This window comes from Saccostrea echinata, unplaced genomic scaffold, assembly GCF_033153115.1.
Source record: "Saccostrea echinata isolate AGI-Se365-2 ecotype Australia unplaced genomic scaffold, CSIRO_AGI_Sech_v1 ptg000009l, whole genome shotgun sequence".
Taxonomy (NCBI): domain Eukaryota; kingdom Metazoa; phylum Mollusca; class Bivalvia; order Ostreida; family Ostreidae; genus Saccostrea; species Saccostrea echinata.
In genome coordinates, this window is record NW_026889758.1 from 10333958 (window position 1) to 10622315 (window position 288358).

A 288358-nucleotide genomic window follows, 5' to 3' on the forward strand; every position below is an offset into this window, starting at 1 on the left:
ATCACGTGACCAACCAAGTTCATTTCCCGGTGAACTTTTTAACATTGTTTATTTTTTAAATAAATGATTTTATTATATAGTCTATAAATATCCCCTGTATATTCCATACAAACGCAAACAGTTCATAACACTACCTTAAAAGTTCTTGATATTTTATGATCCAATGATTCTTTTATTAAATACAGACAAATGTTCGTTTACATTTCCTCAATTTCATGTTTTCATTTGGTCAAAATGGCCAAATTCAATGGATCCGTCTCCATGACAAGCGAGATCACGTATGGAACATGACAAGCGAGATCACGTATGGAACTTCCGACACCATATTTGCTAGTTTCGCACCAAGACGCACATGTGGTGCAAATTTCATCAAAATCGGAGACATGTCGTTTCAAAGCCCTTATCAGTAAATTTATTGGTGCTTACAGAGAATGCATGTTAATAGCTATAATAGTTCGAATTGTTCACGTAGATTATTAAAAGATGTATCCATCTAATTCTTGTTTGTAGAATTGTACAAAAGCAAGGTACTCTCTAGTGAATACGCCACTATCATTAATAATCTGCATATTATAGATTTACATTTGTTGCTATGGGAGATGATTCCCTCATGCACTAACGTACAAAATGTACAATTTTTTAAAGACTATTCAAACTTTTCTAAATGAACGTGGTCGCTTTTTAAATTATAAGTTATATATCTTTGATTGTTTTTGACAGTTCTGTACGACTTTTCATGACTCGTCAATTTGCGGTCGATCACAGCTGATTTTACCCACGGCATCAAACAATTAAACGTACATGACGTGACAGACTACTTTGTTTGCTATGCAGATTCTTTTTTATCATTCAAATAGATTTTTTATCATTAAAATAAAGATATAACATGTTTCATAACTTGTTTCCGACTCCATTTTGATTTTCCAGCATTATACTAGTATACATGCTACTCTGTGCTCTGCCGGTATCATAACAGACAAGTACAAAGAGTCACACATCATTTTATTGCCATGGCTAAAAAGATTGTCAACAACAGAAATATTGTCACATAAATTGCATAAAAATTTCATAAATACATTAAATTTGTGATCATTTATAACCGAAGCTTTGATTTTCGGTCAAACTTTTGATTTCTGTAAAACAAACACGTGTTCATTACCAGACTGTCCACATAAGGGAAGTCGGCACCAAATAGCACTACAATAAAATACATTCTCAGGGAACAAAGGCGCTAGATTAAATATTTCTACGTGCAAAGATTGCCACTAAAAGGAGATTTACACCAAATACTCAACATAAAAGTAGGTCTCACATAGACGAGTTTCGAGGACACATGAAAAAAAAAAAAAACGATAAAACTTCAACTTTACAATAAAAACGATATTGATAAAACACTTGTAAAAGTCTGGTTTTCTAGATCACTATAATACTATAAGGATACTGAAACATTCGTGACTTTGATAAAATGGTTAAATATAAATGAAACATTATCAAGTAAGTTTTGTTGTATAGTGAAGCTATGGAATGGAATCCATGTTGTATGATATTGCTTAACATCTGACTGGTTCTACAGAACAAAAGGTCAGAAAATAGGAGAGAATCAAAGGGAATTTTGTAAAAAATAGAATTCATTGTTGTCTTCGCAGAACTGGGAATTTGTATAAATCAATTCATATTTAACCTATAGTACAATAAATATATCAATAATGTAAAAATAATGACCAGCATTATTCACAATGACATTACATTTAAAATGAATGGCATAGGCGTATTTTAAAGCCTTTTTCTTTTACAAAAAATACATTAAAATAAATAACAAATCTCTCTCATGTTATAAAAAGCTCCTTACCATGAATATCTGACCATTCGTTGGCTAGTTTGGCTTAAAATAAGGAGAATAATAAAGCACAATAGTTAGGAACAGTTGAGTGTTCCCCAAGTCATAAAAACTAGAGTCATTAAATTAAAAAAAAACAAAAAAAAAACTAGGATTTGGAAATGGATGTAGACCGCTATCAACTATGGGTATATGACAAATATGGCTGCCGTTTACTTGGAGGCCTTGACACAGCGTCCACACAGTGGGACTGGGGGACGGTAGTTGTCAACCATACATTTTCCGTTCTTGAACTTTAATGATCTAAGGGCATCCATCTACAATTGAAGAACAGATAATGTTAAATCTCCATGAAGCAAGAATAAGAAGAAAAAGCAATTTTTTGTTTATTATTAATTATTCTAAAGAGTATATTGTTAAGGTTTTTTCAATATTGTATCTTACCTGTGCTTGCGAGATTTCTATGACGTCACTGCAGAGTATCCATGTGACACTTTCAAACAAAGGGGGCGTGGTTAGAGATCCGGGGTACGTCCAGTAGTGGTCAAGCTCTTAAAAAAATGAATATTATAATAAATGACCTCAGATGTAACAATTTTACACAGTATTGTTATCAAATTCAACAGATGATATGTTTCTCAGTGTCCTTTTATTTTGTTCTTACTTCCGAGCATGCAGGATGGATTAAAATCTTTGTCTAGACGGACTGTTGCATTCGGCTCCTGGATTTTCTTGCAGACATCGGTTAAGGTTTTGAATCCTCCGTGCTCCTTTCCTACCTGTAAATTAATATAAAATGGCATAATAACAGAGACTGTATCAGTAAGACATCACCACGACGACAGTTATAAGTTATTCTAGTTCAATCAAGAGGAGGATTTGTTGATACGTACGTTAACCATGAAGCCGATGACGGCTAGTCCGTCAGCTTTGTCGGCGGCCTCACCAAAACTGGAGTACTTGTTAGCGTTCCAGTGGACCAAGTGAAGCTGTAAGGAAATTATACAGTTATATTAACCACAAATTCAGTCACACTTTGTATCAACTTAAATCAAATATCCACTTTACAATATACATAGAGAAGATGTGGGTTAAATCTGTCATTCTTACCTCTGCGGCATACGTCTTGCCGTCAATGGTGTGTTCCGATCCATGGTCATTGCTAGAGCCCCAATGGAGATGAAATTGTTCTAGACGCCACTCACCTTCCAAAGGACCACCCCTCAAAACTGTAGAATAAATAATAAAATACTTCATTATATTTAATTTGAAGGACTTTTATATAGTTTTCCTGATAATTTTACAGAATTCCATGTTTAAGGTCCCTACCTGAGGTTTCCTTGATTTGGAATTTGATGGAACTTCCGGTATTGGAAACCTCAGCGTTTTTCTCTGTGGCGTAGTTCACTTGGAAGGGTTTGGAGCAGAGCTGGTTGTCTAATTGACATGACTTTGTAGGGATGTCGATAGGGGACTGGCGGTCACCCTTAGCTATTGGGTAGCTATTGCACCAGGTGTCAGGTCCTGAGAGGAAGGGTACGGAATATGAATAGGAAGTACGTATAATGAAAAATTATAGATCGATAATAGATTAATCTGATAAATGCAACATAACAACGAAAAATCTCAATATATTCACTTAATAAATGATAATTTCAATTGCACGTTCATTAGAAAATTAAAAATTTATCAAAATCAAGCCAGGGGTGTGCTATTAGCATCGGCCGACGCCCGGGCTACCATTTTGGGGGGGTCGGGCAAGTAGTTTTCTGCACGGAGGTAGCCCCTTGGGCTAGTAAAAATTAAAACTAGCAATGTAATACATGAAAATCACTATCGGTATTTCAATTCACTCATTTTTTGCTATTAAATTCTCAAGCAATGAAAAATTTTCGGCAGCATGCTCCTATTTTTCGTAAATCTCCATAATCGTATCCATTTTGCAGTACCACCTAACTTATTTACTTCCAAAAACGATCGTTTTTTATCTAATCCGAATTTCCTCTATTCCTCTGTTTATGGTAAATACACATGCAGATATCTAAATTATTTGTGATCACTCAGTCAACTGAAAGATAAGTATTATGTAGTTTACATAAAATATATTTCCAGCAAATTTAATGATTTAAGATGAAAAAAAATGATTTTCATTTCATTTTAGATAAGATAATTTATTTGAATTCATTTTATTTACTATCATAATTATTAATTTATACATGATTTAATTTAATAGTGAGAACTAAACTCAGTGAGAATTAAACTTTAATTTAAAAAAGAATAACATTAAAACCCTGACTTTTTCAACAATAAACTTTTTTTTTTTTAAACCCCCCCCCAAGGGCCCCCTACATCTGGACTAGTAACTTTTTTCTTGGGGCTAGTAAATTTATTGCTGCCACTAGCTCGTGGGCTAGTACTTATTTTTTTTTAATTGCACACCCCTGCAAGCACAAAACTTTAAAATGAAACGTTTGTTCCAAGGGTAGAGGACATCCCTAAATTTAAAAGTTATCTTACAACAAAAACCTACATTTTATTATATGTAAGTAAAAATGTGATTTGATGCATCTTGTATTTTCAAGGAACAATGGAAAAAACAAGTATCCACACCATTCACTTTTTGTGAACGCAAAGTCTTGAATGTGCCATTTTTATGTAAAAGTTATTCCATAAAATTACCTACATTGTATATGCCAATTATCCTTGATATAAATATTTTAGATGGTAGTTGAACCTAACGTGTTTCTTTCAAATCATTTGATATTATATTTACGATCTTCTTTTTTTCCATGCTTATTATTGTCGAAGGATTATCGTAAAGGGAAGGAATAATAACGGAGGTCGATGGACTGATTTAAATACCCGTAATTACCAAAATAAACACGAGGAAATATTTAACCTCATTCGGCCATTTTAAAAAGTTTATTTTCACTATTGCACATATTTAATTTCATATGAACTCGGTTTTTACATAAAACTTCCCTGCTTTTATTTTGGTACAGTCGGGGATGATATTTAATGCATGTATGATCAGAGGGTGATGTCAAGTTTTTATTACTTTAAAGGTCTGAGTAATTTATTAGGTGTTGAAGTTACGATATTAGAAACTATGAATATGTATTATTAGTGAGGAACACTGTTAATTATGATGTGATGTAGCGTGTATGATACAGCGTGTATGATACAGAGTATATGATACAGCCTATGTGATACAGTCTGTATGATACGGCCTGTATGATACAGACTGCACAGTAGAAAGGTCGGCAGAGGCACACACGTCCTACCGTCATTTTTGTCGTATCCCCAGCTCATGGTCTGTTCCTTCGGTGTCTCCGACACAGTGTTTCTTTGGAACTGGTCGACAAGCTTTCGGATGCTTCCGAAAGGCACAGGATCTACAACGACATAAAGTACTTGTGGTGAACTTACAAGTATACACGAGTATACGGGAAGTATATAACATAAAAGTCAAGGATATTTCTTTATGAATTCTAAAACTGTGGCGGTATTGACTGTTAAATACCCAGGTAATGGGTGATACCCCTGTATTCAGATACATTGGAGATTCAGTGTTGCATTACACTGTATAAATGCATATCCTTTGTCCTTGTATATAAAGTTTTAACAACCAGATAACACCGATTCTCGAAGTGAGGAAGCTAAATATATATAAAAGAGACCCCAGCAACGCACAATTTTTGTTTGTGATACTAGTAAAAAAAATCATTATTATATGTTTTTAAGGGGGTAAGGGGTTAGACATAAATCTTGTCAAATGTTTATGCACTTGCATAAAGCCATTCCGATTGCTTGAAATGTATAAAATTCGTGTAACAGAAAAATGTTAAAACTTTGTTTTTTTCTCTCATTTTTTGTATATGCATTTAAGCTACAATATGTACATTTCATATGGTGATAGTTTTCTCTCCCAAATCTTTGAATGCATGTATGAATCAAAATATGCAATAAAGACTATTTACACAATGACATTAGGCTTTTTATGCACTGCTGAAAAGTCTGTGGTTTCCCTCCATTGCCAAAAGAACATACATCTGTACAACAAGTTGGGTCAAAAAAGCTCTTCAATTTATTGTGCAACTTGCAGTTGTACATCGCAATGTTGGTTTTAAATAGAGGTATAGATTTTTGTATCGCCTCGGGACATTACATCCGCAAACATGGCGATCTGACGGATTGAAACCTATTCAAGAGGTCCAAAGTGAAATTTAACCACTTGTTCTGACAATAAATATGTCTGATTAATTAAATTACATTTCCACTAAGACGTTTCGCCTGACGTCCAAAATAAGTGTTTTAAATGTAAAACTTAAATCATTTTCCCTAAATTAATAAAATGTGAAGGATGATCTGCGCATTAAAATTGAAGATATTTTTAAATGTTGGTCAATTCAAAAATAGGTTTGATGGAAATGTTTCGTTTTCCAGAACAATTACAGCATTACAGTTTTAATTGTGTCTTGATTTGCATGTTTCATTTTCAAAATATTTTAATCAGTAAATCTAGCAGTGGTAATGCTTTGATTAATTAACAATATGACTATAGTGACTTATATTTAAATCTTCATCAATCCTGACAAAATTACGTTGGTGACAATTCGTTTGGTGCCAAATGCATTTCAAGCCAGTAGACAGATACTTAATTAAATGTCACTTGTTTACTTCTCTTTGATTAATGCACATGCATGCGGGTTATATACATGCATGTATAATCATTATTTTGAAAAGTTAATTAAAACAACAGTAAAATTTATTTGAATTTATATTGAACTGTTATGCATCTTAAAAAGCTGCCTTATATCATATTTTATGAATATTAATCCAACACAATTCCTCGAGGAGATAATGCAAGTTTTTTGACAAGTTTCCGTTAGCAATCGTACTTTTATTTGACTTTGTACTGAACTGATAAATGAGCATACTTATACACTGATGAATAATATTTTTGATGAATATTAATCCCCACATAATAAAAAATCTTACATAATTTCTGTCATTTTAATTCTTCTTCAATAATATATCAAGCATAATCCATTCAGATTATCCTTATTATTTCATTTAAACGTTTAAGACTCTTACAATGCCAAAATACAAATATATTCGTTGATTTTATTTTTAATACAACAATAACTAAACGACATTGCTAAATAATATCAGTCAAAAAGATCCCCCTTATAAAATCGATTCAAATTTCTTTTTCTAGTTTGACACACTGAACCTGGGACATGTACAGTAATAGTCTAGGACAAAGGAGTGCGATTTCCCCACTCCCTTTTTAAACAAGCCATTATTTGAAATGTTTAAAATTATCTTTTATTAGACTTACAGCATTAAATTCAAGATATGTCGATAATGAGACATATATGAAAAAGGAGCAATAGAAAATTAAAAAAAATAATAAATTAATTGCACACAACATAGTATACTATGACAGTTTTTTTTTTAGATTATCGGAAACGATTGTAAGGAAGAGTTATTCCAAATGTTCTACAAATCTAACCTTTCCCATCCTGGACCAATTTGTATTTTTGGGTCTTTCTCGTGAGTCCCATGTTGGCGGTTTTTTGGAATAGATTGCTTTCCAGCTACAAAAGTACAGCAGTAAGTTCGTCCGATAGTTCTCGGGAAGTGAACGGTTAGCAGGTGAATCCACTCGTATTTAAAGGTGAGTACTCATTAACTTCGACATTCAGAGCGCCCCATTTTGATTGACAGGTGCTAGGGAATTTTCGGCCAATCGCAGTGTGCGTTGTGTTTTATTTATATGACCAAGTTCGCCTCGTTAGTATTTAAACCAAAAAATTGCATTGCTGTAGCGAATAAAGAATTATTTACATATACTGCGTTGTGCAAATGGGCTGCATTATCTGGATTTGGAGCTGTCGACTTTAAACTTATTGAAATTAAAAGATTGAAAATATCAAAAGATTGAGTACACCTTGACAAAACATGAGAGGAACAACATATTTTTTAATGTTATTTAAATGATATAGCATAGGTCATGAAAATATGTCTAACAAATGAATTTACAGACAAAGCAAATGTTAAATTTAAATAATTATTGACTTTAAAAAAGATGAACAAAATTTTATTTGTTGTAAAAAGGAACTTTGAAACGCAATGATTTACTTGAATTGATAGAACGATATGTAATATATAATCTTATTTTGCTATTGGTACATGGTCTACATAATATAAGTATTCCTCTCTCTATTCTCTACATGTGAAATGTTTTTGTATACTCCTGTTGAAATCAGAGTTTTGTTTTAAAAATTATAACATTAATGCGATCCCGAGAATATGAGAGGGCCAAATCTATAGACAGGTTTAAATGAAATTCTGGATTTTTAAAAGCTATTCTTTCCTTCCTAGTGAACCCATTTTTCAAGCTCTGTACCAAATGCACGAAGGGAAGCAAAGTTTTTTTTTCACTTTTTACACATTATTTGATACCTTTAATTATAGTGTATGTGAATATATGTATAATTAACCGTATTGTAATAATTTGTCTATGACACCAATAATCCAACACTATTTTAAAATACGCCTTGAAAGGGGTATTAACATATTATGTATATCACTTAACACTTATTGTAAGAAGAGTTTATGCTGTTGTATATGAGTGCCTTCCTGGTAATGCTGCGTAATTGACTTCATTGTTTCTCGTAAAAGAAAAAGAACTAAAACTGTGTTTGGAAGACGTAGATTTGAATCAAGATTAAAGGAAATTCGTCAATATGACATTGAAGCATGAAGATACATGTAAACTTCTGTTTATTTCCTGGTTTGAAGTAAGTCACCAGAAATCGCTATCCCTTGTACCTCTGTATCCCCCCTTTATTCCACTGCATTCATTTGGTGTTTTTATTTTCCCTCCAATGTAGTAAGTATCAGAATATGAAATATGTGTAAATTATTCTCAATTTTTTTTTTATTTTGTAAGCTATACTGTAGGATTTAATATAGGGTTTGTTGTTCGACCAATTTTTTGATACTTTATATAATGCGTCAAACAAAACCCCAAAGACATCTATCTCCTCTGTCTCTTCATCAACATGTCCAAATGACGTGATTTAGCGGACTTCAAAACATTTTTGTAGGGCAGTACTATTCGTCATTTTAGACAACAAAAAGGAAAATAAGTGGACAATACCACTCCAGAACAGTGTCCAGAAAAGTCAGTTTATGTTAAAGTATATAAACAACGTTCCACATTAATGTAGAATGATCAATCGATTTACATTTTTCATATTGTCAAACTAAGATGGCAGAAAAAAAAAACTGAGACAAGACACACATACGCCTTAGAACACTAACAATTATAAGCCTTAAAGATTAAATTTTCATGAGGAATTAAACAATGGATTTTTTAGCGCAAAATTACAATTCAAACTGCTTAAATGTCGTACTTTTCAATTGGGGATGTTAAGTGATCTACTTATTAATTCCGTAACTTCCCCGTCCCGATGGACTACTAAGCATATCTATGACAGCTCTGACATTTGATCGACATAAAAGATACGAGAACTTAAGTCAGAAAACCACTCAAGTGTGAATCAAATCCTTCTTGGAAAAAACATGCTCAAAGACACAGGGATGTTGATTAAAGATGGTGCCATATCTGACAAATTTTAGCAGGTTATATTAAGATTAATGACAGAGAAAGACTTGTTAAACTCGTGATTTTGATGGATAAAATGTTTAGTAGGTAGTGCTATAATTAACTCAGAGGTTATCTTCCCCGTTACATGTTTTTGTTTTGTCAAAAGCACATGCGTTGCACAGAAACATTTCTTGTCAATTGATTACCGCCAAGGGCATACGGAAATTAAAATCTAAGAATATTTGACGCCCTTAACTTGTCATTTTAAAAAAGAAATCTCACTCTCCTTCATATTAAATGAATCATAAAAAGAAATTTTTAAAACTGAATATGAGTCGTAAAAACTAACAAAAACAATCTCTAAAAGTAATCACAACCAATTCTGAAATATATATTCTAATGACATCATTTTCATATATCAGTAAATGAACATTTTTTCTGGACTTTTCACAACAATTTCAGAAATCGTCATGTTCTTAAAATTAATTGTTTTCCCATAAATGGATATTTTCAACGCATAATTTAGTAAATATTTATAATTAAAAAATAAATAGATCGAAGAGCATGAAAATATAACCTATGCAGGTTCTCATCCGTATATTTCAAAAGATTATTAAACAATTCAAGGACTGCTATGATTAAACAATCTCGGGAATTCAGAAATCATGCTTATCAAATACAATTCTAAAGATTAATGAATTCCAGATCTAGAAATTAAAATCTTCTGAAACATTTAGCATTTTTAGTCAAAATAACAAGTATACTAATTAATTCCACGGTCTGGCCGTATTTGACACATGTACCAAGGCGTTATAGTAACCACTAACCAGTCCTATAATTATTGTTGATCAACAACAAGAAATTAAAAGAAAATGAATTTACAGTACAATTTTCTCTTTTGCAGTGATATGGGGGACTAAGACGACGAAAAAAAAATGAAAGGTTTAAGTACACTTTAACGCCTTTGGATTGTTTAATATATGGTGTAATGTTTTATTTCAAATATCTTGAATTTTTTCATGTTTTATCTGCTTAAATACAACATAAAAAATGTGACTAATTTATGTGTATTCCATCGTCGTTATATTTAGTCGTTTCAGGACAGTGTGATGAAACTGTTACGTGTATAGGTAGATTTCCTGTCATTTATTGTTGGCCAACTTTTAAGACACTTATACACGAAATACGCCGTTTTGGAAAGTTTGAGAGAGAGAGTGTGAGTGTGTGTGTGTTGGGGGGGGGGGTTAGAGAGAGAAAAAAATCTTAAACTAGATTACCTTATCACTTAAGCTTCTAATTAAAAGTATATGTATGTCATGACTAAGATTTGTTCTTAGCAACAAATATATGGACAATATATGTTTACTTTTTATCTAATATTCAACCATAACGATCTGTCTTCACTAATTTCATTATGTAACATATATTTCATTGTCATATTTCACGTTGCAGACAAACACTTTTTTTTCTGTGAACATAAATTGAAAATTTTAAGATTCATACAAGTACAAAGCGCATATTTTTTCATAAATTTCTCGATAGTTACAATTCATATCATTGGGAATATGTCGCCCGCGTGGCGCAGTGGTTAGAGCGTCTGCTCTAGAGTCGCGGAGTAAGGAGTTGATCCTTACGTCGCGGGTTCGAATTCCAGTGCGGAACGTGGAGACCGGTCCTTCGGATGAGACCGTATAAACCGTGGTCCCGTGTCGCACTAGGTGTTGGCACGAAAAAGATCCCTCACTGCTCAATGGCCCTGAGTGCCGAGTATAGGTAAAAATTTGTAGCCTTCCATCGGCAAGTGGTGGCGTCTCCATATGAGTGAAAAATTCTCGAGAGGGACGTTAAACAACAATCAATCAATCAATCATTAGGAATATTGTGTTTGTGACCCCCCTCCCCGAGAATGGACAAAATTTTAAGACGTGATATCACTCATCTCTGTGCTGAGAGATCCAGAGATGACACACATATATAATGGATATTGGACACGTTCAATAAAACAGATGAGATAGAAATGCAACAACTGAGTATTCATCATGACCGAAATGATCCTCTTTAATCTCTCGTAAACTCGAGTTAACGTTCTTAGCACGAGTTATCTTTTCCTAAGAGCAGTATATTAAAAGCCGGTGAACGAGAACGCGAATGTCGCAGATAACTAAATCTGTCTAAATTTTGAAAATTTTGAAGCGTTCTTACTAGCAAGTCTGAAGTTCATCCCTAATACAAATATAATTATCTAATGCAAAATGATAAATTAAAGTGTTGACCGAAACGCAATTTTTACACTTGTTAATGAATATGCTAAAACCGCTAAAGTGAATGATTTTGGAAACAAAACGCGAGACCAATCTGAAAATAGTCTCTGAAAATTTGCCGAAGACGTCGCACCATTGATTACGATGTCACACATCCACGATATTCCAGACAAAAAACACGTGTTTTTTTGTTTTTGTTTTGTTTTGTTTTGTTTTGTTTTGTTTTTTTTTTGGGGTTTTTTTTTGGGGGGGGGGGGGGTTTTATCAAAAGGAGGGTGTTAAAAAAAATTGGAAAAAAAAGAAAATGCCTGTAGAAATTATTACAAGCAAATAAAAAAATATATATAAAGAAATGATAAAAAAGAGAAGGAAAACTGAAAACTACCCCCCAAAAAAACTCAGAAACCTAAGTCCTGGAGAGGGAGGGGGATTCATTCATTACCATAATTACAACAAAGATACAAAAGTGAGGAGGGGAAGGGGAACATGCCTTTGAATGAGAATTTTCATACTAAATTAAAACTGAATAGTGAAAATAGTGAAAAATTAACCCTATTTTCCAAGTTGTGTCTTGTAATCAAAACAATGCTGTTAAACGAACACGTAGGCAGAAAATTACAGCCTTGAAAATATCATTTGTGTAAGCTTAATTAACATATAAACTTTACAATAAATTTCAAACAGTTGTACAAGCTACTTCTGAAATACCCCCATGCAGCCTCATCTCATTCTTTGCATCGCAGGTCATTCGAGCCTCCTTCGAGACTAGTGAAACACCGGTTTGATCTGTGAATTTGTCATTTGCCGGCAAGATGCAATTAGTTTTTTGAGGCTCTGAAGTACTAGTTCTTATTTAATATACATCTACATAGTACAGTGTTCCATCAAACCTGATGATTATACGCTGGCCCTGCGCAAACGGACCTCTAAATTTTAATTTAAAAAGTATAAATAATCATAAAAGAAAATGCACAGTTTCCAAATTTCATTCAGCACAAGCGCTTTCTGGATTTAATAATCCAAATTCAGGTGTACATACATTTGAACAGATTTTGTTCAATCAGTTCAAAGTATGTACACCTGAAGACGGATTATTAAATCCAGAAAGCGCTTCTGCTGGATGAAATTAGGAAAAACTGTGCATTTTCTTTTTATTTTATGATTATTTTGACTGTGTGACATCATCTTTTAACTACTTTTGAATTATATATATATATATATATATATATATATATATATATATATATATATATATATATATATATATATATATATATATATATATATATAAGCATGTGTACATAGTTTTTCTTAATTCTCGCAGAATATTCATGAAAAAAGAACTCGGATTCTGAGAATTTGTTTCTCAGAGTCTATTTATATGAATGTACCATAAATAAAAATCGTCAATTCTTTATTTCAACAAAAAAGTATGGGTCATTTGGTTGTGAAATAAAGAGAACAGCCTGATTTCGACCACGTGATTTTTCATTTCTTTTTTTCATTGGTTAAACAATTACAGGGCCAATGTTAATCACACTTATGTAAAGTCCTCAATTTTTTTAGGAGAAAATTGGCATTCATCGTGCAGATTTTGCATATGTTCCCGTCTAATTATAAACCTTTGACATTTGACAAAGTTTAGAACATTTTAATGTTTGTATCGCCTTTCTGCAGATGGTGACAGTTCAGAAATAAAAACTTTCAATATGACTAATTCAAACAGTTAAAATACAATGTGTACAAAATAGCTTTTATATTTTAAAACCAGCTTTTTTGTATGCATTTGTTGATTACGTGTTTGTTCCATTTATTCAAGACAAACATTAGTTTCTTCCTACTCATTTTAAATAAACAATTGAATCAAAAGTCAGTGATTAGCTCTTTGATCAGCTGAAGAAAGTAAATGTTCTTCGATGCACCGAAATTAGGAAATAACTTTTTTATCAATTAACATTTTGGGTTTTTTATTTTATTTTTTTTTTGTTTTGTTTTGTTTTTTTTTTGAAATAAGATATACAGATATATTTCATAAATGAAAACAAATGTGAAAGGTTTCTATAATAGTGTTGATTCAATTTTGTTTTAGTCATGTTTTAATCGTGGCCCATGGGGGGGGGGGGCACACATAGAAGATAAATGTTTAACATTGGAGTAAATAGCGAAATACAAATCTGTGAAATACCACAATCAATCTTTTAATTAATTATCAAATGCATTCTTGCAAGTTCATGTACCAAAACCGGTAAATAACGAGAAATTATATTTTATTTAGAAATGATAGCCCTGTTTATTTTAATGACTGCACAGGGATATGCAATTATCGGTAACTAAGTACAGTATGCAGTATTAAGCACTGCATGCATTATTCGAGTCATTTGAATGCACGGACAGGGATAGTTCCACATAAATGACTCCTTAATTTCAGTTGTTTTTTTACCAAATGACTGACGAGACCTAAGTTTAGTGACTTAAAATAATCAAAATCTGACAAAAGAAATATAGAAATTGGATTTTTTTTATGTAAATGGATGGGAACTGTCAAGAGATATGCGTAGCATATGCAATATTTCCTCGATGTATAAAATCTTAACAATATTTAAATTAACTCACAATACGCATACTCAGTTATAACACTGCATGCAAATATTGTAAAAGATATTTAAAGACGTAGTTTTATATTTCGCTTTTTCATCGTAGAACGAGACTTTTTTCAGTTGATGGCGAGGGGATATACAAAACTATTTTCTGTTGATGGGAGTGGCTTACAAACTGCTGTTCGATAACACATTTATATCACGATTTATTTTTTATTCATACATAATTTTAGTCAGGGACTGGGCAGGCGGCATAGCTTATTCTAGCCTTTTCCCTAAATATTCAACTTTATTAACATCATTTTATACATTGCCTCCGTAGGAATCTAATATTGAAATTTGATATAATTTTGACATACGTCTTTAAAATGCAGATTTCTGAGTGATTTGTCATTTTCTTCATATGGCGAAACCTAAATTATTCAATTGATCAGATTTCATCATCAATTAGTAATATATTTTGTTTTTCTAGTGCTTTATACACAATATTGGGAAGCCTATCCTTCGGAGTTTATTTTTATGCTATCTGCTAGTAATAGATCTGGGGAAAGTTAACCTTTATCAGTTCCGACCTTTCTACAGGCACGGGTCCAGGAATTTAATTTCAGAGGGGTTTACCCCAGTCAAAAAAAAATATTACCCAAAAATTCCTTGACAAAACAAAACAAAACAAAAACAAAACAAAACACAAAAAAACGTAAATTCCATTTCTCAAACGTGAAAAACACCTTTTTCGTGGTGGTGATGGTGGGGTCAACGTTTTTAGAGGGGGATGGGTCCAGTCATTTCTTAATTGCTTCAGTATATACTTTTTATAACTCTGCAAATTCCAGGGGGGGGGGGGGGGCGACCCCCCTCTAGATCCGCGCATGTTCTATAATCCAGAGTCTTATTTTTTTTTAAATAAAAAAATTAAAAATCTTATAACTTCTTAACAATTTGAACATTTATTAGAGCACCATGCATGACATTAAACAAACGCACACCTAGCCATTAATGACAATCAACTGTTTCAATCCACTACACTATGCACTCCAAATGACATAAACTGCAAAGAAATGTTACTATGATTTCAAATAGCCTACGAAATTAAGAACATAATTACACGTATGTCTAATGAAAGATTCATCGAAATACAATTTAAAAATTTATGATAAAAAAAATCTGAAAAAGTCAGACAGAACATTGATTTTCTTTATCTAGGAACATAAAACTCACAAGGACTTTACTGTAGCAAGCTAGAACTTACATGTATTTATGCAACTCAGTTCGCATGCGCAAACGGATGTTCGCGTTAAATGTTTCCAATTAGAAACATGCAGTTTTGTTAGCAATGTTAAGCTTACTCTAAAGAGTTTAATATTAATCAAGTACAACAACATAGTATTTATCAATTATAAATGTTGAGGATATTTTTTCCCCAATAACTTTACAGTAAAAGTATGCTGCGGTAAGTATTTTAAAAAAATGACAAAACTGTAACACAGAGAACAAGTGCTTGGTTTTTGTATTAACTTATATATATATATATATATATATATATATATATATATATATATATATATATATATATATATATATATATATATATATATATATATATATATAAAGGTAAATTTAATACACTAATAACACAGTGCATGACTCCATTACAAAATATCACTGTTCTTTGGAGTAGATGAAAGACGATCAGAAGCTATATTTAAACTTTGCAACACATATTCTTGTATCTATAGGTTTTAGGAAATTTGTGTACATCTGTTTCACGGAGGACATGTACAAAATTTTGAATTTGTGACTTTTTTTTTTCCCCTTCGTCTTAAAAAAATGTGTAACCAAATCAATCCTTGCTTTCCTGTGATTGACTTTTTAAGATAACAATTCTCAAAGAAATAATTACACAATTCACAAATAATTAATAGGAAAACATGATCTGCATCATTGATAAACAAAGAATATATAAACAGCGTGTAGTGAACTTAAAAAAAAATCAATATTAAAATTCTATTAAAAGTTTGTTTTATATGGGTTGTACATTACATGTATCTTGCTGCAGTTCTGATCTTAAAGAAACAGATCTATCGCCCATTTAAATGTTACAAACAAATCATGCAAAAGACGAATTAATTACGTGTTTTGTTGTTGTTGTTGTTTTTTATTTTATTTTTTTTTTATAAATATTTTAAACTTTTTTTCCCGGTGGAAAAATGCATTTAGTTGTTTTATTTCTTTTTTCATTATTATTATTTTATCATAGTTATTATGATTTGGCAAGGTTATAAGATGAATTTTGAATGTGAAGTAAATATACTTAAACATTTAAGTGAGGAAACAAGTTTTTCTTCAAAATGATTCCATCTTTCTTCTTCTTCGAGAATAAGCCAAAAATGAAAAAAAAAAAACAAAACAAAACAAAAAACAACTCCCTCATTTATCAGATTATTTGGAAAAAATAAATATATTACAAGAACATTTTATCTTACCCGCTGTGGAGTACTGAGGGCTGGAAGAATGGCATAGCAGTGCCTGCTAAGAGGGGTGTTTTAAACTCTTTCAAAAAATGCTGAGTTTGACGGATTCAACCAATCAGCGAAAACAGCGTCATTTTACATTGATAATTAAAATATATTGGAATGAAATTTGACAGAGCAAAATGGTGGGGATCACACACGATTTGTGTGAAACGCCCGTTTAAATACGATTTGCATAAAGTGTCATTTGAAGGTGCATCTTACAAAGGACATTCAGATAAGGGCATTCAGAGCAAATTAAGCAGAACATCTCATTATAACCCACAGGAACGATCTCGTGACTTCTGAGACCGCGAGAAGAGGGTATCGTCTGTTGCCTATAAATTGTACTTAATTTGAACCATCAGAAATAGAGACCGAGTGACGCCGGCATCCTCTGTTGGTGCAGCTACTACACTGTACTACATATGAAACATCAAAAATGGCCAATAACCCCAATATTCAGGACACATGGTCAACCTTTAAATATCCGTGCTTTGTATTAAATTAAAGCGAAGATGTCTCCCTTCTGTATCCGGTTACCCCGGATCTATCTATAAATCTGTGTCGCATGCTTTTGTTGCGCAAATTCTGTCATTTTGTGCCATCAGAGTTAACGAGCGGAAACAACCTATAAATGCACTAGATTGTTAATTATTATACTTAATAGTTTTTAGCAAGTTGTGTGAATATCTGCATTTCATAGTAACGTGTCGAGACAGTCATTTTTGCATGTTATGCAGACAGGTCTTATGCATATGGCCATGCCGAACATCTGACAAAAACTGTAAACTTAACTTTGCAAGTCAAAAATACTTCGCATTTAATGTTATAAAAGAACATATTGTGTAGGTTAATTTCTTTTATTAAAAAAAAAGTTGGCGAACATTTCATGTCCCAACAAACTGATTGAGAGACGATATTTCTCTGGATACCACTGATGAAGTAAAATCCTTCTTCCTCAGCAACGTTAATGTGGCGAGCACTGATTGCTGAACAAATTTGACGTATAGAAATTATTGAATTAAAACAGTACGACATATGATAGGATAGGATAGGACAAATGAAGGACAGAGATCCATACAGAATATTAACAAAACACGTGACTAAATCTCAATTTATTACCCTTATCAGTCCAAGTACTGTTACCAGCACGTTGTGTACACAAAAAAGTTAAATGGAAATTTTCTTGGGATAATAGATTGTATAATCAATAAAATCAACTGTAAATCAATAGTAATAATAATAAAAATTAAATTATTAAATTGATTACCAAAATCTTAACACCTTCTTAACGCTCGCCTCCTTAGAGTTGTCAATATTAATATTATGCAGTTCAAATGTATTAACACCTGAAGACGGGTTATTAAATCCAGAAAGCACTTGAGTTGAATGAAATTTGGAAACTGTGCATTTTCTTTTTCACACACACACACACACCCTCACACACACACACACACACACACACACACACACACACACACACACACACACATATATATATATATATATATATATATATATATATATATATATATATATATATATATATATATATATATATATATATTTATTTATTTATTTATTTATTTATTCATATATGCCACAATATTTAATTTTCACACTAAAAGTTTTTAAGACAAGTGAAATCAAAATGTTTTTTAAATGGGTAAAATTCTGGCCTTACCTCAGCAAGTTTCCTGCGGCAACTGTTGCCGTTAGTGTATTCAGTGGGGGTTTGGGGTATTTACCCAGAGCGAGGCAAACTATATCGAGGACTGTTCATTGATAAAATTTACAACCTCAGCCTTGACCTTACTTCACCTCATCCCGGTCGTATTGACTCTCTAAACACTGAGATAATGCTTGCCTTTATCGGATTATTATATCATGATACTTTACAGTTTTAGTGAAAAGAAGAAGTAAATATTAAATTTCATCGGTCATTTTGAAATCCTTTGGGATCAATTAAAATTTTAATTTACTTAAGGTTAAGTTAATAATTACAGACCATACACAGGTCACTTTGTCTGGTAAACAGAAGCGGGATCCAATTACATTTTTTTAACCAATTAAAAATCTCTGAACTTGAAACTGGAGGCCATGATTCCTCATATATATATTATTACAAAGAACAAGGGGTAGGTGAAGTAATATATGAAGAGCAATGGGTACGAAGAGGTTATATGACGTCAGAGTTTAACAAAGCACACTCTTCCGTAGTGTTGTTACTTCTCCCCAAGTCCTGGACAAGATCCTCGCTGCAGTAAATACCGTTAGTGTACTGGGAACCCATTTCTAACTCTTTATAATTTTTTTTAATAAAAGGCTGGCAATATTTGCCTCACAATTCAGAGGACATCATTCTAAAATATTTGCACATTTTTATTTTAAAAAGCATTTGGAATACATTCAACACAAAATCATTAATGACATATTTGTATAGTCTAAATTTCACGGTTAAGTTGGCAGAATTGAATGTAATAAAGAGTCCTTACCATGACGAAATAAGCTATGATATTTGGCATTATTTTGAAAGCCCCATCCACTCAATACATAACTCTCACTACATTTTGGTCTCCAAACATTACAAAACGCACTGCCCCACTTGTAACACCGTCGTGCGTGAACCCCAAAACATACTTCGGCAAGGCCCATACTGGACACAAATTCTAAACGTCGTTTCCACATTATTTCAATGATATGCGTCTATACGACTTTGTCCATTTATACTTATTGCATAACTCTGGTTGGTTGTCGTTCTGCTTTGACAAAATATGATGACATGACACTTTGGCAAAACCGTAAATATATTCATTGTTCATTGCCAAATTTTTCTAGACACCCTTTTCTGCAAATGAACTGTTCATGTTCGACCAGACATTCATTTTGCAGTACAAATTGATTTCTATAAAACTCCTTAAAATTGTTTGCCAATTTGTAGACAGTACTCATCAACGACATTCAAAATTCCAAAATAAATTACAAAACAGGGACAAATTTCAATGTAAGATGAACCTTAATTCTGATCGCCCAAAATAGTCATGAGTCTTCTTTAATAATTTCTTTTCAACATTATATATAACAAAAGATAAATGAAATTATTTTATGCAAATCAAACTAAAATACGATAGCATTCATCCATTACTTTAAAAAGAGGGTCTCCAATTAATTTTACAAATCTAAGAAATTTCAGAAAATCGAGTACATTTACAAGCAGGGTATATAACATGAAAAAAAATAATTGCTTCAATTAGCCAATTGAACATTTTCTAAAGGACATATCAGTGCCCTTAGGAAAAAAGTTCTGGTATCGATCTTTTTTTTTACAGCAATATCGACACACCTACGGTCATTAGGCAATGTTAAGGAAGTAAATGCTACATAACAAGGTTTTGAAGCCTGGCACGAACCTGATATTAAAGTAAAATTTAGGAGAGAAAACGTTACGGAAGTTAATTTTAGCAATAAAAGTTGAAATTCTTGGCAATAGATATACCGGTATTTACCCGTTTGTTTTAAGATGTTAATCAAAAGTATGTAGTTTAATAAAACTTTTTTATACTTTAAATGCAAGAACATTCCTGAATCATCGGTAGGGAAGTTAGATTCTTAAGAGAGACATGCAATTATTTTTATCTAATTCAATTTGTTATTTTGAAAATGCACTGGTCTTATTTATCTGACCCGTAACTACATGTACAATCGATCATAATAGGATATATGGTCACTTTCAGGTAAGTTCCAGTTCATTATCAGTTCTGTGTGGTTTGTGTGCAATTAAAAAAAAAACATTACGGAAGTTAATTGATTTTCTGCGACATGCCATTATCTCGTATATAAATCAAGATCCATGCATTTCTTGGCAAGAAGATTAAAGGGGGGAGGGGGGGGGCTTCATTACACTTGCAGAAAAAAATAGGGTTTTAAGAATATCAAGACTCAAACTGCATGAATATTTATAAAACTGTATATGCAATGTACCCGATTTTCAATCTTAGGGGTTGAAATCGATCTCGTAGAAGTGATATGAATATTGTTATTTGGTCATGTTTTTGTAAAATGGCTCTTGTGCATGCACAAACTTTTTAAAGGCCCGTACAATATATAAAACAAACAACGTGTCTTGTATCTATAATATGTAAGGGAAACCATGTGTCCAATATTTAATTCAAATGTGTAAGAAACCACGTGCTCAACATATTCTGACAACGGTATTGAAATCACATGAATGAAAAATACTCATTTTCTGAGTACAAGCTTAATTTATACATTAAAATTAGAATTTCTTCAATTGCCGCATCATTATAATGCATTATGAAAACCAATAATTCAAACTTCAGATACCCCGAAAAAAAACACTATAAACTATTTAACCTTAGAATTCCTGTTCCCTCGGTTAGATGAGTTGTGTACACATGTATATATGATTTATCGGTTATTGACCTCTATACGTCACCAGACCTTCAGAGGTTATCAGTATTTATTTCAAAATTCATTTCAGTTTGCCAGAGTTAACTTCTCATGCTGACCTTAATGTTTCACAACCTTTCTGTTCACTACTAAATTTAAGTTCACTGCTATAATCAGACGTATACACATCCTTGTCAGAATCTACAGGCACTGACTAGGCAGTTATCCTTTTAAAACAAAATAAACACACATAAAATTATTTTACTTTGATTCATCATTGTGAACTCATTTTTTATGCCTCTATATTGAAATTCATATACTTCATCAGTGGCGGATCCAGTAATCTTGAAAAAAGGGGGGGGGGGGCGACCAGTTTGCGGTCGGGGTAGGGGCCCACGGCCAAACACAAAAAAAAATGATTTATTACAACTTATGTAAATTTTGGACATAAAGGGGGGGGGGCTGCCCCCCCCCCCTCTAAATCCACCAGTGCTCATGTAATGAAATCACTTGATTAATTATAAATTGTCTTGCATAATGACAAGAAACTAATTAGTAGTTAGTAAAGGAATGTATGTAGCATTCTGGTAGTATATTAGTGGTTAGTAAAGGAATGTATGTAGCATTCTGATAGTATATTAGTAGTTAGTAAAGGAATGTGTGTAGCATTCTGATAGTATATTAGTAGTTAGTAAAGGAATGTATGTAGCATTCTGGTAGTATATTAGTAGTTAGTAAAGGAATGTATGTGGCATTCTGGTAGTATTTTAGCCTAGAACTGTTATGTAGCACCTTCTTTGTCATAGCCAAATAAGGAAATCCCATATTTTTAAACCAGTAAAGATTTCCAGAAATAATTCAGCTATACCATAGACTCATTGCCGACAGCTTGTCTTAAAATAAAAGTGACAAAGTCCTGACGATAGGGGAGTTAAAAAAAAATCATTAAAATCCTGTCAAATACTGTAAAGGACAAGTTAATTTGATGCAAAGCATCAAATCGGTCGCAAAATATATTTAGCATTTTGAAGTATTTCCACAAGAAAGAGTCCAAAGAAAAAAATTCAAGTAGAAAAAGTATATGAAGCTTTACTTCTCCGTGTTGTGATAGATATTCATCACAATAAATGTGAAGTGGAGAAAAAATATTCATTGTGTCATTTGCAACTGTAGTGTATTCAAAACAAAATTCAGTTCGTTTACAATTTATTAATTATTTTAGGCACTGTAATTCATATCCGGAAACTCAATACATTTGTTTTTTTTAAATTTTTTACGCACACCCATGTTGGGGAGCATTTTTTTTTTTTTACTTTTTATAAAATCAAATATTAATAAATATCTGATAGGAGATGAAAACAAATTGAAACGTGATAATAATTATTTAAACTTAGTATTAAGCAAAATTTTAAAACTTTTATTCATAACTTTTACGTGTGTTATCAATAAAGAATTATTACAAAGAAGCAATGCAAAAAAATAACGTCTCATTTCCCCATGTGCACTTTCTAACACAACCTCAAATAGATCGACCGTTGCTGCGGTCGATAATAATATTTTGTCAATATTTATTTGAACATGTATCTTAATATTTATTTGCGCACTGCCTAGACTGCGATGCCCTTGATGATCGTGGGTCTTGTTGACATGTGACCTCCTTGCAATAAGCGCCTCTTTAACACCCATCCTTGCGAACACAGTGTCAAAAAGAGGATCAAAACACGATTTAATCTTGTCAATCCTTCATTACAAGTGACGGTCTTTGATGCCTCAAATTTTTATTTCCTGTATCTATCCTTTTAAAAAAAGATCTGCCATTTACCGTTGTAATAAAAGAGATCATTCTACATGTACAGAAAGCTACTTCATTCCTCGCCTTAATTACTTCGTTAATTATCACAATATATAGGATGTACAAATTTATTTTGTCGGTTAATAAATTGCCTGTAATTTACCTGTTTGTATGGATTTTTCTACCATAAGAACATTTTTAATAATTTTTTTCGTATTCCTTGTTTCGAAATATTTTCTACACACAATTTGTTTCATGACAGAATTTTAAAAAATCGAAACTCTCAAATAACGATTTATAGATAAATAAAAATGCACACAATCGAAATTCCATTCATTGCTTACTTGTCTTGTAAACACAATTAGGTATTTCACAAAATCAATATAAATCAAAGAGATTAAAGATGGACAATACTTTTACTGGCACTTTCCTAATTATCAACGCATTAGACATGTATATTGTTAATGTATATGAATTTATAATGAATGTCACTTCGTCCTGATTTTATCTATTTTTTCGATATGCTCATTAAATTTGGTTCCTGGAATGAGTCACCAGTATTATGTCCTTAATTATACGTTCCCTTTATTTCTTCAGAGAAGCAATGTTAAAGAGAAGGTAGAAGCACCGACTTCGCCGACAAAATTATTCTTTAAAAAAACTAAAATGAACAAAACTGCATCAACACAGTGTGCCCAAAGAGTGCAGAGAGTTCAGAACAGGGCATCTCTAAGTATTATAGGAATTGTTACTTCTTTTATGAAGGGAAATAGAGCCAGTTGTTTTTATAGTAATCAGTACAATATGTTATGTAAATAGGTGCAATACCATTGAGTGATTAGGAGCGTACTCTGACACTATAGGAGGCGTCTACAGCCTCTTGGCGAATGTAATGATTTACATCATGCCAAAGACAAAAATTATTTATTTTTATCTCAAAACTATTTCTTTTGATTTGACAATGTCATTGAATAATGCATGCATATATTTGACTGATGTATTTTTTAGAACTAATTTGCAATCTAATTCTAAAATGCAGAATAATCAATGAAGTGAAATAGAAATGATTTTTTTTTAATTTTTTAAACTAATTTGCAAATTAATTCTAAAATACAGAATAATCAATGAAGTGAAAAAGAAATGATTTTATTTTAAATATCAGACTTTAAAATTATATTGACAGCAGATTTTATCATAAACAATTATTTTTACAAAGCATAGTAACAGACTCGGCGATAAACATACATGTACATGTTTAAAAAAATATTGTTTTTTTTTTTTTGTTTATTTCAGCTTGACTGAAAGGTAGGGAGACAAAAGTGGGTTTTTTTCCGTTAATCGTAGTCAAAAATGTAAGTCGACTGAACAATACCTTCATATTCTGATATAGTTTATTCAGAATATAACTTTGGGCAATACAGCCCATCAGTATACAATAATAACATATAATTATTACAAATTTTACATTGAAATTCTATCACTTCTTGGCTGGAATGTTAACACAGTGCACGACTGTACATATTCTGTGTAAACAGCTTATTTACATTTTTGCAGAGGGAGACATAATTTGATGAACATCAGATATTCTTTATCTAAGGTTATTACCTAGCTCATTATGTTTTGCATTTTGAATTGTTTCCTGATATTTTTTCATGCTTTTGCATATCGTAACAAGAGGCCCAAGGGTGTAGAATCGATCTTCTAAAAATTACTGTAACCTTCTTTTGGATCAACATATCCTGAGGCCCAAAAAACATAAACTGACAAAGTTTGAAAATCCTATGCTTTTTGTATCTACTCTTCACTGCATATAATTCGACAATGAATAATGATAAAATTCCAAAATGAGATCGGTGTGACCTACTTTCGGAATGACACGTCATGCGCGGATCTAGAGGGGGTCGGGTCCGGACCCACCCTGGAATTTGCAGAGTCAAAGTATATACTGAAGCAAATAAAAATGACTTTGGACCCGTAGAAAACGTGGACCCCACCTTCACCATCAAGAAATAGGTTTTTTTTCCTCGTGTGAGAAATGGATTTTTTTTATTTCAAGAAATTTTCTAGTATTAATACGTTTGGGAAAGGAATTTATTTTTTTCTTTGCTTGTCAAGAAATTTCTGGGTTGGATTTTTTTTTTACTGTAGTGCCCCTTCCCCTGGAAAAAAAATCCCTGGATCCGCGCCTGCACGTCCCTGTGCTCTAAAGTACGTAAGCTGTCTAGGTATGGTGACCCAACGTATTATAATGTTCAAATTATATAAGTTTTAAAAAATTTAAAAATGTTAAGCAATAAACTTAGAAATTAAGTCAGTGTGACTTGTAAGGTCAACACATTACAATGCCACAAAATGCAACAAGGGACAAAGTTTGATTTTTCTGACCATCTTCTTATCCAAGATATTTAGAGAAAGTATTTTGAAAATAAATAGCCGTATAATTCAGAAAACAGGTCACTCTGACCTACTTTTTATTTAAACACCCGAAGTCTTAACTGCATCAACGTACCGGCAAAGTTTGATTATCCTAGACTTCACACTGTCCGAGATATATACACCCAAAACAATTTTAAAATGTACAGCTGCAAAATTAAGAGTTTACTTAAGAAATAAGGTATCATTTTGATTTTTGAAACATCTATCGGGATACATGTATAAATACGGGTTGGTCACGAGATCAAATTCCATAAAGCCCGAAGGGCTTTATGGTAAATTTGATCTCGTACCAACCCGTATTTATATCCGAGAGATGTTTTAAAATGATACCTTATTACTTATATTTACATTTGTGACTTATTCGTATTATTTATTAGCCTGATTATAACCTTTAATGCGTGAAATGTTTTATTTTTTCAAACTCAACGGCACAAGTTTGACCTATTGATTGCGCGTCGACCCTTTATGATGTCACTGAGAAATTACGTCGAACGCGTGTTTATACGGATATAGATACACATTGCTTTTAATAGTAATAGTTTTTAATAGTATATAAAGGAAAACATTTGCAAATGTAAATATTTTTGGATCAACATAATCCTCAGAAGATGCCTCAACTGCAATGATTTGTTGATCCTAAGCCTCTTAGAAATCAAGTCAAAAAATATTCGATAGATAATAATCCAATTCAAATAAGTAGTTACATGTATAGATCTCTGTGAGCTACATTGGGGTCAACATATCCCAAGACTTCATGGACTTTTTATCATGACTAAAAAGATTTGCCAGTGAAAAACGATAAAATTCAAAAATTAGATCACTTTGACCTTTTGAATTTAAAAATCCCTAGACTCCAAGATGTATCAACAATTTAAATGTGGTGCCCCCACGCATCATGGTGTTTAAAATACATAGATAAAGAGATTGTAAAATGATAAGTCATACAATTTAGAAAGTAGGTCATTGTAGCCTTCTTTTTAGTTTACACAACCCGAGGCCTCAAGATGCATCAACTGAAAAGTTAAGGTTTGAGGATTCTAAGTCTTATAGCATCTGTAACAATATGGTTAAAAAAAAAAAGAAATGGAAAATATATATCCATATGATTTAAAGCCACTGTGACCTCTAGCTTTTTTAGTTGATACATAATAAGGCTCCAAGATGCATCAACTGACAAGGTTTGATGATCTTAGGCTTAACAATGTATAGGATACGGATCTAATATTCCCAGGAACGGGAAAGAATATTTTCAAAGAACTATTGCAGGATCAGAGAATAAAGATTTTCAAAGAATTAATCAAGTAATGAATAACATTAAGCAGACAAACTAAGTGCATGATTATGATAATCCATGGGCCATGAATTTCAAAATTTTGGAAGAAGATTGCATTAATTTTTATTTAATTGAATAAGTCTCAAATAAAGCTTGAAGTTGAATTTTTCGTGCACAATTTTCATTCCATGCATCTTAATTTTCGTCTTAATTATCCAAGGTTCTTTGAAGTATATATAAATTTATTCATTCTTGAGTTAATCGAATACATGTATTAAATATACTGCGATTTATGGTAAAGACAATTACGATATCCGCTCCTCAGTCAGAAACGACAACTATTAAAATTACTATTTAAACAAAAAGTCCACAAAGAAGCTTGAAATTGAATTCTATTCCCGACCAATTTTCATTTCATGCATCTCAATTTTATTCAAGGTTCTTTGAAGTCTTAGAAATATTAAATGGTCTTGTAAAAAGTTGACATTTGTACCCTATAAAAGTACAGAAATAAGTACATTTTTAGAGATAGAATTTCCTTTAATTTAGCATTAGATACCAATGTTTTGAGATATGTCTTTTAATGATACATATAATAAAAGCATATCACGCAATATATCATATTACAATTGGAAGTAACAGATAAACTTTTTTTTTTTTAATAAATGACCGTATTAAAAAAAAAACCATGCATTTTTTCGAATGCATGGATATCTATTTTTTTTTTTAAACTTAAAATGTTTGTTGGTCAATTTTGAATTAGAAAATGCATAGCTGGCGTTTTTATTTGCGTTTCCTGAAAATACATTTGAAATTTGATAATTTTTTTTATATAATATGATCAACTTTAATGATGAACTTCGAAGAAATACCATAGGTTAAACTAAATACACATTACTTTGTGAAGTCAGAGATATTTTTGTAAGCATTTTCAATGACTTGATAGCTGATTTTCAGAACCTGAGGATCGGTCTATCTTAAAATCAACACGAAAAATACATGTAAAGTTATCTCTACAAATTCATTTTCTTAAAAATACATTTTAAACCATTTCAACTTTTGCTTGAACAATGCCCTTATAACAAGTTTACCCTAATGTTTTTCTTATCAGATTTAAATTCAATCCAGCTTCCCCCTCTTATATTAAGAAATCCTCAAAATTCCCTCCTGTGAAATTGAAATGATAATCGCCTGGTGTAAAACTCTTATCGAAACGAAAAGAAGAAATTGGTGTAAAACTCTTATCGAAACGAAAAGAAGAAATTCGTCTTACTCCACATTACCACCAATGGCACTGCTTCCTCAATACCAGCTACACATGTACATGAATACATACTACTTCATTCATGAGAGCAAGTAAAAATAAATCGATTATACAAATGACTTATATAAAAAGCAACTATCACATCAGGGCTATCAAAGAAATGTCTCTGACTTCTTGGTCTGATATTAGGGGACAAGTGTGTATCACTCGGGTAAATTCGGTGCTGCAGACTAGCAACTAACAATGTAACTCTGTAACCACACGCCTATCATACTTCTTAAATTCAAATAAGACACCCATTTGCTTAATATGTGGCAGACGAACACACATACTCACATTTTAATCTTCGGGTTGTTTCGTCTGCTGATCGGGATTCTTCGCTTGAGAAGCCGTGTACTCACACAGAATTGTGAGCATCTTATATAACGGGGGACTTATCGACTCACTGTTAGCGCCGCCCAGCGTGATAGAGATGTAGACTCAGGGAATCAATCAAGACAGAGAGAAATGGTGTTCTATCACGGGGTGTATCAGGTTCAAACTTATCCTAGTTAAATTGGGTTTATTTTAATATCTTTATGAAGGGCATTTCAATGACCTTCCTTATGTCTTTAAGGACTTCTTCCGTCTGTGTGCATTGTAAGTTCTTATTAGTTCATTTTATGCACTTATAACCGTATGAATTGCATAAATGAACAATTTAAGTTATGAACAAATTAAGTCAGCAATTTTGTGTTTTTGAGTGTTCACGTATACGTCCTTCCTTTACATAATTTGAACAGTATATTTAGCTTTTGAACGTAAAGTTTTATACAAAATTTATTTAGAGTTTATAATACATTAGGGAGGATTATTTTTACACAGAGGTTAATTCACACTACAATAATAGGAAAGATATGTCTGTACCTCTATAGCTCTCAATACATTGGGGCACATATTTTTGCATGGTTGGTTTGAAGCAGGTACATTTTGTAGGAAGAAATTTCAGTTTCGGGGAGGTGGGCACTGCCAAGCAAAAAAAAATCATCAGACGTTATTATTGAGGGGGCACAGGCACCAAGTAGCTATGCTTTCTTAAATATACTATGTATCGGCAAAATTATATGGGTGTGGGGGACACGAACCCCGTGCCCCCACGGTCCCTACAGCCATGTGAAGTTTATATTTTTCAAACATTTTTTTTTTCAGAATTGCATATCTGTTAGAACAAACATCATATACATTATAATACATAAAACAGATGCATCTATGAAACATTTCCTCTTCAGAAGCTTTTGAACACACTACACTAAACCATGCACAATTATGTCATTAAGTCGTATCATCTGGAATCGATAGCTTACTCAGCATGATTTATAAAGACGTTTAACTAAACAATAAAACTAGTTTAATTTTTTATCCAGGATTTCTTTTATTCCAGAACCTTTCTAAACAGCATTTACAAGGGCTTAGAATTAACAATGAGCTAGACTGAACCCTTTGCCAGTAAACAATCCGTTCTAAGCACACAAATGTTACATTATTGGATCCATGCACTCCTGTAGACGGACGGAGGCTTTTTGTAGAAGTGACCCACAGATCAATACACAGCAGCCTGACACGGTCACACACAGCGTAATGGGGTTATTATTTATTAAATTAATTTTCTATTGAAAAAACAGCTTCCATAAACAAATAAACCACAGAGCTTAAATACAAAGAACCACTACAATACACAAGGAAATTGTAATTATTCATGAGCTATGATGATGATGGAGAAATATAACTTCTCTTGTAGGAAATTACACTGATGGTCAATATGTCAATATGATGTAATGATGAAATAAAAAGTTAAAAACACGATAATTAAGGTTTAGTTATAACAGAAATTTGAGGACATCTTTAAGTTTCGTAAGGGAGGGGGTGCTGCAATTAGATTCAAACTAATGGACATACATTCCACCGCTTGTTATACTTTATGTCTTTTATTGGCACATCCTCATTTTAGTATGAGTATTTGTGAATGAGTGATCATGTGGTAGTGTTGTATTATGCAATGCATGTATTAAATTCAGTGGAATGGTTTCATCATCATGCACGCTTTTAAACCCTTAAAATACAATTTCCACAATACTCACATTCATTCAATACAGCCTAGTTCAGTGAATCTGAATGAACCATTCTTTGGGTGGATCTAACACTGTGCATAAACTATATTGCTTTGAGTAACAGACATTGCGAGAAAACCAATAACATCATAATACCAAACGAAAATAACTAATAGAGGTTAACTCACCTCTACAAATGCCAATCATTCTACCGTCATTCAAACATCGTATCTACGAACAACCTTGAGGTCGGTCAGAAATATGTGAGATATCGATATTTTGCTTCTATATAAATCACAGAGTAAACCAGGGGTTTTACGAGGAAGATCTCAGATTCCGTGATTACGGAAAGCTATTTAGGTAGTATGTCCTTAGGTTTCCAGCAATATTCAGTCTATTTGAATGTTCATTTTCAGACAGTCAAATCGTGTTTTGTCTAGATTCAATTTTTTCAGGATAGTTTGCACAAAATGTTGAGATTGCATGTTTATATTAAACTTTTAAATGTAAGAAGTACACGTGTTCATTTTCTACATGTTTTGAAGAATCAGACAACAGAAACGTGAAAGTTGATTTTTAAGATTGTTAAAAGAATTTTGCTACACCAGCAAGTATATATATATATATATATATATATATATATATATATATATATATATATATATATATATATATATATATATATATATATATATATATATATCACACGTTTACTCCCTTGAACAATCGATATGGTCATGTGATATCGTTTTCATATCACAGTTGTGATGTTGAAAAAAATGTTGTTGTTTTTTCATGAAAGTATGAAGTGGATTCATATATAACTAGAGTGTTCCAAGGAACGCATGTGCCGCCTGCTTTGTAGTTTCTTTAAAGATGTAAATAAATCTAAGAGTGGTGAGTAAGTTATTAACTACTAACATTAGCTAGTTCTTACATTTGCCCGCAAAGAAATAAAAACACCCTCGGAAAGTGTAAGACTGAGATAGAATCCGTCAATCAAAGAAAATATAGTTCCCCGACCCTCAGATGAATAATTAAATTGAAATTATTAGAAATAATTATTTTTTTCATTTTATTAATACATGTTTCCAATAATCGTCATAAAAAAAATCAGTCTGTCTTTACTGCATACAATTGAGAGTCTAGTTTCTACCGTCTAGTTTGCGATCCATTGTGGAAAACCGACCCCGAAGTATTTTCACAGTACTTAAATATAAGTTTGTGTGTTAACTTAATATCATACAGTTTCAAAGTACAGCTCATGAACATGTATAAATGCTAATCATCAGTACCCTGGCTCTCAAAATTCTTAAGACATAAGTTAAATTAAACTTCAGATGTATTTTTTGCAAAGTAGGTCAAAGGTAAAGTAAATTATACCGCTGGTATTTTTCATTATGTATGATGACAAACAGTGCACATGCTTAAAAAGCAAAGACTTACCTCTTAAATGTCAAAAATATGCTGTATCTCAGGCACTATGAAATATATTGAGAAGTGGGTCAAAGGTCAAGGGTCAAAAGGTTGGTAACCATGGTAAGTTACAAAAGCCATAGTGCCAAGCAATATATGTGCAAAATATCAAATCCACATCTCTTACATTTCACGAGATATAAGGTGTGGCAGACAGACAGACAGACGCCGGGTAAAGTGATCCCTAAGTGTTGCTCTGGTCTTGCACGCGACACAAAAATTGTGTAAAACGTAATAACTCTGTGGAAAACGTGATAAAATAATCTTCCATAAATTGTGGTTGGATAGGATCTTTATCCAACTCATTGTGTTTTTTATCCCCTCGCCAAGGTTCGGGAATAAATAGCATACGACTCCTTCGATAAAAATTTTATCCAACCTCAAACCATGACATGGGAGATCCTTTATTTATCTTCTTTATTCCTGAATTATGTACAACTACATGTGCCTTAAGTTATTTAGTATATTTCATAAAATGTTCTTCTTTTTTTTATCATGAATTTAAGTATACAATTCATTAATCGAAATGTAATTTTCCCCTTTCTCAACTAACTCTTCTAATTCTTCTGGTCGAAATTTTTCTTAAAATTCACCTGATTTAATTGTGACATAGGAGAAGTTTTCTTTGCAACATCATGATGAGATGATAATGGTAATTATATAGAGAGAAAGAAAGGGGGAGAGAGGGGGGAGAGAGAGAGAGAGCAATCAGAAAAGGACTTTCTCGGATTGTGACATACTAGCATCGACCTTCCGATTTTTCTTTTCAACATTTACTGAATAAGAAGCCGTAGACGAGGCTTGGATCAGTGTTTTTATTAATAAAATGGATGTTATGTGATTTCAGTTGCATATTACTTACGTTTATAGATTAGTTATATAGTCTACAATTACATCAAAATTTGTCCGTTGTCTGTCGTCGTTGTCGTTATCTTTTCACAATTTCATCTTCTCCAGAACCACTGGACCGATTTCAACCAAACTTGGCACAGAGTATTCTTGGGTAAAGGAAATTCAAATTTGTACAAATGAAGGACCACGCTCTCTTCCAAGGGGAGATAATTACAAAATAGTGAAAAATTAACGGCATCTTTTAAAAATCTTCTCAAGAACCAATGGGCCAGGAAAGATGAAACTCATGTGGAATCATCGTCAGGTAGTGTAGATTCACTAGTGTAGATTCAAATTTGTTCAAATCATGACCTCCGGGGGTAGGGTGGGGCCACAATAGACGATCAAAGTTTAACATAGGGGTATATAGGTAAAATCGTCAAAAATCTTCTCTCAAGAACAGTAAAGCTAGAATTAGTGGTATTTATAAGGAAGCATCCTCAGGTGGTGTAGATTCAAGTTTGTTGAATTCATGACCCCCGGGGGGCAGGGTGGGTCCACAATGGACGATCAAAGTTTTACATAGGAGTATATAGGAAAAATCTTTAAAAATTTCTTTCTCAAGAACAGCAAAGCCATGATTGCTCTTATTTATATGGAAGCATCCTCAGGTAGTGTAGATTCAAGTTTGTTCAAATCATGACCACCCCCGGGGGGGGGGGGGCACAATGAAAGTTCAAACTTGTAGGAAAAAAGCCACATTTAGTCAAAGAAAATATGTAAGCATCCTTGGTTAGTTAGATTCAATTTTGTTCAAATTGCGGGAGCATTTATATGCATTTTAGCTTTTCAATACTGAACTGATTTTTGTTTTTTTCCTAGCCACAGTGCCCAGGTGAGCGAAGTGGCCCATGGGCCTCTTGTTTATTTCTTTTGCTTTGTTTTGTTTTTATGTACAGAAATGTCTAAAACTTCTAGTGCTTGTGGTCAAGGACTGCAAAAACTAAAATTCACATTACGTTGGGACCGGTTTTTACTACAGACTTCATAAACAGGAATATATCTAAGGCCATTGCAAGTTTTGTCTATGTTTAGCGTCCATCCTAAAATCAAAAACCTATCTTTCTATCCGGGAAAAACACACAAACCGAAAGGGAAAACAACGTTATAGGAATAATTGTAGAATTTCTCTTCATCATCTGAGAATTTTCCTCGCTTAAGGATATTCGATCCTCAGCCAGGAAGGATAACTCTTAAATTTATTATTTCATTTAAAAAGTCCTAAAATGAAGCTTGAAACAGAGATCTTTTTGTGCAACAATTTTCATTTTATACATCTTAATATGATTCAAGGTTCTTTGAAGTCTTAGAAATGGTCTTGTAAAAAGTTGACATTTGTACTCCATAAAAGAAAAAAATAAATTCATTTTTAGAGAAATCGAATTTCCTTTTGTCTAGCATTAGATACCACTGCTTATTAGCATAATATGAAATTAGATGTGTTATATGATGTCTAGCAATGATAGCACAAGCTTTTTACACGATGTATTATATCAAAACTGAAGTCAATAGAAGAACTAAGATACTGCATAAGCATAAAAAAGATGCAGTTTTCTCTAAATGCCTGGATACTTATATTTTTTTATCCTAAATTATATTTGTTGATCAATTTTCAATTAGAAAATGCATAGCTGGTGTTTTTGTTCGCATTTCCTGAAAATGTATTCGAGATTTGATAATTTTCCCCTTATAATATGATTAAATATAATAATGAACTTTGAAGAAATTCCATGGGTAAATTAACGTTACTAAGTGAAATCAGAAACATTTTTGTGAGCATTTTCAATTACTTAAAAGCTGATTTGCAGAACCTGAGGATCGGACTACCTTAACTACTAGTTTATTAAATTAAAAGAAGTTGGTACATAAAAAATGCGATGCCGATCTCAAGAGTAATTGTGTTGCAAATATTTGTATTTCTTCATTTTAAGGTGTGTTTGTTTTTTAAAGTTAATACCTCAAAACCAATACGTCCGCAGACGATAAACATAGAAAAAACTTGGAATGGCCTAAAGTTGGATTTAATATATACCTGCCTACTTTTAAAACAGCTTTGTGGAAAGGTGCTTTCGTTCAGTGTATATATTTTTTCAAATATTCACATTTAAAAAAAAATCAACAAAGCCAATCTCGTATATATAATAGACCTGTATTTTGCGAACAATTACTACAATGCATGCATGCAACGCGTGTAGCTGCTTCTGCGCATGCCCAGTCGTTATTGTCGGTCAATCTATGTATGGGCGTTTATTTGCAAATAAGCTAATTAAAACCTATAGAAGTCTGATTTTCATACAGAGAATGAATAAAATCATTTTCTGAGACGTACCAACGGCATAAACCTCCCTTTGTTTTAGGTCTATGGTCTAATGGACATGCTTAGTGTCATGTTATAGCCAATACACATAATGGCGTCATATTATCCTATTTTAATTTTACTTTTTGTCTTGGGTAATAAATGAGTTTAAACCATTTCTGTATAATTGTTTTATATTTCTTATCGTTTTATCAGCTTAGTATATACATACATTGTTGAAACGCCCAAACTTAGCATCAACTCACTTACATTGGGACAGTACGGCGGATTAATTTTTTCCTATCTTTTTTTTTAACGCTTATTAAAAAAGATCAAATAAATGAATCCATAATCTGTGTTCTTTCCTTCGATTCCTTCTAAATAAAAATTCAGATTATAATTTAATTACCAGAAAGCTAATTGTCTTTTTGTTGTTGTTGTTGTTTTGTTTTTGTTTCTTTTTTTTACTTTACGTGACAAATCCAGAGATCAGAAACCTGTAACGTAAGCCACCATTACTTTAATTATACCGCTTCAGACAAATTTGTAAATTACTGATTGGACTAAAAGTTAATCACCTGAAATTTCAGGTATTACGTCTCCATCCAGTGGTAAAATTAAAATCGGGCATGCGATTCCGTTCGAAGCGTTGTAAATAAAATGGCGGCTAAGAAACGGTTTGCGTAGGTACATGTAGTTAAATTTCTTGTTACTTGTTATGATATTTTATGTTGATTGTTATTGGATTAAAACTTTATATTTTGGTTATATGCTCATAAATTTTTTAAATATTTAAAAGAAGTATTCAGCGTATGGAAGCGTATTTGTACCATAGTTTTTTTTTAAGTTGGTATGCAATTCCAACTTAAAAGTTGGCTTTTCCAACTTTAAAGTTGGATTTCCCAATTTTAAAGTTGGTAATTCTAACTTTAAAGTTAGTAATTCCAACTATAATCTTGGCTTTTCCAACTTTAAAGTTGTTAATTCCTACTTTAATCTTTGTTTTTCTATCTTTGTACGGCTTTCTGCGTTATATTCAGATACTTTGTAGCTGGACTCGTGTTGTGTTTTATACTGTAATTACAATGAAAAGAAACGATTGATGTATGAAATTATGATGAAAGAAGGAATTTTTTTATTGTGTTTTCACATAGAATTGATACATTTAGTTCAGTTGTATTGTAGCATATAATATAGTGTTGATTCATCCCATATATTAAACACCAAATATTTGTTTAAGCTTAACCTCTCGTACAAACAATATATATCTATTATCTAATCTCTTAAATACGTTTGATTGAAATATTGTACGGAGTTGTATGAAGATATTCTTTGTATAATTATATAATGTAATGGTGGAAGATTTATTTTTGCTTATTTATTATATTATACTTGTATATAATTATTACTATAGTAAACTGCATTGCGTTACATATAGTATTCAGTCGGGAACGTTGCTGGCGCAGCGCGTGAGTCAGGCCGTTCTTAGCGACATCTGCGACCGGCCTGACCACCGTGATACGCCTGTCACAGTCCCAGCTAGGCACAAGAAGTCGTTGGACGTGAATCAAATCTATCGTTATTGATATAGGTAATAATCTTCCACCAACCCCTAAATTTCACTTGTTATTTATATATTTGTTATCTGATTGTTGACTTATTAAACCTGTAAAACGTTATTATTGTTTTTGTCACTGTAAATCGCAGAACTCAGGGATAATATGGAAACACACAAAGTTTCCCGTTACATTTTTGGGGGCTCGTCCGGCGATTTACAGTTGATCAAAATTGAGAAATCATTTTAAACAACCGTCAATTAAAAAAAAAAAAATGGCTTCAGCAACAAAACTTTTTAGTGACATGTCCAATAGATTTAAGCGTTGGTTAAGACCTAGCTTTGTTGATTCTCGCCAAGACTGCGAATCTGAACAAGTCGGCGGATCTAACAGAAACGGAGAAGTTTCAATTGAAACTCGGAATGAGTTCTGTAGGAGAGAAAGTGTGGACGATGTAGGGTCAATTATCAATTACATTAACAATGATGGAAATGACATACCTGCTAGGCCTAAATGTACGTTTTTCATGGAAAATGATAGTCCTAGTCATAGTCCCAGGTCGCGTAGGCGAGAAAATTGCATTCCAAGTTACAAGTATCAATATGATCGTGGGCTGACACATGAACAAAATGTTCATCATTTCTCACAAAATGTTCCCAATCATAGTTTTTCTGATCAAAATGCGACATGTTCGCAACAAAGTCTGTCGTCTCCGTGTGAAAATCAAACGCTGAAAACAAAATACAAAAGTCACGTGACCCCTGATAGGGATTTAGCAAAGGGAGACAACTACGATTTACATTTTCCTGGATGTGTTAGAACAAACCTGTATGGTTTTTCACAAAGTACTCCACTGACAAACTATGGAGACACTACGTGCCGTCCTGCAAATGAAAATTCACAAACTGGTCGACACAAAATGAAATATTTTGAGCCCGACCAGACAAAACTAAATACAGACGAAAATCATTTTTCGCAAAATACGCAGATACCTCTCAAAACTGTGCACACACCTCAGTGCATCAAAATATAGCTTCACTTTATCCACAGTGGGCAGAAGAAGAACACCCAAAAATTAATTTTTCTTGTGCAAACAGCACACATGAACCCTTCCCTAAAAATCCAGATCATTATTTGGCACAGAAAAATCCCTGTGGAAGACCAGCACACTCAGAAAATGGGTATCATTTGCGCACAGATGTGTTAGACCGAAATGGTCAACTACCCTCATCGCAGTTTGTCCGTGAAAACTCTGAACAAACTCCGTGTTTGTCAAAGTCAAAAATTTTTGAAAATGAAGAACAAGAAATAAATTTATTAAATGGTAAGCAAAGAATACAAGCATTCAATGTAGCGACAGTTGCCCGAAGTTCGGTTGGTCCTTCACCTTTGAATGATTACTTATTAGACTCGCGCGAGAGACAGCGAAAACAAAAAGAACCCGATCTTTTTACAGGAGAGAAAGTAGATTGGGCAGACTACATTTGCCACTTTGAGCAAGTTTCCATTTGGAATAAATGGTCGCAGACCGAGAAGGCAGCTCAACTCGCAATGAGTTTACGCGGTTCAGCGCAAAGAATTCTTGGTGACCTGACACAAGCACAATTAACCGATTACGAGTTATTAAAATCTGTTAACTCAGAGGTTCAATCCTGCTGAACGCGAAACGGCATACCGGTGCGAGTTCCGTAATCGCAGACGGCTACCCGGAGAATCTGCTGCTGAGTACGGTTATACTTTAAAGAGACTTGCGAGTCGCGCATTTCCAGAAATACCTATGTCGTTAAGAGAGAGTATTATTGTCGAACAATATGTAAATGGTCTAAGCAGTCAGGAATTAAGACGACATGTGCAGTTTGCACACCCAATTACATTAGATAGGGCAATCTCATTGGCCCTTGAATTTGAGGCATTTGAAGGAATACAACATATTCCTCGAAAACCGAGAGATACCGAAACTCAACCTGTAAGAGCTTTAAAATCAAATAACGATGTGAGCAAATCTGAAAGTCGAATCTCCGAAATAGAAAAATCGCTAGACATTTTGCAAAAATCGGTTCAAACTTTGGCCGGAAAAGACAATTCTAATACCAAACGCTCTAATCAAAGCAATCAAAATGACGCGCGCAAGAAAATGAAGTGTTACAATTGCAATCAAACAGGACACATTTCTAAATTTTGTCCTCGGAAATCTGAGACGCCTAATATGGCATCAAAACAGGCAAACGTTCACTCCGAGTCGAAGTCAAGATCCAGTGATTTAAACTAAGCGGGGCTGAGCTCGGGGCCAAAAGCCCAGCCCAAATAAATACAACTGATAATAAATTAACAAGGCCATCTTTTATTAGGTTGTCAACTATTTCAAACAGCTGTTGGTTTGCTAAAGTTAGGATTAGTGATGTGAGCGTCAATATGCTCATAGACACGGGCTCATCTGTTTCTCTGCTATCGATGGAGGTATATGAGAAAATGAGCCCTAGTCTAATTCTAACCGAGGTAGCAGAGACGTTAACAACAGCAGACGGCGAACCCCTACGTGTTTATGGGAAATGTAATTTTCCTATTTGGATAAATGGATCCAAATTTGATCACCCGATTGTAATTGCGGAATTGGGGGGTCTTTCTGGTATACTGGGGTTGGATTTCCTGTCTGACAACAAAGTCGTGTTGGATACTTGTAGAGGAATATTGATGTCCTCTGAATTTAATATCCAGTTGTATAAGGAAAATAGTTTAGATCACACTTGTGCAAGAGTAATACTTAGCGAAAAAGCACAGATACCCCCTGAATCTGAGATGTTGCTGTCTTGCAGTATTGAGGGTAATATAACAGATAATACAACTTGCATTATTGAGCAAATAAAAACTTACGACGAGGATGAAAAGAGAGAACTTGATGTTCTCATACCCAAATCATTAGTAAAAACTTCCGAATCTTCTGTGGTATTTTCTGTTATAAATCCAACTGACAAGATTGTACATATATCGAAAAATAAACAGTTAGCAACTTTAGAACCAGTCGAATCTGTCATAGACGACGAGGAGTGTGAGAATTCCGAAATAACGGATTTTGAGAATTCTCAAATGACAGACTCTGATATTCCCGATTATTTGAACATAATGTTCAATAGTGTATCAAGCAAGCTTTCAACTGACGAGAAAAATGAATTAAGACAATTTATCATGCAATATTCTGACATATTTGTCGGACCCGATGGTGACTTAGGTCGAACTGACCTTACCGAACATAAAATTGATACAGGTGACGCAAAACCTATTAAGTTACCTCCAAGACGATTACCGTTATCTCAGCGAGATATTGCCGAACGCGAGATAAATAACATGTTACAAAAAGGTGTGATCGAACCGAGTAGCTCACCTTGGGCCTCGCCTATCGTTCTCGTGAAAAAGAAAGACGGATCCACACGTTTTTGTGTCGATTATCGACGTTTAAATTCCGTTACCGTCAAAGATGCTTATCCGTTACCGAGGGTGGACGAATCTTTTGATTCATTAGCAGGTGCAAAATACTTTTGCAATCTAGATTTAGCTAGTGGTTACTGGCAGGTGGTAATGCGATCAGAGGATAAACGAAAAACAGCTTTCGCTACTCACAAAGGGCTTTTTGAATTTTCAGTCATGCCTTTTGGACTTTCTAATAGTCCCGCAACATTCGAACGTTTAATGGAAGCCGTGTTGTGCGGACTTCAATGGGAAAAATGTCTCGTCTATTTAGACGATGTAATTGTATTTGGAAAAACTTTCCAGGAAACTCTAAACAATTTAGGTTCCGTCTTTGATCGGTTCAGAAAGGCTAAACTGAAATTAAAACCAAAGAAATGCGTTTTATTTAAAGAAGAAGTTTCATTTCTTGGCCATGTTGTTTCGGCCGATGGCATAAAATGCGATCCAGACAAAATTGCCGCGATCCAGAACTGGCCAATACCTGAAAATATTTCAGAAGTTCGAAGCTTCTTAGGACTTGCGTCCTACTACCGGAAATTCATAAATAACTTTTCCTCGATCGCGTATCCCTTAACAAGGCTTACTCAAAAGAATAGATCATTTCAATGGACAAAGGAAAGTGAAAATGCTTTCCAAACGCTTAAATCACTTTTAACGGAAGCTCCGATATTAACCTATCCGGACCCGGAAAAACAATTCATTTTAGATACCGATGCCAGTGCATTTGGTATTGGCGCGGTACTGTCACAAGTACAAAACGGAGAAGAGAAAGTAATAGCTTATGGAAGCAAAACCCTTTCGAAAACTCAAATCAAATATTGTACAACATATCGCGAGTTGCTTGCAGTTGTAATATTCGTCAAACAATTTAAGCACTATTTGTTTGGAAGACATTTTATTCTTCGTACCGATCATTCGGCCTTACAGTGGTTAAAGAATTTCAAAGAGCCCGAAGGAATGTTAGCTCGATGGATATCATTTCTTGACACATATGACTTTGAGATAAAACACAGAAAAGGCTCAATGCATGGAAATGCAGATGGACTCTCGAGATGTCCAAAGCGCAAATGCAAAAGACTTGAATGCGTCCAATGTAATGATAAAATTCATGAAAGATCGAATGAAAACTTGTCCGAATTAGATAGGCAAAATGTTGCCTCTGTCATATCTGAACGTATTGCAAGCGTTGAAATCGAATCTGATAATGAACAAATTTCAAATCCAATACCCATTGAATCGAATTGGTTAATATATGACATTGAACGCATGCAAAGTGAGGATAGTACCATTAAAACCGTTCGCGACCTTTTAATAAAACATAACGAAAAACCAAATTTTGTTAACACAACAGACAAAGACCTTGATGTCTTACCAAAACAATGGCCATTACTTCAGGTTGAAAATAACCTGCTTTATCGAAAATGGGAAAATGAGGATCGCTCTACCACTATGCAATTAGTGGCCCCAAAATCATTAAGGGAAGTATTAATGATACAGCTTCATAATAATAAAACTGCTGGTCATCTTGGCCGCGAGAAAACTTTAAATAAAATTCGTTCTCGTTTTTACTGGCCTGGTATGTCCAGTGATGTTGCCCGATGGTGCCAAAGCTGTAAGCTTTGTCAAAAACGTAAACCAGGTCCAGGGTTAGGGAAATCTCCAATGAGACACGTAAATGTGTCAGCTCCTTTAGAAGCCATCGCAATCGATATTATGGGCCCTCTTCCAATAACCGACAATGGTAACCAATACATCATGGTCGTGGGTGACTATTTCAGCAAATGGACCGAGGCATATGCATTGCCTGTACATACAGCTCAATCTGTAGCTGACAAATTAGTAACTGAGTTCATTTGCCGATTTGGTACACCTCTGCGTATCCATACAGATCAGGGACGCGAATTCGAATCCAACTTATTTTCAAAATTATGTCAGCTTTTAGAAATTGATAAGTCCCGTACTACACCGTACAGACCCCAATCTGACGGTATGATAGAAAGATTTAATAGAACTTTACAGCAAATGTTATCTATGTTTGTTAATGAAAATCAAAGTGATTGGGATGATCATCTCCCATATTTAACAATGGCATATAGAGCATCTGTACAAGAGAGCACAAAGTGTACCCCAAACAGAATAATGTTAGGAAGGGAAATTTCAGTTCCCATTGATATTATGGTGGGATCACCATTAGATATACATAGATCCCCGTGCCCTGTTCTGTATGTAGACTGGATAGAAAAAACTATGCAATTAGCTTTTGAGTTTGCACATGACAACCTACAATGTAGTTTTCAAAAACAAAAACACTATCATGACATAAAAACGAAACCTAGACAATTTGAAATAGGTTCTTTGGTACTACGCTGGTATCCACCAACTGGAAAACAAAAATTAGGCTTAGGATGGACGGGTCCTTACGAAATTGTAAGGAAACTATCTGATATTACAGTTGAAATAAGAGACTGTAAAAGTTCTAAACTCAAAATTGTTCATATTGATCATCTTAAATTGTTCAAAACAAATGAAACAGAATGCCAGAGTGAATATTCTCAGTTGTATTCGGACAAAAACTCTGTATCTGATGACAGTGTTGAAGACATGATAGAAACGCAGTGTTTCACAAGAACAGGAAGACTTGTAAAACCCCCGTCCAGATTTTCCCCATAAATAAGCATTTATTTTTAAGAAGGGAGGGGGTATGTCTGTGTATAAATAATTTATAGTATTTTTTTTTAAATTTTATTTTAAAGGATGGACTTTGAAGATTTTACTTTAGATCTCCTGGTGGATGATAAAGAAATGGACTTCTTAGAAGACGCCCCTGTCTTTGCACCTCTAAGTTCTGAGACATCAAAGAACATTGAGTTCTTTTTCTCATCTGACATGACTTGTCCTGTGGATGGATGCTCCTCTACTGTGACTTTCCCTACTAAGGCAAGGTACCAGAGGCACTGGATTGAGAGGCACCTTCCAGAAAGTACATCATACTCATGTGCTGTTTCCTCTTGTAATATCCTTTGTCGTAGACGTTACGACATGAAAGTCCACCTTAGAAACTGTCACCATGTAAACCAGATGTCTTTAGAGCATATTCTATGCAAGTGCCAGAAAGTTTCCAGGCCCAATAAGGGTTATATTAACCCTGGATTCTTCATTTATTACGGCAGGACTTGCCAAACTATGGCTAGTCCAGTGACCTCTGGACCTCCTTCATCTGCGGACAAGTCATCCTCAGCCTCTTTGTCATCTCTTGACCTTAGTCCTCCAATGGATGATTCTGTTCCTGATCCTTCCTGTGGAGAACCTTCCAGTCCATGTCCTCGTCCAAGGAAGCGTGTCCTGTCACTGCAGGAGTACCAGTCCCGGGACCGCCCTGCAGTTGTACTTCCTCTGGATGTCTCTACCCAGACCCGCTGTCAGGACTTCCCACCGTTCCAATTCCCTGCAGTGCCAGAGACCCAGGAAGAGTTGCACTCATACCTGCAGTGGCTGGACACGCTGTCCATCTCTGTTCAACAGCAAAGTAAGACAGCAGAATCCAAACTACAGTTTATTGTGTCCTCTTCACCTGCGCTGTTGGCCGAGAGGGAGAAACGCCGGAAGCTGGAAGCAGAGAACCTTCGTCTTCGAAAGGAACTTCTGGAACTGAAATCTGTGAGCCTTCTTTTTCCTGAATCGTGAATCCCTGTGTGTACTTGCTGTTGTGTAACAGAACTGTGTTAAATTATTTATTTATATACTGAGAGACTTTAACTGTTTCATATTTATTCATATCATCATATTTATATAACTTACATGTAACATTGATATTACTATGTGTATATGATATACAAATGTTACCTATTATTATACCTTAGGAATAATGTATGTTTCGCATACATTATGTCTTAAGAGGGGAGGAGTGTAATGGTGGAAGATTTATTTTTGCTTATTTATTATATTATACTTGTATATAATTATTACTATAGTAACCTGCATTGCGTTACATATAGTATTCAGTCGGGAACGTTGCTGGCGCAGCGCGTGAGTCAGGCCGTTCTTAGCGACATCTGCGACCGGCCTGACCACCGTGATACGCCTGTCACAGTCCCAGCTAGGCACAAGAAGTCGTTGGACGTGAATCAAATCTATCGTTATTGATATAGGTAATAATCTTCCACCAACCCCTAAATTTCACTTGTTATTTATATATTTGTTATCTGATTGTTGACTTATTAAACCTGTAAAACGTTATTATTGTTTTTGTCACTGTAAATCGCAGAACTCAGGGATAATATGGAAACACACAAAGTTTCCCGTTACAATAAGATGGACCAAAAAAATTATAAGGGTTTTCAAAGTTGGAAGTTATATGTAAGTTCATAGGGAAGGTCGGGTTAAAAAATAATTGACACAGATGAATTGCTCATTAATCTATTTCAGTGTAGTAATTTTGCATTAATAAAGTTGGTAATAATTTAAAATAGAGGAAAAAAGGTAAGGAAAGGGACTAGAAAAGCTCAAATTGAAGTTGGAAAAGCCATGATTAAACCATGAATTACCAACTTTAAAGTAGGAAAAGCCAACTTTGAAGTTGGAATTACCAACTTTAAAATTGGAGAAGCCAAGATTAAAGTTGGAAAAGCCAACTTTTAAGTTGGAATAACAAACTTTAAAGTGAGAAAAACCAACTCGGCTTCGCCTCGCCTAATACGGATTTCCATTTCACACCCTGTATGACTCCGTATTAGGTCCCTAACTGACTATGTAACTAATAATGTAGGTTTATATCGATCTGATCCCAAAAAAGGGGGAGTTTTTTTTCTTAAGATTAGAACATTTTGAAACATGTCGGCGTCGAAAATATCTGATTCAATGGAAATTTATAGCTATTTCATGAGTATTTGATTTATAATATCGTCGAGATAATAATTTAATGCTTCGGTAGAATTTTAAAAAGAAAAACAACAAAATAATTTAACGACATGTTTAGATACAATGAGCGAGATCAAGAACTAAGATGGCAGATATTAAATGAAGTAATGCATGCTACCCAATCATTGTGTAAATAGCAAAATCATTTAACATTTTTTGAGACTTACCTCAAACAGTTATCGCATCATCAACGTTACTTTGAAAGTCTGCCAAGATAATGACGTAATGATGACGTAGTCATTTACATTGTAGGGCCAAATTCTTGAAAGGAGTTTTCTTCAAACTAAAGGATAAATCCAAAACACTTAAGGCTTACCTTTCCTCCGAACAACAATTTTATGTCATGACACTTTCTAACATTGTTTCCAAAGTAATCTACAGGATGTGAACACTTTTTTCATACACATCAACCGAGCGCCAAAAACAAAAGCAGAATCTGATACTTTTTTTTAAATTCCGACCAATACATTTTCATTAAGTAAAGATAGAAAATGACTATAGAAGGAAAATAACCAGTATTAAAATTCCCATATATGTGATCAACCTCTATCCAGAGTTGTCGTTCCCGCTACGCTCCCACATCTGTCAACACTTGGCTTACGAGATTCTTGGAAAAATTGTACAGTAAATGTTGAAAATTATATCAAAAATAGTTTTTAATATCTTTTTTCAGTAAAAGGGACTTATTTTGAATTTATGACGATATTTTTTGTTTTATCACATTTCTTCCCCGACTGGGCGTTTTCTTCTGTGTGAAATTATTCAAATCAAGCTAGCAAAGTTGGAGGGAAATTTGTTGATTTTTTTCTGAAGCTAATTACAATTTTCACGTAACGGTATCAATACGCATTCATGCAGCTTATCTGAAAAGCCCGGAAACATAAAAAAGTGTGTCAAATTCATAACTTTTATTTCATTTTTTTTTCATACATTGTTATTATCATCATCATCCAGTGAGGTCTTAGAATTACTTCAAATTTTGAGAGAGAAAAAAATGTTGATTTGTTATTAAATTAGGAATGTACATGTAGCTATATTAAAATATTACATGATACACGAAAGAAAGTGATATGGTGCCTAACTCCCGAAAGGGGGGGGGGTAGTATGCTCTTATTCAATGCCTCCCACGCATCATCCAAATTACGTTGTTATCAATATGTGTGCAACCATCTTTATGGGAGAAAAACTAATTCATTAGCGATATCTTCAAAATTTCTGCTCATAATTAGAATGATGAAACTGCTAAGTGAGCAGGAAAAATAGATATTGTAAAATGTGTTCATTGAATGTGACTGAAGATGATTTTTACTTCAAAGAGCACACGATATAAGTGAAGTTTGTAATGTCGGATAATATTTACATCAAGCCTCCAAGAAAAATGAATATTTGTAATCCTTAAGAGTTTCATATTTACAATTATCTGATATAACACGTCTTATGTACTTGCTATTAATTTATTACACTCATCCTCATCATATTGTAATACTATAATGATTGATACGGTATAAATCTCGTAATAACTAAGTATTCTGATATGTCATATGACACCAAGAAATAAACAACGAACTTGAAAAGCTTCAGTTCAACATATCCATAATTTTAGATAATAATCTCTTAAATTGAATTTTAGATCCATTTTTGCGAGCAATAACTCCACCTCATTGTTGAAGTTCAACAATTTTAAAAATTGCGAGCATCGATTAAGTTTATGAGAGCAATAATTGAATTGTTGCGCACATCAAATCAATTGTTGCTCTCATCAATTTATAAGCGCATAAGCTCGTTGACAGGCGCGGATCATCAGATGAAACTCAACGCTTCGCGTCTCGTTTGATCTGATGATCCGAGCTTTTCAACTTGACGTGATACGGCTCTTCGGATTAAGTTACTGTTATAATGATAAATTTATTATATACCCCTTTACAACTAGCAAAATATAATAAAAGGAAACGTTTATGATCAATTACATAAATGTTATCCATTTAACAAACCATTTTTGATGCGCGAGAATAAAAACGTTATTTATCTGTGTATTACGTCATCAGTTTCAGAGAGAAGTGATATGGATTCAGAAAACCACACATCCTCACAATGTCAAGGTTTTGTGATTTCGGAACTTCACACAAACCCTTGACACAGTGGTGATCCGGAACGTCGGATCACACCGTCACGCGATTGCCTAAATTCAACAGTAAAACTGAGTGACAAACAGTTGGGTATGTAATAAAATGTTGAGAATACTTCAGTATATTTTAAGCTGATTCATTAAATGAATCAGCTTAAAATATACTGAAGTAAATGATTTACTGTACATAGATTTAGATGAAGTAAGGGCAGATCACTCTAAATGGATAAAACGACCATAGAATTAAAACTCTTCAATGAGCATTGTTTAGAGCTTTCTTAAAAGACACGGTTTTATTAGTATTTACTACAACATATATTAGAATTGCAGCTACATGTATGGTCAATGTTTTGCACACCGTAATTATGAATCTGAATCCAACAAAGTGTCATTATTTCCTGTCGTGTATAGGCAGTGGCTACTTCTTTACAGAAATGTGTTGCATTGAAAGCCGATTGCGACAATTACATTGTAATCCTTCAACAGATAGACGGGTACAGTGATGAAACTTCCTGCTTCGTGTATATACTCTCCACTAAACTTTTGAACTCTGTTGGAATTCCCATGGGCACTTACTGTGCTTCTTTATCAGCCGACCTGTTTATATATTCAAAATCTTCTATTTAAGAAAACTCCTGCTGTGGCCTATTCCATTCGACATTTAAACATATATAATAGGAAGTTTTATTAATTAATGATAGATACTTTCATTTACTTGTCGACTTTATATAACACAGTGAATCTGAAATAATAGACAACATAGAGTTTGCCACATTTTTCTTTTTTGAATGTTCTACTGGGATGACTTCAGCCTTTCCATATCGTCAACTTCCCCGATTATGTAGCAATATCCACCGTCACCTGCATATGGTAAATACATCTCCTGACTGATTCGATACACAGATGCATGTTCTAGGTACGATCAAATTTTAGACTAGGCCTTAATCCTAACAAATAAGCTGATTTTACAGTGTTTTCAACAATCTCATATAAAGTCAGCCTTTCGTTTTAATTCTTTGGTCGCTATACCGCGGCTAATTACCTTGTTAGCAAAAACAATTTTGACTGATATGTTAGGCCATTGCTGATCCTTTACCAGTCGACAGGGGATGCTTACTCCCCCTAGGTACCTGATCCCACCTCTGGTGTTTCCAGGGGTCCTTTTTGCCTTGTTCGTGATTAAAGGATTAATGAAATTGGTCACAGTTCGTAATCTTCACCTTTTTATACAATTGTGTACAAATACCTGTCTTTCTCATGTATTTTGTACACATGTTTTAACGTGTATATATTCTGTAAAGTTTTCACTAGAAACAAATAATCACTAGTATCAATTTGGGTATGCTTAGGTGTCTTTCGTAAGAATCATGCTTAAAATGAAATTAAACCAAACTTGAATAACAACAATGGCACTGATAGAAAGATACGGATAACATGGCCAAGTGACCGAAATTCGCAATATATACATATATATTTAATGATTCCAGACGCATTTAAATGCAGTATGCCAATTCTATATCATTTTATTTCAAACTGTTTCTCTTAATTGTCCACAATGTCATAACCTACACTCTTACCTTCCAGTTAAATGAAGTCAGAGTGAAATCAGAGAAAATTCGGATGTGAATTTTTTTGTGTTCTGGAATTCATATTCTTGTTTTAAACCAATGCATACATCTATGAATACTTCATTTCATTGAATATTGCACTCAATTTTATTTACAAACAACGTTTTGTACATCATAACAATTTTTATAGTATATAATAGTGAATAATCAACAAATTCACATAACAGATAAATTTACATGTGATTGTCTGTTATACAGTCAAATAAACAGTGTAACAATATAACAATAAAAGTCTGGAATTTTACAAACTATAGATAAAATAGCCATCTCTGTTAGCTCAGCAAAAGTGAGATATATGTACATAGCTAATAATGACAGTGAAATGTGACTAAACAAAAACATTCCATGTCACACTTAATTATTATCATAGAAAAATATTCACTCTCTACGATGTTAAAATTATATGTCTGATCTTCTTAACAAAATTCTTCATTAATGATAAGGAAGTGAAATAAATTTTTAAATGGACATAACAACCTCTCCTGATTATTTAGGTGGACGTTATTCGGAACTTCCGTTTACTGGGGGTTTATTCGTATTTATTTGGGATAATCCAGCAGTAAGATGATTTTGTGATTCATTCTTCATTTTTACATAAATAGTTCAACAAATATTAAGGAAAATTGGGGGGGGGGGGGTGTTATAGACAAATCCTCCTTATTTGTACATGATTCAATAGGTATAAAGCAAAATGAAGCATTGGAACCCATTCTTTCTTATAAACTTAACTTTTCCATAGAAAATAAATTCCTTTTTTTTGGCATTATTGCTTATCAATAAATTAAATCTAATCTATTAAAATCTTATCTATTCCCTTATCTATTATAATCTAATCTATTTCTTTTAACAATGATATATTAAAATTTGTTTCCTTGGGAATTTAAGATTGACGGTGGGAATACATGTACATAAACCACCAGAAAAAAATATGTTTTCATGTCTAATCTTTAGTGCACTATTCTTGGACAGTTAAAAACTTTGAAATGATTCGATATTCTGCTTTTTGTTCTATCAATATTTTAAAAGTAGAAATCGTTTGAAAAACACATTTATCAAATAGCTATATCATGAATAAATTGAATTTAATAAATAAATTTGCATTCTTCATCAAAAGGAGTCAAACGAACTACAGCAATGTTATAAAAACTCATTTTTTCCCTGATTCAATTTGTTAAAATCAATCAATTTACAGCTGCGACTTAGTAATGTAAGTTTCCATATATTGCAGTGTCTTTTGTATTACATAGACATTATACTTAGAATCACATTAGTTAACGTCAGCACAGGCTGAATAAATAATTAGACTTTTGAGCATGTAGAGTCGATTAACAAATACACATACACATGTATTAAATTATTATTAACAAATTGCAATAAATAAAATGGCTCTGCTCTTCAGACTTCCCTGTAAAACACCAAACTAGTAATGAACTCTAAACACGCACTGACGGCTCATCTATATGAAATATTGGAAAGTTAAATTGGAGTCTCGCATCTGTCTGGCGTACTCTTTGTCGAATTTTTCGTTTTCTTTTTCGGAGAACCAGTTTTTCCAGTCACCCACGTCACCTTTAAATAAAGACAATGTTAAAAAAGATAGCAAATCCTTGGCTACAATCCATAATGTTACATTGTAAAACCACCCTTCCTTCTCTGTTGAATGTGAATACATATAATATCTATACATTGCAGTTTAATACGCGCCTTTGATCACCCCCGCTTCCCCTTTCTATTTTACGTACCGTACAAAGGTTACAAGAATTGCTCAAAGAAAATCTTTAAAAATTTCAGGCTCCCATAAACATATAGAAATAATTCACGTTTTAAGCCCCCCTATTGAAGATTCAGGGGTATATAGTTTTTGACCTGTCCGTCCGTCTGTCTAGCTGTTTGTCTGTTTATCTGTTTGTCCGCAAAAACTTTAACATTGCTCATAACTTTTGATTGGTTGGAGCTACGGCTTTCATATTTCATATGTGTATTCCTTGTAACAAGTCCTTTCTTTGGATACCATCATATCTGACCTTGACCTTAGAGTTTGACCCAGTTTTACAAAATTTTACCCAACTTTAACCTTGGCCATCACTTCTGAACAGTTGGTGCCAGAGCTTTCATACTTCACATGTGTAATTCTTGTGACAAGACTTTCCTTTAGATACGAACAACTATAGCCCATTGACCTTGACCTTGAGTTTGACCTACCTTTGGAAAACTTTAACTTTGACCATTACTTTTGAACAGTTGGTGCTAGGGCTTTCATACTTCACATATGTAATCCTTGTGACAAGACCTTACTTTGGATACCAACAACTTTGACCCTTTGACCTTGAAGTTTGACCTACTTTTGAAAAACTTTAACCATGGCCATATCTTTTGAACGGTTGGTTCCAGGACTTTCATATTTCACATGTGTATTCCTTGTGAGAAGGCCATTCCTTAGGCACCATTAATTTTGTTGACAATATGACCTTGACCTTGATGTTTGACTTACTTTTGAAAAACTTAAACCTTTTCCATATCTTTTCAATGGTTGTTGCTAGGGCTTTCATATTTCACAGGTATATTCCTCGGGTCAAGACCTTACTTTGGGTACCAACATATTTGATTTGCATTTGAGAAAGTCTATAAGTTTCCATACGGGGGCATCAGTGTTTCACAAACACATTTTTGGGGGAGGGGTGGTTGGTTTAGGGGTTGATTTCTGTTTCGTTTTATTGATATATTTTTTTACTTATCTCTGAGATCAAAAAATACATGTAATTTGAACCACTTCAGGAATCCTTATTTCATTTGATAAGTGGAGTATGTTTTACCTTTCCGGAATATTGGCATCTTCCCGTCGTGTGTGCAGTTCTGCCAGTAAGGTTGGGGGTTCGATTCTTTGCCATTTTTCATATTCTTAAAAGTACATTTCTCTGCTACGAGGTTTATAAACTCGTCCTCATAACTCAGATCCAAAAGGTCTGCAATCTTCCTTACATTTGACTTTAAGTCCTACAAAAAATAATATGTAATATTCCTAGAATTCATTTTTTTTATTGTAGAGAAGAACGATTGATTGACAAAGATCGTCTCTCTCACTGATGCAATCGAAGTGTTCGAAAAAGCTTGATGAATATTGTTGACTTGTTCTTAACCCAGTTCAGTCGGTTACGTAAACGATGTTTTTATCCTGAACATGTTCATTGGGTGAAAAATCAGAGTTAACAGCTGGCCAGATTAATACATTGACATTCCATTGTCTGAGGAAGTCAAAACAAGAACAATACATACAATATCGAATCTTGTGTTGTTTTGTTGTAGTGTGGTTTTGGATGAAGGACATGCTGACAAATTTTGTCTCTGTATCAAATTCCTATTAGTTTCCACCAAGGGTATTCTTTCATGTTCAGTTCATTAATTAAATCACTGTTTTATCCCAAACACAAAATGGAGTTGTACAAATTAAGCCGGTATCTGTGTAGGTGGTTTCTACTTTATGGTACACCTCTAGTTATCGCTGCTATCTAGATCTATGGAAATATGATTTATCGACGTCCATTATTGCATCGTAAAGCGCAGTCGTTGCTTACACAATCTGGTAATGACGTCTCTACAACAGTAAGGGCTGGTCGCTTTATAGATGCCTCCAGTGAATGTCATGTTCCTACATTCTGTTACGAACCATTGACGGTAGCACCACAAACGGCACCAGGGAGATTTAAAAAGTATTCTTATGTTCTCAAAAGTGTTCTGCAATTTTGGTCTGGGGCATTCCAGCTTTCAACTTGCTGATCAATCATAGCGCAAAGCTGAGCAGCTTTATTAAAGCAGATCATCATAAATCAAAGTAAAGGGTTTTTTAGCTCATCTGAGCCGAAGGCTCAAGTGAGCTTTTCTGATCACATTTTGTCCGGCGTCCGTCTGTCTGTCTAGCTGTCCGTCTGCCCGTCTGTCTGTAAACTTTTCACATTTTCGACTTCTTCTCAAGAACCACTGGGCCAACTTCAACCAAATTTGCCACAAAGTATCCTTGGGTGAACGGAATTCAAGTTTGTTCATACAAAGGGCCATGCCATCTTTCAAGGGGGAGATAATTACAAATTAGTGAAAAATTAATAGCATGTTTTAAAAATCTTCTTCTCAAGAACCACTGGGCCAAGAAAGATGAAACTCATGTGGGATCATCCTCAGGTAGTGTAGATTCAAGTTTGTTCAAATGATGACCCCGGGGTAGGGTGGGGTCACAATGGGGTATCAAAGTTTTACATACGAATATATAGGAAAAAATCTTTAAAAATCTTTTTCTCAAGAATAGCAAAGCCATGATTGGTCATATTGATATGGAAGCATCCTCAGGTAGTGTAGATTCAAGTTTGTTCAAGTGATGACACCCGGGGGTAGGGTGGGGTCACAATGGGGGACCAAAGTTTTACATAGGAATATATAGGGACAAGATGTGTTTGTGAAACACTATGCCCCCGTATGGCAGCTTATGTCGAAGGTTAAAGTTTCTCAAATGCAAGTCAAAATCCAGGCCAAAAGATAAAAAATGTTGATACCCAAAGAAAGATCTTGTCTCGAGGAAAACACCTGTGAAATTTGAAAGACCTAGATACAACTGTTCAAAAGTTATGGTGAAGGTTAAAGTTTTTTAAATAAAAGTCAAACGTCAAGGTCAAGGTCAAAGTGGTTGGTATCCAAAGGAAGATCTCGTCACAAGGATTACATATGTGAAGTATGAAAGCCCTAGCACCAACCATTCAAAAGTTATGGCCAAGGTTAAAGTTTTTCAAAAGTAGGTCAAACTCCTAGGTCAAGGTCAAAGGGTCAAAGTGGTTGGTATCCAAAGGAAGGTCTTGTCACAAGGATTACATATGTGAAGTATGAAAGCCCTAGCTCCAACCATTCAAAAGTTATGGCCAAGGTTAAAGTTTTTCAAAAGTAGGTCAAAGTCCAAGGTCAAGGTCAAAAGGTCAAAGTGGTTGGTATCCAAAAGAAGGCCTTGTCACAAAGAATACACATGTGAAGTTTGAAACCCCAAGCTCCAACTGTTCAGAAGTTATGGCCAAGGTTAAAGTCTCATAAAATTTTGCAAAAGTGGGTCAAACTCCAAGGTCAAGGTCAAAAGGTCAAATATGATGGTACCCAAAGAAAGGTCTTGTCACAAGGGATACACATGTGAAATATGAAAGTCATAGCTCCAACCAATCAAAAGTTATGGGCAAGGTTAAAGTTGACAACAGAAAGACAGACAAACAGACAAACAGATAAACAGACAAACAGACAGACAGGACAAAAACAATATACCCCCGGGATCTTTCGATCCGGGGGCATAAAAAACTTGAAAAATCTTTTTCTCAAGAACAGCAAAGATTTGTTAAGTCATATTGATATGGAAGCATTTTCAGATAGTGTAGATTCAACTTTGTTTGAATCATGACCCTCCAGGTTAGGGTGGGGTCACAATGGGGGATCAAAGTTTTACATAGGAATATATAAGAAAAATCTTTTCAAGAACAGAAAAGCCATGATTAGTCATATTGGACGCATCCTCAGGTAGAGTAAATTTTGTTCAAATGATGACCCCCAGTGGGGGGGGGGGGTTGGAGGGGCCACAATGGGGGATCAAATTTTTAACGAGGAATATTATATATAGGGAAAAATCTTTAAAAATCTTCTGCTCAAGAACAACAAAGCCATTTGTTATATTGATATGGAGGCATCCTCAGGTAGTTTAAAATTCAAGCCCCCCCCCCCCCCCCCATTTAAACTTTTCAATACTGAACTGATTTGTTCTTTTTCATAGCCAATGTGTTTAGGTGAGCGATGTGGCCCATGGGCCTCTTGTTTAGTATCAAATCATTTAATGACATATTAAAGTAATAAACTCGGTACTAAAAACACAAAATGGTCACAAAAGTGTCGAAATTCTAATGCAAATTCAACAAGCATCTTTGAGTATAGTAAAATTCAATATTAATAATTACATCAAATCGATAATCTTAGCAAAGACCTAGGTTCACTTTATGCATTAAGGACATACGCAACGTACCTTACCTACTGATAATTTTTCAAGATATTTTTAATTTAAGATTATAGTGCCATCAGCTGTTCGTAGACAAAAAATCAGCATGCATTACCAGGGGTTTTGAAAAGATAACAATTGATGAAAATTCTTGTATAATTCAAAGAAAAATATTCAAAAATTACTAAACATATATTCTAAATGTTTTGTGTATCCAAACTTGTTTTAGAAGAAGTGTACAATACCATGTATAGACATTAAAATGTAGCACACAGTTCCTCAAGGGTAAAGGAACTCTTCAACTCCAGGGAAAAAGACAATAAAATTCAAACTTCGTTGCGTATGTCCTTAAATGGCCCTGCCTACTTGGTACTTTTTATTGCTTTCTGAAATAGGACATGAGGTCTTGAGCAATTGATTGGTATATATAGCACATACTGATTATTTTTCAGGGCTGTGAGGCAGATAATCGCGTGTTCTGTGTATTTTTTAATGAATAAATGGCTATTACCCATAAATGGTGTTGTTATGATTTTGAATCAAGATAGTAAATATTTTATGTTCGTTTGAGACTGGGGGTCAAATTAGAACATAAAACAAGTAATTGTGTACGAAACTCATGAAAATGATATCATCAAAAATGTATGCTTGCATTGTTTCATTTGCTTGTTTTGTTGTTTTGTTTGATGTATTTTAACATAAGTGCAAACTAAACAGTCCTGTATTATTTAAATTATAGATCTTAATTACTATAATTGTCTTTATTTATTCATAAGATTCTTGGTTCTTAAATGAAATTCAAATATCTGTATCTGCAAAAAAAATCAGGAAATATTTTAAGTTCAATGAAAGGTTTGACCGTCTGCTTTTATGTCTAGACTAAAATCAGCTTGTTCACCTTATGTCTTCGTACAAATCTAGAATTACGACGTTCTATTGGCTATCTATCCATATGTATAATGTTCTCGGGTATGCCAAAAAGAATTAGCAGTAGGAAAAATCCGATATTTCGTCCTTGCAGTAAGATTATGCTTCTAAAATGTGCTAGACTGTTGATAAAGTTATTGTTTTTTTAATTCCCTGTATAGATCAGATCAGATAACTTACTGGTCAGCAGAAAAAAAGCTCAAATAAAGCTTCCTAGTCAATAAAGGACATTACAAATTAATGATATGACGAAAGATTGAATTGTTCTTTTTTTTCCACAAAAAGGGGTGCACACACACACTGTTCTTTTTAAATGTCTACGTGATTTGGGGAAAAAATAATCATCTTTAGTAATTTTGAATAATTTCGTAGAATAACTTGTACAAGGGAAGAGCTGCCAATGTGACAGCAAATCAGGTTTTCTTTTGTGTGAACAATACGGGTATTTTTTACAGGAATTATTAAAAAAAAAGTTTATACGTGTATTCTGAAAACTGTAAGCCTTGACATCCCCCAATACCGATGTACCCTATGAAGATATTTTGCATTTAGATCATGAACTTGTATTTTTTCTCATAAATCATCAAAAAATCAAAATCCAAGTACTATGTCTATTTCTGATAGATGTACAATTGATCTGCAAAAAAAAAAAAGAACTTCATATCGTGAACAAAAGACCCATGGGCCACAACGCTCACCTGAGAAACCTTGGCCCGGCAGTTCTTCACCAGATTTTCCCCCTTGTAACACGTATTGCGGCCCCATCCTACCACCAGGAGTCATGATTTCAATAATTTAGAATCTACACTACCCCAGGATGCTTCCATAAAAGTTTCAGCTTTTCTGGCCCAGTGGTTCTTGAGAAGATTTTTAAAGATTTTTCCATTATAATTCATTGTAAAACTTTGATTCCCTATTGTGGTTCCACCCTACCCCCGGAGGTCATGATTTGAACAATTAAGAATCTACACTACATCAGGATGCTTCCATATCAGTTTTCAGCTTTTCTGGTCCAGTGGTTCTTGAGAAGAAAATATTTAAAGATTTTTCCTATATGTTTCAATGTGAAACTTTGATGTCTTATTGTGGCCCCCATCCTACCCCTGGGGTGTAATTATTTGAACAATTTAGAATCTACACTACCCCAGGATGCTTCCATATAAGTTTCAGCTTTTCTGGCCCAGTGGTTCTTGAGAAGAAGATTTTTAAAGATTATTCCTATATATTTCAATGAAAAAAATTTGATTCCCTATTGTGGCCCCACCCTACCCCCGGGTGTCATGATTTAAACAATTTAGAATTTACACTACATCAGGAAGCCTCCATGTAAGTTTTCAGCTTTTCTAGTCCAGTGGTTCTTGAGAAGAAAATATTTAAAGATTTTCTTATGTATTTCAATTAAAAATTTGTTTCCCTATTGTGGCCCCATTCTTCCCCTGGGGGTCAATATTTGAACAAGTTAGAATTGACACTTCCCCAGGATGTTTCCATGTAAGTTTCAGCTTTTCTGGCCCAATGCTTCTTGAGAAGAAGATTTTTTAATGACTCCATCCTATTTTTGTCTTTTCTTGATTATCTCCCCTTGTAAGGGGGCTTGATCCTTCATTTTAACAATTTAAACTTCCCTTACACAAGGATGCTTTGAACCAACTTTGGTTAAAATTGTCCCAGTGGTTCTTGAGAAGAAGTTGAAAATGTGAAAATTTTACAGACGGGCGGACGACGGACAACAGGTGATCAGAAAAGCTCACTTGAGCTTCGAGCTTTCAGCTCAGGTGAGCTAAAAATGTAGGATGAGTTATCCGGCCAAATAGTGCACCCTTAAGTATTATTTTACAAAGAACAAAATACATATACTATGCATATGTACATTTCTGATAAATGTATAATTGACCTGCAAAATAAGAACTTTTTATCTTGAAAACTGTAGAAAGAGTTGACGGGACAAATGATTTCCCTTTCTGCAATATTTTGCAAAAAAAAAAAAAAAAAAAAAAAATGATAAAGTTCAACAGCTGGTATTTTTCTCATAAATAATCAAAATCATAATCCAAGAACTATGCACATCTCTGATATATGTTCAATTGATCTGCAAATTATATAAAAAAGTTTCTATTTTGGAAAGTTTTGGAGGAGTTATCCGGACAACTGATGTACCCTTTTGGCAGGCGCCCGCCTGCCATTTTGACTATTTCAAGAACCGGATTTTTCCTACAAAAATCCCAGTTAAAAATGGTTTTAAGCCCCAGAGAAGGCAAAATGTCCGCGTAACACATAAATTTTCGAAACCTTATGCGTTTTTAACAACAGAGATTGTTCAGTCTGTTAACATGACCAATCTGTAGTTTTGTTTGTTTCCTGAACTGAATACAACAGGCACTGCTTTCATTTAATTATATAATCATGTCGTATATATATAATCCCAGTGTTTTTCCACAATAGAAAAGGGATAGATATGTGATGAATATATATACAAGAGTCAATGAATCTTATAAATAAAATGAAATTCGAAACAACAAATGAAAAACTGACCTTCTTTAAATCTTCAAAATGTAAGTGTAAAATACGACAGCCCCTGTTTTCTTGTCGCATAGTTCTCTCCCATTCTTTGACAAAGTCGAACCAATTTCCAAAGGCAACTTTATGAGAAAAAAAGTATATTTATTAAAATGAACTTTAGAATTAATAGCATTCTGATTGCTCTTAATGGCTCCATCTTTTTTTTAAATTAAATGAGGAGAGTCAGCGTTGCGAATTTTTCTTTAAAGAAAATCTATTTCAAGGAATTAATGTTCTCCACTTAAGACTCAAGCTTTTCACCTCAAAATCAATAAGACCGATAAATTAGTTATAGTCAATATTGAAGTGAATCAAGAAACCTTTTTATACGATACATGAATTTGTGACCCTGGCCTTTCATCATTTGGCCTCAAAATTTATTATTGTCTTTCAAAGCCATCACCTAAAATTTCGTTGTAAAAGCTCAAGAGAACTGAAATTATCATATAGAAACCATTTTATGCAATAAATGAATTCCTGACCTTGACCTTTGGACCTAAAAATCACTCGGGGTCTTCCTTACGTCATGGGCTATTATGATACATAATTTCATTGCAAAAGCTAAAGAAAATTTGAAGATATTCAGAAACTAAATTGTACTACATACCTTTTTTTTTACTTTAACCTTTGACCTCAAAATCAGAAATGGTTAAGAGGGGTCTTCATGAAGTCATGGGGAGATATAATCTAAACTTTCATAGCAAAACCTCACAGAGAGCTAAGTTACCAACTGGGAACCATTTTATGCATTATATCAATTTGTAACCTTGACCTTTGACTTTGGGCCTCAAAATCAATTTTAGGGGTTTTCTTTAAATCACAGGAAGCTGCAATATGAAATACCATTGCAAAAGCTCAAAGAGAACTAAGATTGTCATCTGGAAGCCCTTTTATGCAATATATCAATCAATAGAGGTCTTCTTTAAATCATTGGGAGTTATGTTACAGAATTTCATGGAAAAGGCTAAAGGACTTTTAGAGAGTATTCGGAAATTAAATTGTTACAGACAAACAGACTAACGGATTGATGAAAAGACCCGAATTAATATTTCACGCTTTTAGTGGTAGTGTCATCTGGAAACCGTTTTATGCAATATTTCAGATTGTGACCTTGACCTTTGGCTTTTTTTTTTACCTCAAAATCAATAGAGATTTTCTTTAAGTCATAGGGAGTTATGACCAATAAAATGCAAATTGTTATTAGATTTGTAAAAATATTTAAGAATTCACTTACATTTTTAAGTTGGAGTTGCAAGCAACATTTTGCTTTTATAGAATAAACGAATTTCTGGATAAACGAACATGTTTTGGCATTTTAAAATTCCAAACTTACATTTATCGCTGAAGAAAATGCACTGTAACAAGGCGTGGAAAGACCCAGTAAAACTGCTGTACATGAATGTCAGCTTCTTTACCATGTTATACAAAGATACAGCCGTGTCTTTCGGATTCCTAGACACGTGAATTATACGTCCATGTTTTTTCAATTCCTTTGGAAGGTATCGGTAGGGCAGATGTGACTGAAAGTAGAAAGGGTTCATCGAAATAAGTGATATGCACGATATCCTTGTTATTTGGTAGTTCTTAAAGCATTTAAAATTATTTAATTAATCAAATTATGAATTGCAACACTGCAATACCTGCAATATTCTGGGAGATGGCAACTTTTCTAAGCAACTGCTCTCGTAAAAATCCAGGGAATATAGGGGATCATTTGTGTACTCGGCTTTTCCACGAAGCAGCATCGATACAATTTCTCTTACCCAGTGAGTACCTGAAATCAGACAGGAATTTATCACTGGTAGAGTACATTTATAATACATTTTTTCTGTGCATCATCTCTTTATAGTTATTGATACGTGTGCATGTATCTACAGATAATCATCAACCCAATAGCTGTTTCCTAGAATAAGGATTGGGGATGTCTTAATAAAGCACAACATTTACAATCAGTGTAATTTTCTTTTTAAAATCCATTGGAAATCTGCAACATTCAATATCCTATAACACACGAAACCTTGGATGCCGTCTGTCCTATAACAGCACCTGTCCGTGCCGACAAATTATCATATCGCGCTAACGCGATTCAATTTCTCGGCACGGCCCCGTCGACATCCAAATACAAGAATTCAATGGTTATAAAGAACTACAGTGTTGACAAATTCTTATATGTGGTGGAATTTTCTTATATCTATACCTATTTCAGTGATTAGTCAATGTCATGAAATTATATAACTCGTAAAACTTTTTCGATAATCAACATTAATTAAACACAAATAACCATACATTTGAAGTGAATATTTAAAATTAACAGTATAGTAAGTTTTAAAATTGTGTCCTGATCTATTTCTGCACTCCTGCAGAATTTTAAAAGTGCTGACTTAAGTAGAGTATGACTATGATTTTTGAAAGTTTTAGCTGATGTCCTTTTCATAATTTTTATTAAATCTCGAGAATCTTATCCATAATAAAACTTACAAAACTAAACCAGGAGGGAGTGTTTTAATCGTGTAGAGGCTTGGATGTCGAATATGCATTAAAATTAATCTTATTATCCGAAGATTCTAGACAATATAATAAAATATGATAACATAGATACAATATAATAAGAACATTGTGTGTGAAATTGATAAAGGCATTATTTGAAACGCAAATGCAGTGTTCTGGTGGGATTGAATTATTCTTATATCTTCCTAGCTTTATGATAAGGTGTTTATATTGATGGACTAGTATATGCAATAGGTTCATATTTCTCGGTTAAACCTACTTTAGTATGTGTGGATATAAAATGCGCTATTACTACAAACAAAATATGCCTGACTTTGTAAAAATATGGCGCATTTACAGAATTGCAGAATTGTGTAACTTAATTTTTCTGAGATGAGTTGTAAAGAATTTCACAGATTATGTAATTTGGTACAAAATGGTAACTCATCATCAATGAGAGCACTAGTACTCTCTCTCTCTCTCTCTCTCTCTCTCTCTCTCTCTCTCTCTCTCTCTCTCGTGTGTATCGAGTTTTATTAAATCGCATTTAATTTTGGATAAGAGTGACCCCACATCCGCCGATATACACACAAGTCTCTAGAACTAGCATTATAGTTCAAGCAGAGAAAAAAAAACTTCCAAGGACAGTAAAACCGTGAGACATAATATTTATCATAAAAATAACAATCAATATTCAGTTAGGTGAGTTTATACTTTTTATTTGGTCTACAACCAGTGGAGCTAACCTCACAAGGGATAGTCTAGTCAATAACAACAGCTAGGTACGTTTATAATGTGATTGTTTTATTTGTGTAGATTCTCTTGAACATTTTTTTTTTCTTATTTAGGTTTTAAGACGTTTAAGGAGATGGGCGAACATAGCGTGCAGAAAGCCTATAGCTTCAGAAATATAAAAATCATGTTCAATTTGTGAATTTAATATTTAGAGTAAAGTTCTCATTATTGAAATTTATGCAATTGTGATAAACAAAACTTTTCTGAGGAAAATTTTCTCGGCAAAATTTATTCTTTTATTAAAAAAAAATAATGTGGTATTCGTGGGGTTCGAACCCTAGCAATAAAAATCCTGAGAATCATTTTCTTTCGAGACTAGCACGCTAACCACTAGACTACACAAGTCCTGACGAACAGTGGCATTTAAATCATGTTTGTGATATGACCCTTGACTTAATGGACTTCAAGTATTTCTCGAAAAGATGCGAATGTTATGTCATAAAAGTATATTTTTAAGGTATAGTGGGTCATTGCTCCATATTTTTGGTAAGCAAAAAATGTATATTTTTATGCAAACTTTGAGGATTAACTTTCAAAAAGGTGGAGCGAAGACCCACTCATATCGAAAAATAGTGTTATAGTATGCGAAAATGACTCTTTTTGCCCGCTTTAGTATGTGTCTAATATTTCACAGGCAAATAATTTCAAACTTTGAGGGATTTTTTCAAATTGTAGAGATTTTACATAAAGTATATTTTAATGTTAGACGAAATATCAAGGAAAATTTTGATATAATAGAAATTAAATTTTTCATCTTCATGTTTGTCACGCTTATCGCTCGTCATGTTCACCCATCTCCTTTGTTATAAATAAATCATTGGAGGATGAGAACGCTTCTGAGTGATCGTAGTCCTAAAATATTTAGAGCGAAAACCTGCGTTGGTTGAAAAATAGATTTATAAAGATTTGAAAAAAAAATTTACCGTGTTTAGTAAATTAAATCAAATATTAAGCGAATATGATCATTACGTGCATGTACTTAATGCATAATCAGTATGCCAATCATGAGGTAATGACCTTATTCTGGTTATAATGTGGTTTTTGATTGGATAGAAAAATATATAGTATAAATTGGGTTGCCTACGTTCACAGTGATTTGCGTTAAAAACGTATCCGCCTGACGTTACATTTAAATTTTGTAGAATTAATATTTGAAGTCATTTTTAAGGGCAATGATCTTTTTTCTAACACTTAATGAATGAAAATGAATTTCATAGCTACCCAATTTATAGTTTTATACGGTATAAACAGCGTTGGAAAAGTTTACGCTTTTCATAAACTCTTTATTTCAATAATAAATTTAATTCCGATATATCATCATATAATAAGAAGTGATGACGTATTGCTGAGGATTGATTGTATATTGTTTATGTCCCATTTGAGAATTGTTCACTCATATAGGGACGTCACAGTATGCAGGTGAAGGGCTTCAAATTTAGACCTATAATCGGCACTCAGGGCCATTGAGCAGTGAGGCTTCTTTATCGTGCCAACGCCTACCGTGACACGGGATCTCGGTTTTTACAGTCTCATCCTATAGACCCGTGACTTTTACTTCCAGTGCCGGGCGCTTGGCGAGGAACAATCACTACCTGTGTTAACGTCTTAGGTTTGACCGTTGTCTTCCATTACGCTATGTATGTAGAAGCGTAGAGGGACGACAACTCTGGATAGAGAAAGAGGTCTGACGTTTTTATATCGTATAATGCAACGTTTACACAGAGAGTTTAAAATGCAGTTAATTAATGCGAAGTAAAATAATGCAAATTCAACTGCGTTCACAAGACAGCTAATACGAAATAAACTAATGCAAATTTTAAAAATTTTATTTCTAAAGGAAAGCTATTCTGTAAGTCTATTATGAATTCATTTGCAAATCACGTCACCTTATGTAGAGCAGATTCATTTGACATAATTTCAGTGTGTCTGTATTCACTTTAGTGATAAAGATAATTTTCCTTTGTATATGTACCTATATTTGACAACCGACATGTGGCATGTGTGACTTAATTCTATCATTACGCATGCTTTAAAATATAATTAGAACGAATTTGCTTCGTTTAGCGTTCACACAGTGCTAATGCGAAGTAATTTGATGTGCAGTAAATTCATTCGAATTAACTAATTTGCATTAAATTCTTCTTGTGAACGCGATTCAAATTTAATTCGCAATAACTTACGTTTAATTCGAATTATACTCTCTGTGTAAACAGGGCATAAATAACCCTTTCCTGGTTTTAATTTTTACTTACATTTCATTGAAGAAATTATTTTTTACTAGAAGCCCTGACTCTACAAGAATCATATTTTAGACAATAGATGTGTAATAATCGGGAAGAGAGTATTTCACATATAGGATCTCCGATGACTTCTGGTTAGATATGATTTTTATCCAATGAGTCGAACTTTTTCTATCCCTGAGCCTCGATGAAGCAACTCAGAGTATATTAAATAAAAAATGATGAAATATAAACTGAAGAACAGTGAGGTCAATAAATCATCAAATTTACCCTCCATCTAAATCATTCAGTACATTTATTCTAATTAAATTGGAAGATCAGGGGTTTCAATATCTATCGAAATACAAGTATTCCTTTTTAAAGGAAGTGACCGGGAAGTCTAATATTCAGATGTCAAACTTTTCGGAATACGTTAACCAAAAAGAAGGTCACATTGACCTACTTTTTAAAAAAAATGCAGCAACTCATTTTCAAATCTTTACATCTTTGTTACTATGAGGCCTAGGAACATCAAACCTTTTCATGTGAAGCATCTTAAGACCTCAGATTATGTTGACCAAAAGTAGATCATGGTGACCTACTTTTCCGAATTTTTCAGTTATTCATGATTAAACTGTTTTAGATGCATATCATTATTAAATCAATTTTAGCTAAACATTTCACAGTAAGAGAATTAGAATCATGCATCAAGCCTTGTCAGTTGGTCACCTAAGTGCGTTATAGCCCCATGGTTTGCCAATTCAGAAATAGGGTACAGTGACACTCTTGTTCACTTTACCAGTATCAGCGAATCAAGGCCCTTGGACCTCTTATTGGTGACCACTAATGATTTAAAGATCTAGTATCAGTGGAGTAACTTTACATCCTTATATATTTTGTCATTATTTATCATTAGTGGACATTTATTTTTGTTTATTAAAAATCAGGTTATATCATTTTTGTATGACCTGACCGTTCATAAATCATTAAACCATAATTGATCATAATGGTGCTTTATTTCACTGATAGATGCAAATTCGTCAACTAATAGTATACCACAAGTGATTTATATCAATAATGGTTACTAGAGTTTTCAATTTCCAATTCGAAATTCTAAGCGAGTAGTTATAGCCTCCAGTAATTAAATAAACATTTAACAAAAAGTTCCTCCTTCGTAATATTGATTTTTTTGGAGGGGTTGTTTGTTTTCTGTTTTCTGTTGTTTTTTTTTTTTGTTTGTTTGTTTGTTTGTTTGTTTTTTTTTTGTTTTTTTTTTGTATGTTCCCTTTTTCTTTATTTTTATTCGTTTTTTAATAGCGAGACCACTTTAAAAAAAGCGACAATGAGAGAGGATTACAGCGTCATCTCGCTCCATCGCTCTTGCATTCTGGCGCGGTCTCCAGTATTTTCTTGTTCTTTGGTCCGTCATTCTTTCTCATCCTCACTCTTTGTTGGCGAGATAGAGAGAAGGAGGTAGAAAGGCTCAAACATTGCACCTTAGGATAATGTCCTACCGACTTTCCGAAGCGAAAAAAGTACACAAAAACCAACACGTCGGAATAAATATAATGGCACATCATACAACTTGTTTTGAAACCACGACCATGTTCATTGTAAACATTGTGCACATAACGAGTAAGTTCATCTCGTCCTCGACAAGGCTGAGAAAGTAGCGAGAAAGAATGCTATTTTTCAAGGTTTATTTTTAGGGTTACTGCCAGCTTTTAAAATATGTGCAAGATTCTTTTAAGATTCATAAAAACAGAGACAAAAGAAGGAACATAGAGTTTGTTTCACAGGTACTTGTGGACAGGACTCCCCCCCCCCCCCTTCCAATATGCCCCACAGGACAAAAAATATTTTTATGTATTTTTTTCATAAATTATTCTTCTAGTACACATTTACAATGTATTCCATAAGAAAAATCCAAAAAATAACGCAGAATTAACGTTTTACTAAAAAATCATACCCGCGGTATTATAATTTGGAGGAAACATTATGAAATACAAATACGCCGTGGCTTTTTTTTTTTATTTTTATTTTTTACCATTGATGAGATACAGGGAAATGAGGAGACGACAGGTCAAATCATGAAAGCCATACGAAGAGGTTTCTTACATTAAAAAGAAGAAAAAAATATGTTGTTGTTGTTGTTGTTTTTTAAAGAGATGTCTTTTAAAAAATTTCTCAACCTTACATTTATTTACTACTAAAAGTATTTTACGACAATGCGTAATACTATCTCTATATACTCAAGTTGATTTTTCCCCTATTTTCGTATTTGTTTTTCATGATTACACATTTTACTATTGACGTGACGGTGTTCTAAAATATAGTGATAGATGTCGGTCATCTAAATCACCCGTAGATGACCTTAACAAGGGTTACAAAGGTCAGATCATGGTGAACTTTACGGAACATGAAGTCGCGCGTGTTTTCATGGCCTTAGAGGTAGCTGTGGCCGTAGCGGACAGTGGCTGTGTCAAAACAGGGTCTGGGGACACGGGCATGACTCTCTTAATATCCTGACACATTTTTTAAATTCCATTTTGTACACTGATATCATTGCTTGTTTGTCAGTTATAGGATAGAACTGAAATTCTTTTATACCCTTGTAATGAAATTTTAAAAAAATTGACGAACAGACAGATAAAATTGACAAAGGATTCATGGGAACTCAATCAAATGATTCTTGTAAAATAATGTTTATAATGAATGCATGTAAAACATTTGTTATGAAAATGTACTTTTGATATATTTTTTGAAAATGTTTAATAGATAGAAAATAATAAAAACAGAAACACATCAAAGCAGGGGATTTGATAAAATAATCTGACAATCTTACAAGAAAAAAGCCCCCAAAGCTCTTTTTCAGGTTGCAATCATTCATGGGATGAAAATTGTAAGCTTTATGTGATCTAAAATGCATGATTTTATTGTTAATTTTCAAAGTAACCTATAATCAATTTTGAAATAATTATCTGGGTAAAGATCAGTATTAAATTTCATAGCACGATAAACTCTACTCCACCGATTCGATAATTCGATAAATTCGACAAAAAGGACAAGACTAACCTGATTTTGGATATGTGGATAGCAATACATCACTTTCCTGGACTTTGAAGTTGGCGATTTTCTTCAGGTGGTCTTTTACATTTCCGGGAAAAGCATAGGGAAAATTAAAGTTATCGTATCTCTTGACTTTAGTAAGATGATCTGGTTCCACGCTGTATTCACAAATTTCCATCTTTCTTCTCCAGAGTAATTCCTTTTTGTGACATTTGATAAGAATAACTGCTGAAAAAAAATCCAATATTATACTGGCTATCTTGCCTTACATTAAAATTTACTGGTCAGAAATATGTCATCGAGACTTGGCTTTACTCCAATTAAAAATCTTTTGCATAAAATGTATGAATGAAACGTAAAGCTGTCTATAAACAGGTGTGTCTTAACAGGATTCCATGTGCTCATTGGACATAAAAAATGAAAAGGTGGCAAGTGCTCCTTCATTTCAGCCAAGGCGACTACTAGCCTTTTTTTAAGAATGAACAAAGTTCTAATGAATAGAAAATATGAAGGCCATTGAATACAAATGCCTGTGCATAGTCTTGAAGAGAAAACCGAATTAAGAAGTTCTATTGATATTGCATGTTTAATTGATTTTTTTTACTTTGGTCATATCTTCATAATTGTGTTATGGCTTAATTAATCTTCTACTGTTCCGTGTTAAATATCATTCTCACTCAAATAAATAAGACCTTATTTAGTGCTGATAATTCAGATAAACGCTTTTTCTCGTCAATCTATTTTATATCATGAGATAAATTATCAAGTCCGTCGGAACGGCGGTGCATTGAGTAAACAATCGAAAATTTCATTTTAAAAACAAGTAATTTCAATATTTTTCTGTTTAAAGAATGTTGTCAAATTTTGCTTTATTTCATATGTGGAAAAAATGACTTCAAAAATGCACAAGAATCAACCAAATTTGTACCCAATTCTAAAAAAAAAATACCTGACTTAGAGGAGGGGTTCCCTCTCTGACCCTCCCCCTTTCCATACACCTGCCTTGGTTATTCTGTGGATAGCTGGAAGGCCACGATATTGTACGGTTGCTTTAGAAGACCAAAATCTGAAACGATTAAGTTGTACTGTCGAGTTAGTCTTTTTGTGAAAGGGGAGGGTTATAACCTCCACAAATAAAAAAAAAATAGCATTTGAATATTAACATTTTGATTCTTCCCATATGAAACCCTTTTTTCCACAGAGTTATCAAAAGCATATCGTTAATAATTTTTATATTATAGGTAAACAATTTAAAAAAAAAAATGTCAATAAACAAAACACCTTATACATCAACTCCTCTATTCAAGTCTGATAAAAGCGGACATTGAAGAATTCCGAAACCCTACGAATAATATTTCTCAAATTAAAAAGCAAAGGTACTGGACAAGAAATATATATATTGTTTATACCACTTGACTGGATTTGTTCATGTTCGAACAGAACATGAACAGCTCTTAAGAGGAAAATTTTTGTTAAACATTTCTAAAAATATTTTGTGCATGCTTTTTTTTTTTGTGGAGTGTGTATGGGGTGGGGGGTGGGGGTGGGGTTAAATTCAATGAAAATGTAAGTTCTAAAATTTCATATCCTTCTAATATATATATATATATATATATATATATATATATATATATATATATATATATATATATATATATATATATATATATATATATATATATAAGTTCAAATATGGGAGATATCAGTATTAGTATTCCTCTTAATATTTAAAAAACAAAAATTACTTAAAATATGAGAGACAATCAAGGTTTAAAAAATGGTCAATTGTTGTAAATAATTAGGAACATCATGTTTCTGCTTGATGCTCTTTCTCATTTTTTTTTTAAATTAAATAACTTTTGCACTCGGTTTCACACAAACAGAAAGGGTAGCAGGCGTTGCCTATGAAAGCATTGGTCATAGAATTCTCTGCAAAATATTCGTTTTTACCCTTAAAAAAATAAACACCTAGGAATTTGGGTTTTCTCACTTACATGTTGTTTCTCCGCCCACTTCCTCTAAGTACAGGGTCAAAGGGTCATTGGACAACGTTGAACTGGTTGTTAAGTTGTTTAAAGGTATGTCTTGGAAGAGTGTAACGTCGACTGTATAATGATAGTTATACAAAGTGTCGTAGTCACAGGTACTGCTAAAATGGAAAGGTATTTAATGATTGATAATAATATTCAATAGTCGTTGTTTTCACAAGTCATCTCAGGTTAATTGAAAGTTAAGGTCACATCTTCAATAAATCTTAAATGACGTTTGGGTACAAAACAATTTATTTCAATAAAATGTGAAGAAAATCGAATTTGCTGGCATTAGAAACATTTAAAATTATTAATAAAAAGGGTCCAGTCTTTCTCCAAGATCTGGTTATAATTAGAGAAAATTCATATAATTTTAGGTATTCTAAAGCCGCAGTTATTCCTAGACCAAAAACTACAAGGTATGGAAAAGGTTCTTTCAGATATGAGGCAGCAAGGATATGGAATACTCTTCCTAATGATATTCGAAACACAACATCCTTTAATTTATTTAAAAACTATATATCTACTTGGTGTGGAAATCAGACGTGTAAATGTAGTTTATGTAAACACCAGTCCATGCTGCCTATGTCTGAGAAGCCTTTTTAAGTGTTCATCTGTGGTGTCTCTTTTTATTTCTAATATGAATTTGTTTTATATTCTGTTTTATTTTATTTTCCTGTTCTGTGATTGTCCATATGCATGCTAGTCATATGTATAATTACTATCTATGTTGCTTTCCTTGTGTTTTCAGTTTTTCTCTTCTGTCGGTGCTAGTAAATGTGCTATGTGATTGTACTTACTTGTGATAGTCATATATGTCAATGTTATTTGTGCTCCTTTGCTTATTTTAGTTTTTTTTCTTTCCATTAGCATGATCAGTGATAGTAAATGTGTGTTCTGTATTGTGCTTTGTCAGATTCTTTCTTACTTGTGATAGTTATACATGTGCATTACAATTTCTGCTGATATTGCTAGTATATGTGCTTATTTCCTATGGTTTATTTAAATTATGTTTTGTTTTTTTTACTAACTATGTATACTTTTACTAACTTTTATCTATGTAAATTTGTTAAAGTCGGTTAAAGAGCTATCATAGCTCATGTCATTATGTTATATTGTATATATATGCCGACTATAAATAAAATTTACTTGACTTGACTTGACTTAAAGGAGGAAATGGGTGAAATATTTTGACATAGTGTCAAGACATGAATCTTACTGAAATCAAAAAAATCATGGAGGGATTCGGATTAAACACCAAGTTACCGTCCTATCACATGCACGCAATATTCCTTGTACTTATAACCAAACTTCTAACATATGGAGCTAAAGAAAAATTGTGACAAAATAAAACTAGAGTTACTGTAAGCATTGAACTCACAAAATGATACTTCCCTCCCATATGAGTATAAATTCAAAATCTCAAATGTATGTCCGATCGAAATGTAAGATAGGAGGTCAGAATGGCACTATGTTACAAAGATTGCATGAAAATGTCAGTAAATTTTGTGCAGTATTATAGGAGGAGTTGCGGATAAGAGATGGGTACCACCAAGTGTTAAGGGCGGACGGAAGGACAAGTATGGAAATTGAGAGAGGGTGCAACCCTAAATTAAAATTGGTTTCCTGTAATAAAGTACACTGTAAATACCGGCAAAATACACCCCCCCCCCCCCGTTCTTACGGGCCTGCTGTTCTTGAAATATCTGGCTTTATATCTGTAAAGCATTTGTATTTTAAGTATGCGTTTTCTAGACATGAATAAATGATATTTAATTTTAAAATGCGTGTCTACGAGAAAACCATGCAGAATGCTATGAAAGCAAGTTTTTCAAAATTTCTTGAAACTTTGCATACAAAGTGAGATCAAGGTCACTTACTTACTGCGTAAGTTTGGTGACGTCATTTGATTTGTTACCATGGATACAGGGAGAATTAGTTTATCGTCAGCCTATTTCTATACCCAGTAGGGAAAAATAACACCTTTTGTATATATTCTGTTTGTGTATAAAAAAATTCCATAATATCTTCATAACTAATGGATTTAAGGAATTAAAACCTTTGAAAAAAATATTTACAGAATTTTTTTCCACATACCTTTTTGAATGTGAAGAGCTACGAGTGCAAAAAGGTCACGATAATTGTAAGAAATAAAGATATTTGAATAGTCTGCAGAAAAACAGCTATAAAATTCCAAGAAACGCTTCCATTGATTTCATATTTTTAAAAAGTGATTGTTTTTAAATATATTATTTAGTATTATTGGGATTTTGGTTGCAAATTTAAATTAATGGAGTTTTCACTCTTGTAAGTGCAGAACTGCAAGTGCAAAAAGGTCACAATAATTCTAAGGGATATTCTGTAGAAAAAACAGGCATAGAATTTCAAGAGACACTTCAGTGATTATATTTTTTATCAAGAAGTATTTGTTTTAAGATATTTAAGTAAAAATAACAGGCAATTTGGTGGCACATTTGAATTAGTTGATTTTTTCACCTTAGCAAAATTACACTATATCTGGGTAGAAAAGGCATACTGGACTACTGGAGTGATTACATTTTGAACATTAAATCATTTCAGGCACATGACCTTCAATCTTCATGACTGAAATTAGCTTGTATTTATCCAGAATGTCACAAAGATTCATGATTTGAATATTTGTTTAACCAGAAGTCTTTTTCGAGACTGTAGCTCTACTGGTTTGTACTTCTAACAAAGGAAGAGATAAGTAGCAGTTGGACTTGAAACTTTGCAACAGAAATAAATAGAATAATGATCCTTGATTTGGTCTCTTTTCATGGAAATCTGACTAAAACTAAAGGGGGAGTAGATTTTAAAAGAATTTTACAGAAATTTCTATTTTAGTAACCATAGCAACACCGTTCATCAAAATCAAAATCCGATAAAAAAAAATTATGTTTCTCAGTGTACTTTACTTGTGTGCCAAGTAATATTGAAATCAGACCAAAACTGTAGGAGGAGTAGCTTTTGTTGACGGACAGACAGACGACCAACCCCTTACTATCGCATAAGGTCTTCTGGTCTCTAACCAGTAGAGCTAAAAATCATGAGTTTTTGACAAGGCTTAATGTATTATAGCAATGAACTGGCTATACATGTAGCTATGGGGCTCATTTTACAGGATCCCTTAGCATGAAAATGCACATTGCAAAAACTGCAAATACATAAAATTGCAAGTGTAACAGAGAGAGTGTTCAAAAGTGTGAACACATCAGTAAATAAAATCCACTTTTTCACAGTGTTGCCCAAATTTCATACAGTTCTTCATTGCAAAAGTTGTTTTTAAACATGCAAAACATTTTATACAAATGCTGATTTTGTTTGCCCTAAAATTATACAAATGAATGAACAGAACAAAGTTTATGTCTTTTTTAATACCATAAAGTCATAAAAACACAACTAGTATTTAAATGAAATATTTGACAATGCTCAACTAAATTCCTTCAACTGCATTTGAAAAATACCAAATGTATCATGTACATGTACATGTTACTTTTACATAGAAAATTTAAAGACAGCAACATTATAAAAAATTTTATTACTAAGATGATCTCTAATTTTAAATTGTCAAAAAAAAAAAAAAAAAAAAAAAAAAAAAAAAAAAAAAGATTAAAAACTCATTTGAAGCTACTACACTGAAATAAAGCAAAATAATAATATTTGAATTAATATAACAAATAATGGCTATGCTGTTCTTAACAAGATGATTTTTATTGATATATCATTTGTATTCCTTTGAATAACTTTGATCCCCTGTTATGGCCCCCCTATTCTCTGGGGGGGGGGGGGGGGGGGGGTCATGATTTGAACAAAATTTGAGTCTACATTACCTGAGGGTGCTTCCATTTAAATATGACTAATTATGGCTTTGCTGTTCTTGAGAAGAAGATTTTAAAAGGCTTTTTCCTATGTATTCCTATGTAAAACTTTGATCGCCCATTGTGGCCCCACCCTACCCCTGGGGGGAGGGGGGTCATGACTGGAACAAACTTGAATCTTCACTACCTGAGGATGCACCCATATAAAAATGACCAATCATGGCTTTGCTGTTCTTGAGAAGAAGATTTTTACAAATTTTTCCTACGTACATGTATTATATGCAAAACTTTGATCGACCATTCTGGCCCCACCCTACTCCTGGGGGTCATGATTGGAACAAATTTGAACCTACACTACTTGAGGATGCTTCCTTTTAAATATGATCAATCATGGCTTTGCTGTTTCTGAGAAGAAGATTTTTAAAGGCTTTTTCCTATGTATTCCTAAGTAAAACTTTGATCACCCATTGTGGCCCCACCCTACCCCTGGAAGTCATGATTTAAACAAACTTGGATCTACACTACCTGAGGATGCTTCCATATAAGTTTCATATTTTCAAGCACAGTGGTTCTTGACAAGTTTTTAGGTGATGCCATCAATTTTTCACAAATTCATGATTATCTCCCCTTGGAAGAAGGTGTGGCCCTTCATTTGAACAAACTTGAATTCCCTTTACCCAAGGATACTTTGTGGCAAGTTTGGTTGAAATTGGCACAGTGGTTCTTGAGAAGAAGATGAAAATGTGAAAAGTTTACAACCACGACAACCACGACGACAGACAATGGACATATTTCGATCATAAAAAGCTCACTTGAGCCTTCGGCTCAGGTGAGCTAAACTAAAGTTTCATCCTTTTCCTTTGGAATGCCGTCGACAGCTTGAAGCATCACTTCTGTACCTTGGCATGGTGCAACAGGCCCTATTGCTAAATGTACTGACATATGTAAAATATTCCTGAACAGTATTGCAAATAGTCCAATTTCTGAGATACTTGACACTTTAAGGGAAGGTAATCTCCATTTGACAGGATATGCTTTGCATGATTGAACAATTTATGCTGAGATCTTTCATCTTTTGACCAATTTAGATGCACTGATGATATGAATTCAAAATCTGTAAAAGCAATGACAAATTGATGTTTGAATTAAAGTTCATAATTGATATTGCAATAATTATGATAATCAAAGAAGACATTTTAGTACAGTAAATTTTCATTTATACCCAAAAGCAAAAGAGCATGTATTTTGATGTTCTAAATGACATTGGGAATTAGGGAATAATTTCAATTTTACAACAAAGGGACCTTGGCAATGCTAGCCTGAATCACCTTTATTTCCTATTTTGTAAGATATCCAAATGCCTTAAATGGCTAATTGAGTTTAATGCAAACCTGCAAATGATCCAAATATAAAACAAGCTAATTCAGAGAATTGTGGCCCCCACTTATGGAAAAAAATGAGGATGGAAGAACTGGACAAAAAAAAACCATGCAGATGGAAAAAGAAAAAGGTCAACCTTAACCTTTCAGCTTTTGGCCTTAAAGTCAATTGGTGTCTTTTTTTATTAAAGAAATAAATTCAAGACCTCAAAGAGAACCAAAGTTATCACCAGGACATTATTTATTGCAAGATATGAATTTTTCAACTAAACCTTTTAACTTTGAAATCAAAGGGGATTTCTTTAAGTCATTGGGAATTATGATATAAAATTTAACAGAAAAAGCTCAAGGGAAACTAAAGTTATTATTTGAATTTTTTTGTATTGTAGGAATTTCCAACCTTGACCTTTTGACCTCAAATCAATATGGGTCTTCTCTAGGCTGTAAGGAGTTGTGATATGAAATGATATTGCAAAAGCTCAAAGGCTTTAAGAGATATTGTTCCCAAATTAAAGTGTTATAGTACATACATGTACAGACAGAATGACCAATGGACAGACCAATAAACATTTATTGGGGGGTTGGGGGGTTGGCGGCTGTTACCTGCAGGTATTAGGTCATATGTTTTCTGTTATGTCCATGACTTCCTCCATTTTCCTCCACTCTTTGCTCTGTAAAATAATTGAAAAAGCCATGAAGTATATATACCCTTATACATGATTACAGTTAATGCTAAAAATGCTAATGCTGAAACAATTTGAATGAATCATAATTAAATAATTTTAAAGCTCAAAACTTGAACTATATGGACTGGACTTTTCAGTTTATCAGTCACATATTCAGGCATCTTCACCATTTGCACCTATCTTGACGTAAATTGTTCTTTGTGATTTTGTTTATCAATAATGTGAATGAGCAGTTACATGTATATTATCATGATTATAGTAACTTGTATGTATACATTATAAAATGTTAACCACATGTACAAACTCTGGTTCATGTCATTGAACTGCATGATAACAATGTCCACTTAGTTACATTTTTCAGTGTGGAAATGAAACATATTTGTTAATTTTATTTTTTGAGATATTAAACATTGACATTATCTTTATTATTATGTAGTACCTTAAAAATATTATATTATATTACAGTAAGTGATCACCTGTTTGGTTTGATTCAATTGTTGCTTTGTCAATAGGAACACATTTCTGCTAAAGAATAAACATTAATTTTAATATTAACTATACAATACTTAATAATCCTCATAGTTACATGGATACTTATAACCAGTTATGTACACATAAAATGAAACAGAAATCACACTTGAGATTTTATTTTTAGAACTAATTCAAAATAATATGCAATTGAAATTTTATTTCCAAACAGGATTGGATCATTTACATGTGAAATCTATCAATATTATGAAACTATTGAGTGTAAAATCCATTCATCAACATTTACTGTAGAATCCTTAATATATGTGAGTACTAAATATACTAGAATGAGAACAAGAATTAACAAGTGGACTGCTGCTCAAGAGTTTTCACTTTTTACATGTATTTCAGCTATAACATAATAAAAGCAGGTAATTTTGCTTCATAAGTGAAACTTGATGTATAAGCTACTGAGTAAATTTTAGAAATAATTTGATAAAACTTTTACATATAATTATAAACACACAGTATATGTATATGTACCTTTAAGCTCTTCCTTCAGCTTTACTTCCATACTGATTTTTTAATGTGTGTTTCTATACATCTTTTCCATATACCTGTAACAATTAGGAATCAAATTAGTTGATAGATATAAATCATTATAGATTGGACATGTAAGTTGTATAAACTTGATATCAATAGGTTTTCACAAACTATAAAGACAAAGTCAGTAAATATTTCCAATTATGATATCACTTTGTGATATTATATTTACATGTATAGGGTTGTCCTTAAGACCTGTGGGACTGGGGAATTTCTTCACCTATAATGACATAATTCCCCAATTACTCTGGTATTGCCCTCTCAACCCTCACTAAGGGGAGGAACCCCCAACATGCTTTTTTTTTTTTTTTTAAATCTGTTTCATTTCTTATTGACAACCCAAATATCATGTACAGTGTCTCTCTGAAAACTTTAAGGTCAGAAATTAAGTTAATTTCAATGGTTTAGCAAAATTCCTTAAGTTTTTAAACTGCAAAATGTTCTTACCAGTTCCAACAGGCAAAACCTCATTCAGCTTGACCCTCTCGGTTAACGGGTTTGCATAATAGCGTCTCCCCTATCAGGTATGGGTGACAACATGTTCTTTTTTTCCTTTTCCAGTGTAGACCAAGTATATTTCTGTGTTTGACACATACATGTACATGTAGGTATGTTTACAGAAATTAGACTGTCCAAGTCCCATAACAGCTGCATGGTTCAAGATGGTTAACGATAAGAAGCGTTTCAGGGACAGAAATGTCTTCTGTGCTACATTTAAAATACCTTGTATATTCAGCTGAATCTATTTTACAATCTTTCAACAAAGCTAGAGATCTTTTATCATAATATTGTCCTCAAATCAACACTTCATCTTTTCGTCTGCCATTAAGACATCACACTTTTAATTCCTTTAAATAAGGAGAGTACCACTAAGGGAGATAATTTTTCTAATAGTTTCAGCCAACTTCAATCTATTTTTAAATTAGCATAATGCCATTTGCAACCAAATTCCTTTTAACTATATATTGATTTTGAAGGATTTTTGCAATTAAACTGATATTTATAATGTTTTAAGCGTTTCTTGGGTTTTTACAGCATTCTAAAGATAGTGGTATTTTAAACACATTGATTTAATCTAATTTTAGACCCCACTTTTACAGAATCAGTGTTGATAGAAGGAATTAAATAAAATATTTCTAGTTAGAGCACTTCCTTTAAATTTATTTAATATGTAACATTTGAATAAAAGTGCATTTTTTCCTGCAATTTTTTTCTCTTAATCTATGGGTGTTTTTCAAAATATTTTCATAAAATGTGCTAAAAATAGAATATAGGGCTATAATAGGGATCCCCAAAGGTACCTGACAGTTTTGATACTGGGATTTATTAGAGGACACATGATGCTAATCAGAAACAATAAAATCAGTCAAAATGATCACAATGCCTTTCATAATAAAATTTGGATTTTGCATGGTTTTCTCGTAGACACGCATTTAAGGTCAAGATCTAGTAAATGACTTTAGACTGTCTCTTTGGTGCTAGATCCATTATGACGTCGTAATCAGTTTAAACTTTCTTTTTCCCGTACTTTACGGCCTAATAGAATAATGTAGAAAATAAATTTTTTTCTAAGGATTCAATTTGTAATCATGTGAAAATTAATCCCGAAACCTATATTCAATTTGATATTAAATTAAAGGAGAGGATAAGAAGAAACAAATTACCGCTTTCTGAGAGACTGTAGGCAATCTGGATACATTTCCTTTGTCCGATAAAGAAAAAACTCCCATATTCCTGACTGATTTTATTAATTTTTCATCAAAAAGGACAGTTTAAAATATGATTTTTCATCTTGTTTACCTACAAAATATGCCCCGATACACCTTATTTGACCAAGCTATACTTAAAAAGCATCTTTAAAGGAACTTATTTCTGAAATTTGAGAAATCTGTAGGCTCCTGTCATTTACTAGATCTTGACCTTGTCACACTACTAATGCTGGTTTGCGAAGAACAGGAAGTGACATCACCGCGCTGAATGACGAAGTATACGGCAGATATTTATAGTCCCATTAGGTCCGCTTAACCAGCGTAAACTCAGCTGTGAAAACGCTGGCCAACATCTGAGACCAGACAACTACATGTAACCCCTACAGTGCTCGATAAATAATATACTTGTTAAATTTGGTCATTTACTTGAATTTTCTGTATTTAGCCACGGGGTAACGAAGTGATTATTAGCCACAGTTGTCGGATTTAAGTCTAGCTTTTGGAGAAAAGACAAGCTGTAAAAACATTCAAATTTGAACGCGAACTGAACAATTATACATATGTAGCTTCTTTCATAATAATCAGTGTGCTAATAACTGCATGGGTTGATTCATATTAGTCGTTCTCTTCTCAAATTGAGAAAAACTATTCGTAGGGCTTCAATGCCCTCAGAAATATTTTGACAGTAATGAATCTCTGAAAATCTGAGGTCACAGCACAGGCACCTGACAAATGGTTGATGTAACATCCCCCTCCTTCTGAGAATTTTTTTTAGACACGATAACTTAGCATTTGTACATGAATTCCTTGTCCATCATACCAATACTTCGATATTTGATATCAATTACCGTTTTTGTTAAGTTTTAGAGATTGTCCCTTTACGATTATTAAAATACTATATAGGGATGGGTATCGCAAAAAAATTCGTATCGTGATATATCACGATTTTTTCTCAAAATATCATGATAATATCATGATATTTGTATAATCAAGTTTTACAATGATTTTGAAAAAAAATTTCTTCATTTTTCGTAGAAATATGCTGGAAAAACATATAACTTCACTTTTTTCATTTTTTATTTCCTTAATATAAAGCATGTTTGGATGCTAGGATGCCGGGTTTTCTTACCGTTTGCAACATTTTTTACACTTCCTGTAATTGAAATTTGAAAGATTAAACAATAAATGAATTATTCCTGAAATTTCTAATTATGTACCTAAATACCGGTATTTTTGTCTGCGTATCGCGATACGTATCACGCAATAAAAAATCACGATATACCGGTATACCGATAAAATCGCACATCCCTAATACTATATAAACCATAAAGGGACAATCTCGAAAACCTAACAAAAACGGAGTTTGATATCAAATATCAAAGTATTGGTATGACAGGCCAGGAATTCTTGTGTATTTGCTAAGTTATCTTGTCTAAAGAAATTCTCACAGTTTGTAAAAAGAAATGAATCACTGATCACACAAGTGGAGTTCATTTTATTATTATTTGTTTTATTTGTCACCGATGTCAGTGGCGGATCCAGGAATTTCGTAACGGGGGGGGGGGGGCAGTAGAAGGCAGGGGGGTCTGGGGGCTGCACTGAAGCCCCCAGTGGGTATAGGGCAAGGCCTTGACAAATTCAGAAACCAAATTTCTCAATGCACATATTGCACACCAAGCTTTTAAAGGACAAAGATTTACAAAAATTGTCTACCCCTACGCCTTCTTCCACTGGTAGCCTTTGCATGACTCAGGGAGACTGGTGGTGAGTATACACATCATTTGCCCGTGGGTATAAAATATTTTTTCCTGACTAGGCTGTAAATTTTGATAATTTGATAACAAAATTATTTCCGAATGGGTATTAAATAAATTTTCCTGAATATACTGTATAATCTACGGAAGCCTATTTTGGAATAATAATAATGAATTGTCGATTTTTTTAAAAACGATTTTAATTCGTTAAAACATTTTTTTTTAATTCGCTATAACGAATTTAATCTCTTTGAATTCGTCACATAGAATATTTAACTCGTTTACGCGGTTATAACAAATGTTGAATTCGTTGTAATGAATCGAATTCACAACATTTGAAATAATAGATTAGATTCGTCATATAACAAATTCAAAAAATATTTTAACAAATTAAATCTGTTTTTTTTTTTTTTTTTTTTTTTTTTTTTTTTTTTTTTTTTTTAAAAACAACTTCTATACATTTATATAACAAATTCAAAAAATATTTTAACAAATTAAATCTGTTTTATATCGAATTCAAATATATTAATTGATAGGTCCTAAATGGGCTTCCGTAAAGATCTGAAAATATTCGATATAACAAATCGTAAAATTCGTTTTAAAACCTAATTTAATTCGATATATCGATTTTCTTAACTTGGTAGTACGCAGTTTATTTATCATAATGCATTTCATTATTTAAATTTGTTTTAAAATTCATTTAAGAGAATCCGTTAGGCCTATCACAAATTACATTCTTTAGTAACGCATTCATAAATTGAAATTTTAAACTGTGTAATTTGTCAGAAATATTTAACCTGGTATAACATATTTTGATCTTATTTGTGATAACAAATTTCAGACTTTGTGAGTAAAAATTAACTTAAATAGCCCTAACTAATCCGATATGAAACAAGAAAGTACATTTGTAAAATAAATTCTATAAATGTGCCTACAACTTTGTTGCCAATAACTTCGACAGACAGACTGAATTGCGCTTCATGTGTTTTTATTTATTTCTTTTTTTTTTTTAATTTTTTTTCATTTTTGATATGCCTTATTTACTTTGACGATATATTTAAGAAATAAATCCCAGATGACAAGTTCATCACTGATTAATAGAGCTGTGCAATAATATCAATATTCCGGTATATTGCGATTCATTAACAAAAAATATCGTATTGCGATACGTTTTTCCAGTACCGATATACCGACAAACTGCTTGGGCTTTAGATTTCTTAAGTAAAATATGAAATTTAATATATGTCAGAAACGTTTTCAATCGTGCCAGACAGTACCAAACGGTAAGGTTGCTGTTGTATGGTTGCATTTCGTCCCAAAACTAGTGAAATCAACAACAAAAATGTTTGCAACAATGTATTTATACTAGTTTTACACATGTAGCTTATACATGGAAGTAAATAAAAGAAGAAAAAGGGCATTTTAACTGTCATTAAAAAATATCGCAATACAGTTTTTAAAAATGTCGCAATATATCGCAATACGAAATTTCCAGCCGATACCCAGCCCTACTGATTAAAGAGGTCAAAGGACGACACTGACTGCCTAGCATAACCAAGTCTCTATAATACATATTATTTATTTATTCATTTATTTTTATTCTTTTATATATATAGTTATTGAGCCCCAAAATATCTAAATACAATAGGGGCTTGTCTTCCGGATTGTTAATTAAATACAAAAAATAATACAATTTTTAATCTACTTTAAATACATTAAAAAGTTGTTACAATAAATATTTTGACACTTTTAGACAAGAAATACCATGTTAAAAAAAAGTACCACACCTATATACTCGCACAATATAGGCGTGGTACTTTTTTTTTTACATTATTACATTGTTTGCAGGACTTTTTGAACTTATGTTAACTGTATAATTTTTTTTTTTTTTTTGTTTTTTGGCATTATTATATTGTTTGCAGGACTTTTTGAACTTATGTTAACTGTATAATTTTCGCAAAATAAGGTAAAGGGAGAGGCGGTTTTATTTGGATAATTAATTTGTTCAAAAAGTACAAATCCAATGAGTGCATCCTGTACTCTATTATCGCTTGGAATTGATCTCCGCACCTCTAACTCATTTTAATATTTTTTTAAATTTTTTTTTTTTTTGGGGGGGGGGGGGGTAATGTGTGATTTTTACCGACAAAATTTACCCTTTGAATGATAGAACTTTGCATTAAACATCAAAAACTTACTAACAAATTTAATGCAATCTAAGTATTTAGATATCCCCAATTTCTCAGATTAATACTTGTTTTGAATTTCCAGGAGTCCGTGTTTTATGCCCTGTTCTCAGATTTGTATTGTATTAAGTTTTTTGAGATGACCATTGTTCGTTATCTTCACCTATTTCATTTACGTGTCACCTATTTCATTTACGTGTCACCTATTTCATTTACGTGTCTTTTGGGGTTTTTAGTTTTTATTTCATAGCAAATGAGAAGCCAGAAATTTAGATAGACAAATTCTAATTTTAATTACTTTCATCCATATGCATGTTCATCTATCTACGAATTTCTTTGTACATGCATGTTCTTTAATTTTTTCAATATTTCATCTTCTTTTAAAAAATATATATTATATAAAAAATATATTTACTCTAACAATTCAAGATCGTATACCAACATTATAATGATCTATGACGCTAAAAGAATGGTAAAAATGACATATACATAACTTACTCTACGATTAATTGATTAATCGAGTAAGAATCAAGCAGGAATATAGGTGAAAAAAATCGTATACATTAACTCTATCCAGTATTTCTCATATGTAAACAAGTAAGTAAATGCACCTATAAATAGATCTCTTTTGATGTGTGATTCGTACCAAATTTTGTTTTCGTCTGGATCATTGAACCTTTCATGAACTTGGCAAAAAAAATCTGCTTACTGAAACAGCTGTCTAAAGCCATAGAAATGTTGAGTCTGTTTTAAAATGCTGAATAATTAACATTAGATAAATTATTTAAATCTATCAAAATAAGTATACCGTATAACATATATAATTAAATTATTATTTTTTTTAATTTTTTTAAACGGACTTTAACAGCTCGATGTACATAAAATAAAGCCACATACCTCACAGGTAGTAAAAACGACAGCATTAAATCAAACAATAATCAAATTTTATGTCATCTCTTAATCCAGATATTACAAAATTAAATAAATCATTTCTCGGATTGTAAGGGAATGAAGGCCGTGCTATATATAATCAAAATAGTCCTCTGATGAGTGTAATTGTAGTGTGTAACCGAGGGCTCCAATCTCAATGGGCTCCCTCGATAAGAATTAAAGTTACCTGAACGAATTCAAGTACCTGCTAAGTACACACCGCGACCACATCCGGGCGACCGTGCACTGCCCCCAAAAGTGTCTGAGGACAGACATACTTTAAAAGGTTCTGTGGTCAAGGCCTTACATGCTACTTAAATCTATTCAAATAGAAAGAATGTGTTATACAATTGTATTCAATAACTATTGAATTACTTGCATGTACCTTTATCAACGTTACTAACGTGTTTTTTTCTATTTTATGTAACAATTCTAATGGCAAAGTTGTTCAAATACTTATAAATGCACGACGAAACCCTTAAGTCTTCAAAAGAAAAATATAATAAATCATAAATAATTTTACAAACCTCATCGGTAACATTTTACTGGATAATCTACATTTACGGTCAGTGGACTGGATTTTGAGTTTACTTGGCTGACATGTAGTCTGTGTTGTGAGATCCTTGGACTTGAATTGGGGAAATAAGAGGATCGAACAAGTCTGATAAAGAAGGAGAAAGCTCTCACTCAGAATTTGTCTCTCACAGTTTGACTTTTCTTATCAAACAGTATCTGAAAATTAGAATCAAATCTAACTAAAATGCATAAAAACTGAGTTATCTTTCTTTTTCAAAGTAAAAGTATCACCTTTTAGAGAATCGAGAGAAGTAAAGCATCTGTTGCCTTAATCTTCAACAAATACTTTTTTTTGGTCCAAGGACTTGGTTATATTATCACATCAAAGTCAATATATACAGTATATTCGACTGATATGGCCAGTAAACTGTGTTTTCTTTGTTAAATAATTTGCAAACAAAGAACAAGTTTTACTTGGAACCTTTTTTGGCCCTGTGATTTTCTTAAAAATAAAAAAAAACACCAAACTTCTGTTTTAGTTGAAAATACATTGAATTTCACTTGAAAGCTTGGTGACTGCATATCTATTAACTAGAGTGTTCCAAGGAACGCATGTGTTGCCTGCTTTGTAGCTTCATTAAATATATATAAATCTAAGTGTAGTTAGCTATTTATTTACTACTAGCATGATAGTTTATGCAGAAAAAAGCATCTACACAAGAGCGATAGAATCTGACAATCTCAAATGAGTAAATATATTAAAATTATTGTAAATAATTATATATCATTTTATATGTATTAATATGTATTTCAAAGTCTTTACTCCAATTGTCAGTCTACACTATCCATTTTGGGATACGGTCCCGATTTTTAAATATCAGATTGTGTGGTAACTGAATATCATACGGTTTCAAAGTACAGTATCATGAACTCATAAACATGTGTAAATGCTAATTATCAACACCCAGCCTCTCAAAATTAAAAAAGACATAAGTTAAACTGTATTTTTTGCAAAATAGGTCAAAGGTTAAGGTGAAGTGAACTGTACCACTGGTATTTTTCTAATGTTTTATGACAATCAGTGCAAATGATAAATAGCATTGACTTACCTCTTAAATGTCAAAAATATGCTGTATATTGGTACTGTTAACTTTTTTGTCAAGTCAAGGTCAAGAGGTCGGTAACCATGGCAATTCACAAAAGCCATAGAACCAAGCAATATATGAGCAAAGTATCAAGTTCATATCTCTTACTAACAATTCTTGAGAGACAAGGTGTGACAGACAGACAGCTTGACAGACAGACACCGGGTAAAGTGATCCCTAAGCGTCGCTCTGTTCTGCAGGCGACACAAAAATAACGTAATTTACTCGCTAGTCCATGTAATGTGACGTCATGAATACTTGATATCGCGATTACTTATTTTTATGGAACTCTTTTGCGGTGAAGGTAGGAAACGTCTGTTAGCTGGGGGCAATGTGCTGTTGCATACAACGCGAGATCGAGCATTGTGGATTTTAAAAAGGCAAATATGAAAGAAGTCCTGGTGAAATATCTAGCGGAACATTCGCTGAACTACGCTTATAAATTTTAAGGGGGCTCTCTACAACGTCACAACATGGCGCACTTCCGTTTGAAACGCCATTTTGGTCCGAAATGAACTGATTCTGTCCTAAACAAATTCACAGAACACCGATAAATCACCGGGTATAACACAACTTGCGACATGTATACCAGCTCTATTTTGAATGGAATCTAAGACTATCCCATCGAGGCGACGAGAGTGGCCAATGTAGCCTTTCATTAAACATGAATTGTTTGTAATATATTCAGTTTGTTAGGCCATTATTTATAAACTGAACTGTCTACGGATTTTTCTGGTTTTTGTTTCCCGATCATGACAAGGAGCACACGGCGGGTGTGACCGGTCGGCAGGGGATGCTCACTCCTCCATGGCACCTGATCCCATCTCTATATTTTGAGGTCCGTGTTTACTCTGCTCCAAATTTGTATCGTTTTATTGGACTTTCGAGATTGAATACTGTTCGTTGTCTTCATATTTCATTGGTATAAAGTTAAACAAAATGTGTTTGTGAAACACTGATGCCCCCGTATGGCAACTTATAGCAAAAGTTAAACTTTCTCAAATGCAAATCAAATACGTTGCTACCCATAGTAAGGTCTTGTCTTGAGAAATATACATGTGAAATATGAAAGCCCTAGCAGCAACCATTGAATTGATATGGAAAAGGTTAAAGTTTTTCAAAACTAAGTCAACCATCAAAGTCAAGATCAAATGGTAAATAATAATGATGCCCAAGGAAAGGCCTTCTCACAAGAAATACACATATGAAATATGAAAGCTGTAGCACCAATCGTTCAAAAGTTATGGCCAAGGTAAAAGTTTTTCAAAAGTAGGTCAAACTCCTAGGTCAAGGTCAGTGGATTACAATTGTTGGTGTCCAAAGGAAGGACTTGTCACAGAGAATATACATGTTAAATATGAAAGTCCTCTCACCAACTGTTCAAAAGTTATGGTCAATGTTAAAGTTTTCGAAAAGCGGGTCAAACTCCAAGGTCAAAGGGTCAAAGTTGTTGGTATCCAAAGTAAAGTCTTGTAACCAGGATTATATATGTGAAGTATGAAAGCCCTAGCTCAAAGGTTATGGCCAAGGTTCAAGTTTTTCAAAAGTAGGTCAAACTTCTAGGTCAAGATCAAAGGGTCAAAGTTGTTGGTATCCAAAGGAAGGTCTTGTCATAAGGATTACATATATAAAGTATGAAAGCCCTAGAAGCAACCGTTCAAAGTTATGGCCAAGGTTAAAGTTTTACAAAAGCAGGTCAAACTCTTAGGTTTAGGTCAAAAGGTCAAGGTTGTTGGTATCCAAAGGAAGGTATTGTCACAAGAATTACATATATAAAGTATGAAAGCCCTGGCTCCAATTGTTCAAAAGTTATGGCCAAGGTAAAAGTTTTTCAAAAGTATGTCAAACTCCTAGGTCAAGGTCAAAGGTTCAAAGTTGTTGGTATCCTGAGGAATGGTTTGTTACAAGGATTACACCTGTGAAGTATGAAAGCCCTAGCACCAATTGTTAAAAAGTTATGGCCAAGGTTAAAGTTCAGTAAAATTTTGCAAAACTAGGTCAAACTCTAAGGTCAAGGTCAAAAATTCAAATATGATGATACCCAAAGAAAGGTCTTGTCACAAGAAATACACATGTGAAATATGAAAGCCATAGCTCCAACCAATCAAAAATTATGGGCAATGTTAATGTTTTTGCGGGCAAACAGACAGACAGACGGACGGACGGACAGGGCAAAAACTATATACCCCGAATCTTCGATACGGGGGCATAAAAATTTAACATTTTCCTTCTTTGTTATTATAGCAACAGATTTATTTTCTTCATCAAACTTTTCAATGTATGATATATGATATTCAACGTTAGTTCTATCAGATAAGCACAGTTCAAGATGAGTCAGATAATATGTTTCTTGATTAAAAGTTAACTAAATTCATACAGCAGCAAAAAATTATCATTTTAAAGTTTAATCCACTATGCTTACACCAAAATGTTGCAATTTATAAACCTCAATTTTTATGCCCCCGTATCGAAGATTCGGGGTATATAGTTTTTGCCCTGTCCGTCCGTCTGTCTGTCTGTTTGTCTGCAAAAACTTTAACATTGCCCATAACTTTTGATTGATTGAAGCTATGGCTTTCATATTTCACATGTGTGTTCCTTGTGACAAGACCTTTCTTTGGGTACCATATTATTTGACCTTGACCTTGGAGTTTTACCCAGTTTTGCAAAATTTTACCGAACTTTAACCTTGGTCATAACTTTTGAACGGTTGTTGCTAGGGCCTTCATACTTATGTAATTCTTGTGACAAGACCTTCCTTTTGATACCAATAACTTTGACCCTTTGACCTTTACCTTCGAGTTTGACCTACTTTGGAAAACTTTAACATTGGCCATAACTTTTGAACGGTTGGTGCTACAGCTCTCATACTTCACATATGTAATCCTTGTGACAAGACCTTTATTTTGGATACCAACAACTTTGACCCTTTGACCTTGACTTTGGAGTTTGACCTATTCTTGAAAAACTTTAACCTTGGCCATAACTTTTGAACAATTTGTGCTACGGCTTTCATATTTCACATGTGTATTTCTTGTGAGAAGGCCTTTCCTTGGGCACCATTAATTTTGACCATTTGACCTTGATGTATGCCTGACTTTTGAAAAACTTTTACTTTTTCCATATCTATTCAATGGTTGCTGCTAGGGCTTTCATATTTCACAGGTATATTTCTCGAAACGAGTACTTGCTTTGGGTAGCAACATATTTGATTTGCATTTGAGAAAGTTTAACTTTTGCTATAAGTTGCCATACGGGGACATCACTGTTTCACAAACACATCTTGTTCTTATGCTATTTGTGCTACAAGTTCCTAACGATGTATATTTGCCAGTCTTGATATTCCACTTTTTCCCTTAAGATAGCAAAATGAACCAAAACTTAGCAACAAATTTCATGTGGCTACACTGTGTTACCATGGCAACAATGAGAGTTATTTTTAGGGTGATATTGACATATATTGTACTGTAACTTCAAATACTTTATTGTTTTTCTTGTGTGGTTGATTGAGTTTGATCATATAACCCATATCATTGGTGAATAATGAGCGTTTTCAGCATTTAAATTGTATTTCAAATGTACCCATGGTTACCAATAACTTAGAGATATATTCTAAATAGTTTTTATGGCATAATGGCAAAGGGTTTTGATGTTTTTGTGAGAGTTGTTTGTTTGATTTTCTTAGTCTTTTTAAAGGCTCAATAAAGATTTAGCTGAAAACCTTAAACTTTTCCGGTTGTTAGCATGGCAACCAAGGCACATAGCAACCAAAGAACAAGGTTCACTTAGGGCCTTTTTTGGCCCTGTGAATTTCAGAAAAACTGAAATTGCTTGGTTTTAGTTGACAATGCATTAAATATCATTTAGATCTTTGGTGACTGCGTATCTATAAAAAATGATGTAATTTTCTAGCTAGTCAATGCATTATGACGTCATGAAATGCGTCATTTTCCTCATATCCTGAAAAATTCTACAAAAACAGTCAATTTTTAAAGCTATTTTTCGATATTTAATATAGAGTGCAACCTCTGATCTAAAATATGCAACTATTAAATGATAGAACTATTTCTGAGGATTACAAAACATGCTTTATTTTTTAGATCAGAGGGTGCGCTCGTATTATTTCTCTTCTGTGAAAGTACTCAAATATACATGTACTTGTTTTCCTTAAAATTCAAGAACATTGCAATTCCATGAAGCCTGTTTTCAAAGACCTTAGCTTTAAGAAGAAATTTTTGATAGGAAATGAAAGTATTGAGTCTCTATTTTATCTTGATGTTTAAAATGGAACATAATGTCTTAGTCAATAAATTGGTATATCTACAGGGCCATTTTATGTATAAAGTGAATCTAGCTCTTTTTATTTGATATATATTTCTGGTGTTAGATTTAAGAACAGGCAAAGTTTCATCTGAAATTAGTGAACATGCGTGCCAAAAAACTTTAAGTGGTTACAGAGAAAAGCTCTTTTAAAATATATGTATTTCAACAATGGAAAACCGACTGAATGATGACAATCGCATCATCTCGGGTCTTTCCGTCAGTGATCGGAAAAACAACCTCGAATGTATCAACATCACCGGATGTTAAAAATTTATACAAGATGGAGTGCTTCCTATTTATTATAGTATTGGAACGACAGAGTTAAAAGTCACTCTAGTAGTATATTTTAGGTAATATTTTTACATTCAATTAATAAGTTGAGCTCCAACTTCTACAGATAAGAGTATTTCAAAGTTTATGAAAAGGGGGGGGTGTCATGGACGCCTACGTAGTTCACATTCGAGGTTGTTTTTCCGCTTGTCGGAAAGGCCCGAGAAGTTTCGATTGTGAATGATGAGTTTCAATCCAGACCATGTGAAGTTTTCAGGATTACCAATAAACGAAAGTTGTTCGTGCCAATTCCATCCATGTCCTGAAAAAACTGCAGACCAGGCAAAAAACTTGGATGAGACCATAGACAACAAGGTTGCTATAATACTAGTATAACCTAGCAAAAAGCTAGAGCAATACTCAAGCTTTTTGAGAAGGATCTAAACAGCTATCCTAGAAACATAAGCTACAAAACTCTAGTGCCTATACAAATCAAACATTCACTGTGCGGGATCATTCAACAAATCATGCAGCATGCCAAAAGAAAAGAATATATCTACGAGTATACGTACAGAGTCGCGCAGCACTTTTCAGCACGAAAAATGCAAACCCCTTTGTCCGATAAATCATTTCTTTTAAGAAAAAAAAAGTTTCACAAGATACAAAAGGGGGTCAAATTGAGGATATTCGAGGTCTTCTGATGATAATCATTGTTTAATTAAATTATTCTCAATTCGATCGTGGATTTTGCGTCATAAATAAAAATGCAAGAATGATTCAATTTTGTTAAAATCATTATTATTCTGTCGAATTATTCTTACAATTCATCACAAATATGAACATGTAGATAATTATATAATTATTTTTGTGATTAAGAAGACATTTCTTTTCTGTTTTTCCTTAAGAGATTTGAAAAAAAGAACGATGAGTGGGGCTAGTATATGCAAACGGGATTCAAAAAGATAAGATTAGATAGACCCCCCCCCCCTTGCTAATAAGGGCCTGGTACTCACTCATCTGATTTTATTAAGGTAAAACCACACTGTCAGAGTTTTCCTGGCACGTCAAATATCAAAATTGTGAAAAACGCCTGGACAACGTCAGATATTTCGGGCTAACAGAACGAATATGGGAAAGGGGAAGCTAGAATACACGTAATACAGAACTTCTAAATCAGATTCCCGGACAGGGACTTGAAAAAGGAAAAATCAGTTATTACAAGATCTAGAAAATATACAGCATAAACGATCCTGGACGAGAAGGGAAAGATTAACAGTGGTCAGAAGTCATGGAAAACAGGTCTGCAGTAAAATTATGTCCTTAAAATTACCGTAAATTTCTACACCATACTACTTGTATTCATATACGTACTTACACAGAACGGTGACATCTTCTATACATTTAAATTTCCCCAGAAGGGAATCAAAATTTCAATATTATCTAATTGAGGAACATCTGTAATCAATCAATAATATTGTTTTTACTCTGTTTCTATCGCGGGCTGAAGACTCACTGCTTCATAAAATACAATACATTAAATAAAATAAACCTAGCAATATTTAAGTTTCTTATTTCTAAAGAAGTTTTTGTTAAATATGCTTAAAAATTAATTTCGTCTTAGAAAATTTATAATTTGAAATTACTTGTACTATAAGTAAGTATTTATGGATTAAATTCTTTGAGAAACGGATGAAAAATAATTTTTTGCTTCTCAAGCTAAGGGAGGTAACTCCAAATTTTCTTCTAATTTCAACATTTATATGAACATGTATTACAATTTTTACAGTGAAATACTGTAATTTATTTCTTGAATAAGTGTGAAAGAATATCAGTGATATTTTTCTTAGTGTAAAAGAATATCAGAAGAATATGAAACAGGATTTTTTTTTATTTTTTCACTAGTGCTATTTTTCAAGGTGAAAAAAATCAAAAATATGGCTAACTCGGGATTTTCATTTCCTTTGTGAAGAGTGTTACAAAGAAAATATGTTTTGTTCTGATAGCAATATAAGTAAATAAACCATCCTGACAGACTGTAGTTAAATATCCATCTTTACAATTTTCATTTTTAACAATCACTAAGCTATGACGTCACTGCAATATGAAAAGACAGAGACAAAAAGAAAAATCAAAGAAATGTAGAAATTCAATGTTTTGTAGTTAGATATGGAATTCATTTATGAGTCAGACAGTATTTCTTTAGATTATATTGATACTCATGCTTAGCACCCCTGAAAATAAAAAAAAAATAGTAAATAAATAAAGACCAGTCTCACTTGTAAAATAAACTATATCCAACATTGAATATGTTCAATATATATATTTTTTAAAATATTTCCAAACTTTGAAATTTGAAGGTATCTCTTAAACTCTTCAACTTTCTCAGAAAACCGTTTAAATGTAACTTGGTTTGCTATGACTAATATAGTACAAAATATTTTAAGCTTTTTTTTTCATTTCTATAAATTTCAGATGTGTATACATATTCTATATACACCAAATTTATATCAAAAGAATTAAATTAAACATTGTTATATCAAATTCTATTGAACCATGGAAAAACTTTGAGAAATCCAAGAGTACAAGATATGAGGGTAAAATTAATACAGTAAAAGTGATTTGTACTTCCAGTTGAGTTCCACATATCCATGGTATTCGAGATACCAATAATTGAGATACTGAGGCTCAAATAAATATATACATACATACATATATATATATATATATATATATATATATATATATATATATATATATATATATATATATATATATATATATATATATATATATTAGGGATGGCAATTTGTAACCGGTTAACCGATTACTCGGTCGGAACGGTGGCAATCGATTAGAAAATCTGTAATCGGTTAATCGGAAAAAATAAAATATTTGTTAAATTCAACACATTTTTAAAAAAAATTATTTTTAAAAAAGAGATCTCTGCACAAAGGATGATAGGATTTAAAGCATCTAATTAAATGAATCTCCAATTTGAGACTGTTGCGTAATTGGTCAGTTTATGTAGTGTTAATTACTGTGAAAACACCATGTCGTTACCCCGACTGTGCTGTAATTTTTTATTGATAATAATTGAATCATTGAGCACTGTGAATTGGTGTGTTTGTCGTTTCCAATGCAATGTACATGTAATTATTAAACAAACATTGTAAATTAAGGGCTATAGAGTACACATGTAGTTTTGATTATCATAGTGAAAATGCAGAAAGAACTTTTGTGATATCAGCTCTGGTAAATTATGAAAGATTTCTAAGGCTTTTTTTTTCATGGTTTTCTCAATTTTTTCTCGTCTACTGAAATTTAAATAAAAATCAAGACTAATGGAATGTTTTAACTTCTATCGTCTTACTTGGGTCTATTTGTGTATATGGACAGATCGAGCTACTTGAAAAACAGTTGTCAAGAAAACGTGCATTTTGATACGATTAACCGGTTAATCGGTCGGAACGTCTTGCGGATAACTGATTAGCAATTCTGTAATCGATTGCCATCCCTAATATATATATATATATATATATATATATATATATATATATATATATATATATATATATATATATATATATATATATATATATACACACACACAGTTGAACTTCGGTATCTCAAACAAGGATATCTCGAATACCATGGATATGTCGAAGTCACTTTGAAGTCAAAACGGCTTATTCTTTAAGTATTTTACCATGGCTATCTCGAATCCTCAGTTATTTTGAAGTATTTTCTCGGCCCCTTCAAGTTCAAGATAACAAGGTTTGACTGTATATATATATATAAAATTAAAATAGAAATAATGATTGAATTTGTCAATTTTAATATCATCATTAACATATTAAAATACAATGAAAATATTGAAGCATACATCATTTACAATTTCATATTGTTCATTGTTATTACCTTCCCAAGAACTCAGTATTATGTTATGCCAGACAGTGAGATAAATGTGTCCCCTTTGTAAAGTTCATTCACTCTGAGCAGTAGATAAGAGATTTATACATCTTTCAATCCTCAAAATACACATTGCTTTCATACATGTTCCATATTCCACAGGCTCTATAAGCACTTAATTAATTTAAAATCACTTTCACATCATGTCCTTTTTTAATGTTATAATAGTGCCAAGGTGACACAAAACACCAATACATTTAGTTCATTTCTATTTTTGCATTTAGCACTGAAAGCCAACAGTCAAAAGCTAACAAGACAAAAAAGCATGTAAACATGAATATGGAATAAATATCAGATGTTGCCAATTACTGATACATCATTTAATAAACAGTCTTAAACAGATACTATGGAATACATTGTACCACAAATTTAATAGCAAAACCTAAAACTGACCTATATTTGAGTGGAAGGTGAAGTTAACTCTTTTCTCATTCTGACTTGGTTATAACAAAAGAAGTCTTATTAATATTACAAATTCAGTGAGAAAAAATATCCACATGTTTTGTTGAACTTCAATTAGGACAAACTGGTAACATGATTTTCAATTTAATATATACTCTGCAGACAATTCACCCCTAAACATCAAAATACAACAATTTGCATGTGCCGGTACTTAATAAACTTTAATAGACTCAGTCAGGCATATTTACGGAACTCATACACCATTTATCAGAGAACCTGTTACTTGTGAACACTTCATAAAATCAATATACAACAATGAATAACATAATATTACTTCAATATCAGCATAGATCAAACAGACCACTGCCTATTATAGCAGGTCATGTTCCTGATGCTTTCACCGTCAATCTTTGAACTGTCAAAGGATTTGTCTATGATATATCGTCTGAATTAAGCCGGGGCATTTTAGACGAGGAACTGCTTTCTGTGGAATCTAGGCTAGAACGACTATAGTCTCGCTTTTTATTCTGATTCTACAATGAAGAACTTTCACATATATCCATAGATATCAAACACTGTAAGTAAAGGAAACATGGCAAAAAGAATACACATATATCAGTGTATATTTGAGGTATCAACTAAAAATAAGCAATTGGGTACAAAAATGTTGAGAAACGCAAATACTTGATTTTTTTTTGAATTTTTGGAAGCTGAAAAATAACTCCTTCTGGCTCCAGGGAAATAAAGCTTAGAAGAGCTCACTTTTGATCTTTGCCTCACTTTTACATAAGGAATTTATAGTGGAAAAGTGAAACTGGGATCAAAAATGAGCTTATCTACGCTTCCCAGCCCTGGATCCTGGCATTACTGACCTTTTTATCCCACTGCTGATGTAAATACCGTAACAAAATATTGGTCTTCTCTGTCGTAATAACTGTACAAAATTAACAGACAGTAATTAGTTTATGGTGTATTAAACATGACAGGATATCAGAGAATGCAGTAATCAAATTCTATAAAACTTAAATGTAAGAGACTAGATGTATCAAAGTGATGTGAAAGCATATAAAGACATCCTGAGGAACACTGGTACATAACCATTAATGTAATATGGAATGGAAATAAAATGCCTTTTTTTCAACAAATTACACCATAAATTTAAGGACATTGGCAAGGTTCCTGGTTATTGTATAGAATTTTTCAAGAACTCTTGAGTAGGTTTAATTGTACTACACAGGCTGTATTCTGGATTGTTTACCTACCAAGCCAGCCTTCTTTTTAAGATTTCGTCAAATCGGTGTTTTTGCAATTCTCAGTGCATTTCCTATGTAAAATGTTGATAAAAGGGACCTACATAATTTTTTACCATAATATTTCTCCCAATCCCCCTTATTTTATATAGTTTTTGTATTATATACATTATTGTATCTTCAATTCCCCTGACTTCTAGATATTTTGGATGAAAATAAATATATAAAAACACCGGTACTAATCTTATTTTTTGAGTTACTTCCCTTAACAGCTATATTTACATATTATCCATAATGGTCAAGAGAGTCAGACTGGTTGATTTTTCTTTCATGTAATTGACTGAATTAATTGAAACACGTCATAAAAATATTGGCATGCAATTATTTTAATTTTATTTGTAGTTACTAAATGCTGCTTCCTTCTTACAACCTAGAAACTGACCTCAGTCGGTCTACCTTTCAGCATATGTCACATCTTTGCCCTTCCCAGCATACTGTCAGTGAGCATAACTATGGTAAATGACGACCCGTTGGCTCTTTGTCCCCTGAATACAATGTGCAACAAAGCCATTATTACTTTTCTTTCTTGATGATTCTACCCGTTGAAGAAAGCTAGTACACGTGCTTTTGTTTACCTCTGTAACATACGCTTTATTGGTTTTCACCGCTTAGAGAATTCTACACGGGAGATCACTCTCAATCGCTATTTCATAAGTGAAAAAAACCATGTATTAAACCTTTTTTCTCCGGAAAACCCTGACTTGCCAATGTCCTTAAATGCAGTTTTCAACCTAAGTTAAATGATTCATTTACACATACTTTATATTATTCATGTGCTTCTCAAAGTTTTTGTTAATCATTGATCAGGTTTGAGCAAATCCCAGAATTTTGGGAATCATTTTCATAATATTCAGCTGTAGGATTTTTAAGTTTTTATCTTCAAAGCAGTTTAAATTATAACTACCAGGTAGTTTATAATCTTGACCCTTGTAAGGGAAAGGAGAGGGAGAGACTAAAAAATTGTCAATTACTAGATTCCCAACACCAGTTAGCCTGAGGCAAACACTTTGAGTTTTACCTTTATAGAGAATTTACTAATCATTCACAGATAATTTTATACCTTGTTCTGAGGGGTGGTCCACTGTAGGAATATAGACTGCTGGTTTTCTCATCTGTTTAAAGGGTAAACAAAACATTATCAGGTTCATTGAAAGCACGAGATTAGCCTAGTACAATTACTTGTTTCATTGTTATATAAGCATGATATGCTCACAATTCTCATTGCTAAGGCCTATTTTTGATTTAATTCCACTGTTACAAGATGAGTAAACTAAAGATTTTCTTGAACATCTTTATTAAGACAAATGCTGTCTCAAACATCTTAAGATCAAATTACATATGAAGAAATTAATATACATTAAAAATCCCAGTTTCTTTACATTTGTACTTGGGTCTTGGTCAATACATGTAATATGATAACAGTAAAATTCAGTAATTATAGCCCGGTCTTTCGGATCCCAGGCAAAATCCTTAACAATAAAATGTGTATTTTTTTTAATAAATTCTGATTAACAAATTTAAGGATATATATCAAACTGATTTTGTGTCTCAAGAAGTTAAAATGATGAAATTTACATCTTTAAATTTTTCAAGATCTCATTATTGAAAATATTGAACTGATAATATTTTTCCTAAGTATTTATATTCAAAATTCAATTCATCAGCAGCATCCAATAAGAAATCATTGCTTAATCTTTAAATTTACTATATCTGTGTTCATACTATTTTAGTGTGAAACCTTCCCAGAATTCTTTTGCTACCACAATGCCATGTGATATTCAATGGTGAATATAGCAGTACCACAGTTATTGTAAGGATTTTTTCCTTATATTTAATGAAGTGCTTTGAAGTGGTAAAATTTTTCGTTTGAATGGAACGTTTTGAGCTTTCTTTTGAACGTTGATTGTCACATAATGACACGCCCATTTCTTCAGAAAAGAAAAAAAACGGTCAAATGGGTTATTTGAATACCTGTAAAACAGGTATTCTATAAATACAATAGCCAATCAGATTGGCAGTCTACATAAACACCGAGTAAACACGTGTTCGACCTGTACATATGATAACTTCAATAAACAGAATAAATTCATAATTATGTACATATTTGTTGTAATACATTAGTTTTACAGAAGCGGGGAGTCTTTAACTAGATCACTCTTCTAACTTCATAAAATCTCCACTTCAGCAAAACTTGTGTTGCTAATCGCAGAGAGTAAGGTGTCTTGAAAGCATTGCGACGAATATTTCTTTCTTGTTTCTAAAGAAATGGGCGTGTCACTATGTAACAACTGAAATTCGATAAAAAAGACCCAAACGTCTTATTCAAAAGAAAAATTTTACCACTTCATGCGCTTCATTGTAGAAAGTTTGAAGGAAACAAAAGATAATTGCACCTATTCTACTCTACAATGCCTGTCATTAAAAATTTTGCATCATTTAAACTCAGTTATGGAAGTGAAACTAACATAAGACATCAAGTGAACTGTGATGTCAAAGTCAAACTGGGTCTCATGCTGTTTGAAAAGGGGCATCAAAGTTAAAAAGTCTAAGCCGTTTTTTTTCATGGTATCCAGTAATAAATACAACTGCTCTCCAACCGAACAGTCACATCCTTAAAACATATTACTTTAACTTGTATAGCATAACATAATATTTATTGGTTAAGATGCACACACCATTTTTATTTAACAAAGTTATAGTCTTAGATCAGCACATGGTTTAAAAATGAAGTTTAAAACTAAACTTTTAAATGTAGAATTTGATTTTGGGATCAAAAAGGTCAAAACCCCTGTACTTTTGATTTTTTTCGATCGCTCATACGATCTCATACATAATAAAACCGCCTATGATGACACTATATTTTAGCGCGTTTTTCTGGGAACCAGTAAAGTCGTTTCTCAAATTTATTACAGAAGGGAAATAAGTATTGTGTAACTATTACTGCAGACTAAATACAGAATAAGAAAAAAACAAATAATCAAGTCTTAATGCAAAATGAATGTTAATGTTTTCATTAGATTTATGATATCATAAGGCAAACAATTATTAGGATGAATTATATGAATGCAGTTTAGAGCAAATGAGTTTAAAGCTATATATGGCAAATCTGATCTAAAATATAAAAATACAAGACTGAGTGTAGATGAACATGATATTTGTTATTTACGTTCAAATTAAAATTTTCACCGATTTTGAATTTGAATAACCCCATGTTTCTATAGTTAAATTGATTTTAAACTGCATCTGATATTTAAATGCAGAGTTGGTAAATAAATCGGTTATTGTTTTAAATTTCTAATATCTATGAAACACGATTGATTTAAATTGTGTAATTTACAGGAAAGTCCTATATTTATATAAAGTAAGAAAACAAATAGAAAGATCTTTTTAATATTAGTTTGTCTGAACTTATCAAAAATATGCCATAAATGACTTTAAGAGCAAATGGACTTTGGGCAAGCAGACTCAGGTAAAAATGTAGATAGGGCAAACAAACCCTATTTGAACCAAACACAAACTTGCATGTTTAGTACTTACTTTAGTACTTACATTTGATCTACAACTGGAATCTATGTGGAACCTTGTAAAATTATCCTCGTTGTGACTAGGTAATTCTTTTAGAAAATCCGCCTGAAGTAAAAATAAGATCAAATCAATGAATTAAGCTTTGAAAATCGAGGCAATTCGAACAGTAATGTTGTAATGCTTTTTGTAAGAGACAACAGAATCAAATGAGTATTTATCATTTTTCACTGATCAAATTTTTGGCAAATTTCATTCCATAACAGATATATTAGTATTATTTGGATTTTTCCACCCAATTTTATGATCATGCTGAAAGTTGATCGAATCAATGCCATTTTCATCTTCAAAGAATGGTTTATTATAACCATCAGTCCATTGTAAAATTCTATAAAAGTTTCAGTAATGTGTACATCAAATTTCAAGAGAACTTTAATTGTCAAAAATTTGGTTTGAAATGGAAAACTTACCATCTTCGTCTACTTTTTTTGACGTTTCAATATTGATAAACTTTAAAACCTAAAACAAAACCCAATCCGGACGTCATTGCCCGGAATTACATTTTCCGTACACATGCGAAATATAAATAAACAAAATGTCGGACGATGAGTGCATGTACGACGATGAAGAGTATGACCTGGTAAAACTTTCATAAGCTTGTTTACAACATCAATAAGGGTTTTAAAAAATGATGATAAACAGTTTGTTTTTCTTAAGGCAAACTTCCACATGAATTCGATTAACAGTGTACGCTAAAATAGATGTAGTTTTTGTATATTAATGTAACAGGATAGGAGAAAATGTATGACTGGATCGGGAATTGAACCTAGGACCCCTGCATCACTAGTCAGTTGCTCTACCGACTGAGCTACCCAAACCAATATCCACGGCCCAAACCATTACATTCCTCCCTCCTTAAATTGTCTTCGCCCTCGAAGACACAACCCACGTTTTTATTGCCCCTGGCAGGACATTCAACTGGAAGTCCAGGGGTGGTCAACGGCACCAAATCTGTAACAGCAAAGGAGAAAATGTATGGCTGGACCGGGAATCAAACCCGGGACCCCTGCATCACTAGTCAGGTGCTCTACAGACTGAGCTACCCAAGCTGTAGTCCGAAATATCTGACGTTTTCCTGGCTTTTTTACGATTTTGATATTTTACATGCCAGGAAAACGTCAGAACCGGCGCCATTACGAAAACTGAAAATTTCGCCTTCTCCAACCTGAGTTGATTTTCAATATTTGCAAACCAAATTAAATGCCGAACTCACAATTTATCGATAGCACAATGCTTCTAGTACTCACCAATATCGATGAAAAGAAAACATCACTCCGCTTTTCGATACAGGAATTGCAAGATTTTAAAATGCACGAAATGAAAACAAGACTCGACAGTCAGATAAAATGTTTTCATCGGATTGTATATTTTATAAATGAACCATAAAAATGATGTTGGCGAGTACTAAAAGTATTGTACTACCGATAAGTTGTGAGTTTGACATTTAATTCGGTTCGCAAGTATCGGAAATCAACCCGAGAATGCCGCCTCCCATTGGAGGCAGTGAATTCCCAGTTTTCATCATGGTGCCAGTTCAGACGTTTTCCTGGCACGTAAAATATCAAAATTGTAAAAAAGCCAGGAAAACGTCAGATATTTCGGACTACCCAAGCTGATACCCACGGCCCAAACCATTACATTAGTAAAACAGGACATCAGGAGAAATTACCTTTTTCATCTATAATTATTAAAAGATTGATAGATTAAATTTTACTATAAGTATTTCATCTTTATTGTATAAAAGGGACTGCATTAATTACGCTTTCAGAATAGGTTTCATATATTTCACAAGTATTAAAATGTTCTTTGTTTGCTTAAATGCAGTCTTGTCATTTCATTATTACAACTACCAGTTGAACTTCAGTATCTTGAACACTGATATCTCGAATACCATTGATATGTCGAAGTAATTTGGAAGTCCCTATATTTTATTCCTTAAGTATTTTACCCTGATTATCTCGAATCCTTGGATATCTCGAAGTATTTTCTCAGTCCCATGGAGTTCGAGATAACGAGGTTAGACTGTATTACAAGTCATATTTTGATATATTTCTCAATAGAATGTATAGAGTGTCCATGAGCAATTACAGAGCCACATCATCCTGCACTGTAATGCCTAGGAACCACTTTTGTGTTTGTGACATCACAAAACATTTGCCCGTCTCTCCATTCTTAATGACATAACATACCAGTACCTATCTATCGAACTGGCAGTTACTAATGTTGCATGGATGATAATGACCAGAAATTTAGAAATTCCATATATATGAATCTGAAAAAAATGTGTTGGTACTATTAAAATTGTTTTGGATCACTAGCTTGAATATTGGCAAATATGCCCGCCCTCGGTCTTTGCACAGATGCTGAACTCACAAGCTCGATCTGATTCACCGCAGAAAGTCCTCAGGCGGGCATATTGCTTAGTATTCAGTCAATAACCTTTAATTAATATTTGTGTTCCTCAATATCGTTGTGAGGAGAAGCAGTGCTTGGTATGATTTATCATGGTTATCTCTATTTACAGGAGTATTCCGAAGAAAGCAACTCAGAGCCAGATGTCGATCTAGAAAACCAGTATTACAATTCTAAGGCACTCAAGGAAGATGACCCAAGGAGTGCCTTGGAAAGTTTTCAAAAGGTAAATGAAAACTATGATACATCTTAGATATGATTCCCCTGTAGTGCTTTGTAACAAGAAGAAAAAGAATGTTATCTCAGTGGGTCTTGTTAGAATATTAATTCTAACTGTCTTCAGATATGCCATTGTTATAGTTATATAACAAGGGCATAACATATATGTACATGTAGTTAGATTACATTCCATATATCTGTTATGTAGCAAAACTGAACTGTCCTGCCCTGGCACAGTTTTGAATTATATTTATGGCCTAAAAGAAGTGCAAAATTAAAACAAATATTTTTTTAGTATTTTGAGTCTCTAAACCAAAGATTAATCATTATTAAACAGTCAGTTATTAAAGTAAATCATCAATACATTTTGTCAACATTTTTTCCTCCATTTTGACTTTCAGACCTTCCCTCAATGTTCAAGTATTACTTTAAATTTAGAGATTTGATATACATACATGCATCATTTGCAACAAAAATAAGTCCAGGGTTGAAATTTTTCTGGAAAACCCACTAGCCCAGGGGCTACTGATCAGTAAAAATTTACTAGCCCAAATCTCAAACCAACTAGCCCAACAATTTTCATGCAAAATGAAAACATAAGAAATTAAAGTGTCAAATGCTTTAGTACAGGAACAAATTAACTTGGTTCTCAGTCAAAAGAAACCAGTCTACATAGAAAAGCTATGGTAAACTGATGGTCGAGAATTTTTTTCTGTTCTGTTAGTCTGACGGACTATCGTCATATTTAAATTAGCTAGCCCAAGTCTTAAAATGACTAGCCCTGGGCGCCGGGCTACCGTATATTTCAACCCCTGAAGTCCAAGAATATATATCAATCCAAGCATCCAATTTTGTGGAAAACCTTGTGGTGTCTACGGTGGCAGTATTAATTTTCTCTGTTGCTGTTTCCTTAGAAAAGTTGTTCAACGTTGTTCAAAGAGTCCAACAAAAAAAAATAAATATATATTATATAAATGAAACCACAGTAGTAATGATCAATATGAAAAAGTACTAAAGATTAACACTGACAGTAAATTTGTTTATAACTTTTATATCAATATTTAGGTTTTAGAATTGGAAGGGAAAGATAAAGGCGAATGGGGCTTTAAGGCATTAAAACAGATGATCAAAATAAACTTCAAATTGGTAAGTGAATCATTTTACGATCACAAGCATATTTCCTTTGAACATCTTTTTAAATGTACATATGTAGTATATTCTATTATATAATACTGTATAAAGCAATCTTTTTACTGTAGTTTTATCTTTAAAACGTGGTAAAATTTGATGATAGTGTCATACACTGGTAATAAAGAAATAAACAGGAGAAGGGATAGAAAGCAGCAAACTTACAAAAGAAAAAATGGGTTTTGTTAAGTAAGCACACATGATGTCAAAGCTTTATGTGGTATGTCTAGGAAGAATTTCATGTGTTAAATCATCACATTGTACAATTTGTGATTGTAGGGAAATTTTCCAGAGATGATGAAACGATATAAACAGTTGCTGACCTACATCAAATCTGCTGTAACTAGGAACTACTCAGAAAAATCCATCAACTCCATTCTGGATTACATCTCCACATCCAAACAGGTTCCAGATAAACTTATTTTAGTTAATTCATCTCACATGAAAATGTACACACTGTATAAATTTACCATTTAAGCTTATGAGGTCTAAAGTAACATGTACTTTACACAAATTTTCCACTTTTGCTCGGTTTAGATATATTTTTTTATATATCAAACAGATGGAACTCCTGCAGAATTTCTATGAAACAACATTAGATGCCCTAAAGGAAGCTAAAAATGAGAGACTGTGGTTCAAAACTAACACCAAGCTTGGAAAGCTGTATTTTGATAGAGGAGATTACCAAAAGTTACAGAAGATCCTAAAACAACTTCACCAGTCCTGTCAGGTACTTACAGAAAATCCTTAAATAACTTCTCCAGTCTTGTCAGGTACTTACAGAAAACCCTAAATCATTCTTACTCCACCTCTGATAATTTGTTTATGAAATTCTTGTTTTTGATTGATTTTGTTTTTTACATGAGGGGAGGGTGGTATTTATTACTGGTCACTTGAAAATCAATACAGGTCAACACAAGAACTTTTTAAAATAAAAATATCTATATGCCTTGTGTCATTATATACTGAGGAGATAAAAAAGAATCATCTGATTACTATCAAAAGTGATGCAAGGCTGCACATTTAATGAAAGTGTTGAAGAACAAGGAAATCAGCATACAGCCAGATGTACCGGGGTACACATGTACAGATGTGTCGAAGTTCATATGATAGAACCAGGTTGTGATTTTGTCAGCAACATAAGACTACCTATAATATTTAGTCATTGGTGGGGTTAATTCTTTGCATAGTCACATATTAACAGGCTACAAGGTCATATCTGATTTATAAATTTCATACCAGCTTGGCTTCACCTCACCAGTATGAAATTTACTAACCAGGTATAATCCAGTACCTGGTCACTACATGACTTTGTTACTATTAATACATTGGTCATTGTGTAAAAGTACCCTCACTGTTCTGTAGACGGATGATGGGGAGGACGATCTGAAGAAAGGTACTCAGCTGCTGGAGATTTATGCTCTGGAAATCCAGATGTACACAGCCCAGAAAAACAACAAAAAATTAAAGGTCTGAATCAGTCTGTAATTTTAATTTACTGTCTTCACATTCTTATAAACATTCATTCTCTGCAGTTTATGATCAACTTGTTTATTTTTTAATTCCAGACACTGTATGAACAGTCTCTCCACATAAAATCTGCGATCCCCCACCCACTTATCATGGGAGTGATTAGAGGTGAGACTACATAAGGAATATGAAAATCTGTACTGATGATACCCGGTAATACATGTACTAACATCTTGAGATGATGCTTTTTTCAAGCTTTGGTTACAAAGCCCCCAAAAATGATACTCACAAAACTTGCACTTTTGTGCAATAAAGTTCCAAAGTAATGTATGGGAAAAGATATTTACATCTGGATAAAATAATTTGGTCAATGAGATATTGCATTATCCTTCTTTGCTGTCATGTGACCAATCTTGATGCAACATATTCAATGAATCCAGATCTCCTTGCAAAAATAAGGGAGGGGGTAAAACTAGAGTTTCCATGTCTTTGAGAAGAGATATTTATTTTATTTTTTTTAGAATGTGGAGGGAAAATGCACCTAAGAGAGGGCGAATATGAAAAAGCTCACACAGATTTCTTTGAGGCCTTTAAGAATTATGATGAATCTGGAAGTCCAAGGTAATTGTAACCAGAGTGAATTACTGTACGTGTACATAAATTGGCGTATTTAAAATTTAGTGCAGTAACTGGGTATTGAATGTATGGCGTAATCATGAATTAGCGCTATACTTGTCTGTGCTGTATATTGTATTTATAAATGATTTCTTAGCAATATTCATAAATTAGCGCATCATTGTCTGCGCAAAAGCCGCTAAAATATGAAGCCCGCTTTTTTAAGTATACATACAGTATTTATACAGTATGTGTTTGTGATGTTCATATCTGTCAGATTGTCTTTTGTGTTTCTGAAAGTTATCTATGATGATATAAAGCCTGTGTCTTAATTCTGTTTTATTTACATTTTTCCGCTGGGTGCACATGTACTCTCAGATCAGTCTTTCGGTGATATCACAGGAAACTACAAAGTCATGGTCAAAACTCTAAGTAAAAATTTGGATACCACTTTTAAAAATTTACAACTATGTCTTTATATTCAAAGATTAAAATAAAAACATGTTCTGGTGTAAATAAACTTAATTACTGAAGTACCAATATTTGTTTGCAGAAGGACAACTTGTCTGAAATACTTAGTGCTGGCAAACATGCTAATGAAGTCAGGAATTAACCCATTTGATTCACAAGAAACAAAGCCCTACAAAAATGACCCAGAAATCTTGGCTATGACTAATTTAGTGAGGTAAGAAACAAAGTCCAACAAATATGACTGAGAAATCTTAGCAATGATTATTTTAGTGAGGTAAGAAACAAAGCCCTACAAAATTGACTGAGAAATCTTAGCTATGACTAATTTAGTGAGGTAAGAAACAAAGTCCAAAAAATGACTCAGGAATCTTAGCAATGACTACCTGGTAATTTAGTGAGGTAAGAAACAAAGCCCTACAAAAATGACTCAGAAATATTAGCTATGACTAATTTAGTGAGATAAGAAACAAAGCCCTACAAAAATGACCCAGAAATCTTAGCTATGACTAATTTAGTGAGGTAAAAAAATAAGGTCCAACAAAAATGACTCAGAAATCTTAGCTATGACTAATTTAGTGAGGTAGCTGTCATTTCTACAAGTAATGTATTCATCTTTGTGAATAAGAATGTTAGATAATTATTGTTGAGAAGAGATAATGACTTTTATTACATATAAAAGAAGTCAAATTATTTGCTATTATATAAAATATGTATGTCTAAATGTGTTCCAATATTATTTTCTTGTGTGTGTTTTAGCTCCTACCAAAATAATGATATTAATGAATTTGAGAAAATCCTAAAAACAAATAGGAGAAACATCATGGAAGACCCTTTTATAAGGGAACACATAGAAGGTAAGTACATGTATTAATTATTTTCATGGATATATGTACTGTTGTATGCCAATATGATTTAACATATTCCAGATCACAGAAGTAAGCCATTCACTATTAAGTACATACATTACTACATGAAATCTAAAATACACATAGTTTGGCATCAATCATGAATAAATAAGCAAAGTACAATGTTAAAGCCACAAAGTACAAGTACATATAAATTATATAGGTAAATTACCAATGTTAAAATGAATATCTTATGAACTTTGTGTTATTTGTCTTTTTATATGTACAGGTATATTTTGGCTATTACCTGGAGCAGTGTTTTTTTTAGTACATGTGTTACTAGTCTTTGGCTTTTTACATGTACAGGTGTTATTTGACTTTTACATGTACAGGTATTGTTTGACTTTTACATGTACAGGTGTACACAAGTAAGTGTACATACTGAAATATTTATTTATTTTTAATGCAGATTTACTTAGGAACATCAGAACACAAGTGCTAATTAAGTTGATTAAACCTTACACGAGAATTCATATTCCTTTCATATCAAAGGTAAGTTAATACATATGCTGGAAAATGTCCATAATAAAAAAAAATACTGATCAGACTTGGGTATTGAATGCTTGATAGCAAGTCTATATATCTGCATGTTTACCAAAGCCTTAACAAAGTCAATTCTCTGTAATGTATTCCCTTAACAGGAGCTGAATATTGACCCAACAGAAGTGGAAAACCTTCTAGTGTCTTGTATTCTTGATAGGTAAGATGGTGTAATGAGTTAGTGTTCTAATTTACAGTTTTCTTTTGTTTTTAGCTCACCTGAGCTAACAGCTGAGCTTTTCTGATCAAATTTTTTTTTAAAATGTCCATATGTCCAGCTGTCTGTCTGTATCACCCACTGAGCCAATGGGCGATCAAAGTATTATTATATGATTATTATAATGTATGATTCTTTTTACTGCCTTATGCAAATACAAGGATACTATTTACAGGTTGTTGGGTATTTAGGAATTATCTTGAAATTTTATAAATGCAGTTGCTGTTGCTTATTCTTCTTCATATATCTTCAAGTATTTGTAATCAAGTAAAATTTTCATTCCGTAAGCTGCACCCTTATATTTCTGGCTCTCAGTGGGGCCCTTGCTGACTGGTCAGTTTTCTAGTCTTGTTTGTTCAAAGCGTGACCCCCAGTGGTAGGGTGGGGCCAAAGTAAGTTTTACATGGTAATATATATGGGGAAAAATCTGCAGATGAACAGTGGGGCCATAGTGACTCAGTTGGGCATAGTGGCTCATGGGCCTTTCTTTTCTTCTTATTTTATATGTGCCATTTTTAAGCTGATTTCTCATATAAATGTCATTCTTTAAGTGCTATCCATGGACGGATTGACCAAGTAAATCAGGTTCTGGAACTGGACAGAGAAAACACAGGTACGGCCAGGTACAATGCCATGGACAAGTGGACAGCACAGCTACAGAGTTTACACCTGGCTGTTGTCAATAAAACAACTTGAACCTCTAGGAAAATATAGCAATGAATGTGAAACTTTAGTCAATGACTCTAATATTTATCTTTAAAATTTTAATATAAAATGTAAAACAATCCCTGTTCAATTTGAGCTAAGTCCAATCCTGATACTAGAACCTGCTAGATCTGCGCAAAGATAGACTTTAGGAGCAGAATTTATTTATATCATTTTACAATGTTTCCAAACTACTTGGTATGTTTTTGTTTCCAAGTCATCCAGCGATGAGTGTTATGTAGTACCTGTACTCGATTTCACTGGAAAAATCATGTCACATTAAAATATCATATTTGATTTTCAGAGAATATCATTATAATTACTGTCTTTAAATTGATTTTGTTGTTTAAAGCTTGAATGTTTTTGAAATATACAAAATTCTCATGTGTGTACATGTGAAGGACTGAAAAATGGAGAAAACTACATGTATACATTTTTGTAATGTATATGAAAAATAAAAATCTGAAATATGTAACTTATTTTTGATACTTGAGTATGGGCATCTGTAAATTATCCAGTAAACAGAATTAAGGGGAAAATATTGTCAGACCAGGGCGAGATTTAAATCGAGGCTTTTTGAACATCTGACAAGTTCATTTGACCACTGATGTTCAATTGTCTGACCCAACTTCACAAGCTCATTAAACAACCTTGGTCTTTATAGGCTACAGCACTATATGGAACAATGGAATGTGATTCAAATTCAAACAAGTCTTACCTGAACTCCATTGACTGAGCTGGTTAAACCTTGAAAATGATTCTTGGGGCCTGTGGCTCTTAAACTCAAAAGCAGGTCACACTGACCTATATTTTTAGCTTACTTGAGCTAAAAGTTCAAGTGAGCTGTTCTGATCACATTTTGTCCATCTCTGTCCATCTGTAATCTTTTCACAATTTCTACTTCTTTGATTTGCAAGAACCATTATGCCAATTTCAACAAACTTGCCATAAAGCATCCTTGGGTGAAGGGGATTCAATGTTGTTCAAATGAAGGGCATAGCCCTCTTTCATTGGAATATAATAAAGAATGTGAAAATTTATTGGCATCATTTAAATATCTTGTTTTCAAGAACCAATGGTGCCAGATGATGATGATGATGAATTTTATTAAGAGAGTTTCTTTACATAGTGAAGATTAAAGTTTTTTCAAATCATGACCCCCGGGTTAGGGCGGGCCCACAGTAGGCAATCAAAGTTCTACAAAGGAATAAATAGAAAAAAAATCTTTTAAAAACTTCAAAAGAAGAGCAAAGCCATGATGAGACCTTGGGGGTAAGGTGCATGAGGTCACAATAGGAGATCAAAATTTTATATGGTAGTTTACATGTATAGGAAAAAGTCTTATCCAGAACAGCAAAGCTATGATTAGTCATACAAATGTATTAATACGGAAGCATCCTCATGTAGTGTAAATTCAAGTTTGAACAAATCAAGGCCCCTTAGGATGGGGCCAATAGGAGGTCAAATTTTACATGGGGATATATAGGAAAAATCTTCCTCTTATAAGCAGAAAGCTGTAAGTTATATTGATATGCAAGCATCCTTAGGAAGTTCTGATTCAAGTTTGTTTAGAAATAGGTTGAGGCTGCAATAGAATACCAGAGTTTTTTTTTACAAGGGATTATGTAGGAAGAATTTTTTTAAGAGTGGCAAGGCCACATTAAATCATATAAATAAGCAAAACATCTGTTAGTTGTGTGGGATTTTTTTTTTAATTATGAACCTTGGGGTAAGAGTTAGGCTAAAATCAGAGATCCAAATGTTACATAATGCATATGGAACAAAATCACCTCCAAAGCAGCAGGGCCATGTAAGACATATTGATAATGAAGAATTCCAGTGTTATATGGATTCAGCTTTGATTAAATCAAAGCCCCATTAGGGCTAGATTTTAGTTCACAATTTGGATTCATTTTTTTAAATGAAATTAAAGGGGAATTTTAAAAATAAATCTTCTGATGAAGAACAGCAGGGTCAAAGTAACATGTAAGCCTTGTGGCAAATGAGCCTCTTGTTTTTATATTAGTGTAACAGGAAAAGAGAAAATGTATGGCTGGACCGGGAATCGAACCTGGGACCCCTGCATCACTAGTCAGGTGCTCTACCGACTGAACTACCCAGGCCAATATCCATAGCCCAAACCATTACATTCCTCCCTCCTTAAATTGTCCTCGCCCTCGAAGACACAACCCAAGTTCTTATTAGCCCCTGACAGGACTTTCACCTGCAAGTCCAGGGGTGGTCAACAGCACCAAATCTGTAACAGGAAAGGAGAAAATGTACTGGCTGAACTGGGAATCAAACCCGGGACCCCTGTATCACTAGTCAAGTGCTCTACCGACTGAGCTACCCAGACCAATATCCACGATCCAAACTATTACATAAGCTTGGCCCTTTGAGACATAGCTTCATTAACTATAAGCCGCTGATGCATAGGGCCTTGGAATGTATTGGTACAAATTAAATCTGGTTATAATTGTATTGTCAAACTTTAATTCTGCAAGGACACAGTGAGGTCGGGGGTGATACAACATTGTTAGTGCCTGTGGGTGCATGTTAGAATTCAAAAAGTAGGTCATAGTAACCCACATTTGAAATTTTTTCACTGCAAGTTGTTAAATTATCTTACTTGAACAGTTTGCTGAGTCAAAGCCCTAGAATTGCAAGTTGATGCATCTTGGAGTCTCAAGGTGTGATAAGGTACAATTTGTAATTTAAGGAAAGGTCAACATGATCCTAATTTGAAATAGGGTAAATACTACGTATTTAGCTGTATATATAAGTCAATTTCTTTTTCAGGCATATAATTATATTTTGCCTAAAATTACCATTTTAGTGTAGGCAGCTTGGAATAAAGGTTTGTTATTATCCTTGGAAAGGTATAGTTCATTAAAAGCTTTATTTATGTATTTTTATACCATCCTCCCTATTTAGAAGATGAGAATAAGGATCACTAGTCTGTCATTTGGAGCATTTTGGAACCATGCAAAACATAACCTGGCCAGTAGTTTGAGTTCTCTTTGATCTTTACCTTTAATTATATTAGCTCACCTGAGCTGAACAATCAAGTGAGTTTTTCTAATCATATTTTTCCCAGCGTTAATCAGCCTGTCTGTAAATTTTTAACATTTTCGCTTACTTCTCACGAACCACTGGGCCAATTTCAACTAAGCTTGCCATAAAGTATCCTTGGAAAAGGGGATTCAAGTTTTTTTAATTGAAGGGCCATGCCTTCTTCCAAGGGGAAGTTTAATTACAAAATTAATTAACTAATTAGGAATTTGTGAAAAATTAATGGCATCTTTTAAATCTTCCTCTGAAGAACTAATGGGCTAGAAAATATGAAAATTAATATGTGGAATCATCCTCAGGTAGTTATAATCTTCTCAAGAAAAATCTTCTTCTCAAGAACAGCAAAGCCTTAAATTGATTGGTCATATTTTTATGGAAACATCCTCAGGTTATGTAGAATCAAGTTTGTTCAAATTATGACCCCCGGGGTAGGGTGGGGCCATGATGGACAATCAAAGTTTTAAGGAATACATAGGAAGAGTGTTTAAAAATCTTCTTCTCAAGAACAGCAAAGCCATTATTACTCTTCATTGCTCTTATTGATATAGAAGCACCCTCAGGTAATGTAATTTCAAATTTGTTCAAATCATGCCCCCCTTCCTCCCATGGGTGTAAAGAGAGGCCACAACAGGGGATTAAAGTTATATACAGAGGAATATAAAGGATATATCAATAAAAAACTGTAAAGCCAAGATAAGTCATTATTCATTCAGAAGCATCCTCAGGTACTGTTATAAGATTCAAGTTTGCTCAAATCATATACCCAGGGGTAGGGTAAGGTAACAATAGAAGATCAAACCTATAGGAAACAAGAGGCCCATGGGCCACAGCACTCATCTGAGTAACTTTGGCCATGCTGTTCTTTACCAAATTTCCCCCATTGTAATACCTATTGTGGCCCCGCCCTACCCCCGGGGTCATGATTTGAACAATTTAGATAAGTTTAAGCTTTTCTGGCCCAGGGGTTCTTGAGAAGAAGATTTTTAAAGATTTTTCTAATATATTTCAATGTAAAACTTGGATTCCCTATTGTGGCCCCGCCCTACCCCCGGGGGTCATGATTTGAACAGTTTAGAATCTACACTACCCCAGGATGCTTCCACATAAGTTTCAGTTTTTCTGGCCCAGTGGTTCTTGAGAAGAAGATTTTTAAAGATTTTTCTAATATATTTCAATGTAAAACTTGGATTCCCTATTGTGGCCCCGCCCTACCCCCGGGGGTCATGATTTGAACAGTTTAGAATCTACACTACCCCAGAATGCTTCCACATAAGTTTCAGCTTTTCTGGCCCAGTAGTTCTTGAAGATATTTTAATGACCCCACCCTATTTTTGTCTTTTCTTGATTATCTCCCCTTGTAAGGGGACTTGGCCCTTCATTTTAACAATTTAAACTCCCCTTTATCCAGGGATACTTTGTACAAAGTTTGGTTAAAATTGGCCCAGTGGTTCTTGAGAAGAAGTTGAAAATGTGAAAAGTTTACAGATGGACGGACAACTAGACAGTCGGACGGACAGCTAGACGGACAGACAGACGACGGACAACAGGTGATCAGAAAAGCTCACTAATAATGAGCTTTTAGCTCAGGTGAGCTAAAAATCTGTAAAAATCTACCAAAGCCATCATTAGTCAAAGAAATTTGGATGCATCTTCAGGTAGTTTAGATTCAAGTTTGTTCAAGTCATCCTCATCCTCCCCAGGACAACTTAAATATTTAAAGTTGTTGTCTATGTTGAACTGATTTCTGCTTTTTCCTAGCCAAAGTGCTCAGGTGAGCAATGTTACCCATGGGCCTCTCGTTTCCCCTGATGTGTAGAGCACCCCCCTTCCCCAATATTTCTCAATTGCATCAGGCTACCAACATTGTATAACGCCAGACATGTACTTAATGATGCTTTTTAGTTCACCTGAGCTAAAAGCTCTAGTGAGCTTAAAACTTTTCACATTATTCTTATATTATATCTTCTTCTTAAGAACCATGTACTGGGCCAATTTCAACCAAACTTGCCATGAACCATCCTTTGGTGAAAAGGATTCAAGTTAATTCAAATAAAGGGCCACATCCTCTTTCAAGGGGAGATAATTAAGAATTAGTGAAAAATCTATGGCATATCTTTCAAAATGTTCTCAAGAACCACTAGCTGGGCCTGAAAAATATATAACTTAATTACGTGAATTTAAAGCTACATTACATTATGTAGACTTAATAAGTTAAAATCATGATCCACAGGGGTAGGATGGGGCCACAATGTGCAATCAATTCAGTTTTACATAGGAATTAATCACATTTATATCGAAACATTTTAAGGTAGCTAGTGTAGAACTGTAGATTTAAGTTTATTCAAATTGTGACTAATGGGAGGGTAGGATGGGGGCCACAATATGTGATCAAAGTTTTAAATAAGATATAAAGTAAAACATGCTAATAAGAGAGCAACAATGAAGGGACAGAAAATTTTGCTTCAATAAACTGTGAGCTTTAATTGGAGAGAGTTTGAATCGTGCACGTGTAAAGATTTTTTTTCCTTTTCACATATACTTTAAAAACATGTGAAAAATAAATTATTTATCAGTAAGTCATTTGATAATATAAAGGAAGCATTAAATGTGTAAATGATATTGACAAAACAATTTTTCAATTACTCTGTCGTAACCAACTGTGCTAATCATGAATATTAATCTGTCTAACCGTCATATAATATTATTCTAATAAATGAACATTTTATACATTTTTTTACCATACAGCAAATACTGTTGTAGATTTACAAATACTAAAAACATTTCTTTTTTAACTCAATTTCATTCAAACGTGAACAACTTATTTGAGCATGCATTTCCGACTTCACTGTTAAATAGACTGACCCAGAGATCGATAAGTGAGTTCACCGTTCCGGCGTTCGTGGAGCTGATTAACATAGAGGGAAGATGGTTGGATGGTTGTGGTTTTGCGAATATACCTGTGTTTAATAGCTTCACTGGCTGTATGAAATAATTTTACACGAATTGTCCTTGATTTTTCATTGTGTAATCTTGGTCGAACATGGGATAATTTTTTCCCGCAAAAATGTCAGATTTGGCGGGGATTCTGGTTAGTAAAGCTAGAAATGAAGACAGTCTCCAAGCAATTCATTAACGGCATGGGAAAACTCAAATGTTTTGAAATTCTTTGGACGGAAAATAAATCTGTGTTTTACCCAGGAGAGCGAGTATCGGGGTGCGTGGTGCTCGACTTGAAGAAAGACGTAAAGCTCAGGTCTTTGAGAATATTTCTGAGAGGTGTGGCTAAAGTTCACTGGACCGAGTCTAGAAACACGGGTACCAGACTTGGGGCGTACACCGAGCATTACAATGCCGAGGTCGAGTACTTCTTCAAAAGACAAGTCTTGTTTGGTGGAGGTATATGCATGTACATGTATAATGAAATCACATCAATGCATTTACAATATTGCAATGCCCATTCTCAGCTAGTAGGCAATTCTGTTACATGATACACAGGTCTGGGTCGGGTACACTGCCTTTTATGGAAGGCACTTTTCAACACGTGACGATGTTATCGTCAAACCCATTCTCCAATCAAATGAATGAGTCGCAAAGCATATGACGGTCTACAACACTGTTTACGATTCAATTGGGACATGGTTTTTCGTCGGTTTACTGCATAATATTTACTTGGTCAACGGAAAAAGTGTACAGCTTCTTTTTTACTTTAAAAGGCTGAAATTGAAAGATTATATTCCAAAGACACTGTTCCATGCTCACTTTTGATATTTGAGTTGTTTTAGATGATTAATAGTTGCTTCAAATAAGGTACAAACACTTTGACGTTTGCGTGTACTTAAAACATTTTGATGATGTTGAGGAGTTAAAATAATTGCGCACATTGTACTGTTGTCTAAAACTATGTTCATATATATCACGTGAAAAAAAACCACACTCGGTGCTTTATCAACACAATAGCACCTACATCCCTTCGAACAATGGTTTACACCGATGTATTACAATTAAGTTGATATAAAGGCTTCACAAAGCAAATTTTGTAAATGTGAGCATAGAAATGAAAGATTATACATCATTTTCAATATTTCTTTCATGAATATCAAAAAAGAATTGAAAACGAGTTCCCAAGGAATAATTCAATTTGCCCTTCATTTTCAACACAACTGATTTCGTATTGATACTTGTAGTAGCCCATGATGCACTGCGACTTATTCAACAGTCAGTAAAGTAAACAGATAGCTAATTTACATGCAAATTTATGCTGATGTCAGAAATCTAGTGGTCTCGACCTGTTACACCCATTTCTAAACTTTTGTGGAAGTGAGTAGGACATGTTTAATTCTTTGGGAGGAACACTATCATTACTCTTTCTTAATGCAGTTTCTCTACCTCATGTACCAGAGATTGTTTTTTTAAATGTTCACCATCAAGCTGTTTAAAAATAGTGACTGGAAAAGGGGAAGTTATAAAACTAATGAATAAAACTGGTACAGAACAGTTTTTTGTGAAAGAAAATTGACTAAAAATATTGACTAAAAAATTTTGCAATTTATAGAATTTTGAGCTCACCATTCAGATATTCTTACTTGCATTTTATAGGTTTTATATACCGGTAGTCAATTTCAAATCCTGTTTTGTTGAGCTGAAAAAAAATGACCAAGTTGTTAATTTTGGATACATCTACACACAAAGATTGAACATTTCTGTCCCCCTGCCAAAGTAATTCATAAAAATGTATCAATGGAGATTGTCACTACAGAAATTATTTCTAGTTAGTTTATTCTTAAACAAACATGTTTGACTTGCACCATAGATTGAAAAAGTGTGATGATTAAGGCATGCTTCGTAGAACTGATACATTATCATATTTTGCAAAATAAGAAGTCAACAGATTTTTATCCTAAAAATCTAGTATCTAATTTCTATTGCAGCAGAGTTTTAATTTGAAAATTAACAACCTGTTGGAATTATAATTAACAGATTTTGAAAATGAATATATGTAGTGCTTTTAAAATGATTATATGTAGCATACCTGGTATTGTTGCAAGCTTTTATTTTTACAGAGGTTACAGATGGAAGAGACCATCTTCTAGAAGCTGGTCATCATGACTTCAACTTCACTTTTGATTTGCCTATGAGGTGATTTTTATGCCCCGCCATGAATATGGCCGGGGTATATAGTGTTTGTCATGTCCGTCTTCCGTCCTTCTGTCCTTCCGTCCTTCTGTCTGTCCTTCCGTCACACTTTGCGTTTAGCTCTGTTCAAAGCTCAGTTTCAAAGAAACTATCCAAGATATTTTTATCAAACTTCATATGCTGATACATACTGATGAGAGCTATTCAACTGCATCAACATTTTTTGACCTTGACCTTTCTTTTGACCTTGACCTCACTTTTCTTAAATTAGTGTTTAGCTCAGTTTTTAAAGATACCATTCAAGATAGTGTAATCAAACTTCATATGTTGATACATACTGATGTAAGTTATTCAACTGCATCAACATTTTTTGACCTTGACCTTTCTTTTGACCTTGACCTCACTTTTCTTAAATTAGTGTCAAACTTTATATGCTGATACATACTGATGAGAGCTATTCAACTGCATCAATATTTTTTGACCTTGACCTTTCCTTTGACCTTGACCTAACTTTTCTTTAATTAGTGTTTAGCTTAGTTTTAAAACCATTCATGATATTTTTATCAAACTTCATATGGTAATACATACCGATGTAACCTTTCAAATGCATAAACAATTTTTTTTCTGACCTTGACCTTTCATTTGACCTTGACCTCACTTTTCTTAAATTTGTGTCAAACTTCATATGCTGATACATACTAATGTAAGCTATTCAACTGCATCAATATTTTTTCACCTTGACCTTTCCTTTGACCATGACCTCACTTTTCTCAATTTGTGTTAAAATGTTGCATTACTAATATACCCTCGGCGGGGCATTCATGTCCTATGGACATATTTCTAGTTTTTTATTAATAAGCTCAACTGAGCTGAAAGCTCAAGTGAGCTTATCTGATCACCCGGTGTCCGTCCGTCTGTCTAGCTGTCTGCCTGTCCATCTGTCTGTAAACTTTTCACATTTTCAAAATTTGCAAGAATCACTGGACCAATTTTAACCAAATTTGGCACAAAGCATCCCTGGGTAAAGCAGATTCTAAATTGTTAAAATGAAGGGCCAAGCCCCCTTCCAAGGGGAGATAATCAAGAAAAGGCAAAATAGGGTGTGGTCATTTAAAAAATCTTCTCAAGAACCACTGGCCCAGAAAAGCTGAAACTTATGTGAAAGCTTCCTGAGGTAGTGAAGATTCTACATTGTTCAAATCATGACCCCCAGGGATAGGACGGGGCCACAATAGGGAATCCAAGTTTTACATTAAAATATACAGGAAAAATCTTTAAAAAAATCTTCTTCTCAAGAACCACTGGGCCAGAAAAGCTGAAACTTATGTGGAGCCTTCTTAGATAGTGTAGATTATAAATTGTTCAAATCATTGCCCCCAGGGGTAGGGTGGGGCCACAATAGGAAATCAAAGTTTTGCATTGAAATATATTAGAAAAATCTTTTAATCTTCTTATCAAGTACCATTTGACCAGAAAAGCTATAAGTTAAGTGGAAGCTTTCTGAGGTAGTGTAGATTCTGAATTGTTCATATCATGGCCCACGGGGTTAGGGTGGGGCCACAATAGGGAATCAAAGTTTTAAATTGAAATATAAAGGAAAAATCTTATTTATTTTCTCAAGAACCATTGGACCAGGAAAGCTGAAACTTTTGTGGAAGCTTTCTGAGTTAGTATAGATTGTAATTTATTCATATCAAGGCCCAGGGGATAGGATGGGGTCATAAAAGGCATTATATAGGGAAAAATCTTTGAAACTTCTCAAATGCATGATGATTCATATTAATTTGGAAGCATCCTCTGGTAGTGTAGATACATTTTTGTTCAAATCATAGTCCCTGTGTATAGAATGGGACCACAAAAGGCAATTAAATAATATAGAATACGTATATGTTGGGGGAAAATCTAATGCAGAACAGCAGGACCAAGTGACAGGTGAGCGTTGTGGACCATGGGCCTCTTGTTTACATACATTACTGACATGCTGAGAATTTTATGATGTAATGTACGAGGATAGATTACACTAGTGACATTTTGTTATATGTTACTAGGGCTGTGTATTGAGCATAATATTTCGATAGGACATGATACAATATTTTATACTGTGATATGCGATATATTGGATTCTTTGACAAGTCTATCAAAAAAGTCTTGTAAATCATTTATTGCATAAATTTGATAAAAAGTAGGTGTTTTATTACCAAATTGGAAGTTCATGTCTCACTGTCTTTACAAAGTACACTTCAAATTCAAACTTTTAATGACTGTAAAACGAACATGTTAAAGTCTAGTTGTCTTTGTATTTTTTAATAGTTATTTAAGATGTACTATCTCCTTAATTTTATTTCATTATTGATCAGTTTTAATTCAAAACAGTTTAAAATAACCTTTGGTGACTGAAATTCACAACTTTTTACAGAATTATAAGAAAAACTGCCTGCCCGATATGTATTGGAAATTATTTTTTCGATACGATGCATTCCAGAATATCGATATGTGTTGATTAATCGATATATTGACACAGCACTATATGTTACCCATTGCTAAGTGTGTTGTTAATGCTGTGGGTAACATTATACAATTATTGTCTTGGTTTGAGGGCAACATGTGTTTCATCAGACCAAAGAAGCAAACTGTTTCCCTGAGGACATTATTCCTTGCGCAAACAATTTGTTTCGAGAGGTCAACAAAATGCAATTTTCCTGAGAACACAGTCAATAAATGTTCTGTCATACCTTTTATTTATTTTTGACATTCATTTATCTTGTGTGGGCTTCCATGTAGCTGCAATAATGTAGCCCTCTCTGATTTTTTTTAATCTGATATATTCAGGAGAGGAGCCCTCCCCCCCCTCCCCCCCCCCCAAAAAAAAAAAAATTGTAGAGGGCTACCTTACTGCAGCTAGCTTCCATGATGTAAGTTTCATTTACCAGTACCCACACTGGGGTAAAACTTGGTCAATTCTGTCACTGTTGAACACCAACAAATGCAAATAAGATTTAGGTGATCCTGCCCATAGTGTGCAGGGTTTCAGATTGTTTTTTCCATTCAGATCCAATTAATTTTTTATTACTTTCTGCCACTGCAGATTTCCTCAGCCAATGACAGCCGGGTGTTAGATCTTGATCACCAGATCGCTTCATGCTATTTCTTGTTGCTGATACGCTTCCTTACAAATATTGACATGGAGTAGTGGACGAGCACATGCGCCGCCGAAGAATAAACTTCAATATTTATTGTGCAGTAAACTCTTCAGTTTTAGAACTCATTTGAATGACGTCAATAAAAGTGAAGAATCAAAAAATAAAATAAATTTAAAAAACAGAGAAAATCACACCAATTTCGGAGTACACGGCTCAGCATTAACCCTAGATTTGACACAAAGTCATCAAGCAGATCCAAAATGTACGATCCTCTCTTTGGCCTCGGGTAGTAGAGAGCTATGAGTGGACTCCGGTCTGTGCATGGCTTGAGAGAATGGGCAAGGTGGGGATTAACTACCATCACTTAAGAATCCTATAAACACATGACTTGATTGAGTTACACTTGTTCAGTATTTTATTTTTTTAGTTACTTACCTGACTTCATTTAATTATGCGTCATTGCGATAAAAGAATTTTAAAAAGAACTGTATATTTTCCACTATTAATTGGCTAGATAGAATTTTAAAAATAGGAATGTTAAAATGATAAATGTCCAATGGACCCGACACAGATTATTCTATTAACTGGCCTATAATTTTAGGAAGTTTAGGACAGAATGGCCTAAAACTTTTCTAGTAAATATGCCAGGTGTCCTATAGTTACTTATTTCAATCTGAAACCCTGAGTGTGCAGTGGCGGATTCAGGGGGGTTTGGGGGGGGGGGGGGTCGGGACCCCCCCCCCCCAATCAAAATAAAATTTTTTTTTACAAGTGTCATTTTAACAATATATTACTTAAAAAATGAGACTCTATCCAAGCTCATTGTTTTACACAGAGGTGAAATATACAGCCATGAGAAACCCCTTTCCGCTTGAGTGCACACAATACACAGGTAATCAACAGTACAGAGATCATGATAATATTCTTTCAAGAATTTTCTTCTTTCTTCAATAATTGAATGTTACTTTAGTGAACTATGTGAATAAACTGCTTTTAGAAAAAAAAATGATGAATACATCAGGGACGTATACTAGTTGTTTACATTGTGACCCGTACCAAAAAGCACATTGACAGTGTTCCTTTTGTAGATGGAAGGTACAAAGCAATTTTAAAAAGCAAAAGATCTGCAAATATATTTTTTTAAAATTACAGTTGAATGATGTTCAATAAAAAGAATTGGCCACTAAGTGGGTAAAATAAAATAGAATTAAAGAGTGCATTTATGTTACTATTGTAATTAACCCCCCCCCCCCCCCCCCCCCCCCCCCCGAATAAGCAGTAATTCCAACAATTTCCCAAAATAGTTTATATTTATTCTTCAATATGAAATATCATTATTTGTTTATATTGAAAATATAATTATATGAACAGTGTAGTCAAGTAGCTGAAAAGAGTAATTATGGTTTCTACACAGAATCTATATTTTCTAAGTGTTGGGAAATTGCACATCAAATGTATTTTGGTATTCAGAGCTCCACATGCGACACATTGGACATGCATTTTTAAATGAAGAATCGGATATTATATATCAAATTGCAACTTTTCTAATTTTATCAGATTTAACATTTTTTTTTTTTTTTAAGAAAAGTCTCATATTTTATGTTTACATGGAAGTTGAAAAATAATCCAAAAATTTAATTTTTTCTTCAAATTCTTGAAAATTTGGCTAGGTCAGTTTTGAAAATCAAGAAGAAAAACATAGCCAAAAACTAACTAATTCAATCTAAAATGCTGGAAAATGCACCATTTGGAGCCATTTTTAAAGAAAATTTCTCAGGGGAGGCCGAACCTCCACCTATGGGAGGGGGACACCCCCTCCCATGCCCTCCCCCTTCAGCCCTACGGGCCTCAAACCCCCCCACATGAACTTCTGGATCCGCCACTGGTGTGACGTAAGCATGCAGTCCAATATCTCAGCAACAGATCCAATATCTCACTCTGCAGTCAAACATCGATTTCTTTATGACCTCTCAGTAAAACATTGGAAATGTTACACTTTTTTTAGTATAGATTTATAATTAGGAATCAATTTGTAAAGGTATGACAATAAAAAAACTGCTTCAAAACCATATTTCTGGATTATTGGTCCTATATTCTTAGGCTGTTTAAAATATTTGTAAGGTTTATGTGTGTTACCAAGCTGAATTACAAAAAACAAAATTAGGGCAAATGTTGAAGATTCAATCAGTGATCAATTTTGTGTTTGTAGTGGAATTTCCACATCATTTGAGGGTAAGCATGGTAACATTCGGTACTGGGTAAAAGCGGAGATTGATAAGCCTTGGTCATTCAACCATAAAACCAAGAAAGCCTTCACTGTCATCAGTCCCATAGACATCAACCGTCCAGAGTACATGGTCAGTAACAACTAGTACTTTATTTCCACACCAATTTAATTATTTTGCTTTTGCAGAAGAATAAAAGCATGGAATGTTCAATGCAGTTAAAGTAAATTAATTGATAGGTACATGTTAAGAAAAGGGAAAATGGTGAAATCCAGATGGAGCAAAACAGGGGAAAAAATAAAATTCCACGAGCAAAGCCATTCAAACTTTTAGATACTATTTTATACCATGAAATAAGTTATGTTAGTAATATTTGCAAAAGTATTATGCATAAACTGCAGAAAAAATGATTTTGATAAATGCATGAGCAACATTTCAGATTAAGTATAACCAACTGTGGCATATACAGTATCTCTTTAGTCTCTAAGCACAAGAATTAGATTTCAAAGTATCAATCTGTCAATACATGTAATATTGTTGCAGTATAGCAGTTCTGAAGCTTTAATAGTTGTGATGTTCTTAATGACATTTATGCCCTGTTCACACGGAGAGTTTAATTCGAATTAAACGTAAGTTACTGCGAATTAAATTTGATCCATGTTCACACGGAGAATTTAATGTGAATCAGTATAATTCGAATTAGTTTACTGCACATTAAATTATTTTGCATTAGCTCCGTGTGAACGTTAAGCGAAGCTAATTCGAATTAAATTTTGACGCATGCGTAAGGGCAGAATTAAGTCACAGTCCACATGTCCATGGTCAAATATAGGTACTTGTGCTATTTTTGAGTGGAAAACAAAGGAAAATTATGTTGATCACTAAAATATGTACACAGACACTATGACATATGTCAAATTTATATCTGCTCTGCCCAACATGACGTGATTTGTAAATGACATCATAATAGCCTCACTGAAGATCCTTGTTGTAGAAATAAAATTATAATTTACATTAGTTTACTTCGCGTTAGCTGTCGTGTTAATGCAATTTAATTCGCATTAGTTTAATTCGCATCATTTTACTTCGCATTAATTTACCGCGAATTAAACTCTCCGTGTGAACAGGGCATTAGTACTGCACATGTTTTTTATATTGTGTCTTAGAACTTTGTGGAGAGCAGTGTTGAGAAGACATTATGTTGCTGGTTTTGTACATCAGGACCAGTGTCAATCACGGCACGGACAGACAGACGAGGATATTGTCCAGGTAAGATAGCTTTTGTACATCAGGACCAATGTCAATCACGGCACAGACAGACAGATGAGGATATTGCCCAGGTAAAGTAGCTTAAATATTGTATCTCAGGACCAGTGTCAATCACGGCACGGACAGACAGACGAGGATATTGCCCAGGTAAGGTAGCTTTTGTATCTCAGGGCCACTGTCAATCACGGCACGGACAGACAGACGAGGATATTGCCCAGGTAAAGTAGCTTAAATATTGTATCTCAGGACCAGTGTCAATCACGGCTCGGACAGACAGATGAGGATATTGCCCAGGTAAGGTAGCTTTTGTATCTCAGGACCAGTGTCAATCACGGCACGGACAGACAGACGAGGATATTGCCCAGGTAAGGTAGCTTTTGTATCTCAGGGCCACTGTCAATCACGGCACGGACAGACAGACGAGGATATTGCCCAGGTAAAGTAGCTTAAATATTGTATCTCAGGACCAGTGTCAATCACGGCTCGGACAGACAGATGAGGATATTGCCTAGGTAAGGTAGCTTTTGTATCTCAGGGTCAGTGTCAATCACGGCTCGGACAGACAGACGAGGATATTGCCCAGGTAAAGTAGCTTTTGTATCTCAGGGCCAGTGTTATAAGTAGAATTAAATTTTGGTCGTAGTCATAAGTTCTTTTGTAAAATGGGCCCCAGTCTATTAAATCACAGACAGACAAATCTAGGGTTCTTCTCAGCCAATCTCAGGTAAAGTAATATGAAGTATTAACTATGTACAATGTACTCAATATCCTCTTTGAAAGAACAGCCAGATCACAGGGAGTCAAGTTGTAAGCATTCCAGTTGTGTAAATTATAGTGCAAGTCATATTATGGAAATGCTCTGTTTGGCTGTAAGAAAATATAAATATGAGCATTGAAGTCTAATGGGCTTCTTGTTTAGGTATCTATAATACATGTACCTCAAAGTTTTGGTCTGACTTGAATTACATTTAAAGGCCTTATACCAGAAATACACCACTTTCCTTGTGTAATTTAAATTTAGTTTTACGTTCCGTTGATAGGTGAATCAATCCAGATTTTTGCAGAATTCAGCAATCATTCTTCCCGGACTGTGACCCCACATGCCACACTCTATCAGTCTCAAATCTTCTTTGCTGGAAATAAATCAAAACTACGGAGGACCAAGTTCTGTACCATTTCTGGTATGGGGTAAAATAATTATGCATATCTCTGTATGTTATTGTTTTATTTTGTAGTCGACTAGGTACATTAAATGTTAATTAAACAAAAATTTCACAACTTTTGAAACCAGTCTATGACTCATCTTCACTAGCCCAGGGTTTTTGGTTTATGGGGAGCAGAGTAAGGGTGATTTACTGAATTTTGTAAACGTTTAAACAAACAGCAGTAAACGAAACATTACCGTTTAAACGGGAGAACATTTTGTGCTGAATTTTTATGGTTACTTACTCATGAAACACTAGTTTAATATTCTATTCTTTCACTTTATGTAAGTTTGAGTTGTTATAACTATTTATCTGTTGGTTTTTGTAACAAAAGTGCATGAAACTCATTCACTTTCTACACTGTCACCCAATATTGCATTGATAGTTTGTTTGTTATCAGATGTAGAAAAAGCATTGTCAAATTGAACTTGCAAAGATGGCTCTTTTAATCCTGAATTAAGTATACCGCGATTTCCTGACTGTATTGAAACACTTTTCAAAGACTGATGAAAACATATTATATTTATTTAATCAAAGTAATCAAGCTTTATACTTGGAAAAAGAAAATAATATCATAATACATCGTTAGTATTAGCTACTCGGAAATCGGAATTAAATATGTTAGAGGGTGTTGGGTTTTAGATAGTTTAGCTTAATAACGTTTCCGGTATCGATTAAAACAAAAAAAAAAAAACAATTGTTTTCTTTTGTAAATATGAAATAAAACAACTTGTTTGTATTTATCTTTACTTGTGATAGACATTGATAATGACTTTCGTGTAAACTTTTACTCAATTCGTAAACGTTTAGAGCATTTAATCGAAACGTCGCTGTTTACACATGTAATCATTTTGCCCTTAGAGCAAAGTGGACCCATGGCTAGCAAAGATGTTTGTGACTCTGCAAAAATCAAATCAAATCAGGCTAGTGGAAATTTGAATTCTGAATGTATCCTACCAACAGGTGCTCCTGTGTATCCTGGTGGAGTAGGTGTATGGGAGTCTCAGGAGATAGAGATCCCAGCTGTGTCTCCAACCATCAGAAACTGCTGTATCCTGAAAGTCAAGTATTTCATTGAGGTATGCATTGCACACTACATGGCTTAATTACATAAGTACAGTAAAAGATATTTTCATCCTCTATATGTACCTGTATATAAATCAACTCCACAAAATATTTGAAAAGATAGTTATGTTATATGGACAGGGGTTTATATATGAGAATCACCATGTTTTTATTTCCTTTTTTTTTTCCTGTAAAGCTTGATACAAAAAGGACATGTATCCAAACCTTTGTACATTTTGTCCAGCTATGAAATCATGGTTTAATGCATACCTTGGATACTCCCTGAATAATATTTTATGATTAAATGACAAGGTTAATCTGAGATTAGGTTTGTTCTTCACCAATCACAATCCAAACTTGTACACATGATGCTTCAGTGATGACATGCTTCAGATGCTGCATCTGACTAGGTTTGTGTTGGTCTTGTTCCAGGCCCATCACAAGTGACATCCAAAAGATGCAGATTGTTTAAATCATGACCCCTTGGGGTAGGGTAGGGCAGAAATAGGGGATCAAAGTTTAACATGGGAATATATAGAAAAAATCTTTAAAAATCTTTTGACCAGGAACAGCAAAGCCTTTATTACCAGAAGTCATATTTATATAGAAGCATCTGCAGCTAGTGGAGATTCAAGTTTGTTTAAATCATGACCCCTGGGAGTAGGCTGGGGCCACAATGGGCAATAAAAGTTTTACACAGAAATCTTTAAAAGTCTTCTTAAGAACAGCAAAGCCATGTTATATATGGAAGTATTCTCAGGTATTGTAGATTGAAGTTTGTTCAAATCATAAATCCCTGGGGTAGGACCATAATATCTGATCAAAGTTTTACATTAAGTAAATTTACAATTAAATTCTAAATTGTTCAGATCGTGACCCCCAGGGTTTATGATGGGGCAACAATAGCTAATCATAGTTTTGAATTTAAAATATGAGAAAAGTCTTGAAAAATCTTTTTCTCAAGAACCACTGGATCAGAAAAGGTGAAATGTATGTGGAAGCTTCCAGAGGAAGTGAAGATACAACTCCTGGCCCCAGAGGTTAACCTGGAGCCATAATAGGAATCAAAATCTTGCATTAAAATATGTAAGAAAAATCTTGAAAAATCTTCTTCTAAAGAACCACTTGGCTAGAAAGGATGAAACTCAAGAGAATGTTTGTTCAAATCATGATGTCTGGGGTAGGATGGGGCCACAATATATTATTTTAATTTTATGTAGGAATTATATAGGGAAAAAATTTGCTGATAAAGAACAGAAAGGCAATAGTAATGCAGGTGAGCATGGTAGCTCTTGAGACTCTTGTTATTAACTGACATACAAAATTTGTTGATACACTATGCTTACAGGTGTCTCTCCACATCCCTGGCTCGCAGAACCTGGCTCTACAACTTCCTATTGTGATTGGCACTGTGCCTTACCGACAGGACCGACACCCACCCACCAGCTTACAGACAGGGGTGCAGCTCAGTGACATCTCTTTACTGCCAGCGCCACCACCTTACTCAGAGAGCATAGCACCACCACCTTTTGGAGGTATCAGCCGTTACTAAATTCATGTAATGGGAAAAATATATACAATGTTTTTTAAAACAGTGTTTCTTGCTAGAGTATTTTATTTGAAGCTTCAGTTCTAGCTAGAGGTAAAGAGGTAATAAAAACATTAGCAAGAGGCCCATGGGCCATGACACTCACTTGAGTCATCTTGGCCCTGTTGCTCTTCAGAACATTGGCTCCCACCCTAGCCTCTGGGGGCATGATTTGAACAAACTTTAATCTACACTACCTCAGGATGCTTGCATATAAATATGACTATGTTATTCTTTACAAGAAGTTTTTTAAAAGATTTTTTTCTTTGATCTTCTTTTTGGCCTGAGGGATCAAAAACATGCATCTACATTACCAGTGAAGATATTTGTATGTTCAAAACACTAATCATGGCCCTTTTATTCATGAAAGAAATATTTTAAAGATTTTTTTCTCTATATGTGTATAGTGTCTTCTTTGACTCCTATTATGGCCTTCCCCTTCCCCAGGGAACCATTATTTGAACAAACTTCACACAGTCATTATGGCAAAAGTTGGGCCATCACTATAGGTCTGGTGCTCTTTAACACCATTATTGTTATTCTTGCTTTTTATCTTTTTAAGCAAGTGAGAAAATGAAAGTATGATTATATACCCTTAAGATATTTCATTGAAGGTTAGGAAAAGGTCAGAATTGAATCCTGCAATGTAGAGTTTGTAATGGAAATATTTTTAGAACTGTGACAAAGAAAATAAAATTTGGGAAAAAATGCTTCACAATGGCAGACTTTGATGCTTTGTTTCATGTAAACACACATACATGTATTATAATGATATATATTTTATATTATTAAGAACTTGTCAACCGTGTCCATTTTTTAGCTCACCTCGATGAAGTCGAGATGAGCTTATGCTATACCCCCGGCGTCAGTGTTGGCGTTAGCGTCGGCATCCCGGTTAAAGTTTTTGGAGCAAGTCCCTTTCCCAAGTAACTATTAGCCCTACCTGGACCAAACTTGCATGGATGATGCATCTAGTGATGGACACTACAACACTTGCTTCGGATGCTGGATCAGACATAGATTTTCCAGATGAATGACCAGGTTAAAGTTTTTGGAGCAGATCCATTCCCAAGTAACTATTAGCCCTCCCTGGACCAAACTTGCATGGATGATGCATCTAGGGATGGACACTACCACACTTTGTGTTTGCGGTTGCTGGATCTGACCTAGATTTTCAAGATGAGTGACCAGGTTAAAGTTTTTGGAGCAGGTCCATTCCCAAGTAACTATAAACCCTACCTGGACCAAACTTGCATGGATGATGCATCTAGGGGTAGACACTACCACACTTGCTTCAATGCTGGATCTGACATAGATTTTCCAGATGAGTGACCAGGTTAAAGTTTTTGGAGCAGGTCCATTCCCAAGTAACTATAAACCCTACCTGGACCAAACTTGCATGGATGATGCATCTAGGGATGGACACTACCACACTTGCTTCGATGCTGGATCCGACCTAAATTTTCCAGATGAGTGACCAGGTTAAAGTTTTTGGAGCAGGTCCATTCCCAAGTAACTATAAACCCTACCTTGACCAAACTTGCATGAATGATGCATCTAGGGATGGACACTACCACACTTGCTTCGATGCTGGATCCGACCTAAATTTTCCAGATGAGTGACCAGGTTAAAGTTTTTGGAGCAGGTCCATTCCCAAGTAACTATAAGCCCTACCTGGACAAACTTTCATGGATGATGCATCGGACCAAACTTTCATGGATGATGCATCTAGGGATGGACACTAACCAACCTGCTTCGGATGCTGGATCTGAAATAGATTTTCTACATGAGTGAATTTTAGCCATATTATAACCAAATTAGCATGGATGATGTATCTAGGGATGGACACTACCAGACTTGCTTTGGATTCTGAATCTGATCTACATAATCCAGATGAGTGACCAGGGTAATTTTTAGCTCTTCTGAGCCAAAGGCTCAAAGAGCTAATGCTATGGCCATTTGTGCGGTGTGCGTAAACTTTTTAGAATATGGGCCATAACTCAAGAACCCCTTGGCCAATTATTGTCAAATTTGTCACAGGGTATCCTTGGCCCAAGGGCTCCCTTTTATACTAAAACTGGGGTTGTGACCCTTTAACAAGGGGAGATAATTAGGAAAATAGAAACAAAAGTACTGGTTGCTAAAAAATCTTCTTCTCAAGAACCACTGGGCAGATTATCACCAAACTTATATGAAAGGATGAGGATATGTTGTAGATTAAAATTTGCACGGGGATTTACCCTGGGGCAAAGGGCGTGGTCTCAAGGTCACTTCAAAGTTGACCAAAAATTACATTTTATTAAAATGTTGTTATTTTGCTTACTATAAGGACTAGGATCATCAAATCTTGTCAGTTGGTGCATCTAAGGACCTCATATCATGTTGACTCAAAAGTAGGTCACGGTGACCTACTTTTCAAATTTTGCGGCCATTCTTTTTCATAATGATTTAGAGGCATATTTTGAACAATTTAAGGCCTATGATCATCAAACTTTGTCAGTTGATGCATCTTGGGTCGTCAAAGTACGTCACTTAAAAAGTAGGTCACCTTGACCTACTTTTTGAATTTTATGGCTAATCTTTTTTAAAACAATTAAGGTCATTAATTTGAATACGGGGAGGCTTAGAATCATTAAATCTTGTAAGATGATGCCTCTTGGGGCCATAAAATATATTTATTAAAAAGTAGGTCACAGTGACCTACTCTTTGAACTTTGCAGGCATTCGATTTCAAAGCGTTTTAGAGGCATAATTTGGACATTTTAAGTCCTATGATCATAAAACTTTGTAAGTTGATGCATCTTGGGTCCTCAAAAAAGGTCAACTGAAAAGTAGGTCACCGTGACCTACTTTTCAATTTATATGACTATAATTAAATATTTCAGGTACTAATTGGCTTAGAATCATCAAACTTTGTCAGTTGATGCATCTTGGGTCTTCGGAGTAGGTCGACTAAAAAGTAGGTCACAGTGACCTACTTTTGAAAATTTATGGCGTAAATTAAATATTTCGGGTACCAATTGGCTTAGAATCACCAAACTTTGTCAGTTGATGCATCTTGGGTCTTCAGAGTTGATCGACTAAAAAGTAGGTCACCGTGACCTACTTTTAAATTTATATGACTATAATTAAATATTTCAGGTACTAATTGGCTTAGAATCATCAAACTTTGTCAGTTGATGCATCTTGGGTCTTCAGAGTAGGTCGACTAAAAAGTAGGTCACAGTGACCTACTTTTGAAAATTTATGGCTTTAATTAAATATTTCGGGTACTAATTGGCTTAGAATCATCAAACTTTGTCAGTTGATGCGTCTTGGGTCCTTGGAGTACAACAACTGAAAAGTAGGTCACAGTGATCTACTTTTGAAAATTTATGGCTTTAATAAAATATTTCGGGTACTAATTGGCTTAGAATCATTAAACTTTGTCAGTTGATGCGTCTTGGGTCCTCGGAGTACAACAACTGAAAAGTAGGTCACAGTGACCTACTTTTGAAATTTTATGGCTGTATTTAATATTTTCAGGAATTATTTGGCTTAGAATCGTCAAAATTTGTCAGTTGATGCATCTTTGGTCCTCGGAGTAGGTTGACTGAAAAGTAGGTCACTTTGACCTACTTTTGAAAATTTATGGCTGTAATTAAATATTTTGGGTACTTATTGGCTAGAATCATCAAACTTTGTCAGTCGATGTATCTTTGGTCCTCGGAGTACAGCAACTGAAAAGTAGGTCACAGTGACCTACTTTTGAAAATTTATGGCATTAATTAAATATTACAGGTACTAATTGGCTTAGAATCATCAAACTTTGTCAGTTGATGCATCTTGGGTCCTTGGAGTAAAACAATTGAAAAGTAGGTCACTTTGACCTACTTATAAAATTTTATGATTATAATTTTAAAAAATATTTTAGGTATTAATTGGCTTAGAATCATCAAACTTAGTTGATGGGTCCTCAGAGAATGACAAGTGATAAGTAGGTCACCATGACCAACTCTCAGGTACTAATTGGCTTAGAATCATCTTGGGTTCTCAGAGTGTGAATTGGAATTTCAAGGGTTTATGTAAATATACAGGATACTTCGAGGCTTCAAATAGAAGTGATAGGTTGTACAGTTTATCAGAAGAGCGATTCAAGGCCCATGGGCCTCTTGTTTTGGTGTAGTTATATAATATTATGGCCTGTTATGATTAAACTTGCATAGATGGTGCATCTAAGGATGAAAACTTCCAGACTTGCTTTGGATGTTAGAACTGACCAAAATTTTCTTGATTACTAAACAGGTTAAAAGTTTTTTGAGCAGGTCTATTTCCAAGTAACTACAAGTCTTACTTAAACGAAATTTGCAAGAATATTGATCTTGGGATGTACCCTAACTAGAAAAAAAATATGATGTGAAATTAGCTTACTTATAGATAACATTCGCCGAGGTGAGCTTCGTAATCTTTGATTACCTATGTTTTTTCTTTGACCTTTGATCTTACTATTTATTGTGTTTATAATTCAGTTTCAAAGAAACTATTCAAGACTTCATGAAAATTCATACACTAATACAGATTGGTCAGAGCTATTCAACCGTGTCTAACTTCCTCTCCCCAAAAAAAAAAAAAAAAAAAAAAAAAAAAAAAAAAAATCGGAGAGGGCTACATTATTGCAGCTAACCTTAACCTTCCTTGTGACCTTCACCTTACTATTCCATTTTAACCCAAATCTTGTACAAAGAAGCAAGGTACACATTTATTTTCATGTTGCATTACTTTTGAACCCTATCAGGGTTATCCCTAAGAATTGAAATAGCAGGGGACATTTAAAAAGTAGAAAGGGTTTGGGGTTCCTCCCTTGACAGTGGGCTGAGGGGAATACCAGAATAACTGGGGATTTACTTCCTTATAAACAGGGATCCCTGGCCCCTTGGTTTTAGGGACAACCCTGCCTATGGACATATTCCCATGTAAAACTTTGACACCCTGTTGTGCACCCCATTCCACTTCCAGGGGAAATTTTTAGCTCAATTCAACCAAGTCTAGATGAGTATATGATATACCCCAGCTTCTTTGTCAGCATTAAGCATCAGTGTCCTAGTTAAAGTTTTAGGAGCAAGTCCATTCCCAAGAAATTATATGCCCTTACACAGATAAGGTATCCATGGATATAACAGACTTCTTCAGATGTTGGATCTGAACTATATTTTCCATATGGATGGAATCCATGCCTGGATTATTTGTCTAGGGATGCACACTTTCAGGCTTGCTTCGGATGCTGGATATGACCTTTATTTCTAGATGAGTGGGTTTTTTATATCCCCACTCCATGCATCTGTCCATACCATACACTACAAATTTTGGTCACAGTTTTCTCAGCAACTACTGATTGCAGATGCTTGAAATTTTAGCACATTCTTTGTTTAGGCATACCATATGGTGGGATTCACTTATGTACGAATCCAATGTCAACTTCCTGTTCATCCGTGTGTCTGTCCATACCATACATAACAAATTTTGGTCGCAGTCTTCTCAGCAACTACCAGTTGCATATGCTTGAAATTCTTAGCACACTCTTTGTTTAGGCCTGCAATATGGTGGGAATCATTTTTGTACGAATCTGATGTCAACTTCTTGTTCATCCTTGTGTCTGTCCATAACTGAACTTGTGTACATTCACATCAAAGCGGGGGTATTACTAGTGAGCATTGGCTCACAGACTTCTTGTTTGTAGCAAGTCCATCACCAAGGAACTTTAAGCCCTACCTGGACCAAACTTGCACGTATGGATGATGCATCTATGGATGTAAACTAACAGACTTGCTTTGGATGCTGGATCTGACATAGATTTTCCAGATGAGTGACCAGGTTTAAGGTTTTGGAGCAAGTCCTTTACCAAGTAATTAATAGCACCATGTTGACCTAACTTGCATGAACTATCCATCTATGGATGCATGCTCAGGACTTGGTTGGAGACCGAATCTGGCCCACAATTTCTGGATGAGTGTCCAGGTAAAAGTTAATGAAGCAAGTCCATTACCAAGTAATTATAAGACCTATGTAGACTAAACATGTGTGGATGATGCATCTAGGGATGCACACTGTAGGCTTGCTACAGATGCTGGATCTGACCAAGATTTTCTGGATGATTGAATGGTACAAGTTTTAAATGCAGGTCCATTCCCATGTATTTTAAAGGTCCTACCCAGTCCAAACTTGCTTCAATGTTGCATGAAGGTATGCACACTATCAGAACATTCATTTGATGTAAGACTTGACCTTGCTGCTAGATAATATTTGTTGAGGTGAGCTTCGTAATCTTTTAATACCTATGTTTGTAAAAACTTAAATCTGAACTGAGGATACATGCACATTAATATGGCTAATCATTGCCCTGTTTTATTGAGAAGGAGATTTTTCAAAAAATGTCTTACATATTCCCATGTAAAACTTTGATCTCCTATTGTGGCCTCACCCAACCCCATGATTTGAAAAAAAAAAAACAGGAATGTATGTTTGTGTTTTAATATTACTACTCGTGGCCCTGATGTTCTTGAGAAGAGGATTTTAAAAGATGTCTTCATATATATACTCATGCTAAAAGTTGATCTTCAGTTGTGACCCCACCCCACCCCCCGGGGCCATGATTTGAACAAACTTAAATCTTTTATCTGACTAAAAGTCAGGAAGCTTTCACATAAAATTTGTCTTTTCTGGTCCAGATGTTCTAAGATTTTTTAAGAGGTTGTGGCCCTTCATATGACCAAATTTAAATCCATTTCACCCAAGGATGTTGACAAGTTTGATTGAATTTTGACTGGAGAGGTAGAAAATGTGAAAAGCTGACAGATGGACAGACAGCTAGACAGATGGCAGACAAAATGTGATCAGGAAAGCTCACTTGAGGTGTTAGTTCAGGTAAGCTAGAAAGAGGATATAATCCTTACAATAATTCCCCCAAAAATATGATGTTATGATGAAGACGTATTATGTGTACATTTAGATCCACCCACCTACCGTGAGAGTGTAGAGGGAGCTGTCAGCATACTGGACGACGACGATGACCCTGGTCAGATGGGCAGCGTGACATTTACACCTATGTATACTTATGTGTATGACTACAGGAGACCCCCAGCTTATTCTGAGGTATAAAGATACGCAGATCTTTATGTACAGACAATTGAATGAGCATATGGAACTAAAAATATCAGCATAATATGAGATGGCAATTGGATAAATTTTTGTAACCGATTAGTCATAATTTTTTTTTTCCCAATCGAGTAACGGTTAATCAAACAAATACAAATTGTTTGTAATTTTCTTGTGAATTACAGGGTTTTGGTTATATTTTTACCCCCCAAAAAATGCTAAATTTTGAATATCAGAATACAATGTACTATACTTTTTCAATCAAAGTAAAAAAGAAAAAAGGATATGAACATTATTGTTATATATTACTAATATTTTCAACTTACATTCTCTACACTATATTTGTAATTCTTATTAAAAATTGATAATTCATCAAACACTGATCGTGACAGGTGATCACAACTTATTTACAAAAAAAAAATGCTCTGGTGGCACAGAAAAATGTTTTGGGAATCACAATCCTGCTATAATTGAAAGTTATGGGAATTCCGTGCTATTGTCATATTGTCATGTCTCCAAATTGGGGGGGGGGGGGGGTTCTTCATACTTACTGACCTCCTACTCTGTTTTCTGTATGTTAGATGTAAACGAAAAATAATCATTATAAAAATAATATGGTGGTGGTGACATTTCAAGAAAACAAGATTCACAGCGATTTGAAAGATGAGAACAATAACCAAATAAAAGGATGGGGAAAAAAATAATTATCCATCTTTCCAACCTTTTAGTCAGTTAACTGGTTAACCATTGCCATCCCTATACATAATATATTTAGGAGGGTTGATCCAAGAGTGATGTCAAACTGCTATAAAATATTTAATAAATGTTATCAACAAAGTTTTACATACTGATACACCTATCTAATTTTTTTTTACCTTAAAATTTCATTCGATTATATAGAATACTTTTTTAAAATATGAAGTTTAAAACAACATTAGGTTTTGTCTATCAATCACCACATGGCAAGAATGTTACCGACTCTGTTATAACATCACTTTTCAGCACTGATTTTCAGTTCCTCTGCATATCTTTTTAACCTCTCACATGCTTGTTTTTAATTATATTTACTGCTAATTTGCTATTAACTATCTTGATTTGAGTTGTAGTATTAAAATTATTGAACCTTGTCCAAATGTTATTTTTATTTTCCATAAATCTTATGTATCATCAGATTCAAAATGAGTGCTGCATGAAGAGAAAAGTCATAACGACATCAGTAAATTCTTGCCATGTGGCGGTAGATGAGACCAAACGATCTGCTTATTTTAATATTTTATAAAGTATTGCATATATCTGAATGAAATATTAGGTCAATAGTTAATATAGTATTAGTATATGAAGATTTGATGTAAACTTTAGATTATTAAAGATTTTATGGCAGTTATAACATTATATTTTTCGATCAACCTTTGTACATATATGTTAAATTTTTGATTTTAGTGCTAAAAGTTCATGATGTAACTGTTTGTTGGTATAAATACATGTAGTTTACCTGAACCAGAAGTTCAAGTGAACTTTCTGATAAGTTGCCAGGCACAAGTATTCACAACTTATGCAATCTCCTGCAATGTCGGGCTTTTTCAGAATTTTGTTTTTCTTGATTTCAGAATGATCCCCACCCTGTTCACTGATCACCACTTTAACTGAACCAACTACAATGTCAGGACAACATGAATCTCTTTCATCAATGCTCTAAATGATATACCATAATGCTCTATGTTATGTACAATTTGTCAGAACTCTGAGGGGGCACCTGCAGCCTCTCTATTGTTGAGTTCATACACACAGATCGGAGCTTCATTGTATTGTCTTGTGCAATAGCTTTTGTCTTCATTAAACTATAATATTCCATTTATTGGTATTGATATTGCAAAAAAGTTTGGTGCTAATTTTGTAAATATTGGCATTTATAGAATGTTAGTAGTTTTTGTCAGAATTGCAATCACTTGTACAAAAATGATGAATTTCACAGATATATATATTTAATATACTGTATAAGCAGAATTTTTTGCGAGGATTCAATTTTGGTATTATTAGCGAGGGTGTTGAGATCACTAAAATTAAATACTGCTAAAAATTAATTGCATATCAATTGTAATAGCTTCTGTTGTTGCCAGTATAAAATCACTGAAATTACTTCTAAAAATATTTACCAGTTTTTAAGGATAAATCGCTAAATTTGCGTCTCGCTAAAAATTCCACTTGTGTGGTATAAGTGTTGGCTATAGTATAGCATTTTTGCAGATGAAATCTGTACTGAAACCATTTGCTATTGATATGTATTATTGTTTGTGTGATGGATGAACAAGTTTAAGTTATTGATTTTACATCTTTTTAGCTCACCTGAGCTGAAGGCTCAAGTGAGCTTTTCTCTGACCACATTTTGTCCAGCATCTGTCCATCTGTAAACTTTCAACAATTTTGACTTCTTGTCAAGAACTAATGGGCCAATTTTAACCAAACTTACCACAAAGCAACTTTGGGTGAAGGGGGTTAAAGTTTGTTCAAATAAAGGGCTACACCTTTTTTTCAAGAGGAGATTATTAAGTATTAATGAAAATTTAATGAAATTTTTCAAAAAACTTCTTCAGACCCACAGGGCCAGAAAAGATGAAACTTGTGTGAAATCTTCATCACATAGTGTAGATTCAAATTTGTTCAAATCATGGGCGATCAAAATTTTACATATTAAAAATACCTATATAGGAAAAAGTCTTTAAAAATCAGCAAAGCCATGATTAGTCGTATTTATATGGAAGAATCCTCAAGAAGTGTAGATACATAGGAAAATATAGGGAAAAAAATCTGCTGATAAAGAACAGTAGACTATTAGTGACTCAGGTGAGCAATGTGGCCCATGGGACTCATGTTAATCAAAACTTGAAGGATAATTTAGTATCGCTTGATGCTTCCTCCAGGTTGCAAATTAAGGTTGCTTGTTTGTGCCATATCTATTTCATTGTATGTCTTACATATACATGTAAACATTACATGTACATGTATTTAAATATACAAATTTAAAGGATAAAATTATTAAAGATGTACTGAATAGTAGGTGTATTAAATGTAAATGTCCTGGTTTTCATTTACTTCAGCTTTATGCACAAGCATAAAACCTGTGTAATCATGTTTGTATTGTATGTAAATCATATTTATTGTAAATTATAAATAATCCATATTATATTTACATGTATTACAATATTACAATGATGTTACACAATTCTGTGTTACTTTGACAAGTTTGTAAATTCAGAGTAATATTAAAATGAATTGTTATAACTTTTGGGGTTGGTTATTAATTAAACCTTTAAAGTTGCTTATTGATCCCATTTCACCCCCCCCCCCCCCCCCAATTAATTTATTACTTGCCCATGTAGTTATTAGTAAGACTGTCCATGTAATTATTAGCAAGACATGTCTACATACATCTTACTAAAGTCTGACTAAAGACGTAAATATATCTTGCAGCCAAAAAGCTAATGTAATACTTCATGACGACACATACATGATATGTATTAATTCTGAGATGTGCTTTCCTTATTCAAGTTTAAAACCTAAATACAAAGTGCACAATTATACCAAAGAAATCTGCAGAATTTACCATTTCATAATGTGCGAAGGAAAATAGGTTAACCATGTTAAATGTTTAGTAGATACTTTGTCACAGAATATAATCTTTTTCTAGGTTTAAATGTGTCATTTGAACTAACACTGTATGAAAACCATTGCTGTATCAATATTCGATATGTATCAATATTTAAGAATGTATCGTATCGAAAAAATAACATCCAATACGTATCGGACAGGCAGATTTCCTAATATCTCTGTGAAAAAGTTGGGAATTTCAATCACCAAAGGTTACATTTTCACTGTTTTGAGTTAAAATCGATCAATAATGATATAATCATTAAGGAGATAGCACATCTTAGATAAACATTAGCAAATACATAGACAACTTCATTTTAACATGTTGATTTCACAGTCATTCAGTCATTAAAAGTTTGAATTTGAAGTGCAATTGTGAAGACAGACAAGAACTTCGAAATGGGTTATAAAACACTCGGACTTTATACAACTCGTACATTAAATGATTTATATGACTTTTTTGATAGACTTGTTAAAGAATCCAATATATCGGATATCGCATTAGAAAATATTGTATGGTATCGTATCGAATTTTTTTTGATCAACACACAGCCCTAATGAAAACCTTGGACCTGAATCATTGATGCTGCATGTGGAATCCTGTGCACAAAAATGCAAAACAACAAACTGGACTGTAAATTGTTTTATCTACCAAACCTATTACATATTTTTACAGAATTGCATGCTCGATGAGATGCTAGATAGTCAAGTCTGACTTGCTGCCATTTTAGCTAGTCTCCTAAGTCTATAAATAGTCTATATATGCACTGCCGATGGACAAACATCAAGTGACCTGACTCTGCAGTTGTTCTGTCCAGTCCTCCCCTGCATCTTCCTCTGCACTCGTGCATTCCTCCAGGTTTTGGTAGCAGCCTTGTTTGGCTCTGATCAAGTCTCCCCATAGAACAACTGCTTTACACATTGGACATTTCCCATCCACTGGGATTAGCTCCCCTGGCTGGTTTGTGAGAAATCTCTTGGCAAGGCAGATTATGTGGGCCTGCATTGAACATTGTGGATGAATGCACTTAAGTATAGTATCATTGTCCTTCATTCGTTGTCTACAAATACTACATCGGATATGTTTTTCATTTCTCTTTAAAAGACTTAAGAATTCTTCATCATTTTCTAGTTGTAGTTCCTCTGACACTTCAGGTTTGCTTTTGCTGCTATTTGAAGCATTCTTTTTTATCCTAACTGGACCATAAGCTATTGGCATGTGTGCTGGTGGACTGAATTCTAAAGGAAAGTCTTGTTTGTATTGTTGTTTTAACCATCTGATGGTAAGGGAAAACCTGCACCAGGGGCAAGTGTTTAACATGACGGAAACAATCCGAAATCTGTATTGAAACTGGTTCTCCTTCTTGGTTTTTGCTGGCAAATGTTTTAACCTTCTGGACTTCTTTGGATTTTGCCACGCCCATTCGAACCGTAAGGCTGATATTTCATTAGGGAACCCGTGGATGATGAGCACCATTTCCCAGGGTCCGCGGCCATGAGTTCTCCATGCACCGCCTGCCTGTTTACCTTTGTTGTGTTGCTGAATTCTTCTGTTAGGGTTCACTGTAAATCCAATATAAGTCCGCCCTTTGAATTGTGGGTTAACATTATACAATAAATACACACCAAAAAACTGCTCTATTTCTGCAGAAGCGTTCATCTCGGTGGTTAGTTTATAGCGAAATCATTGTTTACATTGTCCATTGCCCCATGTGTTACGCTTTGAACTTTAACTTTAATCATGTTTAGTGGTCCGGAACTCCTTGGTTCTTTCCCCAAGTTATATACAGAACTAGCCATTCGCATCATCTCGTTTTTTTTTTTAGCACTGGTTCTCTGCCCTTGATTCCAGTCGCTGCCGCTAGGAATTACGCTTGCGCCCGTTAACCAATGTCAGGGTACCAGTCTATTTTTTTTTTCATTTTTCCGCTTGTCGGTTTCGATTGCAGAACTAAACTGCATAAAGGACAATTACAACATAAATAAGACTCTTTGGATAATTATTCATATCTTGAAAAATTATTTTGTGTGTAAGTAATTTGTATAAAATCTTTTGCAAATACACCTTGTTAATTTGTTTCATATTTCTCCCCATTCAGAATCATAGGTTCCATGGTGTAGTGGTTATCACGTCTGCTTAACACGCAGAAGGTCGCGAGTTCGAGCCTCGCTGGAACCTCACTTTTTTTTTTTTTTTTTTTTTTTTTTTTTTTTGGCACTTTCTTGCAGCTTAGTTTGATCCATCCGTCTATCTGTTTGCCTTAAAACAATATAACTTTAAACGGATGATAGATTTACAATAAATGTTTAAATATCATCTTTATTCAATTTCAATTTATTTATTGACAACAGCATCATACATTGGCACATAGTCATGAATACAACAAACAATGAACATACATAAAGAAAAACATCCATGTGAGCATATCAGTTATGTTGAAGTTTTTCTTTTCTAATATCAAAGTACTTTTTCAGAAAGTTACATACTCCTCTAGCAATTTTAATACTTGGAGGGTTGATAATGTCAATGATTAATAGGGTTTTCCTTCATGTAACATTGAGCATTATTGTAAAACTAGAACAAAAGTTACATTTATTTTTCATTTTTCAATAAAAAAGATTACAAGAATGACGTACACGTATCTCCCCATTTCAATATGTAGTTTACAAAAAGCATTACCATAAGTCAAGTCTCAAGCATGTGAACTGTTTTGTGATAAATTATGCAAAAGTATGTACTTTCATATGTGTATGATATAAATATGTTTGCATATATATGATACACCCACACACCCTCACCCACCCACCCACCCACACCCACACACAGATATATATATATATATATATATATATATATATATATATATATATATATATATATATATATATATATATATATATATATATATATATATATATATATATATATATATATTATATATATATAAACAAATATGTTTTATATGTGCAGAATTTATGTATATGTGTAAAAACTATCAGGTTTATTCCTCCCTTTTTTATGTCTTTCTCCTATCAATCAATCAATTTTAAGTGGACGCATCCAACAAGTTCTATTAGAGGGAAAAACATCAGGTACAGCTGCAGTAAAATCTGGAGTACCGCAGGGGAGTGCCCTTGGACCACTCCTATTCCTTCTGTTTATTAATGATCTGCCAGAGTATGTATCCAAAAATTCAACTGTCCGCCTATTTGCAGATGACTGTGCTCTATATAGAGACATCAAAAATGAGGATGATGCCATACAGCTCCAGAAAGACCTAGATGGACTTCAGAGATGGGAGGACGAATGGATGATGGAATTTCATCCTGGCAAATGTCAGGTCTTACATGTTACCAACAAAAGGAAGGTGGTCAATGTACCATATGTTATCCACGGTCATGTCCTCGAGGTAGTAGAAACAGCTAAATACCTTGGAATCCACCTTCATCAAGGCCTGAAGTGGAACCACCAGATTGACACCATTGCAAAGAAGGCCAATTCCACCGTTGCCTTTCTGAGACGCAATCTACACCAGTGTCCATCAGAAACAAAGGCCCTATGCTATCAGACCTTAGTCAGGCCCATCTTGGAATACGGGAGCAACATCTGGGATCCTTACACCAAGGACAGCATTGGCAAACTGGAGATGGTCCAAAGACGAGCTGCCCGCATGGTAACATCCGACTATAGGACAACTAGCAGCGTATCGGACATATTGAAACAGCTGAGTTGGACATCTCTACAGGAGCGACGTGATCAAGCAAAAGCTTTTATGATGTAACGTATAGTGTACCAGCTCATCGACATTCCACCACTCCTCCTGTTTCCAGCCACTACAACCCGAGGAAACAGCATGATGTTCCTGGCTCCTTATGCCAGAACCTTAGTGTACCAGAAGTCATTTTTCCCAGATGGTATTCGAGTGTGGAACTCTCTACCAACATCCTTGGTTACCACCACCTCCCTAGATAGCTTCAAATCGAAGCTATCTAGCCACATCATCCGACCGTAAACCAACCAATCTATTTTAGGTTGAGGCTATCTGGTACCGCTTGCAGGGTGGCTGGCAGGAGTTATCTCTCCATAAGTGCGTACGAGTTATCTCGCCTTACAACGGTGATTACCATGGATTTGTACCCTTATCAAAAAGTTCCACATCAATCGTTTTCTAGAAAGGTTAATGTTTATTTATATGTAAAAAGTAATAATTAAGAGAGAGAGAAAGGGAAAGAGAAATTTATGTTTTCAAATTGTTGATCTTAAGACCTTGTGAACTGGGGGTGGCAAGGGGGTCGTCACAATAATTTTAACATTTATGATTAGAAAATGGAAACAAAGGTGTTTAACAGAGCTGTGCCCCCCCCCCCCCTCCCCACAAACATATATACACGACGAAGTTTATTTATTTAAATATTTAATTATTTAATTTATTTATTTATTTACAATGTATTTAATTCATATATTTTGGCTTCTAACAGGAATTTCTCTTTGGTTGTGTCCCCAAACTTTTTAATTAATATTGCCTAGAGAGCACAGTCCTGGATCAATGGAGAGCCGCGATTCCCAGACCAATAAATATCTAACCTCCCTCCTCCCCCCCCCCCCACACACACACACAGAAACACCCGCCTGATGCATGATGTGAAATTTTATGAACAGGATGCGTCTTGATATAAAATGCATTACCAAAAAAATGTACATAGTTTAACGGTATAATTCTATGTATGATATTCCTATTTTAGAATTTATAGATTTTTGCTGATACAAACAAAAACTTTCATTCTAACTGATCGATATTTTTCAGTGAATAATTCTTCATTTCTTTTTTTAATGCTTTGGCACCATTAGTCATTATCAAATGCATATAAAAAAAAACTAAGAGACATATAGACAAAAACATCGATTTATTTCATATCATTCGATATATTGGTGGTAAAGAGTGCTTGTGAAAGCAGAGAATGATTTAATGATCAGAGAGCGACAACTATCGATTACATTCCGGCATCAATATATTCAAACTTTTGCACGCAGTAACTGGGTTAATGATACACTATATCCAAATAATTTAAATGCTTCAACTACATGTATTTATAAATTTGGCACTCTGAGAAATGTGGCCAAACATGAGAAGATTGTTTTGAAAAATTCAGACATAACTAAGCAATCAACCCCTCATGCATTCTACTGAAATTAAAACAAAACATTAAGTAGGAAAAAAGTATCGAGAACTGAATAATTTTGAGGGTGATTTGGAAACAAATATTCGAACGGTATAATAAATATGCAAAAAACAAACAAAAAATAGGATAAGACATTTACGCCATATGATACAAAGATAAAGCACTCTACCTCTAACTGATACCAGAATATGATGCTACCTACCTCTAACAGGTACCAGATTTTAAAGATACCTACCTCTAACCGGTACCAGATTTCAAAGCTACCTACCGCTAACAGGTACCAGATTTCAAAGCTACCTACCTCTAACAGGTACCAGATTTTAAAGATACCTACCTCTAATCAGTACCAGATTTCAAAGCTACCTACCTCTAACAGGTACCAGATTTCAAAGATACCTACCGCTTATAGGTACCAGATTTTAAAGCTACCTACCGCTAACAGGTACCAGATATTAAAGCTACCTACCGCTAACAGTTACCAGTTTTCAAAGGTACCTACCTCTAACAGGTATCAGATTTCAAAGCTACCTGTCTCTAACAGGTACCAGATTTCAAAGCTACCTACCGCTAACAGGTACCAGATTTCAAAGCTACCTACCTCTAACAGGTACCAGATTTTCAAGCTACCTACCTCTAACCCGGAACCAGATTTCAAAGATACCTACCTCTAACAGCTACCAGATTTTAAAGTTACCTACCGCTAACAGGTACCAGATTTCAAAGCTACCTACCGCTAACAGGTACCAGATTTTAAAGCTACCTACCTCTAACAGGTACCAGATTTCAAAGATACCTACCGCTAACAGGTACCAGATTTTAAAGCTACCTACCTCTAACAGGTACCAGATTTCAAAGATACCTACCTCTAACAGGTACCAGATTTCAAAGCTACCTACCGCTTACAGGTACCAGATTTTAAAGCTACCTACCGCTAACAGGTACCAGATTTCAAACCTACCTACCGCTAACAGGTACCAGATTTCAAAGCTATCAACCTCTAACAGGTACCAGATATTAAAGCTACCTACCGCTCACAGGTACCAGTTTTCAAAGCTACCTACCTCTAACAGGTACCAGGTTTCAAAGCTACCTGTCTCTAACAGGTACCAGTTTTCAAAGCTACCTACCTCTAACAGGTACCAGGTTTCAAAGCTACCTGTCTCTAACAGGTACCAGTTTTCAAAGCTACCTACCTCTAACAGGTACCAGATTTTAAAGATACCTACCTCTAACCGGTACCAGATTTCAAAGCTACCTACCGCTAACAGGTACCAGATTTCAAAGCTGCCTACCTCTAACAGGTACCAGATTTTAAAGATACCTACCTCTAATCGGTACCAGATTTCAAAGCTACCTACCTCTAACAGGTACCAGATTTCAAAGCTACCTACCGCTTATAGGTACCAGATTTTAAAGCTACCTACCGCTAACAGGTACCAGATATTAAAGCTACCTACCGCTAACAGTTACCAGTTTTCAAAGGTACCTACCTCTAACAGGTATCAGATTTCAAAGCTACCTGTCTCTAACAGGTACCAGATTTCAAAGCTACCTACCGCTAACAGGTACCAGATTTCAAAGCTACCTACCTCTAACAGGTACCAGATTTCAAAGCTACCTACCTCTAACAGGTACCAGATTTTCAAGCTACCTACCTCTAACCGGAACCAGATTTCAAAGATACCTACCTCTAACTGGTACCAGATTTTAAAGTTACCTACCGCTAACAGGTACCAGATTTCAAAGCTACCTACCGCTAACAGGTACCAGATTTTAAAGCTACCTACCTCTAACAGGTACCAGATTTCAAAGCTACCTACCTCTAATAGGTACCAGATTTCAAAGCTACCTACCGCTAACAGGTACCAGATATTAAAGCTACCTACCTCTAACAGGTACCAGATTTCAAAGATACCTACCGCTAACAGGTACCAGATATTAAAGCTACCTACCTCTAACAGGTACCAGATTTCAAAGATACCTACCTCTAACAGGTACCAGATTTCAAAGCTACCTACCGCTTACAGGTACCAGATTTTAAAGCTACCTACCGCTAACAGGTACCAGATTTCAAACCTACCTACCGCTAACAGGTACCAGATTCCAAAGCTACCAACCTCTAACAGGTACCAGATATTAAAGCTACCTACCGCTAACAGTTACCAGTTTTCAAAGGTACCTACCTCTAACAGGTACCAGATTTCAAAGCTACCTACCGCTAACAGGTACCAGATTTCAAAGCTACCTACCTCTAACAGGTACCAGATTTCAAAGCTACCTACCTCTAACAGGTACCAGATTTTCAAGCTACCTACCTCTAACCGGAACCAGATTTCAAAGATACCTACCTCTAACAGGTACCAGATTTTAAAGTTACCTACCTCTAACAGGTACCAGATTTCAAAGCTACCTACCGCTAACAGGTACCAGATTTTAAAGCTACCCACCTCTAACAGGTACCAGATTTTAAAGCTACCTACCTCTAACAGGTACCAGATTTCAAAGATACCTACCGCTAACAGGTACCAGATATTAAAGCTACCTACCTCTAACAGGTACCAGATTTCAAAGATACCTACCGCTAACAGGTACCAGATATTTAAGCTACCTACCTCTAACAGGTACCAGATTTCAAAGATACCTACCTCTAACAGGTACCAGATTTCAAAGCTACCTACCGCTTACAGGTACCAGATTTTAAAGCTACCTACCGCTAACAGGTACCAGATTTCAAACCTACCTACCGCTAACAGGTACCAGATTCCAAAGCTACCAACCTCTAACAGGTACCAGATATTAAAGCTACCTACCGCTAACAGGTACCAGTTTTTCAAAGCTACCTACCTCTAACAGGTACCAGGTTTCAAAGCTACCTGTCTCTAACAGGTACCAGTTTTCAAAGCTACCTACCTCTAACAGGTACCAGGTTTCAAAGCTACCTGTCTCTAACAGGTACCAGTTTTCAAAGCTACCTACCTCTAACAGGTACCAGGTTTCAAAGCTACCTGTCTCTAACAGGTACCAGATTCAAAGCTAGTCAACAAATAGACTTGTCATAAACCAATCTCTGATGATTAGAAGTATTATTTTTTGTTCAAATGAAAGGCTACGCTATCTTTCAAGGGGAAATAATTCAGAAATAGTGGAAACGTGTGTGCCAAAAAAGTTAAAACTTATGTGTAAGGTTAGACAGTGTTGATACAAGGTTATTTAAAGTTTGATAAATAGGGATAGGTTTGAAAACCAATACAGAATCAAATTTATACTACGAATTTGTAAGATTTTTTTGTGCAAAATCTTGCTTAAAAGAGCAGCAGAACTATGATTAGACATATAATATGCAAACATCTTCAAATAGTGCATATTCCACTTGTTCATAGCATGGCCCTCAGTAGGTATGGGGCTGCAATACGATCCAAAAGAAAAGGTTTCAATAAAGCTGTATTTTGGCCCATGTTTTTTTGCCAAACATGAAATTGGATTATCCACAAGTTGACATATTTTCATTATTTTCAACATGTCTAATTTTGTGCTGTATATTTTTTGCGAGAAAAAGTTAGGATAATATTGGAATAACCGATGGAAGCATGGTACCCTCAACCACTTTAACATTGAGTATAAGGGAAAATGTTGGGGAGTTATGTTGTTTAACCTTCTAGTACACCACGTGTTGCATTTAGAAACAAAACCATATTTTGATAATTGATTACTTATATGTACAGGAATATTGTACAGGAATATGGTTGTGGTTCGCAATGCAACACGCACTAAGATACATGTACTAATGACTTTGCTAATTTTGCAATTTGTTGAGTTGTGGTTAAATCATTTAAATATTTAAAGTGATTGATACATATCCATTACATGGTCCAATTTATCAAACAGATTAATTATACCCCCGCTACAAATGCGAGGGGGGTAAACTGTTTCACCCTTATGTATCTGTCTGTCTGTCAGTCTACCTAGCTGTGTGTCTGTCCGTAACAAATTTTCGTCGCAGTTTTCTCGGCAACTACTCTTAATAGATGTTTGATACTTTTAGCACACTCTTCGTTTAGGCATGTCATACGGTGGGATTCATTTTCATATGAATCCAATGTCAACTTCCTGTGCGTCTGTCTGTACCAAATTTCCGTCGCAGTTTTCTCAGCAAATAGTCATTGCAGATGATTGAAATTTAAGCACAGTCTTTGTTTAGGCATGTCATGTAGTGGGATTCATGAAAGCCTGTCAGAGCGGGGTATTACTAGTAAGCATTGGCTTACAGACTTCTTGTTATGCGTTATGATGTCAAACGTGGAAGAGAAATTTATCACTTTTATCAAAACATGCCTGTGTCTGTCTGTGAGAAAAACTACAACTTTGACATTAGAGACGGTAGGTGCCATATGTAAAGATCAAGCTCAGACTTATTGTTTCACAGTAAACAAAATAATTGTTTAATGAAAATCCAGCTCAGTTTCATGATTCGGGTACGTGCATCACAGATTTAGACGTACGTCTTTTTTCTGTAACGAAAACCAAATGCAATCAGTAGCCGGCTCTTTTCAACTTAATGTGAATTTGAATTTTGTAAACAAGATGTTGTTTATGACGTAGTTTTTACCTCGATCAGTCTAAAAGCTATTGCTCATATGACCAGTGGTCTTATCTATGCTTGAGTCAGTTGTATTTTTGAAAAAAAAGAATTGCTGAAAGCCCCTACCATAAGCTGTTTATCTCTCCCTGGTGGTGAATTAGAATTCGCAAGAAAGAAATATTTTCTGTACATTTTACACCTGGATATTGAAGATAATTGTGCAATCCAACGCGTATCTTGAGTGTTGCAAAGACTTTTGTGATCTGCGACTGGAGGAGCACCTCAGATGCCAGGGGAGATTTTCTGAATGGTCATCCCTAGGACGTTGGTTTTGCAAATAAATTATGAAATATAACAGAGGAAACATTACTAGACACTAATCAAATTAATTTGAAATTCATTATAGGCCAAAAAATAGCCTTATGGAAACCTGTCCTTTTACACGAGAATAAAACTGAAAAATCTTCAATATTCTCAGAATCAACAGGAGTAACATAATCGGCATTATTGCGCATTTATCATCACCCCTTTGTGTAGGATGGGAGGAAGAGAGGGGAATAACATTTTCATGGGAATATACAGAAAATTTGTACAAAAAAGCGTAATTGGAAGAATAGCAAGAAGGACTTATATCTTATTTATATGCCAACAATCCATTACTTTGTAAATTAAAGATTTTATTAGTTTATTGGTCCCCTGAGTCATCATTTGTTTTATGTCCGTTACCTTCTGTCTTGCATCGGTCAAAAATTTAAACATTCTCATGCTGCTTCTTCTCATGAATGGCTGAATGAATTGCAATTTTAGCATAGAACATCTAGGGCAAAGAAAACAAAACTTTAATAATTCATGGTTTGTTCTCCCTGGGGCCTAAGAGGTGGGGTCAAAACAATAAAAAGGAATACAATCTTTAAAATCTTACTCTTGAACATCAAACAGTCAAACTGTTGGTATGATTATATCAAGCAATAAGATCAAGGCCGTAACTAGGCTCAAATTTTAGTGAGGTAATGGTTCGGGTAGGGGGGACACCCGATTCCTAAGCAGGTCCAGGGTAGTGTCCTGACCGGGAGGGGGGCTCCAAACCAGGATTTTAGCAAATTAAATACTTTAATCTTCGAAAGTTTTCAGATGCATTGAATTCTTTTTGTTACATTCCTCTTAAACTGTAATGAAGCACCTGATGTACAGGAATTGAAACAAAAATTGAAAGTATTAATTTAGTGCAAAGACAAACATTATTACAGTTCAAAGTAAGCTTATTCACTTCTCAGAATACTCTAAAGTCTTAGTGAGGCATTTGGCTCACTGGCCTAAATGGTCATGTAGTTACGGCCTTGAGATCTCTAGTAAAACTGTGAAAATCACGTCCCTAGGATCAGGGGTTCTGTCTACTCTTGGGTCTATATAAAACATACTAAGTGCTTAGTTATGCTAAGCAAGGGTACCTCTTCCTAAATTGTGAAATATATGGCCTCTGGATCAGGGTTTCCGGTATTAGGGTTAGGCTCTATTGATTATTTGCTGGTTCAGTTGATTATTTAAAGTGACTCTATTGATTATACATGTATAGTGAACCTATAGTAAATCTCCTTCTCTGCTCCTGTGCATCTAGGGTCAAACAAAGTACAAAGTTGTGATGAGTAACGGTGTTTTGTGAAGATTTGTGAAATTCTTGGCCACTGGGTCAAGCTTTATATTGCTAGACAGGACTGTGATGGTCAGGGACGTAGCATCGTTTTTAAAAGGGGGGGGGGGCAGCCAAAGAAAAAAAACTTATCTGAAAAAGCTTGATAAGCAAAAAAAAAAGGGGGAATTTAAATTGACAAAACTCGAAAATCCTAGGGGGGGGGGGGTTAAGGTTCTTTCAGTACCAATTTTTATTCATACCAATACTACATTACCCTTAATTGACTTTACTACAACAAAAAGGGCAGGGGGCAACCAGCCTTTTTATAAAAATTTCAATAGTTATGCTGGGAAAAAAGTGGGGGACCAGGCCCCCTCTGTCCCTTCCTGTTGCTACGTGCCTGGTGACGGCACATATTGTCATTCTGTACATATTGTCGTCAGCGACAATATGTACCTACACTCACTTGACGTGTTATCGACCATCGGTACATATTGATGCGACAATATTTACCGAGCCTTTTTTCATCCTGCATAATAGACGACAAAATGTACAGTCGAGCATCGGCACATTTTGTTGTCGGCGACAATATGTACTAGTTGTGAACATTTGCACATTTTGTGGCCGATATATTGTGTTGAGCAATATTTACTTAGGTTTTAGAGAGAGAGAGAGAGAGAGAGAGATTAACAAACACACACAGACAGAAGGATAGACTAAATGTACGCAAGTTAAAAAAGTTAACAATTTTCATAACCTGCAATACAGTAGGGAGAAAATGTTTTGTTCAGAAAAATTGTGTCCAGGATTGATGTACATTATGTACATCACTATATGTCAAGATACCGTAATTCTTGAGATATTTGATATCTGATAAACAGCCTATTCTGTTTTTTCTTGTTATATATACTTGGAAATTGAAGTTCATTAGTAATGTTTATCCGGAAATTATTTTTTGCGTTATTCTTATATAGATGTTCTGAAGTTATTGGTGTTTGGAGTCGACACTTTTTATACATCAGTGAGGCGAAAGTGATGAAAATTCTTTTTTGACTGAAAGCGGTATTTGATTGAAGTTTCGGGGAGAGAGAAAGAGATTCCTGGTCTTTTTTGATGAATTTATATAATATCATGTTATTTGCACTCGTCACATTAGTACAAGTAGTTTGTGTCGCCGGCGACAATATGAAGTGGACGACAAATGTACCTTGACAATCGCACTGCATAAAATAGGCTTTGACAGATATTCTTGTGTGATTTACACGACAATTACATAAAAAAAACTACAAAACACTCTTACAGGTAGGTAGCTTCATAATCTGCTACCTGTTAAAGGTAATGAGCTTCATAATATGGTACCTCTTACAGGTAGGTAGCTTCATAATCTGCTACCTGTTAAAGGTAATGATCTTCATAATATGGTACCTCTTACAGGTAGGTAGCTTCATAATCTGCTACCTGTTAAAAGTAATGATCTTCATAATATGGTACCTCTTACAGGTAGGTAGCTTCATAATCTGCTACCTGTTAAAGAGCTTCATTATATGATACCTCTTACAAGTAAGTAGCTTCATAATCTAATATTAGAGGTAGATTCATTATCTGGTACATAATAGAGATTAGTGGCAGTAGTAATAAAAGATAGTTTTGCAATCTGGTACTTGTAAGAGATAGGTTGTCCTGTAATCTAGTACCTGTAAGAGGTAGGTTGTCCTGTAATCTGGTACCTGTTAGAGATAGGTTGTCCTGTAATCTGGTACCTCTTAGAGGTAGGTTGTCCTGTAATCTGGTACCTGTTAGAGATAGGTTGTCCTGTAATCTGGTACCTGTTAGAAGTAGGCTGTCCTGTAATCTGGTACCTGTTAGAGATAGGTTGTCCTGTAATCTGGTACCTGTTAGAGATAGGTTGTCCTGTAATCTGGTACCTGTTAGAGGTAGGTAGCTTTGAAATCTGGTACCTGTTCGAGGTAGGTAGCTTTGAACACTCATACTGTTAGAGGTAGGAAGTATCATAACTTGATATCTGTACATGCTACAGGTACAAGCTACGTAATGTAGTACCTGTTAGAGGTGGCCAGTTTCATTTTCTGGGGGTCGTAACATAAAGGGTACTTAAGTCTAACACCATGCTTAATGTACAGTGTTTAACTTAATACCGTAACTAAAAGCGTGCTAAGACTTGACAATCTTAACAAAACTTAGGCGATTAGAATATGATGACTAGAAAGCTAACAAAGAGTGTCTGAAAATTAGATTAAATGTAGAACACAGCAAGCACAGATTGAGGCAGGGGTTCACTACCGTCAGAGAGAGAGAGAGAGATGGAGAGATATAGACACAGAGAGAGACAGAGAGAACTGTTAATAACTTGGAGACATTCAAAAACAAAAACACTTCCTTTCGACCCTTGATTAAATTGTAAATAAGTATATAATAAAAGGTCTATGTAGAGTCTTTGCATACCGGCATTTGCTGATACATGGAGGGGGATTCAAAATTCTCTAATTTTTTGTTCTTTAATTTACATGATTTATGAGTTTCAATTTCAAGAAGAAAGACGTTCAGTTATCGTGCGATGTCTGCGAAAATGACAAAGCGAGTGAACATTTGTCAAAAGAAAAGAATAATAACAAAAGGTAACTGAAAACATCGCAGTCTCGAGTGATAAATAAAAGGTGTGTATTTACAAAAATAAATAAATAAATAAAAATAAATATGTACATAAAATAATATAAATATATATAAATAATTAAATAATTTAAAAAATAAACATAATCATACATTGGGGAGAGGGGGAGAGAGAGAGCTCCGTAAGACATCTTTCTTTTCAAGTGAAAATGATATAATATTTGATAGAATGATGTTGCCAATGTTTATAAAATTGTGACGATACCCCTCCCCCCCCCCCGCCCTCCACCCCCAAGTTCGAATGCACTATATGCTCCCAAATCAACAATTAGAGGACTTTAATTGTCTATCTCCCTTTCTTTTTCTTAATTATCACGTTTTACATATTAAATAAACATTAACTTTCTAGAGAACGATTGATGTGGAACTTTTTAATAAGGGTATAAATTCATGGTTATCACCGTTGTAATGCGAGATAACTCGTACGCACTTATGGAGAGATAACTCCTGCTAGCCACCCTGCAAGCGGTACCAGATAGCCTCGACCTCTATTTTACCTGCACTGTAAATAGTTTATCTTATTTTTAAATCACCTTGTTTTCCTCGCACCACCATGCGCCAGTACGAAATATCAGAAGTTCTGATCAGTACTTTATTGGAAGAAGAGAAGATCATGCAACTCTTTCTCTCTTGTGTGTATGTATATTGTGTTACATGTATATGACTATATATAAGTGTTCACAATGTACTTTCTTTTTGCCTCATGAGGGCCCTTAATTGGCAAATAAACAAATTGAAAATTGAAATTGTATGAGCACTAATTATATAATAATTGAAATAATTTAAAGCAACCACTTTGTTTACCGTTTAAAAATCTTTTCCAAGAATCTTGTTCAACGTGAATGTAGATCGCAATAATTCCGATTAAAATCAAACTTTCACTAGCCAAACCCCCGAACTCCGTCACTTTCGGGAAACTCAGCGATGTTTGTAAACGAATGCGATTGTGACGTCATTTTTACATGCTGAACAAATGCCGAGAAATTTTTACAATCAAGTTCAAGAATGCGTCAGACAATTACACGTGATCTATTTTATGTATCATATTTTATGTGAAATAGGTAAGTACTTTTTCTTTTATGCGCTATTCCATTGATACCTCGACATGTGCGTCGATATGCTCATTTTTACATGTCAGTCATATTTATGAAGGTCTTTGCCAAAGAATTATTATGGCATGCCATATGTATTGAATACGGTGGAATATTTTACTTATTCTTGATTGTAACACGCCATTTGATTGGATAAAAAATTTGCTTTATTGCTAGCGCTCTCGAGCGCTAGCAACTACGTTAGTCTATATTTCTGGAATACGCATGCTCGACTTTACGGTCGGGCATTCTGGGAAAACTACTGAAGATAGACTGTACGATGATAATTTCGTTTTATCATAAAAAATTGATATGATCTGAATTCTGAATTTCTTAATTTATTGTCTAACCTATGATTAAAAGTACAAGAAAATTTGGGTCATAAAATGCCAAGATTGTAGAGATCAACTGGTAAAACCTAGCCTTCCTTAAAGCTAACCATGTATACTACCTTCCTATATAATTCCGGCAAGCTCAGAGAAAAAAAAAAACAGGAAATCTTTCAGAGTTTGTCGGAAAGACACGAGAAGCGATTGATACAAAGCAGTAGCACTGATATAATTATAATTCTTTAATTTTTCATTTTTCCTTTTTTGACGGAAAAGCCCGAGTAATTATGATCCGATTGTTATTGCTAGCGCTCTCGAGCGCTAGCAACTACGTTAGTCTTTTTTACTGGAATACGTATGCTCGACTTCATGGTAGGCCATTATGGGAATACTACTGTAGATAAACTGCACCATTTCAATTTCGTTTTTTAATCTGAAAATACATATGATCTGAAGTTTCGCGTTTTGTTGTCTAATCTTAAATAAATGTACAAAGGGTAACAGTAAATGCCAAAACTGTACAGATCAGTTATAGTTTCTAAAATTATAATTTTAAAAAAACTAGCTATTTTTAACTATCTTCCTGGATCTTTCCGGCAAGCTCGGAATAACAATCTCGGATATGTTTTCCGAGCTTGCAGGAAAGGCCGAAAGGATGCGATTGCTACAAAACAGTACCACACTGGAATATTTTTAAACTAGGTGTTTATTGGTTCTACTTATCTCTTATTTTTCACTTTAAAATTGAAATTACAGTAAACTACAGAATGCTTAAAGCACAGTTAATGATTCATGTGAAAATGTGAAAACCCACTCAAAACAAAGCTTTGAAGTTCATTATTGTAACGTTTTTTGACTCTGGGTATCCCGAATTTAATCCAACAATAGCCTTTTTTATAAATAGTCTGATGAAAATTTTGTATTAAACACTGAATAGCTGAAACCTTCACCATTCTGAATTAAGACACATCCCCCAACACTACCTCCAGTGAACCACTGTGTCTTCCTATTAATAATTAGGGACGACCATTTGATTCTGAAGGGGGGGGGGGGGCTGGCAGATTTTGGAAATAAATAATCTGTCCTCAAAAAAGTTGACAATAAATAACTTTCTTTCCACGACCGGCAAGAAAATAAATAATCTGTCATTGACAATTGCTACTTAACCCCCCCCCCCCCATTCCCTCTTTGAACTTTTTGTTTTTTTGTTTTTGTCAAACTTTTTCAGTGAAGAAGAAAATGAATACTAGTAATCTGTCCTTGATCATCTTGAAAATAAATAATCTGTCCTTGACTGGCATGGAAATAAGTACTCGAAATATTTTGCTAGACCCCCCATCCAACTCCCCTCCTCAGAATCAAATGGTAGTCCCCTTAATCGATTCAGCAAATTAATCCAATAATTCAGATATCTAATTCTGTGGTTTATGATAGCTACAGCGCTAGCTCACCTATCTTTTTAAAAGATTAAGCTTGTATGTATAAAATGGGTTGCCTATACGTCACAATGACTGGCGTCAAAAACGTATCGATTCGCCTGATGTTGCATTTGAACTTTGTACAATTTGAAGACATTTTTTATGAGCAATCATCTTTTTCTTACACTAAATGAATGAAAATTAAATTATAAGGAATGAAGTTAATAGCTACCCAATTTATACGGTATAAAGTGGGTTGGATATGAGGCGCCGTTTCGGTATTTACTACCAAAAAGTGATATCACCTATTCGAATGGGTGATATCACCTATTCAATTGGTGACATCACCTATTCCAATAAGTGATATCACCTATTTGATTTGAATTGGTGATATTACCTATTCGAATAGGTGATATTACTTATTCGAATAGGTGATATTACCCATTCAAAATGGGTGATATCACTTATTCCTTTTGAATAGGTGATATCACTTATTCGAATTGGTGATATCACATATTTAAATTAAATAGGTGATATCACCAATTCAAATAGGTGATATCACCTATTCGAATAGGTGATATCACTTAATCATTTTGAATAGGTGATATCACCAATTCAAATCAAATAGGTGATATCACTTATTCGAATAGGTGATATCACCAATTGAATAGGTGATATCACCTATTCGAATATGTGATCTCACTTTTTGGCAGTAAATACCGAAACGGTGCCTCATATCCAACCCATTTTATACCGTTTATCACCTATTCAAATTATTTATGAAATAACAGCTGCTCCCAAGACTATAGCCTTTAATTCGCATTTACTTTCACTTTCATTTTTATAACTTACCATTCTTGGAGACAATGGATTACAGCTTCGCATTTAGTTTTAAGCACCCCAGAAGAATTTATAGTTTATTTTGCTCACAATTTATATTTATACACTTATCTATCGTGTATACTATAGGAAAAATTGTGAAAAACGAATAAGTATTAACTGTTCCATACGGGAAATGCCACACTTTACATAATAAAGAGAGAAAGGTATGCCACTCTGTTGTACCCCAGCTTGGTATGATTTATAAAAATATAACTTTACAGGGGTCGATAACATAAGGTATTTAAAATGTCTCAATTACAGGGGAAAACGGGGCAGCCCGAATTTGCTTGGTTCCAATGGAAATCTAGATACACTCTCTACCATCGGCTCATACATTCACCTCTGTCGTTGGCTCACGTATATCACAGTGATGAGCACAAGAAATAGTGCATTTTTTTAATTTCATTTTAACTACATTGTTATGAATTATTTAGTATCGGATGAGTACACTACATTATTTGCTACACCGATTGTCTGTATTCTAGTTGTGTTCTACTGTATTATTATGCTTATTAATATGTTCTGTATGGGCCTTTACCAATTACTGTAATTGTGTTTGTGCCAATAAAATATTTGTATATTTGTATTTGTATTAATGTCTGGGCTAATGATACTCCTTAAAGATAGATATTTACTAAATAGATCAAAACTATTGGTTAAATTTGAAATAATCCTTGAAATGTTATGTTTTTTACGTTATGTCAAAAATCCTGACGCGAGCCCATTGCAGAGGTGTCTGAGAGAGGAACGAACGATAACTCTGCATAGGAGATTGATCTAGATAGTCTTTAGCAAGGATCGAGCATTCATTATTTATTGTTGTAAGAAATACAAATAGGTGATATCACATATTCGAATAGGTGGTATCACCTATTCATTTCCAATAGGTGATATCACCTATTCGAATAAGTAATATCACCTATTTTAATAAGTGATATCACCTACATGTATTCTATCACGATATCACCTATTCATTTTGAATGAGTGATATCACTTATTCGAATAGGTGATATCACTAAATGGCAATAAATTCCAAAACGGTGCCTCATAGTTGGAACAGTGTACGCTTTTTTTATAAACCGCTTCGCGGTTTATAAAGCGTAAACTGCCCCAACCCACTTTATACCGTATAAATTGGGTACCTATTAAATTCATTCCTTAAATATTTTACTTTTCGTCTCAGTGCTCGAATACGCTACACGTTTAAGATAACGTAGCGTCATGCGCGGATCTAGAGGGGTGGGGGAGGGGGGGGGGTATTTGCAGAGTTATAAAAAGTATATAATGAAGCAAATAAAAAATTACTTTGGAAACCCCCTCCTTTTTTTTGCAAGTCAAGAAATTTTTGGGTAAGACTAATTGGATTGGGATGGACACCACCCCCCCCCCCTTAAAAAAAAATTCCTGGATCTGAGCGTGGCGTTATATTGTAGAGGGCCCTGGGGACGGAGTTCGGGTTCATTGGGCGTAATGTAATGATACGCGTTCTATTTATAGTAGTTTTGTTACTAAATGTACGTAGCAAACAAGAAACAAATCAAAAAATAATTCATCAGTAACCTGGCCTGTTTTCCGCTTATGGTGACGGAGTTTGGGTAGAGAGAGAGAGAGAGAGAGAGAGAGAGAGAGAGAGAGAGAGAGAGTAGAATTTTTTAAACACATTCCTTTTTGCCGGCATATACATGATCTGTACATGATCTAAGATTATTGTCGACATTGAAGCGAACACAACTTTATATGGTTACTATCGGTCTTGACTGAAAAGATCTTTAATTTAGGTACAGATTCGAGGATATGACACACCGTGTTTATGAAGCGGTAAAACTATAGTCCTCCCGACTCTCTCGGGTTAATGTTTTTTCGTTATTCTCCTTATCGCAAATCTACGGAAGCCCGTTGAGGCCAGTTCAGAGAAAGAAATATTTTTTATTGCGTTTAAACGCAATAATTATTGCGTTTAAACGCAAAACATTGCGTTTAATCGCAATAATTATTGCGTTTAAACGCAAAAGATTGCGATTAATCGCAATGTATATTGCGTTTAAACGCAAAACACTTTGCGTTTAATCGCAAAAGATTGCGATTAAACGCAATCTTTTGCGTTTAAACGCAATACTTTTGCGATTAAACGCAATACTTTTTGCGTTTAATCGCAATAATATTTTTGCGTTTAAACGCAATATTTTTTGCGTTTAAACGCAATAATTTTTGCGTTTAAACGCAATAATTTTTGCGATTAAACGCAATACTTTTGCGATTAAACGCTATACTTTTTGCGATTAAACGCTATACTTTTGCGATTAAACGCAATAGTATTGCGATTAAACGCAATAATTTTGCGATTAAACGCAATAATCTTTGCGTTTAAACGCAATAATCCTTCCTTATAAGGATTTGCTTTGCATTTAAACACAATGATACTCTAGTTTCAAAATCAAACATGAATTAGTCAAAGCTTATAATTACATGTACTAGGACCCGACACTACAACTTTAAGAAGATCCGATTTGTTCTGTGTCTTTTTGCAAAATTTTCCAGTTTTTGAAAATTGTAATAAAACAATGGCATCCTAACAACATGATTGTCTTAAATGTATTAGAACCCAAAACTCTTAATGAAGTCTCTGTTCAATTGCTTACGTGTATCATAACTTATAGAGAAAATTTCAGTGGTATTAATAGCACTTGTCAATTTGATACATGTAGTACACATCGATCAATCTGTTTTCATTTGATTTTGATTTTGACCTCATATAAATCCATCACATATGTTCTTGTGTTTACTGTATGCAACCATAGGAAGGGTTATGAATGTACATTGAAGTCTAAATACTTAATCATGTTGTACGTAATTCCAACATTTCCTCAGTCCTTTCCAAAAATCCCTTTATACATGATTTAAACTTGTGACTGCAACGTATGGGACAGTTTTTTTTAGCAGAACAACTGACCGAAACTTCATTAAAAATGTAGAGAATAAGCTTAAGACATGTCTCGTTCTTAGGATTCCTTTGTTTTTACAACCCGACATTTTTTTCTCCTCTATAAATTCTTATTAGTGATTTACCTTTCAGAGAGTGTTTGCTCGGAGAAATCTGATTCTATATAGACAACACACAATTTCCTAATAAGTAAAAAGAGAAAGAAATAAGAGATATAAGTATGCGTGGGTCCATTGTTCTCTGCAAGGTTTGATACAAATGACTGCCTTTAAACACAAAGATTATTGCCATTGAACTCAAAGATTATTGCGTTTAAACGCAAAAAGTATTGCGTTTAAACGCAAAAATTATTGCAATTAAACGCAAAAGTATTGCGTTTAATCGCAAAAGTATTGCGTTTAATCGCAAAACTATTGCGTTTAAACGCAAAAACTATTGCGATTAAACGCAAAAGTATTGCGTTTAATCGCAAAAATTATTGCGTTTAAACGCAAAAATATCATTGCGATTAAACGCAAAAATGATTGCGTTTAATCGCAAAAGTATTGCGTTTAAACGCAAAAGATTGCGTTTAATCGCAATCTTTTGCGATTAAACGCAAAGTGTTTTGCGTTTAAACGCAATATACATTGCGATTAAACGCAATCTTTTGCGTTTAAACGCAATGATTATTGCGATTTAACGCAATGTTTTGCGATTAAACGCAATAATTATTGCGTTTAAACGCAATAAAAAATATTTCTCTCTCTGAATTGGCCTCAACGGGCTTCCGTACAAATCAGATTCGGTTCAAAATTTTTAGGCATATTAACTATGTTGAACTTAATTCACAGAAAGACAAAAAAATGAAAAATGTTACGAATGGTGGCATTTATGAACTAAATTGAGCAGTTAGATGAATCGGTATCCGTATTTGGTTTCTACATTTATAACTTAGTACTAGATTTCACCGTTTTCATGGTTTTTGAACAGATGTCATTATCATACATAATGTTGTTCATATATTTATGTATACGGAAACTAACTTTAACGCAGCAGATATGCCCAAGAAGTTTAAGCGATCCCTTTTAATGAAATGAAGAATGTTATAATAAAACAAGATGTGTTTGTGAAACACTGATGCCCCCGTATGGCAGCTTATGGCGATGGTTAAAGTTTCTCAAATGAAAGTCAAAATCCTGGCCAAAAGATAAAAAATGTTAAATTTGAAAGCCCTAGCACCAACCATTCAAAAGTTATGGCCAAGGTTAAAGTTTTTTGAAAGCAGGTCAAACTCCTATGTCAAGGTCAAAGGGTCAAAGTGGTTGGTATCCAAAGAGAGGCCTTGTTACAAGGATTACATATGTGAAGAATGAAAGCCCTAGCACCAACCATTCAAAAATTATGGCCAAGTGTAAAGTTTTTCAAAAGTAGGTCAAACTCCTATGTCAAGGTCAAAGGGTCAAAGTGGTTGGTATTCAAAGGAAGGTGATGTCACAAGGATTACATATGTGAAGTATGAAAGCCCTAACATCAAACATTCAAAAGTTATGGCCAAGGTTAAAGTTTTTCAAAAGTAGGTCAAACTCCTAGGTCAAGGTCAAAGGGTCAAAGTGGTTGGTATCCAAAGGAAGGTCTTGACACAAGGATTACATATGTGAAGTATGAAAGCCCTAGCTCTAACCGTTCAAAAGTTATGGCCAAGGTTAAAGTTTTTCAAAAGTAGGTCAAACTCCTAGGTCAAGGTCAAAGGGTCAAAGAGGTTGATATCCAGAGGAAGGTCTTGTCACAAGAAATACACATGTGAAGTTTGAAACCCCAAACACAAACTGTTCAAAAGTTATGGCCAAGGTTGAAGTTTTTCAAAAGTAGGTCAAACTCCTAGGTCAAGGTTAAAGAGGTTGGTATCCAAAGGAAGGCCTTGTAACAAAGAATACACATGTGAAGTTTGAAACCCCAAGCACCAACTGTTCAAAAGTTATGGCCAAGGTTAAAGTTTTTCAAAAGTAGGTCAAACTCCAAGGTCAAGGTCAAAAGGTCAAAGTTGTTGGTATCCAAAGGAAGGCTTTGTAACATAGAATACACATGTGAAGTTTGAAACCCCAAGCAATATCTGTTCAGAAGTTATGGCCAAGGTTAAAGTCTCATAAAATTTTGCGAAAGTGGGTCAAACTCCAAGGTCAAAAGGTCAAATATGATGGTACCCAAAGAAAGGTCTTGTCACAAGGAATACACATTTGAAATATGAAAGTCATAGCTCCAACCAATCAAAAGTTATAGGCAAGGTTAAAGTTGACAACAGACAGACAGATAAACAGACAGACAGACAGACAGGACAAAAACAATATACCCCCGGGATCTTTCGATCCGGGGCATAAAAATCGCAATGCGGAACATCCGGGAGTCGAAAATCAAAAAGACCTTAGGGTATTATATACGCAACATTGTTGTCATGTTATGTATGCATGAATGTATTTCAAAGCAGAAAATGTGCCTGACAAGTATGAAGCGGTTCTATACAACAGAATGGGCAATATCAATAGAAAACCTAGAGAATCGGGAGTCAAAAGGCAAGCGGTAAATCTAGTCTTCCCGACGCCCGACGGTGTGAATTAACTTTTTATTTATTTATTTTAAAGTTTTTCCTTTCTTTTTTCTCTTTTTTCAAATTATAGTTAATTATACAATCGTTTCTTTCTAAATTCAAAAGCTTTGTATCGGAAGAAATTTGTTATCTAGAACATGTTTTATGTAATATTCTATAATTTTCAAGCTAATTAAAATATCATATTTTATATTTCATTTTAGCCACATCTCTTGGAATTACGTTTGCTTTTTTAATTATATGTTTACCTGAACGAAATGCAATTGATTAAAAAAAAAAAAAAAAAAAAAGACCATGCACACGAATTATGAATCATCTGGTTCATAACTTGTTCAACCAAGCCTCTATCTTTACTCCTCACTAAGATATTAACAGTGGTGAAGGAGAAACTTCAAGAGTACTGTGCAACAATATATTCGAGAAGTGGTGTAAATCAGATGTGGATACTTAAAAATTCCAAGGAACTTTTGGAAAATTTGAAATCACAAGATTTTACCAAAATCAACCGCTTAAAAACTTACGACTTTTCAACTTTGTACACAACCATTCACCACGATAAATTAAAGTCCAGGCTTTTTGATGTCATTGACAGCTGCTTTTTCAATAAAAATGGAACTCGTAAATATACTTACCTCGTCATTAGTCATTTGCAAAATTATTTTGTTAAAAAACATTCTGATTGTTCACACAAGTACTCTGAAGTTGACATTAAAAAGATGCTTGAGTTTCTGATTGACAATATCTATGTGGTTTCTGGAGACCAGGTCTTCCAACAATCTATTGGAATTCCCATGGTACCAATTGCGCCCCGTTATTAGCAGACCTTTTTTTGTATTCATATGAAGCAGAATTTGTCCAAAATCTTTTATGTGAAAAGAAGAAAAAACTTGCTGTGGCCTTCAACTCGACATTTAGATATATCGACGACGTATTGTCAATTAACAATAGCTATTTCCATTCTTATGTCGATACGATATATTCTTGTGAACTTGAGATAAAAGATACCACAGAGTCTGACACATCTGTTTCATATTTGGAAATTTTACTTGAAAAAGACGTTGATGGTAATCTAACAACCAAGCTTTATGATAAACGTGACGACTTTAACTTTTCAATCGTCATCTTCCCTTACTTATGCAGCAATATACCTTCATCACCTGCATACGGGGTATATATCTCTCAGTTGATTCGATACGCAAGAGCATGCTCTACATATGTACAATTTCTAAAACGAGGTAAATTATTGACAAATAAGTTGATGAAACAAGAATATCAGCTGTCTCGTTTAAAGTCATCATTTCGTAAGTTCTATTGTCGATACAATGACCTTGTCAGCAAATACAATTTATCATTGAGTCAAATGCTGACTGACGTTTTTCACACTAATTGTTAGGCCATTATTTACACACTGAATTGTCGACGGATTTTTCCGTTATTTCCCGATCATGACAAGGAGCACACGGCGGGTGTGACCGGTCGGCAGGGGATGCTCACTCCTCCATGGCATCTGATCCCACCTCTGACGTTTGGAGGTCCGTGTTTGCTCTGCTCCTATTTTGTATTGATTAATGGACTTTTGAGCTTGAATACTGTTCGTTATCTCCATATATTTCACTAGTAGTATTCCCAGGCACAACAAAGTTACTATAGCTTGGACTGTATATCTCTTCACTTTGAACTGTATCAGATGATTAGGAATTTAATTATTTTACCCAAGCTGACACTGCTAAAATATAACTTAAGTTACCGAAGTGATAATTGTATTAAATAAATTTTCTATGATTAAAAATGTCTTAAGGAAGCTGACTTAAAAATCACTTTGATGTTATGGGTTATTATAGAATTAATTTTTTTTTTTTTTTTTTTTTTTTTTTTTTTTGATAACACCATGCAATTATTCCCACATTCACTGAAATACTAAATCCATCTTTTGAGAGAAAATATCTTCCCAATTAATATCAATATTTTTTTGATTATCTTTAATATCTTTAATATCTACGAAACCTGACGTCTCCGTTATATATCAATGTCCGTCTTTGGTTTTCGCATTTATAACAGAGTACTAGATTTACCGCTTTTTGGCAGGTGATACTGCTGATTCAGTATTGAATACGTAAATTTGTTAAGGTTTTATGTATTAATGAATTCATTTAAACTTAGGAAAGGTGCCTGAAAAGTTTGAAGAATTTCTGTGCACCGATAAAAAACTAAAATCCGGGACCGTCGGGAGTCGGGAAGACTAGATTTACCGCTTTCCAGTCAGGAGGAACTAGTCCGTGTTTATTTTTAACTTGGAAAATCCCGTTTATTTTTATCGTAGGTAGCGTCCAGAGGTGAGGTTGGTATTCGTATTGGAATACGGGTAAAATAATTTTTTGTTAACTTAGATGCTCGTCTGTAATTTCTAGGGGTCCGTCTATAATTTCTTTATTATCATTACATAGGCCTATGTCTTGTTCAAAATTGTATGTTTTGTTTTTTATTTAAAGAAACACGTAATTTGCTATTGTGGGGAGGCCTTCTACAGCTGTTCTATACGAAAGCAATTATATTTTGTTCGTTTTGTATGCTTAGTTTCACTAAAAAAAATTATTATTACGATAAGTCATTTATCTGAAGTATGATCACAGGCGCCTGAAGTGTGGATCGATAGCCCCCCCCCCCCTTTTTAATAAAAAAAAAATGTAGAGCTTATAATTTCTCAATAATATAAAATTCCCCCATCAATCACATCCATATGTCGTTCTATGCAAGCAGATTGTACCTTTTCCTACGTTGAGAGAATGGCCTTGTACGGTATAGTAAAAATAAACGTGTATTTAAACAGAGAACTCTAGAGAACCCTAAAGAACTCAAGGTTTATTTGGTCAATTCAAATAAATTTTTTGCATAATTGAGTTTATTTTTTCTTTATAAATCATATTCTATCTATAAAATCAATAACATGGTGAATTTTTTATGGTTGTTTTCCCTCGAAAAAAGTTGAAAACGTAACACCATAGATTAGTGTAATATTTTATGTCATCCCGATCCCGACTGAATTTCAAATACGTTGTTGAAATAATAATTTTACCACATAATTTTACAATTCTTTTTCACATTATTTTTTATTTAATTTTATTTTTTAAGTTATATAGAACTCTTATTCATTAAATCTGGCGTAAACTTATTTGAAAAAAATAATTAAAATAACACAAAGTATGATGAAGTCTTCATACATTAGTATTCCATTGAAAATAAGCATAACACCTGGCATAATATTCTTTTTTAAAAATTTTATTTTGTTTTTGTATGATATATTGGTTATTTAAAACATAAATATTTCATTTACAAACAATAAATAATTAAAAATCATTAGGGTTCTCTAGGGTTCTTTAGAGTTCTCTAGGGTTCTCTGTTTAGTAGTACCCAATTTTTATTATACCCTACAAGGCCATTCTCTAAATGTAAGAAAAGATACAATCTGCTTGCATAGAACGACATATAGATGTGATTGATGGGGAAATTTTATATTATTGAGAAATTATAAGCTCTTACATTTTTTTTAATTTAAAAAAAGGGGGCTATCAATCCACACTTCAGGCGCCTGTGGTATGATTTTTGATTTTTATGCCTGCCCCCCCCTCCCCCCGGTAATCGAAGATTAGGGGGCATATAGTTTTTGCTCTCTTTTTCCGCAAAAAATTTAACCTTGCCCATAATTTTTGATTGGTTGGAGCTATGGCTTTCATATATCACTGATGTATTCCTTGTGACAAGACTTTTCAATATTGGGTACCATCATATTTGACCTTGACCTAGGAGTTTTACCTGGTTTTGCAATTTTGCAAAATTTTATGCAACTTTTACCTCGACCATAACTTTTGAACAGTTGGTTCTAGGGCTTTCATAATTCACATGTGTATTTCTTGTGAGAAGGCCTTTCCTATAGAGCACCATAATATTAATTTTGACCATTTTACCATGCCCTTGATGTTTGACTTACTTATGAAAAACTTTAAAGTCAAATATGGCATATTTTTTATAAGTTCAGACTAACTAAATTAAAAGATCTTTCTATTTGTTTTATTACTTTATATAAAGAAAGGACTTTCCTGTAAATTACACAATTTAAATCAATCATGTTTCAGAGATATTAGAAATTTAATACAATAAACAATTTATTTACCGATTCCACATTTAATTAACAGACACAGTTTAAAATCAATTTAACTATGGAAACATGAGGTTATTCAAGTTCAAAATCAGTGAAAATTTTAATTTGAACGTAAATAACATATATCACATTTATCTACACTCTGTCTCGTATTTTTAATTTTTAGCTGCTAGCTCAGATACGTCATAAGCTTTAACCTTTTCCATATCTTTTCATGGTTGCTGCTAGGGCTTTCATATTTCACAGGTATATTCCTCAAGACAATTAAGACCTTACTTTTGGTACCAACATATTTGATTTGCATTGGAGAAAGTTAAACCTTCACTTAAGTTGCCATACTGGGGCATTAGTGTTTCACAAACACATCTTGTTTTTTGTTTTGTTTTTTTTTTTTTTAATAAAATGAGAATAAGTGAGCTAGCATTTGATTTCTCATGCAATCACGAACATTAATATAAAAAAGAGGCTGGGTACATATTACATATTAATTTCATTGCAGATCGTAAATAAGAAGTGAATATTTTAAACAAGAGACCCATTGGCCCCATCAAAATCAATGATTTACATGGGAATATAAGAAATTTCTTGAAATATTTCAATGCAAGCATCCCCAGGTAGTGCAGATTCAAATTTGTTCAAAGTATGGCCCCCAGGGATAGGGTGGGGCCCCAGTGGGAGAGCAAAGTTTTACATGTGAATATATAGGAAAAGTGTGTTAAAAATCTTCTTCTCATTGACAAGTATATAGCATGATATGATTAGTGATATCCTCAGGTATTTCAGATTATAGTTTGTTCAAAACAATGGCCTAAGGAGATGTGGTGAGGCCACGAAAAAGTATCATACTAAATGTAAATTTCAAGAGCGACAGGGCCAAATCAAACCATAATGATATTAAAACATTCATAATTTCTATTAATTTTTTTCTTTCAATTATGGACCTTGGGTTTAGGATTGGCTAACTTGGGTAGCAAATTTCACTGTATGCATGTCTATAGGAAATAAAACATTTTTTTTAAAAATCTTCTTCTCCTTAACTGCAAGGCAATGTAATAGTCATATTGAAATTGAAGCATTTCCATGTTGTGTGGATTCAAGTTTAATAATCCTATTTGTTTGGGGCTAGGATGGGAACAAAGTATCAGAATATAGAATCCATTTTTTTTTTCATGGGAATAAAGAGGGAAAAATCTTTTAAAATCTTCTATAGAATGGAGAAACCTGGAATGGGACTTAAAGCATTGTGGTCTATATGGGCCTCTTGAGTTAATTGTACTCATAAAATGATATTTTTTAAATTTTATATTTATACTAACATGTTATTTCATTTTGTAGTTACTTCTTTCTTTAGCCAAAATGATCAAGCTGAATCAGTAATCGATGTTGACCCCCCAGATAACTCCTCCCAACAGTTTGTCCTCTCAGACTCCTCCAGGTCACCCAGAGTTTGTAAAAATTGATGAGAAGTATATGTGTATCCTGTGTAACAATGTCCTTAATGATGCCGTACAAACCCTGTGCGGGCACCGACTCTGTCAGGCGTGTTCTGACAATTACCTCCAGGGTGGGGGCAACAGACAATGTCCTTACCAGGAGGAAATGTGTGAAATGCTGCAAAAAGAAGGGGTGAATATGCTGAATTTGTGATAAAATTTAATGTTCCTAAGAACAGTATTGGTTAATGATGTGCTATTAGTTAAACATACTAGGCATTAAAATGTCTACTAGAAAAGTAAAGTTAGATATTGAAAACTTGAAGAAAATTCATAATGCTGATAAAATATCTTTTTTTATTTTCTATATGATGAATGTTAAGTACAGTGACCTTGCTTAGTTATGGCATGTTATATTGTGGTATAGATTTGGCTTATGGCTAAGACTTTTACTTTTTCTTGGTTTCCAGTTGTTAGTTACTGTAAATGTAATACATAAATTATACACTCAAAATTTAGCAGAATCCTCCTCCTCAACTAATTAGTGCAATCATAAAAGCACTTTTGAGTAATGAAAATGACAAGTTTTAGTGTAAATCATGTATTAGCATGGACATGAGTGAATTAGTGGACATGAAGCTGCACCAAAGGCACTAAAATCACCACTGAACCAAGTACATTTACTGTAACTCACCACTTTGATCTATAAATAATAAAGTGGAGAAAATCTCAATTCAAAATGAAAATCATCAAGTAATCACTATTAATTTTAAGTATGGCACTTAAAATTCATTATAGAAAAATCATTTTGATTAGGAAAATATGGTAGCATTGAAAAATATACACAGTTTTAAATTTAGACCCAGAAATAACAATTTAATTTTTTTTCATATGTGTTTGTTGTAGATAATACCAGATACCAGTGCTCGTAGAGAGATACGACAGCTGAAGGTCTACTGTCCAAACAAACTCCGGGGGTGCCATAAAATTGTCAAGTGGAAAGAGCTAGAGGTCTGATGTACTGAACAAATATATACTTAGTGTGCCTTATAATTTTTATAACTGCGTTTTATGTGTTTAAGTGAAAATGGTGTTACATGTAAATGGTAATCAGACCTTTTTATTAAGGATCTGGGCATTTTTATTCATTTACTTCAATTTTAATCAAAATCTACTTTCAGAAGCACATAGAAGAATGTCCACATGAACCATTATCCTGTCCATACAAGGATTGGGGATGTCAGGAGATGGTGGAGAGAATGAGTTTACCTGACCATCAGCTGGTCTGTCCATTCATCCCAATACAGTGTGAACACTGTGGACAAACCATTCCAAAAGAATCATTACCGGTATGCCTTAATAGTTAAAGGTTCTCAGTTTTAATCACTTTGGAATTTTTGAGATGCATGCAATAGTGATGTATAGGAATACTTTGTTTAATCATTGGCAACCTGATTAAAATCAGATCCTTTGATTCACTCACATAGATCGCTACACAAGGATCTGAAGAAACCCCATTTAGGTTCATCTCCTGGTGATCTTTCTAATGAAAATATTCATTAAAATTTTGACCAATCAGAGAGATCGTACTTATGCGAAATTCAGGAAAATGAATGTAGTAGTGAAAGTAGCCGTGGAGAAGATCTTATCGTTTTGTACAAAACAAAGAGCTATAAAAAACAAGGCAAAAGCAAATACTAAATATAATTCTTTACAGAAAAGACTGGTTGTTCAATTGACAGGCTACGGAAACCAGGTCAGAATTTTCCATACGTGTATCCTCAGGGATTTCACTTCTGTAACTGAATTCCAAAATACTTCTAAATTCTTGGAAGCAAACGTTTGATTGGATACTGAAAGGTCACCAGGAGATGACCCTGAATGGGGTTTCTTCAGATCCTTGTGTAGCGATCTATGTGAGCAGATCAAAGGATCTGGTTTTAATCAGATTGAATCATTGGGTATTTTGTAGATGGCAAAAATAAGATTCCTCATAGAAATAATATAAGTTATCCAGGTCCAATCAAGGGTGCACGGGGATTTACCCCAGGTTTTATTCCATACACCCTGAAGCCGAAGGCCAAAGGATGTATGGAATACAACCTGGGGTAAATCCCCATACACCCTTGATTGGACCTTGATAATGAATTTATTTCCTATGTACCCAAATAAATTCTTTGTAAACAATTCCAATCAACTGTGTTTCAATGTCCTACAATGCATCATGACATCATATTATTGCTTTTTATCATAGAGAAACTATGCATTGTGATGTCACATTTTTTTTTTATCCCCAGCTCAAGTTGGGTGTACGAAAATTTACACCCAACTTTGTAACCAATCAAAGCTTGTGTAACAAGCTACATAGGAAATAATGATATTTAGGAGATTAAATGAATACATACATAAATGAAATGCCCAATTATTTTGATGGACAGTTACTCTTTTGCATATTGATAAAATTACAAAGTTAAAGTAACTCTTTTTTTATGTAGGAACATGAAAAAGAAAACTGTATGAAAATTCCCATAAACTGTGAATATGGCTGTAATACTGGCCCATTTCCAAGAGATCAGGTATATTAATTTTATATCTTATATTTTCAATATTCGGTTGTGTACATATAGATTTCCAATATTCTGTTGTGTACATATTGATAATCTTTCACCACAAATACATGCAAGTGTAGCTCTTGATACAATGTGTATCCTATGACAACCTCTGTTTATATCAAACACCAACTGCAAATACTTATGTTGTGAATTTTTATCTATCAGATATTACAGCATCAGGAAATCTGTCCAAAAAAGCCCCGGATTTGTAAATATGCTTCTGCAGGCTGTACATTTCAGGTAACAACATTTAATTACAGATAACAGTTGTCCCCTTTTATAAGTAAGATGTTTTATGCAGTATTTTGCTAACATAATAATTACATGAACATAAAAAGATTTGAGAAACTTAATTTTAAATGCCTATAAAAATATTAATTTTTTTATGTTGCAGTTTAATTAAAATTCTGTATTGCTCCTTATTGTGATGATGTTGCATGAAAAGCTCAATATAAAGCAATCATCAATATAAAGCTATCATCAGTATAAAGCTATCATCAATATAAAGCTATCATCAATATAAGATGGAGTTAAGATCTGTGTTACTTAGATTGTACTATAGGGACTTGCTGAAGAGGTGGTGTTACTTAGATAGATTGTATTGTAGGGCCTTGTTGAGGAAGTGTTACTTAGATAGATTGTATTGTAGGGCCTTGTTGAGGTGGTGTTACTTAGATAGATTGTATTGTAGGGCCTTGTTGAGGTGGTGTTACTTAGATAGATTGTATTGTAGGGCCTTGTTGAGGAGGTGTTACTTAGATAGATTGTATTGTAGGGCCTTGCTGAGGAGATGGTGGTACTTAGATAGATTGTATTGTAGGGCCTTGCCGAGGAGGTGGTGTTACTAAGATAGATTGTATTGTAGGGCCTTGTAGAGGTGGTGTTACCAAGATAGATTGTATTGTAGAGACTTGTTGAGGTGGTGTTACTTAGATAGATTGTATTGTAGGGCCTTGCTGAGGAGGTGGTGGTACTTAGATAGATTGTATTGTAGGGCCTTGTTGAGGTGGTGTTACTAAGATAGATTGTATTTAAGGGCCTTGTTGAGGTGGTGTTACTAAGATAGATTGTATTATAGAGCCTTGTTGAGGTGGTGTTACTAAGATAGATTGTATTGTAGAGCCTTGTTGAGGTGGTGTTACTAAGATAGATTGTATTGTAGGGCCTTGTTGAGGTGGTGTTACTAAGATAGATTGTATTGTAGGGCCTTACTGAGGAGATGGTGGTACTTTGATAGATTGTATTTTAGGGCCTTGCTGAGGAGGTGGTGGTACTTAGATAGATTGTATTGTAGGGCCTTGTTGAGGTTGTGTTACTTAGATAGATTGTATTTTAGGGCCTTGTTGAGGTGGTTTACTTTGATAGATTGTATTGTAGGGTCTTGTTGAGGAGGTGTTACTTAGATAGATTGTATTGTAGGGCCTTGTTGAGGAGGTGTTACTTAGATAGATTGTATTGTAGGGCCTTGCTGAGGAGGTGGTGTAACTTAGATAGATTGTACTGTAGGGACATGCTGTAGATGTTGTTTTACTTAGGTAGATTGTATTGTAGGGCCTTGTTGAGGAGGTTTACTGTAAATCCCTTATTTTATGCGAGTACTTAATATCGCAAAATGGCCCAAGGGCATCAAATCGCGGGAACAATAATTCGCGAATCGGTGATTTATCTAGAGATTTTACATACATTGTACATTACAGCACCAGAAAAATAAAGGCGAGTAATTTTATTTTGTGAGTGGTGCTTCTCGCGTAATTACGCGATAATTTATTCCTTGCGTATATTTAGGAATCTACAGTACTTAGAAAGATTGTATTGTAGGGCCTTGTTGAGGTGTTGTTACTAAGACAGATTGTACTGTAGGGCCTTGTTGAGGAGGTGTTACTTAGATAGATTGTATTGTAGAGCCTTGTTGAGGTGGTTTACTTAGATAGGTTGTATTGTAGGGCCTTGTTGAGGAGGTGTTACTTAGATAGATTGTATTGTAGGGCCTTACTGAGGAGGTGGTGTTACTAAGATAGATTGTATTGTAGGGCCTTGTTGAGGTGGTGTTACTAAGATAGATTGTATTGTAGGGCCTTGTTGAGGTGGTGTTACTAAGATAGATTGTATTATAGGGCCTTGTTGAGGTGGTTTACTTAGATAGATTGTATTGTAGAACCTTGTTGAGGTGGTTTACTTAGATAGGTTGTATTGTAGGGCCTTGTTGAGGTGGTTTACTTAGATAGATTGTATTGTAGGGCCTTGTTGAGGAGGTGTTACTAAGATAGATTGTATTGTAGGGCCTTACTGAGGAGGTGGTGTTACTTAGATAGATTGTATTGTAGGGCCTTGTTGAGGTGGTGTTACTTAGATAGATTGTATTGTAGGGACTTGCTGAAGAGGTTGTCATACTTAGATAGATTGTATTGTAGGGCTTTGTTGAGGTGGTGTTACTAAGATAGATTGTATTGTAGGGCCTTGTTGAAGAGGTTGTCATACTTAGATAGATTGTATTGTAGGGCCTTGTTGAGGTGGTGTTACTAAGATAGATTGTATTGTAGGGCCTTGCTGAGGAGGTGGAGGAACATGAGAGACAGAACCAAGATGTACATCTACAACAAGTCACGTTACAAATGGCTAAGATTGATCTACACAGTATAGACATCAGAAGAGAACTTCAGGTTTGGATCAGTCTGTGATTTATCAAAAAAGCTTCTATCTCCTTTAGCAACTAGGGATACCTTTTCTTCACTTTCATGAAAAGTTTATCACATAGTTTTAAATGACCTCTTTTATTAGGTGGTGTATTTATGCTATGCTAGAAAATGACTGGACTCTTATATGTATAAAATTGTCCAGACATTACTTGTAGCTACAGGCTCTTGTTGTGAGATTTTAAGACATGTGAGATTTTAAGACATGTGAGATTTTAAGACATGTGAGATTTTAAGACATGTGAGATTTTAATACATGTGAGATTTTAAGACATGTGAGATTTTAAGACATGTGAGATTTTAAGACATGTGAGATTTTAAGACATGTGAGATTTTAAGACATGTGAGATTTTAAGACATGTGAGATTTTAAGACATGTGAGATTTTAAGACATGTGAGATTTTAATACATGTGAGATTTTAAGACATGTGAGATTTTAAGACATGTGAGATTTTAAGACATGTGAGATTTTAAGACATGTGAGATTTTAAGACATGTGAGATTTTAAGACATGTGAGATTTTAATACATGTGAGATTTTAAGACATGTGAGATTTTAAGACATGTGAGATTTTAAGACATGTGAGATTTTAAGACATGTGAGATTTTAATACATGTGAGATTTTAAGACATGTGAGATTTTAAGACATGTGAGATTTTAAGACATGTGAGATTTTAAGACATGTGAGATTTTAAGACATGTGAGATTTTAAGACATGTGAGATTTTAAGACATGTGAGATTTTAAGACATGTGAGATTTTAAGACATGTGAGATTTTAATACATGTGAGATTTTAAGACATGTGAGATTTTAATACATGTGAGATTTTAAGACATGTGAGATTTTAAGACATGTGAGATTTTAAGACATGTGAGATTTTAAGACATGTGAGATTTTAAGACATGTGAGATTTTAAGACATGTGAGATTTTAATACATGTGAGATTTTAAGACATATGAGATTTTAAGACATGTGAGATTTTAATACATATACAATGAAGTTCCTATTATTAAGATACAACAGATTGAAATTTAAGGAAATATAAAGCCAAGAAGAGGAAATGAAATATGTACAGTTTAATTTTAGGAAATGGAAAGAATAAGACAAGAGGCTCAGAAACAAGTGAGTGAAGCAAGAAAAGAAATAGAGGAATTGAGGCAACTGGCTGATGATATCAGGAGACACAGTCGGAAATTTAAGGTGAGCTCATTATAAACAAATTCAAATGATAGTTGAGAAAAATATGAGCCTGTAAAAAAAAAAAGGACACATCTCTAAGACTTTGAGGTGAAAGAAGCTGTTTTAAAAATAATAATGAATTTTCTGGATCCCATCTTATCTAAAAATTAAAGACCCACTGTAATTTCTGTGAACAGATTGATGTGGTGGAATTGACGGAGCGGATTATCCATGCAGAGAAGCAGGTGGAAGAACTAGCCCAGCCAGAGAGTTACAAGAGAACAATCAGTGATGTGAACATTCTGAGGGAGAACATCCGGAGTTTGAAGGACCGTGCTAATGAGCTCCTGACACTCCACTCATCAGAACAGGGAGGAGCTTCTGCAACTGCTACCCCCGCCTCCTCAGGTACACAACATACTGGAATGCTCTAGGTTTTTGTCAGTTGCAATGATATTATACAAATATAAGCTTTAGTGTGTTGAAAAAATATTTTAGTTGAGTTAGCTGTTATCAGAGTGAGGATCTTTTGTATGTCCACTATTGTTCTCTTTACAATCATGCAGTGACTCCTTGTGAAACAAAACATACAGTCATATTTGTTGTCGCATGGTGGTGCCAACTTGTCCTCATAGCTACAAACTTTCACTGTTTTGTCATTTAAAGGGGCCTGGGTCCCGTTTTATAAAAGAACTTACGACTAAGACTAAAAACTTTAGTTGACTGTAAAATCTTACAAAACGTATGTTTCTGTAAAAAATTGTTTGCATAAAAGTGTCTTTCTAAAATCTTTTCAAAAAGATTAAAACTATTTTCATAGTAATTCTAAAAGGAAAGTTATTTACATAATAATATTTTGATCTTAGTCGTAAGTTCTTTTGTAAAACGGGGCCCTGGACACAGTTGCATTGCTGTTTTGTTTACAATTTTCTATTTCTATTTTTATTTGAAAAATAACTTCAGTTAAATGAATTGAACTTAGTACATGAAAATTGTTAAAATTCAGTGACAGCATTCTTCATAACATATGGGGTCATGGAATATGCCTGCAGAGCTGTTGTTGTTCATAATACGGTGTTCACTGAAATGTTGTTCATTTCTGTAACATCAAACATCTGTATTTGTAAACATGGTCTTGAGTTCTGTAATTGTTATTGTTTACATTTTACTGAGTGTGTTCAATTTGTAAAGTCTGCACACATCACTGAGCACAGACTGACAATACTGGTGTGTTAGATTTGCTTTCTCACATTTCTACTCTGAATTTTCTGGATTACAGTTTTAATATTTTTCATTAATCCACAACTAATTTTTTTTCAATTATTTTTAAATATTAAGGATAACATGTTTGTCAATCAAATGCAAAATTTGTAGTTTAACTAAAAATTTGAGAAAATATCAATTTCAAATCCTTTAAACATACATGTATGCTCAACAATTTTCTTTTGTGGTTTTGGATTCAAATGTCCTATTTCCAAGATTTTGAAGCTTGTTTTTTGTTGAAAGTAACAAGTTTTTGTGACTTCATCCTCTGAAAGCTTGTGTACATGTAAGTTGGTGCCACACAAAGGATATCCATTATTTAAACTACAGTGTCCCGATTCAGAAACATATGTAAGGATTTATCATTCTGTTTATCATTCTCTTACACATGTATCATACATGTTTATGTAGCTGAATCTAAATTTAACACATTTGAAGGTCATGCACTATTTAGCACTCTCTATATTTCTACATTGTCTCCTCAACAAATTTTATATTTTGGTGGCAATTGTGGACAATTGTAAGTGTCCTAAAATGTAGGAACAAAGATAGATGCCAGGATATATTTAAGGCTCCCACTAAAATGAATATAGTAGATTTATAGTATTAAATGTCATTTTAATCAAATGTAAAATTAATTAAGTTTTACATTATTCATAGATCCATACACAGACGTACAACAACAAACACGATCATTAGGACTACAGGATGCCAGATTGGCTGAGTTAGATCTGCGATTTCAGATTTTAGAGACCATAAATTATGAAGGTGTATTATTCTGGAAAATTACAAACTACCGTCGAAGAAAACAAGAAGCTGTGTCAGGGAAGACTCTCTCCATTTATAGTTCACCGTTTTTTACGAATCGTTATGGATACAAAATGTGTGCTCGAGTTTATCTTAACGGTGATGGAATGGGCAAAGGAACGCATTTTTCAATTTTTTTCGTTGTCATGCAGGGGGAATATGATGCCCTGTTGCCATGGCCATTTCGACAGAAAGTGACGTTCCAGATTATTGACCAGAGTGGGAGTAGAAGACATTTATCTGATTCATTTAAACCTGATCCAAGTAGTTCTAGTTTTAAACGCCCACTAGCAGAAATGAACATAGCTTCAGGCTGTCCTTTGTTTGTCAGCCATTCTATCTTAGAAACTTCTGGTAATTATATAAGAGAGGACACATTGTTTGTTAAAGTTATCGTAGATACTAATGGACTTGTACCTATTTAATACTTATTAAAATTTTTAAAATAATAATATTCAAAATAAATACATGTATGCTTAATTTTTTTGAAAAGACAATAGTATCTGGGGATGCTTGCATGATTTATACTGTGGCACTTTAAGCTGTTCTTGAGAATATTTTTTGTCCCCTGCTTTTGCTAAAAGCATGGGGTATAGGGGAAAGGAGGGATATTAATTTGGGTCTACCCATCTATCCATCTGTCATTGTCTTGGCGTGTAACACTTTAGTTGCTAGGCAGTATCTCAAAAAGTCCTTGACCCCTAATGATTATGAAATCAAAAGGCAAGAGGTCAAGATAGGCAATTCATATTTTGCATAAAATGGTTTCCAGATAATAACTTTATTTACTTTTGCCATGAAATTTCAGATCATAAGTTCATAACACTATGAATGACTTAAATATTCTATGAGGTCACAAATTGAAAATATTGCATAGTTTCCAGATAACTTCTCTTTGAGCTCTTGAAATGAAACTTGAGGTGATGAAACTCTCTAACTGAAGAAAGACACCTATTAATTTAAAGGCCAGAAGTTGAAAAGTCAGTGTTCTTTTTTTCTCTATCATTCTGTATTGTTTAAGTCTTCCACTCATTTTCTCCCTAAGTTGGAGACATGAATTTTTTGAATAACCTTATTTCCCTAAATATACCTATATATTAAACTTTGACTTCCTTGTTTTGGCCACACCTTGACTCTGGGGGCCATAATTTGAATAAAAGACAACATGACTTAAACCTTTTTGGTCCCTACTCTTGGGTATCTATTGGAACAATGCAACAGAAAACAGAAAAACCTGTTTTCATCCATCACACTTATGGTATACAAAGTTAACTTTTTGAATTTTCTCATTTTAATTCAAATTTTCATCAATTTTAAGGCACATTTTCTTTCAGAAATCACTGAGAGACATTATAATACCCTGGACCACTGGTTCCGAAACCCATATCAAGTATCAAACCTGTGTTCAAAAATTCATATCAAACAGGAAATAACTTTAAGGAAATTTTATCTCCATGAAAATAACTTTGTTTAGAAGTTAATTAACTTGCTGAAATAATAATACAATTCATGTACTAAAATTTAACTTGTTTATAATGACCTAAAATTGTTAGATTTTAAAGAAGGTACGTCATGCAGGAAACATTCTTAAATGACTTCATGTGAACTACATTATAAATGGAGTAGGATTATGGGGCTACTCGGGCTGATATGTCATATGATATGGATTAAAATATGTAATATTCTCTATTTATCATGGCCCTTCTATTCTCATGAACAAAAAATTCGAAATCTCTCAATAAATTCCAATGTAAAACTTTGATCCCCTATTGTAGCCCTACTATACTGGGGATGCTTGCAGACCAATATTTTAATTATATTTATGAACCTGTTGTTCTTCATTAGAATTTACTTAAACCATAGTTTTTAAGGTGTTTATCTATTTTCATCCTTCATAACATTAACATTTGAACATTTCAGCTTCTTCTCTGAAACCGCTCAACCAATATTGGCATATAGCATCTATGGGTAAAAGGGAACAAAAATTGTGAATTTCATGATCCTTGCCCTCCTGGGGCCTGAGGGGTGGGGCCAAAACCACTAAAACTAATGCAATCTTTCAAAATCTTCTTTTTAGCTCACCTCAACGAAGTTGGGGGAGCTTATGTAATACCGTCGGCGTCCCAGGATAAGGTTTTTGGAGCAGTGTTCTTTTCAAGTACTTCTATGGCCTATATTAGTCAGAGATGCATGGAGGATGCTTCTAGTGTGTTTTATTGTACCAGTCAAGGTTTCAGATGCTGCAATTTCAGCTAAAGAATGACCAGGTTAATGTTTTTGGAGCAGGTTAAAGTTTTTGGAGCAGGTCTCGTTTCCAAGTAACTATAAGCCCTATATTGACCAAACTTGCATGGATGATACATCTAAGGATGCACACTACTGGACTTGCTTCGGATGCTGGATCTGACCTATATTTTCTGGATGAGTGACCAGGTTAAAGTTTTTGTAGCAGATCTCATTTCCAAGTATCTTATCTATAAACCCTATATTGACCAAACTTGAATGGATGATACATCTAAGGATGCACACTACTGGACTTGCTTCGGATGCTGGATTAGACTTACATTTTCCAGATGAGTGACCAGGTTAAAGTTTTTGGAGCAGATGTCATTTCCAAGTAACTATAAGCCCTATATTGACCAAATTTGCATGGATGATATGTCTAAGGATTCACACTACTGGACTTGCTTCGGATGCTGGATCTGACCTACATTTTCTGGATGAATAACCAGGTTAAAGTTTTTGGAGCAGATCTCATTTCCAAGTAACTATAAGGCCTATCTGAACCAAACTTGCATGGATGATGCATCAAGGGACGAACAATCTTCAAACTTGCTTCGAATACTGGATTTGACTTACATTTTCTGGATGAGTGACTAGTTTAAAGTTTTCAGATAAGTCTATTCCCAAGTAACTGCAAGCCCTATCAGACCAAAATTGCATAAATGTTGCATCTAGGGATGCACACTCCTAGATTATTAGTTTAGGGTGGAACGTTGCCTTACTTAAAGACAACTTTCGTTGAGGTGAGCTCTGTAATCTCTGATTACCTATGTTTTACTCCTGGACATCAAGCAGTCAAACTGTTGGCATGACTGTAATAAGCATTGAACCCTCTTCTAAAATTGTGAATTCATGAACTCAGGGTCAGGTTTTCTGGTACTAGGATGGGGTTCTGTTGAATATATAGTGAAAATGCATTATTTCTTTAAAAATCTTCTTCTCTGCTCCTAGGTATTAAGCAAACAAACTAAATGCATAGTTATGATGAGGAAGGGTGCCTCTTCCAAAGTTGTGAATTTCTTGTCCCCTGGGTCAGTGGTTCTGGTGTTAGGGCGGGGCTCTAATGATTATAAAGTGAAAATGCATTATTTCTTTTAAAATCTTCTCCTCTTCTCCTAGGCATCTAGGAGAAAAATAGAGTATATAAAATTGCAATAAGCAGGGGTGTTTTTACCAGATTTTGAAAGTCTGTACCCTTTGGTCAATTTATTAATTTCTACTGAAAGAAGTTATTCCCCTTTGCCATTTGCCTATAATAGTTAATCACTGTAAATAATGTAACTTAAAAGAACAAGAATCACTCTTCTGAAAATTGTACAACCAATAATTTCATCTGTTTTAAGCCTCTTGCTAACCTATATATAAGGATAAAGCCTTGAAATTCCAAAAGTGGGTCAGCATGGCAACAACTAACAAAGTTTGATAATTCTAAGCCAATTAGTATCTGAAATATTTAAATTTAGCCATGAAGTTGAGAAAGTAGGTCACACAGTGACCTACTTTTTGATGACACACTTTGAGGACTCAAGATGCATCACTGACATAGTTTGATGATTCTAAGCCAATTACTCTCTGGAATAGCCATCAAATTCCTAAGTAGGTCACAGTGACCTACTTTTTGGTTGACATGCTCTAGGTACCCAAGATGCATCAACTGACAAAGTTTGATATTTCCAAGCCAATGAGTATCTGAAATATTCAAATTAAGCCATGAAATTGCAAAAGTAGGTCACAGTGACCTACTTTTTGGTTGAAACACTCCAAAGACTCAACTTGCTTCAACTGACAAAGTTTGAATATTTTAAGCCAATAAGTAACTGAAAAGGCCATCAAGAATTCCACAAGAAAGTCACAGTAACCAACTTTTTGGTTGACAAACTCCGAGGACCCAAAATGCATCAACTGACAAAGTTTGATAATTCTAATTCAATTACTATCTGAAATAGCCATGAATTGCAAAAGTAGGTCATGGTGTCCTACTTTTTGGTCAAAACACTCCAAGAAACCAAAAATGTATTAACTGATAAAATTTGATGATTCTAAGGCAATTAGTATCTGAAATAGCAATCAAATTCCAAATGTAGGTCACTTTGAGGACCCAAGATGCAACAAATGACAGTTTGATGATTTTAAGCCAATTACTATCTGAAGTAGCCATCAAATTCCAAAATAAGGTCATGGTGACCTACTTTTGGTTTGACACACTCTGGGTACCCAAGATGCATCAACTGACACAGTTAGATAATTCCAAGCCAATTAGTATCTGAAATATTCAAATTATGCTATGAAATTGCAGAAGTAGGTCACAGCGGCCTACTTTTTTGTTGATAAACTCTAAAGACTTAAGATGCATAAGCTGACAAAATTTGATGATTCTTAGCCAGTGAATAACTGAAAAAGCCAATAGTAGGTCACATTGAGGACCAAAACTGTATAACAGACAAAGTTTGATGACTTTATGCCAATTGATAACTGCAAAAAAGCCCTCAAATTCTAAAAGTAGGTCACAGTGACTTACTTTTTGGTTGACACACTCAGGGTACCCAAGATGCATCAACTGACAAAGTTTGATATTTCCAAGCCAATTACTATCTGAAATATTCAAATTAAGCCATGAAATTACAAAAGTAGGTCAAGGTGATCTACTTTTTGGTCAATACACTCTGAGGACTCAAGATGCATCAACTGACAAAGTTTGATTATTCTTAGCTAACTAGTATCTGAAATATTTAAATTAAGCCATGAAATTGCAAAAGTAGGTCAAGGTGACCTACATTTTGGTTGACACACTCTGAGGACTCAAGGTGCATTCAACTGACAAAGTTTGATGATCCTATGCTTCAAAGTGTCCAAAATATGTGTCTTAAACAATTTGAAAATGAATACCTGTAAAATTCCAAAAGTAGGTCAGCAACCTACTTTTTGTTAAATGTTTTAAGGCCCCTAAGTGCATCAACATACAAGTTTTGATGATTCTTAACCTCTTGGTATCTGAAATAATGACCTTTAATGTTTAGAAAATGATTAGCCATAAAATTCAGAAAGTAGGTCACAGTGACCTACCTTTTAGTTGACACACTTCAAGGTCCCATGATGCATATATTGACAAGTTTTGATGGTCATAAGCTTCAAAGTATCCAAGTTATGCATCAAAATTAAAATGAATACCTGCAATATTCAAAAAGTAGGTCACTGTCACCTACTTTTGAGTCAAGATGACAAGGTCCAAAGATGCATCAACTGACAAGATTTGATGATCTTAGGCCTTATAGTGGGCAAAATATCAAAGATGAAACAAAACTGTAATTTTGGTCTTGAGAGTGACCTTGAGACCATGCCCTTTACCCCAGGGTGATGCCTTGAACATTTTTAAATCTACAACATATCCTCATCTGGTGATAATCTGCCCTGTGGTTCTTGAGAGGAAGATTTTTTAGCAACCACTACTATTGTTTTTATTTCCCTAATTATCTCCCCTTGTTTAAGGGACACATTCCCTAGTTTTGGTATAAATGAAAGCCCTTGGGCCAAGGATACTATGATAAATTTGAAAAAAATTGACTAAGGGGTTCTTGAGATATGACCCATTTTCCAATAAGTTTATGCACACCACACAAATGGCCATAGCATTAGCTCTTTGAGCCTTTGGCTCAGAAGAGCTAACAACTGAATAACAGAATTCTACAAGAAATTTTATAATATTCAATACAAAAGTACAATCATAGATTTAATGGTCAGGTAAACTTTTAACTTATAGATAAATAAAAATGGGACAAATATACCATATCTTTGTACAATAAATAATCTTTACAGACAAAGAGAGGCCACTGCAAGGGGGAATGAAATGGGTTAACTAATAGTGCTCTTGAACTATTGTTTTGTTAAGTCCATATGAGGATAGTGATAACTGGGGGAAAGTACAGGCAAGTAAGTAGATCAACTTTACGATTTGTTATCGTGTACTAAATTAATATTTTACCGATTCCTGATTATCCTATTTCTCTTGCTTTGGGCAACATTGCTTTATTTATCAGCTTATTTTGTTTTAATCTATGAATCGTAACATTATACCCAAGTGACCTTTAAGGCCCTTGGGCCTCTTGTTTCTTAATAAATTTGATCCCTTATTATTACCCCATCCTAGCCCCTTGGGCTTCATTTGAACAAATTTAAATTTAGAGCACATGGGTATTCTTGAATATTAATATTCATGATTTTGTTTTTGTCGTTTCTCAAATGATGTTTAGCGATTTTTGGTTATACTTTTACTCCAATGTGGCCCCATTCTAGTCATATGGACCTTGATTTGATCAAGATTGATTTAAGAAATAAGAAATCATTTTTAAACTTATCACAGGTTGGTCATGTGATCAAATCCCATAAAGCCCAAAGGGCTTAATACAGGTATATGTTAGTTAAAAGGTACATGGGTTATGTGTTAACAGATGGACAGTAAACAAAGATGAGAAATATATTAATACAGGGCTCCTTAGAATTATACCATATTTGTAATCTTTAAATGAGTGACATTTGTATTTTTTACTTTACTGGTTAGCTGGATTCCCCATAAATAAGACATCAGCTGGGATTCCCTCTAAAATTAGTTAATCCCCTATGTCAGAAGGATAATTCCAATATGAAGCAAAACAAGATACATGTATCATTTTATCATAATTTATATACTTTGGCAGATTTCTGTACAGTTTTTTTACTGCTGGGACCAGTTTTTCGTTTTTTGATCTGTGACTGAGCATCCTCTTGAAGCTGTGTGAAAAATGACCTGGAGGATCCAAGTTTCTGTTTGCCAGCATGCTTGTCCTCCTAAAAGTACACAAGATGTAAATCATCAAATAGTATTCTATCATTATAATGCAAAACATTACATAAAAGCATAAGATTATAGAATTTTAATAACATAATTTTATTTAATATTTCAAAAATTCTTAGAAATTAAGATGAAACATTTCTTTTCAATACAGTCAAACTTGTCATAGCGGTCACCTTTATCCAGCGGTCACCTGTCTTATGCGGTCATTTTATTTCCTCCCAATGATTTTTCCTATATAATGAAACTCTATTAAGCGGTCACCTGCATAATGCGGTCAGCGGTCATCAAATTTCATGTAAAATCGCCTTTTTCCCTCGTATAAAGCGGCCATTTTGTCCGATCACGTGACCAGATCTAAAGTCTGGTGACTGGCAATTTTTGTCACTAATGTAAATTGGTCGTGTGTAGTGAGATCATGAAAAAAATAATTGGCCTTATTAAAACCATTTAAAATATTGGATAATTTATTTATTCATTTAACAAAGCTAAACAAGGGTGCTAGTGGCCGAAAAGGTTATCGGGAAAACGGACTTACGAGAATCTTAATCTTATTGAATTGGAATCTGGTTAAAAAAAATTCTGAATGATACACAAGGCATCCTTACATTTATCTATTAATGGATACAATAATTAGGTGTTTCCTAATTATTAGTTCAACTTTGGCATGTCCAACTCCTATAGGTGTAATTGTGTACACGCATGACAGGCAGTTTTTAACACATAGGAAATGTATTATTTGTAGAAACCCTAATTAACTGTTTTATTTACTCAAAGTGTCCTGATTATCTCGTGATTTTCAACTAGGTAAGAGGACAGTTAGGATTAGTCACGCTTCATTGGTCACAACACCTGTGAATCTGATATCAATTTGTATTGTGCACTGCTTTGATAAACTAAGAATATTATGACTTGTCTGTTTATTACGCTTCTATTTACATACAATTATCAGGACTAACTAAACTTGTTTTTTTAGAGGCAGTTTAGATAAAAAAAATATATTGCATTTTATTCATGGCACAACATGATAATGTAATCTTATAATAAAAGAAAGTTTTGTTGTTGTTTGGAGGGAAGATAATGGCAGTGCCCTATTAGACACAATATATTTTTTGTTGGAGTCATCAAATTTATCTTGAACTTAATCTTGAGACTTTTTAAATTAAAAATACAACTGAGACCATCGATTTCCAAAGCACATCTTTCTTTTATATTCTATGATGTAGTGTTTCAAAACACAGAACTTACATAAATTGGAAAAGAATTTTTCTTGAAAAAAGATGAACCTCTTTTCAAAGGTCACCTCTCTATAAAGGTCACTTTTAATGATTCCCGCAGGTGACTGCTTAATACAAGTTTGACTGTATATAACCCTGACCTTGAGCATGGTGACCCCTGATCCTGACTTGCTGCTTTTCTCTAACTCTTTGATGGCCTTTTCCTTGCTATATTTGTTTCCAAGCCCAGGATTTAATTTCTCCACTAAAGCCTGTCGTCTCTTTTTCTCCCTAAGTCGTTTCCTCTTCTCGGCCTTTTTATTCCGTCTCTGAGATTTCCTATCTGTCTCCGTCTCCTCAGTTTTTCCTTTTAGCTCACCTCTCTTTTTATCCTGTAATTTCCCAGATTATACTCATAATTAATACACACTTAATTTTAACATTAATTTTTCTTTCTTGTATATTCTTGGTTTATATCAACACACACCTTTCCTTTTAACTTGAAGACCTTATCTCAAACATACTTTATTCTTATCAAAGTATAAACTTCAAATCTGAGAAAATCTATGTCATTCTACAGCAACAAAGCATGCTACGGTTTTCCCTTGAGAGAACTTAAAGTACGCTGTGACAAACTTCAATGGAAAACTTCTGACTGCATACATAGTATAAATTAATACCATGTGGAAAAAAGTACATCTACAGTACTCTTTAAGGGAGATAGCAACATAAAAAATGGGTAGATGCAGTCTTAAACCTTGATTTCCTCAGGAGCCAGCAGAGTTCCATCACCCTGGGTTACAGGAGCTACTTCCTCCATCATTATTGAGGGCAGGTTTGTCACTATCTTCACCTCCGGAGCTGCTGCCTTAGGGGTGTAATGGAAGTTGGACAGAGCATCCAGTTTGACAAACAGGGACTGCATCATTGATTTGATTTCTTCATGTTGAGGCTCTGTTTTCTCTTCCCCCTCCTCCTTCTGTACAAAATAACACACAATCAAATTAAACATGCAATATCATTTTTAAATCTGAGTTACCATTCCCTTACCAACAAATGAATTTGCCTGTTACAGTCTAAATATTTGTTGTTTGATGCACTAGGACTGTATACTGAGGGTTTACATCACCTACCAGTATCTTTTGAGATATTCCAGCTCCTTCACATGTGTTCATATTTTCTTGTTTACCTACCTGTAGAGGTTGTTTGAGAATTGGGATATCCCTGCTCACTCACCTGTTGTTTTGATATATTCCTCCTAATTTTCCCCATGTTCTGTTGTTTGAGTTATACCAGCTCATTTACATGTACCTGTAGGTGTTGAGATATTTCTACTCACCTACCTGTTGTTTGAAATATTCCTGCTCACCTACCTTTTGTTTGAAATATTCCTGCTCACCTACCTGTTGTTTGAAATATTCCTGCTCACTTCCCTGTAAATGTTGTTTGAGATATTTCTGCTCACCTTCCTGTTATTTGAGATATTTCTGCTCCCCTACCTGTTCTTTTAGATATTTCTGCTCACCTTCCTGTTATTTGAGATATTTCTGCCTACCTACCTGTTGTTGAGATATTTCTGCTCACCTTCCTGTTGTTGAGATATTTATGCTCACCTACCTGTTATTTGAGATATTTCTGCTCTCCTACCTGTTGTTGAGATATTTCTGCTCACATACCTGTTATTTGAGATATTTCTGCCTACCTACCTGTTGTTGAGATATTTCTGCTCACCTACCTGTTGTTGAGATATTTCTGCTCCCCTACCTGTTGTTTTAGATATTTCTGCTCACCTACCTGTTATTTGAGATATTTCTGCCTACCTACCTGTTGTTGAGATATTTCTGCTCCCCTACCTGTTGTTGAGATATTTCTGCTCACCTTCCTGTTGTTTGAGATATTTCTGCTCACCTACCTGTTGTTTGAGATATTCCTGTTCATACACCTCCCCAAGACTAATCTTGCTCTTCTCCTGGTCCAGTACAATCCTCTTTTTATACTCGAATGGATTCTCTTTGGGTTTGACTTTCCTCTCCACATCATCAAAGGCCTGCAGAATAATAGTATGTTTTTGTGAAAGAAGTCTAAGTAGAATGTTCTTTGATATGCCTACATTTGATGAAAATTGTTGAAAAATGACTTATGTACAGAGAACTGAAATCAAAATGGAGTAGAACATTTTTTCTATTGCAAAGATAATCTTGTGCAAATTTAATGCTGCATATAGTAATTATAAAAAATCTACAATGTTATTTGTGACATACATCTGTTGATGGAATTGTTGGTGTTATAAACACAACATAACAATCTGTTATATCTCACCTTGTCTTTTATTCTCTGTATAATGATGCTCTCCAAGGATTGGGTTGTTTCCTCTGTAATCACTGGGGCTGTCAAAGGAAATTTATTTATGAAATTCACTTTGAATTAATCGCAAATTCACCATCTCATATACACACAGTTTTTTGAGTCACTTCATAACTGTTTGAGATTCAAATATTTAAAAAAAAAAATAAACAAAAACAAAAACAAAAAAAAAACTGTACAAAGTCATTATCTCTAATGAAAAATAAAGTTTTGATTTATTCACTTCAAAAATGTTTGAGATCTTTATATGTAAATCACACATAGCAAGCAATATAATTAACAAGTACATATATTCAGACTGAATTAGTATTTTACATACGAAGTCTGACAGTTTGGTCATACATCAGGTGTTCTTCTAACAAACTATTTTCAGGTCGATCCGTGGCTCCAATTTCTCCTGCCAGTTGCCATTGTTTTTCTGCTAGACTTGCCTCCTCCATTTTTATTATTTTTTTCCTGAGCTGAAAAATGTAGGTAGTTTGTTAGCATGAATTTTGATCCAATAAATGTCTTAGCGCATTATGAAAATTTGTCTGTACAGCCATCACTGTGATTTTTGCTCATGCACTTGCATGGCGTACATAATTAGTGACGTCAAAATAAAAATTAACTTAACCTTTTGACCTCCCCATCCATGTTATGGTGTTTTGAATGCTTAAGTTTTCCACACACTTTATAACGAAAATACATGTGGAATGTAAATATATATATTTTAATTTTGGTTGTTATGTGCCATCTGATAGAAAAATTAGATTTAATATATTGTATAACCTGTGTTTCCTATGTCACAATATGTGTGCATCAAAAATATATCAATCCACTTGACATTATAATTCTGTACAATATGAAGTCGTTTCTGAAAGGGATATTGTTTTATTTTTAAATCATAAGAACTTAAATCAGTAGATGCACCCTCTACATGTAACTTATTAACTAGAAATATGTCCATAGGACATGAATGCCCCGCCGAGGGTATATTAGTAATGCAACATTTTAACACAAATTGAGAAAAGTGAGGTCAAGGTCCAAGGAAAGGTCAAAGTGAAAAAATATTGATGCAGTTGAATAGCTTACATCAGTATGTATAAGCATATGAAGTTTGACACTAATTTAAAAAAAAGTGAGGTCAAAGGAAAGGTCAAGGTCAAAAATTGTTGATGCAGTTGAAATGGTTACATCATGTATTACAGACCCTAAAACGTGCTACTACACCACTTGCACGGTTCGGTTCGTTTCGCTTTGTGTACGGTACGGTACGCTTCTTGCACGGAACGGTACGCTTTGTGAACGGTACGGTTCGCTTTGTGCACGGTACGGTACGCTTCTTCTACGGAACGGTTCGTTTTGTGTACGGTACGGTTCGCTTTGTGCACGGTACGGTACGCTTCTTGCACGGAACGGTTCGTTTTGTGAACGGTACGCTTTGGTGAACGGTATGTAAATTAAGTGGGCGGAGCCTGTACGCTTTAGTTTATGATTGGCTACTTCATAAAGTCGTTTATTTCTTTATTATAATTTCTTTATTTTATATAAATGGAAGGACGGTATCGCAAGCATTTTTAATAAGTTGTTTTTAATTAGTCAAAGCTGTTATAAATATTTCCTTTTTACAGCTGTGTTTTCGTTATTACATGTAACTAGTCGTCTTATTAACTGTATCTTTTTTAATTTACTTTCTGTATTCGAACTACTTTTAATTTTTGAAATGAATAATTTTAGCTGTCTAGTTATTATCATTTTGTACACCATCTCCTTATGGTTCAATAACTTTGAAATAGATCGAACATATCAACAAACACTGCATAACAAGGATGAAAAAAAATATTTTGGTTGCGTCGCCATAAAGGCCTTTCTGTAATTTTTTAAAGAATAATCGTACATATATTTTTTATTTCCTTTCAATTTTCCTAATTGAATACAATTATTAGTTTAAATACTGACTTATCACAGTTTTAAACAAATGAGTTTGATTTTATAAATCCCTCATGCTTTCATTTCGTCTACCATTCTTTTTACATTCTTGCCGCTGTTGCTTCATTAAAAAAAAACAAAAACAAACAACAACAAAAATTTTCTCTTGACCGAATGATCAAAGAAACAATTAAAAAAATAAGTTATTGTTTTCATATTAATTTGTGAGGAATTTTATTTTATTATTTTTTTTACATAGATTGCTTAGGTGTTTGGCTCACTAGGAAAAATACATTGAAAAGTAATCGGTAGAAGTGCACACAATTAGTGCAAAAAATAACTTAATTTTTGTGCGCGGAATTGTTTTCCTTTTTACATAAGTTTTCCATCAGTGTGTAAAAATGCTTTTTAAAGGGAAGTTACAATCGAGAAAATGGTTAAGACAGCTTCAATTCCATCTACAATGTATAAATGTATATTAATATATATTGACTGCAAAGAAAGATTTCCGAAATAAATAATATGTCAAAATGGTAGAAATAAATAGTCCGTTTTTAATTACCTAAAAAATAAATAATATGCAGCCATGTATGTCCTTAAAAACTTTGAAAATGAATAATTTGCCCATGCCGGGTGCTACCCCCCCCCCCCCCCCCTTCGTTTCCTTGTCAAACTCCAACTTTTGTATTGAAGATCTAGAAAAAAAAAAGCTGTCTGCACATGAAATCCTACTTATCTGCTGATTAAAACTGGTGGGTTCATTGTTGTAGACTTACTGTATAAGACAGCAAACTGTTGATACACGTGTGAATGTAGGCATATTTGGACTAACGGGATTAGATACGGTTCAATATACACAGTTTAAGTTTTTACCTGTGCACGTGTGGTGACAATACTTGATCGAAATTTTCAAATGTTTTAGAGTAAATAACGAAAGTATGGAAAGACGTCAGTCTAGATAACAAGATCATGTCAAGAAATGTACAGTGTTTCTTAAAAAAAAAATGGATGAACATGCATGCACGGACGAATCATTAAAAGAAAAAGATTAATCTTGGCTTTACGTGTAAATTCCAGGTAACATATTTTACCTGCAGGTTTCAGTGAATAAAGCAAATGAAATGGGAAAATACTTTAAATAAAAATTAATTCTGACATATATCCATTTTTTTTTTTTTTTTTGATTACGTGTATTAAACTGAAAATTCCATGCGAAAATGTGGCGATCGAACCTTTTGACAGTATGTTATATTGGCGATAACATCTTAGGTTGGTCAGAAGAGTGTAAACCAACAGTTATTTATATATACATCGCTTTTATTTTTTTCTATTGATTGAGAGGCGTTTACATTTGAACATGTCCGGTTTCAAATTGACAATTTAGTTTCGTAATTTTTTTTTTTTTTTTTTTTTTTTTTTGTAATCATTTCTCCCTAAAACTATTACTTACATGAATAAAAAATGAAACTAAGGGCTTGATTTCGGAAAATAGCACAGAATCCTAATACATTTTTCAATTTGTCTTAGTTTCCGAGAACGTCCATAGAGACAAGAATAGGGTAGAGTAAAGCTATAGAAATAAACGATAAAGTACTTAATTCACTTTTATTTATTATAAATTGTACACGAAAATATTACGATGCTGCATTTAATATGAAAAAAAGTTAGTCAAGCACAACCCGATCATGCATAGCGAATAAGGAATCGCCTCACACTCTGTCGAGTTGTTTTGAAGTCGTAATTAGTTTTGAGTAGTTTCCTTATATTAACAGATGTAAGTCCAGATGCATGGAACTAAATAATAATATTTTGAATCTCTAAGTTATTTTCCATCCTTCTTTAACGGGCGCTGCGTCGAAAGAAATAATAAAAAAAATTACTTCCTGTAATTGGTCATCGTAAGATCGGGGCGTGGCTTGCATAATTATTTCAAAAATTATTCATGAACGGTACGGTTCGCTTTGTGCACGGTACGGTACGCTTCTTGTACGGAACGGTTCGTTTTGTGTACGGTACGGTTCGCTTTGTGCACGGTACGGTACGCTTCTTGCACGGTACGGTTCGTTTTGTGTACGGTACGGTTCGCTTTGTGTACGGTACGGTACGCTTCTTGCACGGTACGGTACGCTTCTTGCACGGAACGGTACGGTTCGTTTCTGAGGTGTAGAAGCACGTTTTAGGGTCTGAAGCATTTGAAGTTTGATAAAAATACTATGTATGGTTTCTTTAAAACTGAGCTAAAGACACTAACTTAAGAAAAGTGAGGTCAAGGTCAAAGGAAAGGTCAAGGTAAAAAAATATTGATGCAGTTGAATAGCTCTCATCAGTATGTATCAGCATATGAAGTTTGACACTAATTTAAGAAAAGTGAGGTCAAGTCAAAGGAAAGGTCAAGGTCAAAAAATGTTGATGCAGTTGCATAGCTCTCATCATTATCTATCAGCATATGAAGTTTGATAAAAATATCTTGGATAGTGTCTTTGAAACTGAGCTTTGAACAGAGCTAAACGCAAAGTGTGACGGAAGGACATACGGAAGGACAGACAGAAGGACGGAAGGACAGAAGGATGGAAGACGGACATGACAAACACTATATGCCCCGGCCATATTCATGGCGGGGCATAAAAAGCAAGATGTGTTTGTGAAACACTGATGCCCCCGTATGGCAGCTTATGGCGAAGGTTAAAGTTTCTCAAATGCAAGTCAAACTCCAGGTCAAGAAATCAAAAATGTTGGTACCCAAAGAAAGGTCTTCTCTTGTGAAATATGAAAGCCCTAGTACTAGTACAAACCTATGAAAAATTATGGCGAATGTTAAAGTTTTTCCAAGTTAAGTAACAAAGAAAGGTCAAGGTCAAATGGTGCCCAAGGGAAGGTCTTGTCACAAGTGATAAACATGGTTGTGAAATGTGAAAGCTGTAGAACCAAATGTTCAAATGTTATGGCCAAGGTTTAAATTTTTTAAAAGTAGGTCAAACTCTAAGGTCAAGGTCAATGCCAAAATTATTGGTATCCTAAGGAAGGTCTTGTCACAAGGAATATACATGTGAAGTGTGAAAGACCTAACACCAATTGTTCAAAAGTTATGGCCAAGGTTAAAGTTTTTCAAAAGTAGGTCAAACTCCAAGTTCAAGGTCAAAGGGTCAAAGTTGTTCGTATCTAAAAAGACTTGTTTCAAAGAATGCATATGCGAAGTATGAAAGACCTAACACCAACTGTTCAAAAGTTATGGCCAAGGTTAAAGTTTTTCAAAAGTAGGTCAAACTCCAAAGTCAAGGTCAAAGGGTCAAAGTTAATGGTATCTAAAGAAAGGTCTTCCCACAGGAAATGCATATGTGAAGTATGAAAACCCTGGCATTAACTGTTCAAAAGTTATGGTCAAGGTTTAAATTTTTCAAAATTGAAGTAGGTCAAACTCCAAGGTCAAAGTCAAAGGGTCAAAGTTGTTGGTATCTAAAGAGACTTGTTTCAAAGAATGCATATGCGAAGTATGAAAGACCTAACACCAATTGTTCAAAAGTTATGGCCAAGGTTAAAGTTTTTCAAAAGTAGGTCAAACTCCAAAGTCAAGGTCAAAGGGTCAAAATTAATGGTATCTAAAGAAAGGTCTTCCCACAGGAAATGCATATGTGAAGTATGAAAACCCTGGCATTAACTGTTCAAAAGTTATGGTCAAGGTTTAAATTTTTCAAAATTGAAGTAGGTCAAACTCCAAGGTCAAAGTCAAAAGGTCAAAGTTGGTGGTATCCAAAGAAAGGTATTTTCACAAGGAGTATACAAGTGAAGTATGAAAGACCTAGCACAAATTGTTCAAAAGTTATGGCCAAGGTTAAAGTTTTAACAACAGTAGGTCAAACTCCAAGGTTAAGGTCAAAGGGTCAAAGACGTTGGTACTCAAAGGAAGGTCTTGTTACAATAAATACACATGTGAAGTTTGAAAGCCTAAGCTCCAACTGTTCAAAAGTTATGGCCAAGGTAAAAGTCTCATAAAATTTTGCAAAAGTGGGTCAAACTCCAAGATCAAGGTCAAAAGGTCAAATACAATGGTACCCAAAGAAAGGTCTTGTCACAAGGAATACACATGTGAAATATGAAAGCCATACCTCCAACCAATCAAAAGTTATGGGTAAGGTTAAAGTTTTTGTGGACAAACATACAGACAAACAGATCGACTGACAGACAGAAGGACAGACAGGACAAAAACTATATGCTCCCGAATCTTCGATTACGGGGGCATAATCAAAACAAAATTTAATAACTATCCAATTTATACAGTATAACCTGCTTTGGAACAGTTTACACTATTTTATAAACTGCTTTGTGGTTTATAAAGCGTAAACTGCTCCATACTACATTTTACAGTATAACCCAGGTAGCTATTAAATTCATTCAATATGGTGACAATTGACCCCCTCCCCCTCTACCCCCATTCTAATGCACAAGATGTTGACAAAGCTGACAATATCAAATCTCATTACTAGGGGTGAAACGATACACCTCCTTCACGGTTCGATACGTATTGTATAATTTTGTCTCGGTTCGGTTATTTTCGATACGATACATTTTGATAGAAGGAAACAAATTCTACGTTGTTTTATGCTTTCTTTTTCTAAATCTAGTCACATATTTTACGAATTTTATTTGCAAATTGACTAGAAGAAATTGATTAAAATCGTTTGACTGTCAAAAATTATTTTACAAGCTATCAGTCATCAAAAATTTACGTTTTCTATACTTATTTATTCTGAGTAACGTGTTATACCTTATGCCAAACCCGACTGAATAACGATCCCGACCGAAAAATGAACCGAACCGAAAATTAGAGATTTTGCACCGTGTATCAAACTGAGAAAAAATACCGCGGTGCATCGATACCGCGGTGAACCGTTTCACTCCTACTCATTACCTGGGCTTGCTGTTTCTCAAATGTTGATTTTTCTTGTGGTTTTCTGCCCAAAACATCATCTGGATCTTCACCCTCACTATCAGAGTCCAGGAGATCCTTAGGTTTCTGTCTGATAGCATTGTCTTCTTCAATATCCTCCTCTTCATCATCTTCAATATCATCCCCTTCTTCTTCTTCTGTACCATCATCTTCATCCATTTCTTCCTCCTCAAACATTTCCCCCTCCTCCTCCTTCTTCTCTTCTTGGTGGTCTTTTCTACTTCCAAAGGTAAAATTTTTGGTCAAATATTGTATCAAATATTACATCTTTTACCTATGACATTTTGATGCTCTATGACTCAAAGCATTTTATCTTTAACAAGAGGCTTACAGACCATATTATTACTCACTTGCGGTACCTTGCTCTAACACTTCACTTTCAAAAACTCTAAAGTCTAAGGGACTGCAGAAAAAGTTCTTGAGTTAAAAATAGCGAGATTCTGGAAAAATGCTTTTAAATTAATGGTTTCAAAACTTCTACTAGCGGGGTATTTATTCATCATTAGCTGTCTTTTGAATTTCTGTTATCTTTACATCTCTGGTTTAATATCTGGTTAATTTTCATCAAACTTAATGAAAAAAATCAACTGTCTCCATTATTTTTCCTTCTTCAAAAATATGTTCTGGTCTAAATTCCTGTAGTGCTAAATTTTACAATACATGTACCAGGGTATGTGAACTTCCAGAATATAGTTCATGAAAATATGCTACTGTATATCACAAGGGACAATTAAATTACAATGTGAAGAAGCTCAAAACCTAAAACATTCTTTAGTGGGTGATGGGGTTTGTGAGAAAATTTTCCTCAAGATCTTGAAAATAATGAGTTTAACACTTCCACAAAAACAGTTTCACAATAATGACTGGCAGGTCATCATGAAGATCACACTTCTTAGACTTGGTCACATGGAGAGAAAAATATCTTGCTACCAAGTACATGTACCTACCCAAAACTGAAATCTAGGATCTGGAGCAGGTCCACAGATATTAATATCAGGTGGCCGAATTGGCAAGAGTTTCAATTAATTATCAGTAGATGCATCCTCTACATGACACTTATAAAACTTATAAAAGTTTATATGATAAAATATGTATGATTTTCCTAGAATTTCTTGCTATGTGAATTCTAGAGATGGAGAGTAAATTTACTCAATTTTAAATAATGAAAGGAAAAATGCCTCATAAGAATTACCGCTTGGAATCTTTTGACTTTTTCTTCTGTTTGTCTGAATTCTCCATTTCCTCGGGAGGATCAAAAAAGTCTTCATAATACATTTGCTTCCCACTTTCTCCTTCCTAAAACCATTTATCATTATTTTATATCACATATTTAGAAACAATAAAATTGTACATAGTAACAGTTTTTACTACTTTAAGCTATAATTGAGTTGCAAAACCTTAAACAATAATGCTTCTGATAACGGATCTGTATCAATCATCACTGGGGTTAATTTTGAAGATTGACTGAAATTAAAATATTACATGTACACTCTACATAACTATGGGAAAGAGCTAGGTTCACTTTATGCATAAAATGGCCCTGTAGATATACCAATTTATTAACTAACACCTTATGTTCCATTTTAAACATCAAGATAAAGTAGAGACTTAGTGCTTTCATTTCCTATTAAAATTTTTCTCCTTAAAATCCAGGTCTTGGAAAACAATTGAATTGCAATGTTCTTGAATTTTTAAGGAAAACAGGTATATTTAATTACTTTCAGAGAAGAAAAATAATATGAGCGCACCCTCTGATCTAAAAAATAAAACATGTTTTGTAATCCTCAGAAACGGTTATATCAGTAAAAAATTGTATAATTTAGATCAGAGATTGCGCTCTATATTAAATATCAAAAAATAGTTTTAAAAATTGGCTGTTTTTGTAGAATTGTTCAGGATATGAGGAAAATGATGCATTTCATGACGTCATTATGCATTGACTAGCCAGAAAATTACGTCATTTTTGGTAGATTCGCAATCGCCAAATGTCTAAATGAAATTTAATGCACTGTCAACAAAAACTAAGCAGTTTCAGTTTTTCAGAAATTCACAGGGCCAAAAAAGGCCTTAAGTGAACCTTGTTCTTTTGATGAACACCATAATGACTGTATACATGTACGTATAAAAACCAGAAAGTCACTTCCGAACCTCCTCATCAGAAGGGATGTCTGCAAACATATCAACATCCTCCTCATCTTCATCACTCTCCTCTCCCCTCCTCCTCCTCTCCTCTCGAGCATCCTCCTGCTCCAGAAAACTCTCCATGTCCGCCAACTTAAAGAACTTGTCATCCACCACACTCCTCCCCTGCCTTTTCTTGTTCTCCATTCCTTTTGATTTAGAAGTCTCTTTGTTAATCAGGTTTTCCTCATCTGTCTCGGATTCCCTATCCTCCAAGAGAGTCAGATTTGATTCTGGAAATTTAAAGTCAATTTCACTATCATCATCACTTTCAATGTCCAACACATTATTCCCTTTGAACACAATTCTGTCACTGTCATCACTGACAATATTTTCCTCCTCTTCTTTTTCAACCTCCTCAAAACTTACCGTTCTCTTGTCACCTGGATAACTTTTGTCTGATTTACATTTTAATCTTTCTGTGGGTTGTTTCTCTACAGCTGTTACTAAATGACTTATTTTTGTTAATAAATGATCAATCACTCCACTGTTCTGAAGTTCTAACTGCTGCCAAATCTGTTCCTCATCAAAATTATCCACAATGAGTTCAGGAAGTGCCGATTCACTCCAAACTTGACCAAACTCTTCCGATTTACTAAGATCATACAGAGACTTTGTGATGTTCTTCAACTGGGCAAAAAGTTGAGGTTGTGCACTACGAAAAAAAAAACAAACAATTTCATAGTCCTTCCTTTGATTTTGGATGTAACTAGCATATATATACCAGTAGTAGTTTGAACACTGGTTCATATAAAATTTTACAGCATCAACTCAAGGAACTCTATGATGGGTTAATTATTCTTTTTGAATCAAAGTCAAACAAGAGGTCCATGGGCCACAATGCTCATCTGAGTAGCTATGGCCCTTCTTGTTCATCAACAGATTCTTTTACCCATAAATTCCTATGTAAAACCCATTGTAGCCCCATCCTATCGCGGGGAGTCATGACTTAATCAAACCTGAATGTACAATATCTGAGGATGCTTCCAAATAAATATGACTGATCATGGCTTTGCAGGTTTTGATAAGAAGATTTTTTCAAGATTTTCCCTATTTATATTTCTATGTAAAACTTTGATTACCCATAGTGGCCCCAACCTACCTCGGGGGTCATAACGTGAACAAAACTGAACATACACTACCTGTGGATGCTTCCATATAAGTACTATAGATGTACTTTTTTTCCGCGTGGTATTAATTTACGTTATGTATGCGGCCACAAGTTTTCCACGGAAATTTGTCACAGCGTACTAAAAGTGCATAAAAGACATACAAAGGCAATCCAAGAAGTTCTGCGTAATTTTCTACACAAGGATTGAAAAGAAATTATGATTCCTCGAAATTATATCCCTGTGGAGAAAAGTGCGTTAACAGTATGATTGATCATGGCTTTGATTTTCTCTAGAAGAGATTCTTAAAGATTTTTCCTCTACATGTATATATGCCCTGTAAAACGTTGATCCCCATTGTAGTCACACCCTACCCCCAGAGGTCATGATTTGAACAAACTTGAATCAACACCTACTAGGATGCTTCACTATACATATAACTATGATTAATACGGCTTTCACTTTCTTAAGATTTAAAAGATTTGTTTTATTTATATCCATGTTTGATCACTCATAGTGGTCCCACACTACACTCCGGTGTCATGATTTGAACAAATTTGAATCTACACTATCTAAGGATACTTCCATATACCGGGAAATATGACTGATCATGGCTTTGCTGTTCTTGAGAAGAAGATTTTTAAAGATTTTTCCTGTATATACCAATGTAAAACTTTTGATTGCCCATTGTAGCCCCACCCTTCCCCTAGAGATTATGATTTCAACAAACCTGAATCTAAACTAACTGAGGATACTTCTTGTATATATAATTAGTCATGCCTTTTCTATTCTTGAGATTTTTAAAGATTTCTCCTTTTTATTTGATCACCCATAGTGGCCACACCCTACCCCGGGGGTGATGATTTGAACCAATTTGAATCTATACACTACCTATAATTGCTTCCATATAAATATGACTGATATTGGCTTTGCTGTTCTTGAGAAGAAGATTTTTGAAGATTTCTCCTATGTACTTTGATCATCCATAGTGCCCCCCCCCCCTTTCCAGGGTCTGTTACTCAAACAAAGGAAATACATCTTTTGCTTAAAAATGTTCAAAAGCCGCAATGCTTAAACTACCTTTGCTCTGAGTTGCTTTTTTAAAAGTCCATAGTGCAAATATTAGTAGTCACATACATGTACTAGAGAATTTTTGTTGGGAAAACTTGCAATAAAAAAGCTAAATCAAGCTACTCCGAGAAGCTAAATAAAGTTACGTAGGTAAACCAAGCAAGGTGTTAAATGAAGTGATTTTACTGTAATGCAAGCGATTTTTAATTATTTGTGATTAACCGATTACAGCTTAAAAGTTCATGGTAATTTTGAATAGATTTTTGTATACAGTATTTGAATCAAGTCTTTGAAAAATGACTTTGACCCACCTTTTAGGGAAATATAAAGCTATCAATGTGTAAGAACTGCAATTCTTACATATCTGGAAATGCACAGACAACAAACTTTCTGACTCAAAGGAAAGCTGAGTATTTTTTTTTTATTGATTTTATGTATGTTATTGTTTGTTGTATTCATGACTATATGCCAATGTATGATGGTGTTGTCAATAAATGAACTGAATTGAACAACCAGAGAGTCAGAGACATAAATAAGTGGTATAACTTTAATAACTTGGTACAGGTCCAGAACAAATGCTTGATTTAGCTATATAGCTTGAAATAGCTATATAGCTTTATTAAGCTATTCAAAATAGCTTGATAAAGCTATTTATGTGTAGTTTTTCAGAAAAATGTTGTTTTTTTGTAAGAAATAGACAAAAAGTCACAAGTATTTGACTATACTCATAAATGTACTATGGGCTATCAAAACAACTCCTATCAAAGATAGTTTTAACATTGCAGCATTTGAATACTTTCAAGCAAAAGATGAATTTCCATTGTTTGAGTAACTGTATTCGACCTTGTGTGCGTTGAGACGTGGATAAGCATGATTGCTTCTCATTGTATAGATAGAACGTTCTATCGTTAAAATGATATTGTCCTACGGACCCCGTTTAAAGATAGAATTCGTTCCGTGTATTGGCAATGTTGCAAAATAAACACGGTTGTTAACTGGAACTCTGTGCATTTTCTATGAACAATCCAGAGAGATCCGAATGTCAACATGGCATTAAATTTGAAGCGAGGAAAAAACGTTCAGAAAATGAGTTGAATTTTCATATTTATATGGATTATTTTTTAGGTTAAAAGGCATATACAATCTCAAAAAGGGTTGTTATGATTAATTTGGTAGTTATTTTCAGTACAACTCCTTTTGTATTCTTCAAAATCATTTCGGAGTGGATTCACTCCGATTTGCTACATTGCAAGTATATGGGACGTATTCTAACTGTGGTGAGGGCTTGTCCCGAGACACAGTTAGATTATTCTAACTACTCATTGTACTGAATCATAACAAATCAATCACCTTGTTGACCATAATTGGCCTTCTTCATAATTTCATTGAAGAAGTAACTGTATCAATTCCTTTATATAGCCCCAAAACTCTTAGAACTTTGAATACAAAGTATCTTAAGGAGACAAAATTTGATGAGTGACTTTATTTTCAGAAGAGATCAAGGTTGAATATTATCACTGCACCATCAGGTGCTACTTTTTGTGCATGCTGAGAAAATAACACATTTAAGAAAAAAGTGTGATAAAATAATTAAATCAAGCTATTCTAAATAGCTTAATAAAGCTATAGATCTATAGCTAAATCAAGAGATTGTGTCGGACCTGTGTAAATCTGCAAATTTATTAGTTTTGTAAATATGACACCTTTTGTCTGAGAGAGAAGGAGACAGAGAAAGGGTTTTCAGTGTATTGAATTTACCTCAAAAACTCTTCGGGCTTGCTAGCACACTGTAAGAAATCACGTAATATTTTTGACATGAGGTTTTCCATGTGAGTGGCCATCTTTCATTGGTAAGACTAATTACCAAAAGAGCCCCCAAAAATTGATGTCGTAAACTCAAGTCACGTAACATTATAGCTTTAAAGAATGAACAAATATTCATAATTTGTACACTTTATATTTTAACTGAATTTGAGAAAGTTTGATCGGTATGAAAAAAGTCGTATGTGCAAAATTTACGACTAACGGAAACCGGTCACTGAAGCATGGTTGTACTGAAAGAGATAGAATCACAGAAAATGTTTTGGGGTGAGACTGTTGATTATAGAGTGCACTTATTCATTGCAAAAAACAGACAAAAAAAGATGATTCTTTATGAGTGATATGTATGAAGAGTTTCACTTCAGTACTGTAAAGGTTTTTCACTAAATTAAAGAGAAAAACCCAGGATCAGCTGGCAACCACGTGGTAGAATCTAGAGATTTAAATTCTCCCGAAATTTTTTTTAAAAACATCCCTTTCAAAAGCTACCCTTCAGCTAAATTTCAATAGAACGTTCAAAACAAAGGTAAAAAGCATTATAATTCATGCTAATTTCTTTTTATTTTACTCTGATGTATTTTAAGTTTCCGACTGCAAACAGTTTGCACAGTGGGGCTTATATATGGCTTATGCATATGTATGTAACACAGGCACTTGTTTCTGTAATAAATTTTTTAACCCATAGTATAATAATAACACAAGGTATCCAACTCCGAATTACACGGAGTACCCCCCTCCCTCAGAATCGCACTCATTTACAATTTCAGAGGACATGCACTGGCAAACTGTTTATACCTATGTCTTCTACGATAATTTATCTACACAACCATATATGGCATGCTTGTCTTTATTTTCTTTAGTCTCCGTAAACAGAGATTTTGATTGGCTAAAAATCTGTTTCTAAAATTACATCGGATAAACATCGTAATGTTTTCAGGGAAAATCAGACGTAAACAAGTTCTTTTTACTCATGCAATATTTAAACACTGGAATTGAATTTTTAAACCCACTCATTTTTTAATTTTGTTCTCTGTGCGGGATTAGCACATACCATTTCATGGTTGAATTCAACTTTTCCACACGGCGAGCAGAGTTTTGACGCTGTTTACGGAGACTAAAGAAAATAAAGACAAGCATGCCATATATGGTTGTGTAGATAAATTATCGTAGAAGACATAGGTATAAACAGTTTGCCAGTGCATGTCCTCTGAAATTGTAAATGAGTGTGATTCTGAGGGAGGGGGGTACTCCGTGTAATTCGGAGTTGGATACCTTGTGTTATTATTATACTATGGGTTAAAAAATTTATTACAGAAACAAGTGCCTGTGGTATGTAACATTTATATAAATCACATACATGTACTCCTTTAAACTCTTTTTAGATGTTGATGAATTAACAAAATCTTCATTCCACCAAATTATGTATTAAATCAAATATATGTGAATATAGGTAAGGCATTAATGGACAAGACAAACACTGTAAATATCATGATTATAGTGTTGTTTTGATTATCAACTTATAATAATGGAAAAATTGATCTTTTGTTAACTCCCAGTAATAATCAGTTTTTTGGGTAGACTTTACCTTACCGATCCCCAGAGCTTCAAAATCAATGCGCGCATTACGCTATGAAGCAAGATTTATGTCACTCATCAACTGATAAGGGTTAGTCTTGCACATTACTCGTCTGGTTAGGGTTAATCTTGCACACACCTGAGAGATTAAGGTTAGTCCTTGCACAAGTATTTAACTGATTAAGGTTAGTCTTGCCTCCATCTGAGAGATTAGGGTTAGTCTTGCACAAGTATTCGACTGATTAGGGTTAGTCTAGCATCCGTTCAGGAGATTTGGGTTAGTCCTCACATTCCATCCAAGAGAACAGGTTAGTGACTCTTTTTTTTTTTTAAGATTTATTAAGAAATTCAGTTGGATCTGTATTTTTTGCAAGATCTTAATTTAGCTTCAACTGCATCTCATTGGGTTGTTTACAGGAAAAAATGGCTAAGTATGAAAGAAATGGCACAAAGCATGCGCTGCCTGCGCTTCGTTGACGATTATTTTTTGTTGATTTTTCAATGAATAAACAATATTTATTAAATTTTTTTTCAGAGATTGAAGTTAAAAACTTTGTTTAAAAATGAAGTTTTAAGCTAAACTTTTGACTTTTGGGTCAGAAAGGCTTTGAAAGTCAGAGTCTCAGCTGGTGATCATGTTAGAACATGGTCCTTCTAAGAAGCATCTTTTCAAATGCTTTTTCTCTGAAAACTTTAAAGAATTTCTAGCAGTTAGCCATTTTTCAAGGAACCAAGATTCATCTTACAAAAGTCTGCTGCATTATCTTTTAATTCACATATCTCTGAAAACATTGGCTGGTTATTGTTAATGTAGTCATATCGACTGCACCAGCTAGTGTTGGGACTACATGTATTTCTTAATAATAACCAGCTTAATTGTAATATATATTTTTTTAGGCGTGACTCTAGATGGAGGAAAGCGTTATACACAAACTGTGGAAAGATCATTCCACATATCTATGGCTGCCATGGAACCACCTGCTTCTAAAGGTAGGTCTGTACTTCACAGATGTTACTTATGTAGGTAATAAGGTATAGAGTATTACGCTGTACTGGACATTTTGGTTGGAATTGGCTCCATCGACAGTGTACTGCACCAAAAGTACTAGCCCTATGTCCAATTGTCTGGCTAGTAGAATTCAGGTGGGCACTAGCTCAATCAGATTTGTAGAATTTTCAGTTATATTAATCCATTTCCATTTTAGTATATTGAATAATTGTCAAAAAAAATTACGAACATATTGTGATGAAATGTTTATTATATAGTGCGGCAGACTGCATCATTGTGTAAAACAAGACAGTTTAATTACAGGATCAAACAACTGACAATAAAATGACAAAACAGAGGGTTAATATAGAAGTTTAATTTTTGAAATTAAATAATGAGCCTTGCTGATTTCATCTAAAAGAATGCAACATTTTTCACTTTTAAGAGGGTTAGTAAAAGGTAATTCGGGCCATTGCTAGCCCAACTGGGCTAGTGCTGAAAAGAGTTTCTGGTGCACACTTCGTCAATGTATGATGAGTCACGACTACTTCCTGTTTTAGTTGGTGTAATGGTCTGTGTAGATAAGGCCGAGTTCTTGCTTTGCTCCCTGGGATACAATGGTGTACTACAACAACCTCTGGATCTGATGTTTACAGAAGGAGAAGAGGTCACATTTTTCTTAACAGGAAATGGTAAGATGATCGACTCATAGTCTATGTTATTTAATGGGATATGGTTTATCAATGTCAAGGACATTTTTAAAAAACCCACTACATTTGGACTTCTACAAACAAGTATCATAATTAATTTCTAATATTAATCTAATTTAATTTTAAAAAAATGGTTGTTAAGACAAATCTGGATAAGGAGCACATAGCATTGAAAATTTTTTTCTAGAAATTGCAGAAAAGCTAACTCTTCAAGTTCTTAATTGCTTGTAATTTACTGAAAAATAAAACATTTTTATGTCCCCCTTTAAATAAAAGGGTCATATTAGTTTGCACCCGTTGGTTGGTATGTTGCTTGGTCAGTCGGTAGACCAAGTGTTGTCCGCTCATTATAAGAGACAGGTTTAGCAGAGCAGAAAATTGCCCAATGTTGACATATAGTCATATACCAAGTAAATTTTCTCTTTGAACTGTGAATAGTGAGGTAGTTGACATTACAGAAGTCGACATATCAGAGTTGTTGCAAATCATTTATAGAGGAAATACTGCCGGGACTGTTGGTGTATCCCAGTTTGTCTACATATCCGGTGTCAACATACCAAATTTTTCCTGTATTGTAGGTGCCCTTATCATTACAAACATTCTAAATGATAATCCATTCAAATATTACCACTTGGGTGCATATATATTTTTAAAAAAAATTTCTTAATTTAAATTGACACTGTGACAGTGACACAAAATATGCTAAATGTGAACAAAATAAAATTCTTGCAGTGAAAGTATTAAGTTTCATGAATACAATTGCAAGTTTCAGAACCAAAAAAAGGAATCATTTTACAGCAAAAAAATTGTTGTTTGGTCAAACACAAAAATATTGCTTGCTTCTCCTTCCATGATTGTACCAATGTGAAGAAATCATAAACAAATCTCCATAAGAAGTGCATTGTTGGTAGACCGAAAATCAAGAGAATTAGAACATATTCTTACTTTCACATGCACAGAGTTTCTAAGATATCAACGAAAGTCAAGTGATGATTTAAATAATCCAGTTCACCTTTTTCCAGCACTGACATATAATGTACATACTGCTCTTTTTGTTCACTTTGCAGTACAATTTAGTTGTAATTATGACTGTACAAACATTTTGACCTCTAGACCATGTCATTGGAGTATGACTTGTATTTGAGAAACTTTGGCAGTGAGTGTTACATGTATATGGGGGCATCAGTGTTTCACAAACCAGGGATGGGGTCAATTACATAGGAAAGTAATTAATTAAATTACAATTACTTGCCCAAAACCTTCAATTAAATTACCATTACCATTACAAGGATTTTGGAATGTAATTAATTAAATTACAATTACTTTGCAAATGTAATTAATTAAATTACAAATTACATTAAGAAAAAACATATAAATATATACAATGATGAATAGTCATGAAAGTTCATTTATATTCAGATAGATTCAGTTACTTTTTTTTTTTACATGAAGTAAACATTGTTTAGATGTTAATGAATTTTTTAGATATTTGTCACCTAACTTACATCTATCAGGTTTAAAGATTTTTCTGCCACAATGATATTTTACACTTGGGCATTTGTGACAGGAATACATAAATACTGGCTAATAGCAAGTTTCAGGGCTTAATTGACCTTTTTGGTACAGGGTCCTGTACCCTTTTAATTGTGAATTTTAATTTGAAAAAGTGGCAAAATTGGGAAATGCTGTTGACTTATATTTATTTGTTGATTAAAGAGTTAAACAGTGGACTTGTTCTCTATATATATCTTTAAAAATGATTAAAATTTCAAAACATGTTATTTCTATACATAAACAGCATCAAAAAATTGAATCTGGTCATCAGCTGGGAATTGTTACCTGAATTTTGGGAAAGAAAGAGGCAATTTTCAACTGGGACAAAGTCCTTTTACAGGACCTGGATGCTGTTTTACCTTAATCAATGTGTCCGTTTTTAAGCTTTCTGATATATTTATGCAAAACAATGGATGCGCTTTGCCTTGTTTCCTGCTTTTTTTCATCATCCTAAGCTATACATCTCAAAATGTTATAGTATTTGACATATTGTGTGTCAAACTACTGTCTTCCCACAATTTTTTATTTAAATAGAAAAATTGATGTTATAACACCAAATTATATATTTTAAAAAAGATTTGTAGGAAGACATAGTCAATGTCTGTGGTCAAAACTACCATTAGATTAAGTCAACATGAGTGTAAGATCTCTATTTAAGTCCATTGTCAATATGAACATGACCCTAGGGCACTAATTAGCACCTGTTAATCACTTCTAACACAAGCTGTAGGTATGGCAAACAAAAGGATTAGAAGCCATTGGAGTAGATATTTTAAGTGTCAATTCATAAACAACTTGATCGAAATTATTAATTTTATTTGTACATTATAAACAAGGAGATAAATATGATTGAAAAGTTATGAAGAAAATGCATTTAAAAGAGGAAACAATAATTCACTAAATAAAGGAAATATATAATTTAAAAAAAATATAGAACATTTTGCAAAAAAATCAGTTAATCTTTCTTGAATAAAGTGTATGGGATTTGAAGGGGTGGGGGCTATTTCTCATTTATTAAACACCAGAGTGTAATTGAATGTAATTGAAAAGTAATTGTGAATTACATGCTTTTTTTGAAAGTAATTAATTAAATTACAATTACATGTAATTGAAAATTGGGTCAATTACACATTACTTTTAATTACTTCGAAATTTGTAATTAATTACTGTCAATTACCATTACACATTACCATTACCCCATCCCTGTCACAAACATCTTGTGTAAGTTCATAATGTAAACGTTGCTCTATCATATACAGAAAGACACGCTTATAACAAAGTATCAGGGACGGATGATTTTGCTTCGTTATAAGCGTAATTTGTTATATCTGTCAAGTTTACAATATATAATAAAGTCAAGGGGAATGGAAATTACTTTGCTGTAAGTGTCAATTCGTTATAAGCGTGTTCGCTATAACTGTGTTTTACTGTAGTTGTTTTTTGTGAAAGATGCCAGATATTCACTTAGTTAGTTTAATTTTTTAACCATCCTTATAGCAAGATGTTAGTTTGAACACAGTATATTACTTGTGGGGAAAAAACATTAAAAAGCAATTGCCTTTTCTTTTCTTTTTTTTTTGTTGTTTTCTGTATAAATAATTTATTAATTTGTATAATTTTGAGTGATTTCTAAGTGATGTGACCAGACACTTGGTTACAGTCTGTATGTTTGTGTGTTATAGGTTCAGTTCACCTGACTGGGTACCTGGTAGAAGATCAACCAGAAGACATGGAGGGAATGTATGATGACTCGGATGAAGGTAAGCAATATATTAACTCAATCACTGTAATAACTAAATTAAAAAAAAAAAACAGTAAAATAGATTGGGGCCCAGTAAAATTAAAAATCAGATAAATCCGAAAGGCAGGTAAATTTATTTTCTCAAAAAAAGCACCTTTACATGTGAGAATTACCTCCAATCATGCTTGGTGACCGCTTATTATGCCCCTCTTCGAAGAAGGGAGGGCATATTGCTTTGCTGCTGTCTGTCGGTCAGTCTGTCTGTCTGTTGGTCCACCGACAGTTTCATTTTCTTCGCAGAGGTTGCACATACTGAAATGAAATTTGGTATACAGATTTATCACAAGAATATCTAGGTCAAGTTCTGTTTTGGGTACAATCGAGCAATTTTTGACAGAGTTATGCCCCTTGGACTTAGAAAAATTCTAATTATTTGCTTTCCATTTATTATCTCTGCAAAGGTTGAGCAAATTAATTACTGATGTATCATGAGAAACATGTTTTTGCCAAAGATGTGATGTAGAAGACTATTTCTGGTTGATGCTGCATTGCATCTCAGATAGTACCGGTAGATGATCCCTATTGATTTCAAGTTCAAGAGGTCAATTTCATTTCCATGTACACTGCCCATAATGTATACTGCCCATAATAAAGGCTTGTGCACCCTATAATGTATGTCCAAAGGAAGGGGGGGGGGGGGCATAGGTGTTTCACAAACATCTTTTGTTTATATCATGCTCTTTCATCATGATCATGTATGGAAATTTTTACTCTGCTTTATGAGAAGTTATTCTTCTTTATGATTCACCTATGATCATAAATCACTGTAAACATGGTAAATAATGTAATTGATAGGTAAATTGAATTTTAAAAAATAAGCAAGAATTTTTACTGCATACATGGTATAGAACAAAAAAAAAATTTATAGTTTTTAATGGTCAGGTAGACTGAGTAAATAATAGAAGAATAACAATCAGACAAAAATATAGGTGTACTACCTTAAACATTCAAAATCAAAGAGAGGCCAGTAGTATGGAGAGTGAGCTTACAATGTAGATACTGTGTTGTTAAGTTTGGTGATGTCAATAGAGTAGTTAGCACATTCTATACAAGTAAATAGATTCTACTTCCTGGTTGTTGCTGATTATCAGATTATTTTGTTGATTTCTTGTTTTTGAGCAACAAATCTTCATCCTTATTCCATCAATTTTAATTATATAGTTATTGAATTGCCATTCCATGAAGCCTTGAAAAGTATGTATTATACTCGTATGATTGTTAAGGCAACCCCTTATTGATGGAAAAGAATTACCAAAGCAGTTATGCTATATATTTTGAAGTCACAAAAGTTTCCCTTTGGAGAAACATTTGGAGTTACAGGTAAACTTCGTTATCTTGACATTGACGGGACCATCGGAAAATGTCGAGATATCCAAGGTGTCGAGATATCAGAGTTGAGACTTGACGTCCAGGATTTCCCTGCATAGAAAAACAGACAAGATTATTGTACGTACATGACTTCAATATAGACTGTAGCTCAACATATTTCAGAATTCCCTCTATTTTTAATAAAAACCTAAGAAGTTATTCTAAAAAACTTATTTATAAAACGTGTTCTTTATCGAAATCTTTCTAAATTCACAAAGTTTCAGCACAAAGTTACAGCATTTGCACGTAACTTGCCTTTTTGTCAGAACAGGATACGAAATGCGCTCTATAAACTTCGAACCTTATAAAGTCGACATCTGATTTATGGAAACGAATTAAATGTAGATTATTTTTTTCTTATTTCATTCAGGAAGAATGTACATTAAAATTAATTTTTTAAAGAGATTTGTGTATCTACACAAACTTAGTGATGTTACAGATGCATGAATTACGGCTGATTCGGTCAATCGTGTCGTTAATTGGATTGTTTCCTGTTGAATACATTTTAACTACAAAATATCATTAAAACATCGTTTGATTCCTTAGTGTCGCCATTTTCACAGTATTTGTGATTTTTCATACTCACTAATGTTATAATGCACTCTGCATCAAAGTATATGATTAAACCCTTAACAAGTATGACCAAATTATGACCAAATGGTACCCCTAACAAGTTAAATGATATACAACACTCCTATCTTTTATACAATAAAAATATTGAAGATTTACTACTGAAAATATGGGGTATATTATGTGTTATGCTGTTGCAGCTGAAAAATGGCTTTGTTATCCAGTTTTTGTTTCAGGAGATTTACAATAGAAACTCTTAGTCATAGATGTCAAATCATTGTGAAATTATCCCTCTTTTATATGCAATTTACTTTATGTAAATCAACAAAATATTAACGAAATAATGTTGAAATATGTGAAAATGCAGATACGTTATGAAATTTTATGTAATTCTACTGTTTGAACTTGCAATTATAAAAAAATATGTTAATGCATTACTATTACTTTAGGTTCTTTTTAAAAATAGAGTTAAATGATAAATGAAACAGTATAGAAAAGTTTGAGTGGATTCTTCGAAACTTTAGAAAATGACACATTTTCTTCTTACTGGCATAAAAATGTCCCAAAATTCTGTAGTGTCCGCAACATGTGCTTATTTTGGAATGCATTATGAATTATATTTCTTTTATTTTACATATAAGAAGCCAGTGCAGCTACTAATCTATCTACCAAAAAATATTAGACTTTAACTCAGTGTTGCTTGGAATTCTGGCAGATATATTGTGTTTTGTAGAGTCCGCAACGCTGTAGAGTCCGCAACAACTTTTTTAATTCAAAGTTTTTTTCAAGGAAATGTAACATGATTTCAATTGACCATCACTATAATTATCCAAATATTCAATTCAACATGTAAGGTTACAAAACTTAATTGAACTATAACTTCAGACTTTGAATAACACCCCATAACGACATGTTAATACATATTATTCAAAATCTTTCAATTGTCAGTTTTATGTTATATATTGAAAGTCAATTTTCATGTGGTATTTAAAACTGAGTAAGAGGAACCTTAAGAATATATCAATATGTTAATTGTTAATTAATAAGTCTAGTTCTAACTAATGCAGTTGTGTTGTGGACACTACATTAATAACTATATAACACATTCATGTATTATTTTCACTTTTTATTTCATTAAATATTTCTGAAATATGAAATACTTCTCTGATATTTAGCTCCTTTGATAATAAAGTTTGTTAATTGGATTAAGATAACAAATGGTGATTTTTGTACAAGATAACACTTCAAACTTACTGGTATATATATGGGTTTTATTTTCTAGGCCAAAATACCATTTTTGACTAGCCTTTTTTATTTCCCTATAATATAATACCATTTACCGTACATATAGAACTAGTTGGAGATTAAGATGTTCAGTTTACTCCATTCAAACCAAATATGGTGTCATTTAGCAATATTTCAATATATTGTAGTGTCCGCAACAATTTCAGTACTGAAAAAAAATTATAGATACCTCAGAAAATTCTTTAATTCATTGAATTTATCTATAAAACTGTTTGTTATAACTTTTTGAATTGTATTAACATAAGTGAAATCATAGACATTTTTTTAAACTGCATAACAATTATACATCAAGAAATATTTAATAGTCCTTGTTATGTGGTTATTTTCATCTCAGTAAACCACATTCTACATCTTTTAATATTGTCCATTTTCAAGAGTTGATCCTGTGGTATGTAATTCAGCCTAGAAATGAACATTTATCAACAATTATTTTTATAAAAATGACAAAAGATTATTCTTATGGTTACTTGTAGTGTCCGCAACAAAAATGCCATGCATTTTCAAAGCTAGACAAGATGCAAACAAAGATATCCAGGATGTTATGACAGATGTATTTGAAATTTAGAATCATTCAATTTAATTTTCACATGATAATTATATAGGTCTTATGTGTAATTGTAAAGGTAGATAAACTTAAGGATGGGAGATAAATTAGGCAACAAAATTAGCAAGTCATTAATGTGAATAAAATTTTTGTTTTCAAAGAGAACCATTATGATAACATTTTTCTTTTATTTCACTGCAATCAGATATATAATCGAAACCTGCAAGAATTTTGGAATAAATAAATATCTTTAATATTTTATTTTAGATATAACAGGTGTAATGTAGTGTCTGCAACACTAGATCTTACCCAAAATTTGACTTCTCATAACTTTTTTCATAAGAATGCTATATAAAAAAAATTTGGGACTCGCGTGCAGAGGTATTGTACTTTCTAGAAAACATGTCAATAATGTGCTGTATGACTTTTTATTTTTTGGTCCAAGTGCAACACAATTAGCACAAATACTGTGAAAATGGCGTTTGAATTATTCAGTGTGTTTGTTATTCATTGTAATTTAGTTACCTTTTTCAATTTTAAAAGTTATTTAGGTTTCGATATAAATAACCGTCTGTACATTTACGCAGAATCGTGTAGATTTAGCAATGATATTACCCAAGCTGAACATTAAGCAATTAACTTCTCAAAGATGCCGAGGTGGCTTGGGATTCACCTACAAACACAGTCTATAGAATTAATTAAGCAGCGTGGGGTCAAAACATGGGTGTGAAAGGTGTGAAATTTTGACGACGTTGAGATACCTGGAGTCATCCTTGCGTGATGAGCGACCCTATCTGACAAACAGTTAGGTTCAGTAGAGCAGAAAATTGCCGATGTCGACATATACCAGGTAAATTTTGCTCTTGGGACTGTGAATATACGTCAAGATAACCCGGGTTGTCGACATAGCCGAGGTCGACATATCAGAGTTTTTGCAAATCATTTATATAGTAAATACTGCCGGGACCGTGGAAGGACGTCAACATATCCCAGGTTGTCGACATATCCGATGTCGAGATACCGAAGTTTACCTGTATTTTAATAATTTATTGCTATTTTTTTTTATATAAATGTAAAAGCATGAATTTATGTTTGCATATTATTTAGTACGTTCTGAATAAGTTTGTCGGTCAACATTCTAGCAAGGCCTTCTATTTATCTTCAGTGGCTGTTTTGGTATGTTTGTATAGTGAAGTTTGGAAGTTGAAGCACACATGATATCTAAGTACTACATGATTACCAAACTAGTCATCAATTACAAGCCAAAAAGAGACACATGAAATGTCTTTTACTCTTAAATTATGCAAAAATTATTTCAGATGGTTGGCATTTTCAGTTCCATTAAAATCTGTGCAGAAGCATGCATATTCATATATGTCACCAAAGTTTTTTTTTTTATACAAGTCTTTTAAGTTTCTTTACCAGATTAGCATGATTACTTTGTGCTTCACTTCCTTTTCTTGTAAGTTTAAAGAAAAAATGGACCAGAAGAAGTACAGGAAAAGCTCAGAAATAAAACTTGTATTTCAATACCTCGTATTAAAATTTCAGCTCCAGAACTAATTGGTGATTCAGATGAAGAATCAGATGAGGATGAAGATGAAGACAACATGGCCCTCCTCCAGTGTAAATATTTATATGGATGAGTAATAATTCATATCATCTGGAATTTGTTGCAGTTAACAAACATTTTTTTTCATTCATTGTTATATATAAAATTTCAAGTGTATTTTATCCTATCCTGCAGCTATGGGAGCAAAACGGAAGAAGAAGGAAGGTGGAAAAGAGGCAAAAAAGGTTAAACTTACAGATGTTGATGATGATGATGATGAAGATGAAGATGATGATGATGAAGATTATGTTTACAATGAAAATGATGAAGAAGAGTTATCAGCCCTTGACTTTCTAGATGAAGAGGCTTCAGAAGGAGAAGATAGTAATGATGAAGACAGTGAAGATATGGGTAAGGCTTAACTCTCAGTGATACATATAGTGAAGATAAGGGTAAAGATTTACTGTCAGTTGTAGGAAGATATTGTATAAAAGCTAAAGGTCATTTGTGCTGAAGATCATGGTAAGGCTTTACTGTCAATGATAGTGAAATTCAGGGTAAAGCTTTATTGTCAATGAGTGTAGATAGTGCAATCAGAGTATGGCTTAACTCTGTCAGTGAATGAAGATCATAGATCAGCTCATGGCTTAGCTGTCAGTGAATGAAGATACTAGGTCAGCTGATGGGATGGCTTAGCTTTTAGTGAGAGAGGATCATAGGTCGGCTCATGGCTTAACTGTCAGTGAGTGAAGATCATAGGTCAGCTGATGGCTTAACTGTCAGTGACTGAGGATCATAGATCAGCTCATGGCTTAACTGTCAGTGAGTGAAGATCATAGGTCAGCTGATGGCTTAACTGTCAGTGAATGAAGATCATACGTCAGCTCATGGCTTAGCTGTCAGTGATTGATCATAGATCAGCTCATGGCTTAACTGTCAGTGAATGAAGATCATAGGTCAAATGATGGCTTAGCTGTCAGTGATGAAGATACTAGGTCAGCTTGTGGCGTAACTGTCAGTGAGTGATCTCCTAGATCTGGCTTAACTGTCAGTGAGTGAAAATACTAGCCTAAGGTCAGCTGATGGCTTACTGTTGGTGAATGAAGATCATAGGTCAGCTCATGACTTAGCTGTCAGTGAGTGAAGATACTAGGTTAGCTGATGGCTTAGTCTTCAGTGAGTGAAGATCATAGATCAGCTCATGGCTAAACTGTCGGTGAATGAAGACCATAGGTGAAGTGATGGCTTAGCTTTCAGTGAATTAAGATCATAGATCAGCTCATGGCTTAAATGTCAGTGAGTGATGATCATAGGTCAGCTAATGGTTAGCTGTCAGTGAGTGAAGATACTAGGTCAGCTGATGGCGTAGCTGTCAGTGAGTGAAGATCATAGGTCAACTGATGGCTTAACTCGCAGTACAGTTAAGGTGCCCAATGTAAATATCAGCAATTTTTATGATTTAAAAATATATTTTTAATCAGGATGGCGATTCTTTTTAGTACTTTATTCATATAAGTTATATGTCATTATCGTTATTAACTACATATTGAGGACAATTACATTTTATATTTAAACTTGTCACGTGATGTGGCAGTCACGTGATTTAAGCACATAAACTTCTAGTATTGAAGGTCACCTATAAATTTCACTAGTGCAAGGGCATAACCAAGTTAAAATTCTAAATTAAGTTTATGAATATTTTCAACACGCAACGTAGTTTCTGAAAAGTGCTACGATCCTGTATAGATTCTGCTTTTTCATTGTTGAAATCATGTTTGTATGGCCGCATGCTCAATTTTTTGCTGGTCAACGGCATTAAATGTAGACATAATTAATTCATTTTCAAGATTTCACCAGGATCGCAGCACTTTTGAAATACCTTAATACTTCTAGAGTTTATTTGTAAAAGCTTATACTATGATCCATTGAGTGTATGCCCTTCCACTAGATTGATTTATTAAGACACTTACATTACCCTCCGATGCACTTGCATACAAATATACAGCGGTATCAATTAAAGACATGAATCCAAGTTAATGCCCTCTTAAATATCTGCAAATAATATTTTATCTAATTATAAAACACATTTTTCATTGTGAAAATATTACTTGATCTGCCTCTCACTGCATACAAACTGCGTCAAGTTTTACGAAATGACGTCATATTGACAAGTGCATTGCGATCAGTGACTCGTTTATACCTTGCTATATAGGATTTATCCAATGACAAAACAGCATGTTGAAGTAAGTTTTAATGTAGTTTGATGGTTTCCTACATTTTATAATAGCAACTATTTCATTTTGTGGTATTTTCAAGAATTGTTAGTTTTGTATGATGTCATAGTTAATATTTCCCATACAAATTAGACCCCACCCCCTTTTTGTAGCCTTAACTGTACTGCGCTGTCAGTGAGTGAAGATCATAAGTCAGTTGATGGCTTAGCTGTCAGTGAGTGAAGATCATAGGTTAGTTCATGGCTTAGCTGTCAGCGAGTAGAAATCAGAATAATGCTTATGGTGCACCGAATAGCAAGAATCATTACATCGTCATTAAAAATTGAATTAGTAACAAAATAAATTACAAAGCATGATGATGTGGAAATGAAAGTTTGCATGCATTTGTTTTATCTATTCTTTATTGGAGAATGCAAAATCTCACCATTTGATAAACAACGCTGTTGAGCATTTAGAAACAAATCTTGTGTCATATATGAATTAATTTGTGAAGACCTTATAAAGCTGCACAGTGACAGAGTATGTAAAAAAAAAAAATCACTAAATAAATACATTTTGTACTATAAGCATATTCCCAATAAAACTGAACAGTGAAAGGACATAAATTAGACTGTTTAAGCTGAAACATGGAATATCAATTGCTTACATCATGTATATTCTAAAAAAGTGCTGGGAGTTGATTCTGGTCTGAATTTTTTTTTTTAATTCATTATGATGTAGAGGTGAAGTGGAATTTTTTTGCTATTACATGTATTTTTGGAAAAATTACAAGTACCATCCAAACAGCACAAACTAGCTCCCAGCACTTTTAAGGTAAAGGAAGTAGAATTCTTTTAATGTGTATCAATTCTTATGACCAAAAACAATGGGATGCCCTTGCACTAGCATCATTTTCTACATTCAGCCTAACAATTCTATTTTTACACCAGTCACATGACACACAGCTGAACATGCCATGTAACTGGTATAACTGTTACTAAGTACGACACAAACCTACCCGGTATTCATCATTAGTAACAATATTACTTTTCCTACATTTCAATAGTTACTATTTTTACAATAATTATTAAATACAATACACATTCCCATTGTATTCCTTAACATAGCTGAGTAAGGCTTTACTATAATTGATAGTTAAGATCAAGGTTAGGTTTATACCTGTCAGTGATTGAAGATCAGGATTAGGCCTTATACTAATGGGAAACATAGGGGTAAGCTTTAGCTATCAGTAATGCTGATGATCATTGTTGGTATCAAACCAGACTAACTTGACTGTTCAAGTGTATTTGCCATTTGTTCAATATTTTGAAACTCAGAGTAAATTGACATGAATCCGATATTATGAGAGGTGATAGTTGGAGTGTTTGGATTAGATGAAAAGTTGAATATACATGTACAGGATCAGTGTCGTGTTGTTTTGTAGATGTACAGGATCTGTATCGTGTTGTTTTGTAGATGAAGAAGATATCAGTGAAGAAGAAGTAACATACCTTCTCAAAGGAACAACAGACTTAAGCCAGGAAAAAGCAGAGCCGAAGAAGAAAACACCCAACAAAACACCATCACAGACCAAGAATACTCCCAAACAAGAGTCACCTGCTCAGGCTAAAGTCTCACCCAAAACCCAGACACCAGGTCAGAATAAACAGACCCCAGGAAAAGACCACCAGCAGACACCAGGCAAGGGACAGCAAACACCTGCTAATGGACAGGTTAGTCTAAATACCACAAACCTCATACACTGTATGTAGAGCAATAGATTCTTTTAAAAATGTTTTATTGCTATGATTATGACATCTAGCCTATTCATGCACAATACACTGGGGAATGGGTGAAAGTCATGAACCTGTAAAATTGACATTAAAAGAAAAGCCACTTTTAATCTTACCAGAGTTCATCTTAATCTTACCAGAGTTCATCTTAATTTATTTTAAAAGCAAACTACTGAAACACCACAAACAGAGGGAAAGAAAAAGAAAAAGAAGAAGAAGAACAAACATAATAAGGGAGATGAATCTGTTGATGAGGTACAGAATTTGAGAGAATAATTCTGTTATTTTGTATTTAACATTAGATAAGATGCTGTTGTATGTAATATTAAGAAATTGTACATTAATCATTAAATTGCAGGCTTCAACACCAAAGTCTGCTGCAGCTACCCCTTCTAAGAAAGTTCTCTCAGGTGGTATAGTAATGGAGGAGACTAAACCTGGCCATGGACCAGAGGCAAAGGCAGGCAAAATGGTAATGTCAACTCCCATTGTTCAACATGCTCATTTATGTAGTTTCAACAAGTAACATTACTAGATTGGGGATAAGTCTGTATACAAAATGTTTAATCCTTGAAGATATGTATGAAATTTGATAAGAAAAGTAGAACATGGTACATGGTTGCATTTGTATCTTAAAAAAAGAATTGTGCTATTTGCCTGCTTCCATATAGCAGATGTGGGTACTTTTTACTCATAATCGGAAAGGTTTTCAAGGATGGAACAGTTATAAAGTGTGATACTGGGACAAATAAAAGTTGGCAAAAATTCATTTGATAGGTGAGCGTGTATTATGTTGGAAAACTAGCGAGTAATGGAAAACAGTTTGATTCCTGTTCACAAGGAAAACCTTTCAAGTTCCGATTGGGCAAGAACGAGGTGATCAAAGGCTGGGACGTGGGTCTTCAAGGTAGGAAATATCACAACCAACTTAATAATGTGATAGAATTAGAAAATGATTATACAATTACTTTAATATTCTGTGTCATTTTTTGGCAGGATTAAAAGTCGGAGGGAAAAGAAGACTTACCATTCCTCCCCAACAAGCGTGAGTAGTCACTGGCTCCAAGAATCAGAAAATGTATCAAAACTTCAGAAACTTAGATTTTGATCACAAACAAAAATAAAATGACTAAATTAAAATGCCCAGGTATTTGAGATTCAAAATGGGAAAAAAAGTGTTTTGTATGATGCCAAGTTAATGTAAAGGAAAGTATAAATGTTTCTTACAGATATGGAAACACAAAAGTGGGACACATTCCGGCCAATTCCACACTGATATTTGATGTGGAGTTAAAAGCTGTCAGTTAAAAGAGAATTTGTCACTCTAGAAAGGTTGTAGTGGAATATTTTACCCAGAGACAGTGGACAAGTGAAAGAGTTTCTAAAGATAGGCTTTCATGTTATTCTAAGTGGAGACTATTGAAGGCATGGAAAATAAGGACGACTAATTTCATTGGATCTGTGAATGCTTATACAAGGACATGTGTTATAATGTATGACTAATATCTGTGTTCTCAATCTTACACACATAAATACAGTGTAGTAACATTTTCAAACTGTTTATGCATGCATTACATACATTTTCACTTTCATTCTGACTTTTCAAACATATTGTAGTTGAGATATAGAGTTGTATATTTTTATCATTTATAAAATGATACAGATTTAATACATATGTACCTGTTTAATACATGTAAAGGTTAGCGGTGTTTAAGAGAACTTTTGCTGTCTTGTTTTGATTGTTTTGTTTTAGTCATTTACTGATGTCACAGTATGTATTTTACATGGATTTCACCCCCAGTTTCATCTGAAATAAATGATACATTTTTACTTGAAATTGTGTAATTTCTGTTAATGTTAAGCTACAAGGATGTGTGAAGATCTCTTGTGCTAGAGTATTACTGGTTCACTATAGAAAAAATTAACTCAAAACATGTGAAACTATTTCAGTTTGGTCAAATCTCTTAATCCCAGACTCAAGAGGGCTGGGATAAATATGAGCTATCTAAGTATTTAAGATACATGTATTAATTGAGGTTAAAATACAGAAAGAAAAAGTGTTTGGGACTTCCAACTTAGCTCCACATATCCATGGTATTCAAGACATTGATGTACAAGATACCAAATTGGTAACTTGAAAAACTTGTAACTGTGATAAAAAAAATTCTAGAGGAAACCTCGTATGATACACCCAGTCATTTCCTTGATGAGTGGTACAGATTACTTGGAGCAGTTGTAAACTACATCAATTGAAATGCAGGGATTTAATTTACATGCCCAAGACCAGCCATTTTGAGTGAAAAGAAATAAGGAATCTATCTTAATATTTTCAAATGTTTAATGACATTGTCTACAGCTACTTGAGACAACACCACTGACCATCTAGCAGTCTACACAGCTTATTATCTCAGTTCTCTGTCTTCAGGCACATTAACATTGGACACTCAATCTGTGAACAATTTGTAATTTATCGTTTCCTACCAATTTTGTGAGATTGCATGAAACAAATTTTCTGTCAAAGTGAACAACAGGACTTGGAAAGAAATGTCCTTTATCAAGCAAGTCATTGATAAACTATAGTATAAGTGAAGAGAATTTACATTTAACATTTGAGTGTAAACATTAAAAATACATTTGAGTGTAAACATTAAAAATGTGGTGCATGTATTTGCAGCTCAAGTATTTTCAAGCTGAAAGTCTTTCCTGGTAATGAATGTTTTAGTATGGATAGGTATATAAATAGATACTTCAATCACACTTACTGTACCTATATGATGATTGTTAGAAAAGCATTCATTTTTTCAGGCAAAGAAAGGAAATGTTCCATTTAGAAGAGTCAGATCTGAAGAAGTGTTGATTGATAAAAGGCTGGCTGATAATTCCTTTGAGGCCAAGGTAAAAAATAATTTCTGTTCTGTATACTGATGTTTTGCTGAGGCCTAGGTATGAGTAATTCTGTGCACAGAGTATGAGTAATTTCTGTACTAAATACTACACTTTCCTGATGTTTTACTGAGGCTTAGGTACGAGTAATTTCTGCACACAAGGTATGAATAATTTCTGTATCATATACTACACTCCCCTGATGTTTTACTGAGGCTTAGGTACAAGTAATTTCTGTACACAAGGTATGAGTACTGGTAATTTCTGTACTAAATACTACACTCTCCTGATGTTTTACTGAGGCCTAGGTATGAGTAATTTCTGTACACAAGGTATGAGTACTGGTAATTTCTGTACTAAATACTACACTATCCCAATGTTTTACTGAGGCCTAGTTACGAGTAATTTCTGTACACAAGGTATGAGTAATTTCTGTACTATATACTACACACTCCTGATGTTTTACTGAGGCCTAGGTATGAGTAATTTCTGTACACAAGGTATGAGTAATTTCTGTACTAAATACTACACTCCCCTGATATTTTACTGAGGTATGAGTAATTTCTGTACACAAGGTATGAGTACTGGTGATTTCTGTACTAAATACTACACACTCCTGATGTTTTACTGAGGCCTAGGTATGAGTAATTTCTGTACACAAGGTATGAGTACTGGTAATTTCTGTACTAAATACTACACTCTCCTGATGTTTTACTGAGACCTAGTTATGAGTAATTTCTGCACACAAGGTATGAGTAATTTCTGTACTAAATACTACACTCCCCTGATATTTTACTGAGGTATGAGTAATTTCTGTACACAAGGTATGAGTACTGGTGATTTCTGTACTAAATACTACACACTCCTGATGTTTTACTGAGGCCTAGGTATGAGTAATTTCTGTACACAAGGTATGAGTGCTGGTAATTTCTGTACTAAATACTACACAGTCCTGATGTTTTACTGAGGCCTAGGTATGAGTAATTTCTGTACACAAGGTATGAGTACTGGTAATATCTGTACTAAATACTACACACTCCTGATGTTTTACTGAGGTATGAGTAATTTCTGTACACAAGGTATGAGTACTGGTGATTTCTGTACTAAATACTACACACTCCTGATGTTTTACTGAGGCCTAGATATGAGTAATTTCTGCACACAAGGTATGAGTACTGGTAATTTCTGTTCTAAATACTACACTTTCCTGATGTTTTACTGAGGCCTAGGTATGAGTAATTTCTGTACACAAGGTATGAGTACTGGTAATTTCTGTACTAAATACTACACTATCCCAATGTTTTACTGAGGTATGAGTAATTTCTGTACACAAGGTATGAGTACTGGTGATTTCTGTACTAAATACTGCACACTCCTGATGTTTTACTGAGGCCTAGGTATGAGTAATTTCTGTACACAAGGTATGAGTAATTTCTGTACTATATACTACACACTCCTGATGTTTTACTGAGGCCTAGATTCTGTGCACAAGGTAGGAGTACCAGTAATTTCTGTACACAAGGTAGGAGTACCAGTAATTTCTGTACTATATACTACACGCTCCTGATGTTTTACTGAGGCCTAGGTATGAGTAATTTCTGTACACAAGGTATGAGTAATTTCTGTACTATATACTACACTCCCCTGATATTTACTGATGCCTAGGTACACTGTATGAGTAATTTCTGTGCACAAGGTAGGAGTACCAGTAATTTCTGTACACAAGGTAGGAGTACCAGTAATTTCTGTACTATATACTACACTCTCCTGATGTTTTACTGAGGCCTAGGTATGAGTAATTTCTGTACACAAGGTATGAGTAATTTCTGTACTATATACTCATGACCGTAGGAACCAGGGGGGTGTAATAATTTTGCCGATATATAGAATACTATAGAAAACATAGCTACTATATGCTTGTACCCCCTCAAAATAATGTCTGATGACCTTTTTTTTTTTTTTTTGGCTTGTCAAGAAATTTTGGGGTAGTGCCCCCCCCCCCCCCCAACTGAAAATATGTTTGTGCCCCCTCAAAGTAAAATTGCTTCCTATGGGCCTGATACTAAACTAGGACCATAGTTGGTGAATATGCAATCAGGATCAGAAGAGATTCTTTAAAAAAAAAAAATTTCTACTATAATCCACATTTAGTATAATTTGGACAGCTTTGTACAAATAAATCCTTTTTCAAGAACAAGGTTTTAGTTTGTGAATATGGTATCAAACTTCAAGGTGTTGTTGAATTCATAGGCTTTCTGGTTAGCTCACAATAGCATCTCAAGGCCAATTGGCCACAATGCTTACCTGAGTAACTTTGGCCCTGCTGTTCTTCACCAGATTTTCCCCTTTGTAATACTTATTTTGGCTCAACCCTAGCCCTAGGGGTCACAATTTTAACAATTTAGAATCTACACTACCTCAGAAAGCTTCCACATAAGTTTCAGCTTTTCTGGCCCAGTGGTTCTTGAGAAGAAGATTTTTTAATGACCCCACCCTCTTTTTGTCTTTTCTTAATTATCTCCCCTTGGAAGGTGGTTTGGCCCTTCCTTTTAAGAATTTTAACTTCTCTTTACCCAAGGTTGCTTTGTACCAACTTTTGTTAAAATTGGCCCTGTGGTTCTGTAGAATAAGTAGAAAATGTGAAAAGGTTAAAGATGGATTGACAATAGGTGATCAGAAAAGCTCACTTGAGCTTTCAGCTCAATTGAGCTAAAAATCTCTTTAAATCTTGTTTATTCATTTATCAGGATGAGAAACATGGCTTTTGCTTCTCTGGCTCTTGGGCCTTTTGTTGACATCAGAGTACACACTCCTTAATGAAAGATAATTTTTCCCAAGAATTCACATTTAAGATTTTAAGAATTGCTACTTGAACAAATACAACACATTTGTGCAAGATACCAGAGGATGATCGATGTTTCCTATATAATCTTACTGGAAATCACTTGAATGGCCGATATTTTTAGTGTATTTATATAAAATATAAATAGGTCATCTTACCTTAAAGAGTCTAAAAATTACTAACTGTTCAGTTGAACTATTACAGAAAGGAGCTGCTGGGTCCTGGGGGGAGAAAGCAAACAGAGATCTCAAACATACCCAGGGGAAATTATTCAAGCGTGAAAAGACAAAGAAGAAGAAGGGACAGTATAAAGGTGGATCTATAGACACAAATGTGAACTCCACGAAATTTGACAGTGATTGAACAGTGGACATGTGGTAGTGAATGGCTACTGCCAATAATGACATATAATTATGTAAATAAATGATGAAGCAGAACATGTGACAAAGTTATGAAAGGGAACATAAATTGTTGTCAAATCTGAATCTGTATATCTTTGTTTTAAGTTTTAATGTTTGCATTTCACTTGTGCCATATTTCATACATTCATATTTGTTCTGTGCTATTTATATTAATATGGAGAAATAAATGTATATTGTGTTAGTTTTGGCTTTCATTCTGCCATGTGTTATATTTTGAATTTGGAGGAAAATCAGAATATTCCAACAATTTCTTGCATATTTTTTTTAGTTTTTTATAAAAAGTCTATATAGCTAAAGCAAAACTCGGTTATAAATAAGAAAGTCACTTGGACCTCAATAAATGAGATTCATTCTATTAGTATACAAGTCCTCTTTGGGATTTGTAAAAGGTTCCTTTTAACCAAGATTTCCTTATAACCAAGTTCATTGATTATAACCGAGTTTTACTGTAATTAGTTTTTTTTTAATCAATAGTGTTTATACATGCATAGAATCACAAATCCAGCTTACATGTTTTTTGTGTGCTCATGAAAATCTAATACTATCATGTGTTTCACGTGCCTTAATTGTCCTCCCAGCAATCTTTCTGAGCTCTCTACCGAGAATCTGAGGAAGATTGAGGGACTAGAGAGGGAGATGAATCCACATAATTTCATCATATTTGTGATGTTCAAAACTGCTGAGACGAAAACGTTGTCATGTGTTCTGTACATAAAGGATTAAATGCGATAAAAATAAATATCATATACCTAGTAGTGTATCCGCCATGATACATGTATTGGACTAGGTGCTAGCATCTGGGACCAAGGCTAGGGCTGTCTCGACCTCAGGGCAGAAGTATCTCTTGTCTCCCCCCCCCCCCCCCCCCATTTAAAGGGATTGTCTCGCCAATAGGCACTCTCTAGCTTAATTTGTAAATAAAAATATCTATACATAGCATAGTAGTACAGTAAAACATGCATATAGCAAACACTCTTATAACAAATTGACGCTTACAGCGAACTGATTTTCATTGCCCGTGGCTTTAAAATATATTGTGAACTTAACAGGTATAACAAATTACGTTTATAAGGAAGCAAAATCATCCGTCCCTGGCACTTCCTTATAAGCATGTTTTAATGTAGATATAATTTTATCTACAAATAAGGCTAGGGAGTGCCCATGGTCTTGCTCTCAAATTTCGTAACATTATATCTGTTTGTGTGATTTAGGAGTAAAATTTCACTATTACAGTGAAAATATATATGTAGTACTCTAAAATAAGATTTGTCAAAATACATGTATATTAAGAAAAGCGGTTTTTAAAAAGTATGCCAAATGATTGTACTTGTGATTTAAGAGAGGTACTGGTAATTCTTGGTTACTTAGAACATCAACACATTTTTTTTTTTTAAATGGACATTTATTTGCCTTGACAGTAATTTAGACAATACCAAATTTTCTATTATGTGTCATTTGTTAGTTTAATATATATAATTCATAATTAATAAAAAGCAAAACAAACAGGTTTTATAAACCTCAGGCTTTCAAAGTAGAGCCATATAAAGTTTGGGATCTTTAAATCTTTGTAATTTTATGTGCTTTGGAAAGTAATAGGTTTCAAAACACCTGTACTAATCTATTTGACAACAAAATCCAGCAAATTTTTTCTCTACATGATTAATCACCTTCGTCAAGCAAAATCTTTAGCTACTTGATGAACATTGAAAACTAAGGAAGATAAATTTTTTTCTTGCGATGAAAAAATTGAATGAAATTTTTTGTTAATGGCAGAAATAACTTGATAATTTATTCTTTTATTGCCTTTGGTTTTAGATATATACATGTAATATGAATATCATCTCACCACTGTTTTGATCTTGTCCCTGGTATCAGCCCTTGGTCTTGGCCTGTGTCCCTCCGGGGTTGGGTCAATATCAACCGCTTGGGCCGATACCAGGGCCAAGATTAAAACAGCAGTGTGATACTCTATATACATGTATATGATACAAGTATACTTTACCTCAAAAGATGTTGGCAAGGCAACAATTTAACAGACAGCTTATCAGATTCCATGACGACATCCAAATCATAAGAGTTATTGAATTAATGAGTGCCCCCCCCCCCAAATCTCTGGTAAATCTAGTAAATGGTACTAGTTTGTTTACTATGTATATAGTACACATGTATAGTGAATACAACAAGCCTTCTAAACTTTATTGTACATGTATAAAGTGGAAAATCTAATGCTGTACAAATAATCACAACTTGTTGAATACATGTATACATACATGTATATTCACAGAAAGTTCTTCAAGAAAATAATCTTCATACAAACAAGGATTTATAATGTTAAATCATAAAAAAATATTTCACTAAGGTGTGAGTGCACTGCTTACTATTCTGACATCATTTTAAAGCCTCCTACCCTCACCTCCCCAGTAATCAAGCCTTAAAGTTTCTAACTTTTGTATGTGAAATGAATATTATTGAAACTTAATCATTTAAAAAGCGTTTTTTTTTTAAAGTCAAAGATATGTTAACATTTTAATACATGAAAAATATGCACTGGGTTTAAATCAGACATAAACAATATGTAACAAGAGGCCCATGGGCCACAACGCTCACCTGAGTAACTTTGGCCCTGCTCTTCTTCACAAAATTTCCCCACCCTACCCCAGCGGGGTCATGATTTGAATAATTTAGAATCTACACTTCCCCAGGATGCTTCCATATAAGTTTCAGCTTTTCTGGCCCAGTGGTTCTTGAAAAGGAGGTTTTTAAAGATTTTTTTCTATATATTTCAATGTAAAACACGGATTCCCTACTGTGGCCCCACCCTACCCCCGGGGGTCATGATTTGAACAATTTAGAATCTATACTTTCCCAGGATGCTTCCACTAAGGTTTCAGCTTTTCTGGGCCAGTTGTATTTTTTAATGACCCCACCCTATTTTTGTCTTTTCTTGATTATCTCCCCTTGTAAGAGGGCTTGGTCCTTCATTTTAACAATTTAAACTCCACTTCACCTAAAGATGCTTTGTAACAACTTTTGTTAAAATTGGCCTGGTAGTTTTTGAGAAGAGGTTGAAAATGTGAAACGTTTACATACAACAGGTGATCAGAAAAGCTCACTTGCGCTTTCAGCTCAGGTGAGCTAAAAAGTCTATAGTACTGAATGCAATTTTCACTTCATAAGAAAATAATATACTATTGATTAATTTATGTTGATATTGGGGATTGTTTTCTTCAAACTCTTTCCAGTCTGAATGTAATTGAACACCAGGACAGTAATATATAAATAGAACATTTTTTTAATTTTCAAGAGCACCAGAAGGCTTGACTATTCAAAAGCAGTTTTTCCTTTAAAAATCAACTCCTGACAAAAGTTTTACCGCATGTTTACTTATATACAATGTACAACTAAGATGTTTGACACATTTAGATAACAATTCCACTACAATGTTTTTTTTTATGTGACCACAATAGACTGTTGGTAGCATTTTAACTGATAGAAACTGCTCAGGGATACTGCATAACAACACCACACTCCATCATGAGGCTGCTGTCCTCTGGTTTAGTGGATTTTCCGGGGATTTCTGCCAGTCTTTCCATAGCATATGTTTAAGCTGTGACAGTTTCATGTTGGGATTCTCCTGTTTAAGGCCTGGAAGGTTGGTTTCTTCAAACTTTTTGTAAGCAGCTTTTAATCTCTTTTCTGGGTGTAAATCTACCTCTTCAGGTTTGTTGCTGTAAACATAAAACTTTTTATAATAAATACTGTAAATTGTAGTTCAAGCTGAATGGATTTTCATACTCATTTTCATAACCATGGATTCAGTTCTGGGTACACTGTGATCAAGGGGCACCTTTCTGTCAAGGTTAGGATTGCATGTCTGACAAATCTCCCAACACTGACTTGTAAAAGTGAACTTGTTTGAAAAGTTATATACACGTACACTCTATTACTGATAATGAGCCTTTGTTATTTTTTGTTCAAGTGACGGCTTGAAAATAACTTTAAATAAGTATACCAGAGTTGTTAACCCTATTCTGCAGTTTTCAGTAATTTCAAAGTGTTTCTGTCAGTAATTTGAGCTTTTCATCTGTAATTTATTGTTGGCATAATGTTTTTGCCAGCATGATTCATGCATAAATGGCAATCTGAATACACATCAGTGAAATAATGTTTTGAGTGAATTCCTATCATTGCTGAAGATACAATATGACAATAAAAGAATTAAAATTCAGAGCATAACCAAGAAGCATAATATTTCAGGGGCAAATTCGTATTCTGTAGTTCAAAACAAAAATCTGGGATAATTATGGAATTTCCATAATAGTAAACAGCTCTGGTTTACATGACTCTCGTAGCCTGAATAGAGTATTCCATCTCATTAAATGAAGCCTTAGTACTTACACTGGAGACATGGATTTCACAGATTTGGAAGAGAACTAACAGCTCAATAGATTATCATTATCAACAAGAAGAAATCAAAGAATTGTGGCCCCTTGCTTTTGGTGTCTTAGTGGTTTGGGATACAATTATTTATGGCATATTCTAACTGTCTTGTCTGTGTGTCCTGTCTTGCTTGTCCATCATACTCAAGCAAAAAATAATAAAACATTTCAATTTAAAAAAAGTTACGACCAAGATTAAATTTTCTTAAAGGTGATCAAACTTCAAGATCAAGGTCATGACTGAGGTCAAATATCATAATATAATCTGAAAGGCCTTGTCACAATTGATATACCAAAGGTACATGTGAAAAAAATATGAGAGACCCATCTCTTCTGGAGCATAAGTTCAGGCCAAAGTTAAAATTTTGGGTACAAATAGGTCACAAGGTCAAAATAATCTCTATGAAAGGTGTTCTCACATGTGCAATGTGCATGTAAAATATGAAAGCCCTAGCTTCTCTCATTCAAAAGTTATTACTGTACTAATCTTACACGATGTGTTTGTGAAATACTAATGACCCCATATGACAACTCACTGCCAAGGTTAAAGTTTCTCAAATGTAAGTCAAACTATAAGGCTAAGGTCAAGAGGTCAAAAACTGTTCTAAAGTTATGGCCAAGTATAACTTATTGTTAGTGTTAGATCAAACTCCAAGGTCAAGGTCATGAGGTCAAAAAGTTGGTACCCAAGGGATGGTCTTGTCAAAAAGATACATGTACACAGATGAAGTATAAGGCATAATAAAAAATATGTTTGTTTACAGTTACATGCTGAAATAAAATTGGGTCTGTAGGTAGGATTTTTATTTTATTTTATTGAAGTTTTTTATACACAAATTCACATGAATAGGCTGAAATGCAAAACAGTTTTTCCATTTTGTGTGGTGCTTTACTTTTGTTTGGGCTTGCCATATGGGCGATACACACGAACACATTGATGTAAATATTAAACATGCCATTTTGTTTCTAGTACTTTCCATTTCAAATGCTTGACCGATTAAGGTGCATGTAAAAGTTAAACTAACCGGCTAGTGACTTCTGGATTTTTACGACGAAAAAAAATTTGGGTCAGCGATAAATATAGGGTCAGTTGGGTAACCTTAAACATATTTTTTATTACTCCTAAAAGCCCTAGCACCTACTGTTCTAAAGTTATGGCCAAGAATAAGGTCTTGCCACAAGGCATATAAAAGCCCTACTTCTATAGTTATGGCAAATGTTAATATAGTCTTGTTCAGGTAATCTGTGATCAGTGTCATTCTGTCTGTTTTATTTAGAATAAAATTTATTGTATCAAAGGGATTGGACACAAGTTCTAAAAACTTAGGTAGGCCTCTCCCAAAATCATATATATATATATATATATATATATATATATATATATATATATATATATATATATATATATATATATATATATATATATAATCTGACTAAGTCAACTAACTTATTTGTTATAATTGAAATTATAAATTTGTCAGACAAAATGACACTGATCACAGAAAACCTGAACAATCCTACCAATTATAAATCAGACATGCAGATATTGATCACAGTAGATTATCTTACACTACTGACCTTAAAATAAATAGAATGACACTGATTACAGATGACCTGAAGAACACTGTAGATTAATACCTGACTAAGACTACCGACCTTAAAACAGATAAAGCCTCTGTAACAGATCTGGCCTCGTGACCCTCAATCTGGAGTCTATTTAAATTCTCTTCTATAGGTGGCTCCTCCTCCTCTTTCATCTGTTTTTTAGCAGCTTCTGTTTACAATCAAATTTAAATCATTATGTTCTCTATATTGATTCAAGTTTCCTTCATTGGGAGCATAAGCAAAGAATATTTTCAAGTTGTGTTAAAGGCCTGAACTCTGAACCCAGGCAAACTGCTCATCAGAATCATGAAATTCAAAAAAAGTGTTTCCCTTCATCCATGGTCACTGCATACTTGGTTAAAATTACTGAAAGTGTTTAAAAGTTTACAAACAACACTAAACTGATGGGAACTTAAAGCAATAAATCCAGTCATATTTGTATTTTATTTTTCTTCTCCAAATTAAAATTGTTCTCTGTAAATGTGACTGGGTTGTTTTCAATTTTCTATTTTAAAATGGTAAAAGATCTACAAAGACAAACTAAGCTTTCATGCATTTTGATTTTAAGAAAAGAAAGTTTATCAAATCACACATTAATGAGGATGAAGTCTGATGGACCTGTAAACTATACCTTGTCTGGCCTTCTGCTCTAACTCCCTGTGTCTGTCTATTTCTGCTTGTGTGACCTTGATTCTGAAGGACCTGTAAACTATACCTTGTCTGGCCTTCTGCTCTAACTCCCTGTGTCTGTCTATTTCTGCTTGTGTGACCTTGATTCTGAAGGACCTGTAAACTATACCTTGTCTGGCCTTCTGCTCTAACTCCCTGTGTCTGTCTACCGGGGTATTTCTGCTTGTGTGACCTTGATTCTGAAGGACCTGTAAACTATACCTTGTCTGGCCTTCTGCTCTAACTCCCTGTGCCTGTCTATGTCTGCTAATGTGACCTTGATTCTAATTGACCTGTAAACTGTACCTTGTGTGGTCTTCTGCTCTAACTCCCTGTGCCTATCTATTTCTGCTCATGTGACCTTGATTCTAACGGACCTGTAAACTGTACCTTGTCTGGCCTTCTGCTCTAACTCCCTGTGCCTGTCAATTTCTGCTTATGTGACCTTGATTCTAAAGGACCTGTAAACTGTACCTTGTCTGGCCTTCTGCTCTAACTCCCTGTGCCTGTCTACTTCTGCGCATGTGACCTTGATTCTAATTGACCTGTAAACTATACCTTGTCTGGCCTTCTGCTCTAACTCCCTGTGCCTATCTATTTCTGCTTATGTGACCTTGATTCTAATGGACCTGTAAACTGTACCTTTTCTGGCCTTCTGCTCTAACTCCCTGTGCCTGCCTATTTCTGCTAGTGTGACCTTGATTCCAATGGACCTGTAAACTGTACCTTGTCTGTCCTTCTGCTCTAACTCCCTGTGCCTGCCTATTTCTGCTAGTGTGACCTTGATTCTAATGGACCTGTAAACTATACCTTGTCTGGCCTTCTGCTCTAACTCCCTGTGTCTGTCTATTTCTGCTCGTGTGACCTTGGTCTGAGGAATTGGACCAGACTTTTTAATGGATGCCATTTCCTCATCATGAAGCTTCTGAAGTTCCTTTTTCCTGTCTAATTGTTCTTGTCTCTTCTTCTCCTTTTCACCCTATGAAAAGATTACTTTGTTGACCAGGAGGATTTGGGGCAATGAGTGGTATTTTAAGGGGACAAAATGTCTGAAAATCTAAAACTTGAATGTTCTAAAATTGCATTTAAAAGTTGCAAATTTCAACCTGAGTTTAACTGATATGAGATTGGAAAGTTAAATAACCTCAACAATAAATTAAATGGTTGTATCATAAATTGAAAGATTTATCAACAATATGACTATAGTGAAGTTCTGACAATCTCAATCTGTAAGCAGGCAAGAATGCAATTTATGCAAAAAAAAAAAAACAAAAAAAAAAAAAACAAGGGTTGTATCGACAGCATTGTTGTTATCTTCTAAGTAAATGACAAATGAGTTTTATTTGTTGCATAAAATTTGTATAAAACATTGAATGAGAGCATGCAGAGAATATGTTCTGATTATACTTTTTCGCAGATTCTGTCAAAATGCTTGGTTTACAGACATTCCATTTCTTGAGATTTTAGGTCTTGGTGACTTGTTTGTTTTCTGCACAAGAGTACAATCAGAAAGAAACAAAACAATATTTTTTGTGTGGGGCAGACGATAGTTGGGGGGGGGGGGGGGGGGGTCACAAAAGTCGATTTTTCATGTTCTGAAACCTCCAATTTTTTAAATAACATACTTATAGTAAAACACAATACTTTCAAGTTTGCATGAGCCATGCATAGATTTTTTTCTATTTTCCCTTTTTTTGCACCATTTAGTCTCTTTAACAGTTTTAATCTAAATGTAAAATCTGATTCTTCAGATTTCCTGACTAGAAGTCTCTGAATAGACTGTACCTCTAGTCTTACAGAAATGTTGCACTATGACTAAAAATACCTTCTTTTTTTTGGTACTTGGATACAAAAAATTTCTTTTGTAACTTTTACATTTCCTTTAAAAAGAGACATCTTCCTTTCATCAAAGACATGAACAAAATGCTAACATGAAGTTTAGATCATACAAAATGTCATATACTGTATTCCCCCCACTAAGTGCCAAGAGCACTTGAAAAACTGAGAATACAGGGTGGTTATTAGATCCACAACTTATATGTGATCACAATGCTCACCTGAGTCACCATTTTCTCATGACAAACAAATATTTATATAGAAAAACAAACCCCTTATTGTGGTTTCCAAATTGAAGTCCATGCATGATTTCAACAATTTGAATTTTTGGAATATTTTATAAACTGTGCTCAAATGTAACCCCCACCTTACCCTAATGTCATGATTTGAACAAACTTGAATGTATACTTTTTAAGCTACCTGAGGATTCTAGCATATTGATATTACCAATGGTTGCACTGCTGTTCTTAAAAAAAGAAAATTTTTAAAGACATTTCCTATATATCTCTACATAAAACTATGACTCCCTACTGTGGCCCCACCCTAGACCCAGAGGCCAGCATTTGAACAAATTTGAATCTACAGTATATAAGGAAATATTCATATAAGTTTTGTCTTTTTTTGACCTCTGGGACTTGAGATTTTTAAATGATGCCACCAAATTCTCACTATATCTTCATTATCTCCCCTTGAAAGAGGTGTGGCTCTTTCTTTGGAGAAAAAAAACTTGAATCCCCTTCACCCAAGGATGCTTTGTGACAAGCTGAGTTTGATTTGGTCCACTTTACAGAAGAAAAAAAACATGACGAACAGACAGATACCAGAAACTCACTGATCAGGAAAGCTTGAGCCTTTGTCTCAAATGCACATAAACAGGAGTTTTTGAGTTGTTGAGTTTTCCAATGTTGCTGTTAAATGAGTAGTTGAAATACTGGTCTGTTAAATGAGTAGTTGAGATACTGGCCTGACATGATTACCTTTCTTTGCTGTTTTTTCAGTACGTGTTTGTCATCATCTCTCCAGTATTCATCTTCAATGGCCTGCTGTTTTCTCTCAGCAGCCTCGGCCTGCGCTGACGCCTTTCTGGCTCGGGCCTCAGCTGCCTTGCTGTTCTCTCCCTTGATAAACAAAACACAATATTCAGACCGAAGTAAAGCAATTTGAACAGTTTCTACATGGAAATTATTTTAATTGTTAGTATATAAATTGAGAACATACACACATAAGAATTCATTGCAAGATAAAACTATATTCAATGTTTAAAAACATAAAAAATTTAAAGAGATTCTGAACAAGTTTAAAGTAATGTTAGCTGGATTCTTAAAGTAATAAACAAAATATCAAATACATGTATACATATATAACAGAATACTACCTTAAACTTCTTTGGCATTTATTCTCTACTTTACACAACCATACAAGATTTTTCTTAAGCAGATTTTCTGAAATCGAAAAAAAAATGAAATTAACATTAACAAATTAATTAAACAATTAAATTAATTAACAAATTAACATTTTTCTTTAATTTTTATAAAAACAAAGATAAGTTAATACATAATTAATCAGATGACAGGTCATGCTCTGACAAGCTGACCCTATTAATCTACAACAGTTCTATGTCTGAAATATTAAAAAACAAGATAATTATAATAAATGTAACTTGTGAAGTTGTATAGTAAGAGTTGACATAAGAAATTTGGCACTTGTTTCTCCATTTTTGGAAAAGCAATTCAATATGGACACTATTAGAACATGTGCTGAAATTATACAGCAGTTTTGATGTTGATTATGACAGGTATAAATTACTCAAAGACATGATGACTTAAATTTACTGTTTAACAAAACAAGTTACTTTTTTAATATATATCTAGAGCAGACAATAGCTTATATTAAATGAGAGTAAAATATTTATGCATTCATTTTTCTCTTATGGAGACGATCAATGATAATTCTTTAGAGCATAATATACAAATATGTCCTGATGAGGTCGATTCATGAAAATACAGACTTCAAAGAATTTAAGTATATCTTAAAAATGAGTACATGTATGACAAATAATGTGATGTCACATTCTAGACTTTTGGCTTAGAGAGGATTTGATGGGGCCTCATAATGAATACAATTGCACTCCTAGGACAATCATTTCTATCTACGCTTCCACCAATGGGGTTTCTGGTCAACTTGTAACCGGACCAACTTGTAACCAAGTCAACTTGAACCTCATATGTCAACTTGTAACCAAAAAGGCAATTTTGTTTATTCAATATTTGAAAATTACTACCAAATAAACCATGCATAACTGACAAAATTGCACCTTTTCATAAAAATTATCTGGCTTAGAGAAAGTGGTAACCCTCAAAGACCCCCCTCCCCTTTCCAGAAACCTGGTGACAGCCCTAATCATGGTATTTGGTCTTTCAACCAGGGAATTTTAATAAAATGATGCAAATTTCATATTCTATTTTTAAAAATTAGTATATTATTATGAAATATGTATATATGAATTTGACAACATTCTGTTTAATTACTCATAAAAAAAAACTCTCATACTAGACAAAAAGTATATTAAGAAATTCATTTGAAAAGGATTAATTAGAAGCATGTTTTTCATATGCACCAATATTATATGAACTAAACAAATTTCACAAAAAAAAAAAAAAAAAAAAAATGTATCACTACTAAGAATTATTTTTTCTAAGATTCATTTCTTCTTCTAAAATTGAATCTTGTACAGGTCCAGCACAATCTCTTGATTAAGCTATATAGCTTGAAATAGATATATAGCTTTATTAAGCTATTCAAAATAGCTTGATAAAGCTATTTATATGCAGGTTTTCACAAAAATGTTATTTGTACAAAATAGACAAAAAGTTGCAAGTATTTGACTATTCATATATGTAATATGGGTTATCAAATCAACAACCCAAATCAAAGATAGTTCTAACATTGCAGCATTTGAATACTTTTAAGCAAAAGATGAATTTCCATTGTTTGGGTAATTGTACACTACCTTGTGTGCATTGAGGCATGGATAAGTATGAATGCTTCTCATTGTTCTAAATTATTACCAATCAATTATCTTGTTGACCATAATTGGCCTCCTTTATAATTTCATTGAAGAAGTAATTGTATCAATTGCTTTATATAGCCCCAAAACTTTTAGAACTTTGAGTACAAAGTCTCTTAAGGAGACGCAATTTTATGAGTGGTTTTTACATGCATTATTTTCATAAGAGTTCAAGGTTGAATGTCATCACTGCACCAAGGTGCAAATTTTTGTGCATACTTGGAAAATAACACATTTGAGAAAAAAGTGTGATAAAATAGCTAAATCAAGCTATTTTGAATAGCTTAATAGAGCAATATAGCTAAATCAAGCTATATAGCTTAATCAAGAGATTGTGCCGAACCTGTTGTATGTACAATGTAGTACACTGTATATGTATGTGAAAAATAAAACACACTGAAATATTCCGGTCAACCTGTAACCAGACATAAGACAGGGTATGGTCCGACTTAAATTCTCCTCTTAAATTTACAGTCAACCCACAACCACAGTCTTGGTAACAAGTTAACTTCTGCCTTTTAGTTATGAGTTGACGTATTGAATTCAAGATGACCAAGTTAATCAGGGTACGAGTTGACTTGAACCCCAACATTAACCACTCGCTCTAACCATCTTACTTGTCTTTGACAATTAAAATAATTACTTTGACACAATTAACACTCTGTTACCAAGCAAACCCATGCAAACGTCTGGTAAAAGAGCAAATATTCTCGAGTTATCACCTCTCCAAACATAACACAACTGAAGAACTGTAATGGGTGTACTATCTTCACAAAACTGGAATACACATCATTTAAATACGTGAGGATCGTAAATCATTACCCGCTTTTATTACCTTGTTACTTAAACAATATTACGTGACAGCTCAGCTGCAGAGTTTTAGTTTTATTTCACAACCGGAAGTTTGTGCGGTACATGCTCTTTCATTAACTCGATCTTCAAATAAGTCGATGATGAAGAAAAAATTATGACTGGGCAATAATACCGATATTCCGGTATATTGCGGTATGTTGACAAAAAATATCGTATTGCAATACGTTTTTGTAATACCGATATACCGACAAAATGCTTGGACTCAAAATTCTATCATAAAATGTACAGAAAAGTTGTCAGAAAAGTTTGCGATCATGCCAAACAGAAACACAAAAGCTGTTGTATGGGTGTATTTAGTTGCATAATTGTAATTCAGTCGACAAGGTTATCTCTTATTGGTTATTTATCATATCTTCTGAAATACGGTTTCAGCATGGAAAGATTGATATTATCAGGGACCTATACACGTCCCTGATATTATCTCTTAATTATTATTATTATTATTATTATTATTATTATTATTATATATATATATATATATATATATATATATATATATATATATATATATATATATATATATATATATATATATATATATATATATATATATATATATTACATTTTCAACAGTGAAATACTGTGATTTATTTATTAAATAAAAGTGATATTCTCTCACAGTGTGAAAGGATACAAAGTAAGTAAAAAATAATTTCTGGCCTGTCATAATATAGAGATAGTAACAAACTATCTTGATAGAGCTAAAACTACAAATTTCTTCCCAAATATGTTGCTAAAATCCATGCTATGTAATGTTTTCAATCTCACAACTGCTAAGCTATGACGTCTCAACCGCTCAACTACATGTATGACGTCAAGCCTATGACACTGTGTTAAAAAAAGACAGAGGCACAGGGAAAATCCACAGAAAATGTAATAAACAGAAAATTCAATATTTTGTAGATGAATATGGAATTTATTTCACTCGTGAAAATATCAAAAAATAAATAACGCAACTGAGGGTAATGTAGCTTGTGATTATATCCAAATCTGCTTAAACCCCAGACAAGTCACAAAATTATGTGGATCCTGTGCTATTCGCAACACATGCGTAGGATTTTGAGATCTTTATAGATCAATAAGAACAACACTTTGCTGTTGTAGAACGAATTGTATTATGGAAATTTACATCAACATAACATGGTAGTAAATCAAGAAATAGAAGAGAAGTGCCTGCCGCACATTCTCTCACCCTGTATATATACCTGTCGACAGCCCAATATAGTTAGGCTTCTATTAGGCATCCATTAGGCTTCTATTAGGCTTCTATAAGGCACCCAAATAATAGGGCCTCCTACTACCTAACATGATTAGGCCACCATTAGGTGTCGGGCACCAAGTTATAGGGCCTCTTACCACCTAACATAATTAGGCCTCTAAGACACCCAATATTATTAGGGCGCCATTAGGCTACCTATAGCTATCGATAAACAAAAATTCACTCTAAGTATAAAAGTTAACTACTTAAATCTACTCAAATAGAAAATTGTATATTATGAAATAAAAAAAGACTACACATATATATATATATATATATATATATATATATATATATATATATATATATATATATATATATATATATATATATATATATATATATATATATATATATATATATATATATATATATATATATATATATTAAAACCTTTTAAACAATTGAATTTTTATGCCCCGTTATGAATATTTCCGGGGTATACAGTGTTTGTCATGTCCGCCTGCCACCCTTCTGTCCTGTTTCTTAATTGTCCATGTTCTTTCATAAACATGCTAATTACTACAACGTTCACTCACCGCGCGTCATCAAGAAGAAGACAATACATACCAATTAAACAGATCGTCTTGTAATTAGTATACATTAATTGAGGTCAAATTTTTAAAGATCATTACTCAGTAAGTTTCATATATATATACTCAGCGAGGATTCTCACCGATTCAGGTTAAGAAAAAATGTCTTTCGCTCTGTTCGGACACAGCTTTATCGCCCGCGTTGCCAACCACCCGACCCTGGACACGTCAAATTTTCCAGTGCATTGCTTTGGATTAAATGGAGGAACCTCACGACAAGTTCTCTTCCATAACATCACGCAAAAAATGATCCGTTTAAAACCAAAGAAAATTTTTATTCAAATCGGAGAAAATGACATCAGCTTCAACAGTGACCCATTTCAAATAGTTAAGGACATTATCCGACTTGTGAACGCGTTTAGGGTTATTCCAGACCTTGACCAGGTGATACTAGGTCGACTGTTCAAAAGATATCGACTTCGTGGAATGTCAGTGGAGGGGTATGAAATCCAGCGGACGATAATTAACCTGTGTCTACAAAAAAGTTTTCAAAATGACGATGTCATAACTTTTCGGAGTTTAAATGGACTAGAGGAGTGCAACAGGGAAGATCTTTGCGATGGTGTTCATTTACATAAACAGCTACAAAGCCGTTACGCTGAAGAAATAAAGAACATTCTTTTGGAATAAACTTATTTATGTAATATGTGTGGACATGAAAGTGCTTTAAGGCAAGCTCTTGTTTGTGATAATTAATTATTTATTTTTTGATCCCACACCCACATTATGTCAATTATGTGACATTCTGTATAGCTGCATTTGATCACTCATTAATTATTCAGAATTTAACATTGTAAACATTTATAAATATTTCATTGCTAAGTTTCTGTGTCTGTATGCAATGAGACCAAAAACCATTTATGGTGTACTATTTCTTCTATTTGTTTGAAATAAATAGGCAACATTTATGGTTGTTTTGAACATAATTTTATTGAATAAATCAAACGGGTTACAAAGAAGTTTTATAACTTACTAATCCCCCTCCTTAAATATTACATCATGTCAGGGAAGTTAATGAAAAATGGATATTTCAAGTAATACAAGTGGTACAAGCGGAAGCTAAAGAGAATAAAATAAGATATAATCTTCACTACCTTTGGACTTTATTACGGATATTATATATCTGGATTAGGGGTGTCAACGAGTATTCGAGTACTCGACTATCGTTCGGTCATACCGACCATCAACTAAATATTTATTACTCGGTTACTCGTTAACGTGTTACTTAATTGTAATATTAAATCAGATGTAATAATATTGTACTCAACTTATTCATTTCTAAACGCATCAGTGTTTTCTTCAATAAACACGAGTAAAACTCGCAAAAGGGTGAGGCTTTTACAAATCATTTGTCTCAGTGAGTAAATCATTTGTGCATTGATATTTGTTATTATCACACGTACCTACAAAATTTGCAGTATTTTGAAAGGTTTTATGCTGGAAAGACTATGGAATCCGGACTACGTTATTCACTATCGCATCGACTAAAGGGTCGATGGCGCAATAATATGCCCTCAATGGAAGAATAACCTCGATGGCGCGATGAGATGCAATAGTGAACTACATGTCCGTATTCGGGTCCATACGTGGATTCCATAGTTTACTGATAATGATTATTGCGCTAGCTGCCACAAGGAAAAGGGGCACCCCCAAGTGGTTTACTAGTATTTATCACCGCGAAAGTTGCCATAAGGAAAAGTGACTTTCCCGAGTGATTTACAAGTACTTATAACAGCGCTAGATGCCACAAGGAAAACGGGCTTCCACGAGTGGTTTACTAATATTTATTGCAGCGCTAGTAGCCACAAGAAAAGAGGACTTTTTCTGATTCATCTACCATATCAATCATTATACAAGGTAAGGGAATTTCTCAGAGTGATCTATTGCGCCAGTCAATACAAAGAAAAGATAGTTCTCAGACACGTTGTGTCGTTTTTGAAAGGGGGGGGGGGACAGAGAAAAAATTGCAACTTAACGAAGAACATTGCAAAGCAAAAAAAAAGGGGGGGGCAACTTCATTCATAATCAAATTTTATTCACACATTAACCAGCCTTTCAATGAAAATTTTCAATAGTAAAAAGTAATGTTTGGAAAAAAGGGGGCATCCCTCCGATACTACATGCCTGTTTCTCGTCAAACCCGCCGAATACTTTATAGAATATGAAATTTATGAGAACTGCTTTTGAAGAGTGACTTTTTAATCAATCATTAGACAAAGTACCTATATTTTCCAGTGGCTGGGCACGGAGAACTGGCTCTTTCACATGATTATCCATTAAATTCCTGAACACATTCTGTAATAATTTTATTTTCAACAAATAAAAGGTAATACAGGGCGTCAAGTATATAGAAATGTATTTTGAGTCCTACATGTATAAAATTTGAAGATAACGAACAGTATAATCGAACTCAAAAGTCCATTGAGTAGCAATTATGAGCAGAGCAAACATAGACCTCTATTCCATCAGAGGTGAGATCAGTAAGTCTCCCCTGTCGACTGGTCACACCCTTGTCATGATCACCATCCTCACAACGTCAGGGGTCCTGATTCAACATGTTTCCTCTGGAAAACGACAAAGTGTTAACTCAGGACCCCTGACGTTGTGAGGAAGCATAATCACGTAAACAGACAAATCCATAGGCAATTCAGTGTGAAAATAATGGAATAATTTGTATGAAAAATGTCAGTCAACATTCTGCTTAATGATAGAGAGGTCATTGTATTTACCATAGAATTTGCGAAATATTAACTTTAACAAGACTGCTGATGTCCTTGTGTCATTAACTTATTTGAACCTTCACTGCTCAATTAATGGCCCTGAGTACCGAGCTTAGGTCTAAGTTTGAAGCTATTCACCGGTATATGGTGACATCTCTATATATTTAAGTGAAAAGTTATTGAACGGGACCTAAAACAATATACAATCAATGAATCAATAAAATGTTGAATTGAAGGCCACAGCAACAGACTTCTTTTCAAGTAGAAGTTTTTGAATCAATTCTGCTTCATACGAATACAAAAACTGGACTGCCAAAAATCGGGCACAACTTGTACCCAATGGAATTCCAATAGATTGTTGGAAAACCTGGTATCCAAAGACAGCATAGATATTGTCAATTAGAAATTCAAGCATCTTTTAAATATGAACTTCAGAGTACTTGTACATACATGTATGTGGAATCAGAATGGTTTTCAACAAAGTAAGTCTGCGGATAACAAGTGAAAAGGTAGAAAAATTTGCGATTTCGTTTGTTTGTTAATTTCCTCTGCATGTCCCACGTTGGCTTCCCCAACCCTTTTTTTTCATAGATGCATATAAATATTGAACTGATCTTTTATTTGTAAGTCTTTCATGAAGAGTTCGTCTTCAATGATTTTTGACGGATTTATGACTTCTGGACTTCCCAAATTTACAACATATGCGTATTTACATGCAATCAAGACGGTTCTCCCTAGACTCTTTTCATACATGCATTTGTCTAATGTTTAGTATGTATACGAGAGTCAACCTTAATGAGTTACAAGAAAACAAAATTTTGACAGAATAATGACTTTTGGAATCATCACCAGGGTACACATATATATACCGATAGGCGAAATGCTGGGTAAGTCTTACATGTATACCTACATGTATTTATATATCCATGGAGGAGTTTGTTTTCAATAATTTAAATTGGTATTTGAGCATTGTGAGGAAAGAATACTGTTATCATCACGATCACAGTGCATAATTAAATTTTGTTGAAAAACTTTTTTATATGTATTTCCTTTATTTTATTTTCCAGACAGATCATGACTGTTAAATTAATATTTAGCTTAGCGGAGGTTCTATTAACACAAACATAAATATTGTAGATTTTTTGTCGAAGCTTTGAATAAAGATTCCTTTATAAATAAATTCGTTAAGGGAACTGAAAGGTGTTATTCAGTTCATTATGAATGAAAAAAAATATTGTCAGAAGGCAAAGAAAGAACTGAGGTGGACAAATTCAAAGATACCGGTCTTGTAGAGTAAACTTTCCCCTCTAAAATCTTTCCCTCCGGAAAACTGGCTCTAGAGTAGGAATTCCCCACAGAAAAGGGACTCTAGAGTAGGATTTCCCCAACGGAAATCCCACATCAGATTCGATTTTCCGGGGGAAAATCCTACTCTGTATACATGTAATAGTTATAGAGTGCGAACCCTCCCCCCCCCCAGCCCCCCCCCCATAAAATATAATGGCTGTATTATGTATGAGGGGAAGCGGGCGACACATTGTTACAAGTGTCCCTTCTCCAAAATGGTGACCAGTTACATTAAACATGTTAAAAACATATGAAGTATGAAAATAGAAAATTTTAAATCACAATTTGTTCAGTAATTTTCAACCAGTTCTTTGGAAGCATTAAAATCTTATTCTTTTCATCTAGTCAAATTGGTTTCTAAAAGAAAAATAGTACAACATAATTGGTTGGACAAATTGTTAACTGTATCCATGGAAACAAAGGTGAATTCGGTTTTAAATGGATAGTTTTTCCAGTTGTATTTCAATTTCAAACTACATGTATATAATATTGATGTGTAAGGGACTCTCCAAGATTCTGGATTCGGTTGTATCAACGGTTTATTAACTTTAATGAGTTATTAAGCCTAATGAATCATTAAATTCCTAATGATGCATTAGTTAATGAAGGCATTAAAACGTGTTGTACAAAACCTTTATTAGAGTCTTATTAGTTAATGAATCATTAAACATTTAAGAATTCATTAAAGGTCTATTAACATTAGGAGAATATCCCTCAATGCAATGCGTTTCGACTTCCGGGGGCGTTTCCGTGGGCGTTTCCTTTGTTTAACATATACACGTACCAATTATTTAATAAATGAACTTATAAGACCAATTAAAAGTCCGCCAAAATGGTCGCGGTTTTTAATTATGACGCAAAAAAATAAATTACGTCATTTTATGAAGTCTGTGAGCGTCTTGAAGGTAATAACATAAAGAAACGTCATTTCATAAAAAATTGTGCTACAATGACCGAAGGAATTCAATTTAAATGTAATAGAAATCGGGGGAAAAATTTTGATTCTAGCGAAATTCAACTTTTAGCCGAACTGGTTGAGAGAAATATTAACATCATTAATAGCAAACTAACCAATAGTGTTACCAATGAGAAAAAGAAAAAAGTATGGGATAATATAACAGCGCAAATAAATGCGTTAGGAGTTTCAAGTCGCACTACTAAAGAGATTAAAACCAAATGGACCAATATGCATCAGACGGCAAAAAAGGAATTCAGCTACAACAAACTTTCACAGAGACAAACAGGGGGAGGACCCTGCACAAAACCTCTTTCGACAGTCAGCGAAAAGATCGTTGATATCTACAAAGATTCTCCAACTTTTAATGGATTATCCGGATTCGAGACTCAGGCACCTGGTAAGTGAAAGTTCTCAATTTGCAAGAAATATAAAATACAAATTACTTATATTAAATATTATATGGACCAGATACAAGGATTGATAAATAAGGGTTTGATTTTTTTTAATTTTCGGTGGGGGGGGGGGGGTATATAAGTTTATCGGAATCAAGTTGCAAAATCATCTATACGTCATAAGAAATATTGTGTAAAGTAATAGTAAACATTTACCGGTAATATAATTCTGCGAAGAGGTTCTGAAAGGGTCAGGCAGTATAGACAAACAAATTGGAGTTTTCTTCCTTTGCTTACAGTAGTTTTCACAGGTGTGCAAATGACAACGATTGACTTGATTAGAATTGGTAAGAGCAAAAATTAATTTATGCGGGCATCAAATTCATTTTTACTCTCATTATAATTTATTTAATTTGTTTTGTTGAATTAAAATTTAGAACGCAAAATTAACATGAAGTTGGGGAGGGGGGCTGTTTGAGCGTCTTTTCTTCGCTTCTCAAGCTTCATATATATACATGTATGACTCTTCCAAAGAACTTCAAAGGGGTCTGGACCCCCCCCCCCCCCAGGTCTGCGCATGGCAATGAGGGTGGTTTGAAATGATGTCAATCTAAAACCTTTATGGTATACTGTAGTACTAGTATTATATCTTTTTTTTTTTACTTGTAACCAAAGATGAAAGCAACATCAATTTGATTGGCTCGCCAAATACCGTCTCAATTCTTACTGATCTGCTGATTCCACTTGACCACCAGCAAAATGAATTAAAACTTCAGCCAGAACAAGTCACACCAATCCAGGAGACTCATTGCTCGCCCGATCAGATGGTGGAAGAAATAACCAGCATAGAAAATAAAACTAGTACTGCAGCCACAAGCATGGAGACATGTGTGGAGTCAAGCATGTAATAAAACTTAGAAAATTAGTAATTTAAATGAACAGTTCAACCGTAGAAAATACAATAACTTGCTCACCATTTCATGGTTTAATCATAAAATTACCCCAAATTTATTATGTTTTTTTTTTTAATTTTTTTTCTTCAAATGTACATTATAATGCATAGACGTGTATCAATATATGAACTAATACATAATAGATTTATTTAGTTTGGTAAGATCTTCATAAGCTACTCTTAATCATAAAAAGGTAAATTTACATACATACGTTAACGCTGAATTTCAATCCCGCATGCACAATCACAACTGTAAAAGTTTACCCTTGTGCATTGTAGGTCAAAAAAAGTGGGAACTCCAAATGATCGAGGTCAACGTAAGAGAATAAGGCCCGAAGATGTTACAAGAATGCAGTACGAAGTTTTGGTAGAACAAAAGAAAAAGATACAGGAGCAAACAATTTATTACCAATTAATGAATAAAAAATTGCGATTGGAGTTAAATTTATCCAATGAAGATTAATAAATATATGAATCATGTTATCAAATAGTTCTTTTTTTAAAGAATTCTAAGCATCAATGGCTTACATTTTTCATCGTACCGTCCGAGTTGTCTTCACCTGAATACAGGTGGCGCAGCAAACGTTGCGGTCCTAGAACAATGGCGACACGGATGATAAACAGTGTTCCAAGTATGCGATATCGTGGATATGGGTCATGGGATCTTCCCAGACTGAGAGATGAATTAAGAAAAAGAGGAGCTAGGGTCTCGGGGAGAAAGGCAGAGCTCATAGATAGGTAAATCATAACTTCTATGCCTTATTCAAGCATCATTATTGTTGTCCTTGAAAACGAACTTTCGAAGTCATTGTATTCGACATATTCTATAGAAGTATTACTGTATATATTATATGTTTTACGATAAAATAAACAAACATAATTTATATATGGCATATAGAAAGAATATAAAGCCTCCTTTTTATTGGAAACGTGTAAGTATTACGATCAGTCAGCATATTCAGTGTGATAGTTAATCCGAGATTCCTCTGACCTGTTCCACTAATCGGGTCCGGCACAATCTCTTGATTTAGCTATATAGCTTGATTTTGCTATATAGCTTCATTAAGCTATTCAAAATAGCTTGATTTAGCTATTTTATCACACTGTTATCTTAAATGTGTTATTTTTTCAGCATGTACAAAAAGTTGCACCTTGGTGCAGTGATAATATTCAACCTTGAACCCATCTGAAAACAATGCATATAAAAATCACTCACCAAATTGTGTCTCCTTGAGAGACTTTGCACTCAAAGGTCCATAAAAGTTTTGGGGCTATACAAAGCAATTGATCTGTGACTACATAGTTTCTTCTTGAATGAAATTTAATATAAAGACAGTTATGGTCAACAAGATAATTCAGCACAATAAGAAGCAATCATACTTATCCATGCCTCACCACACACAAGGTAGTGTACAGTTACCCTTCAAACAATGAAATTCATCTTTTGCTTAAAAGTATTCATCAGCTGCAATGTTGGAACTATGCTTATTTGATAACCCATAGTAGATATATGAATAGTCAAATACTTGCGACTTCTTGTCTATTTCTTACAAAAAACATATTTGTAAAAAACGGCATATAAATAGCTTTGTCAAGCTATTTTGAAAAGCTTAATAAAGCTATATAGCTAAATGAAGAGATTGTTCTGCACCTGCTAATCTCAGCGAGATTCGTCAAGACTAAAAATTTTGGGCAAGATTTCCCAAGTCACTTTGTGTGGCACTGGTCTGAGATTGGGAAGAGATGTCTGTTCAAAATTTTTAGTCTCGAAAAATCTTGCTGAGATTAACTGTTCCACCATTATCATGATTATTTTTACAGGTCTCTCTGAAAATATCAAAGTATAGCAGCTATATACTTTAGTGTATAGGTTTTTATAGGTTTATTTTTCGGGTTAGTTGAAGGTAAGTTTGTTGGTAAATAAGAAACATGTTACATACAGGTCTGGTACAATCACTATACTTAGTTACATTGCCTGAATTACCTACATAGCTTTATACACCTACCTGAAGTAGGTTAATGTGAAAAGTTACATAAAAATAGCTAAATAAAGCTACTTTAAGTTGCTTAATAAAGCAATAGTAGATAATTCAAGCTACATAGCTAAATACACTGATTGTACTAGACATTTTTGATTTTATATATACTCTGGTTTGTGGGTTCGAATCCCACCCAGGGCTTACATATTAACAAAGTACATGACTCTTTTTTCATAAATATGAAATTTATGTTTCATCTTGTGTCTTTTCTCATAATATATCAGTAATTATGCATATTTAATAAGCTTTTTTTAATTTTTAAATATTGAATCATGTACTTTGTCGTGGTAAAGGAGGAAATTGCCCTGTGCCTCCGCCAGAGTTTAATGTGTACCTGTCTTAAGTATAATTTTGCTTTATAGGTTAGAAGCTTATGATAGAAACCAAAATTTTGGAAAAGATATTGAGAATGTAGAGAGAGAGGAGTTTGTAATGAGTGTGCCAGAACATTCCTTATACAAAGATATTAATCAAGACACTGTGTGTGTGAACATAAAAATGTCAGCAGTAGAGTTCTTTCTGAATCAGATGAACAAAAGTATTGACAAAAATGCTGAAAATTTATATGAAAACAGATTCTTGAAGTACATTCGTTTGGCGTATTTTCAGAACCTGCATTATTTTCGTAGTGAGTGTCGTGCACAAATGAAAAAGAGTGTGTCTTACAAAATTGATGTGTGTGTGGATGAAGATGGTTGTTTGCTTGAAAGTCAATGTGAGTGTGCTGCAGGCATGGGTCCAACAGCCCATTGCAAGCATGTGTGCACACTTTTGTTTGCACTTACCAAATTCTCTTCCTCTAAAGAAATTTTAACAGAAGAAACATGTACACAACAAATTCAGACATTTCATCATTGCAAAAAATTTTCTGGAAGTCCAATAAAAGCTGCAGACCTTCCTTTAGCAAGGTCAGATATCGACGTGAATTTTGACCCTCGTCCAAATAAATTCAGGAAAACAAAAGGTTACAACGATTTCTTCAGAAACAGGTGCATAAATCATTCAGCAGTTAATAATCTACCAATTTCACAACTATTTCCACCAGCAAACACTTATGGAGTAGATTTAGATCATGATTACTCTTCAGAAAAACTCTCAGAAATATGGCTAAGACAACAGAACATTTCTAACATTTCTTCAGATAAAATAGATCTAATTGAAAAACAAACAAAAGGTCAATCTAAGAACAAACTTTGGTTAACAGAGAGGTGCAAACGACTTCACTCTTCACGGTTTGGTAGAATCTGTAAGGCAACAGATAAAACTGACCACGTAAAACTGGCACAGTCTTTGACTGCATCACATCCCATTTATGCTGCACCTATACTTCATGGGCAGCAATATGAAACCGTAGCCTTACAGAAGTATTCAGAGGTCACTGGCAATGTTACCACAGACTGTGGAATATATGTCAGTGAATCACACCCCTATATAGCGGCATCTCCTGATGCCTATGTCAAAGAGGTAGACAAACTTGTAGAAATAAAATGCCCCTTTTCAGTTAAGAATCAAATTATTTCACCTCAGACTGTGCCTTATCTAAAACAAATAGATGGAAGACTTACATTGGACACTTCCCATGATTATTTTTACCAAGTACAAGGACAGTTATTTTGTTGCAAGAAAAATGCATGTGACTTTGTGGTCTATACATTTAAAGACATGAAAATTGTTTGTATTGAGAGAGATGAGCAATTCATTCAAGCAATGGTAAAGAAACTTGATGATTTCTATCAATCTTACTTCAAAAATGCAGTTTTGGAAAAGTTTTACTTCAGGCACTATTACAATTTTTCATTCTGAACATCTAGTATATATGTATTTCAGTCCTGATATCACTGCAATTCAAGTTTTTAGCTCTACTTGTCATGATCAGAGACTAGAAGAGCTTATGCATTGGTAAGGTGTGCATCATCTGATATTGTGCATCTTTATGTCTGTCCAACTGTAAAAAATTATTCAAATCACTACTCCTACAGTTTTAGTCCAGTCAAAAAAATTGATACAGAAGTAGCCTATACTAAGATACATATTTCTAATCAGCTTTTGATTACAACAAATGGTGTAGCTATGGTCACTAAAATAGAAATTCTTCAACTTCTTTTAAAACACTACTACTTACACAGTTTTTGGTCTGCTTAGCTTTTTTTTTTTTTTTACATAAGTAGACTATACTAAGATATATCTTTCTTTATAAAGGACACACCAGTACAGCTACGGTCTCATCACAGACATCTGGTTTTGATAGATTTTTTTCATTATATGCTCAACTCTGTAGAACTTACAGTGTATGTGATTAGATAATAATCACTAAAGTAATTTCAAATTAAAATCACCGGTAAGTGATTTTGTGCTAATGTAACCAAGAAACACAAATATTTGTGTGTTTAAATTTTTTCTTTATTTTTCTTAAGCATGTTTTGGAATAATGCATCTACGGAAATTGCACAGCATGAAACAGCAGAAGGTTATTTCTGATGCAAGTTTTGTTTCAGTTGTATTCAATGCTTGAGTTAAAATTTTGTATGTTTTGGCTAAACCAATTAAACGTTCAATATGGACTCTCTTGCTTGATATTTTCCTGTCTCTTTGAACAGTTTTATTTGACATTTGGTTTCTGTTTTTGAAGAAAGTAGGGATGTTTATAGTGACATCATGTGGCGCAAAGAGATCTTGTACATTAAATCCTTTGTCCGCCATAATACTGTCACCTTTGTCACATAAATTCATCAAACTGGATCTTTCTACAATCTGGCGGTCTGATGTAGATCCCCCATATGCAGGGGACAAATATGAAATCAACCCACCTGGTGTGGCCCCAGCTAACACTTTGATCGTGTTCCTGTTTTTGTATGTTGAAAACGTACTCTGCTGAGCAATCGGAGGTTTTGGCTTTTTCACAGGACACTCTGTGCCATCAACAATGACTCTCGTTGTTGGAAATTTATGAAAAAAATCTGTAGGACAAAAAAATCTTACAATATCCCTGTCTGGCCATAAATCAATCTCCCTCCATTGGCAGGACATGAGGTTCACCCACGTGATCCATATATTGCAAACTGAAAATTCTGAAATACTAAACAATCGGCTAAGTTCAAAGTTGGTTTTATACTGTCGAAGCTTGATAAGAGTGAGGAAAAACTGATCCTCTATGTTCATATTTTCAACCTGCGAGTACAAATAATTCAAATGATATATACTTTCACCTAAAGTTTGCAAAACAAAAGTAAAATCTTGATATGATGAAAGCCCAGTGTAGAACATAATACCAGCATTATCGTTAATGAAATTCTCAATGCTGAACATTGGTCTTGATGGTGTTTGGGATGCTGAATTCACCAACAGATGGATAGGCTGTGATGGCTCATCTGAAGAGAGTAGAGTAGGTGAATCATCAGTCTCAATAACCTCCTCTTGGGAAACCAAGTCAGTAGGAATTTCAAATGCCTCAAAACTACAACTTGTCCTTTCTGCCTGATGTGATATGTATTCCCTCCCAGATCTTAAGGTTCCAGGTTCTGAAGATGAAGGTTCTTTGAGGCCCTCGGTCCAATAAAACAAACTTGGAACAGCACTTTCCTTCAGTTGTTTTTTCAAAGGTGTTGTACCTGCATGCAATAATAAACACACCATTCTCATATATATATATATATATATATATATATATATATATATATATATATATATATATATATATATATATATTTATATATATTTAATTATATATATATTTATAAATATATATAGAGATAGATAGATAGATAGATAGATGATAGATAGATAGATAGATAGATAGATAGATAGATAGATATTACAAATAAAGCTCTTCCATGAGGTCCATCCATAGAAGATATATTGACATCACAGAAAAGTTTATCATCCTCACACTTCTTGCTCGGTCAATAAATTTTTCTGTTTTTCTGTGAAGTCCATATATCTAAGGATTGACCAAATCTAAGGGCTATATTTGTTATGTTGTTTTCTATAAAGGCTAGATTTATTAAAGTATTCTGTAAAGGATAATTGTCAAAATGTAAAGAGAAAATCTTTTATTAGAAATGTCGGTCAATCTGAGTATTCTCTGATAGATCAGGATTAACTGGAAAAGATCATGTAATATATATATATATACACAATAATTTAAAAATACAGCTGTTATAAATTTTGTCAAGTCCTCTTTTAAAACTGTAAATTATAGTACAGTGTAAATTGATAAACACTTTGGTGGAGGCACAGGGCAGTTTCCTCCTCACCAAGAATGACAAAGTGCATGACTTTAATGGTACATGTTTTAAAAATCAAAAAGAAATATACAAATTAAACCAAAAACAAATTTTGTTAATTTTAAAAACAAAATTCAATCAAAGACAAAAAGAAATTCAAAATTGCATATGATGAGATCATGAACTTTGTACTTAATATAAGCCCTGGGTGGGAGTCGAACCCACAAACCAAAGTATCTGAGGAATGATTTTCAATTATTCTGATTCTATTCTTGATGTATCACACTTACAGCAATATTTTTTTGTACAGTAGGTCAGTATCATGGGTCAGTATAATGAATGTCAACTTAAGGTATGGACATTGTATAAAAGACTTTTGATAAGAGCAATCTAATCTAAGATAAGAAAGCTATGGGAAAAAAAAGACTCCCTTGTAATCCTTGTTCAGCTCAGGTCCATGGACAAAGCATCGGTATGGTAAGTATTCTTGAGCACTTCAGTCAGGCCTTCATTGTACCATAAATGAAAGTCTTTACTATCAAAAAACATGTCAAATGCAAAATAACATACTATCAAATATAAACAGGGATTCTTTCATCATTCAGCCTAGTAAATTACAGGAATAAAAATGGCTTTAAATAAAATTTAATTTTAGTACTATTAAATATCAAAAGTAACATCTTAGTAAAAATTTACAAATGTATTTTATTTTGTGACAAATTCTTCAAGAAATTATTTCATTTAATATCAATTGTATAATTTTTAACAATATATCGCAGACTTAAAAACCTCAGATCAGACCTCCTTGGCCCAGGCATCTCACAAAACCCAATGATGGATTGCCCAATGATGTACTGTATGCAACCACAGGAGTTAGCAATTTTATCAATAAAGTCAATGGAAATCACTCGATTGACCAAGCCTTGAGCTAGCTATGCGTTACCATGTTCGCTATGCTACCGCATAGCTCATGGCTTAGTGAAACGAGTGACTTCCATTGACTTCATTGATTTAATTACGAACTTCTGTAGTGTTAGACGCTGATAATTTAAAAAATCCAAAGATTAACATAACAAACAGTTAGTAAAATTTTTTTACGATAAATCGATTGTATAAACATACCATAACTAGTTACTTGAATGTAGTCAGCTTCTTGGAAGTGTTTCCCACACACAACACTTGTGGAACTCGGTTGCCACAACTTTCCGGGTTTTTGGTCCCTTTTTATAGCAATTAGCCATTGTTTCCGTAAATTTTCATTCTTCGGAAATCGGTGTCCACCCCTATTAACGCAACCTGGCACACAACAGCCCGATGAAGGCATTGAAAAATGTTAAAATATAATAAATTCAGCCAAATCTATAATTATTCAATATTCAAAATGGATGTCAGGACCGCATCTACAACAGCGCCACCAACTTCCGCCGCAAGGGAGAAAACTGTAAAAATTTAAGCAATTTCATAAATTAACTGAAGACTTCGTGTTCATGTTCATGTATTTTCCCGATTCAGTGCGCGCTCGACAGTGATTTCTTTCAATCAATACATCGTAGGCTTTGAACATTTTTCCTGGTTGTATATGGCTAGACTACTACCCTGTGTTGAAAATGATATAAAAATAAAACTCAGTATTTACACCTTTATACGATATAATATTCTTGGTGTCCAAAAACATTATTATCAGTGTATAGTCTAGAGGGTCCTTAACTTGTTCTGTAGTGAAGGTTCTTCAAATTTTAAAATCCTGTTTAAAATTCTGTTTAGAGAGATAAAAACACGTCAGTAGAATGGGAGTATTTAGCCAATGAAGTACTGTCCTATCTAGAAATAATGTTGTGTGATGTAATTCCTGATGTTCTTTCCATCCTCGGGTCCATTGTAATTTCCCTGTATATTTCCATTAACAGTTATATCTTCATCCATCGGTGGCTCGTTGTACATTATAGCCAGGTTATGCAAAACTGCACAAGCACCTAAAGTGTAGTTATGGAAACAAATGCATACATAAATTCTAAAGTTTTTAATTTTTTGATTTAAACTTCATTGTCAAGCTATATTTAAACGCATTTCATATAAGATTATGATGTACATGTAATCCTATTCGTCTGTCAATTTTTCTCTCTGTCACAAATACACTTATACTATAACATAATCTTTAATATGCTCAAAACTTTTAAATGAAAGAGGATAAGGTTCAATATTTCAGTCCATCAATCAATTTAAGAAAAGTATTTGTACACCATCCTCTAAACCTCCCTCTTATTTTTCATATGGAAAACGTTTTTGGAATATAATTCACACTAAATTAAGACACAACTGTATCTTAAATAGCGACTTGTATCGGAGAAATATAATTTCTTCCCCCAAATGTACTTGCGGCCAAACTGAAGACATTTATCATTTTTTCCTTGTATGCAAGAAATATGAACGTCCAAGAAATGACTTAATAAACACTATTCTTCAACTTAACCAGCAAAATATAATAGATACTCATTTTTTATTGTGCGGAAACGAATCTTTGTCTACTGATGTAAATATTAAAATTTTCTGTAGTGTCCAGAAATTTATTCGAGAATCAGATAGATTCTAATTCAAAACAGTGTCTTTGATTTCAATATGTATATGCAGAATAAAAATTTTAAATGTTTTATCAAATATGAAAGCTTCTTGTACAATAAACATTGTAATCAGTGTATAAGTAACATTAGAGCTCTGGTAGATTACTCTGAGTATGTGTCTTTATAATTTTCATATATATTACATGTACAACATAAATTTTCGTAAATTATCTCAATTTATTTATTATGACAATCATATATTGTATTCATTGTTTGTATAATAAGGAGAGGATTTATTAAGTTGAAAGAACTTGTATCCAATCCTTTTGTATGTATTATTACAATAAAATATGTTCAAATCAAATCATTTCACCTGTGCATACTTTGACCTTTGACTTATGATCTTTACCTTGAAATTTGACCTACAACTCTCTGAATTGCTTCCTTCTCTCTGTACCAGGCGCATGGTTAATTATAAATGACAGTATATTAACGAATTATATATTTACCAATAATTGTGCACACTCTCTCTGGCTTCATTCTGATTTCAGAATGAAGGACGTGGAACCGTCGTTTCCACCAGCCAAATGTCCTCTCAATGGCCACGCGTGTTTTAGAATGCGCTGTATTAAAGCGCTCCTCGGCCTGAGAGGAGGGTCGGAGGTATGGTGTCATAAGGTATGGTTTACAGGCATACCCACTATCGCCCAATATGATGCCATCATTGATAGAGCGGAAGTTCCGCTCAATATCTTGCTTTATTCCACTCATGTTAAATATGTGGCTATCATGTGTGCTACCTGGCCATCTTGCCACGATGTTGGTAAATTTACCTGTATCAAAAAGGCACAATAACTACAGTTAACCAGTGCTAGGGCGGATCCATGAATTTCACTGTAAGGGGTAAGGGGTCGTGCTAAAAATGTCGAGTAAAAATAATATTGATCAGACAAAAAAAAAAGACTATCCAAACGCGAAACAGCTAGGAAGGGTTGCATACTTCTTAACAAGGTACTCTCCATCATCTTTATCTGACCAACTCATGAGAGGTGCGCGTTTCCCAGGGAGGATGGGGGGGGGGTTATTTCAAGGTTATTTTTGGTTACTTTTACTGTACAAAATGTTTCCGAAAAACTCACAATCATAACTGTATCATAATATGCTTCGGTTCTTAAAAAAGTACTCACTAATATTCAATTTTTATCCTATGTAATGATATTAAAACAATTTTTATATTATTATGTAAATGCAATAACAAAGAATCTCTCTCTAGCTTACGTAAAAAGAAGTATATATTTCATATCAAATCTCATTTTTGCATACCAGCATTATCACAGATAGCTTGAACATTGATTGAGTGGTAGCCTTTCCTATTCACAAATGCTGGTTCATTCTCTGACGGTCCTTGGATCCTCACATGAGTGCCGTCGATACAGCCTATAACACCTGGAAAGCCTGCTAATTTAAAAAATTCACTCTTGATGCTGGTTAGCTCCTCGTCTGCTGGCCATTTAATAAATCTGGGCGCAAGAGATACCAGTGACTGCGACACTTTCAGAACGATTCGAGAGACTGTTGACTTGTCGACCCCAGTTGTGTCACCAAGAACTTGAAGAAAACTTCCACTGGCATAAAATCTCAAGGCAATCAGAATCTAAATTTGAAAAAAAAATTTAAAATTTGTAGACTTATTTATGCGCAATTTATAATCTGCAAACTGGTTTCATGTTTACTTTTCTGCGGAAAAAATACATAGGTCTACACGCATTATGTTAGATAAGTTAAATTAAAATAAGTTAAAATTATTTATAAAATAATATCCAACAAAATTCCAATTTACACTACTTTATTTTGGTGTGGGTCTTAGAAAAAAAATGGATTTACTACTTTATGCTTATGAAAAATAGGGTCGGTTTTAGGCATAAGTTTGTTTTTATTTATTTATTTATTTTTCAAATAAAGGCATAACTTTGAAATGTAATTTTTTGAAAATGGTTTGAAGTTTTATTTTACCCATAATATATATTTTTTCTCTCAGTGCGTTGAATTATTGATAATATCAAAACAATATCAAAACAATGGATATAAATTTTATATAATGTTCATCTCTGAAATGATTTTTTTCTCGAGTGTTTCTTGTAAAATGTAAGAAGTATCAGGCATGTAGCATCATTTTTTTTTCAAAAAGGAGTAGGGGTGGGGACTACAGAAAATTATTTACGAGTAAAAAAAAACTTTAACAATAAAAAAAAGCAATCCACGTAAATATATTGCGTGGTGGTGGGCGGGAAGGGGGAGGGGGGGTTACAGTCTATAGATCTTTAACGTATCATATATATATATATATATATATATATATATATATATATATATATATATATATATATATATATATATATATATATATATATATATATATATATATATATATATATATTTAAGAAATAAGGTATCATTTTTAAAATCTATCGGGATATAAATACGGGTTGGTCACGAGATCAAATTCCATAAAGCCCGAAGGGCTTTATGGTAAATTTGATCTCGTACCAACCCGTATTTATATCCGATAGATGTTTAAAAATGATACATTATTACTTATATTTACATTTATGACTTATTCATATTTTATATTTTCCTGATTATAATCTTTAACGCGTGAAATGTTTTATTTTTCAAACTCAACGGCACGCATTTGACCCATTGTTTGCGCGTCGACCCTTTATGACGTCACTGAGAAATTACGTCGAACGTTTATGACGCGAGGAACCTGTGTTTATACGGCTATAGATACGCGTTGCTTTCAATAGTGTTATATAAGGGAAAACATTTGCAAATGTAAATATATATATATATATATATATATATATATATATATATATATATATATATATATATATATATATATATATATATATATATATATATATATATATATATATATATATATATATTATTTGTGATTTTATTGAGACCTATACATGTAGTCCTAATATTTATTATTTGTGATTTTATTGAGACCTATACATGTAGTCCTAATATTTATTAGGAAACTGTAACCAACTGTATTTATTTATTGATAATACTTATTTAGATCTGTCCCGCTTTGCTGCTTTTATCAACAGTACATGTATACAATATTAGATCCGCCTCATAGATGATGACGAAAGAAATGACGTCACAAATTGAACAAAGTCTATTTTGGATTCAGTGAATGATTATGCATTGACGCAGTGGGAATTTCTAATTTGTTTTTTTATCCATAATTTGATTTTTTACGGAAATAAGCATGTTTATACCTGTAATTCTGTTGACAAAGAGTGCGATCTATTTGTGGAATGCCTTAGTGAAGGTTCCAGTAATGTGACAAGCCGTCCAATATTTTCTTTACGGAAACGGTATCGTTTCCGAATTTCCTCATCGTCCATAGTGTGCAGTGAAAAACGCTCACGAAAGACTCTGTCATTTCTCCGTCTGCCTAGCTGGCAAAACATAAGGCTGGCCGCCATACTTAATGACCACTTAATGAAGCCCCCTTACCTTCATTAAAGTTGAGGAGTTTAATGAAGCTTTAATGCACCGATTCGTTCATTAAAAGATTGATACAACGGAATTTAATGACACATTAAAAATGATCAGTTTAATGAAGCTTTAATCACTCATTAAATATTGATACAACCGGATCCTGATGTTTAAATATCCAAAACAGCTGCCGTTGCCATAGAACTAAAAATGGGTAATCTATTTCTAAACATTTGAAAGTTTGTAAAATTTTAAGAGAGAATTTACTCTCTGTTCAAATCCAATGTTACATCGCTGGGGTGGAGGGGACATATACTTACTCTTCGGCTTACAAAAGCAGTGTTTCGATCTTGTTTTGTTTTTTGATTTTGGCTCTTTTCTTCTTTTTTCTCTTTGAAGAACTATTCGATTCAAATACTCATAAAATGGTATGTGGAACTAATCAATAACATAAATTTCAAAATTTTCTCATACACAAGGATCGATCCAAAAATAAATAAAATACTGGGCCTTTAGATGGCAAACAAATTATCAAATCACTAAAGGTGGTCTGATATACTATACAGTACATCTTAAAATTTGTGAACAAACAGGTATCACTGTGCCGAGAGAGGGTGTTGAGACATAGAGTCCTACGATTTTTTTGAGTGGCTATTTCTAAATTTCCTAAGAGTTAAATGATTTCATACTAAAGAAGATGGATGAACAGAGTGCCTATATCTTTATATACCAGTATTAAAAAATTATTTTGTGAAATTCGTATTTAGAGAAAAGTTCTCATTATTGAAATTTATGAAACAAGAGATGTTTGTGAAACACTTAACCCCCCCCCTCCCCCCAATAATTGGAATTTTTCTAAGTCCGAGGGACATAACTCTGTCAAAAATTGCTCGATTGTACCCAAAACAGAACTTTATCTAGATATTTTATGATAAATCTGTATATCAAATTTCATTTCAGTATGTGCAATCTTTGCGAAGAAAAGGAACGGAAACTGCATATAATTGGAATTTTTCTAAGTCCAAGGGGCACAACTCTTTCAAAAATTGCTCGATCGTATCCAAAAAAAAAAGAACTTGACCTAGATATGATAAATCTGTATATCAAATTTCATTTCAGTGTTTGTAACCCCTGCGAAGAAAATGAACGGAAACTGCTGGTGGACCGCCAGACAGACCGACCGACCGATAGACCGACCCACCGACCGACAGACAGACAGCAGCAAAGCAATATGCCCTCCCTTCTTCGAAGGGGAGTATAATTATGATAAACCAAACTTTTCTTAAGAAAATTTTCTCGACAAAAATTATTCTGTTACTAAACAATTGGCCCAAGGGCCTTAACGGTCACCTCAGTATAATACAACACTGTAAAAGGTCCATAGAAGTATAAAATAAAACAAACCGAAGATGAACTATATGTTGCCCAAAAGCAATAAATATAATGATAAGGGATCAACAACATAATTAGTCTAGTGCCCCTTTATAAATCTTAAAGGACTTGTCCCATGTTTCTCAGTTACTTGAAATTAAGAGCGTATTATGTTCCTCATGATCACAGTTTATAAATTTTGTGTTTTTATTGCGGAAATACCGCGGTAATGAAACATTATTGATTAAAATAAAAAACCCTCAGTTAAAAAATCAAGTTAATTAGATAGCGATCACGTAAACTAAACAAAACAGTATATGTAGTCCTCGAGCATTATTGATATACCCTTCTTATTCCCTCCCACACTGGCCTCTTTTTGTCTATGGAGAACATTTAATGTACAAAGACAAGGTATTTTATCTCTTATTTATTTATCTATAAATAACAAGTCTACCTGACCAATAAGAACTGCGAAAATACTTTTTGTATAAAATATTATAAAAATTCTTATACAAATGTCTTATAAAATTGACCTTTACATCACATTATCTCCAGTGATTAATTATCATAGGTGAATGGCAAAGGGGAATAACTTCTCTCAGTAGGATATAAATTAATAGAGCCCTGTCAACGCTAGATCACTTGTCCAAGAGGTCGGCTTGACTCCTGACCCAGGGGCTACAAATTTCAAATTTTTACTATGCACGTAAACTATCTGCTTAATTTCCAGGAGCAAAGGAGAAAATTTTCAAAGAATTAATGCAATCATTATATTACCAATAGAGTCCCATCCTAACGATGGCATCTCTGACCCAGGGGCCATGAAATTCACACTTTTGCAAGAGGTATCATTGCTCATCATGACTATGTACTATGTTTGTTTGCTAAATACCCGGGAGCAAAAAAGAAGATTTCAGGTGCATTTTCACTATATAGTCAATATCTAGCCCCACCCTAAAACCACAACCCATGACTAAGGGACCATGAATTTATTAATTTGGAAGAGGCTCCCTCGCTAATTATGAATATACATTTAGTTTTGCTAAATACCAGGGAGCAGAAGAGAATATTTTAAAAGAAATAATGCATTTCCCTATATAATCAATAGAGCCCCCTTTCCCCAAATAACAGAACTTCTGACCCAGGGGCTATCAAATTCAGAACTCTCAAGAAGCACCCTTGCTCACCATAACCATGCACTTAGTTTAACTGCTAAGTATCCAGGGTTGGAGAAGAAGATATTCAAAGAATTTATGCATTTTCACTATAAAATCAATAAAGCATAATAGGAGCTTTCAGCTCAGGTGAGCTTTTCTGATCACATTTTGTCCGGCGTCCGTATAGCTGTCTGTCGGTCTGTCTGTCGTCTGTTGTGTGTTAATTGTCTGTAAAATATTGGAAAAACTTTTTAAAATTTTTTGGTGAACTTCCAAAGATGATAATTTTTTTCTCGGGTTAGTATTGAATTCAGTTGAAAAACATCGGGATCGGTGTCAAACGTAAAAAGAGAAAGTAGCAGGCGCGCGTTAGTGGCCAGGGTGAAGACACAGAAGAAAGACTGAAAGCAAGCTAGTATAAATTTGCATGACGCCAACTACTTACACCGTTATTATAAACAATTGCTTAATACATGTAGTTACTGCAAGAAAGGTAATATTGTCTGCATAAACCACCAATTTAATGGGCCGAGTACTTTCACTTTGTCTGAAAATACCGTTAGTGACTAATTCTTTAGTTATGTTCAAAGATTTGAAAGAGATTTGATATAAATGAAATAAAGTGTATCTTTTAATTATATTTTTTTTGGATTCATTTTCTTACAACACATCAAGATGTATTTGACATGTTTGAGGAATGACGCCTGATCATCGATATTTTCAGACAAAGTTGTGGGAATGCAATTTGCACAAGTCTTCAATTCCAATGTTGACATTATTTTTCCCCCCTCAAATTACGCTTTTGTATTTATAAACAAATCAAAAGCAATGATAATATGGATTACGTGTATTTTTGATAATTTCAGCAGGTGTAAATGTGATTGAAAATTGATGATGGAGGATTTAAAAAGAAGGTTGGAGTTTGACAATATGGTCATACAGAGACAGGTAAGAGGTTATATTTATGAGCCATATATCCATCCTCACAACATTAGGGGGCCCTGAGTCTACAGGGTCATGGGACCCCTGACAAACTTCATTCACTTTTTGCGGGCAATGACTGCGGCCTAGGGCTTTACCCCGGGTTTTATTCCATACACCCTGAGGCCAAATATAAATGTATAAAAGTTTAAGCTTCTCCTCAAAGAAAATGGAAAACAGACGATATTTTTTTGATGATCTCGCCTATTTACAGTATAAACATTATTTTATCACACGAGGTAAGGTTGGTGGGAGAATGTGTAAATTTACGTACTTAAATAGGAAACAATCTTTACATGCTAAAATTTATAAAATTCAGGGGCTGACAAATAGATTTTTTAAGCACTTATCCAAGGGCAAGTGCATGGTCAAAATTCACTTGCCCTACCTGAATATTTGCTTGTCCCACCATAAACTATTATCATATTTATATATATTTAAAAGAAAATGGAATACTGTACAAATACTGAGTAGATCATGCAAACCCCTGTACAAAGTTTTAGATCTATGACTTGCATATGGATTTTATTTTTTTCAAGTCACTTGCCCATGGGCAAGTGGTTGATAAAATTCCACTTGCTCACCCATAAAAGTTGAAATTCACTAGCCACGGGCGTCAGGCAATGGGATTTGTCAGCACCTGTAAATTCTATGCAGGGAGTACACAGAAAAGTCACAGTTAGATAGTAAGAATAACATTTCACTGCTGTAGAAAAAGTCGTAAGTGTGAAAGTCCATGTGCGTTAGGGGGGTATTCGCGTTACGCATTACTGAACATGTAACTAACAGTTTAAGAGGTCAGTCTGTAAATAAATGTGTGTCAAAAAATTAAAGTCAGTAATTAGTTTTTATGATTATTTCTTTTTAAAAGAAAACACATTTGTGATTTAGTGACACCCATGATAGAAATATGCATGGAAATGGCGTGATGCAAATGATCGGTGATGAAATTGGTAGGTGTAAATTACACTCAAAATGAAAATGAAATATGTTGAGCATATATTTAAAGGGATTTACACTGAGAAAAATTATGTGCATTCTTTGTTTAAATTCTAATCATATTTCCGGTACTTTTTAACAGAAATAAAATCCTGAGAGATAGTCAACAGTTCAGTTGAAGCATCAAAATGATAAAGTAGCACTAAATCCTTGTTAATACTATAAATTTTTGTCATTAAAGTACCAATATAATTTAAGCAACAAAATAAACATTGAACTATAAATCATGTGACCAAATATTCAAATGCTAAATATCATTCGAATATTTGCCATTTACCATTCATTTGCAAATATTTGAACATTCGTTTCACCTCTAACCAACATAGAGTATGTTCTGGTAAATGTTATAATTGTACTTGATAATAGTTTGTCAGTGTGATCTATTCCTCTGTAAACCATCGCATTGTTACATATATTAATTTTTTTTTTTAATATTTACGAGTATATGATGTATATTTGTAGCAACTTTCAGTTATCGTTCTTAACGTCCATATTTGGAAATCATCCAGACCTGTTGTAGTTACTGACAAGTGACAAATAGCCACATTGAATAGCCAAGTGCTGGTAACAAGTATTACCAAGTTGTTTGTATAGCCAATAGACAAGTGTGTTAGTACCAAGTGTTACCAAGTGGCAAACAGCTAAATTGTTTGTGTAGCCAACAGGCATCTCCTTGATTAAATATACAAATATTTGAGATTTCTTTTGTGTTCTTAATTGTAGCAGTAGGCAAGTGACAAAAACGTATCTGTATATATTGAATATTTTACACACTAAGCAAGTGTCCATTGTATTTGTATATATTTTGCATTCATTATCATCCTTGTAAGACTTAGAAATCAAGTGCAATACCAAGGAGATTGCTACGGTCTCGCATGTTACAATATGCAAAGGTATTTTTACCAGAATTTTGAAATTCTTGGGAAACATAGCTTCATCTATCAATTAAGTTTGCTTTATACTTCTATCCTTTACAGTGTTGTATTATACTCAGGTGACCATTAAGGCCCTTGGGCCTCTTGTTTAATATCAATTTCAGTCTACTAACGTATAAGAATCGGAATGTTTTTGAAAAAATAAGGTTGCAATGACCAGTGACAAGTTATTTAAATTTACAAATTCCATTTCTTTTGAAAGAGCAAGTTGTTTTATGATGTCAAAAAGTTTGGTATTTAATTTATCATGGGGTATAGTTCTTTAAGGTGTTGAAAATTTGTATGTTCTGAATATATTAGCCATTTTCATGAATATTGAATTTTTTTTTTCAAATCTCGGTATAAACAGCCCACTGTTACAATTTAAAACTTGGTTCTGCTTAATGATAGTTACTTGTCATAATGAATACTTTCATACCTATTGTTTTTCAAAATACTTGAAATAATCTATACATGTTTGTTTTTACTATGAAACCAGTCTAGCTCATTTAAAATGTGTAGTTGCACTGTGAGGCTTTGAAATGTAACACAATTTTGCAATCTTTCTAACTATACACCTCTTATCTTCATGTTTGACACTCTTCACAGCTAGTAAAAGTATGTAATAAACAATTTTGAGCCTCTATATGTATTTAAAGTTTCTGATCCTAAAAATTTTACCCTTATGGAGAAAAAAAAAATTATTGTCTGGCTCCTTATTCAATGTTGTTTATGAGTTCATGCTGTAAATAAAATGTGACCTTGACATGGACAACAACAATGATGCACTAGATACAACCTTCGCTCTTCCTGCACAAGTTTTGCACACAGTGCAGTTGAGTTTATCAAAGCTTGCTACTAGTATTTTTGATGAAGCAAAATGAACTCAATGGGCATATTTATTAATATTAAGAGGTGAAAACTGAATAATTACCTGGTACATTGTAATTGTAAACAGGTAATTATAAATATGGGAGCACTTACATCATTGGTCATTGGTGGTCATTGTATGTAGTTAGGGCTGTCAGTCCTTACATTAAAATATGGAAATTGAATTGTACAATTCCACTAAAGAATTCTTTTCTTCTTTTAGCTCACCTCGACGAAGTCAATAGTCGATAGACAAAAGTCGATAGACAACCTATCATTGAGTCAAATGTTGACTGATGTTTTTCATACTAATTGTTAGGCCATTATTTAAACACTGAATTGTCTATGGATTTTTTCCGTTTTCCCGATCATGACAAGGAGCACACGGCAGGTTTTACCGGTCGGCAAGGGATGCTCACTCCTCCATGGCACCTGATCCCACCTTTAAAATTTGAGATCCGTGTTTGTTCTGCTCCAAATTTGTATCGTTTCATTGGACTTTTGAGATTAATAATGCTGTTCACTATCTGCATATTTCATGAGCTTATGCGTCGGCATTCCGGTTAAAGTTTTAGGAGCAAGTCCATTCCCAAGTAACTATGACCCTACCTGGACCAAACTTGCATGAATGATGCATCTGGGGATGGACACTACCACACTTGCTTCGGATGCTGAATCTGACCTAGATTTTCCAGATGAGTGACCAGGTTAAGATCTTGGAGCAGGTCCATTCCTAAGTAACTACAAACCTTACCTGGACCAAACTTTCATGGATGAAGCATCTGTAGGGATGTACACTAATCAACCTGCTTTGGATGCTGGATCTGACCTGAGTGAATTTTAGTCATATTTTAACCAAATTAGCATGGATATCTAGGGATGGACACTTCCAGACTTGCTTTGTATTCTGAATCTGACCTACATTTTCCAGATGAGTGACCAGGGTAATGTTTTTGGAATAGCGTTATAATATTATGGCCTGTTAACATTAAACTTGCATAGCTGGTGCATCTAAGGATAAAAACTTCAAGACTTGATTTGGATGTTGCAACTGATCAAAATTTTCTTGATTAGTAAACAGATTAAAAGTTTTAAGAGGATCTCGAGGTCTATTGCCAAGTAACTTTAAGTCCTACTTAAACCAAACTTGCATGAAAAAATATGATGTGAGATTTGTCTTACTTTATATAGATAATATTTGTCGAGGTGAGCTTCGTAATCCTTGATTACCTATGTTTTGAGAGTGAAAATAAATATCAATGGCAAAAATGGGTCAATTTAATCTGTGCATTATTGTATTTAAAAATATAGGTCAATTTAATCCGTGTATTATTGTATTATTGTATTTAAAAATATACATATTCACACAACACATGAAACATGATTCCAGACAGAATGTCTTGAGAGCATATATAAAGAAGGATTTATGATTGAGAATGTTGTATAAAATACATACCACTTTGCCAGTTTTGAAAATGTTATGGCAAATCTTTATTATGACAGGAAAAATGTGATGTGATGGCAGTGTTCAGGAGTAATGCACATATTTTTTTCTTTTTATAAAGAATTAAAATTGATTTAATTGATTGCTTTAATTGATTAAATACATCTGATAATTTTCCATGCTTTCCTAAAACTTTCCAGTTTATGCAGTACATAAAGATGTGGTTATAATGTAAGATATTTCCATTTCTATTTGTTTTCTCTGTGATAACTCTTTGAAAGTTAGGAGAGTTGATTTCTTGATCATTCTAACGGAATGCAAATTTTGCCAAGCGAAAGGTCAGTAGCTAAGAAGGCATAATATGCATGTAATTCTCGTGCGGCTGTCTTTGTGTCTGACTCTAAGGAGGCCTAATATGCATGTAATTCTAGTGCAGCTGTCTTTGTGTTTGACGTCAGTGGGCGGGGACTATTGAAATTGACATGTGAGGCCTCGTGTAATTTAAATCTATTAGTCTACATTTTTAAAATCTAAATTTACAATTTTATTTCAAAATGAAATGGAAATATAAGGAATCACTGTCTAGTTAGTAGAGTATGCCAGGGACATCAACGATAGTTGGAAACGTGGGATAATTTATGCATAACGGGCTTCGCCCGTTATGCAAATTATCCCACGTTTCCAACTATCGTTGATGCTTTGTTGGAAATGTCTAGTTAGTAGAGTATGCCAGGGACATCAACGATAGTTGGAAACGTGGGATAATTTATGCATAACGGGTTTCCAACTATCGTTGATGCTTTGTTGGAAACGTGGGATAATTTATGCATAACGGGCTTCGCCCGTTATGCAAATTATCCCACGTTTCCAACTGTCGTTGATGCCCTGGCATACTCTACTAACTAGACAGTGATTCCTTAGATAAAATAAATATAAGAGACAAAGAGCTGCATGTAGTGCCATGTTGATTTTGGATGATGGAATTCAAAAGGACTTGAAGACTAGTACATTTTGATTTGAGCATTTTTTTTTGTATAAATAGTATACAAATGGTTTGAACACAAGTTCTTGCAATTTACGAGGTTCTCAGCATTACATTACCTAGTACTCATTAATCAGTTTCAGTAAAACTTTCTCATGAAAAATGGAGAAATGGTCAGTTTTATGCTTTTAAAAAAAAGAAAAGAAAAGAAAACAGAAGATGTATTTGATTAACAAGAAAGTATCTGTATTTATGAGATAGATTTCTTACAAAACTAAGACGACACCCACTAAGCTTTTCTGTAACTTCTGATAGACATGCTTCATGTCTTATTTTGTTACAAGAATCAATATGCCATTGGGTTTATAAGAAGTATGCATCAGTATATGGAATAATAGAGTTACCATACCTTAATCAAAACAAGAAAGCCATAAGCCTTAATTTGACCCATTCTCAATAGCAGCAAAGAAATAGAGGATTTGGTGGCAGACCCAAATTACTTGAAATTAGAAATACACAATCATACTATAGATATCATATCACTATATTAATTTTTCTTTAGATGCTGCCCCCCTTCCCCCTTTTTGTTGCTCTAAGGTCGAGCACTGGCAAATTCCAGGATTTGGACAGTTAATTTTTTTTTGCTTGTTAGATTATTTTGGGAAGTTGCCCCCCTTTTAAAACCGTTGCTACAGGCCAGTAATGTAAAAAATATAAAGACACATACAAGCCATATTGTGACTGCATCCTAGTCCTAAAGTTTCATGACACTATCAAACTTGAAGTGACTAGATGTCTGACAATTCATAGCTGCGTACTAATGCATCTGACAGATGCTGAAAATATGACTTATATTTTCCAATTGAGTGATCAGGTTAAAATTTCTGAAAGTCCATTTCACAGTGATTACAAGACATAATACAAATGTATAACAATGTGCATAGATTTACATAGAATACATAGGACCAGTAATGTTTGGAATGCTGCATATATGCCCTATGTTTTACAGGTGTAAGCTTTTTGAGAACCCTTAAATTATTTCAGTACATGTACTTCGTTTTACAGGTGATGGATCAGGGTAAAGCTTTTTGAGAACTCTATACTTTAACATTATTCAAGCAATGCCAAGGCCAAATTTAAAATTACAACTGGCTAAGGTGGTGCAAAAAGGGAGATTTTATGAAATTATACTACCTTAGAGTAAAATGGAAGTGCAGGTAATACATGTAGAATGTGTCATTCCTGATTGTAACTTCTAGTATAAGTAGCCCTAAATGTAAGAGTTAATAAGTCAATATTTTATTTTGGTAATTTTTAAAAAATCAATTACATGTATTTAAAATTTAATTTGAAAGGGAAAAAATAAAGTTTTTTGTCCATTATGAAGCTATGAAACCCAAGATAGCACCTAATAATTGCTGGTAACTAATAATTACATCCTAGTGATAAAAATCTACTGTGTAATTGAATGCAGTTTTCTTGATCTTTTATGTTGTTTATTGGCATCATTGGAAGCCACTGGTTTTGTTTCCGGATGATTTGTGCAAGCTACCATAATGGGAGTCGAAAAACACAAAAGGCTTGCAATGATGTGTTAATTGGTGTGTTCAGAATCTACCATTAATAATTCAAAGAACTTCAAAGTCCTCAGCACAAAGTCAACATTACAACAGAGTCAGATAGAGACTCTCCTGGGACAGATCAAATTGGAGGAGGTAATCAAAGTTCTTAATGATTATCTTTAGTACTGCTGAGGTTCCTGATCTAGAGTCATCAATTCAAGTAAAGAAATGTATAAATTGTGTGATAAAGTGGATGGTTGAAATAAAAAAAGATCACCAGCCTGTTCTGTAACTAATTTTAACAATTATAGTAATTTTTGTACTTTGATCTAATAGAAGTTATTTTTTCTTTATTTGGTATTTATATTATTTGATATAGTAGAACCTCTTAAATTTTCTCCCTCTATACTGCATTTCAGTCTCTACACCTGTGCCTAGAAAAATCTTTCCTCAAAAAAAAAAAAAGAAAAAAAAAATCAACTTGCTACTTTCAATTAAAATGAATTTTCTTCCTTCATTTGCTTCATTAATAAATAGTCACCGTGTTGAATTAGAATGGTGCCTTGTGACGGTAAGACAGCTGTCTCTGCCTAAGGCAACTGGTCCATAGCCTGGCAAACGAGACAGACAGGAACTGATAAAAACTACAAACAAAAGTACAGAAAAATAGTTCAAAAGGGGCTATATGTGGGGAAGCTTTGGTATCTTATCTGGTATTTGAAGATGCAGGGGGTTTTTTATTAATAAAATCATGAAGTTGGTTTAATAAAAATCACTGATCACTTTCTATTGTGAATTTGGAAATATTTGTTGGAAAATGCAGCGATGAAGATTGAAGAATATTATTTGTTAGTACTTGTAAAGCAATTGTCATTCCTCGAATTCTCACGTTTCTACACAATGCACGCATAAACAACATTTATTCATTGGAGCTCGTGTTGAACCTTTCATGCATTTGTCATTCAATTCTTCAATAGTTTTAACTATCTCTGTCGTCATTTTTGAAATAGAGAGATATGTTTTCATGATAAATGGTTAAAAAGAAAATAAAAACAGTTTTTTAAACGTCTCTTGTATGTAAACAAAGAATAAAAACAAAATAATTCATGATAATGATGTTGTTTGGTTATCGTAGGAATGGCAATCGAATGTGCTAATCAGTAAACTGCAACTCTTTCTGAGTGATGAGCAGTTAATTATTGTAACAGTTACACGTTTTAAACTGATTCGCCAGATGCCTTTGTAGTAAAGGACTCATGTTGTGAATATGATCATTTACAGTTTGACGATATTCCAGTAGCAGAATTTGCGTACTAGAGATCACACTGATTTCACAGATGAGGAAAATGTATTATATTCTGAAGTTCAAAAGAAATTAGCCGAAAACAAATCATATTTCATCTAATAAAAATGTTGAATTGAAGTCCTTCTATCATGTTTTCTGATTGCTTTGAAATTCAAACCGCTTGCAATGTGCAGAAAGCAAAATCTCAAAAATTGTAGTAACACAGCTATTAACAGTGATTACCGTCATGTATCTACAAGCGTAAAATGCGTATCAGGCGGAAAATGGCGCCTAAATTTCCAGTTCACGAACAGAAGATACGGTCTATAACCAGAAATTCGTTAACCAGAAAATGGCCCTTTGAACGGCCTGAACATCGCAGCGTGCTATTATCCTTTGATCAATGTAAATCTGATTGAAATTGAAGAACTCGAAGTCCGGAAGTATTAAAGTTTCAGGTAACGTCCATTTTATTCATGCTACACATTGATTTATACAAGCACAAACCAAGCCACACAGTCAAATGACCAGACTGATTTTTTATTACAAGAATCATGGTCCGAATTTAAACACAGAAAAATCATTGGCAAAAATATATTTCTTTGTTCTAAGCCAAAAGTTAAGATCTGGGAAAAGTGAAATTCTTAGTATTTTTATACTTGTAAATGTAACGAACAGATATTAGAAACAGTACACTTTAATTGTAGCTCACTCAACAGTCCTTTATTTTCCCGAAATATTGCAAATAACAATAGAACTGTTGAACTATAAACTCTGAACATTATCTACTACAACGTCCCTATTTTAAAAGAAGTATCCTGTAATATTTATTTATACTTTTCTTCATAACATCAACACCAACTTATTATTTGATTTAAATCTCTATTAACAGAAAATATAGCAATTTTAAAATCTGACCAGAAGTACATGTATACAGTAGCTACCAAGAGATTTTTGTAATCAGTGTATTCCTTAGTGATTATACCCCCCCCCCTTTTTATGGATGTGTGCGTATTCTATTCAGTTTATTTAGCAAGAGTCTTGTTTTTCCTTGTATTATTTCAGCATCACATTTGTGTATATATAATTATTATCTGTTAATGCAACATACTCTGTTGTGTTTTTTTCTCTACAGACAGTTATCAATGTCTCATTTTTTATTTGGAGCGTTGAATTTCGGTCAATTGATATCTTTTTAAAATTCAGATTGTACATAAATGTAAATTCTCGTACTCTTCTTTCCTGTAATATTATAACATGTCTAAAACCGATTCTGTACTATATCTACCTAATAAGGGTCTCATTTCTATCGTTATCGTTAATTTTACCGAATTAAAATCAAAACCATCAAAACGTACGACTTTTCAAACACTTTATACTTCCCCATTATAAATTAAAGTCGCTTTTTGACATCATTGACAACTATTTTTTCAGTAAAAATGGAACTCGTAAATTTACTTACTTTGTCACTGGTCATTTACAACATTACATGTATTTTGTTAAAAAAACATTCTGATTGTACACAAAAGTATTTTGAATTTGATATTGAAAAGATGTTTGTTTTTCTGATCGACAATATCTATGATGTTTTTGGAGACCAGATCTTCCAACAATCTGTCGGAATTCCCACGGGCACCAATTGCGCCATGTTATAAGCAGATTTTAGTATTCATCATCGTCGGAAACTCACGGCCAATCTCGCATACGCTTATTGATAAGCGTGTGCGAGATTGGCCGTGGGTTGTCGACGATGGGTATTCATATCAAGTAGAATTTATTTAAAATCTTAAACATGAGAAGGAAACGCTCGTTGTGGTCTTCAACTCGACATTTAGATGTATCAACGAAGTATTATCAATTAAAATAGTTACTTCCATTCCAATCTAATTAAAATTAGACCTTTCATCTCGCTCTTCGTAAATTTATTTGTCGCTGTTTCACGTGCGACAAATAAATTTACGAAGAGCGAGATGAAAGGTCTAATTTTAATTAGATTCACTTCCATTCATGTGTTGATTCGATATATCTCTCAGTGAACTTGAAATAAAAGACACCACAGAGTCCGACACGTCTGGTTCATACTTGGATATTTTACTAGAAAAAGACGTAAATGGTAACCTAACAACAAAACTGTATGATAAACGTGTTGACTTCAACTTTTCTATCGTCAAGGTCAGGCCCGTAGGAAGCATTTTCACTTTGAGGGGCACAACCATACATTATCAGTTGGGGGGGGGAGGGGGGGGGGCGGCGGGGCACTATCAACTACCAATATTCCTTGACAAGCAAAAAAAAAAAAAAAGAAAAAAGAAAAAAAAAGGTCACCAGACGTTATTCTTGAAGGGGCACTAGCATATAGTAGCTATGTTTTCTATAGTATTCTATATATCGGAAAAAATTAATGGGGGGGGACACGGCCCCCCGTGCCCTCCCCCACCCGGTTCCTACGGCCATGAACTTCTCTTACTTTTGTAGCAATAGGCCTATACCTTCATCACTTGCATATGTGGTTTATGTCTCTCAGCTGATTCGATACGCAAAAGCATGCTATACGTACGATCAATTTTTAAAACGAGACTAGCTATTAATAGGGCTGGGACGATACAACTTTTTCTTTATCGATATGTAACACAATATTTGAGCCACGATACGATATGTATCAGGATATGTTGAATTGGTTATAAAATGTCTTTTTTGAATTGAAATGAACGAAACATTTCTTCACAAATAAGAATAATTTATTCAAAGAAGTTGTATACCTGTTGTAAAAGAAAATAATTTTACACAAGAGATGAAAATTATTATGTATTTCGTATTTATATAAATATTTAGCATATTAATATTATATATTTAATCCAAAATGTAAAGTAAACAAAGAAGAACGTAAGTCAGAATTTTTTTTGCGATATTTCGATATATTTCTTCATATGTATCGATATGCGTATCATCCTCACATTGAATCGATATTATTGATATCTCGATGTATCGTCCCAGCTCTAGCTATTAACCAACAGATTGATGAAAAGAGGATATCAACGTTAACAGTCTCGTTTGAAGTCATCATTTCGCAAGTTCTATGGTCGATCCAATGACCTTATCAGCAAATGCAACATATCATTAGGTCAAATGCTGACTGGTGTTTGTCATACTAATTGTTAGGCCATTTTTTACACATTGAAATTTCTACGGATTTTCCCGTTTACCCGATCATGAAAAGGAGCACACGGCGGGTATGATCGGTTGACAGTGGATGCTTACTTCTCCATGGCACCTGCTCCCGCCCCTGTTTTTCGAGGTCCGTGTAAACTTGCTCTCTCTCGATTTGTATTGCGTAAATGGACTATGAGCTCAAATACTGCTCGTTGTATATTCTTCATATTTCATTCTGCAACATTATCTTAGCATTGCTAATCATTAATAAAATCATTTCTTAAAAATAAAAATGTGGGGAAAATTTTATAAACTTTCATAAGGAACATCATCTTCTTGAGCTTCTATAGGAAGCCTGGTGCGTGTGGCAGACATTAAAATTCCAGGCTGTCCTAAAATTCCTTAAAAAACTATTTTATTTTAGTTTAACCCCCCCCCCCCGCCCCCAAAAAAGAAAAATGTTGAAATCAAGGGGAAATCTTTAAAGAAAACCCATACTTTTTTAAGTCAATTCCTATTTTTTACTATATTTCTATTCTAGCAATTTTGAAAATGCATTCATTCAAAAATGATTCCTAATGTTGTTTGCAGTTCTTATTCAGATTATGCAGTTAAACGCATTTGACCAATGTCAAGATGCCCTTCCTCTTCTTAAATTATTTTTTGCAAGATTATTTATTTTTTGGGGGGGGGGTTCAAATTTGCGAAGGCAATTTCAATGAAATGTCTAAAAGTGCCTTATTTAGTTATAAAATTCCTAGTTTAAGCCCTTAATTAGCCCCCCCCCCCCCCCAAAAAAAAAAATTATCCCCAAATACACCCTTTTTATTTTCAGAGTGCTGAACAGCCTGATTATTTCCGAAACCTTATTGCATGTTATGATTATACATACGCAAAATAAAAGATTTTTTTTCTACCATTTAAAAAAATGTAGAAAGCGTTCCATTGACAAGCGCCATAACATATCTAGCTCCTGGGGCCAAAATTGAGTTTTCAGGACCTAATTGCCAGACTTTAATAACGAGCGTGTTCCAGTAAATTCATACCAAGCCTCTTTCTTTACTTCTCACTTAAATATTAACAACAGTGAAGGAGAGACTTCAGGAGTACTGTACAACAATATTTTCGAAAAGTGGGTGTAAACCAGATGTGGATACTTAAAATTCCAAGGAACTTTTAGAAAATTTGAAATCACAAAATTTTACCAAAATCAAAACCATCAAAACGTACGACTTTTCAACACTTTATACATCCATTCCCCATTATAAATTAAAGTTCAGGCTTTTTGATATCATTGGCAGCTGTGGGTTTTTTTTCAGTACAGATGGAACTCGTAAATTTACTTACCTTGTCATCGGTCATTTACAACATTATTTTGTTAAAAAAAAACATTCTGATTGTACACACAAGTTCTCTGAAGTTGATATTAAACAGATGATTGAGTTTCTGATTGATAATATCTATGTAGATATTGGAGACCAGATCTTCTAACAATCTGTCGGAATTCACATGGGTACAAGTTGCGCCCCGTTATTAGCACCTATTTTTGTATTCTTATGAAACAAAATATATTTAAAATCTTAAACATGAGAAGAAGAAAACAATTGCTGTGGCCTTCAACTGGACATTTATATATATCGACGACGTATTATCAATTAACAATAGTTACTTACATACATATATCGACTAGATATATCCCAGTGAGCTTGAAATAAAAGATACCACAGAGTTTCGCACATCTGTTTTATATTTGGATATTTTACTAGAAAAAGACGTTAATGGTAACCTAACAACCAAGCTTTATGATAAACGTGATGACTTCAATTTTTTCAATCGTCAACTTTCCTTACTTACATGTACATGTATGTAGCAAAATAACCTCATCACTGTATATGCGGTTTATGTCTTTCAGTTGATCCGATACGCAGGAGCATGCTGTACGTACGAACAATTTCTAAAACGAAGCAAGCTTTTGACAAACAAGTTGATGAAACGAGAATATCAACAGTCTCGTTTAAAGTCATTATTTAGCAAGTTCTATGGTCGATTCACTGACCTTGTCAGCAAATATAATCTATCTTTAAGTCACATGCTGACCGATGCTTTTTATACTAATTGTTAGGCCATGATTTACACACTGAATTGTCTACGGATTTTTCCGTTTTTCCCGATCATGACAAGGAATACACGGCGGGTGTGACCGGTCGGCAGAGGATCCATGGCACCTGATCTCACCTGTCATGTTTTAGAGGCCCGTGTTTGCTCTACTCCTGATTCGTATTGTTTGAATGGACTTTTGAGCTTGAATACCGTTCGTTATCTCCATACTTCATGTATAGAGCCAGACCAATTATAAATATAAAGACATTTTTGGTTGCCTCTAAAAAATGTGACGGACGGGGATAACTACACTAGATACAAACCATTCTTTAGAAGGTATAACTGATATGTATGGTAAATACCCACTTCCTTTCCCTAGCTTGCAAAAGAAAAGCCCTTCACAGAAAATGATATTTAATTAAGGAATATGCCTTATATGTATTGTCTAACATAAAAAACAGCACATGACTTTTAAAGATTTTAATCAAATATCATAAAAAAAATCTTTTTGCAAGTTGCATTTAAGCCTTGTTTGTTTTTGTTGATGGTCATATCCGATTAAGATGGAATGTAATGGGAATGTCCTTCCTTTGTTGCCTTTGTTTTTGCTTTTGACCAAAGTTGATAAACAAGTCATTAACTTTATTAAGTATATTTTACGTCTGTGACACCGAACACATGTTGTTCAAAGTAGATCCAAAGGTTTCACCATATTTGTAGTGTCAGCCTCTTTGTCGGACATATCATTGTTGAGGGAGTCCTTAGAGGGGGAAGTGCCGTGGGTTGTATCGGAAGAACTGCCCTGAGAGTGCTTTGTTCCTGTTCCTCCGTCCATCAGAGACACTTTCGTGGTATCCTTAGAGGGCTGCATTGACGTCTGTAGTGTCGATCTCCTATGTAGACCTGTAGGAGGTGACATATCGTTCATTCGGAATGTCAAGAGTCCCTGCTTAGCTCGAACTAACCGGTATTTGGAATAGGTATTCATGGAGGATGACGCCATCATAGCAGAGTTAACATACCGAAAGGAATTACCATTTTCTGTCAATATCAAGCAACGACAGAATGACCGGATGAACGTGTGACGGAATCGTTGTCCTAACGCACAGTAGAGTATGAAGTTAACACAGCTGTTTAGAGTCACCATGAAGTTACGGAAAGTAGAAAGCACGTTCCATCCACACGCCATCTTTACAGTATGCATGTCGATGGCCCAAGCTAGATTGTAGATCAGTGCTGGAATTTGACAGATGATAAACACAATGATGATAGAGACCAGCATGATGGTCACGTTATTCTCACGTGACTGTCGGACGTTCATGTCTTTTCGCTGGATCTGAGACTGACGGACGGCAAGGATCAGAAATGTGTTGAGCACCGAGAGAGAGATCAGAGGGACTATAAACATAACTAGAAGATAGAGCCAGAAGAAATAAACTTGCTTGTAATCGTCGTTATTCACTAAATCGGTCTGTTCGTAAGATATTGCCGACCGGTTGTTACTAAACTGCCCAGGATCGTGGAATTTCAAACGATATTCAAACCAACGACTCATATTGAACAGAACAGACACAACAGATACTATCACTATGACAACACGTGCTCGCGCTACTGTACACATTCGGGCAGCTCGTAGTGGATGACAGACAGCGATGTACCGTTCCACTGTGAAGGACACAGTAAGCCAAAGAGTGGACATTTGGGCTGTCAGAGCCAGAGGGTACACTAATACCACCACGTATGGCATCACGTGATCCCTGAACTCGGAAGACAAGGAGGGGATACTCATCAGAAGTAAGGTACAGATTATTACCACGGTATCCCAGATAGCTAGTGCCAACAAGTAGCAGTTGGTAGAAGTATGCATCGCCTTTCTCGTTAACACAACAATAGAGAGACTGTTTCCAATCATTCCTAGTACAACGATGACAATTGCTAAGTACCCCATCACTGCAGTTTCTATAAAACGGGCTGTCTCACACATAGCGGTCTTCGTAGCACTGACGTCTGTGTGGGTGATGTATAGTTTAGTCAAATTTTCCTGGCTGTATCCCTCGTATGCCATGATGTGGCTAGTTTGATAAAACGTTCTTTATCTTATCCATTTCGTAAAGAATAACGCTAATTTGATATATTGTTGTGATAAATCACTTTTTTCCTGACCAGGACACCACTTTCTCAGAAGACAGGAAAAATTCGTCTAAATCTCAGTTTTCATTGAAATATGGTGATGATGTTTATACTGAAAAAAAAAGTCAGAAGTTTTAATAACAGTAGGATTAACATTTTGTAGAAAGAAAGAGATGAACGAATTGTTAAATTTCACTGTGACACGAAGGTTTAGACACAGAAGTTGCATGTTTGGGGTCTTGATAGTATGAGCAGAAAACTTTGCCAAAATTCCCATAGCATTTAGTCAAACAAAAGGAAAATTCATCATAATTTTAAAGGAATAATTTGTTTGCAAGAGTTGCATAGCAAAAAAAAAAAAAAAAAAAAAAAAAAAATCACTTGTTCCGTTTTAAAAAATAGAGTGATATTTTGCTTGTCCCTCATTTAGATTTGCTGAAAATCTATATTAATCAGTGGATTCATAGAATCCGGAAAATATTACAACTATTTACCAAAATGTCAAGTCTAAGATTGGTTTGTGTAAAGTATGGGGAAATACAATATAGAGTCTAGAGAACAATTGCTTTTTTGAAGTTATTTTTCGTTGATTCCGAGTTCTTTGGAAAAACATTTCCTGTAGCGCGATTGGTCTCTCATTAATCACGTGCGATTGACGTATTCTTTTATTTGCTAAATAAAAACAATCTCGTCTTATTTTTCATAGCATTTCACGACATGACGAAGTACACCGTCTTATTTTTATATGAATGGATGACACCATTTAGATAATTGTTTTTTCCACATTTCACTACGTGATCTGTTAAGGTAGAGGGGAAGTAGTAGAGATTAGCAAGCACGCAGCAGTAGGCTACTTCCTAAAACCACAAGAATTCTCTAGTCCGCTTTTACTAACCTTTGCGGAGACTAAAAGATGTTCATTATACTTAACCGGTTTACTTTGGAATCAGGTTTCTTTTGAATTGCTGAAACAGTCAATCGATTGATTTGATTGTGAGGGGTGTACCCTTAAATCCTTTTTTTCCTTTCTTGGGTTGGATAAGGATCCCTGGCACTAAATATTTAAAAATTCAGAATCACAGAATAATGAATAGTGAATTTACAATGCAAAGACTGGTCTTATTACAATTACATTTTTTATTCCAGGAATGCTTCAGTATTTCATCGTTTGATAATCTGATCTTATAATTGCCACGATGTTGTTTTTTGTTTTTTTCTTTTTGGTTCTTGTTTTTGTGTGTGTGTGTGTGTGTGTGTTTTGTTTTGTTTTTGTTTTTTGTTAGCAACGTTATAGGTTTTAGAGAAAAAGAATTACTTTTGACATTATGATTTGGTGTAAAACATCATATTGTAGAGATGAATATTGTTTTCCAAGTATTTTCCCTAACCCGAGAACGATGACATTTCTCTGTTAATTTAACCCGATTCTTTCTGTCTTCGGACGATAATTGACTGTCCATTCTAGTAAACCATTGTAAAACTACTGGAACCTTATTGTTGCAATGGGAGGGCTTCTTTCTTCACTATCTTAAGTGAGTTGTATCTATTGACAGATTGATCCAACCCTGGAGCAACGAAGTGATTTTAAATACTATTCTAAAAGAGTCATTTGAGTCCCCCTCCCCAAATGGTGGGGTAATTGCTCTTATTAGCACGTAAGACCATTCTTCGCTTGACACTCTGCCATGCTTTTATTTAATTCCTTAAAGAGGTCTGGTGTTATTGAGATTTTGAATGCTTGTCACTCAATCCATATAATATCCAGGGTTATACGGGGTTAACGGTGCTGTTGTAAACCACACTCTTCTAACGATTTGCATCCTTTCGTTTTAGAAAGGTGTTAGATATATCAGCATCTTTCTTCGCCTTTTCTGAGGGAAACGGTCTTTTAAGATAAGATCCAAATAAAACCAGGGGGTGGAACATCTGTAGAGCAGATAATTTTCAAATGAAACAATGTACGAACCACTTTGTAAAGGATGATGCCAGCCTTTTAACATAGTCTACGGCCTGACTAAGAAGTGAAACTTTCCCATTATCTTATTTTATTATCTATTCAGTGATTTGCATTTCATCTCTCTAGTTTTGTGAAGGAGAATGAAAATTTCTTTACCTAAATTGATAATATTTGTGACTTTCAAACATAACTTCGAACTGTAATTTTACTAAAATGAATGTGATTAATGGCACAGTGTAGATAGGGGGATCCTCCTTCTCCGGATTGAAACAGATCGATATCGAAATGAGCGACTACCAGAACGTTATTAGAGGATGAAAAACATTCACTGCAAATCTTTTAAAAATGTCAGAGACAAATTCTTTCGTGAAAAATGTACCATTTCAAACTGAATTGATTCTATTCAGCATTTCAAAAGTGTCATTGATTTCATGCGCTCTTAATAAATATGTTATATATATATAAAGTAATCAAAGTGTAATATAAAAATTAGATTCTGTTGTATTTTGTATTTATACACATGTCCCTAATATTCACTTACTTAACTAGTATTAATATTGAGGATGAGGAGCGAGGTGAAACTCCAATAGATGAATAGAATAGTGCCTGTAAAATTACTACTTTTTGCACATGTTCCTACATTTCAAGTTCTACAGACCAGTCTAATGATTGTAAGTCATATTTCTAGTTTTGCCCGGGGACAGGTCTACGGTTGACAGTTGACACTTTTCATAGTCATGCTTTAGTGTCGGCCGGGGACAGGTCTACGGTTGACAGTTGACACTTTCCATATTCATGTCCTATTGTCGACCGGGGACAATTGTTGATTGTCAACTGTTCGCTGTCTACGGTTGACAGTAGATTACAATGAAAACTGTCAACTGTGTAAGGTTGACAGTTGATTAGAAAGGAAACTATCAACTGTCGACCATGTAAGGTTGACAGTAGGATAGAAAAGAAACTGTAAACTATGATCAACAGTAATATATATTGTCAACTATAAAGGACAAGTGGAAACCAAATTACTACTTTCATTTATACAAGCTTCCGCATAGGGACTACATATCCTTATAATGGAGTTGACCTATAGGTTATATATAAATACTAGAGTTGTTTTTTCATGTACTACTTTTCTGTGATGCCAAAGGTATTATGATTTCCTTTATATACGTGTTAGACTACGGCAGCTGTGAGAATTTCTTGTATTGTGAATGATTTTAGTACTACAGGCATTATCATTTGAAGTGTGATATATTCAAGAAGTCTTAGAATGCAGGCTTATAATGGTACGAGAAGCATGGAAATTTGTTTTTTATCTGCTGGGTGTTAATTTTTCTTGAAGAGCAGGAGTTTTTTTTTTAGCATTAGCGAGGTTGTAATTTTTTTTTTATTGCATAATCATTTATTAAGTCCGGACGAGTGGTGTTGAGTTAGTAATCATATAAGCTTCAAATTACATGAATCTGTCGTTCAGTAAGCTAATGCAAGGTCCTTGTACTTTAGAGATTGTTGGAATAAAAGTGCTGTATAACCCAAGAATACTTCTTAACAATTACTAACAAGGTAGAAAGTCTAAGGACACTATCTCTTCTTCAGTGAGTAGACCTAAGGTGCAAAAGTATTTCACGTTTCTTTTCTTTATATCATAACCATGAATTCATCAAAGACTTGACAGATGAGACATGGAGGAATCAAGTCAGTGGCTTGTAAAGTTGCCACTGTTTGCAGCTGTTTTGTATGCATTAACTTATCTGTATTATCAATCATTAGATGAATCCTAAACCAAACTGATACATTCATTCGTTTATTTTTTTTTTTTTAAATTATTCTCAACTACATTTTAAATAAATTATTATTTAAGAAAGATGAGAAACGCGTTCTATATTTTTTTTCTGACGAGTATCTTGAAAATTTCATGTGGAAAGAGCACAAGAAATCTTGTATTACGAGAAATACGGACAGACGATTATAAAAATTAGCTTTTATTTTTTTTTTCAAATATATTGCTAGATTTGCTGACATATTAATTTTAAATGTAATAGATATTGCAAATATTTTTGGTCAAATAAAGTTTTTAAAAAATTTCAGAAAGAAAAATTTTGAATTCTGCATTTTAAAAAGAAAAGTTGAACTTGCTGTTTCGTTCAGCGAATTTTTCGTGAACGCTTACATGTAGGGGAAACATGCATTTTACTAAGTTAAGTTTTACTTACGGTGTTTTCCAAATAGAATATGGCTTGTGCAGGACCCGATCTCAAATTAAGGCAGAAATATTTCCTCTGAAGAAAAACATCTATGCCTTAGATAATATCGGTGAAATGGCAATGAAAAAAATGTGTTCCTTTATGAATACGTACACTGCGTTTAGTGCGATATCTTTGGCTGGTATGAAATATCGAAGACCGTGATTCCAGCGCGGTCTCTTACACTTGACAAGAAATACTGCAACTTACTGAGACAGCAGCAGATCTTTTTATATTGGTGGTAGGATTTCAATACCCAAGTGTAGTACCAATCAATTATTATTTCTGTATTTTGTTGACACATGGCTTTGTATTACTAGTATGTTGTTGACTTTCATTTTATTCCAAAGTGATGCTTGCGTGATTTGCGTAGGTTTGTAAAATTAAATTATTACTCATAAATCTCGTCATTGCATGCCAGGTGAGATAAATGTTTTAATCAAAATATAGAATTAAAGGTTGTTTCATTTCTCCAGACATAGAATCAATCTAGTGTAACTGCAACCCTTCGGTACTCATGAATGGAATTATCGGTATTTAAAAAGCGCTTCTTTGAACGCTGTAGGTGAGGAATGGTTGTTAATATGATGTGCCACATATTCAGATCACGTATGAAGATTGACAGAGATCTGTAGGCCTACCCATATCCAAGAACTCTATATTACCCAGATCCCAAAACCAACAATCGGAACATTGCTAAAAATGAGAGCAAAGGATCCTGTCGCGTTGTTTAAAATAAGGGGGGTCTTTATGCCTCCCCAACTTGACAAGCTTGCTATCTTTTATACAAAATTGGGGGGGGGGGGGTAACATTAAAAAAATTCTTTGGAAAAAAACAATGCATTATTCTCAAATTTAAATACTTGCGATTTATGCCATGAAAGAAATGCTCGAAAAATAACGATAAAGGCACTTGTACTCGCCGCTTCAGATATTTTTGATATATATTTAAGAGCATTGAATGTGGTATATAATGAAACATGAGTATATAATATTGCAGCGTTTGTTCGAATAGCACCATTCAATTAAAAAAAAACTTTCTGAGAAAATCTGGAAAACGTATATGATTATTTTCGTTAAATATAATCTTAACATTGTCATTTTTAAATATTGTTTTGACTTGTGATATGTTATTTTGAAATGAAGAAATTCATATTACTTAGGGTGTTTGTTATTGTTACATGTTTATTTAATAGAGTTGAAAATAATTTAATATATTATGCTTATTGCAAATAATCATTCAGGAACCTTCACTTCGCCAAAAACGGCGTTCTGTCTGTTACGTTAGGAAGAATTTCTATCCAGAGCACAGTAAATAATTCTTCGAGTGAAAAAATTTACTGATCTTTTTAAAATAAAAGTATGAATGAGACCTACAGAAAATTTATATTCACTTGTCGGACTTAATTTATATTCACTTGTCGGACTTATTTCGACAAAAAAAATTGCTCTTGAAACCAGGAGCCGCGATACAACAAAATACTGCAAACTCTGTCTAGCTGTCTATCTGTGTAGCTGAGTGTTTGTCCGTATCAAATTTTCGTTGCAGTTTTCCCAGCAACTATACTCATCGCAGATGCTTGAAATTTTAGCACACTCTTTGCCTATGCATGCCATATGATGGTATTCATTTTTGTGCAAATCTGATGTCAACTTCCTGTTTATCCTTGCGTCTGTCCGTACAAAATTTTCGTCGCAGTTTTCTCAGGAAAATCGGCTGCATAAACATATCTAATATTTTAAAGTATTTTCACAAGCAAGTTAATTCTTCCAGAACTTGCTTGTATGATGAACTAGGATGGGAACCATTATATCTTAGAAGAGAAAAACACAAACTTATATTGATGTAGAAAATGATTAATGGTTCTGCACCTGATTATTTGTATGAATTGATTCAACCTTTTTTTCCAGTTCCACATGCATACAACCTAAGGTCTGGATGTAATACTTTGTGTATACCAGTTTGTAAAACAATGTCTTACTATAATAGTTTTATTCCCTCAACTATAAAACTTTGGAACAGTCTTAGTGAGGATATCAAAAACTCTTCATCATTATCTATCTTTAAAGCAAAGCTTAAAAGTTGGGGAGTAACTAATAAACCATGTAGGTACTTTAACTTTGGTAATAAAAAAGAGAATATCTTACATTGTCAGTTGCGAAACAATGCTAGCAATCTCAATGCACATTTAAAAAATCATTTTTTATCAGACGTACAATCATGTCAAAAATGTGGATTTTATACAGAGGATACTGAACATTACTTTATCAAATGTCCATCATATATTGTTCAAAGAAATTTACTGGTAAAAAAATTAAATGATATTGATGTTGTCTTTGAACTCGACACTCTGTTAAGAGGCAAAAGTCAATATTCCTATCAAACAAATTGTAAAATATTTTCATATGTACATAAATTTATAAAATCTACTAAGAGACTTAGTTGAGTACACTATAATATTAAATACTCTGTTGAATGTATATATATATATATATATATATATATATATATATATATATATATATATATATATATATATATTATTTTTACAATATTCATATGAAAGCTGGAACAGTATGTAAATAATTTGTATACAATTAGGGGGTTATCATCTTTTTTATGATACTGATGAATAATACTTGATTATGAATCTTTATTTTCCATTATTAGCAAGTTTATTACCATGTTCAAGTATTATTATTCAATGTCTATGTCTTGACCTATTATACAAGGAGAGGGTGTGCATAGGCCTTGCCTGTTGCCCAATCCTTATTGAATTACTCAATAAAATATGTTTAAATTAAATTAAATTACAAGCAAGATCCCCCCCCCCCCAAAAAAAAAACCCAAAGTAGGAAAAGTATATGATACATTTTTTATTGTAAGCTGTTACACTTGCCTTACTATTCTTTTCATTTCTTATACTAGTTTACTTTTCATTGATCGATTGTAAAACATTGAACAAATTAAATGGAAATGATAATCAAACTAGATTAGGGTAGATAGAGGGTAGAAATACATTATCGTCAAATTAAAGTGATTAAAAAACAATGCAACAGTTGTCTAATTTTATTAACCATGTATGTTTGAATGCTGATAAAAAAAGGACGTAGAAATTCACGTGCTGAAATAGATCTTTGTTATATGTTAAGTAATGGATATATCCCGAATACTGTTCTATATGTAAAATTATCCGATAATTACACAATAGGAGTTCAGGCATCAATAGTTTTCTACCTGAAACTATCTAATAAGTAGACAAAAGAAAAGAGAAAGTTTTTTCTTTAGAGAGTAAAAACAGTGATTGAAATCTTTTGTTTCATTCATTCATTCAATGGCAGTCGTTTGGCTTAGCAGGAACTACGGACAATGGTCAGGTGATGAAGGAATTTTGTTACGATTCGGAACACTTTTTTTAAGTGTGTTTGACACTGATACAGACAAAGTGCTTGATGATATCTTCACCATGCATGAAAAGTAAAGAAGTGGGTTTTTATCTAAAATTTTTAGTTAGATGATACAATGAAAATCTTAGGTTTTAAAAGTGCGGTCATTGGCGAACAAACCTCGTTAACAAATGGGATTCGCAGTTTCCTTATCAGAAATGGATTTAAATTTTCTTATTTACAGTGCTGTATCGAAAACGCTTAGCAAAAAAATGGAAAGTATTCCTTTTGAGGAAGGTTAAAACTCCATTTTCTTCTTCATGGATTTGCTATTTTGTAAAATTAAATTTCCTTGCGTTTGCTTTCCCTGATTTTGTTTATTCTCCTTTTATTTTGGTTGCTGGACATATTAAACCTTGATTTCACTCTAGATGTTGTTTTTTAAATACTGTCCCATTTTGTTATCACTGCCGTCCGATAATATATTATTGGACTGGTAATATTATTATTATCGGATGGCTACAGGTAAATTTTTAGACTGTAAGGACAAAGGCATGACGTCATAGCAATGATATGTATAGCAAAAAATGAGAGGAAGTGCTCAGTAAAAATAATTGTGTTTGCACCTGCAGTCTATTCAAAAAAATTTACTTCTTCTTAAAAATTTTACAATTAATTTAATTTAATCATTTCAGACTCAGTAATTCATATCCAGAAACTTAAAACGTTAATTTGTTTTTATTTCTACGCATGCCTATATTGGGGAGCAGTTTATGTAACAACTTTTTTTTTTAATGAAATTATAAATTATTCAATATCTGATGAGAAATGAAAAACAAATTGAAATGTAATAACATCCATTTAAATCTAGTATTAAGCAAATTTTAAAAACTTTTATTTATACCTTTAATGCATGTTATCAATAAGGAATTATTTCACCGAAGCAATGAAAAAATAACGTCTCATTTCCCTATGTGCACATTAAAACACGATTACAAATAGATCGGCCGCTCCTGCGGCCAATAAGAAAATGTTGCGATGTAAAACTATATATAGACAACGAAGCAAAAACATGCCAGCATTACCAAAGTCGAGGGAGGAGTTTTGAGAATAATGGACATAAAAAGTAATAAATTAGAAATAACCTAGACACCGGCATCGTCATCCTCTCCCAAAGGCATTCGGATCGCGCTGATCTGAGATATGAAAAGTAAATAAATCCAGTAAAAATATGAATCTTGAAAAGGTTGGGAAAAAAACAAACAAATAAACACGGACCATGGAAACTCCAGGGGTGGGATCAGGTGACTAGGAGGAGTAAGCATCCCCTGTCGATCTGTCACACCTGCCATGATCCCTCTGTATTGATCAGTTATTCCCAATATATAGCCAATATTTTGACAGGTTCTTTTACCAGATATCCAACATTTTGATTTAATCACCTGAATGATCAGCAGGTTGTAGTCTGTTTACATGTATGAGTATTCATTACCTGGGAACGATTATCTTAAAAAAATAATTATGAATTTAAAACACATAAAAAATGTAAAGAAAATGTAAAGAATAAAATGTTTTTCTTCGTTGATATAGTTATTAATTTGTGCAACATTTGCAGAAAAAAATTACATAATCCACGTAAACCAGCTTATGCAGGTTATGTATTTTTCTGCAGTGGTTTTGGGGGCTTTATTGATTAAATAGTGAAAATGCATTATTTCTTTAAAAGTCTTCTTTTCTGCTCCTGGGTATAAAACAAACAAACTAAATACATAGTAATGATGAGCAAGGATGCCTCTTCCAAAATTGTGAATTTCATTGCCCCAAGGTCAGGGGTTCTGGTGTTAGGGTGGGGCTCTATTGATTATACAGTGAGAATGCTTTATTTCTTTAAAAACCTTCTTCTCTTCTCGTGGGTATTAAACAAATTATGTACATAGTTATGATGAGAAAGGGTTTCTCTTCCAGAATTGTGAATTTCATAGCCCCTGGTCTGGGGTTCTGGTGTTAGGGTTTGGCTCTATTGATTATATAGTAAAATGCATTATTTCTTTGAAAATGTATATTCTGCTCCTGGATATGATTTAAACAATTTAGTGCATGGTTATGATAAGCAAGGATGCCTCTTCCAAAACTGTGAAATTTATGGTCCACAGGGCGGGGAATTCTCGTGAAAGGGGGGGGGGCTCTATTGATTATTGATAATATAGTGAAAAAGCATAATTTCTTTTATTCTTTTCTGCTCCTGGTTATAAAGCACAGAAACTAAGTGTATAGTAATGATGAGCAAGAGTGCTTCTTCCAGAATTGTGAATTTAATGGCCATTGGGTCAGATGTTGTGATGTAAGAGTGGGGCTCTATTGATAATATAGTGAAAATGCATTAATTCTATTAAATAATCCTGTCTGTTCCTTAGTGTTGAGCAGATAAACAAAAAGCATTGATATATTTTTAAAACTCATTTGTGGTTCCAGGGTCAGGGGTTCTGGTGTTTCAGGGGGAGGGGGGTGCTCTTTTGATAATGTATTGAAAATGTGTTAATTCTTTGAAAATCTTCAACTAAATGTAAGTGCATCGTTATGATGATAAGGGTACCTTTTCCAAATTTGGTGTCAAAGAATTCAAATACGGACATTCCTTGACTTTTTCAAAAAGACTATTCAAAATTTTCAAAGGGACAAAGTTTGGTGCGAATGTGATGAAGGCCTAACTGCCAAATCAAAGAAGACATTGTGTCTATATAATCGCCCGCCCAAACACCAGAACCCCTGGGCCATGAAATTCACAACTTCTTAGGAGGCAGCCTTGCTAATCATAACTATGTACTTACTTAGTTTATTTAATAATCAGGAGTAGAGAAGATTTTTATAGAATAAATGTATTTTCACTATGTAATCAATATAGAGCCCCACCCTAGCACCATGAATTTCACAATTTTAGCAGAAGACTCAATTCTTATTACAATCATGCTAACAGTTTGACTGCTTGATGCCCAGGAGTAAAGAAGAAAATTTTTAAAGGTTGGATTAATTTTAGTTATAGGGACCATGGAATTCACAATTTTTGGTCCCCTTCACCCATAGATGCTTCATATGTATGTGCCAAAATTGAAATTGGTTGAGTGGTTTCGGAAAAGAAGCTGAAAATGTTCAAATGTTAAAGCAGAACGGGCAACACAAGATGCTCAATGACAGACAAAAACAGATAGCAATTAATAGCTCACCTGAGTGACTCAGGTAACCTAAAAAGTATTTCCATAGTTTTAATGAACAGGTAGACTTGTAAATAATAGATAAATGAGACAAAAATAACTTAATTTATTAAGTGTTCTTTAAAGACCAAGGGAGGACAATGTGAGAGGTTACAATGTGGGGTTAAAAGTAGTACAGAAGCACTAATAGTTTGTTAATAGTTTGCATTGCATGGTGATAGTGATAAATGGGGGACTGATTAGAACTTAATTTATGAGCTGTTGTGAATACCAGACTACCAGTAATTATTTCATTGATCCCGATCATCCTATTTCTCTTGCTTTTGGGCAACAAAGCTATATCTATCAGTGTATTTTATACTCTATGGATCCTCTAAATTGTTGTATTATTCTCACTACTCAGGTGACTGTTAAGGCCCTTGGGCCTCTTGTTGAAGAAGCAGTTTTCTGATTTTCAATTTTCAGAAGTTCTTTGGAGTTTTTGAGGTTATGTTACCCGGTAAATTTTGTTGAATACATCACCCAGGCACAACACTGTTTATCAAATTTCCTATTGATAGACAGCTTAGGGGCTTAACTGATAGGGAAAAAACTTAAACATTTCAAAATTACCTTTGGAAAAAAAAACTATTTTAACAAGTTGCTCCTAACTGTCTGATTAAAGTAGAAATATCATTCATTATTTTTCAGAGAAAAATGTCATAACTTGAAATATGACATATCCTGATTCCAAATTCAGCCCATAATGTTTTGCCCAGACTATTCTAAGTCAGTTTTGAGCTACAGTCTTATTAGAGACTTATGGTTGATATAAATTTGCTCATTAAATGATAATAATCTATTCTTCTTTTTTCATATCAAATCAAGAATATTTTTGCTACAAAATAAAAAATCTGTAGATACCTCCATCTGTACCCTAGGATTTTCTAACACAATTTCTGCTTAAAAAAGCAAAAAAAATAGCACTCTTTCAATAAAGAGGTGAAAACATTGATGATCACATTTGTATAAAAGTGAAATGAGTGTATAATGTTTAAAAAAAAAGCAGAAATAAATGAAGGGTTGTGACCTCTTCTGCAGATTTTTTCCTGAATTAGACAGCAGAAGGCAGAATTCCATTTCATATTGTTTCTTATTGACATGAATGCTGCTCTTTATTTGAAATAAAACTAATTTCAGCCAGTGGGCAGTGACACTGGGGGGGGGGGGGGGATTAACTTTATATGGTTAAGTTGTACGCTTGCTGCAGTAGTGACTCCTCTGAATGACATTCAGTCAAGCATCATAAAACCTGAAGAAATGTCTCATTAAAGTTGATATCTCCATCTTACTCAGTGTGTATACCATCAAGCAGACATTAATTTCATCATCCCAGGATCTGCAGGTCTTAATAAGGGCCAGGGTTTCAGGATCTAAGGATTGCTTTACTGGGCATTTCTTTATATTAATTACCTATTTATGGTCAAAAAACATTAATATCATGTTATTTATGTCTCTGTTATGATGCAGTACATGGATATATGCAAGATATAGAAAACAGGGTTATTTATGATTTTCACCCTTTCAAACTTGCAAACAATTTTGCCCCATTTTAAATTCGCCCAGAAAAGGTTGTGTTAAAAAGATAATGTTGTGTTCCTTGAATTTGCCCATCATAAAACGGAAAAATTAGACATGAATTTTTTTCTAAATTTCTTTTTCTAGATGATTGGGAAATGATTCAACATCTCACTATTTCTGTAATTACAAATACAAGGGGTTATCAAAAAGTTTGTGGAGTGATGTGATAAAGAACTGCGAACAATAGTATTGTTCTCCCGCCTATCTCCAAGTCAATTTTCAAAAGTTAACACATTTGAATGATTTTTCATACAGTCAAACCTTGTTATCTTGAACTTGAAGGGACCGAGAAAATACTTCAGGATATCCGAGGATTCGAGATATCCAGGGTAAAATACTTAAGGAATAAGCAGTTGGGACTCCAAAATGACTTCGACATATCCATGGTATTCGAGATATCCATGTTCAAGATACCGAAGTTCAACTGTATATATATATATATATATATGAATATTTATATGAATTTTCGTAAAACATTACTTCTTTGGAAAACAAAGAGAGATAACTCTATAATTTTGGTAAAACTTGTGTTTTTCACTATAGAAGTCAACGGAAAATGGAAAACATTTTTAAAACATCTTACCCCCCCCCCCCCCCCCCCATTGAAATAGAAATTCCTTTTTACAGGTAATATGGAGGACTGTCATTTCGCAAATTCATACCAAATCTTTTTGTGTTTGTGCCAAATTGCCATTAGCATTGAATTAAATGGGTGTAAAATGTAGGCAGGAATCGAGAGTTAGTGTGTGTAGTTCTTTAAATACTCTGTAGTCTGTGCTTACAAAATTTATAAAGAACAAATAATAAAAAAAGTTTAAGAAATGTTGACAATTTTAGCTTGATATGTTGATAATTTGCCAAATTATTATCAAATAAAAAGACATTTTATAATCACCGGGCACAGTGGCCATTTGGTTTCATGACATCAGACAATGTCATTGTTTTTCAATGTCCACTCCCTCTGCCTCAGAACACTTATCTTGAGGAGATTCCCTGGAATTAAGAAAGTACTTAAACCCGTCTTGCTTAAATGACTTTACAATGTCATGAACACTGCTTTCAATGAATGTAATATTGTAAATGGCACATTACATAGGGAAAGATCCTCACTTGATTATGTCAGCATATTCTGAGTTCAATATTTAACACACATAATCAAAGTCACTTTTCGACACCCTGACTACAAATCTACATTAATTGTGCATCTCTCATCTCTCTGAATCTTTTTCGACATTTAAACATGAACATTTTGGATGCATTTTATTTCTCTGTAGCTGTTAAAACATTTCCTAGGTTTATACCATTTTTTTCCAGGAGTGAAACTTTATAGAACGCTGGAAAAAGAAACACCTCCCCCCCCCTTTTGACGTCACTTTCAAGCCCTTAATTGTTTGGACACTCCATATAAAATTTACATTGAAATATCAGAGAACTTACAAAATGAGATAAAAATTGCAAATTTTATGGAACAAATGTGTCATACCACTTGCCTGAATTAACGGGATTTTTGGATGACAAAATTTCATATCAAAAGAGTTTTAGAAGTAGAGTTTTAGAGGTAGAAAAAATTTCGTGTTTGAGGTTGCGCTGCCTAGACATACCATTGCTCATGAAAACATTAACAATTTATTAAAAAATAAAACTGATGAATTATTGTTTATTCTATTGATAGAAAAGATGATTCTAACTAAATCCGTTGATGTACCTAAAGCGGTTTTAATTTCAGGAACTTTTTGATAACCTTTCGTATATATCATTTGTAAAGTTTAGATAATTTGCCTTATTCTTGTAGGAAATTCTAGATCAAGTTTTGCTAAACTTATAGGGTATATCAATCTCATTTTGTTCAAATGAAGGACCAGTATTTAGCAAAATTTAGAGTCTGTATTTATAAGCATGTGACATTATTGTTGTGTTACCTGTTGTCAAGTGTGTTGCTAATGCTGAGGGTAACATTACAAATTGTTAAATGCATCTAAACAAATCAGATTTTACTATTTAACATGAAAGTATAATAATGATTTTTGTTCACTATTGCTTCATTGTCTTCGAACATTTTTTCTGAAGAAATATGGCTGGCAAAGTATGATGAAAATGAACTAGATAAAGTTAATATGTGTAACAGCTTTATATGATACAATTTTCTCAAAGTCCAAAAAACATTTGTACATTAGTGTTTATAGAGCTTCCTTAATAGCTCTAGCTCAAAACTGTTATCATAATGTTTTGTTGCTTTCTTTGTTTTTGTTTTATTTTGTTTGTTTTTTTTTTAAAAATATTTTTTGCAGAAAAAATGGAGATGTCTGGCTGTTTTACTTGATATGACCTCATAATTAAAATCTTCCAGGCAGACTGCACCATCTGGCATTGATAAAATATAGAAGTTGTTTTGGCCTAAATGATATGTTGTTTGATCATTTAACACGAAACACTGGTGATTAAATGTCACCATATAAAACATGCTTTCACTGGAAGTAATAAAATAGAAGATGAAAGATGTTCTCTTCAGGCAAGAGATAATTTGATTTTAAAAATGGTGAAGTACTGCCTAGGAAAAAAATGTAAAAGAAGGAAAATAAAAAGACCAAAAAAAAAAAAAAAAGAAACCAAAAAACAAATACATGTACTACAAATCAAATTGTTAGATATATATGGTCACTCTCCTTGTAAGTTTAGCTTGAAATGTTTCAAAACTTCTCTAAATCTGCAGACTTTATAATCTCTGGCAATGAAATTGGTAAGTGTATTTAATGCAGGGTTTTTGTGACTTATCTGTATTATCTGATTTGTTACAACATCATCAAACTTACTTTGACCTTAAGATTTTGAAATGATTTGCACAGGAAACATCTATTCTGGAGATTATATATTATGTATACATAATTCTGATCTATTGAAAGAACTTGCAATGAGTACAAAAACAACAGTTTATTTTAAAGAATTCTTTTCATTCTAGTAGAAGTTATAAAAAATACTCATAATGTTGCAATAAAGATTTCCTGCATTTTCAAATCAAAAATTAAGGTGTAATACTGAGTTATTGCTGTGGGAATTATGTTTTGCAAGTCGTAATATATAAACATATACTGTAAACATACCTTTTTCACAAGGTCATAATTCCATGGAATCACAATTTCTGTACAATCCCTGGATACAGAATTATGTGAATGATGTTTAATTGTTAATGTCAGATGTTTATGTCAACTTGTCAGATCTTTTGTTGACTTGTGTTTTATTTACATGTTTAAAAATTTAACATTAATATGTGTCCATGCTTATTTTGTGTTATCTAGTCAACTTAAGGATCTGACAAGTTGACGCATCTGACGAGGGGACATCACATTTTATTTAGTCATCATAATTATCAGAGTCAACATAAATATCAGACAAGTCAACATAATTATCTGATAAGTTGACATAACATCTACCTAACGTTGCCAACATAATTTTCTGAAAAATTGACATAGCATCTTACAGGTCAACATTGTCATCTGGCAAGTTGACATAAGGTCTGACAAGTGACATCATATGATAAGGTAGAATATTATGATGATTTGTCAAAAATTATATTGAGTTTTCAGATAAATATAATGACTTCTCAGATAATTTTGTCAACTTGTCAGATAATAATGTTGACTTGTCAAAAAATTAGGTCAATTTGTCAGAAAATTATGTGAACTTGTCAGAAAATTTTGTCAATTCCTGACGACAGCTTCAAATTTGGTCAGTTTTTGAAATATAGTTTAATAATAAATGATTTCTTTTTAATTGCAGGCTTTGAATAAGCTATGTGAAGAAGTTAAAAAGAACTTGTCCAGGGAAAACAGATTGACAAACTCATCAGTAAAGGTAAAATTGGAAGCTTACTTCGCTAGTGGACTGTATTTTTGAAACCATGTACCAGGTATCAAAATGTGCCACAGGAGATGGTACATCACTGCTTTGTCAAATATCTTCCTCAGATGTTGACTCTGATGTATATGGTTATACAGGTACACTTCATGATGACCTTGGTTAAGGTTTGATCACCATTGTGGTAGTGATCAATCCAAGCAAACAAAGATGTTCTATACATTTATGCTCCTTTGCAGTGCTGCTTTTGACCTACATTTCAATCTTTCATGTCTTGTGTTAAGGAAAGGTTAGAGTGTTTCCAAGTACCTGCTAATAAGGGATGCGGGATTTTATTGGTATAGTGGTATATTGTGATTTTTTATTGTGCGATTCGTATCATGATAAGAGACTGAAATACCGGATTTTAGTACATAATTAAACATTCCGGAAATATTTCATTTATTTGTTTAAACTTTAAGTAACATATGGCATAAGTGTAAAAATGTTGTAAAACAACAGCATCCTAGCATCCAAACATGCTTTATTTATATTTAAATGAAAATGAAAAAAAGTCAAATTACATTTTCACACCATATTCGTTAGAAAAATTATGGATACCTCGTTTATTTAATAAAATCATAGTACAAATTAAATGTAAAGATATCATGATATTCCTGGAAAATATCTTGATATATCACAATATGATTGATTGATTGATTGTGTGTTGTATTATGTCCTGTTCAAGAATTTTTCACTAATATAGAGATGTCAAAATATACCAGTGAAGGGCTTCAAATTTACACCTTTACTCGGCACTCAGGGCCATTGAGCAGTGAGGGTTCTTTATCGTGCCAATGCCTACTGTGACACGGGGGCCTCAGATTTTAAAGTCTAATCCGAAAGATCCGCAACTTTCACTCCAAAATGCTGAGCACTTGGCAAAGAAACAGTTGCTACCTATTTTTTATTGACTTAGGT

At 33.8% G+C, this 288358-nt stretch overlaps 15 protein-coding genes and 1 non-coding gene across 20 annotated transcripts in view; 7 read left to right on the forward strand and 9 right to left on the reverse strand.

The window, feature by feature from the left end:
• Positions 1-985: 985 nt before the first annotated feature.
• On the reverse strand, positions 986-28445 carry LOC133181753 (carbonic anhydrase 2-like). 4 transcript variants are annotated; one of them, XM_061316336.1, is made up of 8 exons: positions 28341-28445; positions 5122-5232; positions 3167-3361; positions 2948-3066; positions 2731-2826; positions 2502-2616; positions 2282-2388; positions 986-2154 (listed from the first exon to the last, which is right to left on the reverse strand). In XM_061316336.1, exons 2-8 carry the CDS (start codon positions 5147-5149, stop codon positions 2050-2052), a joined length of 765 nt encoding a protein of 254 aa, XP_061172320.1. In that variant the 5' UTR covers positions 5150-5232; positions 28341-28445; the 3' UTR covers positions 986-2049. The 4 variants fall into 4 exon arrangements, with proteins under 4 accessions (XP_061172320.1, XP_061172318.1, XP_061172321.1 ...); XM_061316334.1 differs by lacking the exon at positions 28341-28445 and adding an exon at positions 19325-19523; XM_061316337.1 differs by lacking the exon at positions 28341-28445 and adding an exon at positions 18514-18546.
• Positions 28446-49901: 21456 nt separating this feature from the next.
• LOC133181761 (sulfotransferase 1A1-like) lies at positions 49902-66732 on the reverse strand. Its single transcript, XM_061316347.1, has 6 exons — positions 66515-66732; positions 59579-59712; positions 59272-59458; positions 57912-58018; positions 51259-51439; positions 49902-50014 (listed from the first exon to the last, which is right to left on the reverse strand). Exons 1-6 carry the CDS (start codon positions 66684-66686, stop codon positions 49902-49904), a joined length of 894 nt encoding a protein of 297 aa, XP_061172331.1. The 5' UTR covers positions 66687-66732.
• A 25432-nt stretch (positions 66733-92164) lies between these two features.
• On the reverse strand, positions 92165-97663 carry LOC133181551 (DET1- and DDB1-associated protein 1-like; the record flags this gene model as incomplete). The annotated part of the gene is made up of 4 exons (XM_061316036.1): positions 92165-93250; positions 93590-93651; positions 95088-95139; positions 97577-97663. Coding segments are annotated over 4 exons (303 nt in total), but the record flags the coding sequence as incomplete, so codon positions are not given.
• Positions 97664-98120: 457 nt separating this feature from the next.
• LOC133183278 (COP9 signalosome complex subunit 2) lies at positions 98121-106826 on the forward strand. Its single transcript, XM_061318235.1, has 13 exons — positions 98121-98189; positions 100134-100247; positions 101306-101386; positions 101708-101833; positions 101991-102158; positions 102794-102898; positions 102997-103066; positions 103420-103519; positions 104067-104198; positions 104741-104838; positions 105299-105381; positions 105531-105589; positions 106198-106826. Exons 1-13 carry the CDS (start codon positions 98145-98147, stop codon positions 106340-106342), a joined length of 1326 nt encoding a protein of 441 aa, XP_061174219.1. The 5' UTR covers positions 98121-98144; the 3' UTR covers positions 106343-106826.
• Positions 106827-112350: 5524 nt separating this feature from the next.
• Positions 112351-134032, forward strand: LOC133181760 (arrestin domain-containing protein 3-like). The gene is made up of 9 exons (XM_061316346.1): positions 112351-112819; positions 114484-114559; positions 119906-120053; positions 121088-121190; positions 122231-122371; positions 123359-123474; positions 124809-124995; positions 132034-132176; positions 133787-134032. The coding sequence occupies exons 1-9, from the start codon at positions 112528-112530 to the stop codon at positions 133808-133810; spliced, it is 1230 nt and encodes a 409-aa protein (XP_061172330.1). The 5' UTR covers positions 112351-112527; the 3' UTR covers positions 133811-134032.
• Positions 134033-136452: 2420 nt separating this feature from the next.
• Positions 136453-137541, reverse strand: LOC133183279 (structure-specific endonuclease subunit slx1-like). The gene has a single exon (XM_061318236.1). The coding sequence runs from the start codon at positions 137482-137484 to the stop codon at positions 136609-136611; it is 876 nt and encodes a 291-aa protein (XP_061174220.1). The 5' UTR covers positions 137485-137541; the 3' UTR covers positions 136453-136608.
• A 389-nt stretch (positions 137542-137930) lies between these two features.
• On the forward strand, positions 137931-138003 carry Trnav-aac (transfer RNA valine (anticodon AAC)). Its single transcript has one exon. It is a non-coding gene; the product is annotated as a tRNA-Val (tRNA).
• A 12440-nt stretch (positions 138004-150443) lies between these two features.
• On the forward strand, positions 150444-173750 carry LOC133181758 (TNF receptor-associated factor 3-like). Its single transcript, XM_061316343.1, has 10 exons — positions 150444-150538; positions 164639-164929; positions 165643-165747; positions 165918-166085; positions 167232-167312; positions 167514-167588; positions 169889-170008; positions 171128-171241; positions 171418-171628; positions 173144-173750. Exons 2-10 carry the CDS (start codon positions 164684-164686, stop codon positions 173713-173715), a joined length of 1692 nt encoding a protein of 563 aa, XP_061172327.1. The 5' UTR covers positions 150444-150538; positions 164639-164683; the 3' UTR covers positions 173716-173750.
• A 6483-nt stretch (positions 173751-180233) lies between these two features.
• On the reverse strand, positions 180234-197078 carry LOC133181756 (U3 small nucleolar ribonucleoprotein protein MPP10-like). 2 transcript variants are annotated; one of them, XM_061316341.1, is made up of 10 exons: positions 196955-197078; positions 192984-193671; positions 192028-192131; positions 190797-191052; positions 184299-184440; positions 183935-184002; positions 183528-183662; positions 182373-182594; positions 181777-182007; positions 180234-180394 (listed from the first exon to the last, which is right to left on the reverse strand). In XM_061316341.1, exons 1-10 carry the CDS (start codon positions 197035-197037, stop codon positions 180242-180244), a joined length of 2082 nt encoding a protein of 693 aa, XP_061172325.1. In that variant the 5' UTR covers positions 197038-197078; the 3' UTR covers positions 180234-180241. The 2 variants fall into 2 exon arrangements, with proteins under 2 accessions (XP_061172325.1, XP_061172323.1); XM_061316339.1 differs by having other exon boundaries at positions 190797-191055.
• Positions 197079-197206: 128 nt separating this feature from the next.
• LOC133183280 (46 kDa FK506-binding nuclear protein-like) lies at positions 197207-214329 on the forward strand. The gene is made up of 12 exons (XM_061318237.1): positions 197207-197284; positions 199490-199582; positions 200141-200272; positions 203527-203604; positions 208984-209058; positions 209180-209395; positions 212674-212930; positions 213156-213245; positions 213349-213462; positions 213768-213897; positions 213987-214035; positions 214220-214329. Exons 1-12 carry the CDS (start codon positions 197242-197244, stop codon positions 214296-214298), a joined length of 1356 nt encoding a protein of 451 aa, XP_061174221.1. The 5' UTR covers positions 197207-197241; the 3' UTR covers positions 214299-214329.
• Positions 214330-221305: 6976 nt separating this feature from the next.
• LOC133183281 (coiled-coil domain-containing protein 124-like) lies at positions 221306-231609 on the reverse strand. Its single transcript, XM_061318238.1, has 6 exons — positions 231589-231609; positions 229062-229128; positions 228664-228804; positions 226661-226829; positions 225233-225350; positions 221306-222865 (listed from the first exon to the last, which is right to left on the reverse strand). The coding sequence occupies exons 2-6, from the start codon at positions 229077-229079 to the stop codon at positions 222670-222672; spliced, it is 642 nt and encodes a 213-aa protein (XP_061174222.1). The 5' UTR covers positions 229080-229128; positions 231589-231609; the 3' UTR covers positions 221306-222669.
• Positions 231610-233579: 1970 nt separating this feature from the next.
• Positions 233580-234107, forward strand: LOC133183282 (uncharacterized). Its single transcript, XM_061318240.1, has one exon. The coding sequence runs from the start codon at positions 233580-233582 to the stop codon at positions 234105-234107; it is 528 nt and encodes a 175-aa protein (XP_061174224.1).
• A 10187-nt stretch (positions 234108-244294) lies between these two features.
• Positions 244295-245518, reverse strand: LOC133181552 (uncharacterized). The gene has a single exon (XM_061316037.1). It carries the CDS (start codon positions 245516-245518, stop codon positions 244295-244297), a length of 1224 nt encoding a protein of 407 aa, XP_061172021.1.
• Positions 245519-247928: 2410 nt separating this feature from the next.
• On the reverse strand, positions 247929-252172 carry LOC133181553 (putative nuclease HARBI1). The gene is made up of 4 exons (XM_061316038.1): positions 251963-252172; positions 249990-250320; positions 249176-249499; positions 247929-248081 (listed from the first exon to the last, which is right to left on the reverse strand). Exons 1-4 carry the CDS (start codon positions 252170-252172, stop codon positions 247930-247932), a joined length of 1017 nt encoding a protein of 338 aa, XP_061172022.1. The 3' UTR covers position 247929.
• A 2917-nt stretch (positions 252173-255089) lies between these two features.
• LOC133181757 (focadhesin-like) overlaps positions 255090-288358 on the forward strand; it is a 175931-nt gene continuing 142662 nt past the window's right edge. The window contains exons 1-3 of the mRNA XM_061316342.1: positions 255090-255206; positions 255580-255661; positions 287321-287395. Of these exons, the coding sequence (XP_061172326.1) occupies positions 255605-255661; positions 287321-287395 (132 nt within the window). The 5' untranslated portion in view covers positions 255090-255206; positions 255580-255604. The remainder of the gene's footprint in view (positions 255207-255579; positions 255662-287320; positions 287396-288358) is intronic.
• Positions 269517-275518, reverse strand: LOC133183283 (FMRFamide receptor-like). Its single transcript, XM_061318241.1, has 2 exons — positions 275301-275518; positions 269517-271242 (listed from the first exon to the last, which is right to left on the reverse strand). Exon 2 carries the CDS (start codon positions 271063-271065, stop codon positions 269686-269688), a length of 1380 nt encoding a protein of 459 aa, XP_061174225.1. The 5' UTR covers positions 271066-271242; positions 275301-275518; the 3' UTR covers positions 269517-269685.

Coding starts and splice junctions, on each gene's coding strand:
- LOC133183282 (XM_061318240.1), top strand. CDS start 233,580: ATGTCTTTCGCTCTGTTCGGACACAGCTTTATCGCCCGCGTTGCCAAC.
- LOC133183278 (XM_061318235.1), top strand. CDS start 98,145: ATGTCGGACGATGAGTGCATGTACGACGATGAAGAGTATGACCTG. Junction 100,248..101,305: donor CCTTGGAAAGTTTTCAAAAG/GTAAATGAAAAC, acceptor ATCAATATTTAG/GTTTTAGAATTGGAAGGGAA. Junction 103,067..103,419: donor TATCATGGGAGTGATTAGAG/GTGAGACTACAT, acceptor TATTTTTTTTAG/AATGTGGAGGGAAAATGCAC.
- LOC133181553 (XM_061316038.1), bottom strand. CDS start 252,172: ATGGCGGCCAGCCTTATGTTTTGCCAGCTAGGCAGACGGAGAAATGAC. Junction 249,500..249,989: donor AGCTATCTGTGATAATGCTG/GTATGCAAAAAT, acceptor TTTTTGATACAG/GTAAATTTACCAACATCGTG. Junction 248,082..249,175: donor GAGAGTGTGCACAATTATTG/GTAAATATATAA, acceptor ACTACACTTTAG/GTGCTTGTGCAGTTTTGCAT.
- LOC133183283 (XM_061318241.1), bottom strand. CDS start 271,065: ATGGCATACGAGGGATACAGCCAGGAAAATTTGACTAAACTATACATC.
- LOC133181761 (XM_061316347.1), bottom strand. CDS start 66,686: ATGGAAATTTGTGAATACAGCGTGGAACCAGATCATCTTACTAAAGTC. Junction 51,440..57,911: donor ATTTTGAAGATTTAAAGAAG/GTCAGTTTTTCA, acceptor TATTTTTTGTAG/GACTTAAAGTCAAATGTAAG. Junction 50,015..51,258: donor GATGCCAATATTCCGGAAAG/GTAAAACATACT, acceptor CTTTATTTAAAG/GTGACGTGGGTGACTGGAAA.
- LOC133181758 (XM_061316343.1), top strand. CDS start 164,684: ATGTTGACCCCCCAGATAACTCCTCCCAACAGTTTGTCCTCTCAGACT. Junction 164,930..165,642: donor AAATGCTGCAAAAAGAAGGG/GTGAATATGCTG, acceptor TGTTTGTTGTAG/ATAATACCAGATACCAGTGC. Junction 165,748..165,917: donor TCAAGTGGAAAGAGCTAGAG/GTCTGATGTACT, acceptor ATCTACTTTCAG/AAGCACATAGAAGAATGTCC.
- LOC133181760 (XM_061316346.1), top strand. CDS start 112,528: ATGAAGACAGTCTCCAAGCAATTCATTAACGGCATGGGAAAACTCAAA. Junction 124,996..132,033: donor AGCACCACCACCTTTTGGAG/GTATCAGCCGTT, acceptor GTGTACATTTAG/ATCCACCCACCTACCGTGAG. Junction 132,177..133,786: donor GACCCCCAGCTTATTCTGAG/GTATAAAGATAC, acceptor TCTTGATTTCAG/AATGATCCCCACCCTGTTCA.
- LOC133181756 (XM_061316339.1), bottom strand. CDS start 197,037: ATGGCCACTCACATGGAAAACCTCATGTCAAAAATATTACGTGATTTC. Junction 193,672..196,954: donor AAGCCCGAAGAGTTTTTGAG/GTAAATTCAATA, acceptor TTTTTTTCGTAG/TGCACAACCTCAACTTTTTG. Junction 184,003..184,298: donor TGACCAAACTGTCAGACTTC/GTATGTAAAATA, acceptor TTCCTTTGACAG/CCCCAGTGATTACAGAGGAA.
- LOC133183280 (XM_061318237.1), top strand. CDS start 197,242: ATGGTTGTACTGAAAGAGATAGAATCACAGAAAATGTTTTGGG. Junction 203,605..208,983: donor GTATGATGACTCGGATGAAG/GTAAGCAATATA, acceptor TTAAAATTTCAG/CTCCAGAACTAATTGGTGAT. Junction 212,931..213,155: donor AAACACCTGCTAATGGACAG/GTTAGTCTAAAT, acceptor TTATTTTAAAAG/CAAACTACTGAAACACCACA.
- LOC133183281 (XM_061318238.1), bottom strand. Junction 226,830..228,663: donor TGAAAAAACAGCAAAGAAAG/GTAATCATGTCA, acceptor ATCTTTTCATAG/GGTGAAAAGGAGAAGAAGAG. Junction 225,351..226,660: donor AGAGCAGAAGGCCAGACAAG/GTATAGTTTACA, acceptor GATTGTAAACAG/AAGCTGCTAAAAAACAGATG.
- LOC133181552 (XM_061316037.1), bottom strand. CDS start 245,518: ATGGTGTGTTTATTATTGCATGCAGGTACAACACCTTTGAAAAAACAA.
- LOC133181753 (XM_061316334.1), bottom strand. CDS start 19,517: ATGTGGAAACGACGTTTAGAATTTGTGTCCAGTATGGGCCTTGCCGAA. Junction 5,233..19,324: donor TCATAGCTTATTTCGTCATG/GTAAGGACTCTT, acceptor ATGTCGTTGTAG/ATCCTGTGCCTTTCGGAAGC. Junction 3,067..3,166: donor CCAAATCAAGGAAACCTCAG/GTAGGGACCTTA, acceptor TTTATTCTACAG/TTTTGAGGGGTGGTCCTTTG.
- LOC133183279 (XM_061318236.1), bottom strand. CDS start 137,484: ATGAACGCTTCTGCAGAAATAGAGCAGTTTTTTGGTGTGTATTTATTG.